Genomic DNA, 270,875 nt, shown 5'->3' on the forward strand with positions numbered 1-270,875 from the left:
TGGCTTGTTGTGCACCAGGCTGCAGCCGCCTCGGGCGCGATTCATCTCTACGAAAGAGACAAACGGCTTGCGGGGAGCCTCAAGTACTGGGGGAGGAAGAAATGAGACCGTCCGAGAACGTAGCTTTTTCTCCACTAATACCCCCCCCGCCGCCGCCGCCGTCCACCACACCCACAGGGTTAAGAGCAAATAAGATCAAGACACAGAAGTGGCCGCACAAAACTGTTTTTCACGATGGCCGAGAGTGGTTGCCCAGGGCTGACGGTGTTCTTTCCTTCAAGGAGGAGACGTGGCAGAGAAGGGGGAGGAAGAGGACAGACGCAGGGCGAGGGGATCGAGGTCCCAATGACGTCCTTCTCCGTGGCTTTTTTCTTTTTCCTTTTTCACAGCCCGGAGCAAGAGGCATGGGGCTGCCAATGTTGCAAACCAAGCCCTCCCCCTCCTCCTTTTAAGCATAGTCTATCTGGATAGGGCTGTGGGCTCCTTCGTTCTTGTGGTCTTGGGCAGGCATGCCGGCCTTCTCTTCCCCGTTGCTGTTCTCGCCCCCGCTGTCCCGGGACTTGGAGGCGGCGATATAGTCTTTCAAAACGATCTCCATGTTCCTTGCCTTCAGCGCTGCCGAGTGAAGTTTCTCCAAGAAGTCCGGCATGCCTGTGATTGGGGAAAGGGGGGGTGGGGGACAATGAAAGGGGGCGGGGGGACAACAGGTGGGTGGAGAGGAAAGTATACCAGCTGGTCAAGAGGAATCCAACACCTACCTGCGGTCAGGGAAACTGATCTGCCCTCAAAAGCACTTAAGCATTCGGAGTTACTGTATTTTCCGGACTATAAGATGCACCAGTGTATAACACGCACCAAGATATTGAAGAGGTAAGTAAAGAAAAAATAGTTTTGTCCTCCCCGGCCCCCAGGAGCACTCTGCAGCCTTCAGCAGGGCTGGGGGATGGGAAAAATGCCCCCGTCTTTGTGAAAAACGGGAGGAAAATGGGCCATTTTTCACAAAAATGGGGGCATTTTTCCCTTCCCCTAGCCCTGCTGAAGCCTGCAGAGAGCTCCTGGGGGCTGGGGGGAAGGAAAAACAGCCCATTTTTGCGAAAAACAGCCCATTTTGCAGGGGCGGGACTTCAGGAGCCCAAAAATGGCTGTATTCAATATATAAGACACACTAACATTTCCACCCTCTTTTAGGGGGGGAAAGTGCGTCTTATACTCTGAAAAATACAGTAAGTTGAGATGAGGATAAAACTGGGATATTCAAAGAAAGGAGTGGCACAATGAACTCTGGAGTACAGTGGGACCTCCGGTCACAACTGTAATCCGTTCACGGACTTCAGTCAGCACCCGATTTGGTCGTGACTTGAAGCAAGACTGACTACGCATACACGTGCACAGACACATACAAAAAGGCACAGAAGGGGGAATTGTTGCAGCTGTGTTTGATCACCACCCGAGGATATTGTTCATGAACAAAGTGAAACATTTAGCAGATTTTTTGGTCGGCGATACCCAATTTGGTTGTGGTCAGAACCGTTTGTGACTCGAGGTCCCACCGTATGGCAGCAAATGATAAATTAACAACGGGAATTAAACTTTAAAAAGGGGTGATCGAAGCAAACGATCATGGTGAAATATGGGGGGATTTTATAAAGTCAATGTTGGTGGAAGCAAAGGGAATAAACCTACTCAAGGATATATGTTGTTTTGGAGGGGATGAGGGCACAATTGGAAGATATTGTATATTCTGTAGTTGTTATACAGCCATGATGGCGAAGCTCTGGCACAGGTGGCACACACAGGCCTCTCTTCCAGCACGTGAGCCATCGTCTCAGCTCAGCCCCACCAAACATGCATGCACGCCTCCCGCTGGCCAGCTGATTTTCGGGTCTCTTCCCTGCATGTGGGAGACGTGCGTGTATGCATGGGGTCATGTGCACATGCGTGGCATGTAGAAGGGAGCGTGGAGGGATGGGGGCCTCTGTGCCCCATTTTTGGTCCCAGGAGGCTCCACAAAAGTCCACTAGGCCCAAAATGGGGGGGGGGTGTCACACGCACATGCACAAGGGTTGGGGTACATGGAGGTCATGCGTGCATTGCATTATGGGTGTGGGCATGCGTGCATGTGCTGGCATGCAAACGCACACACTTTCGGTATGCGAGGACAAAAAGGTTAGCCATCACTGTTATAGATGAAGAAATATAAGGGGGGGGAGGACCAGGGTCTCCAGAGGGGCTGGGGTGCACAGTAATATTATTTTTTTCCTTTTTCTTTTTGTATTTAGATGTCTGGGTCTATGTTTATATTATATGCATTAAAAATATTATATATTTTTAAAAAAGACTTAAGGGGAAACTCGGGTGGGCTGTAATCTGATGGCGGGGGGGGGGGCTTAGGACCTCACTCATGCCTTAAAGACATCCTCGTCTCAAGATTTAAGATGGGAAAGCAGTCCCACTCGCGCCAATTGCTACTTGGGGCCACACGAAAAGGCAGCCCCTCCGCTCCTCGCAAACATGGCGGCTGTGGTAGGAGTGGAAACTTCTAGACCTCTGAACCAGAATTCTGGAGACTTGTTCTGCTGTGGAGAAACAGAACCTGAAGTGGGGCCTTTTAAATTCACTAAGGGTCAGTAGCCAATTTTGAATGAGTTCAAAAAGATCATCATCTTCATTTAACCACCCCACAATCCCTTGCAGTGTGGCATTTGGGCAACTGAATGGAGCTCAGGTTTACTGGCTGGATGCCACTCCTGTTGCCAATGCGGAGTTTTGTTCAGCGGATAAATTCTCAAATATGCCCAGAGAGAGAAATATTTGCCTCTACTGCGGATCAAACTCATGAGCCTCTTGACTGTGAGGTGAGAGCTCCACCTCCAGGCCACCGCACCAATCGCACTGGGGGCTTTTATAGCTGCTCATAGAGTTGACCCCAAAATAATTGAGGGGTGTGACTCACATCCATACTAAATTCATCACCCTCTTTTTAACAACCCCATAATCCCTTGCAGGGTGGAGTCGGGTCAACTGAATTAAGCTAGCAGAGTGTTTTAAAGGCCAGATGCCCTTCCTGTCGCCAGTGTGGAGTTTTGTTCAGCAGATATTATTCTCATTGTGCCCAGAGAGGGAAATATCTGCCTCTACCTAGGATTGAACTCACAGCCCCCTGATTGTGAGGCGAGAGCTCCATCTCGAGGCCACCGCACCACTACAATAAGTTCAAAAGTATACCTGTAACAAAAGGGAAGGGTTGGTTATCCTATACCAAACCTGATCATGAACCTCATGAGGCCCCCATGATACAAAGCCAACTTCTTTTCACCCAAGGATAATTTTCCACCCACTTCAACCCAGTAAACTTTGGGATGCGAATTTCACATCATCATCAGGCCTTCAACATCGAAACTGATGGTTGTTCTAAATCACACCGTTCTGGGATCTGAGATCACCCTATGTTTTATGCTGACGCCACCAACTCAAGAGTTCCAATTCTGCCACTTTGGTAGCCCGTTCTCCCTGCTGAAGAACCACAGTCCCCAACACTCACCACTGGAAACCATCCAGCTGACACAGTATCGAGGGAACACAGTTTGTGGGTTGTCGCTGTAGGTGAGCAGGTAGTCAAAGCCATTCTGAAACAGGAAACAATACTGATTAACTACTACTACTTGTAACAAGGAGGTCGGCCAGTTAACTTACCCAGTTTAACCCTTTTGCTATGTAAAACAAAATCAGTGGGGCGACTTTCCTCCAGAAGTTGTGAATGCTCCAACACTGGAGGTGTATAAGAAGAGATTGGACAACCATTTGTCTGAAATGGTAGAGGGTTTCCAGCCTAAGCAGGGGGTTGGACTAGAAGACCTCTGAGATCCCTTCCCACTCTGTTATAGTAAAAAATAAATTATAAAAGCAAAGTGCCATTGCCATGATAACAAGGACAGAATCATGAAAACAAGAAATAAAAGCTTCCTAAGTGTCTGGCAGCAACCTCTTTACAGTCAAACATTTTTTGTTCCCTTTCCTTAGTACAGTGTGTGTGGAGGGGTGACTTTTGTAGGGACAATGACCACGACAAAGAACAAAGAAATTCTCCATAGCACCTGAGGGCAGGACAAGAAGCAATGGGTGGAAACTAATCAGGGAGAGAAGCAGCCTAGATCTAAGGAGGCATTTCCTGAAAGTGAAAACAATTAATCAGTAGAACGATTTGCCTCAAGAAGTTGTGAATGCTCCAACACTGGGAGTCTTTAAGAAACTGTTGGAAAACCATTTGTCTGAAATGGTAGAGTGTTTCCTGCAGGAGCAGGGGTTGGACTAGAAGACCTCCAAGGTTCCTTCCAAATCTGTTATTCTATTTTCTAAAGTGGAAATGATGAGTAAACCAGTTCCTTAGAACCTCTCTGTATAAGGAGACAACAGGAGATCGTTCACATGTCCTCCAGGCAGCTGCTCCTCCTGAGGCTGCTGCAGGACAGAGTTTTTCTGCCGGTTCAACTTGCTCACAATTGCAACAGAGACTTTTGAAGGACATGAAGTTTGCACACCTCACTTTCTGACCCCTTTCAATCATTCTGAAATGGAGAACATGTAGCAAGAGAGAGAAAACACATTCTCAAACCAGTTTGAATTTTTACAACAACTAAAGGAAACCTAAAAATATAAAGATTTTCTGCTTAGAAAATCTTGGCCCCACCCATTTTGTATTAGCAAAAGAGGGTCATGATACAAAATTAAATGACCATCACTGTCACTGCCTCAACCAAATAGTCGATGTAAAGACTGGCAAGGATTAGAGAGATGATGCATAATACATGTCAAATTCTGAGGCCTAAAATATAATAAAATATGTATAATAAATCAAAAATAATAGGGGTCAAACACACATTAACAATTGTTGCTTCAGCCTCTTAAATATTTATGCTCCATGTAAAGAAAACCTCTTCTAAATTTCAGATTCCCTATTTTTTTTTTAAAAAAAAATAAAATAATAAAGGAACTCACCTCATCAAATGATTTGTGAGGATGGATAACCATTTGTGACTCGTAGGTTCTGACCCGGACGAATTCAGGATCTTCAGGAACGCCTGGGTGTTCTACCGCTCTAACCAAAATAAGAAAAAGGACATGATACTTCAGAAAACCAATCAACCATCTGTTCAGCTCTGGGACTGCAAACATTGTGCAATTATTGTAGAGTAGGGCGGGTCAAATTTTTTCAGCTTTCCATTTTCCAAACATTAGTGGGTGTTCAAACGTTGTGACCTACCTTGGGGGTTGCAAAGGTTATTTGGGTTCCTTTAATATAATTTAGATCTGCTTGTTATGTAACTTACGTAGATATCGTAACTTTTTAACCCTCTTTCCCCGGAAATAAGCCCTCCCTGAAAATAGTGCAACACAGCAGCAGCCATGAGGTGACCACGCTCGCCACCTCCTGCACCTCAAAAATAAAAAGACCTCCCTAAAAATAAGGCCAAGGGCTTATTTTGAGGGTCAAAAGAAAATAAGATTATTTTGGGGAAAACACGGTAACATTTTGTTTGTTTCATTTGTAGAGAGTAAAGAAGATTATTTTGACAGAGATATGTGAAAACTGTTGCCTAGGCTGGGGGTCCGCAAACTGCAGCTCTGGAGCCGCATGTGGCTTTCCCCCCCCTCTGCTGTGGCTCCGTCACTGGTCAGTGCCACAATTTTGAGAGGAGCTTCCAGTGGGAGGGGGGGGAGAGAGAAGCACAGTGCGCCAGGAGAAGACTCTATGGCAAAGGGAGGTTTTTCCAGTTATCTCCACAATTGATAGGGCTTTCGGTTATGACAGGTAGAGGAAAAAGTACGCCGCGCTAGGAGGAGACTCTATGGTGGGGGAACTGAACTTCTGGTCAGTTCCAGAACTGAACAGAGGGCTTCCGGTTAGGACCTTTGGGGCTCCCGGTGTTTTCTTTTATGTGGGAAACGGGTCCAAATGGCTCTTGTTTAAGTTTGCTGACCCCTAGGCCTAGGCCAAAGGGGGTAAAGCAGTTTTTAAGTCCAGGTGATACGGTTTGAAGCGCTTGAGGCAGACGCCTCCCTAATTCACTAGGGTATAAGAACAAGCATAGAATAACAGAGTTGGAAGGGACCTTGGAGATCTTCTAGTCCATCCCCCTGCCCCTCAGACTTCCAACTGCCATTATTATTAGCCAATCTCAATGTAAGTAGGTTTAGCCTTCCTGCGTGGTTAATTTCTTGATCTGGCCTGGGCTGACATCTATCTTGCAACTCCCATCATGCTGGGCTTCCCTCCTTTCCTCTTATACTCCAGTGAATCAGGGAGGCCTCTTGCTGAGCTGCTTCAGAATATCACCTTGTAGCTCTGGACTTCAAAAAAAGGTTTCGCCCCTTTTGGCCTTCCTGTGCACCTCTATTAAAGTTATCTGCACCTTAAAATCTTCCAGGGACAGGACAAAAGAAACAGAGGGAAAGAATTAAAAAAAAGTGTTCCAGGGATCTCAAATTGATAGGCACATTGAAACTGGATCTGTTTAAGCTTCCAAAAGAGCTCTTTATCGTTTCGCAACAACATTCACACAACCGTTTCCACGAAAATATAACCTACCCTGAAAGTAAGTCCTAGCTTGATTTTTACACGTGTGCCCAAGATAAGCCCTAACCTCCAAAACAAGCCCTAATTAAGACCCCGCCCACTCCAGAGTGAATGGGTAAAAATTAAGCTAAATTGGGGATGTGGGGGGCAGCTGTCCTACTACTTACCTTTGGATAGTTGCAGCCAAACCTCGCACACCCCGACATCTGCCTTGCCAGCCCATTTCTTCTGTGGCTGGCAAGGCTTCCCTGAAGGCCTCTGCAGCCAACAACAAAGCGCTGGATCGATCCAGAGCTCCGTTATCCACTGCAGAGGCTTTCAGGAAAGCTTTGCTGGCTGCAGAAATTCCTGAACGCCTCTGACAGTGAAAAGGAGGCCAGGGCGACGCACGCAAGTGAGGTAAGTCAGTGGATGACATCCCCCAAAATAAGACCTGGAGCCTGTAGCCAAATATATAGATAGTGTCTTATTTTCGGGGAAACACGGTGTCAGGCCTCCAGCCATCTTTTTTTGTGGATCTTTGGCCTGCCACACTTTTTATTATTCTACTATGTATTTTCTATTATGGGAAAATAGGAGGAGAGAATTATATGGAGTTCGATGATATGTAGCCATAACAACATTCTTTCTAGAAAGCCGAGGTCATCCTTTGTCTCTGCACCTGGCCGGAACTGGATGGGTGGAAGCTGCCAGCATGGCAGTGGGAGATTGGACCATGGGGAGGACTTGTGGGTGTGGGGGGCAAGACCTTAAACTTTCAACCGGGTGGGGAAAACTGGGAAGCTTTCAGATTCGGGTTTTCCCAGATGTGCCAACATGGCTCTATTGATAAATTGGAACTTTGAGGAATTCTTTGCCTCGGACTCTGATTTACTTTTGGATGCTATTTGGAATCCTGACACATGGTAGTTTTTCCTTCATCCTTCCAGCATTTGCCCCAAGAACCTTTCCCAAAGATTTAGAAACCCAAATCTTAAGCAGGCGACTGGACAGATCCTTTCGACAAGCAGCGAAGGTGGCTCCTGGGCCCTTGACCACTTACCGTGACACCAGCACCATCAGATTGTTCTCTTGGTCCACATCATACCGTCGGACATAAACGTAATCCCGTGAATACATTGGGTACTGAAAAGGGATGGGGTGGAGGAAGAAGAAGTCTTAAGATTGGGTGGCTAGTGACAATGCCCCTGGCAAGCAACAACGGGCAAAGGAAGGAGGCCTTACCGGAAAGTGAGTTACCCAGTGCACCACCTCTGAGCCCGTGTCTCGGTCTCTCTCAATCACTTCCAGTTTGATCACTAGGGAGTCCCACTTCTTCCGGTATTCCGTATCCAGCTAGAAGAGAAGCCACAAATTCTCAAGTCACCTACCTGTTCTGACCTAGGCTTCCCAAGATCATGAAGCCAACTCCTCATCCTGATCAAACCTCTTTTATTTAGGTTTTATTTAGGTTAAAGGGAATTCCTCTCCAGCAAAGTCCCAGCCAACAGTCTTTCCAGAGCGAATTTACAACCACAGACCTTTATAAGGCTTGGAGAGTTGCCAGGCCGATATCTTCTAAACAATACACTGTAGCAGCAATTACTTGGCAACAAGTTAGGAACAGATCTTCACCCTAATGAATTGAACTAATTGCCTCCTGCAAACTCCCCTCCCCTTTCGCTCCTCTTTATTCCCTGTGGGAGGGGCCATTCATCGTCCACCTGTGGCTTTACTCCCAAGTCGGCCCTTGTTCGTGCATCCCAATTAAATGCTATTTTTCAATTAAAAACAATGAAGCATCTTGGTGACAGTTATAGAAAACCAGCTCAGTGCTTTGGATAGGTACATACGTAAAGTTTAGTAGGACAGTATTAAACAGAAAAAAAATAAATGGTAGTGAAGGAAAGTTAGCATTTAAGACTTATTTCAAGCTGCAGTAAACTATTTTCCAACGTAGCTGAGCTTGCCACAGAATATAGGAAAAAATTCAGCTTGATTTTTAGATTTCTAACAATTTTTGAATATGCACTATCCATATTAACAACCAGCACGGGAGAAACACACTAGCAGAATATCTTACACTAATTTTGTCTTGCTTTATTTGCCCTGTTTTGAACTATTTTGCTAGGCTTCTGAGAGGCCCCTCACACTCCTACAATAAGGACAAGCAGAACGTAGGCTGAATTAAAGATTGAAGCTGGAAGTATCCTACTGTCAATGAGAAACAGGAAGAGGTGTGGGAGAACTCACCTGCACATTGAAAAACTGTCTTGGTGTCACATCTGTGTATGTTCCAAAGACTACAACAATAGAAAGACAAATCTCATAGTAGACATTAAAGCAAACACAGGTCTTGGTTAAGACTTCAAATCGTAAGTGGGCAACAAGATACTTGTAGGCTCCAAAGCATCTAGACGCCCCTCACTTGGTATGTACCAGACTCAAGTTTTTAAAGACCATTTTAAGTCAAAGCATAAATAGTAAAACAGCAAAGCAGCACATCCTCCGCTCGTAACATCCTTATTTCCTTATTTATTTCAATTATAATAGTTCTGGTCCTCACATAGGCCCTGGAGAGCATTCTTAAGATAATGTTCTGACTGAGGCTCATTCACATCTAGCAGTCTTTCAAGGGAGGATTTATAGTCACAGACCTTATCTGGCTTGGAGAGCTGCCAGGCCGATACCTGCAAAACTTGGCAAGGAGTCACAAACTCCCTCACAAACTCCCTTTCACTCCTCTTTTAATTCCTTTGGGAGGGGGCCATTCATCGTCCACTTCTGGCCTTACTTCCAAGTCGATCCCTGTTCTTTAGCTGTTCCCTTCATTCAGCAACTCTGTGCATGCGCACACTGGGAACAGGCTCCAGTTGTTCTTCTGCCTCACTGATGTCTGACTCCGAAGGCAGCTGATAACTGTCAGACAACCCTGGCCTCCTCTCTGCCTCCAACACAGAGCCCTCATCAGAGCCTTCCTCAGACTCCAGGACTGGCCCCTATTCCTCCCCAACCTCCTCACTGTCCAAATCTGCTGCCAGCTCTGCTGGCGGGCCACAAAAGATAATAAAATTGCACCTTTTGCTTAATATTTGCTTTGCTTAGTGATGGAAATTCTGGCCCCAAATAGGATCTTCATTTGAGGGCTCCCTACACAAACTTGTACGTGATAAAAAAATGGGCCAACTACTGAGAGCCACTGGAAAACGTTAGGACTGACTTAGAAATCCCTGAATCTAGATTTTTAAGATCACCTCGGCCCTTATTAAGCCTGGAACATGACTTTTAGAGGCTTTACCTTCTGGTCAATAATTATTAGTGATTAATTAAATGTAAACATTGCCCACCTTGCTATCCAGAGCGAATTAACAAAATTTGACTCAAGAAGGCCTCTGTTGGCGGTGGTAAATTAAGCAGATTGTGTATGTTATTATCTTGTATCACAGAGGTGGAAGGGGTTAGCAAGTCATCCAGCCCAACTTGGCCAGACAGATGTGTGATCTGTGTACCAAGACAAGAGTAAATATGAAAGGGAAGGGGGTGGGGATACCTCGATACTGGTACACATGACCCCCGCCAACCGGACGCCTCCATAGTTTGAACTGCTTCTTGTTGACCACCATTTCCCAACTCTGCTCTTCAGGATCAGACGAGACACTTTGGTAGGTGCTTGGCTCCAGCTCCTGATTTTCTTCCACACTGCTCGGGAAGAACCTCGAGATTTCTTGCATGTGTTTCATTTCTTGCACAGACCTTGGGAGAACGATGTTGAAACATGTCTATTTAGATAGATGATAGATAGATAGATAGATAGATAGATAGATAGATAGATAGATAGATAGATAGATAGATAGATAGATAGATATATGATATGAATATAAAGATGATAGCTATGATATATGATTACATGAAAGATGAGAGATATGTAGATATTGATATATGATATGAATAAGATGATAGAAATAGATATTGATATATGATATGGATGATATATATGATGATATGAATAGATATAGAGATAGAAGATATAGATATATGATGATATGAATATAGATGATAGATAGATAGATAGATAGATAGATAGACAGACAGACAGACAGATAGAAGATAGACAGACAGATGGATAGATGATAGAATGACTTTGCTGTCACTTTGTATGTACACTAATCAGCATATATTAAAATGAAATTTTGTTGCATACATCTCTCAAAGGGTCACCACCTCCAATATAATGTCCAATATACATGATACAAACATGACAAAATAAATAAATAAATAAATAATAAAGCATATACCCACATATATTATATGATACAGATAAACACCACTGTCTAGTTGGGATGTATACATGTAAATGGCAAGAAAAATGAATGTTGACTGTCTTCCTAACATCCCCCCCACCCCTCCGGACTTGCTTGGTGAAATTTAATCAACCTGACATATATTTGGCAAGGGAATAAGAAAGTACTGGAAAAAATGCTACCCACCCTTTTTTTTTAAAGCAAAGTAAAAATTCCATGGAGTCAAGCTCGATTGCTAATAACTTCTTCAACCCCACTCATGGATTTTTCTTGACAACAATATGTAAGCAGTTTGCCAGTGTTTTTTTCCATATGATTTTTAAAGGGATTTTCCAACTGGACTATTGTTGCATTTCTATCCAAGTTCTAACCCGGTTGCTTAGCTTTGGAAGAACAAACTAAGAATGGCTGCCACCAACAGGGCTTTTTTATTTTTATTCTTTTGCCTTATCTTACCCAAATAGAAGCTCTATTTACAATAGATGTGGTACAGATCCAGCTGGGCCTCTATTTCTAATTTAACAAGTTAATTCCAGCAATGGCAAACGAGGAGAAAGAATTCAAGATTTAAATCACAAATGGCCTGGGGCAAACCAAAAAAAGGATAATTTGCTGTGCCTACAATATGATCCATTGTTTCTTTCATTTTCATTTTCTATGTTTCATTTTTTTAATTACTTGTTTCTTTTCTTTCTGTTTGGAGAAATCTGGAGAATTCTGTGGAGTAACCATATTTCTCCACAGCTTAACTTTGCAAAATTGTACTGTCCCAGCTCACTAAACAAGCAATGTAGGCAGGTGATGGTGACAAGACATTTCCTGAAGAGCAAATTCTCATCTTTTAATAGGGTCCATTAAGATATTAAGCATCTAGAGGGACGCGGTGGCTCAGTGGTTAAGATGCTGAGCTTGTCGATCAGAAACGTCAGCAGTTTGAATCCCTAGTGCTGCATTAACGGAGGGAGCTCCCATTAGTTGCCCCAGCTTCTGCCAACCTAGCAGTTCAAAAGCAGGTAAAAAATGCAAGTAGAAAAATAGGAACCACCTTTGGTAGGAAGGTAACAGCATTCCGTGCGCCTTCGGCATTTAGTCATGCCGGCCACATGACCACAGACAGCACTGGTTCTTCAGCTTTGAAATGGAGATGAGCATCGCCCCCTAGAGCCGGGAACGACTAGCACGTATGTCCGAGGGGAACCAACCAATCATCTAGCATCTTTTTCATCCTCTTCTCTTCTTAGTCTAGCATAGAATGGGGGTTGGCTTGTTTCTGGTTGAGTATGTTTCGCATGTGAATAGTGGTGGGGCAGCCATCATTGCCTTAGCAGGTTTGTGTGAAGTCAGCCATCCAAATAAGCTGTCATATGGTTGCGGTTGTCATTTCATACCACACAAACTATGCTTTATTAATCTTGAAAGGTATGATAAAAGTCTTTTAAGAGTCTTTGTGGGCTGCCACAAAGAACCTGAAAGCAGGACAAGAAGCAATGGGTGGAAACTTATGGAGAAGAGAAGCAACCTAGGAATAAGGAGAATTTTCCTGACAGTTAGAACAATTAATCCATGAAATGGTTTCCCTACAGAAGTTGTGGGTGCTCCATCATTGGAAGTATTTAAAAAAGAGACTGGACAACCACTTGTCCTAAAATGGTATAAGGTATCTTGCTTGAGTAAGGGGTTGGACTAGAAGACCTCCCAGCTCCCTTCCAACTCTGCTATTCTATTATTGGATTTAGGGTTCAACATGATTTGCGACGCCAGCTGTTTTCTGGCTAACTAACATGTAGGACAGACATTCAGTGGAAGGCCACATGTTTGAAGTATGTCAAACGCACACATGACTAAAGAGGTTAGATGAGGGCAATAGGTAAATTAAGTCAAATCTACTGATCTTCCAAGAGCTGCTTTTATTAAGACAACTGTTACATAAATCTGGAAGCTTCTTCAAGGTCAATGGTATTTATCCTGAACAGATACTTCTCGTTCTCTTCAACTGAGCTTGAACAAGGGATATTCCTCTGTTGACTTTAATTTGCACTGAAGTCAACATCGAAGGAAAACAGTTCATTCCGAAATGTGTATCACCCATTAGATTTATCCTTCTTTCCACCGATTGGCTCAGATGGGCAAAGAATAAAAACTCAAAGACTTGAAATTTTTAGAAGCTGCTTAGAACATAGATGGAGGGGCTGGGGGGGGGGGGAGAGAAAGTCACATGCATATAGAGGAGGTTGAATCAGAAGACCTCCAAGGCCCCTTCCAGCTACTGCACTTGAGTAGAGATAATCCTTGATTTACGATCATTCGTTTAGTGACTTTTTGAAACTACACACTGTGGAAAAGAGTGACCAATGACTGCTTTCATGTTTATGATTGTTGCAATATCTCTGTGGTCATTCACTTAACAATCGGGGTGGTGGTTGGTGGTGGTGTTGTAATACTGGGCAAAAATCATCTTGCTTAGCAATTGAAATTTTGGGCTTAATTGTGGTCTTATGTTGAGGATCACTTGTCCGTCACTCCTGACTTTCATAAAAAGTATCTCAGGTAGTCAGGGACTTGGCCAGTGTCACTCAGAGAAAGTGTCAGGCCTGCAGCGATCTTTTCTTGTGGATCTTTGGCCTGACACACTTTCTATTATTCTGCTATGCATTTTCTATTGTGGGAAAATGGGAGGGGGGATTGTACAGAGTTAGATGCTATGTAGCCATAACAAAATCCTTTGTAGAAAGCCAAGGTCATCCTTTGTCTCTGCACCACTGCACCTGGCTGGAACTGGATGGGTGGAAGCTGTCAGCATGGTAGGGGAAGATTTGGACCATGGGATGGACTTGTGGGTGTTGGGGACAAGATCTTGAACTTTCAAATGGGTGGGGGAAACTGGGAAGCTTTCAGATTCGGGTTTTCCCAGATGTGCCAACATGGCCCCCTTAATCAATTGGAACTCTGAGCAATACTTTGCCTCGGACTCCGATTTACTTTTGGATGCTATTTGGAACCCTGACATTAGGTCTGTGTGAAGTGGGAAGACTGTACCAAACCTTTTTCATGCTAGTTCCATGTTTATTACCACAGAGATCTTCACAAAAAACCACCCTGGGGTGCAGGGGATTTACAGGTTAAGTACTTGGGCAAGAGTAGCCTGGATTACGCAAAGTGTCCCAACGTTTACGCAAGGTTCAGTCCTGAGCTCAGCAATACGCAAACAGCCAAAAGGTGTGTTGCGAGACCTCACCTGCTATTGGCTCAGAACAGATTTGCAACACACCGAAGAATATTCTGCACGAGTTCTTTCAACATTAAACTTTCTGAGTATACTTAAGTATATGAAGAGTTGCCTCTCCTGTAGATAAAAAGTTTATTGCGAGTTTCATGGCTACTGCATAGTTCCCAGCAGCCATCTTGCCTTTATTTTTTTATGTTAGAAGGTTTACTAAATCTATGTTTCACGAATTCCTGATGCTACCTTGCCTTCTCTTCTTCCTTTCACATCTTCTAGGCCAGGGGTTTCCAGCTCTTTCGGAACTGGGCCACTGCATGCATGCAGCTCCACTTGCACTACCGGCAGGTGAGCACATGTGTGTGCAAAACTCCATTTGTGCTGAACGGTGTGCATGCATGCCCACTGTACAAAGGGAACTAGGCATACTTGCTTGCCTGCAACCATCCCTCTCTCCCTCCACCCATGAGTCCACAAAGCTGAAAAGGTTGGGGACTATTTTAAACAAATCCTACTTTCACCTCACCATCAATGCTTCTGTCAACTTGTAAAGCATTCATGGTCTGCTCTCAAATTGCCTTGGGGGGGGGGGGGAGAGAGAACTGATGGAGTAGCCCAGCAGCCAAGTTCAGAACCCACGAAAGTGCCTTGTTGGAGAATGTGATTTATGACACACTCAGGGAGGAGGGGGAAAACAAGGTCACAGTTGAGCTGTAAATCACTTGCTGCAGAGTTGATTTCACTCAGGTAGTTGCTGACATGTTATTCCTAATAAATAACTGGATTTCTTTTGAAACTTGACTCGAGGCTCATGAGTTAATTAGGGCATCCGTGGGAATCCTGACAGCTTCAAGACGGGGTCCCCAACTCCCGGTCTGCAGCCCGCCAGTAACCGGGCTGTACAAGCGAGCGGAGCCCCGTACATGCATCTGCAGGATCAAGGCAGAATGCAAAACTATGTCTCCACCACCCCCATTCCATGGAAAAAACGCCTTCCACAAAACCAGTCCCTGGGGTCCAAAAGGTTGAGGGACACTGCTTTAAGGCAATTCTTTCAGCCACAGTGATCCTTTCCAGAAAAGGGGGAAAGGTTAAGTACCACCATGTTCCTGCAGAAGATGGCTGAATGATTCAGTTTTGTAAAGCAGCAAAGCTTCTAAACTTCACACACATATCCACTGCGCCACACACCCCACCTCCAAATAAAAAAAAGATACGTCTTCAAAAAGTCTTTTAAAGAGGGCCAGTGGATATGCGGGTTAAGCAAGCTTCCCAATAAATTAATTTCAAAGCTTAGGAAATATTAAAGTTCAATACTGAATTTGCAAAGACTCCAAGCACTGAAGGATATTTCTTCTGGCAGCATTAAGGGTGGAAAATGAGTCTTTTCAGGTTCTTTGGTCCCAAGCTGTTCAGGGTAAGAAAGAGAGCCAGAGGAATACTGGGAGCCATTGTTGGCAGTCAACTAATTAACAATGACCTCACACATTCCCTGTGACTGGTCCCAGTTTTAGCAGATCAGATTTCTACAGTTTTCACTCGCTGTGTTCACTTTATGGCACGCCCGGCTCCTCCTGAATTTTTAAATCCTGTAGGTATATGATCTGCTATAAGTTAGGGAGTCTGGCATCTGGCCAGATGTTTAGCACTCCGGCTTTCATTGGCAGCCAGTTGAAAGCTAATCTGGAATTTATCTGAGAGAAATGGAGTTATTTAAGCCATGTATTCCGACCTAGCCAACATTCTCTTTCTATCATTCATGACACAGAATCCTTTTGCAAAAGCCTATATACAATTGCATTTTAAATAAATATGCTTTTATTGTTCATGGTCTCCTATATTTTTTGTTTCTCACAATATCACACAACATAATTGGAGCATCAGGTTGCCCCACACTACAAAGCGGAATCTACAGAATCCAGTGCACTTCAAAACAGGTATGTGGTTAAAAAAAAAGATCCTGATGTCCATTTAAATATTTGAAAACATATAGTAATGAATGCTGTTTGCTTTAACTGGGGACTACAATCATGCTTTCTTCCATGGATTAGATAACAACTCCCATAATGCCCAATCTATTATTATAGGTAACATAAAGGTTTCCCTTGCACATGTGTGCTAGTCGTTCCCAACTCTAGAGGGCAGTGCTCATCTCCGTTTCAAAACTGAAGAGCCAGCACTGTACGAAGATGTCTCCGTGGTCATGTGGCCGGCATGACTCAACGCCAAAGGGACACAGAACTCTGTTACCTTCCCACCAAAGGTGGTTCCTATTCTTCTACTTGCATTTTTTACGTGCTTTCAAACTGTTAGGTTGGCAGAAGCTGGGATAAGTAACTGAAGGTAAATCCGTTACATATCACTAGGGATTTGAACTGCCGAACTGTTGACCTTTCTGATCGACAAGCTTATCCACTGAGCCACCGCATCCGTAATCCATTATTATACTCACTAGGAATTGGGGAAACTTCAGAGCACTAGTTTGGAAAAAGCTACCTGGGTATATTTCTGATTCTCCAGCTTTCTTAAATATCCTTAAGATTGCCTAAAAGCTCATATTTTAGAAGTCATGGAGAGGGAAATAAAAGATATAAATGAACAGTGCAGTGAAACATCAGGTACACAGGTAGTCCTTGTTTAATGGGTGGTTGCTTAGCAACCCTTCAAAGTTACAACAGACCCCCCACCCACCCAAAAGGCACATAACCCAGTTCTGGACTTCCAACAGCAGTGACCCCTTTCTGTGGCCAAATAGCCTTATTTGGGTTGCTTGTCAAGCAGCTCGCCTTTACAATCACAATTTATGAGGTTTTGTGGGGTGTTTGGTCAGAAACCAAACTTCAACCAGTTTTTGGCAAAGCACACCCACAGGAATGGACTGACTTGCTTAATGACTGCTGCAAAAGAGGTCATAAAAGCAGATTGGTTGGTTATATGGGCACCTCCCAACTTATAACCATCGTGACCTACAATGGCAATTCTAGGCTCCATTACAGGCAGTCTTGGATTTACAATAGTTCACCAAAATTACAACACTGAAAAAAGTGACCGATGACCATTTTTCACACTTACGACCATTGCAGAATCCCGTGCTCACATAATCAAAATTTAGACGATTGACAACTGACTCATAATGATGACAGTCGCAGTGTCCCACATCACGGGATCTCCTTTTGGGGAGCTTCTGACAAGCGGTCAATTCACTTTACAACTGGGTTGTTAACTTAACAACTGTGGCAAGAACGGTCATAAAATGCGGCAAAGCTGACTTAACAAATGTCTCACTTAGCAACGTAAATATTCTGCTCGGTTGCAGTCATAAGTCAAAGACTAACTGTAAAACTCTTCAGATGCTAATCAGGAAAGTCACAAGGATCGGAAAGAACAGCTGGTGAGGGCTCGTCGTCTCTCCTCCCCCGTCTGGCCTAAAATAGAGGTGATGCCTTCTCTCTCTTTTGAGAAAGAGTTCTAGAGAAGGGGTGGCCCAGCCTTGGCAACTTAAGACTTGAACTCCCAACATGCACGAACCCAACAAACATAGACACTTTTGGGAATTTCACAATCCCAAAAGCAAAACTCTTTTGAGCACATCATTTTGGCACTGAAGATTGCAAAACCGGCTCTAACTTTTCCCACGCAATTCTGCACGATTAAAGACTAGATTTCTCCCCTCCTCCCATTGGACAGGTCGCATGGTCCAATTATGAACTGTCCTTTCGTTTTGAGAAGAGTTTATGTCGTGGCCGACACTTGCAGAAGTGTCCTTGGTGGGGACATGGTTGAAGTCTGGAGCCTCCCCAATCCATCTTCCACTTCCCTCTCCGCAGTTCTTTGGCAAGTTGAGAAGCGATAATAGTCACAGGAAGCATGTACAAATTCAATCCTTTGACAATGCACTGGCAGGGGAATTCTGAGAGTTGAAGTCCACAAGTTTCCTGGCAGTTAGAACAATTAACCAGTGGAACAACTTGCCTCCTGAAGTTTTAAATTCTCCAGCACTGAAAGTTTTTAAGAAGAGACCAGACAACCATTTTTCTGACATGGTATAGGGCAGGGGTCGGCAATCCACGGCTCTGGAACTACATGTAGCTTTTTCATCCCTCTGCTGTGGGTCCCTGTCACCGGTCAGCACCACAATTTTAATAGGAGCTTCCGGGGAGTGGGGGAGGAAGCACAGCGCGCAAGGAGACTCTATGGCAGGGGAACCAGACTTCTGGTTGGCTCCAGAATTGAACAGGAGGCTTCCAATTAGGACCTTTGTGGCTCCCGGTGCTTTCTTTTCTGTGGGAAACTGGTCCAAATGACTCTTTGAGTGTTTAAGGTTGCTGAGCCCTGGTATAGGGTTTTCTGCCTGAGCAGGGGGTTGGACTAGAAGACCTCCAAGGTCCCTTCCAACTCTGTTTTTCTAATCTATGTAGTCTTCAAGTTGCCATGGTTCAACACCCCTGCTCTACAGGAACGATCAACTTGCCTGGTAATTACGGCACCAAAGAGAAACCTGGGTCAAGGCACCTGCTGGATGTGCGAGAGCTAACAGGAAATCCCTGCCCTCCAAGTGATAATCATGCCCTGGCCACTGAGGAATTAAAAAGGAAATTGGGTCAGGATGTGCCCTGCTACCAACACCAAAGGAGCCCCGTTCACCCCGAGACTTAGCAGAAAGGGGAGAAGACCTACCTCTTCAGCTCTTCTTCCTTGATCCTCTCCTCCTCCCACAGGAACACTCCGGTGAGGGCTGCCATCAGCTTGCAGGCGTTGGCATGATGACCCTGGAATCGCCGCCACAAGGAAGAGAAGAGATTCTTGCGCGCCCTCTCGGAATAAATGTTACTGTACAGCTGAGCGATTTGCTGAGCACGCCTGATTCTCTGGCTGGTCACATAGCTGCACTGATTGGCCAGCAGGGATAGTAGGCTCTTCTGCCCCAGGTCTTGCTCAGAGCCTTTCCGAAGCCACGTAAGCAGCCACTGGTACTTGCCCTTCAGGAAGTCCTCGTTCCACCACCCATTCCGTGGCTTCCCTTCATAGGTGATGAAGCGGGATGAGTTCGCATAAAGGGAATAAAAGCTGGAGGGCGACCTCCATTGAAGTGGATGGAACATTCCTGCCACGCCTCACTGACCAGTCAATGCCCTAGACAAAAGAAAAAAAGAAAAGAACACACAATCACAACACAACTTCAGTCACAATGTTTGATATCGCCACATTTAGGAGTCTCCTCTCTTGACTGGATAGACAGCATCACAATTAAAGGAAGCTTCGTTTTGGGTTTCAGGGAGGAACTTAGAGCAGCTTCTTCAACAACACATTCAGCAATCTAGCAGGTTTACAGACCACACATACATTGCAAAAACTCATTATAAAACGTCTTTGTTTTGGTCAGCCTATTTTTTCCTCTGTTTTTTAAACAAAAGGATATCTATCAATGCTGGTTTAGTAAACATGCCAAATAGAAAGCACAGCTAAAGGATTATTCTGCTATCCTGCTGCCTTATTCTTTGTTCTTTTGTTTAATGTTGCTATTGCTTTATTCTAAAATGATTTATTTCAGTCTCTTCCATAGAATAAAGGTAAAGGTTCCCCTCGCACATGTGAGCTAGTCATTCCCGACTCTAGGGGGGCGATGCTCATCTCCGTTTCAAAGCCGAAGACTCAGCGCTGCCCGAAGACATTTCCATGGTCATGTGGCCGGCATGACTAAACACCAAAGGTGCATGTAACACTGTTACCTTCCCACCAAAGGTTGGCAGAAGCTGGGACAAGTAATGGGAGCTCACTTTGTTACGCGGCACTAGGGAGTTGAACCGCCGACCTTTCTGATCGACAAGCTCAGCGTCTTAGGTACTGAGGCACTGCGTCCCTGCTTCCATAGAACAGAACTACGTAAACACATGTAAAGACTGGCAGCTAGTTAACAGGTTTATGTAAGAATGGTTAATAAGCCATATATTACCCAAATTTGATTCCCCCCCCTCAATCTGATCCAAAAGTCAAAGTATAAAATGGAAAGAAATTAATTTCCTGTATTTCTCAAGCGCAGAGATAAAATACCTGGATTCCTACATCCTGCTATAAATGGCTTACAAATACATGAGCATCATTTGATATGACAGATCAAAAACAAACATAACATTGAAAGTGCAACGCATAGCATGAAACAACTCCCCAGAATCACTATAAAAAATGCACAGATGAAGAGGGATGGCTGGAACTACAAAGAAAGTAAGCTCTTATGGAATTTAAAGTTATGTCTAGTGTTCCAACAAACCAGTGTATCCAAAGACAGATGTTTTCCTGCAACACAGTGAAATCATTCATGAGGACAAGTGAGGGGGGAAAAGTCACCAATATCCCATTTTCTTCGCAAGCAGAACCTCTTGTCTCATTATTCAACCTTTCCAGCATGGAAACGTTCTCTATTGCAAGAAGCAAAAGTAAGGAGTATGCTTCCTCTACCGCTATTCTCAGCATCCTATTATAGGTCTCAAAAGCAGATACAGTAATTGGTATTAGCAACAGGATCATCTTGCTTCATAGCAACCTAAAAATGACCCCAGGGCAGGAATGCTTATAGCATACCAGTAGTACAGTAGTTCAACCAAAAGGGGAGTAGCTGGTGCAAGGTTCTTCATTTGCAGTAGAGATTTCTGCAGCAGCTGCCAAGTAAGACAAATCCAAAGATTCTTCCAACTCTCAACAGTATCAAGTAACAGAGAAACAGGCCAGAGGGGTAGCTGCGCTCCAGCTGTATCAAGGACACGTGCTTGTCAGCCTGCACGCTCTACCCACAGAGTGGGTTTGTGAAAAGGAGTAATAAGATCTCATATAATACCTCCCCAGATAATAAGTCCAACTGAGCTTTTGAGCGCATGCATTAAAATAAGCCCTGCCCCGAAAATATTGCAACACAGCAGCAGCCATGAGGTGACCACGCTTGCCACCGCCTGCATTTCAAAAATAATAAGATCTCCCCAAAAATAAGGCCAAGCACTTATTTCGGGGGTCAAAAGATAATAAGACCGTGTTTTATTTTCAAGAAAACATGGTGTGTGCGTGTGCGTGTATACATACACACACACACAAAGAGAGGCTCAGCCAAACTCATTGTACACATGTTGTACTCTGATAATAAAGGTTTGAATTGAATATAAAGAGAATACAAAAGTAAATATTAGGGAAATTAGGAAAAAGGGAAATGGATGGTGGAGAAAAGCAAGGGAAAAAGGAAAAAAAAGGATTGACTTCCAACTCCTTTTGTACAGCAAAATAACATAAAATAGCATTAACATCTACCCTCATCTTTTTACTTTTACTTAACTAATAATAGAAACTAGGCATTTCTATAAAAAATCTATCTAATAGGTAAAACCCAATATCAAAGTTTCATTTTTTCTTTCCACCTCAAGCACAAAAGGAGTAGAAAGATCTCCCAGGCCTGGCTGCATTGGAATGGTGAGGTGTCAGATGCAAAATCTAATTAAACTCCAAGGCTTCATTCCTTTGATTAGAAGAACTGCAGCTCTCCAAATGTAGCCAATGGTGAAAGTCTAATACTCTTATTCAATGTAAAAGGGTCCATAAATATCTGCAATCCATTTCACCACCAGAAATATATAATTAAAAGCACGAGAAAGAAAAAAAAACCTTTAATGGTTGCACAATAAAGTAAATATTAAGTAATGAGACTCATCTTTACAAAAGACAGAATTAATCTGATGCTAGTTCATAATCTTTATTGCATCTTGATTCCTTGAGCTTTAAATAAATATTAGAGGACTAAGTACTGTATTGAAGGGTCTTAAAGACTGTGAACCAGGAAGATAGTATACAAAGGGAAGGTCAGATACCTGCTTTTTGTCAATTACAAAATAGAGAAAATGCCACCCACTCTTTTTCAGATCTGTTGCAATAATAGATCAGTACAATATTACTTCAATAATCTGGCCAAATCTCACCCCCGTTCTTTCTAAATCTATTATTCCTTACTGCCACATTCTGCCTCAATCTTTCCTAAGTGGGGTGTCCATAAACATAATGGATTAACTCTCATAATTCCTCATATAGCACAGCCAACAATAATATAGGTAGGAGATTGCAGAATTAAAAGTTCTGAATGGGAAGTATGTCCTACACGCTTGTGTTTCTCCACCTTGTCAACTTTAAGATATGAGGACTTCAACTACTAGAATTCCCCATATCTTAAATGTTGCTGTAGTTGAAAAATACTGTCCTACACTGTTACCTATCTTGTGACTCCACAGAGAACAAATCCTACACATGATTTTCACCACCAACAATCTCAGGATCTGGGATTTTTTTAAAAAAAACCATACAGTAAGGGTGTAAAGATATGTTTAAAAGTCATGCAGGACGAATTTCAGATTAGAACGATTTCTACTAAGCTCTTAGAAGATAAGGAGAATTACAAAAAGGTGCCAAGCTTCTATTACTCTATGACTTTCAACAGCATGTTTATTCACAATATGTACAAATTAACTTGCACTATTATCCGTAGCAGTTTGCAGAAAAACATTTTAATTTTTAGCATGTGCCCAACTGCTTACATTAGAAGATAGCAAATTATGGATTTGAGTCAAAATACATCCATCTGAAAGCTGAAAGGTATTTTCCCTTCCCTTTGCACAAGACCTCAATCAGAAAACTACAGAAATACATAGATAACATTCAGTCACATGACTTTAAGTTAATTTAATGCTGTGTGCAATTTAGAGCAACAATTTCCCACTCTCCTAAAAATCACGAGATTGGCAAATACAGAAAGAGATACTGAAATGATTGAATATCTGCCATGCATCATTGGTGATCATTATAAAGCAGACTCCATTGCTTATGTGCTCCTGAATTATGGTTTTCTCACAATTTCTAGAGTCAGTTTGGTTTAGTGGTACAAGTGCTGGCTTAGAAAAAAGGAGACTTGAGAGTTTTAGGTCTTCCTTAGGCATGAAAACTGGCTGAGTGACTTTAAAGGGCCAATTGCACTTTATCAGCCCACCTCGCACATAGTTGTCATTGTGGGAAGAATAGAAGGCAAGGGTGTTAGATATGGTTGCCATTGTGACTTGTACATATGGTTCCACCACAAAATCGTGGAGGACAAAATCGCGCTCGACGAAAGCGCGCATTTGACGTCATCACAGCGCGACGAAAACATCGCGCTGTGATCGAAAAATGTAAAAATAAAGCTAAAACCTTACCCTAACCCCCCCAAACCTAACCCTAAATCTAACCCTAAACCTAACCCTTAACCTAACCCTAAATCTAACCCTAAACCTAACCGTTAACGTAACGCTAAACCTAACGCTAACCCTTAACCTAACGCTAAACCTAACGCTAAACCTAACGCTAACGCTCTAACCCTAACCCTAACCCTTAACCTAACCCTAACCCTAACCCTTACCTTTATGTGAATCGGCTTGCTTTAATTTTAATTTTATTTCAATTTTTAATTTTTTTCGTCGCACTGTGACGATGTCACATGCGCGCTTTCGTCGAGCGCGATTTTGTCCTCCGCGCTTTTGACGGGTCACGGTACATATAACAAAAAGGCAGGATAAAAACATAATAACAAAAAGATCTGCAAACCGAACAAGTGTGGCAAAAGAAAGCCAAAATAGGCACATTGGGTGCAATTCCAAAACATCTGGGGCACCATCAGAAGATTGCAAAAGGCAGCTTTGCTTAGAAACAGCTTACATTATGTGACACTATTATTATGAAATAACCACATCTGCCTATTCCAGGTCCTTGGGAAGGACTCAATAGGCAGACAAAAATGCCAAATCCTCTTGCTGAGTGTTTATACTGAACCCACCATAAATAACAATTTAATTCCGTGGCTCAGTTCTTTCTCCTAGGCCCACCTGCAAATTACATTAAGCTACAACAATGAATATACATGCCATAATAGTAGGGTTAGAAATTAAAATCTAAAAGCCCCCGATCTGCTCCCCTTCCAGCCTTTTAGCCAGATTAGGTTGAGAAGGGAAATCTTTTATACCAATACTTCAGTTTGTCCCATTCATAATAAATCCACACCTAGGAAGGAATCTACGTATCTGAATCTTTTCCAGACTGCACATGACCTCAGGGCCACATCCTAATGTTCACATCCAACACATAACTCTGGATCAAAGCCCAGAACAGCAGCATCTCAATCTGCACATCTAAACATCAAAGCCCACTTGTCCTTCTATACACCTCAATTAGCAGACCCCTCACAATACCTTCAATCGCTGTAGGTGGCCGAATGAATGAATAAACTACAGGTAGACCTCAATTTAAGACCAAAATTTCTGTTGCCAAGTGAGAAATTTGTTAACTGGGTTTTTGCCTACAAAACCTACAAAAAAAATGGCCACAGTTGGGGCAACTTCAGGGCTGACAGTTTTCTCCCATTTTAACAATTTTTCTTGCCACATTTGTTAAGCAAATCACTGCAGTTGTTAAATCACAGTTAACACAGTTAAGTGAATCCAGTTTCCATGTTTGCTTGTGAGAAGGTCGCAAAAGGAGAGTCACATGACCCCAGGACACTGCAACAGTCATAAATGCAATTCAGTTGTCACGCATCCCAATGTACATCACAGATGATGATTTAAAGGTGTATAGTATCCAACACCAGAAGCAAGGGATGGAAATTGATAATGGAGAGAAGCCACTTAGAACTAAGGGGGAATTTCCTGACAGCAAGAACAATTAACCAGTGAAACTCCTTGACACCAGAAGTCGTGGATGCTCCATCCTGGACACTTTTAAGAAGAGACTGCACACCTACTTGTCTGAGATGGTATAGGGTCTCCTGCTGGAGCAGGGGAAAGACCTCCAAAGTCCCTTCCAGCTTCTATTCTACTCTATACCCAGATCCCTCAGCAATCTAGCCTGTTCCCCTGAATGTTCCATGCATTGAGCGTGCCGTCCTTTGATTCCCTTTGCACGTCCACCTTCAGGTCTCAAGATGCCCAATACAGTAGAACAGAACAGAATAGAATAAATAGAATAGAGAATAGAAGAGAATAGAGAGTAGAATAGAAATTTTTTATTGGCCAAGTATAATTGGACAGAAGGAAATTGTCTTTGGTGCAGATGCTCTCAGTGTACATAAACAGAAGATACATTCATCAAGAATCATAAGGTACAACACTTAATGATAGTCATAGGGTGCAAATAAGCAATCAGGAAACAACCAATATCAATAGTAAGGATGCAAGCCACAAAGTGAGAGTCCTGCAGTCACAAGTGGGAGGAGATGGGTGATAGGAACAATGAGAAGACCAATAGTAATAATGCAGCCTTAATGAATGGTTTGACAGTGGGGAGGGAATTATTTGTTCAGCAGAGTGATGGCTTTGGGAAAAAACTGTCCTTGTGTCTAGTTGTCTTGGTGTGCAGTGCTCTACAGCGTTGTTTAGACGATAGGAGTTGAAACAATTTATGTCCAGGATGTGAGGGGTCTGTAGATACTTTCATAGTCCCCTTTTTGACTCATGGAGCGTACAGGTCTTGGATGGAAGGCAGGTTGGTAGCCATTGGTTTTTCTGCAGTTCTGATCATCCTCTGAAGTCTGGGTCTGCCTTGTTGGGTTGCAGAACCCAATTAAGTACATTAACGAAGCACAATACCGTATCTTTTATTTCTATTGAGCTAAGATATATATAGTGGCTGGATTAAAACCGCTCAGTGGTTTTCTACGGCTAAAAGTGGACTTGAATCTGGGTCACCTACCGAACTGAAAGAAAAAAAAAATTCGTGCAGTCTAGGGCCGTGATGGCGAACCTTTTCAGCACCAAGTGCCCAAACCAGAACGTGTCTATGTGCATGCATGCACCTGTGCTGGAGGGCCGGAAACCCAAAGACATACACATGCAGGCCAGGAAACATGAAGACCAGGTGGCCAGTGTGTATATGCCTGTTTTTTGGCCATTTTGGGGGCTGTTTTCAGACCATTTTCTGGGTGGTTTTTACACTGCTTTCAGGACAGTTTTCTTAGCCAATTTTTGGGCCATTTTCCGCCAGAGGAACAGCTGGTGATGCCGTGCGTGCCCACAGAGAGGGCTCTACGTGCCACCTCTGACACACCTGCCATAGGTTCACTATCACAGGTCTAGGGTTTCCTGCTTGAGCAGGGGGCTGGACTAGAAGACCTCCAAGGTTCTGCTCTATATACAAGTCCAGGGTCTTTTATATGGATCACTCAGCGATCCAGCCTGTTCCCCTGAAACTTCCTCTTCATTTTAGGATGTCGCCCTTTGATTCGGTCTTAAGATGCCCAAGACCCCCAATCCCCTCCCCCTCAACACCCCCAAATTTTTGGACGCTTTACAGGGCTTCCTGATAAGGCCTGTCGTCCCTTCTCTACCCCACAAAACCCTCTTGACCCCACAGCACCGAAGAAGCCGGCCGAGGCTGCAGCCACGACGCCCCTTCAAGGCCCTCAAAAGCCTCGCAGGCTCCCTCTCCGCCTTCCCGCCCTTTTTCCACAGCATTCACTACGCCTGTGCCAAATGGCCACCTCCCGGGGGGCAACCCCTCAAGCCCCTTCAACTACAATCCCCAGAGGCTTTTTAGGGAAGACCTCACCTGACGAAGCCTCTCCCCGCGAACCCTCCAGCCGGTGGCGCGGCCCGAGCGGAGGGTTTGGAGGCGGGGGGGGAGGGACGAAGACGGACGGCCCGGCTCGGGGCGGCGCCTTCTCCTCGCCTTCCCCTCCTGGCTTGAGGAGAAGCCCTCAAGAAAGCGGCCTCCGCTGGCCTAGGCCGCGCCCCGCGCCCCCAGCTACGCACCTATTGGCCGGCGCTTCGGCATCCCCGCCTTCCGATTGGAGGGAAGAGACGTCCGTCTTCTTCTCCCCGCCTCTCCCTGCGACCTCACGGCCGGCGTGCTGACTTTCCTCCGAACGGCATGCCCACCGAGCCTTGGAGCTCCGCCTTGTGACCCACTCAAGGGCGCCTTGGAGACAGGAGGACCCCAGCCCCTCCCGAAGGGGGCTGTCCATGGATGGCGCCTGCATGAAATGTCAGACGCTTCTAACGCCTCGTGTAGGGGGCTTCCGGTCAGCAAGGGACTATGGGAGATGCAGTCCAAGCCCGCCCAAGGGCAGATAGGTTAGATTCTCCCCCTAGAGAAAAAAAAAGTGGGGGATCCTTTTGGGGAGTTACCATTTGGGAATCAGGCGTTGCTGGGCCCGAGTGCAGCCAAGTACCACAATTCCCAGCCTCTGGGCCAGAGGTCTTCAAACTTGGCAACTTTAAGACTGGTGGACTTCAACTCCCAGAATCCTCTGGAGGATTCTGGGAGTTGAAGTCCACCAGTCTTAAAAGTTGCCAAGTTTGAAGACCTCTGATCTAAGTGGAGAGATTGCAGAGAAAGGGATTGCAAGAGAGTAAGTTATGCTGGCTGGAGGATTCTGGGAGTTGAAGTCCACCAGTCTTAAAGTTGCCAAGTTTGAAGACCTCTGATCTAAGTGGAGAGATTGCAGAGGAAGGGATTACAAGAGAGTAAATTATGATGGCTGGAGAATTCTGGGAGTTGAAGACCACAAGTCTTCAAGTTGCCAAGTTTGGGGACCCCCTCCTCTGGATGCTATTGGGGATCTCTGGGAGCTGTAGTTAGGGTTACTATGTAATAGTATTATGATAGCTGGAAACTGGAATCCAGCTCACACTGGCCAAAAAAGAAGTTTGGGGAGGGGGCGGATAAATGGATCCTTTATATGTGTACCTTTAAAAGGAGAAGGTATGTAAAATTAGCAATATGGAAAATATTTTCTGGAATATAATTATTAATGCTACTAGTATTAAATGGAGCTTGCTCAGACAATGAAATACACCATGCAAATTCCCACCAATCGGGCTCTGTCAACCCTTGGGACTGGCGCCCCCTTGGGTATATCCAGCCAAAACAGCTTCCATGGATCGCCGTGACAACCCTAGCCCAGGACTGAAAACAGTGGCGTCAAATTTCCATGGAAGTCGCCTATACCCACGATGGGTGAAGAGGCGTCAAGTACAAGTACAAGTAAGCAAATTAGAGAGCGGAAGGGAGGGAAAGAGAAGGAGAGGAAAGGTGTGAAAAGAGGGGAGAGGGAGAGAGCAAGGAGAAGTAGAGAAGAGAGAGGGCAGAGGGAAGAAAGGAGGTAGGGAGGAGGAGAGAGGAGAAAGGTTGAAGATAAACAGACTATAATATGGTGTATGGAAAGCAGAAGAGCAAATAAAAGTTGATGTGGCTTGATGGCAAGAGGAATTGATATATTATTGAATATTTGTTTGTTAAATGTAATGGTATACTTTGCATTATATGTATGTTAAAAAATAAAAAAACTTTTGTTAAAAGAGCACAATTGTGACACGGATGACGGAGAATCTCCATATAAAATGGTGTTACTAGTTTAACAGCTGCAGTGATTCGGTTAACAAATGTGGCAAGAAAAGTCATAAAACAGGCAAAAGCTTGGTTAACAAGCTGCTCACTTAGCAACATAGATTTTGGGATCAATTGTGGTTGTAAATCCAGGGCTTCCTATGCCGAATTCTGTGTAGCTTTTGATTTGCTGGAAACTGCCACCTCGTGGCGAGAAAGCAGAGGAAACTCTCTCATGCAAGCAAACCAACATATTCCACTCTTTAATATTTCTCTTCAGATTTCTTTCAGATCATTAGAAAAAGGACAGTGACACCTAATAGCAATAGCCCTTAGACTTATATACTGCTTCACAGTGCGGTTTACAGAGTGGCAGCTGTTTCCTGCATAGTTACAATCCCATTTTTTTTAAAAGGACAGAGAATAAGAAGGAGGGATAATTACAAAAAAGAAAAAAAGTGCCAAATATTTTTAAAATGCAGGATGGCAGACCTTCTCCCCCCCCCCCTACTCCTGGGACACTCTCACCCCCACAAAATGCAAGTTACATCCTGGAGCTGATTGCTAATAAACTGGATAATCTGAAGACCAAGGAAAGCAGTGTTGGCTCTGCCCATTTGAAGCAACTACAGATACAGATTAACAATTATACATGGAGATTCTCAAGTCATCCAGATCATGGTTAGTTGAGACAGAACAGAGCAACAGTTGGAAGGTACCTTGGAGGTCATCTAGTCCACCCCTGCCCCCCCCCAACCAAGAGTTGGAAGGGATCTTGTAGGTCATCTAGTCCAATCCCCCACCCAAGCAGGAGACCCTACACTATTCCTGACAGAATAGTCCAGTCTCTTCTTGAAAGCCTCCAGTGATGAAGCTCCCACAGCTTCTGTTCCATGGGTTGATGGTTCTCACTGTCAGGAAATTCCTCCTTATTTCTAGGTTGAATCTCTCCTTGGTCAGTTTCCACCCACTGCTTCTTGTCCTGCCCTCAGGTGCTTTGGAGACTCCCTTGGCTCCCTCTTATTTGTGGCATCCCCTGAGATATTGGGAGACTGTTATCTCACCTCTAGTCCTTCAGACTAGACATATCCAGTTCCAGCAACCGTTCTTTATATATTTTAGCCTCTAGTCACCTGTGTTGCTCTTCTTTGCACTCTTTCTAGTGTCTCCACATCTTTCTTATAGTGTGATGGCCAAAACTATGTTGCCAGGGATTACAGTCCCTTTAAGCCATACTATCCTTGATTTCTGTTCTACCACGGATCTTACATTATTACTATTACTATTATAATAGTCAGGGGTGAAATTCAGCAGGTTCTGGAGAACCGGCAGCAGAAATTTTGAGTAGTTCAGAGAACCGGCAAATACCACCACTGGCTGGCCCGAGTGGGGAGAGAATGGAGATTTTACAGTATCCTTCCCCTGGAGTGGGGAGGGAATGGGGATTTTGCAGTATCTTTCCCCTGGACTGGGGGGGGGGGGGAATGGAGATTTTGCAGTATCTTTCCCCTGCCACGCCCATCAAGCCACGCCCAAAGAACCGGTAGTAAAAAATTTGAATTTCACCACTGATAATACTTATACCCTTGGTGGTGTGTGTATTGGTGTCCTTGCATCATTGCCAAACTTTGGAAGGGCCTTTCTTTTCTTTTTTTTAAACTAAACCATCTTCAGGTAAGGATGTAAAATTCTTGGGTTTGGCCAACTTCATTTCACCGAATCTTGAATCTTGGCTCTGGAATAGGACAATCCCCCCCCCCCCCCTGCTGCTATTCTAATCCTTTATTGCGCATTCAGTTTTTAAGAAAAAAAGAGACTCCAGGCAGAGCGACAAGAGTAAATGCACCACAAGGTGGATATTATTTTTCTTAAAAAATAGAAACATGTCAATGCAAGAACAGTAGCCTTTGCAAGCGGTCAGCCAACGATCAAACAAATACCGGCCAAATTGGGTTGGTCCTTCCCTGATGAAGGCTCTCTAATTCTGTGATCGTTCCTTCCTTTACAAGCTGCACTTCAAATTATTTGCCGAGAGGCCATTTACGCCGCTGTTTTATTTTGGGTAGAAAAAGGAGATTTTTACCGACGGGGGTGAATCAACAGTGCTTCGTGAACAATGCGCTAGGTCTAAAAAGGATCAAAGGCAGATTATGTGGAGATTAGTTTTGATCAAGTCCCACTATGGAAAAAGAAGGCAGATCGGGGCCACCAGTTTATTCTGAAGATGAATCAAGCTGCCCTTGGCACATGGAGGTGCTGCCTTTATTGCTTGCCAGCCTTGAGCCAGAAAAGGGGAAGAAAGCAAACACGGTATTTTACCATTACCCACTTCAAGATCCAAATAGAAATGGCACTAAGCAATAGCACTTATATACCGCTTCACAGGGCATTTGCAGAGTCAGCCTCTTGCCCCCAAGAATCTGGGTCCTCATTTGACCCACCTTGGAAGGATGGAAGGAGGATCGAAGGAGCATCTAACTGCCCACCTTGGCGGTGGGCAGTTAGCCTGCAATGCTGCATTTTAACTGGAGGGAGGGAGGGAGGGAAGAAGGAAAAGCAATAGCAAAACTCTTCACAGTGCTTTCCAGCCCACTTTAAGCGGGTTACAAGTCAGGCTCTTTCCCTACCCCATCCCAACAATCGAAGCCCTCGTTTTACGTTTTACTCACCTCGGAAGGATAGAAGGCTGAGTCAACCTTGAGCCAGTCAGGACCGACCTATTGCAGTTGGCAGAATTAACATGCAATACTGCATTCTAACAGGAAGGAAGGAAGAAAAGAGGGAGGGAGGGAGGGAAGGACAATAGCACTTATAGACTGCTTCAAAGTGCTTTTACAGCCCTCTTTAAGTGGTTTACAGAGTCAGGCTCTTGCACCCAACAATCTGGGTCCTCATTTTACCCACTTCGGAAGGATGGAAGGCTGAGTCGACCTTGAGCCGGTCAGGATCAAACTCCTGGCAGTGGGAATACAAAGTCAGTCTGCAATACTGCCTTCTAACCAGGGCTGCAATACAAGGGACCAGGTGGAAACAGTAAAAAAGTGCAGAACATTTAAAGCCAAATTAGCAGGAAGCAATCTGAAGGGAGCAAAAGATCCCAGTGGCATTTTTGGGAGCGCACAGAAAGCACAAAAGTGAGATTGGGACACCCAACCGAACTGCCTTTCTTCTACATTCCACAACTTTGTCCATTTTGGCTTTTAAAACATGAAGTCTTTAATAGAGTCTAATGAAAATTTCTGTTCCAATTTTTCTCCTGTGCATTTAGGACGACAGGGAAAGGGTCCCCATCCTGCCACTTCCAGCCCTGATGGCATGTTAACATGCTCAGGTTATAGAGCCGTGATGGCGGACATATGGCATGCGTGACGGAAGTGGCACACAGAGCCATCTCTCCGGGTATGCCAGCCGTTGCCGGTTGCTTTTCAGGTTCCGCCGCGCACATGCCAGCTGGTCTTTGCACATGCATGCACACCAGAAACCAGAAGACCAAGTGAACCCTGCTCCTGCGCACACTGCAAACCGGAAGCTCAGCTTCTCAGCCCCCGCAGACGTGCCAGGGAACCGCTCTTCTGGTTTCCCGTGCTCCCGCGCGTTGCACGCTGGGAAACTGCTCTTCCGGTTTCTCTTCCGGTTACTTGCCTGCGCCTGTACACGAGCACTCCTGTACGACCCTTGGTCTGAAAAGGTCCGACACCGCTCTAGAGGCTCCCGTGTGCTCTGCACAAATTGGTACATCTAAGGAAAGGATGAAAAGTCCTCTCTCACTTTTGAACAATCCAAACAACTGTGGAGGATGGCTTCGGCATTCGGGTCATTGCAAACAGCCTCTGACCGCTAAGCGGGCGGCTTTCGCTGCATTATCTTTTCATCTCGCTGAACAGGAACAAATTTCCATCAAGTCGCACCGGTTTTACTTGCTTTTGCAGTGTCGATCTTCTTTTAAAACACACACACTCCTCAACAAGGCCGCTCACTTGTGTCAGCTCTCTCCCTCCCAGTCAGTAAAAGCACGTTTTAGTGAATACAAAAAAACAAAAGCAAAAAACAACCCATTGCTGGCTTAATTTGAAGCTGGTTTACCTCCAGACAGAGAAAAAAAAGTAAAAGGAAAAGGTTTAACCATCATTCTCTTCGTACAGAAAGTGAACACTGAAATGCTCTTTCAGTTGCTACCTGCAGCTAGCAGGAGGATGTCTGCCTGTGAAATGGGGGTGGGGGGGGGGGAGGTCAGAAGGATCGCGGGCCAGAGGCTATATGGCAGCAATGGCAAACCTTTTCAGCACTGAGTGCCCAAACCGGCATGCACGCGCTTGCCGAAGTGCCGGAAACACATGTGCATGCCAGCCAGCTAGTCTCCATGTTTACGGTGTGCGCATGCGCCACAGCCAGCTGGTCTTCACGCGTGCTGGAGCACCATAAACCCAAAGACAAGGTGGCTGGCACACGCATGCGCACGTCAGCTGCCTGATCTTTTACTTTATGGCACGCGCATCTGCAGCTGGTCTTTGGGTTTACGGTGCTCCGGCACGCATGTGCGCACTGGAAACCAGAACAGCAGCTGGAGATTGGTGTGTGTGCCACCTTTGGTGCAGGTGCCATAGGTTTGCCATCACGGCTATATGGAGAAGGTTTTGAGATTAAAAAGGTGGGAATCAGTCGGGGGTGGTGGAAAGGGGAGACAAATCGAAAAGATAACAGTGGGAATCGATCTTAGAATCAGTATTTGCATATTGTTGCTTGCATTGGTGGTGGTGGTAGGGGGAAGAACATGGTTCTGATATGTTGCTTTGCGAAGAGGGGCTGAAGGCCTGGCAACTGTGCAGCGGGAACACCGTATGGAAGGAGAGCCTCCCCCCGGGAGTGCTTTGCTAGAGACCCGAGACTCTCCCAGGGAAGAAACTCAGTAGTCGCGATAACCTCGTGTACCACGTTTCGTGGCCCCTTCCACCCCCGCACAACCACATCAAGGAAAGAGGAAGCCACAAGAAGAAAAGAGCAGAGCAAAGTGCAAAACGCTTCCGCGGAGTGGCAGGAGGTGGGAGTGGAGGAAACGGGAGTGGGAGGAAACGTTAACCCTGCTTTTCGGGAAGCACGAGGGTCGAGCAAACGGCGTCGCCTCTCCACAAACCAGTGCATAGAGAAGGAGTCCCGTGTCTTTCGCGGGAGAGGGGGAAGGGGGGCTGAAGGCCAAGCCTGTTGGCCCTAGGGGCGAAGGTCGGAGTGTGTCCCCTTCCACTCTTCTTTCCCCCCTCCCCTAAAGGAGAGGAGTTCTGTGGGTGATGGGACAGGATGGCTGAATTCTCCGCTGCCCACCTGTGCGAAATGTTTTAGCCCAATGCCAAAAATGGTGGCACCCTTTCCTCCACCCACCCATCTACCCACTCGCCCACCCCTTTCCCATCCAATCAAACTGTCTGCATGCTTTCCTTTTCGCTTCCTTCCTTCTCCTCTCTTCAGAACTCTCTCTCTGGAGTCCCCGCAGCTCAAAAACATCGGGCAGTTCCTGCCCCCGCCCAAATGCCTGAGGTTCAAACCCCGCCTCAACGGTCATCCCATTGCTTCTGAATACAACCGCTTCAGAGGTCGCCGCATGAGCAAGTCTTCCGCTTGGGCGCCCATCCTCTCCTCTAGACAGGAAACGGTAAAAAGGGGCGGATCCACAGAGAGGAAGGAAGGGAGAAACACCTACAAGAGGAGGTCCCAGGAAGAGAGAAGGGAAAGGCGTTCCCAAGCAATTGTGTGCAGGTTGACTTTGGGGATGAGCTGGAAAAAGCTCCACCCCCTTCCCTTGCCCCAGCCAGCGTCCGGGGAAGCGTTATGGCGTGTAAGCCGGTGGTGGCTGGAACTGGTTGATCCCTTCATACTCTGCAGGGTAAGGTTCGTTCTCTTCCATCTCAGACAGGAGCTCCAAAGCCTGCTCCTCTTCTTCGGTGGGGTAATGACGCAGCAGGTTGGCAGCTGTGGCCAGGATGGAGGCACCACCGGCTCCGGCCACCAGGTAAAAACTGACGGCAAACGTAACGTAGACCTGCGAGCCGTGGTACTTCTTGTGCTGCTGTTGCTGGGCGAGGATCAGCTCCGATGCCCAGTAGCAGAAGCCGATCACCGTGGCACACTGCAGTACTGCGGGCAGAAGGAAAAGACGCATGGGTGGAAACACGGGGAAGGAGGACACGGGCAATGACCCTTTCTCAGGGTAACACGGACACCCTGAGACAGAGAGAGAGAGACAGAGGGAGAGACACGCAGAGAGAGAGACACGGAGAGAGAGAGAGAGAGAGAGAGAGAGAGAGAGAGAGAGAGAGAAAGTAAGAGTAAGACACACACACACACACAGAGACACACACACAGACATAGAGAAAGACAGAGATAGAGACAGAGAAAGGAGGAGTGTGGGGGGAGAGAGATGGAGACAGAGGAAGAGACAGACAGACAGACGATGTGTTTTATTCTCTATTCTAATTCTATTCTATTATATTCTAATTCTATTCTCTAATTCTATTCTGCAATTCTATTCTGTTCTAAAATTTTATTATCCTCTTCTCTTCCCCTCTCTTCAATTGTATTCTATTCTAAATTTTATTATTCTATTCTAAAATTTTAATATTTATTTATTTAATTAATTAATTAGCTTGTATGCCGCCCACTCTCGGAAGACTCAGGGCGGCTTACAAATAAAAAGGGAAGGTGGGATATAAAAAATAAAAAAACAATTAAAAATTCAATAACATTCATAACCTAAGATGGGGCTGGATAATTCAACAGCCCCAGGCCTGCCGGAACAGCCAGGTCTTGGTCGCTTTGCGGAAGGCTGGAAGGGTAGTAAGGGTCCGGATCTCAACGGGGAGATCGTTCCATAGGGCCGGAGCAGCTACAGAGAAGGCCCTCCTCCGGGAGGTCGCCAGCCGACATTGGCCGGCAGATGGAATCCAGAGGAGGCCTAGTCTGTGCGATCTAATAGGTCTCTGGGAGGTGACTGGCAGGAGGCGGTCTCTCAGGTATCCTCTTCTCTTCCTCTCTTTTTAATTCTATTCTATTCTAAATTGTATTATTCTATTCTAATTCTATTCTGTAATTCTATTCTATTTTAAAATTTCATTATCCTCTTCTCCGCTCTTTAATTCTATTCTATTATAAATTTTATTATTCTATTCTTTCTATTCTGTAATTCTATTCCAGTCTAAAATTTCATTCTCTTCTCTTCCCTTCTCTTTAATTCTATTCTATTCTAAATTGTATTATTCTATTCTATTCTATTCTGAAAAATGAAAATATTTGATGGACTAGTTAAGAGGGACAGGTGGTTGTGGGAGCCCCATGGAAGCCGCCCCCCTCCGCAGAGGAACCCAAAGGGTAGTGGGAAAATCCAGCTACCTGTGAGGATGTGAGCAAATGCGTAACGGCGCGTAATCTTCAGCGCAGCATGCTTGGGCCCAAAGACGTCGAGAAGGAACGCTGAAAGGCTGCAGATGATTCCCAAGAAGCAGAAAGCAGCAATAACCCGGAGTAACAGCACCGTCTGGGGGTTCATGCAGTAGTCTGGGAGGAGGGAGACAGAATCAAAGAGTCATTTCCGTTAGTAGTGGATGGGCAGAAACTCTTCCTCATTTCCCAGATTCAGCCTTCCGGTTTACAACCCAGAAGGTCTGTAGCACAATATTGCAATATTATTCACCCAACGTTCTGATCTTTCAATAAAGCCTGCGGTTACTGGGATATTCTTCAGATATGGTCTCACAGAATTGCTCAGGAATTTAAAAAATTTAAATTTAAATAATTTAAATTTTTTTAAATAATTTAAAAAAAATTAAATTTAAATAATTTAAAAAAGTTTAAATTTAAATAATTTTTTAAAAAATAATTTAAATAATATGGACCAAAGACAAATTCTTGTGTGTCCAATCATACTTGCCCAATAAAGAATTCTATTCTATTCTATTCTATTCTATTCTATTCTATTCTATTCTATTCTACATTCAATTCTCTATAACATTTTATTTCTATTCTATTCCTATTCTATTCCTTCCTCTTTTCTATTCCGTTCCATTCCATTCCATTCCACTCCACTCCATTCTATAATATAGTAAACACATTTTTTTTTAAAAAAAAGAAACTTCTTCTAATTCAGATCCATAACTGCTGGTGCAGATGTCCATGTGGCAGGTGGATTAATACAAATGTTCATTGTTTATTCATTTTGGTGGAAAGAATGCTGATTTATTGGTTGGTTCTACTGTGTTCCATCTTCTCCAAGGCTGGGGCTGTGAATCAGTAGGTTTTACTGTTTCCTGAAGCAATTCAGTGGATTTAGAGGTCGTGAATGTAAAAAACAAAGCTCTTAAATTTGATTTATATTTTTAACTCTCTGAGTTTTCTGCTCTCCAAAATCAACTTTGGGAGAACAAGAAACAAGGATACTGAGGTTTTAAACAAGTGCCAAGAAATGCTTAATACTGTTCCCAATCGGTTGCACGCAGATCCTCCCCAAGTCAAGGAACTGAAAATCCTGTTTTAATGCCAGTTCACCATGGTTATAACAACAACAAAAGATCCAAAATGTGCTCGGTTTTAAAATGTTTTTCACATGGAGCAAGTGCCCCTGTCATAATCAGAATAATATATTGGCATTTGATATGTACACAAGACGAATTACATTAGCTGGCAACGATTTAACCTCCACTTTCAGTAGGAAAAAACTGAACTGAAGATGAGTTAGCATCGTTACGTAGCATAACGCCAACAATAACCCTAACAATAATGTATGACACCTATGTGTCGCCTGAATGTCAATACCTCACAACAAAGAAATTAAAATATCATCAGTGGAACGTAACAGTGGCTTTCAAAGATTTTGTTATCTCCCTTAAAAAAATGTTCCGGCCACTCTTAGAACTTAGGCTAACTTTGTTGTCACTTTGAATGTACACTAATTGGCATACATTAAAATGAAATTTCACTCCATACCGCTCTCAAAGGGTCACCACCTCCAATTTTACACTACCTAAACATGACAAAATAAATAAATAAATAAATAAATAAATAAACAAACAAACATACATACATACATACATACATATATACATACATACAAAGGTAAAAGTTTTCCTCGTACATATGTGCTAGTCGTTCATAGGGGGCGGTGCTCATGTTCCTTTCAAAGCCGAAGAGCCAGCGCTGTCCGAAGACATCTCCGTGGTCATGTGGCTGACATGATTCAACGCCGAAAGCGCACGGAACACTGTTACCTTCCCACCAAAGGTGGTCCCTATTTTTCTACTTGCATTTTTACATGCTTTCAAACTGCTCGGTTGGCAGAAGCTGGGACAAGTCACGGGATCTCACTCAGTTACGCGGCGCTAGGGATTTGAGCCACCGAATTGAACCTTTCTGATCGACAAGCTCAGCAGCTTAGCCACTGAGCCACCGCGTCCCTGTACATGCATGCATACAAAATTATGCAAATACCCATATATGTAATATGACACAGAGAAACAATACAGTCTAGTCCAGATGTATACATGTACATGGCGAGAAAAACTAATCTTGCAACTTTACCAGACTAGGGAACAAAGCTGTAGTAGTCCTACTATTAATACTTTAAAATATCCTCCCAGAAGAGAGCAACAGAAACAGACCATAACTTGGGTGTCTGGGATCTCAAACGATGCTTCGAGCTCTCAGCACATATCGCTTATTAACAGCATCCTGAATAACAGGAAGCAAACTTCCTATAATCTTCTTCGCTGTCCTCACTACTCTCGGTAGGGACTTTCTATCTGAGGCACTGTTGCTGCCACCAAACCAAACGGAAGCAGTTTGTTAAACTCCATCGAGCCTCTGTAAAAAGTAGCCAGGAGAGAAGGAGAAAGATGTGGTTTCCTCATCCAACACAGGAACTGCAGAGACTGGTTTGCAAGCTTGACTAAGGATGATATGTGGAGAGACCAGTTCATATTCTTAGTTATCTGCACCCCCAAATATTTCATACAATTGCATCCTTGAAACTGAGTGGAGTAGGACCATGTTGGTTTCTAAAATCTACAATGATCTCCTTTGCTTTATCAACATTAAGAACATTTAGAATACTTGCCTAGATACCTTATTTTTCGGAGTATAAGACGCACCTTTTTCCCTCAAAAAAGAGGCTGAAAAACTGAGTGCGTCTTATACACTGAATACAGCATTTTTTTTGCCTCCAGAAACCTCGCCCCCTTCACCAAAATGGCTGTGCGTAGCCTTTAGGAGGCTTTCAGAGTGCTCCTTGGGGCTGGGGAGGGCAGAAATGAGCGAAAAAATGGGCCATTTTTTACTCAATTTCCCCCAACCCCCAGGAACACACTATAAATCTCCTAGAGGCTATGCATGCCAATTCGCCCCCCTCCGAGCACTCTACAAGCCTCCTAAAGGCTATTCATGTCCTTTTAAAAAAAAAGAGCGCGTTTTCACGAAAAACGGGCTATTTTTGGGAGGTCTGCAGAGTGCAAAAACTTTTTTTTAAAAATTTGCCTCTTTGAAATCTTGGTGCGTCTTATATTCTGAAAAATACAGTAATCGTTATTTATTTGTATCAGTTATTTTCTTAAACTACAGAGCTCATGGAAACCACTCCTTTTTTTTCTGAGGGGAAAATGTGAACTTTATGCAGGCTTCTGAAATTTCTAGGAACAGAAAACAGAAACAAAAAAGGCCCTGAATGATTTGTTCGTGTCATGGTAGAACAGGAAGAGCTGAAATATCTTGCAGAAGTGTTCAAGGGCAGTGCACTCAGGCAGACTGCTAAAAAACCACAGATAACCAGCCAGTGGTACAGCTGAAAATTAAACATTGTCCCACCCACAATTTATATTTTGCACCATATTTAAGTTGACCTCGTGCTTTACACGGGGGGGGGAGGGGGCTCCAGCCTTGGCAATTTTACGACTTGGCCTGAGGAATTCTGGGAGTCGAAGTCCATCCATGCCTGGAGACCCCTGCTTTACAGGAAGGCTGTACAACAAGCTTGAATTAAGGGAAGAAAGGGTGTGAGGAAGGAGGGTGGAAGCACTAAGTTCTTGAATTAAAACAATAATTATGCACTTTGTTCCCTGTGCAATAATGGCACACCTTCCAGTTATTATTTGTTTGCATTCTAAATATCGCCTTACGAAAAGAGGATGGGATACATGTTCCAACCTGAGATAACATGCCCTGCATTGATGCATTCACACACTTTCACAGAAACCGTGAGATAAATCATAAAACAGAGTTCAGGAATATTCCTTTATCCCCTTGTTTTGCAAATCTATGTACACTACAAACTGTATGATTGTTTGAAGAGAAATGCATCTGTACCACCAGGCTCTAAGTGTGAGGAGGCAGGGCGAGCAGTGAAAATGAAAGTGAAACCTTCTAAGCAGCTTATAAATGTAACATTAAAGAGCACCTGTCATTTCAGATTCATCATGCAGCACCTATCAGCGGGCATCCACTCACCTGCTGCCCGCCACATCCCTCACTGTGTTGTGTCCCTGCCGCATCACCAGCTGTCCCAGTAAAGTGAATGGGATGGTCAGTGAGTCAACAGCGGATCAGAGGAGCCGCTGCGGGACAGAGATGATAGTTGTTCTTTAAAAATTATGATTTAAATCGTGTTGATTTAAACCAAGCCTTTTTACTAGTGATTTAAATTGTGATTTAAATCGACTTGATTTAAATTAAATCCACCCTGGGTTGAGCAACTGACGCAGGTGACCATGGCTCTGGCCAAATAAACAGCAAAGGATCTCACACTCAGGCCAATCTATAGTTATCTTTAAAAGCACTCATGTTGTCGCTCTCGGCCGCCGGCCAGAGGAGGAAGAGGAGGAACAGCTGGGTCTAGTGCCTGATGCACAGATGCACAGAAGGCAGAGGAGAGAAGGGCAGTGGAAATCTATGGGCTGGTCCTTGAGACGGAAGAGCCACCCTAGCTCTGGGGATAAAAGGCAGGCGGTGGAGATGAATAGATGTGGCAGACAACTATTCATCTTCTGGCCGGCCGGATTTCTTAGCCTGCAATGAGAGAGAAACTTTTTGCTGGGGCTGCTGGCATTCCTAATAAAGGAATCTGTGATTACGTACAGAGGTTTGGTTGTGTTTGGGGAGCTGTGTCAGAACAACTTGTCTCCTTCTCACCTTTAAGTAGATCCGGGTCAATGTATCCCAGCACATCAGCAACCCCCAGCTCCTGGCGAGAACAAGTGCCCCCGTGAATCCGGAGCCAGGCGGGCTCTGCCAAAGCAGTACAGAGGGCAGTTATGGAGAGGGCCCCAGGCAAGGCAGATGCCAAGCTCCTTTCAGGTTGCTTGGGCAAGGCACTCCCATCTTGCCCTCTTCGCCTTCGGCCACTGGGCAACATCGAGCCACTTGGGGTATACATAGATCTCCCCTAGGGTGTCTGGCCAAATAAATACAATGCAACAACGAACGAAGACTGAAACACTTGGGATCTTCAGATAGGCACTGCCAGTGCTGCTGGGCACTTAGAAGGAGGCAGCAGTTTAACACAAGGCCCGCAGACAGGACATAACGTCAGAGGAAGGTTGGTCTCTGGGCTCTGTTGAGGAAGCGAAAAGAGACAATTGATGAGGACATGCAGATACAAGAAGGGACCAGAAACTATTGTTTCTAATTGACCGTGTTATGGATGCATGGAAGTTCCCTTTCAGCTACTAGAGTTTAATTGGAGGGCTGGAAAAAATTATGGACATTTGCCAAGGTCAAACAGAGAGGGGGGAGGGGGGAATCCAGCAATATTGGATCCCTCCTGTAAAGGCATGCGAAGATACTTGGAATCTGGGTAGGCAAAAATATAAAGGACTACAATAATTCTCAGACCAAAGAAAGGGATTAAGCCCAATGGTCACAAGGATAATTTCTTTAAAGCAATTGGGGAGCTGATGCAGTTCTTATTTTCATAAAACATCCCTTTGTCTTTCATTTTTAGGCCACGAACACATAAAAACAACTTGACAAAGGCCACAAATTCTCTGCAACCCAACAAGACAGACATAAGAATTCAACGGATAATTAGAACTGCAGAAAAAACAATTGCCACCAACCTGCCTTCCATTGAGGACCTGTACACTGCATGAGTCAAAAAGAGGGCTGTGAAAATGTCTACAGACCCCTCACATTCTGGACATAAATTGTTTCAACTTCTACCCTCAAAACGACATTATAGGGCACTGCACATCAGAACAACTAGACATAAGGACAGTTTTTTCCTGAATGACATCCTTCTGCTTAACTAATTCACACAACACTGTCAAAATATTACTAAGACTGTATTACTATTATTCTTCTCTTCCTTCCTACTACCTATCTCTTTCCACTTATGACACTAACCATGATGCTTGTATCTTTAAAATTTATATTGATTTGTTTCCTAGTATAATTTGATTGCTTATTAGTAATCAATGACTGTCACTAAGTGTTGCATCTTATGATTCTTGATGAATGTATTCTATTTCATTTTTCTTTATGTATACTGAGAGCATCTGCACCAAAGACAATTTTCTTGTGTGTCCAATAATACTTGGCCAATAAAGAATTTCTATTCTATTTATTGAATTGTTTATTGAATTTATTTATTGAATTTATAGGCCGCCCAATCCCGAAGGACTCCGGGCGGCTTACAAGAGGAAGAAAAAGAAAGAAAAGTAAAAAGAATAATTTAAAAATCACAACACACATTCGATCTAATCGGGGCTGGACCTTAACAATAAGGTCAACAGCCCCAGGCCTGCCGGAACAGCCAGGTTTTAACAGCTTTCCTGAAGGCCATGAGAGTGGGTAAGGTCCGGACCTCTGGGAGTAGCTGATTCCACAGGGTCAGAGCAGCCACAGAGAAGGCTCTCCTCCGGGGGCCCACCAGCCGACACTGTCCGACTGACGGCATCCGAAGGAGGCCCAATCTGTGGGATCTTATCGGCCATTGGGAGGTGTGTGGCAGTAGGTGGTCTCGCAGATACACTGGTCCTAAGCCATGTAGGGCTTTAAAGGTAATAACCAACACCTTGAATTGCGTCCGGAGACCAATTGGCAGCCAGTGCAGCTCGCGGAGGACAGGTGTAACATGGGTGTATCTCGGTACACCCAGTATTGCTCGCACGGCTGCATTCTGGACTAGCTGTAATCTCCGAACGCTTTTCAAGGGTAGCCCAATGTAGAGCACATTGCAATAATCCAGCCTTGAGGTGACCAGGGCGTGAGTGACTGTTTGAAGTGCCCCCCGGTCCAAATAGGGCCGCAATTGGTGTACCAGGCGAACCTGGGCAAAGGCCCCCCTGGTCACAGCCGACAGATGGTGTTCCAGTGTCAGCTGTCTCTATTCTGTTCTATTCTGTTTTATTCTCTATTCTATTTATTCTATTCTGTTCTGTTCTATTGTATTGGACATCTTGAGACCTGGAGGTGGACTTGCAAAGGGAATCAAAGGACGGCATGGTCAATGCATGGAACATTCAGGGGAACAGGCTGGATCGCTGAGGGATCTGGGTAAGAGACCCTGGAGGTGTATATAGAGTAGAATCGGAGCTGGAAGGGCCTTTGGAGGTCTTCCCCCTGCTCCAGCAGGAGACCCTATACCATCTCAGACAAGTAGGTGTGCAGTCTCTTCTTAAAAGTGTCCAGGATGGAGCATCCACGACTTCTGGTGGCAAGGAGTTCCACTGGTTAATTGTTCTCACTGTCAGGAAATTCCCCCTTAGTTCTAAGTGGCTTCTCTCCATTATCAATTTCCATCCCTCGTGTTGGATGCTATACACCTTTAAATCATCATCTGTGATGTACATTGGGATGTGTGACAACTGAATTGCATTTATGATCGTTGCAGTGTCCTGGGGTCATGTGGCTCTCCTTTTGCGACCTTCTATTTTTCTTCTATCTTTTATTTTTCTTTATGTACACTGAGAGTATCTGCACCAGACAAATTCCTTGTGTGTCCAATCACATTTGGACAATAAAGAATTCTATTCTATTCTACATGCCTCCACCATTACTGACAGTAATATGTCTCAAGAGAATCAGTGAAGATACTAACCAGTCTGAGGAATGTAAACAGGTTGGGAGCTCACTCTCAATGCCACTGTATATTTATATACTCTTTCCTTTGAAAATGTGTGTGGTGGTGGCAGTGTGCAGTGACAACCAAAAAAGCCAATGCAATCCTAAATTGTATTAACGGAGGGATACGATCAAGATCAAGGGAGGTACTAATACCACTCTATAAAGCCTTAGTAAGACCACACCTAGCATCCTGCATCCAGTTTTGGTCACCACACTATAAAAAAGATGTTGAGACTCTAGAAAAAGTGCAGAGAAGCGCAACCAGGATGATTAGGGGACTGGAGACTAAAATGTATGAAAAACAGGTTGCAGGAACTGGGCATGGCTAGTCTAGTGAAGAGAAGGACCAGGGGAAACACGATAGCAGTCTTCCTATACTTGAGGGGCTGCCACAGAGAGGAAGAGGTGGTCAAGCTATATTCTAAAGCACATGAAGGCCAGGCGATGAATAATGGATGGCAACTGATCAAGGAACGATTCAATCTGGAAATAAGGAGGAATTTTCTGACAGTGAGAACAATCAACCCATGGAACAGAAGTTGCCTTCAGAAGTTGTGGGAGCTTCATTATTGGAGGCTTTCAAGGGGAGACTGGTCTGCCATTTGTCAGAAATGGTGTAGGGTCTGCTTGGGCAGGGGGTTGGACTAGATGACCTACAAGGTCCTTTCCAACTCTGTTATTCTATGCATTTCTATGCGCTAATCAAGGAAAGAAGCAACCTGGAATTAAGGAGAAACTTCCTAACAGGGAGAACAATCAAGCCATGGATCAGAAGTTGCCTTCAGAAGTTGTGGGAGTTTCATCCCTGGGGGCTTTCAAGAAGAGACTGGACTGCCATCTGTCAGAAATGGTGTCAGGTCTCCTGCTTGGGCAGGGGGTTGGACTAATTGACCTACAAGGTCCCTTCCAACCTTTTCAGCAAAGCAATTGTGCCAATTGGAGTGTCTCTCATCACTATGCAGATTTCAGTTAATTGGGGAGAAAAGGGGATGCTCACATATACCCCTAACTGATAAAAAGCAACACTTTCCTGAATGACTCTTAATTAGCATTCCCAGGTATCTTATCTAATTCCTGAACCAAAACTACCTTTAAAAAGTGCCTCTTTAAGGCCAAAGGAAATGGAATGAATATGCAACTGCAATTTAGCCATATACCTGAACAAGAATAACACATTTTTGTCCATCTGCGCTGACAATTTCTTTCTCTACATGCTGCTTCCACCACTACTGTTTATCTTTTGGGCTCCAACTAGGAATAAGCCACTGCAGGATACTTTCTAAGAAAAAAAAATGCTATGGGTATAGACACCACAATTCAAACTGCCAGGCTCTTTTTAAACTTTGCTGTCTAGTGTGCACAATGGCTGGAGGATATTAGATTTTTAATTAGGAAACAATTCAGATCAGAAATAATTCAAAGTTCGAAGCTTGCAAGACTTATTAGAAGGAGCAAAGTTCCCTTATTCCAGAATTGATTTCCTCAAACAGCTCAAAAATTAAAAGAATGAAAAGAAACCATATACGTTATTGAATTCAATCCATGCTCGGGGAAAGAATCCAAACTGTAGTACAGGTAGTCCTCCTCCACTTATGACCATAATTACGCTGCTAAGCAGGGCAGCTGTTAAGTAAATTCTGCCCCATTTATGACCTTTCTTGCTGCAGTCAGTAAGTGAATCACTACAATTGTTTAGCTAGTAACATGGTTGTTAAATGAATTCGGCTTCCCTGCTGACTTTGCTTGTCAAGGAGTTCGCAAAAGGGGTGATCACATGACCCTGGGACACTGCAACCGTCATAAATATGAGTCAGTTCCCAAGGATCCAAATTTTGATCATGTGACCATGGAGACCATCATAAATATGAAAAATGTTTGTCACTTTTTTCAGTGCTGTTATTAACAGTCACTAAACAAATGGTCGTATGTCAAGGACTGCATGCATTGCTAATAGGAAGGAAGGAAACAGGGAAAGGCAGGAAGGTGGCAATAGCACTTAGATTTATATGCCACTTCACAGTCTTCTCTAAGCAGTTTACAGTCAGCCTCTTGCCCCCAACAATGGATCCTCATTTACTGACCTCGGAAGGACGGAAGGCTGAGTCAACCTTGAGCCTGGTAAGATTCGAACTGTCAAATTGCAGGCAGCCAGCAGTCAGCAGAAGTAGCCTGCAGTACTGCACTCTTAACCACTGCACCACCGTGGCTCATAATGGGCTCTATTATCAAACTGCTCTTCCAAAAATCCCTGATTTACAACTATTCATTTAGCCACAGTTTTGAATTTACAACAGCACTGGGGGGGGGGGGAAGTGACTTATGGCTGAATCTTCACACCTACAACCAGTGAAGCATCTCCAGGGTCACATGATGTAAATTCAGGCACTTGGCAACTGGCATGTATTTAACTCAGCTTCCCGAGATAGAGTAGAATAGAGTAGAAATAGAATAGAATAACACAGTTGGATGGGACCTTGGAGATCTTCTAGTCCAACCCCCTGCTCAGGCAGGAAACCCTACACCCCTTCAGACAAAGGGTTATCCAATCTCTTCTTAAAAACCTCTAGTGTTATGATGCTCAGAATTGGACATAATACTGTGTAGAATCTGACCAGTGCAGAAGAAAACTATTCCTTTCCTATGATTTGGAAAATACACCTTGATCTGTATCACAGCACAAAAATGAATTTACATTTTAGAAGATAATCCTACTGATCTTCGGCATCCTATCATATGGACTCACACTCAGCTACAATTCCAAGATCCTTTTCTCACCCAGAATTCCTCATTCTAAATGTCCACATTTTATTAAGTTTTATTTAACCACTTTAGCATTTGCGATCATTAAAATTTGTTCTGTAAACCTACATCTCTCCATTTTGAATTTTGTTTTGGTCTTGACAGGATCTGCTATTTCCTCCAGTTTTGTACAATCTATATACACTTTTTATTCCATTTAACCAAGTATCCTTGCAAAATTAAAACCCATTAAATCCAATATTTGATGACTAACTAGTGCTAATTACATCTTTACACGTCATCTTATAATAAAGCTTTTACATTAAGGTTTCCTTACTGTGAACTATGAATATTGCAGCACAACACATTTGGAAGATTCCACTTTAAACCTGGCCAGATGAAAAGCTAACCACTATTTTCTAAAATAATTTTGTGCCTGGAAAAACACAAGGAGGAGAGGAGGGGGATAAAAAGTTCCAGCTAAGCAGTTGTTCAAATCCAAACTGTACAACTCTATAGTGAAGCCTTTGAGAGGTCAGAAAAAAATCTTTTGTCTTTTCCACACTCAAATTTCCTTTTTCCAGCATTCTCTGATCATGTAATTTTTTTTCTCTCTCTCATTTTCTCTGGCTGCCCTGAGGTCCAATCCAAGGGTTGGCCAAAGCAGAGAAGTGACTCTGAAGTTATAGGTTACTTTTATTGCCTCCAATAACATAAAGGATGGGCATTTATGACTCTGCAGTGACAGCAAAGGTTCTTTTCTTTCTTTTTCAATTTGGTTCCTGGTATTTCCTTCCCGTGTTGTAAGATTTTATGTCAACTGGTACCGTTTAATGTTGCCTGTTTTACTTGTTTTATATAAGTCAAAAGTCAGAGGCAAAGGGTGACCAAGAAGGCATCTCAAATTAGCCAAACGGAATTTTTTGTGATATGGGTGTGTATATATTCCCCCAACCCCGAAATCCTCCCAGAACTCCCCCCACCCCACAACCACCCAACCACAACCCTCCCATCCCCCATTCCAGGTAGCTCGGTGAAGGAGACCCTGCGGGTTCAAACGATCCTAGACTGGCGGGGGGGGGAGGGAGGAAAGAGCAGGGGTCCCGTCAATCACCAACTCGCTCCAGGAGCCCCCCCTCCCCCAATCCCACCTGCCGTCCTCACCGCTGCCGCTCCCGGGACCTGAGCCGCGGCGGGCCTCCGTGATGGTGGCGAAGGGGGGGACTGCCCTTGCGTCCGCGCTGAAGGGGTTAGGGGCGAGTCTGAGGAAACCGCCGCCGGTCCCTCCGCTTCCCGGCTGCCGCCGCCGCGCTTCCGCTTCCGCCCCCTCGAGGCGACGTCACGACGTCGTCGCGCGCCCACGTGACATCACGGCGAGGCGTCACTCTCTTTCACCCCGCGCGACGTCATGGCCCCCCGCGCCTCTCTCTCTCTCTCTCTCTCTCTCTCTCTCTCTCCCCCCCCCCGCGCGACGTAACGGCGTTTGTGTTTGTTGTGTCCCGCATGACGTCATGGCCTCAGAAAACCCAACCGCCATTGCCGTACTGGCCTACCCCACCTCAGCACGGACACACATACACACACACACGCACGCACAAAGGCACAGCGGGCCGAAATGGGTCGGAAAACAACTCATGAAGCGGGAAGGCCTTGGCTCCCCGGCCCCTCCCGCGTGGCCTTGGGGACCCGAGGAACACCCCCCCCCCCCAATCTTGGAAGTCCTTCCTCGGCGGTGCTGACAGGAAACAAGGGGCGGGGGAGGGGGAAAAGACTACAGGTCCCAGCGGCCTTTGCAGCGAGACTTCCGGTGAGGGGCTTCCGGCGCTGCTCAAGCCTGATCAATAAGGAACGGCGGGTGGCCCCTGCCTGCTGTACGACACAGCCCATCCTTCCCAGCCAGGGGCCGCATTGGGCTGAGTCTCAGGTGGGTGCTGAGGCAGCCACTCCCCGCGGGAGCGAAAAACGGGGCTCTGCCAGTCTCTGCGTTCTTTTCCTGAGGTGGGGGGGGGGGGAAACAATGCCAGGGTGTCCTCGACTTACGACCACAAAGGAGCCCAAACTTTTCTTGCTAAGCGAGGCGGTTGTTAATCTAGAACGGTCGCTAAATGGACTCTTGCAGATCGCTGCCCTGTAAGTCCTTGGGTGGGAAATGACAGGGGTCCTCGACTTATGACCACAACGGAGCTAGATTTCCTGTTGCTAAGCGAGACTGTTGTAAAGTGAATTTTGCCCCCATTGGACGATCTTTCTCGCCACAGCTGTTGAATGAATCACTGCAGTGGTTAAACATCCCCTCTCTCTCTCCCTCCCTCCCTCCCTCTCTCTCTCTCTCTCTCACACACACACACACACTCTTACACTTTGCTCCTCCTTTTCCTTCTGTTAATTACCTATCTTTTGTTTCCTTTGCATTTTATATAATAAAAGAAACAAAAATGCAAAAAAATAAAGATAAGCTAAGTTAGTAACCTGGTTGTTAAGTGAATCCGGCTTCCCCATTGCCTTGGCTTAACAGAAGGTCACAAAAGGGGAACGCTACGACCTTTGAAAAACCAAGCCAGTTGCTAAGCATCCCAATTCTGATCATGTAACCTATGGGGGGAGGGCGGCTGCTGCAATTGTATAAGGGTGAAAAATGGTCACTTTTCCCCCACTGCTGTTGTATCTTCGAATGGTTCACTAAATGAACAGCTGTAAGTCAAGGACTACCTGTGATGTAGTTTTGAAGCAATGGCAACTTCCAACTGGCATTTTAAGGACAGTCCCATGTACGGTGCAATTGTAGTAATCTATTCCAGGGATGAAAATCACAGGCCAATGGCCAAGCGCTCCAATTTTCATCACGTGCCCTTAAATGAAACCTTCCCGCTGAAATAAAACTCATTTCTATTTGCAGAGTTTTAGCTTCCGTCTGTGGTGACCACTTGGTGTTCCGATGAAGGACTCCTTGACTCTCCTGTCCCGCATCCAGGCACACCCGGATTCCTGTTGTTGGTTCCTGGCCTGGAATCCCAAAGGGACACTACTGGCTTCCTGTGGTGGAGACCGTAGCATCCGCATCTGGGGAAAAGAAGGTAGGCTCAGGTGGTCAGCTTGGGGTTTACATTTTCAAGAACGGAAAAACTTCTTGGATGAGAAGCGAAATATCTTCAAAGAAAAACCCGAAAATCCAATTGCCTCTTGAAAAAAAGCACCTTTGGGACCTGGAGAACTCCATAGATATGTACAGGCCACTGTTTCCCTCCCATTTCCTTGTAGCTTACCATGCTCTCTGCCTCCCAAACTGAGGACTGTTTTAGTTGGTTTAATGGGTATTTCCAAATCTTATCTCGAACAGCCCTAATGCCCTGAACCTGTTCTGACCTAGGCTTCCCAAGACCATGAAGCCGACTCCCCATCCCAATAAAGCCACTTTTATTTAGGTTAAAGGGAATTCCTCTCCAGCAAAGTCCCGGCCAACAGTCTTTCATGAGATTTCCCAACCACAGGCCTTTATCAGGCTTGGAGAACTGCCAGGCCGATATCTTCCAAACGCCACGCTGTAGGAATTCCTTGGCAAGAAGTCAGGAATAGAGTTCACCCTAATGAATTGAACTAATTGTCTCCTGCAAACTCCCCTCCCCTTTTTTTCCTCTTTTATTTCCTCTGGGAGAGGTCATTCATCGTCCACCTGTGGCTTTACTCCCAAGTTGTCCCCTGTCCCTTAGCTGTTTCCTTCTTCCAGCAACTCTGTGCATGCGCACATTGGGAACAGGCTTCAGCTGTTCATCTGCCTCACTGATGTCTGACTCTGAAGGCAGCTGATAACTGGCACATGGCCCTGGCCCCCTCTCTGCCTCCGACACAGAGCCCTCATCAGAGCCCTCCCCAGACTCCAAGACTGGCCCATCTTCCTCCACAACCTCCTCACTACCTGAGTCTGCTACCACTTGCGGGCCACAGCAGAACCTCCATCAATGCAGCCACAGCTAATTTTGCAGTCAGCAGAGACCCAAGTCCTCAGTGCTAAGAAAAAGGAAAGCTACCATAGATACTTGATTAATATGCTTAGATCTTGGGGTTCCAAGCTCAGGCAGGGATATTGCCAACCACATTGCCAGGAGCTTTCTCTCTTGTCAGGTGATGGCTGGGTGTGCAAGTCCATTCTGGGTGAAGGGCACCAAAGGACCATCCGCAAAGTGGCCTGGTCCCCCTGTGGGAACTACTTGGCTTCAGCCAGCTTTGATGCAACCACCTGCATCTGGAAGAAGAACCAGGCCGATTTCGAGGTACAGCATCCTTTGTGGGTTCCAATTCAGATTCACTCCATGGAAAGATAATATGTTGAAATTGCAAGATTTGATAATTAACCAGGGGGGGGGGGAGGATTAAGGCATCTTGAAGCCTTCCTTATGTGCTGCTCTTGTAGAGCCATTTGGTTCCAATATTCTCAAAACGAGAACCAAGTGCAGCAAGCGAATTGTGAAGATAAAAAGGGGAAAGTACACATAATATGACTATTTGAAAATGTTACAACTCACAATAACAAATATTTACTGGGCACGATTTATAGTGCACAATTCAGACCTGAGTGATTGAAATCTTGTGTAACTTACAGGGGTGCAAAATTGGAAGACAGTTAAAAAGATGGAGCAGTGAGAATCTCAATGGAGAAAAAAAATATCGTCGCTTTAAACATACTTAAAGACAATTTTTCTAAGCCTTTTGTGACCTGACACACCACGGGGAAGCCAGATTCATATCATTTAACCCCTGGAGTGATCCTCTTAACAATTGGGCCAAGAAAGCCATTAAAATGGGGCAAAACTCACTTAGCATCCAAAATTTTGAGCTCAGTTGTGGATATTAACAGTCAAGGCAAATTGGTGCCAGATATGAATCAGTGGAATTCACAAGGGGCTGGAGTTAGGCCATTTGTGGGAGCGTGGTGATTCCAAACTGATTGTGCGTTTGACTCCACCCTCAAGCTCCTCCTGGTCATCTCCCCCACTGCCCTGCCATGGAACATTTCTCCTTGGGGTCTCAGATTGTCAGTTGCCCTTCCCGTAAATAAATGTCTCCTCTCTCTCTCCACCCAGTGTGCAGCGACTCTGGAGGGCCATGAGAATGAGGTGAAGTCCGTAGCCTGGGCCCCGTCTGGCAGCCTCCTGGCTACCTGCAGCCGAGACAAAAGCGTCTGGGTTTGGGAAGGTGAGCGAGAACTTGGAGAATCGTGGGAGGCAGACAATCCTTTGGTGATAGGGGGGGAAAGGGAGGATTGGCAGAGGGGGGCTTTGAAATTTTCAGAACCTGTTATGATGCTCTCACAAAGTGGCTGCCAGGATAAGCATGTGTCAGAATGTGCAAAGCATGACTGCTATTTTGAGACAACCCAGGAGCAAAGTACAGTATCCAGAGGTTTACATATGCATATACATATACATATACATACATACATACATATACATACATACATACATACATACATACATACACACAGACATATATACACACATACATGTACTAGGCAAAATCAGGCAATCAATCTTCAACTATAATACGGAAGCACACACAGAGAGAGAAACCGCCCTCACAGGGCCTCTCATATAGACAGCTTCTTAAAGTGGCAGTAACCCTGCTGACTCATTGCATTATCTTGGTTTACAGCCTTAAAGCAGCTGGTCAGCTATTCAATCATTACCTTAACAGCATAGCTAATCACAACCCCACCCCCCATTTGACCCCAAAAGTGAAGGAATGAGCTTCTGCCATCACAGCCCCACAGAACACGGCTTCTGATTTTGCTCTCTGGGTGTACAGAAGGGAAGGACTGCTTTCTGAAGAATGTCGAAGGGATTCGTGTCAATCAGGCTGACAGATTTTAAAACCTTTTTAAAATAATAAAATTAGGGAAGCTGCCCGAAAGCAAGGGAAGGTGACCTACTGTTCTCTCTTTCTGTAATAGGGAAAATGGAACTTCTACATATGTTGAGTTTGTCTATTAAGAAATCCATGGAGTGGTTCCTTTTTTTTTTTTGGTTTCTCTTTTGATTTTTTCTTTTCCCACTGGTGTGGGCATGTATTGTTTAAGAAACAAAAATTATTATTATTATTATTATTTTTAAATAATAATTATAGTCAAATGAAAATGGATATATGATGATGGTGATATGTATGAATATTTGAGTTAAAATGCTCAAGTTAACATGAATTATGTTTGTTGACTGTGGAAGAGATGCACAAAAGTCTATTTGTAACCAACTGATACACTTTCTATAGCATGTATGTTATATTTGTTTTAAATTAAAAATTAAAAAATTTTAATTAAAAAAAAAGAAATCCATGGAGTGGCTAGGAGGGTGTGGATGCATTTCCATTTTTTCACTTCGTTTACATTCTCTACCAAATTATTCTGAACAGTTTGTCGTACAGTCAGCCAGATGTTCAGACCAGGTTTGGCATTTTGGTCCACCTATCAAGTCCCAGATCCTTCCCAGGGATCTGGGGTTGGCAGAGGTGGTTGTTTGATGGCGTTAGAAATAATGTGGCAGGATGTAAGCTGTTCTTGACTAATGCTGCCTTTCGCAATTGACCGATTGGGGATTTTGTCATTGCCGGTGATGATATTATGCTTTGTCACATGATGTTCAGACTGGTCTTGGCATTTTGGTCCACCTACCAAGTCCTTCTCAAGGACCTGACATGTGTGGAATTTTAATAGTGTTAAAGGTAGCATCACTGGATGTAAACTGTTTTGAATAAAGCTGCCTTTTGCAATTGACCGGTGGAGATTTGTATTATTCGGTTTTTATCAAATTCCCCCCTTCTCCGTTACAGTGGATGAAGAGGACGAATACGAGTGCATGAGCGTCCTGAATTCTCACACACAGGATGTGAAGCATGTTGTCTGGCATCCTAACCAAGAGGTGAGTCTGGTTTTTTTCTTTGAGGTGGGGCTCTCCTTCTGCATAGCTGCAACTGCTAGAAGATTGTTTTTGTGAAACAAATGCAGAGATTCTCTGGAAATGGGCATTTCAGGTGGAAAGTCTCCTTTGTAGATTCTGTAATGGCTTTGTTCCCTGAGCCATCCGCCTGGTAAACTCACATCCAAACTAGATTGTGTTTTTTCTCGGTATCATATATGTGGGTATATGCATAATTTTGTATTTATTTATTTATTTTCTCATGTTTATGTAGTTATTAACCGATTAACAGAGTTGGAAGGGACCTTATAGGTCATCTAGTCCAATCCCCCACCCAAACAGGAGACCCTTCACGATTTCTGATAGATGGCAATCCAGCCTCCAGGGATGAATCCCCCACCACTTCTGAAGGAAACTTCTGTTCCATGGGTTGACTGTTCTGTCAGAAAATTCCTCCTTATTTCCAGGTTGAATCTCTTCTTGATCAGTTTCCATCCATTGTTCCTTGTCTGGCCTTTGGATGCTTTGGAAAATAGCCTGTCCTCTCGGGGGCAGCCCCTCAAATATTGGAAGACTGCTCTCATGTCTCCCCTGGTCCTTCTCTTCACTAGACTAGCCATGCCCAGTTCCTGCAACTGTTCTTCATATGTTTTAGCCTCCAGTCTCCTCATCATCCTGGTTGCTCTTCTCTGCACTCTTTCTAGAGTCTCAACATCTTTTTGATAGTGTGGTGACCAAAACTGGATGCAGGATTCTAGGTGTGGTCTTACTAGAGCTTTATAGAGTGGTATTAGCACCTCCCTTCATCTTGAATATATATTTTATGTGTGTATGTATGTATGTATGTGTATAAATTGTATGTTGCCTTTGTGCTGATAAATAAAGGGAGACACGTGTGTGTGTGTATGTTGTATATTGTGTATGATGACCCTTTGAGAGCTATGTGCCAACAAAATTTCATTTTAATTCATACCAATTAATGTACATTCAAAGTGACAACAAAGTTATTCTAAGTCTGAGAGTCTTTGGTTCTTTATGCCGATGCTGATTTGGGTCTCCCTCTTGGGGGTTTTTCTCCTCCCAGCTGCTGGCATCTGCCAGTTACGATGACACAGTCAAGCTGTATCGGGAGGAGGAAGATGACTGGGTGTGCTTCAGCACCTTGGAAGGCCATGAGTCCACAGTGTGGAGCTTGGCCTTTGACCAGAGTGGAGAAAGGCTGGCTTCCTGTAGTGATGACAAAACCGTGCGCATTTGGCGCCAGTTTAAGCCAGGCAATGAGCAAGGTGAGTGCTACAGCACGGTGCCCTGTGTTACATCCCAGAGGATGGAACTGTTTGTTTGTTTTTATTCATTTATTAAATGTATTTGCCACATCTTTGCCACAAGGTGTGTCCCTGGGTGGTTTCCAACATTACAATAAAAATACAAAATTATGGTGAAAAGATGGGAGGGAAGGGAGCATGATGCACAGCGGGGAGGTGAGATCGAAAGTCCCTACAGAGAGCGGTGAGGACAATGGAGAAGATTATAGGAAGCTCGCTTCCAGTGATTCAGGATGCTGCTCATTAGTGTTGTGTGCTTGAAGCTCAAAGCATTGTCACAGACCCCACACACCCACTTCACAATCTGTTTCTGTTGCCCCCCTCTGGGAGAAGGTTTTGAAGTATTTCTAGCAGGACTTCCAGATTCTACAACAGCTTTGTTCCCTAGGCCATCCGTCTGGTAATCTTGCAAGATTTGTTTCTCCCACTGTGTACATGTATTTATCCGGACTAGACTGTGCTGTTTCTCTGTGTCATTTAATAATATACGTGGGAATATGCATAATTTTGTGTTTATTTGTTCGGTCATGATTATGTAGTATATATTGGAGGTGGTAACCCTCTGAGAGTTGCATGCAACGAAATTTCACTTTAATGTACGCCGGTTAGTGTACATTCAAAGTGACAACAAAGTCATTCTGTTCTTCTGTATTTGTCCATCAAGCACCTCCAGTGTGGTACTCAGGTATCACTAGTTTTAATAACTGCAGTGATTCACTTAACAATTGTGGCAAAAAAGGTCGTAAAATGGGGCAAAATTCACTTAACAACACTGTCTCACTTAGCAATAGATATTTTGGGCTCAATTATGGTCATTAAGTTGAGGGTTATTTGTATAAGACTGCCTGTATGGGAGTGTTGTGGCCTGCCAATAGCCAGTGTAACTGGCAGCAGATTCGGACAGTGAGGAGGTTGGGGAGGAAGATGGGCCAGTACTGGAGTCTGAGGAAGGCTCGGATGAGGGCTCTGTGTCAGAGGCAGTGAGGGGGCCAGGGCCGTATTCCAGTTATCAGCTGCCTTCGGAGTCAAGACATCAGTGAGGCAGACAAACAGCTGGAGCCTGTTCCCAGTGTGCATATGTGCAGAGTTGCCAGACGAAAGGAACAGCTAAAGAACAGGGGTCGACTTGGGAGTAAGGCCACAGGTGGACAGTGAATGGCCCCTCCCAGAGGAAAGAAAAGAGGAGCGAAAGGGGAGTGGAGTTTTGCAGGAGATGATTAGTTCACTTAATTGGTTTGTGACTCTCTGAGACTCCTTGCCAAGTTTTGCAGAGATCAGCCTGGAAGCTTTCCAAGCCAGATAAGGTCTGTGACTGTAAATCCTCCCTTGAAAGACTTTGCTGGATGTGAATGAGCAGAATTCACAGGACATTAATAAAAGGTTTTTTTTGTCGGGACAAGGAGTTGGCTTCGTGGTTTGGGGGAAGCCTAGGTCAGAAGCCTAAGGTTCTGAGCCAAATGCAAAATCCTGGTTCCCATAAAACTGGACCACTTAAGGGACACCGAATCCCCCTCCCACCCACTCGTAGTTTCTGCTCCATCAACTGTTCCTCAGCTCCCAAACCCTTGATTGGACCTCTGTAGTTTAAATTTATTTTTCCAAGAGGCCTGAAGCTCCTGCAGAAGAGCCAAGAGGCAACAACCTTTAACCTCTTGTGTGTTTCAGGCGTGGCCTGTAATGGCACCGATCCCATTTGGAAGTGTGTTTGCACCCTCTCTGGTTTCCACACGCGGACCATCTACGACGTGGCATGGTAAGTGGAGATGCTCCCCACAGCATCCCAGGACCAGCTGAGATCTGTGCCAATTACGACATCAATTGACCCTTCCCCCTGTGAATATGAATCATGCATTCGGTCCATCCTCCTAGCAGAGATCGTGGGAAAGAAAGGGAGTCACCGGAGGCCTCTAAGAAGAGACAGGTCAGCTGCCTGTCTCAAATTGCATAAGGTTCCTGCTTGAGGAGGGGTTTGGACTAGAAGACTTCCAAGCTCCCCCATTTGAGTGGCATTATGGCCTAGTGGTGAAGACGCTAGCCTTCTACGTGGAAGGTTGAGAGATTAATCCTCTGTAGCGGCAGATGTTTCTCTCCTAGGGCGCAAAAGAACCAACAACCGCCATTTGCCATGAACTCCACCTAGGCATCAGAAAGGGCATCCAGCCAGTAAATGCTCAATTCTATTGTCGCCCCGAGCACCCCGAATTAAGGGATTACAGGATCAAAAAAAGGGAGAGTTTTTTAAATTATCAGCTTCTCTTGAATACGTCCCAGTATGTTCTGAACCATCTAATCCTGATCCAGAATTGTTTCCTTTTCCAAATTCCTGGCAGGTGCCACCTGACAGGTGCCTTAGCCACCGCCTGCGGAGACGACGCCATCCGGGTGTTTGAAGAAGACCCCCTCTCGGATGCTCATCAGCCCACCTTCTCCTTGACTGCCCACGTGGCCCGAGCGCATTCTCAGGATGTGAACTGCGTTGCCTGGAGCCCCAAGGAGCCGGGCTTGTTGGCTTCATGCAGCGACGATGGAGAAATGGCCTTCTGGAAGTACCAGCGTCCAGAGTCTTGCTGAATATCTTGTTCACCTCCAGGGTTGGGTATTCAGGAGCACTAGATTTCCCTCAGAAAAAGCAACTAAACATCCTACCAATTGCTTGAACGTGTGGTCGTTGTTTCCATCCTTTCTGGAGAACTGCACTTCCCTAGGTGAGAACTTAACTCTCTAAAAGGAAAACACTGGATTTAACTAAGAGGAGATCCGATTTGTTTTCTTTGGTATGGATCCAGCCAAGGTAAGACTGCACTGAAGGTGGATTTGCAAGTTATGTCCGAAGGGAACCTGGGAAAGCTTTCTTATCCCTTCTACTCCGGCTCCAGTAAGTGAAATCATAGGCGTGAAATGTTGGTTTCTATTTAAAACCAGCCAAAGGGAAAGAGCCATCTGGACATCTATAACATGAATAAAATAGAACATCTGCTGTTGTTCATCTTGACTCCTTTGTTAAACTGCAGCTTCCCCAACCTGGTGCTCAGGTGGTTAGGGATGACGGGACAAGATTTCTCTCTCTGTTTGGGGAAAATGAAAGCGACTGGGGCTGGAGAACGATGGAAAGGATGAAATTTCAAAGACCGAGTGACTTAGGCGCTCGGATAGTACAAGGGGTTTTTTTTTGCCAAGGAATGTCTACTTCAGTATTTTTTTCCCCATTTATGATAGGCACCTAATTTTCCTCAACAGTATAATCTGTTTCCCATTCCATTTTTAAGAATAAGGTAAAGGTAAAGGTAAAGGTTCCCCTTGCACATATGTACTAGTCGTTCCTGACTATAGAGGGCGGTGCTCGTCTCCATTTCAAAGCCAAAGAGCCAGCACTGTCCGAAGATACACTATATTACCAAAAGTATTCACTCACCTGCTTTACTCGCATATGAACTTACTGTGACATCTCATTCCTAATCCATAGGGTTCAATATGACGTCGGTCCACCCTTTGCAGCTATAACAGCTTCAACTCTTCTGGGAAGGCTGTCCACAAGGTTCAGGAGTGTTTATGGGAATTTTTGACCATTCTTCCAGAAGCACATTTGTGATCACACACTGATGTTGCAATAGCAATAGCAGTTAGACTTATATACCGCTTCATAGGGCTTTCAGCCCTCTCTAAGCGGTTTACAGAGTCAGCATATTGCCCCCAACAATCTGGGTCCTCATTTTACCCACCTCGGAAGGATGGAAGGCTGAGTCAACCTTGAGCCGGTGAGATTTGAACCGCCGAACTTCAGCTAGCAGTCAGCTGAAGTGGCCTGCAGTACTGCAGTACTGCACTCTAACCACTGCGCCACCTTGACTCGTTGCACGAGTTTACGTGTCCTACCACTTCGTGCATGAGTTGCTTTTGTTCCCAAACACTTCCATGTTCTTACAGTTGACTGTGGAATATTAGGAGCGAGGAAATTTCAGGACTGGATTTGTTGCACAGGTGGCATCCTATCATAGTTCCACGCTGGAATTCACTGAGCTCTAGAGAGCGACCTCTTCTTTCACAAATGTTTGTAAACACAGTCTGCATGGCTAGGTACTTGATTTTATACACCTGTGGCCATGGAAGTGATTGGAACACCTGATTCTGATTATTTGGATGGGTGACTGAATACTTTTGGCAATATAGTGTATCTCCATGGTCATGTGGACAGCATGACTCAGCGCCGAAGGCGCACGGAATGCTGTTACCTTCCCACCAAAGGTGGTTCCTATTTCCCTACTTGCATTTTTTACGTCCTTTTGAACTGCTAGATTGGCAGAAGCTGGGACAAGTAACGGGAGCTCACTCCGTTACGCAGCACTAGGGATTCGAACTGCTGGTCTTTCTCAGGTCTTAGCCACTGAGCCACCGCGTCTTTTTAAGAATAATCATGTCTTAAATTTTTTTTCACTTATGAATGACCCGATATAGGCCACCTTTTTCATCATTTCCTTTGCCTTATCCATGTTCTTTCTCCTCCATTGAAATGCAGCTGCAATCACCCTTCCAATCACCTGACTTGTTTTTTCAAGCATTGCTGGGATGTTGCATTTCCTGCAACCCCATCCAGCTTCTTTCCAGCAGGAAGACAAACACGTGATGAGTAGAGAAAAAAAATCACAGTGCAGATTTCTGAGATTCTTAGAGCATCTGCTTCCTCTCCTCTTTTAATCTCATGACAGTGGAAATGTGTCTTAGGGATAGATACCCCCTGACACTCACTTGGCAGTTTCTCCAGACAATTCGATTCCGCTTCCTTCCCCAGGATCGGAATCATTGGGTGTGCTGTGTATGTTCTTACACCCGACATGGAGTTATGAGTTGGGGAAGGCCTAAATGCCAAACCAAAATGCTCATGGAAGCTTAGTGGAAAACAACATGCTATGTGAATGTAGAGAGATGCAGAGTCCATCCCATGGTGGCACAGTGGTTAGAATGCAGTATTACAGGCTAATTCACTGCCTACTTCCAGGAGTTGGCTAGGACTATGAGTGCGGTCCATGAGGCTCTCACCTGAAGGATCAGTTGTCTGAGGCTGGAGATCCGCTCCTGCGACAGAAAGACTTGGCAATTTAGTGTCTATGATGGCCCCGAAATGCAGCAACCTGGTGGTGGGAGTGAGATGGCTTTTGTCCATGTTGATGGAGAACCCATGTTCTTGAAGGGCTCTCATGGTCATCTGGTGGTCTCTCTGCCCGCTTGCTGGCGGGACGGTGATTTGATGATGATGTTGTCCAGGTCTGCTTGAAGTCTCACTGGACACGACCTCAGGGACACTACCATGGCTGCCAGAATCCTTGTAAATGTTCAGGGGGGGGGGCAATGACAGGCCGAACAGCAGGGCCCTGTATTGATAGTGCGTTGGGTCCTCACACCACTGACCGTCATGCCAAAACGCTCAAAGCAAGCAAGTGCCCCCTCAGGCCCCTGGCCACTGCGCAAAGAGAAAAGGGCGATTGCGTCGGCTCTTAAGCTGGATCGCATCACCCAGCAAGACAGATAAACTGTGCATGCCCGGAGAAGCCCGGAGCACGCGCCGGCAACACGCAGCAGTAATAGAAGCAATGAGATTTAAAGACCTTTATTTTCCTTGCAGAATGGAATTATTTGGTTGGAAAGTCCATGTCAAGGGTAAATTTCTGTTGATAGTCTGGAACCACTTAAAACGTGTCCATTGGGCTAGAACTGAATTGAAAAATCTGAGGAGCCGGAAGAGAAGGCGTGGCTAAAGTTCTTTCAATTCAGTCCAGGGCAGTCAGACAGAATTTAACCCATGCTTGGACTCTCCAAGTAGCGTACGGGAAAAGCAGTATAGAAGTCTTAAGTGCTATTGCTACCTGCTGGTTATGTACCGATAATAACTTATCTTTGACCAAAGAGGAAGCCAAAAAAGGTGGCTTCCTTCTGGCAGTTTAAAGTTTTGATCTAAACACAAAAGAAAAAAAAAAGATGTGTACGACAGCCTTGCTGTAACACTCAAGCAAAAATAACTTTACTGAAGTCCTCTTAGCCCCTGTTATTCATCCGCAGTCAGCTCTCTGATCTTTTGTTCCCTGGCACTTGTTCCCCTTAACACGTAGCACTTCTTTCATTGATGCTTGTTCATTGTAGCAAAAAGAGGGGAAAAAACCTATTTGCACGATTAATTACTGCAGTGGCTGAATAATCTGCACATTTCTCTGGCATCGCTCTTCCCTTGATATAAATACATCCCCCAGTGCTGTACCATATCTTAAGCTACATTAGCTGGTTTCCTATTTGGCAAATACAAGACTCTTAACTCAGAGTGTCTCATCTCCTGCACTCTAAACAGTTCAATGATTACTTAAGTACCTTAATGGTTTCTCATCTGACAGCTGTTCAAATTTCCTGACTGGCTTCACTTCCTCCAATTGGTTCATTCATAGGATCTTGCCACTTTCCAAGGATTACAAACAGCTGCTGTTGTTGTTTTTTTGCAAATCCTAAGGACATCTGCTCACCCTTTTATTACAAAGGAGCTGTTAAGAGTCCCGCCCCAAAAACTAAAACGAGATTCTGCTTTCAGTAGCCATCAGCACTGTAATGCCTGCCTGCCTGGCTTACTGGAACTCTGAATTCTATTAAATCGGATGTAGGCAGAATGCTGAAAATGTACAACCTGTTTACACAATCTGCGGCCCGCAAAGAATTCATTTTTGCTCATGGGACACAGCCTAGAGGAATAATTTTTTCAGATGTAGGAGAAAGGGGTGCTTTCAGCTTCTTTGTTAAATCTTCCCTGTTGTTAGGAATACCAGAGGAGGGCAAGACTATATTTAGTCTCCTGCAATTAAGATTTTATTTTTAAAAATGGTTTCTACTGATTACACCAAATAAAATGGCAGAAGATTACACCAGTCTCATGTGCAAGAAAATGCAAATCCATATAGCATGGGAGGTTGGATATTGGAAGGACATCAAGAAATATGCAGAACCAATATAGCAATAGCACTTAGACTTATATGCCGCTTCACAGTGCTTTGCAGCTCCCTCTAAGCGGTTTAGAGTCAGCCTCTTGCCCCCAACAATCTGGGTCATTTGACCCACCTCGGAAGGATGGAAGGCTAAGTCAACCTTGAGCCAGTCAGATCGAACTCTTGGCTGTGGGCAGTAAATTAGCTTGTAGTACTGCATTCTAACCACTGTGCCACCATGGCAGGCAGGCAGGAAGGAAAAGGGAGAGAGGGAGGGAGGATGCAAGGAAGAAGAGAGGGAGGATGCAAGGAAGAAGAGAGGGAGAATGGAAGGAGGAATAGTAATCGGACTTAAACTTATATACAGTGCTTTATAGCCGTCTTCAATTTACAGAATCAGCCTCTTGCCCCCAACAAGCTGGGTCCTCATTTAATGTCAGAAAGATGGAAGGCTGAGTCAACCTCGAGCCAGTTAGGATCGAACTTCCGGCAGTGTGCAGAGTCAGCCTGCAATACTGCCTTCTAAACTGCACCACCACGGCTCTAACAACTATCTTCACTTGGACTACTCTCCCCCCCAAAAGGGACCCATGTTAGTTCCTGGAAGTTTTATTTTGGAAAATTAGCAGGATCTCCAAACAATCAAGTCTGCTCGTTTACTCCAAACATTGTACATCAAAACTACTGCTTGTTTTGCTGAGTTTAAAAAAAAACAACAGGGAAAAGCTGAAGATGCTGGCAGGAACACAAAAGGTGGAAGTCCCTTTCTACACCTGCTGACTGGGGCTTAGACAATGTAGGGAATCAGAAACTGAGAACATCTACAAAACAGCTTTCCAACCACCTATGGTGGTTATCTGCTCCAAGAAAGTCCACAATGACTTGATGAAGGTCCTATCACCAAGGATGTTCAGCCTGTCACTCAGTCGGAGTCGCTGTCACTCTCTGCCTCTTTTACGTCCACACTGAACTTGTACTCTTGGTCACAGCCCATGTAGGCATCGCTCATGAAGTAGAGCGTGTAGTTGTGTGTCCCGGTGGTTGGAGCCACAAAATCCAGCTTCACCTAAAATAGCACAAGAATTGGGTTTTTAGAACAAGTCGGATCAACAGGAACTGGTTGCCTGCAAAAAGCAGGGATTAGGCCAGGGGTCAGCAAGCTGCAGCTCTGGAGCCGCATGTGGCTCTTTCATCCCTCTGCTGCAGCTCCCTGTTTCCAGTCAGTGCCACAATTGATAGGGCTTTCGGTTAGGACAGGTAGAGGAAAAAGAATGCCATGCTAGAAGACTCTATGGTGGGGGAACCGGACTTCTGATCAGCAGAGGAAAAAGGATGCCATGCTAGGAGGAGACTCTATGATGGGGGAACTGGACTTCCGGTCGGCTCCAGAATTGAACGGGGGGCTTCTGTTTAGGACTTTTGTGGCTATTTGAGTGTTTAAGGTTGCCCACCCCTGCTGTAACTCAACCCTTGCATCCCCAATATTCTCTCTGGGTTTTGCAAAGAAATATACAATTCCCAGTGGTAAATAATGGTGGGGTGTCCTTCTTAGCAGGGATCTCCAACCTTGGGAACTTTAAGCCTGGCAAACTTCAACTCCCAGAATTCCCAGCTTTGCTTTCAGTGGAAAAAGAAACAGCTCAACGCAATAGGCATCTCTTTGGGGAAAGCATGAAAATACACAGATTGAATCATGTTAAGGGCTAACAATAAAATCGGGTGCAATTCATGCTTTGTTTAGCTTCTTAACTTTGACATTTCAGACGAGAGGTTTTTTTTTAAAAAAAATCAATAGCCGCTAAACTACAAGCAGGACAATGGACATTACAGAATGCGAGGCAGGAAAAAAAGTGACACAGGGAACAGAATTTAGCTTCCAAGAATCCTGCTTTCAATAGAAGCGGATATTCGTAGAGTGGGGTTGAACCGTTGGGTCCTTGATGCTCTCTGAGTTGGGGGGGGGGGAGGGGGTTGGTAGACTTTTCATTACCAAAGTAAGTAATCTCATCAGTGTTACCTGGTTTCATACGTGGCTGCTTTTGGTTAGGGTGAACTCCTGTCCTGGACTGTTCCTGCAAATTCTACTTGTGAACCCTGAAACTCTGAGCATTGGACTGGCTGATGGGAAGCTCCAAATCTCATGGCTGGATTTTGGCTTCTCTTTGGAAACTATTCAGGGAAATCTGAGAGCTTGGAGGGAAAGAGGGAATGGAGCTGGCAGAGAGAGAGAGACAGAGGCAGAGCCTGGGCCGTTCGTCAGCCCTCAGATGGAGAGTCAATAGCTCCCAGGTCTGGAGGTGGCTGATGAGGAAGAGGAGGAACAGCTGGGCCCAGTGCCTGACACATGGATGCACAGAAGGCAAAGGTGAGGAGAACAGTGGAAATCTATTGGCCGGTCCTCAGGACAGAAGAGCCATGGCTGCTAGCGAGGCCCCTTAGCTCTGGGGATAAAAGGCAGGGGGTGGAGACAAATAGATGTGACAGACAACTATTCATCTTCCGGACGGACGGACTTTTTAGCCTGCGGTGAGAGAGAAACTTTTTGCCGGGGCTGCCAGCGCTCCTAATAAAGGAATACTTGAGTTCACTTCAGAGGGTTGATCGTGTTTGGGCAGCTGAGTCAGAACAATAACCAAGACTGATGTAGATGCGTGAGTGTCTTACCTTGGCCTTCTGCTGCAGCGTCAGTCGCTTGATGGAAATGAGGCTGTTGGATTTAGAGTCACCAATCACCACCCACCAGCCTTCCTCACGTTTCTGCAGGAAAGAATCAACAAAGAGGACAAAGTGAGGCGCACAACGACGGTGTATTCTCAGCCCCAACAGACCCTTGCTTGTTCTGACCCAGCCTTTGCCAGCAATGAGAAACCATTTACTGACGAGTAAAACAGACCCCTTTAGTCAAACAGGGAAGGAACAGTCTTGTCACATTGGATAAAGCTAAAAGTAAAGGTTTCCCTTGCACATACGTATGTGCTAGTCGTTCCTGACTCTAGGGGGCAGTGCTCATCTCCGTTTCAAAGCCGAAGAGCCAGCGCTGTCTGAAGATGACTCGGTGGTCATGTGGCTGGCATGACTAAACACCCAACGGGCATGGAACACTGTTCCCTTCCCACCAAAGTGATCCCTATTTTTCGACTTGCATTTTTAATGTGCTTTCGAACTGCTAGCTTGGCAGAAGGTGGGACAAATCACAGGAGCTCACTCCATTAGGTGGCGCTAGGGATTCCAACCGCCCATCTTTCTCATCGACAAGCTCAGCATCTTAGCCACTGAGCCATCCCTGTTTAAACATCATGTTGGATAAACAACCCAAAAGTAATTAGTCACAAAGGAAAGTTTTTCCCCCTTCTGAAACGGGGTAAGAACAGTCTCTGTTCAATGAGAACTCAAGATAGAAAGTCCTTGCAAGGATTACTGTAAAATCCCCGTTTTCTCCCGATCACCTGGGACTCGGGAGGCAGAGAATAGATGGGGGTGGGGCCAGTCAGGTGGTATTTACCGGTTCTCCCAACTACTCAAAATTTCCTCTACTGGTTCTCCAGAACTGGACAGAACCTGCTGAATACTACCTCTGGTTTACAAGTTTCAAAAGTATAGAATATATGCATATATTTATTTACTTTTTTAACGGGTGCAAGAATATATCAGAAGCGTTCTACGAGTGCAGGTTATAGAAAAGGTTGGGAATATCAATAGCACATAGACTTTATAGCCCTCTCTACGCCATTTACAGAGTCAGCCTTTTACCCCCAACAATCTGGATCCTCATTTGACCCAACTCGGAAGGCTGGAAGACTGAGTCAACCCTGGCGAGATTCAAACTACCAAACTGCAGGCAGTCAGCAGAAATAGCCTGAAGTGCTGCACTCTAACCACTATGCCACCAGGAACCGCTGGTCTATGTCTTCTTTTCCCCGAGAGCCGGCTTATTGCTTTCCGTTGCTCTCCTCTCCTCTCTAAGCATACACACATCTGGGATGGGCCCCATCTGCTCCTCCCCCTCACTCAGCTCAGGCTCCGAAGACAGCTGCCTCTCCACCTAGGGGGTGAGGGGGTGGAAGGCCCCAGCTTTGCAACTGCCTCTGCTTCCTCATCAGAGCCTCCCAGAGTTGCCCCGGGCTCCTCCTTCCCCGGCTCTGCTGCTAGCTCTGCCGGCAGCTGACGGGCCACAACACTCAGCCTCTCCCAGAAGCTGAATCATCCATAGGCTTCCCAGAATCTTTCCCCAAGGACCCCACTTACCTGTGGGAACAGTGGGGCAATCACGGGCCCAGTTACTTCCTCCTCTCGTTCCAGCTGCACCAGCACGACCACAGGTCCTCCACTGGAGAGAGAAAGTAAGTAGTAGACTCACATGTTTCCCCAGCACGGTTTGCAGCCTTCGCTCCCTTCCCAGTCCGCTACAAGCCAAAGAGGCTGCAGGAGCAACAGAGGACTAAGACCTTGCGGTTTCCAGCATGGGATCCTGTCCCAGATTTTTTTTTTATTGGTGTTTTTTTTTATTGGTGCTTCCGAGTCAGTCTCGAGTCCTGGTGACTGCCTGGACATTTTCGGAAGTGGTTTGCTATTACCAGCTTCCTCAGAGCTAAGGGAGAAGGGCTGGCTCAAAGTCCCCATTTGGCTTTGTGTCTAAGGTAGAACTAAAATTCAACAGTCTCCCAGCTTTTAGCCAGGTGCCTTAACTATTACACCAGCTCTCACAGAAAGTTTGCCACCTTTGTAAGTTTAAAGTTAGAGAGGCGCCTCTGAATGCCCAATTTAATTTTAAAAATGGAGAACCTGAAATCTATGAGAGAGAGAGAAAGTCCAAAGTATTTCCTGCTCTTCTAAAAGTAAATTTGAATAGAATAGAATAGCAGAGTTGGAAGGGACCTTGGAGGTCTTCTAGTCCAACCCCTGCTTAGGCAGGAAACCCTACACCACTTCAGACACATAGCTTTCCAACATCTTCTTAAAAACTTCCAGTGTTGGAGCATTCACAATTTCTGGAGGCAAGTTGTTCCACTGATTAATTGTCCTCACATCAGGAAATTTCTCCTCAGTTCCAAGTTGCTTCTCTCCTTGATTAGTTTCCACCCATTGCTTCTTATTCTGCCCTCAGGTGCTTTGGAGAATAGCTTGACTCCCTCTTCTTTGGGGCAACCCCTGAGATATTGGAACACTGCTATCATGTCTCCCCTGGTCCTTCTTTTCATCAAACTAGACATATCCAGTTCCTGCAACCATTTCTCATATGTTTTAGTCTGCAGTCCCCTAATCATCTTTGTTGCTCTTCTCTGAACTCTTTCTAGGGTCTCAACATCTTTTCTACATTGTGGTAATCAAAACTGCAGTATTCCAAGTGTGGCCTTACCAAGGCCTTATAAAGTGGTATTAACCCTTCACGGGATCTTTATTTAAAAGTTCTGTAATAGTTCCTCAGTACAAATTGTTGAGAAGCTGCTTACCAAATTTGTCATTCTTTAGCTTGCATGCATGGGCACACACACACACACACACACACACACACACAACAACAACAACAAACTAGTTCACTCCGAAACCGAAGAACCCATTGCTTCTTTTAGCTTCAGGCCCTGTCCTCTCCTTCCTCCCCAGTGGCCGAGTCCATCCCGCCAGTCTTGCGTCCGTCAATCAGCCGCGAGATCAGAAATCAAGCAAACTGTAAGTTGCATCACCCAAGCCCTCCCTCTGCAACCTTCCCGGCCCCTCCTTCCTTACCTGTGGATGCTCTCCTTTTCCACCACCTCGTAGGAGAGCTCGATGTTGGGGTAGCGGTTGCAGAAGCGAGCCACGTCTGCAATCTGGGCGTCGGAGAGCTGGAGCAGGACATTGCGGTCCTCGTCTTCCATCTCCATGATGTCGAACACGCTCTCCACTCCCTGCGCGGAACGACAGGCAGGAGGTTGAGCAGGCAGCCCCACCCCCCAGGGGAAAAGCCTCCGGGTTACAGTGTCATTGAAACACCCCCCCACACCCTTCAGTATCAGCTGACACACAGAGGAGAATCAGTTGGAGGCCTTGTGCTCCCACTTATGGGGTTGCCATTGCTTTTTGGCAATGGGCAGCCGGAACAGAAAGAAGCAGGATGAACCCACCCTACAGGCAGCTGTAGCTCTGGGAGCAGCCGGGCAGTTCTTGATTGAATAAATTCTCTGAACTGCAAGCAGTTCACAGCACACTCTGTAAGTATGTAAGTCTAACTGCTATTGCTATTGCTATTGCTTGCTTGCTTCCTTCCTTCCTCTCTTATTCCCTTCTCCTTCCTGGTATCGCAGTGGTTAGAATGCACCATTGCAGACTGACTCTGCCCAGAGCCAGTTCGATCCTGACTGACTCAAGGTTGAGTCAGCCTTCCATCCTTCCAAGGTGGGTCAAATGAGGACCCAGATTGTTGGGGCAAAAGGCTGACTCTTTAAACCGCTTAGAGAGGACTGGGAAGCTCTGTGAAGTGATATATAAATCTAAGTACTATTGCTATTTTCCTTTTTTCCTTCCTCCCTCCTTCCTTTTATTCCCCTTCTCCTTCCTGGTGCTGCAGTGGTTAGAAGGCAAACTGCCCACTGGCAGGAGTTTGATCCTGACCGGCTCAAGGTTGACTTCTCCTTCCGTCCTTTCGAGAGGGGTCAAATGAGGACCCAGAGTATTGGGGGACCACATGCTGACTCTGTAAACTGCTTAGAGAGAGACGTAAAGCACTGTGAAGCGGTATGTAAGTCTTAAGTGCTAGTGCTATTTTATAAGTTACGCCCCTCCCTGGTTCTCAATTACTCCTCAGGGAAGCCCAGAGGCAGCACCAGACCTTCTCGTAAGCTCAGCCCTTGGGAACTCTAACCCTTCCAAGATGGTTGGTTAGTTTTCCAGTATAGCCAGCCCAGCTCAGAGTTCTTCAATTCGGCTGGATATAAATCTTGTAAATATATGGCTTTGATTTAAAAAAAAATTTAAATTCTCATGCAATTGGGGACTTCGCTCTGACTATTTTCTGCCGTGCCCGATTGCTAAGGCCTGCCGTGTCCTTTCCCTGGGCTGCTCCGTTGCTCTTCCTTACTGAGCTGCAACGGTAGAGCCCAAGGGTCGATTCTCACCTTCTCGGTGCAACGCCGGATGTTTTCGGAGGTGAAGTGCGGCAGCTGCTTCAGGTAGGAGTCCTTCGACCACATGGCCTGGGTGACCATCTGGGCCAGCTCCATGGCCGCCAGGGCGGGGCTCAGCCAGCCGTTGCTGGACAGGACATCGACGCAGGCTTGGATCAGCCGGATGGCCTGGGGACGGGAAGACAACGGATTAAGGGTGCCAGGCAAAGCCCCTACCGAGTCAGCCAGCTGGACCATGCTCCTGCCGGACCCAAAGAGGCAAGGCCCTCTTCCTCCCTCTTCTTCCTCCCTCCCGTTCTGTACCTTGCTCAGGATCTCCTCGGTGTCTGACTGGAGCTCTGCGCTTAGCTGCATCCGCGACAAATGCGCTTGCAAAAGGAGGTTGGTTTTGATGTGGGGATCGTTGAATTTGGGGTTATTCAGCTTGTGGGGCACTTTCTGGGCCAGCTGGAGAAGGAAGGAAGGAGGAGGGTCTTCTAAGCATCAAACACGACCATACACTAGCACAAATGCCTGTCAGGCCTGCAGCCATTTTTTTCTTGTGGATCTTTGGCCTGCCACACTTTCCATTATTCTACTATGCATTTTCTATGGTGGGAAAATGGGACGGAGGATTGTACGGAGTTAGATGCTATGTAGCCTTAACAACATTATTTCTAGAAAGCCAAGGTCATCCTTTGTCTGTGCACTTCTGCACCTGACCAGAACTGGATGGGTGGAACTGCCACCATTGCAGTGGGAGATGGGATCATATGGTGGACTTTTGGGTGTGGGGGCAAGATCTTGAAGTTTCAACTGGGTGGGGAAAAATCGGGAAGCTTTCAGATTCAGCTTTTCCCAGATGTGCCAACATGGCTCTCTTCATCAATTGGAACTTTGTGGAATGCTTTGCCTTGGACTCTGATTTACTTTTGGATGCTACTTGGAACCCTGACAATTCCATCTCCATTTGCTACCCACCAAGGTCCCACTTTCATTTTATCAAAGAAGGATTTAAGCCAGGGATGTCAAACTTAAGGCCCAGGAGCTGGAGCCGGCCTGCGGGATGCTTACAGTAGATCTGGCCCGTGGAGCAACTCTGAGGCCCTCCTGAGCTCTGTTTTCACTGGCAGAGAGTTGCAGGAGACCGCCGCAGCCAAAAACGGAGCTCGAGAATCCATTTTCACTGGCAGAGCGCTCAGGCCACCACAGTTGCGTCCAACATGAGTGAGGTTGAGCTGGCCACACCCACACTGCCCCCCACAAGGTCAAACACAACCCTGATGCGGCCCTCAATGAAATCGAGTTTGGCACCCCTGGTTTAAGCTATTGAAATTGGAGCATTCCTTGGGAAAAGGTGCCTTTGAGGGGGTGCAGGAAACACATGGGATTCTGCAAGAAATCCGCAAGCTTCTTACAATCTGCTACGTTGATTCTGCTAATGGATCCCTGGAGACAATTGTCATTCTATACATTTCTCAACAAACTAATTAAGAGAGAGCAACTGTGGCCACCCATTTTTTGCTCGTTTTTGCCCCCTCCCCCACCAGCCCCAGGAACACTCTACAAGCCCCCTAAAGGCTATGCATGCCCTTTTTTGACGAAAAACATTCAGTTTTTGGGAGGTCTGCAGAGTGCAAAACCTCTTTTTTTAAGTTTGCCTCCTCAAAATCTTGGTGCATCTTATACTCCGAAAAATATGGTATTCATCTCCCTGCCAGACGGACTTGTTAGCCTGCGGTGAGAGAAAAACCTTTTGTCGGGGCTGCCGACACTCCTAACAAAGGAGTCGTTGACTTAAATACAGAGGGCTTGTCATGTTTGGGGACCTGGGTCAGAACAGTCAGGAACCTCCCATGGGATACAGAGATGATCATTCCCTTACCTGCCGCAAGAGATTGTCCTCGTGGTGCCTAATAGGAATATTCTCATATTCCGCAGCGTTGGAGATAATTTCAATCAGACCTCTCACTTTGGTCTTGGCATTCAGGGACATGCTGAAGAGTTCTAGAGCGGATAATTTGAGAAAGGAAGAGAAGCTGCATCAGATCCCGAGGTCCAAGGCTGGAGGCTGTGGCAGCGAGGGACACGACGCACACACCCACACCCCTCTCTCCCCCAGACCCATTACCGATGGTGGTGTAGTTGATGTAATAATAAGCTGCGATCATGCCCAGATTCAGAGGCGCCACGTCCATTTCATCTTCCACACTGATGCACTTGGACTGCTCCAGGTCACTCAGCGTTTGCTCCACTAACTCGGAAAGGTGATCAGAGAGATGCCGGTGGGACACGCCTGGGCAGAGGAACAGATCAAAAGTCAGAAGCTGCAGGGTTTTGAGATACACTCCCGCGGACTGATCAAATATTGTTAATATTTGGCGTTATTAGTAATCCTACACATTAGGAATATTAAAGCTATAGTGGAATAATGAGTAATTCTTAAAATATTAAATGATAGCATTTAGTAGGGGATAATAAATATATGGCGTAAAGAAATGTTATTTATGTTTAAATGAATTACCGTATTTTTCGGAGCATGAGATGCATCTTTTCCCTCCCTAAAAGAGGGTGTAAATTTGGGTGCGTCTTATACTCCGAATGTAGCTTTTTTGAAGCTTTTTTTCAGCCCTGAGGTGCTAATGAATGAAGCTCTAGATCGTTTTTCCCGGGGTTTGGGGGTTCGTTCCAGCTGGGAGAAGCCTAGTACAAAAGATTTGAAGACTGCTTTAAGAGGTACTTCTTTTGTCCAGTTTCTATTTTTGGGAGATAAGCCTCTCAAGGGCAAGGCAGAGAGTTCCTATCTGAGTTTTCTCAATGGTTTCCTTCAGGCAAGGCTTGAGCTTGAGCTGGTTTGTTCATTCAGCTTTGTTACATTTTATGAGGTGTGAATTGCTTTTGGCTGAATGCCCAGACATCTAGTTAAGCTTATTAAGATTTTATCTGGCTGCCTGGGGAAAGGAAAAAAGTGGCAAAAAGTGTCATTTTATTATATTATTGTGTTTGCTTGCTTTTCTGGTGCTACGGGAATAAAAATGAATACTTGGTAGGCAGAATTCCCCCCCCCCCCTATTTTCCTCCCCAAAAACTAAGGTGCGTTTTATACACCAAAAAATGCAGTAATGGAAAAATGATAAAGGATTATGGAAAGAGACTAATTTTGTTGAAGTTGGAAGATTAGATAGTTCTCCTCACACATATGTGCTAGTCGTTCCCGACTCTAGGGGGCTCATCTCTGCTTCAAAGCAGAAGAGCCAGAGCTGTCCAAAGACATCTCCGTGGTCATATGGCCAGTATGACTCAATGCCAAAGGCACACGGAACACTTTTACTTTCCTACCAAAGGTGGTTCCTATTTTTCTACTTGCATTTTTATGTGCTTTCGAACTGCTAGGTTGGCAGAAGCTGAGACAAGTAATGGGAGCTCAGTCTGTTATGCAGTGCTAGGGATTCGAACTTCTGATCGACAAGCTCAGCGTCAGTCACTGAGCCACCGCTTATACTTATATTTATGCATATTTGTATCACTATTATTAATGTTGTTTTAAAAAGACCCAGTCACTGTCCACAAAATATGTTTATACTGGAAAAAATAAAAAATGTATATTAAAAAAAAAGTCAGAAGCTGCACATCTGGAAAGGTTTGGAAACGGTCCAAGAGCTGACTGGAATGAGTCGGGGGGGGGGGAGGCAGGGAAAGGAATCACCTTGTAGGTTGTAATAATTGGGATTCTGGGTCATCCTGCGGTACAGGAAGGTCCAGGTGAGGTAGTCCACCGCATCCTGCTTGTTCTCAATGGTCTTGGTGACAATCTCAGCATTGAAGTGATCGTGCATGCAGTGGTCAAGGTGAGACTCCACCGGAAGGGGCTCATAGAGGAACTTTTTGAAGAAATCCTTGAACGGAAGAGCCAAAAGTTAGCCTGGGGGTGGGGGAATTGCCTGCTTAAGATTAGGGGTTCAAAATTCCAGAGTGGAAGAGAACCTCCTCCAAACAAATCATGCTAACACAACATGCAAAATGAGGGAAAGATCCCCCCGCCTGGTCCTTCAAGGCTGTAGGTTTTTGCAAGCCAAAGTCAATCAAGTGGGAATGAGTTTTCAGGCTGAATGACCAAGATCTAATTTTCTGACCTCCAGAGGTTTTCAATTATTTAAGGACTATTTAATCTTGAGGTGGCATTAAAAAAAATCTGCAGCAACCTCACCAGAAAGAATATCTCCCAAACAGGAATCAGATCTCTTTGGCATTCTCAGAAACAGATCAGAAATCTACCTGCATAAAGAACCAATCAACAGCCAGCTTCAAGAACAGACTAACCGAGAACCGGTTCCCTTGGAATTTCTTCAAAATAGATCAATCAGAAGTCTATCTACATAAGGAATTAACTTCCTTGAACTCTGGAGACAAGGATAAAATCAGAGAGCATCTTGCTACATTCAAATACAAGAGTCCAGGTAGTTGCTATTCATTGCTTATGAGTTGCTGAGATGTATGCTCCTTAGCAGCTGACTCTGTCTCTGAAAATGCCAGCCAAAGTTGTTGGCAAAACATGAGGACCCCAGAAAGCTGAGTGTTGTGGCCCACCAGCCGCCAGCAGAGCTGGCAGCAGATTCGGACAGTGAGGAGGTTGAGGAGGAACATGGGCCAATCCTGGAGTCTGGGGAAGGCTCTGACGAGGACTCTGTGTCGGAGGCAGAGAGGGGGCTGAGGCCATATGCCAGTTATCAGCTGCCTTCAGAGTCAGACATCAGTGAGGTAGAAGAACAGCTGGAACCTGTTCCCAGTGTGTGCATGTGCAGAGTTGCCAGACGAAGGGAACAGCTAAAGAACAGAGGTCGATTTAGGAGGAAGGCCACATGTGGATGATGAATGGCCCCTCCCAGAGGGAATAAAAGAGGAGCAAAAGGGGAATGGAGTTTGCAGGAGACTATTAGTATTAGTATTTAATAAATTTATAGGCCGCCCAATCCCGAAGGACTAGTTTGCTTAATTGGTTAGTGACTCTCCAAGATTCCTTGCCAAGTTCTACAGATCTCATCCTGGCAGCTCTCCAAGCCAAATAAGGCCTGTGACTGTAAATCCTCCCTTGAAAGACTTTGCTGGATGGGAAGGAGCAGAATTCACAGGAAATTAATAAAAGCGGTTTTTGTTGGAACAAGGAGTTGGCTTCATGCTCTTGGGAAGCCTCGGTCAGAACACTGAGATTGTGGCCACTCAGCTTGAAAGCTCTTCAGTGCTAGGAGTATGTCAAATTCTAGGAGTCCCAGCTCCTATGCAGTGAAGGAATCTACCTACTTCCCATCTTGGCTCACCTTCTTGGACCCCTGGCACATAATAACACAGCGTCCTTCGTCATCCTGTAACGGGCGATTAGCACGGCCCACCATCTGTAGGACATCATAGATTGGATAATCCACATACCTGGCACAAGGAGAATGATTCACTGTTGAGTAAATTAGTCAGTTAAGGACCTGGTTAACTGCTTGGGGGCAAATCTGCAGACTTAACCTGGGATTGTAATCTAGCTGGATTAAATGATGTTTTAATGTCTTTTTACATGACAGAGGTTAGCCGTAAACAGAGACAACAGCTGTGATTTCAACTAGTTAGTCCCGCTTACTTCCTCTGACCTTTTTGTGAATGGATTATATACCTTTAACTGCATTAAACATAAGGTGATTAGGAAAATATTAGAATGTGCAGAAATGAACAGATTAACACTGGCAATTAAGGAGAAAGAACAACCTGAATACTATATGATATGGGAATTATTTTATCAATGATTGGAGAATAAAAATGGAAGTTAGAAATAAAAGGAGATTAAAGAAGAGTAGAAAATATGTTAAGATAGAAATATAAACAATATGATAATGGTTAGTATGATGATGAGGATTATTATGCTCTCCCTCCCCCACCTCTCTCCCCTCCCCAGCCCACCTCAAAGGGTGGTTGTTTTTGTTGTGTGGAAAAAACAGGAAGAGGGAGACTTGCGGGTTACCTTTGCTGCCTTGAGTTACTTATAAACATAAACTGAGTCTAAAAATTGGGAGGAGCTACCACAGGAGATGTGATGTCACAGTTTGTAGACTCATCCTATTGGATACTGGACGGAGTTAACCCATGCATGGATGCTATCTCCACCAACTTTAGAGAATAAAGAAAACCACACCAAAAGGCAACCCAACCCAACCCAACTCCCTCTTAATTCCCTCCATCGCGCCCCAAAACGCAACCCATTTAGTGGCGGTTCCAGACAACCCAACCCAGCACTCTTCACTCACGCGTGGATCTTCCCGTTGTAGTATTGCGTGTCCATGATGATCACCAGGTGGGCAGCTAAGTTCATCCCCCAACAGAGGCTCCGTGATGCCACCACTACCTGGATGGCCCCTAGGAACAAACCACAATAGTTTTATGAGAAAAACATTCAATACTTAATACTACGTGTAATTAACTGCAGCAAGAATCATAAATGCACAAAATTGGAAAAACAAAAATACACCAACAGAAGAAAATGTGATTTTAAAAAAGTATTAGAATGTGCTGAAATGGAGAGACTAAAATAAAAGACAAAAGAAAATCTAAGTATTAGTAAGTGTGGAATTTATGGTACAAATGGCTAGAGGAAAGAAGCAAAGAATAAGAAAGCATTAAAGGAAAAAAGATAAAGAAATCATAAAACTGCATAATTAATAAGAGGGGGAAATGTAAGATATATTGAATAGAAATAGCACAGAATAATAGTTATAAGAGGAATACGTACATAGAGAGATGTATTTTATAAAAACAAGTACATTGAAAGAGCAATATGTATAGAAGAAATATAAGTATAAATTATCATCTTAGTAGAAATTAATTAGGGCATCTTTCGGAAACCTGACCACCAGTTGGGACGGGGACCTGATTGGACCATGTGATGGACATGTGGGTTCAGGGGAAGGAACTTTGACTTTACTTTGGGTGGGGAAAACCTGGGGGCCTTTCAGGTTCAGGTTTCCCCAGATGTGCCAATCTCTTAATAAAATGGAACTTTGAGAAAAATATTTTAATAAGAAATGATTTTTTTTTAAAGAAAGAAAATTCTTGCCTCAGAGTTTTGCTTCTGGTGGGAGGCATTACTTGGAACCTTGACATTTACCTGAGCTGAACAGCTGCTCCACCACTCTTCGTTCCATGGAGGTCAGCCCCTCGTGCAGGTAGCCCACCCCGTTCACCACAGTCTCTTTCAAGGTGTTGTCGTTCAGCTTGTCCAGGTAGGGGGCCACGTCCTTCTCAGTGCAGTGCAGAAACCTGTCGAGGCGGGAAACAAGGCAAATCAGAAGGGCCAAGCAAGCCAGATCTTAGCCAGCTTGCCCTTCGCAAAGAGAGAGAGAGAGAGACAGACAGACAGACAGACAGAGGCGGAGCCTAGGCCGTCTGTCAGCCCTTAGATGGAGAGTCAACAGCCCCCCAAGTCTGGAGGTGCTTGATGAGGAAGAGGAGGAACAGCTGGGTCCAGTGCCTGGTGCGCGTATGCAGAAAAGGCAGAGGAGAAGAGAGCAATGGAAATCCATGGGTTGGTCTTTGGGATGGAAGAGCCACCGTTGATAGCAAAGCTCCACCTTAGCTCTGAGGATAAAAGGCAGGGGGCTGGAGAGAGGAAAAGAGAGAGGGAGAAAGAGAGGGAGAAAGAGAGGGAGGGAGAAACAGAGAGGGAGGGAGGAAGAGAGGGAGGAAAAGACAGAAAGAGAGGGAAAGAGAGAAAGGGAGAGAAACCAAGAGCGAGACAGAGAGATGGGGCAGTTTCCTATGTGTGAAGGGCAAACTACCCTGCAAATTAAGTCTAAGAACAATAGCCTGGAGCAAAACAGCCTCTGAGATTATATCAATACAATCAATTGCTGATGCACTGGGACCTATTGAGAGAGGGAGAGAAGAAGAAAGGCAGGGAGGGAGAGAAGAGGGAAGGAGAGAGAAGAGAAATTAAAAGAAAGGGAAGGATGGAAAGAATGAAGAAGAGGAGGAGGAGGAGAGGTCAGACAGCATTTAAGATTTAGTCTCTCAGTCAGTGCAAAACAGGAAACAAATGGTGAGGAAAAAGAGAGAGGGAAAACCCAGAAAGAAAAAAGATGAATAGATATGGCAGACAACTATTCATCTCCCTGCCAGACGAACTTGTTAGCCTGCTGTGTGTTTGGGAGCCGGGTCAGAGCAGTCTACCTGTGTCTCTGGACATCTGAAGCGCAGGTGGTGAGGATGTCGATGGCCGTCAGCCGGGTCTGCTTGCGAGAGGGGACAAACACGATGACCGGCTTCTTGGGGGAATGTTTCATGATGGCGTGGTAGACAGGCTTAGCCATGGAGAGCAGGCGAGTCTGCGTGTGGCTGATGTTGAAACCCTGAAGAAAGCAAGGGAAAGAAACAAGAGACAGAAGACGAATAGTGTCAAATCTACTGGCCGGGCAGAACTTTCAAAGGAAGAACTGCAATTAAAAGCCCACTAACAGCATGGAAAACGAAGCTGAGTTTTTGATTAGCTCCAGGAAGGGACGGAAAAAGAATCTGTTTCACCTAAGAACACACATGGTGTTGTGCCCCCATCGGAGTCTAAATCTACAGAGGAAATGAGCCAGAACAGAGCTGCTGGAGATCGAGGGGGCAGCTTCATTGGCTTGGGAGGAAAATGGGGAGGAGCAGGTTCAGTAAGGCCAGGGCCTTTCAGGATTGGGACAGCATGTAGGCAAGGAGGAAGGAGGACCAAGAGAGGCTAAGCAGTGAACACAAGAGACAGAGCTCAGGCGAGGAGCAAGGACCACCTCCTCCTGATCCAAGAAAACGGAGAGTGGAGAGAAGGCGAGAACAGTGCAGACTGAGATGGCCACTCAGGAGAAGAGTGTTCCTTCCCTCTTCACAAGGCACACCTGGGGAATGAGCCTTAAGAGACGCTGTGGGGAGAGACATTTGTAAGGAACAAACACTGAATTCCCAATTGAACCTTCCTGGATTCCTTGCATTCTTCCTAGATTTCCAAGTTACTTGCCATGCTCCCTTGCTTCCTAGATCCTTCAACTTGCCAGGCTGGATTTCTTGCTGTGCAACTGTCGTGTTCACAGAATTAGGCTGGACTATTTGCAGCCAGAGACTGCTTGGTGGGTGGTGTGTGTGTGTGTGTGTGTGTGTGTGTGTGTGTGTGTGTGTGTCTGTCTGTCTGTCTGTCTGTCTGTCTGTCTGTCTGTCCTCACTTTGCTCTGGAACTTGCCAGAAACATGGGAGCGTTTGGGAAATTTGGAGCAACAAAGGGGCGGTTTGAAGTGCCAGCTGCCTGTGATATCTCTGTGCCATGCCCCAGGTCATCACACAAAGCTTCTGTCAATCAATGAAGGTGACCACAGAGGTAACTTGATCAATGGACCGATTTGCAGGAGGAGCTCTGCGTGGTCAGAGCTGCCCATCTGAAAGAGAGGGAGGCTTACCTGGATGTGGAGCTCCAGAGGAACAGGGCGCACATTGGGGTGGAAATTGAAGGTGGCCGTAGCACTGCAACCAAGCCAATGGGCCACATCCTTGGCATTGGACAAGGACGAGCTGAGGGCCACAATGCGGATGGGCCGCTCGATCTGCGAGGAGATGTAGCGCATTCGGGAACAGATCACCTCCAGGACTGGCTGTCAAAAGAAACAAAAAGAGAGAGAAATTGAGTCAGGGACATCCAATATTCTTCTTACAGTTGCCACTATTGAGCCAGACTTTATGTATTCAATATGAGATAGAGCACTCCACAAAGCCAGAGCTGGAAATGCTGCAACAATAGTGCCCACACATGCCTGCCCGACATGTGGCATAACATTCCGTGCCCGTATAGGTCTTATCTGCCACCTACGAACATACCATGGCCAGCCCACAAGCGGTTAGATGCCAAGGTCCTCTTTGAACACAATGGATGAACATCATCATCTATTTGATACCACTAATTTTTCTTGCCTTAAGTGTAAACCCTGATTATTTTCTCATCACTGAGTTTCATTTTCTTAGATAGGGTCCAATGTTCTAGTTTCTGGAAATCCATCTGCATCTTGAGCCTGTCTTCTGGGGTGTTGGCTGTCCCTGCCAGTTTAATGTCATCTGCAAATTTGAGGAGTTCCGCTTCTATCCCTTCATCTAAATTGTTTAGGAAGAGTACTTGGGGGAATCCCACTACTTCTTCCCCTCCATGTAGATGTACTTCCATTAAGGGCTATATGTTGAGTGTGATTTGTCAGCCAGTTACAATTCTACAGCTATTGTATGTTTTAAAATCCAGACATGATGTCAGGCCTGCAGCCATCTTTTCTTTTGAATCTTTGGCCTGCCACTTTCTATTATTCTACTATGCATTTTCTATTGTGGGAAAAGGGGAGGGGGAATTGAACAGAGTTGGATGCGATGTAGCCATAACAACATTATTTCTAGAAAATCAAGGTCGTCATCCTTTGTCTCTGCACCTCTGCACCTGACCAGAACTGGATGGGTGGGACTGCCAGCATGGCAGGGGAAGATTTGGACCATGGGATGGACTTGTGGATGTTGGGGGCAAGATCTTGAACTTTCAACTGGGTGTGGAAAACCGGGAAGCTTCAGATTTGGGTTTTCCCAGATGTGCCAACATGGCTCTCTTAATCAATTGGAACTTTGAGCAATACTTTGCCTCAGACTCTGATTTACTTGTGGATGCTATTTGGAACCCTGACACATGATTTATAAGGAGGCACAATTTATCGCTGGAATTAAAACTACTGTGCTGTGTTTACCCAAATTAAGACAGGGTCTTATTTTCTTTTGACACCACCACCCCAAAAAAATAAGCACTTGGCCTTATTTTTGGGGAGGCCTTAATATTTTCGAGGTGAAGGAGGCGGTGAATGTGGTCACCTCATGGCTGCTGCTGTGTTGTGCGTTGCTGGACTTGCCGCTCTTTTTGCTGCTGCCATTAGCGTGACAGAAGGGGCGCAGTAGCTAGAGTTGCAGGAGCAGCCATTAAGTAAGGGCATGTAGGGTGCATGGGGCATGTTCCCGTTCCCTTTCCACCCCCTCTGGCTTTGCTTCCTCACCTCATGTTTGTGGGACAAGCAACCAGAGGAAATGGCAGGGACCAGATGCTCATGCGGTTAAATATTTTTGGGAGGGCTTATTTTCAGGGGAAGGCTTATTTTAGCACATGCGAGCTCAAAACCCGATTGGTATTATTATCCAGGAAGGTCTTATTTTCAGGGAAACAGGGTACGTAGGATGTTGGAAAAAAGGTATATCAAGTCTATGATGGCAAAAAAATACCTGGAGTTTTGAGAGCTCTTTCTCCAACTAATTAACCTTATTATAAGTAGATTCAAAATTTACAGGCATCCTAAACATTCATGAAGACATCTGCTGAACTGAGCTGGACCTCACATTAGCTGGCTCATATTTAAGTGATTTTCCATTAGCAACGCTCCATGGAAGAATAAAACAACAGGAAGCTGAGCAGCACTCGCTCCCTTTCAAAGCAAGCCATTTCTCGGCTGGAAACTCACCCCATTCTCGCCGCCAATGAGGTGGACCTCATCCACAATGAAGAGATTAACATTCTGCACATTTTTGCGCTGCTTCCATCGCCGGGACAGGATGTCCCACTTTTCCGGGGTGCTGATAATGATATTGCCCTTCCCCAGCAACTTCAGATCCGTGCTTGTCTCCCCCGTCAGCAAGACGACTTTAAGGAGCCGCTCCTGGAATTTCTCATACCAGTCCAGGAAGATCTGCCTCGGAGAAGGAAGACAAGGAAGGGGAGAACATCTTCAGAGACTCTCCAGCTCAAACCTCAGCTGGCTTGGCCTCTTCTAGTCTCGCTAATCCCCTCACACACACACCCCTCTTTTTCACATCTGCTGCCTGTGAGACTCTGTAGCAGCATGGCTGGGGAACCCTGGCTCTTTTACGGCTGGTAGACCAACTCCCAGAATTCCTGAAGGCTTGGGAATTCTGGGAGTTGAAGTCCATAATTTACAAAAGGACCAGGATTCCCCATGCTGGCTCAGTAATTCCAGGAGTTGAAGTCCACAAGTCATAAAAGGGCCGAGGTGCCCCATGCTGGCTCAGGAATTTTGGGAGTTGAAGTCCAGAATTCCCAAAAGGACCAGGGTTCCCCAACCCTACTGTAGAGGGAGCAACCTTCAATAAGCTCTGATCTATTCCCTTCCTTGGGAAGAGCAGATTTTTTTTAAAAACGGCTCGGAACTTGGCACCTGCTCGGCGAGAGCCTCCATGGGAGTGATGTAGACACAGCGGCCTTCCACGTTCTGCAGCAACATCCTCAGGATGGCAAACTCAGCGCAGATGGTCTTCCCGCTGCCAGTCGGCGCACCCACAAAGACATTTTCATCACTGTTGTAGACCGTATTGAATACTAGACATGAAAGAGAAACAAGCTGACTTACCAACAGTCAATTTTAGTTTATTTTTTTAGTTCCTGGTGGCTCAAGCTAGCTCTTGTTTATTAGATATCCCTGTGTTGAATTTGCAAAATCTCCCAGAAGTGCTCCAGGCTCAAATAAATACATTTTTGGCCAGGATTGACCCTCTGCGATGCCTACCTTGGGTCTGGATAGGATTGAAGAAAGGGAACTTGTCTTGGTAGAGGCCCTCAAATGCGCTGTTCCGCAACGCAGAAACTGGCAGGGGCTGCAGGTCCAGCAGTTCAGTGGGAGGAGGGTACTTCTCTGGCAGGATTAAGTGTCGGAAGGACACTGGCAGTTGCGTCTCGCAGGCTGGAAGGAGCAAGCAGACAAACACACCTGAGAAACAGGGACACCTGAAGACACCCGGGCAGCAAGAGGTTGAGGAGAAAAACCTCAAATGGAATTGAAGGCTGAGTTAATCTTGAGCCGGTCAGGATCGAACTACCAACAGTGGGCAGTCAGCCTGCAGTATACTGCTTTCTAACTACTGCACCACCACAATTCTTACTAGATACCAGACTGGACTAGTATTGGCAAGAAAATGCTTATGCGCAGATGGGATGCCTTCATAACATCCCACAACGTCACTGTTTCCATCAAGAAAGCACAAGCTTTCTTTCTCCAGGGACTTACAAAGCCAGCGATCCGAGACCACCCGAATGAAGTACTGCGGAGGAAGAGGCTCAAAAACTGGCACGAAGAAGGTGATGAGGTGCTCGTCTTGAGCATACTTGGCCTTCAGAAGGAAATACTCATGATGGAGGATCACCTCACTGTCCACATCTTCCACCAAAATCCAGAAGGCTTCAGAAGAACCATGGACCTGTCTCCCCCAAAAAAGAGGAGAGATGGGATCGTAATCAAGGAAGGAAAGAAGGAGTCACCAAACCAAGATTGAAGGGAGTTTCTCCACCATGAAGGGCCTCATCTACAGGTGACCCTCAGATCCCAACTCCTCAATATTACTGCAAATTGTTCCTCCAGATTCCATGATTGTATGTGTTTACCTTTTCATCCCACTGGAAATCAGGAGTAATGGTTAGCTCCACTTTCAAAGTAGACCTGGTGATGGGCTGCAAGTGGACAGACAGCTCCAACTTGGGGAACAAGTGGACGTACTTGTGGATCGTCTTCCCCATCTTGGGCATCCGAATGAGCTCTCCTGCAGAAGGACAGTATTGGTGAAGAGGAAGAGAAGTTTGATCTTCTCAGGAACATGAGAACCAGGGGTCAAGGTTCCGACGGACAGACCCAACGTAGCAAGCACTATCGAGATGATCCGATCTCTTAATGCAAAACTTTATTGTGTACATCATTTCAGCGCAGAATGAAAGCAAAACCAGCTCTGGCTAATTCCCACGCAATTCAATGTAACTAAAATATAGAATCTTCTCTCCCTCCAATTAGTGTAGGTCACACTGTCCAATTAAGCGTCAAAATATTGTTGTGAGAAGAGGCCTGGAAGGTCTGGCAAACACCTGCTGAAGTGATCTTGGTTCTCACAGGCTGAGTGCTTGATGGTTACAATCCACATTCCAATTCTCCCGTCCCTCCCCCATAATTTGTTGAGAAATAGTAAAAGTGAAAGCCCTACGCTTCAAATCTTGACACCAGGGCTGTTATTCCCTGTGGCTGGGTTCACACATCATGGTAAGCTTTTTGCGTGGTGCAGATTAAACATGCAGTCACTGGGTTTATAAATCATGGTTTATGGCTTACAATGTCAATGTGACCTCAGGCATTTTTAGTTTACTCAACAACTCATTTTTCAATGTGAGGTCAAATCTTTGTGTGTCAGAACCAAATTGCCATGATTTAGCCTTTTAAATACTTTTGGCCTGGAAAATTGAGTCTTCATTTTCATCATCAAACACCAATTTGTATTCGTGTAGTCAAATGGCCTTTAGGAGTTTACTGTTTTAACTTACTTAATTTACTTAGAAATATCCAATTAATTACAATTTCTATTTATTGCAACAATCTACATAACACATAGTCACTTCTGTTGGGTCCTCACTAGTCTACGTTTTGGTTTCTTCAAATCCAGCCATAATCTGAACATTTCATTCAGGATAAAAAAGGATCAAAGATGTGCATTCAACTAGGTAGTGTTACAAAACTGAGCAATACACACACTGCAAAGGGATGCAGTCCCTTTGTTGGCCTACAGATGGAGCCTTCCCCAATTTACATCACTCCCCTCTCTAAGAGATACCGCTGTCCCGGTCACTGACCTATTTCGTTGTGATTCAGGTCATAGAGTCGCTCAAATGGGAAGTTTTTCTTCTCAATTTTCTTCACCACCTCTTCAGGCAGTTTCCTGAACTGTCGGAGGGGGCACATGGACTGCCACCTGTACGAACAAGAAGGTTGCCACTCAGGATCCAGCACAATAGTTTTATTTCAATGGTTAGCATCTCCAAAGGTAAAGGTTCCCCTCGCACATATGTGCTAGTCGTTCCTGACTCTAGGAGGGGGTGCTCATCTCCGTTTAAAAGCTGAAGAGCCAGCGCTGTCCAAAGACGTCTCTGTGGTCATGTGGCCGGCATGACTCAATGCTGAAGGCGCTGGGACAAGGAGCGGGAGCTCACTCCGTTACATGGCGCTAGGGATTCGAACTGCCGAACTGCTGACTTTTCTGATCGACAAGCTCAGCGTCTTAGGAAGGTAAGAGAGTTCCGTGTGCCTTTGGCGTTGAGTCATGCTGCCCACATGACCACGGAGACATTTTTGGACAGCACTGACTCTTTGGCTTTGAAACAGAGATGAGCACCGCCCTCTAGAGTCGGGAGCAACTAGCACCTATGTGCGAGGGGAACTTTTACCTTAATATACATTGAACAGGTTGGTCCTTCGCTATCTGAAGCCTTAAGACCCATTTCATACAATCCACTAATATTTATATGGAACTAAACTGAGATTTATTTCTGAACAAGCCATGCAGAGAAACAAAATTGTATGACAGGCAGATGGGGTTATCAGATAGAAGCTACAAGAAATATGAAAAATTAAGAGAAGCTGTCTTACATTCGCTTGTCAATCATCTTGCAAAGGTTGAGGGTTTTGTCGGTGAGCTGTGCCCAGCCACGGTTAAGGACAATCTCAAAGATGGCACGCATGAGCCGTCCGGCAGACTAAGAATTCAAAACAGACTGTCAATTTCAACACACAACTGGTACCTAGAGAGAGAGGGAAATACTCTACATGCCATCCCAGAGGGCTTTTAATTTCCTGACAAACCAAAGAACCATCGCCTCCTTAATCCTAAACTGTCAGGATTTGAAGCTCCCATTCCATCCTTCAGATGACCAGACTTTGGTGGCATCCCTCCTCCCTTAACACCCTCGACCGTACAACTTTGGACAATCAAGAGATGGATCGGACAAAGTGGATTCTTGTCCACCAAGGGCGTTATGGTTTTTAATATTTCATGAAATAGGAAAAAAAACAAATGTTTTAAATAAGGGAATTTAAGAGTAGGAGACAGGAGGAGAAAAAGAAAGCTGAAGAAAGATAGAACATTAAAGAGAACAAGAGATGAGTTAAGAGAAAATGGTTAGGAAAAGGAGGAAAGTAAAAAAAGAGAGATTTTGGTAGAAAATGAAATATGATGATACTGTTGATATATAGCTAAATAAGATAATATTCTTAAGTGTGGATAACCAATTAAATAAAATGCTGATTATATTAAAATGGATTTGATGATATATGCTGCATATAGAAGCTAGAAATAACAAATGAAAAATGAACTGATAAAGTTGGTATACTTTTTTCTGAAAGGGTAAAAATGATTGTGTTTATTTGTTAAGAAAAATTTAAACTTAAGATGGACATAGGGTAAGAAAATGTGGGGCTGAAATTAGAAATGATAATGTGATGTAAAATTAATTATGTATAAAAGAGTTTTTAATTTTTTTAACAAAAAATAAAAAAAACTTTACACACACAAAAAGAAAAAAACCAAATCTTCAGGTTTCACAAGGATCTGACAACATTGGGATGGACTTCTCCAACATTAGGACAGCCACACCCAACTACAGAGGCATCAAATTACCTCGGAACTGCGGCTCACCTGAGTGACGTAGACCATGTCCGCCATTAGGGCAAAACCTTCGAGTTTCAGCTGAGAGATAAAAGCTTGGAGGAGCACGTTGATCTAGGAGAGAAAGCCAACTTAGCACCTTCCAAAGAAAATTTCCTTCTGCCCCTTAGGAGGGAGCAGGTACTGTTTTTAAAGAGAATGTTCTTTTTTTTAATCAAGATTTTTATTTTTTATAAATGTATCAAATCAATGTGTGAACAGTGTGACATCTGGGTGTCACATATTCTAATACAAATAAAACTAACAAGGTTCATCATAATTATTACATTCAACAACTTATATATTTCTAGTAAATGATACGCATTTGTCATACATATCTTGTTGCAATCTATCATTGTTCAGTTACCGTATTTTTCGGAGTATAAGACGCACCATGATTTTAAAGAGGTAATTTTTTTTAAAAAAAGTTTTTTTCACTCTGCAGACCTCCCAAAAATGGCCCATTTTTCACAAAAATGGGCCCGTATTTTTGTCAAAAAAAGGGGCACACATAGCCTTTAGGAGGCTTCCAGAGTGCTCCTGGGGGCCATTTTTCCCTCATTTTTGCCCTCCCCAGCCCCCAGGAGCACTCTGGAAGCCTCCTAAAGGCTATACATGGCCATTTTTGCAAAGGGGGTGGGGTTTCAGGGGGCCAAAAATGCTGTATTCAGTGTATAAGATGCACCCAGATTTTCACCCTCTTTTTTGAGGGAAAAAGGTGTGTCTTATACTCCGAAAAATACGGTATTTCTATCACATATTCTAGCTTTTAATCATATCATCCTTTATTAAAACTTTTCATTTCTTTTCATTTCTAACTTCTAATCATGTCAGAGAGAGAGAGAGAGAGAGAGAGAGAGAGAGAGAAGCAAATCAAATCATCATAAAAGCAAATAAGTCATGTGATGATTTCTTTTCTTTTATAAAGAGAATGTTCTTAATTTTGGACTCCAGCCTTGCGAAAGACCGCAGCAATCAAACAATCATATTAGAACATATTGCTTATTCATCTGAATCTCCCATTCAGCCTTCTAAGAACTTGACATGGTTAGAGTATGGTTAGAGTAAAAACAGGCACGCACTGTAAAAATTAAACAAATCCAGACTTTCCTGGACTTGGAAGAACTTACCTTGGCACTTGGCTCCTCAATGCTCTCTTTCACTGGAATCGGGACCCTCTCAAGCAGCTTTTGAAGTTCCAGTTTCTCTTCCTGCAAAGATGAGGAGGAAATTTTTTTAAACATGAATCACCTCTGCTATGCAAGAGCGGATAGACCGCGAACAAGCAAAAAAGATTGTAATTTTTATTAGGATTCCATCAACTGGACTCATTGCATAAAAATAAAGAATGTTGAGTTCAGAATTCAGTTCTGAGGACCAGAATGGAACTTTTTTGATCCACGTCTGATTAAGGTTTCTTCATTTCAGCAATAGTATTTGGCTGCAATTTGCGAATCAGTTGGCTAAGTTGATGGGCGAGTTACTGCAAATCATCCATAAATCTACCCGCATTAAGTCAATCGATTTCCAAAGCTAAAAAGGCAGTAACAAAGGGCTACACTGGAAAGCAAACAATTGTGGCTAGGTTCTATTTTTAAAAAATGAAAGGACTGTGAGCTTCTGTGAAAAGTGAGGGATAGCTAACATGCCAGATATTTAGAAATGAGCACCTTTATTTTTATGAAGTTGAGCTGAGCAACAATAGAATTACCTCTTGTGCTAATATTCAAAAAATGATTTTAATCCCTGAAAGATGAAAAACAAGCAGAGAAACTAAGATACTAATTATTGTGGCTGCCAGCAGCCAGCAGAGTTGGCAGCAGATTCGGACAGTGAGGAGGTTGGGGAGGAACCTGGGCCAGTCCTGGAGGCTGGGGAAGGCTCTGATGAGGGCTCTGTGTCGGAGGCAGAGAGGGGGCCAGGGCCGGATGCCTTCAGAGCCAGACATCAGTGAGGAACAGCTGGAGCCTGTTCCCAGTGTGCTCATGCGCAGCCAAAGAGAACAGCTAAACAACAGGTGTCGGCTTGGGAGTAAGGCCATAGATGGACGATGAATGGCCCCTCCCAGAGGAAATAAAAGAGGAGAGAAAAGGGAGTGGAGTTTGCAGGAGACAATTAGTTCTCTTAATTGGTTCCCGACTCTCCGAGACTCCTTGTCAAGTTTTGCAGACTCGGCCTGGCAGCTCTCCAAGCCAGAGAAGGTCTCTGACTGTAAATCCTCCCTTGAAAGACTTTGCTGGAGCAGAATTCACAGCAAATTATTAAAAGGGTTTTTTGTTGGGACAAGGAGTTGGCTTCAGGCTCTCGGAAAGCCTCGGTCAGAACACTAATATTCCCCCCCTTTCACTGATAAAAGCAAGGATCTGGAGAAAGCTTTTAAGCGATGCAAAAAAAAAAAACCCTGCAGGCGTTGTCAATTTTGATTGTCCCGATGTTAGTCAAATGATAAAGATACCAGATGGACAGGAAGGAAATGCGTCTCCAACTTTCCTACCTCTCTCACGGTGATGTTCTTGAACTCGGAGGACAGGGAGAAGACGCGGAAGAGTTCAATCTCACTCAAGGTGGGCTTGAGCAACTGATTGTAGGTTTGTATGGTCTCGTTGGTGATGTAATAGTGGCTGGCGATGCGGCCCAGCTCAGTCACCTGCAGAGGGAGAAGAAAGATTGGGGAAAGATCAGCTAACATGGGCAGAAGGAAGAATCAACTGTAGGCAGAGCTACTATGTGTTGTATGGTGGTTGTTCTAAAGCCACTTAAGTTAGTGGTAATCAGACAAAGGGGTTTATGGCTTCGCAACCCAACAAGGCAGACACGGCTTCAGAAGATAACTAGAACTGCAGAAAAAACAATGGCTACCAACCTGCCTTCCATTGGGGACCTGTAACACGGCACGAGTCAAAAAGAGGGCTGGGAAAATGTCTACAGACCCCTCACATAAATTGTTTCAACTTCAACCCTCAAAATGATACTTAAGCCACTCAAGATCAAACTCCTTGCTGTGGGTAGAGACAGCCTGCAATACTGCCTTCTAACCACTATGTCATCAGAGCTCTTCACCAATCACCAACACAAGGGATTATTTATGGCCAGACCATTAACAGACGCTGATGGAATTTGCTCTGGCAAAGTAATCTGAACATCTCTGTACTGACCTGGAAATTCCCCGTCTTCTTATCGTATTTGACTAAATTGTTTTTGTCCAGCATCAGGGCTGCTGTGTGCACCAAGTCCAGTCGGCGTTGGTCCAGCAACGGGTCTCCTTTCATGTCGTCATGGGAGATGCCGTAGAGATTTGGCGATCTCAGCATCCGGATGTAGAGATAAGTGTAGCCAAGCCAGTTCACTGCATCCTGCAACAGCACAAATAGGAAGCAAAGGTAAAGGTTCCCCTTGCAAGTATGTACTAGTCGTTCCTGACTCTAGCGGGCGGTGCTCATCTCCGTTTCAAAGCCGAAGAGCCAGCGCTGTCCGAAGACATCTCCATGGTCATGTGGCCGGCATGACTCAATGCCAAAGGCGCATGGAACGTTGTTCCCTTACCACCAAAGGTGGTTCCTATTTTTCTACTTGCATTTTTTACCTGCTTTCGAACTGCTAGGTTGGCAGAAGCTGGGACAAGTAATGGGGGAGAACAGAACAGAACAGAACAAAATAGAATTCTTTATTGGCCAAGTGTTATTGGCCAAGGAATTTGTCTTTGGTGCATATGCTCTCAGTGTATACAAGAGAATAAAATACATCAAGAATAAAAAGATCCTGTATATTACTGAGTGACTGGAATGGTGTCATGGATACCAAGAAAGACAAGAAGGCTCTCCGCCAAAATACCCAAAAGCGAGCGAAATTACCTAAGTCCTTTTTTGATATGATAGAGGACTTTGAATTGAGAGATATCCGGCGAGAAAGGAATGCAGAAGAATATGATTTTACCTTTTTCTCTGATAGACATTAATCCTTTTCTAGGATCGATTTTATACTAACAACCAATGATTTGCTTTCTAGGGTAAAGAGGACGAAGATATGTTCCAGAGCCTTATCAGATCATAATCCAGTCTGGATGGAGTTGGGGGTGGGGATGCGAGTAAGAAGGTCTTGGAGACTGAATGAAAACTTATTTAGATATGAGAAAAACATTAATGAATGTAAAAAGTTGCTAAAAGAATATTTTGTTTTTAATATGAACAAGGGTACATCTATGGAAATGGAATGGGATGCAAGTAAAGCTTACATGAGAGGAGTTCTGATAAATATGAATAGACTACATAGACGCAAACAAGGGGGAAAGGAGAAGTGAATTTGAGAATGAAATTAGGAAGAGAGAGCAGGAGCTAATCTTAAACCCAGGAGATAAAAAGATTAAAGAAACAATCACATTATTAAAAGAGCAATTTAACATGTTAATGTCAGATCAGGTGGCTACCAATTTGCTATACGCAAAACACAACACTTTCTGCAATGCAAACAAATCCGGTAGATGGTTAGCATATTTGATTAGGAAAAAACAGAAGTTTTGTAACATATCGAAATTACATTTTAAAGGAAAGGAAGTGTATCAACAGGAAGAGATTCAAAAGGTTTTTCGTGAATTTTTTATAGGATTGTATAAGAATGATAAAATTCAAAGCTTAGATATAGATAGATACTTGGATAAAGAAAAAATACCCATAGTTAAAGATGAGCAGAGGGAAAGACTGAATCAATCAATAACCTCGGGGGAAATCCTACAGGCAATTAAACAGCTAAAAGCAGGGAAAGCACCGGGTACAGATGGCTTGACAGCGGTTTATTACAAAAATTTGCAGTTAGAAATGGTAGAATTGCTTAAGGAATTATTTAATAAGATCCAAGTGGAAGGGAAGGTACCCCCTTGGAAGACAGCCTTCATATCTCTGATCCCCAAAGAAGATCAAGACCCTACTCATCCAAAAAATTATAGACCCATATCATTACTTAATATAGATTATAAAATCTTTTCTAAAATACTAACGAATAGGTTAATGTTGGTTATTCAACAATTGATTCATAATGATCAAACAGGTTTTATTCAAGGGAGACATATGAGAACTAACGTAAGATTAATTCTTAACACATTAGAATACCTGGGGAAGAACAATCAAATCCCTGCGGTGCTTATATTTTTAGATGCTGAAAAAGCCTTTGATCGAGTGAATTGGCAATTCCTGCTGAAAACATTGCAAAAAATGCAGATAGGAGACCACCTTTTACAATCTATCAAAGCAATAAATCAGGAACAAACAGCCCAAATCATAGTTAATGGAAGCTTAGCAGATTCATTTAAAATCGAGAGAGGTACAAGGCAGGGGTGTCCCTTGTCCCCACTATTGTTTATTATAATTTTAGAATTATTGTTGAGAATATACGGGGTTCAGGGGACCTACAGGGAATCAGGATTAGGCAGCAAGAATACAGAGTACGGGCCTTTGCGGATGACTTGGTTATAACATTAACACAACCACAGGAATCTGGTAAGGTCTTAATGAATATGATTAATCAATATGGTCAAGTGTCAGGATTTAAAATAAATTTAGGAAAAACAAAGATATTAGCTATAAATATGAATACTAAACAAAGGGAAGAACTAGAAGGAACGACAAGATGTGAAATAGTTAAAAAGGTCAAATACTTAGGAGTTCATATTTCAACTTCAAACGGGAAGTTATATAAGCACAATTATGAACCACTGTGGTATAGTATACAGACAGAAATGAAAAAATGGGAGAAATTAGTTATCTCTGTTGGGAAGAATAGCAGCAGTGAAAATGAATATTTTACCTAAATTTTTATTTCTTTTTCAAACGCTACCAATACTTAAAAATGATGCAAATTTGTTAGAATGGCAGAAGGGTATTAATAAATTAGTATGGGTAGGTAAGAAGCCGAGAGTAAAACTTAAAATAATGCAGGATGTGCGTGAAAGAGGAGGTTTGAAATTACCCAATTTAAAACTATGGTATATTATGATGCAGCAGTTTTATCTATAATTAGTGATTGGATCAATTTAACAGATGATAGAATACTCAATATTGAAGGGTATGATTTGGTACATGGTTGGCATGCTTATTTGCTATATAACAAAAAGGTGGATAAGAATTTTAAAAGTCATATTTTAAGGAATGCCTTACTACGGGTTTGGAAAAAATATCAATATAAACTAAATGGTAAGTTACCTATGTGGGCTATCCCTAAACATGCAATAGAAAATATGAACATAGTACAAAAACAGGATATAATTACTTATAGGCAGCTTCTTACTGTAGAAAGAGGTGTACCACAACTGAAATCTTTGGTTGTATTAAAAAAGGAAAAGGTAATTCAAACATGGTTTCAGTACAGGCAGTTACAGGCCAGATGGAAAAAAGATAAAAAAACTGGCTTTATGCAAGTCGAGGATAATTTACTTAAACAAATTAGAGACCAAAGTTCAATGCATATAAAAAGGTTATATAATGTAATAATAGAAATTGACTCTGAAATAGAGCTAGTTAAAGATTGTATGATTAAATGGGCTCAAAATGTGAAGAACCAATAATGTTGGATACATGGGAGAAGATATGGGTGAGAAATGTAAAATTCACACAGGCCCAAAACTTGAGAAAAAATTTTTATAAGATGTTTTACAGATGGCATCTAGATCCCCAAAAATGGCTTCTATGTATTTGAATTTACAATCTAAATGCTGGAGATGTGATTGTATGGACGCTACATATTTTCATATATGGTGGACTTGCAAAAAGGTTAAGGCATTCTGGATAAAAATATGGCGGATTATGCAAAATGTTCTCAAAAAAAGGATAAAGTTTACCCCCCAGCTATTTTTGTTAGGTATAATTACTGACTGTATAGCAGAGGAGATTAACTTGATTTTGCACTTGATAACTGCAGCTAGATTGTTGGTGGCGCAATACTGGAAGAAAGAAGATTTGCCTACTATCCAAGAATGGACATTGAAAGTCACAAACTTAGCAGAGATGGCTAAAATATCTGCATATCTTAAGGACTATTCAAATGAGAGATATAAACGAGACTGGAAAAAATGGATTGACTATATTCAAAATAAATATGGGTCTAGGAAATTTCAGACAGCTTACGATTAAAATCAGAAATGATACAAATTGTTTATAGTTAGCCTAGCAAGGAGCTAAGCTCAATTCAAAGACGTTATTAATTTTCTACTTTCTCTTTAAGTATATTTTAAACTGGTTTTGTTAAAGATTTATACCTTGTATTGCTTCTGGGAAGTCAGGGGGACGGTTGGGGGGGTTGAGGGGAGGGAGCAGAGTTTACTAAGTTGGAGGAGGGGTGTTGGATTTTAAGGTATTATGATTGTACATGTATACTGCTATTTTTTCTTTTTTATGTATATTGAAATGGAATTATAAATACCATCAAAAAAAAAAGAATAAAAAGATACAACACTTAGTTATGGTCATAAGGTACAAATAACCAATCTGGAAACAATCTCAATATAAATCGTAAGGATATAAGCAACAAAGTTATAGTCCATTAATCATAAGTGGGAGGAGATGGGTGATAGGAACGCTGTTCCCTTCCCACCAAAGGTGGTTCCTATTTTTCTACTTGCATTTTTTACACCAAGCATCAAGAGGTTTACCACTTGATGCTTGGTGTAGTATTCATCTTGGTGTCAAATCTCTGCTTAACTGGGTGGTGAGAGACCTTTAAATTTCTAGGTTCTATCATATCTCAAGACCTAAAATGGACCCCTAACATCAAAAATGTCATCAAAAAAGCACAACAAAGAATGTTCTTTCTGCCCCAACTCAGGAAGCTCAAACTGTGCAAGGAGTTGCTGATTCAGTTCTACAGAGGAATGATTGAGTCTGTCATCTGCACCTCTGTAGCTGTCGGGTATGGCTCTGCAACCCAACAAGACAGACACAAGAATTCAACCGATATTTAAAACTGCAGAAAAAACAATGGCTACCAACTTGCCTTCCATTGAGGACCTGTACACTGCACAAGTCAAAAAGAGAGCTGTGAAAATATTTACAGATCCCTTACATCCTGGACATAGTTTCAACTCCTACCCTCAAAACGATGCTATAGAGCACCGCACACCAGAATAACTAGACACAAGGACAGTTTTTCCCCGAACGCCATCACTCTGCTAAACAAATAATTCCCTCACCACTGTCAAACTATTTACTAAATCTGCACTACTATTAATCTTCTAATAATTCCTATCACCCATCTCCTCCTATTTATGACTGTATGACTATAACTTTGTTGCTTGTATCTTTAGATTTATATTGATTGTTTTCTTAGCATGATTTGATTGCTTATCGGTACCCTATGACTATCATTAAGGGTTATAACTTATGATTCTTGATGAATGTATTTTATTCTCCTTATGTACACTGAGAGCATCTGCACCAAGACAAATTCCTTGTGTATCCCAATCACACTAGGCCAATAAAGAATTCTATTCTATTTTTTAGCTTTTGGATTGTTTGATGAGCAACATCTACCTACATCTTTTGTAGGTAGATGTTGCTTATCTCTATGCGTCTGTTGATGTCACGTTGTGTAACTGTTACTAAACTCCGCCATAACCATTTATTTATATATTAAAACTGTATTCTGCTGTACTTTATTCCATGCAGAATAGTTTACAAAATGGCACACAAGTGCACCACCTCCCCGTGTTATTCCACATCTTTAAGGTCAGAAGTCTGCCAACGTCGGAGTATTTCTGAATGAACCGGATAGGGGCACCCCATCCTCACCTTGGCATTCTGGACGTTCCCCAGCACAATCTCTGCATTTAGCATATCAGGGAGCCTGGCCACCATCTGGCTCTCGATGGGAAGCTGCTGGTTGAGAAGAGAGAGGTAGTACTGCAGCTCGCCATGGGACGTGATCAGGATGCCCTCGCCCTTTGTGTCATACTGAGGTCTTCCGGCACGACCCAACATCTAAACAAAACACATCACATGTCTTGAGATACAAGGTATAGGTGTCATGCCCCCGTTGGAGCCTGAATCTGTGGGGGAATATGAACGGAACTGGAGCAGACAGAGATCGAGGGGGCGACTTCGGAGGAAAATGGGGAAAGGCAGAGCCGGTCAGGGTCATTTAGAATTAGGGTAGCTTGTACACAGGATTAGAGAGGAAGAGGGGCAGGATGAACACGAGAGACAGAGCTCAGGAGAGGAGCAAGGACCGCCCCCTCCTAATCCAAGAGCATGGAGAGTAGAGAGAAGGTGAGAACAGAGCAGACTGAGCAGGCTACTCGGGAGGAGAGCACCCCGCCCATTTTCACAAGGCACACTTGGGGGGAGAGATTTTAAGAACATGTTGTGGGGAGGGCCATTTGTCGGGAACAAATGCTGAGTTTTTGAATGTTGAGGGCTGACATTTGAACCTTCTAAGAGTCCTTGCATTCTTTCTGCCTTTCTGACCTAATTACCTAGATCCTTTGCTTCCTGAACTCTCTGATTTGCCCTGCTGGATTTATTGCTGTGCAGCCTTAGGGTACACAGCACAGGGCTGGACTAACTACAGCCAGAGCCAGCTTGAGGAATGTGTGGGGGTTTGTCCTCACTTTGGTCTGGGACTGGCCAGAAATGTGGGAGCGTTCAGGGAAATTTGGAGTAATAAAGGGGTGGTCTGAATTGCCAGCTGTATGCATTATCTCTGTGCCGTGTCCCAGGGCATCACAACAGGGCTTCAAGCATGCCAGATAAATTTCTTGTGGTGAGAAAGAAGGATGGTCTCAACTGGGGAGGGGGATTCTACCTGCAAGATGTCCAGGGCACCCAGCTCAGTCCAGCGCCCTTTCTCAGGACTGTAAATCTGTGTCCCTTTGATGATGACCGTGTGAGCAGGGAGGTTGACACCCCAAGCCAAGGTTGCTGTGGAGACCAGAACCTGTAAAGAGAAGAGATGGCCAAGAGATGAAAAAGATTACCGTATTTTTGGACTATAAGACGCACCATGATTTTGAAGAGGTAATTTTTTTTAAAAAGTTTTTGCACTCTGTAGGCCTCCCAAACTCTCTGCATGCCTCATTTGTTGCAAGGGGGGGGGGGCATGCAGAGGCTTTGGGAGATTTGTAGAGTGAGAGTAGGCGGGGCTTGGCAGCGTGAAGACGGACTTTCAGACGGACTGCTCCTGAATGTCCATCTAAATCGGATCATCTGGACCGTTCTTCTTGGACCTAAGCTGTCCCGAAGAGACAGTGAAAGGTAGCGGGAGAGCCAGTGATCCCAGAGACACCCGCAAAGTCTCTGGTGACCCGGGAAAAGCCCCCTTTACCAGCGATCCCGAATCAGCCAAAGGCTATTGAAGCTGCTGACAGCCCTAAATACAAGCGCTGGAGAGAAGCATGTCGTGTTGGTGAGAGTTTTTAAACCTTTTTTCTATGGCAAAGAGAACACCCTAAATTTGGAAATCCAATTTAAAATAAGGCTGACTAGTGAGGAAAGCGGCGAATATAGGTTTGCCAATTGAAGGTCTTTTTTTCGTTTCCCTTTTTATCTCTGGAAGCCGGGTTGGACTTTTTTTTGGTAATGTGGATTGGCTTTCTGTGTTTTTCTTTTTCTCTCTGATACTTTTAATTTTGGACCTTGTGGGGACACTGAATTTACACCTAAAATGTTTTGAAAATTTCTTCTTTTTTCTTAGCCCGCTCTTTGGTAATCTCTGCTATTTTCTAAGAAAAAGTTTTAACGGAAGTTTTAAGTATCGAGAGCTGATACAAGCTAACGCAAGCTAACACTGCCATCTAGTGGACTTGAAACATTGTTACCAGAGGCTTCCCTTGTAAACCATTTGATAGATTAAAACTGAAAGAGCAAGCTTTGTTTACTCAGCTGGAGTCTTTTAGTATCTGGAAACCTACTTTTAGACTAAATAATAAGCAGCAAGGGAAGCTAAGAATGACCTTGGAAAGACTTTTATCTTAGATGGAAAAAAGAAGACTGAATCTATTTGTTCTAGCTTGGTGGCAGTTTTTATACTACTATTATATTATCTTGCTGGGGAGATACTTTTTTTATTCCCCTTGACTTTTTGACTCCCCCCTCCCTTTTTTGTGGCTTGAAGTATCTTTGTTTTTTGCTTTTTATTTTATTTTTTATTTTTCTCATTTTTTTTTCTCATTTCTCATTTTATTGAGATTTATAGACCGCCCTTTTCCCTGAGGGGACTCAGGGCGGTTTACAATCAAAGGGGAGGGGGTGCACGGTCAGAGACAAACAATATGTGAGCAAAAAAGAAAAATAATAAAAGCACAACTTGCATTCAACAGTCAACACTCGGGCGGGTAAATTGGGAACCTATCCCCAGACCTGCTGGGAGAGCCAGGTCTTGAGGGCTGTGCGGAAAGTCTGGATGGTGGTGAGGGTGCGGATCTCAACGGGGAGGTCGTTCCACAGGGTCGGAGCTGCAACAGAAAAGGCTCTCCTCCGTGTAGTCGCCAGTCGACATTGACTGGCAGATGGAGTGCGGAGGAGGCCCAGTCTGTGCGATCTAATCGGTCGAAGGGATGTGATCGGCAGAAGGCATTTTTTTCCTTTTGAAGATATTTGGACATCAATGGATGTCTTGCTTTAAACTTTGAGCAAATTGGACAGAAGAGTTTTTTTCTTTTCCTCTCCCTCTTCTCTTTTTTACTTCTTTACCTTTCTTCTTAAGTGAGATTCTCACTCCTTCCTCCCCCCTCTTTTTCTTTCGCCCTTCTCTTATTTTATTTATAATCCTCTCATCTTTATAAATTGTTGTCTAAACCTTTGTGATATTAACTGCACTAGAATATAAAGGGGGAAAAAACTTAGAATATGAGTAGAAAAGTAACTCCTGTTGGTTCTACAGTGACAACCCCTGCCTCCTCACCTGCGGGAGGTCAGAGATCAATACAGTCAATGCTGCAGCAAGAAAAGGAGAAAGGAGTAAACTTAGAGGCAATCATGCAAGCGATACAGAAATTGCAAGCAGGAGTAGATAGCAAGGATGAAAAGCTAGATACCATTGTAAAGAAGTCTGAGAATATAGAAAAAAGAAGAGAGACAATAGAACAACAAAATCAAAGCATAGTACAAAAAGTTGACAAAATGGAAGGAAAAATGGAAAATATGCACAACTGGATGATGAAATATGAAGACAGGATTCAAAAAATTGAAGGAAAAATTCAAGAAGGAGAGAAGAAAGCTGAGAAGTCAGCGACGTGGAAAGGGAGACCAGTGGAATATTAAGATGGGAGATGGATAGGTCTGAATTTTTCTTAAGATTTCAAAATATAGAAGAAGAAAGAGGAGAGAATCTAGCACAGATAATATCTGAGATATTGACAAATGTAGTGGAGATATCCCAAGAGAAGATGATGGATGGCATAGATGAAGCATTCTGAGTAGATACAAGATATGCAATGAGAAATGCTCTTCCAAGGGAGATTTGTAGAGTGCTCCGGGGGGGGGGGGGGGGGGGGGCAAAAACGGACCATTTTTTCACTTGTTTTTGCCATCTCCATCCCCCCAGGAGCACTTTGCAAGCCTCCCAAACCCTCTGCACGTCCATTTTTGCAAAGGGGGCGGGGTTTCAGTTGGCCAAAAATGCTGTATTCAGTGTATGACTGGCTGGCTGGGGAATTCTGGGAGTTGGAGTCCACCAGGATTAAAGTTGCCAAGGTTGGAGACCCCTGTTTTAGGAAATACAACAACAGGGAATTTGTTATTCCAGGAAGTGGAATGCCGTACCTGAATGTGTTTATCTGCAAACAAATCTTCCACCAACGTTCGATCCACTCTAGTCATGCCTGCGTGGTGAATGGCAAATCCATAGGGGAGCAGGTCTTTAAGTTCCAAATTCTGTGTACGGGAGGAAACAGCAATGTTTGTTAGAAGGCAAAGAAGAAAATTCTCCCCAATTCATTGCCAACGGTAGCAGCATTTGGAAAAAGCCAAGAAGATTTGCTAGGTGCCCACCCACCACCCGTTCAAGGACTCATGATGGCTTGCTTTGCGTGCCAGTCCAAGGGATCGGCTGACTTTGGATACTAAGAAATAAGTACAATTTTCTGTTGAAAGTCTAAAAAAAGAGCAGAAGTTGCATCTTTTAGAAACATTAGCTCTATCTCCTTGTCCTTGACCTTTTGTAATATAGGTAGTCCTCGACTTACGACCATAAGGGAGCCCAGGATTTCTATTGCTGAAGACAGTTGTTAAGTGAGTTTTGCCCCATTTTACGAGCTTCTTGCCACAGTGGTTAAGTAAATCACTGTGATTGTTAAGTTAGTGACCTGGTTGTTAAGTAAATCCTGCCTGTAACTTTGTTGCTTGTATGCTTACAATTTATATTGATATTGTTTCCTGATTGCTTATTTGTACCCTACATTGTACCCGACTATCATTAAATGTTGTAGCTTATGATTCTTGACGAATATATCTTGTCTTTTTAAGTACACAGAGAGCATCTGCATGAAAGACAAATTCCTTGTGTGTCCAATCACATTTGGCCAATAAAGAATTCTATTCTGTTCTGTTTTGTTTTGTTCTGTTCAGTTCCGTTCTATTCTATTCTAATCCTATTCTAATCTAATCTAATTCTAGTCTATAGAATATATCGTGTCTTTTTATGTACACTGAGAGCATATACACCAAAGACAAATTCCTTGTGTGTCCAATCACATTTGGCCAATAAAGAATTCTACTCTATTCTATTCCATTCTTCCCCACTGAAGAGCAGTTCCAAGGTCACATTGGAATGCAGGACCAACCAATCCATAAAGACAGGGACAATTTATATTTAGATAACACCTAATCACAGATAATGCATTTAGTCAAATGTGCTTTTGGCAAACCTATGGCCTGGAAAGTCTTTCTTTTCTAACTGATCAAACCAGGGGATACGTGTAATTTGCCTTCGTTTGGACTTATTACTTTACTTGGGTGTTTTGTCCAAAGCCTCTTTTTTTTCCCCCAATCGGCATGAAAAAGTGCTGGAAAATAAGCACCTTGCACTGCTCGGCTTCTGTCCTCAGGACCTCCGTGGAAGCAGAGCCCTCTCGCAGGAAGAGGCCCAGCGTGTCTTTCTCCAGGCACATATCTCGGATGGCTCGCGCTGTCTTCCCCGTCTCCTTTCGGGAGTGGACGAACACAAGCACCTGGTTTCAAAATATCAGAAACAAAACTGTTAAAATCGGAGTTGGCCATAGCAGCACTGAGTTTCCGTGAAGAACCCTAGAGAGAGGGATGAAGACGAACGAGGCACCGAGAACAAGTAAAAGAGAAAATCCGCACCAAAGAATCAGAGGTGTTTCTCACAATGTGTCCATCTGGTTTTGCAATCCCTTTGCTATTTTTTTAACATTTTTTTATTAGATTACAGAATAAAATACAAAGATAAAAAACAAAAAACATGAAAGCGAATAATAGGCCACTGTGGGGAGGGGAAGGGGAAAGTGAGGAGAAGAAAGAAAGAAAAAAACACTTCTGACTTCTGTTGCAGTAGAATGAAGCATTAACATCAAACCTCAATTTTTTACTTTTCCAAATATAAACTAGCCATTTCTATAGCAACAAATCGATCTGATCAGTAAAGCTCCAAATCAAAGTTTCATTTTTTCCAAACTCGAGCAAAGTCCAGAAACGGTTTCCATGCAGCAACAAAAGTATTTACTGTATTTTTCGGAGTATTAAGAAGCACCTTTTTCCCTCAAAAAAGAGGCTAAAAATCTGGGTGCGTCTTATACACTGAATACACATTTTCTTTGCCTCCAGAAACCCCACCCCTTCACCAAAATGGCCGTGCAGAGCCTTTAGGAGGCTTTCAGAGTGCTCCTGGAGGCTGGGGAGGGCAGAAAAACGGCCCATTTTTTGCTCAATTCTGCCCCCACCCCACCCCCATGAGCACTCTATAAGCCTCCTAAAGGCTATTCATACCTTTTTTTTTAAAAAAAAAGAAATAGGCCCATTTTTGCAAAAAACGAGCCATTTTTCGGAGGTGCAGAATGCAAAAACTTTTTTAATTTGCCTCTTCAAAATCTTGGTACGTCTTATACTCCGAAAAATACAGTATATTATTTTCTTCAATCAAAATGGTCAATTTACCTTCATTATCAACAAGATTAAATCCATGTGAAAACGAAAGAAAGTCGAACCCATCCTACCTGGTTCTTCCCAGCATGCTCCATGATCTTCTCATAGACAATTTCATTCATAATCTGAAAGCGCTTGATGGCTTTTTTCTCTGTAATTCCCACGTAAGTCTGCTCCAGGGGAACCGGGCGAAAGCTATAAGGAGATGGGCAGAATTACGAGAGCTCAAGATGACAACAGTTGGCCTTGAAAATCGTAAATCAGAGGTGTAAATATCTGTTTATATCCAAGATGTACTTTGACAAAAACAGGGCAACCAATATTATATTTTTCTACCTTTATCTCAGGAATTACTGTCTTCTACATCATAAAAAAGTCACTGGTGGTTAAGGCACCAGGTGAGAAACCAGAAGATGGTAAGTTCTAGTCCCGCCTTAGCCATGGAAACCAGTTAGGTGACTTTGGGCCTTAGGTCCCTCACTCTCAGCCCAAACCACCTCACGGGGTAGTGGTTGTGGGGTAAATAGGGGGAGGAAAGTGTGTTGAATATGTTCACAGCCTTGAGTCATTTGCAAAACTAATAAAGGGGGATATAGATAGATAGATGGATGGATGGATGAGGGAGGGGTAGATAGATATTTTCTTAAAAGTTTAAGTCTTCACATTAAATGACAGCGTTTAGTTGCTGTTCCCCTCCAAGTGGCAGCCTCTATTGGCCTCTATTATTGATTGCATAGTTTTTGTGTGCCAGGCTACGCAGAATCATCTGAAATTGGGCAGTTTAGGGTTCTGCTAGACACACAGATGTCACACATTGCATGTTCAGTACATGCAGTGACATGACTGCCACCTTCCATCAAATACCTGTTGTCAAAGTAGAACAGTCCTTTGGTGGGTTCCACCCTCAGGAAGGTAGCCACATCCTCGTAGTTCGGAAGGGTGGCACTCAGTCCAACCAGCCGTACGTCCTCCTGGGTCATCTCGATGTTGCGGATAGTTCTGGCCACCAAGGCTTCCAGAACTGGCCCCCGGTCGTCATGGAGAAGGTGAATTTCATCCTGCCCATAGGAGAAAGGGTGACTTCCATGCATAGCAAACCAAGGGAAGTACAGGTGCCAAGAGCCATAGTGGTGGCACTGTGGTTAGAGGGTGGTATTGCAGACTAACTCTGCCCACAGCCAGCAATTTGATCCTGACTGGCTCAAGGTTGACTCAGCCTTCCATCCTTCCAAGGTGGGTCAAATGAGGACCCAGATTGTTGGGGGCAAGAGGCTGACTCTGTACATTGCTCAGAGAGGGCTTTAAAAACACTGTGAAGCAATATATATCTGAGGTATTCTTTCCCTTCCCTCTCTCCCTCCTTCCTTCCCTCCCTCCCAGTGGTTAAAATGCATTGCAGGCTAATTCTGCCCAAGGGCAGCAGTTTGATCCTCCTTCCAAGGTTGGTCAGAGGAACCAGATTGTTGGGGCTAACATGCTGACCCCTCTGAAGCCGTATATAAGTCTAAGTGCTATTACTACCTTCCTTCCTTCCCTCCCTCCCTCTCAGTAGTTAAAATGCAGTAATGCAGGCTAACTCTGCCCACAACCAGGAGTTCAATCCTCCTTCCATCCTTCCAAGGTGGATCAATTGAGGACCCAGGTGGTTGGGGACAAGAGGGTGACCTTGTAAATTGCTTAGAGAGGGCTGGAAGACACTGTGAAGCGGTATATAACTCTAAGGGCTACTGCTATTCCAATGGACCACATTGCCACAGGTGAAGGATGCCTGAATCCTGTCTGGTCCCAACAAGAAGCTTCAGTCAACTCACCAAGATAATGAGGCGCACCAACTGGGTATAGGTGCGCTCCCCTCCTTTGCGAGTGATGATGTCCCATTTCTCTGGGGTGCAGACGATGATCTGAGTAGCGTTGATTTCTTCTTTGCACAACTGGTGGTCACCAGTCAGCTCCGCCACCGTAATCCCATAAGTGGCCAAGCGCTACAAGGAGGAAGGGAACGGGCACTCAATAATGAATGACCCACAATTTTTGAAACATGCCACGTTCATTTCAAAATCAGATTAAAGCTGCACCACCCAGAGACCACAATAACGTTTACCTCCTTAGTCTGCTCCTGCAGCTATTTTGGCTTTAGCTACCGTATTTTTCGGAGTATAAGATGCACCTCGCTTTTGGGGAGGAAAACAAGGGAGGGGGAGGAATCTGCCTCTGCCTTCCAGCAATTTGCCTCCTTGCAACAAACAGCAAACAGTAGAGACGATATACACTGTTGTAGTGTTACACTTTGGGCTATACTTGTACAATGCGGCTGAAATTGATGTGGCAGTATATGTTATTCTCTGCTATTTAAAAGAAGGTACAATAGCACTGGGCCTCTTCAGATCAAGCATTTATTTTTAAAAGCTTTTTTTTTTACGTTCTAGAACAATAATAAAGCAGTCTTTAAAAAATAAGTCTAATAATTTGAACATTCTACAGGCATTTATAGTTATTGACTTACCTCCTTGCAGCAAATAGCCTGATTAGCACAAGGGGAAAAAAAATCTGCCTCTGCCTCCCAGCAATTTGCCTCCTGCAGCCAACAGCTAGTTTCACTTTCAATTTCAGTAGGGGCCTCCCAATCATTCATCAGCTGTTTCAGGCTGCAGTGATTCCATAGCCCATTGCAGCCTCCACAAGCCCAATTTTCCCTTTTTGCTGCAAGATGATAAATTGCCAGAAGGCCAAAGGGTGGATGGGGCTACATTCAATGTATAAGACGCCCCCAAATTTTCACCGTGGGGGGGGGGGCGGGAAGGTGTGTCTTATACTCCGAAAAATACAGTAAGTGATGAACGAGGGATTTTGAGTGTTGACTTTTATGCTTTTATACTGGCTTTGAAGCATTTTTGGGGACATTTTAGACCATCTTAAGCCCATTAGGATTTGGGCAAACCATCAATATCATAAAATAATGAGTGCAGTGGCCTAGAGGGGGAGCTCTTGCCTCAGAATCAGGAGGCTGTGAGTTCGATCCTAGGTAGAGGCAGACATTTCTCCCTCTGGGCATGTTGAGAATGTATCTGCTGAATATAACTCTGCATTGGTGACAGGAAGGGCATCCAGCCAGTAAACATTCAGCTCCATTCATCTGCCCCCACCTCACCCCGCAAAGGATTACGGGGTCATTAAACGCTGAACATCGATATCATAAAATAATGAAGTAAATATAAAATATAGCTGGTCCTCGCTTTAGCAACCACTGCTTCAGCAAATAAATGTGCAGCAATGTGTCAGGCCTACAGCCATCATTTCTTATGGATCTCAGGCCTGCCGCACTTTCTATTATCCTACTGTGCATTTTCTATTGTGGGAAAATGGGAGAGGGAATTGTACGGAGTTAGATGATATGTAGCCATAACAACATTCTTTGTAGAAAGGCAAGGTCATCCTTTGTCTTTGTACCTCTGCACCTGACCAGAACAGGTTGGGTGGAACTGCCAGCATGGCAGTGAGAGATTGGAACATGTGATGGACTTGTGGGTGTGGGGGCAAGGTCTTGAACTTTCAACTGGGTGGGGAAAACCGGGAAGCTTTCAGATTCGGGTTTTCCCAGATGTGCCAACATGGCTCCCTTCATCAATTGGAACTTTGAGCAATCCTTCGCCTTGGACTCTGATTTACTTTTGGATGCCATTTGGAACCCTGACACAATGATGGGCAATTGGTACCAGCTCTCGTACTTAAAAGGGTCACAACATCCCCACAGTCATCTGACTGCCAATTTCAACTTCCTTTACCAGCCTTCTACAAGCAAAGTCGATGCAAAAGTTGGCAACAGGTTGCAAAGGGTGAAAGGAATGGGACAGTTGGCCAGGCCAACTCACTGTGAGACAACTGGCAATGGCCAACACACCACTGGACAACCTAACAATTCAATTTAATTTTCAAAGTAAAAATTAATTTTTGCCATTTCATTCAGTCCTTCCTTTTGCTTCCTTTAATGATTCTATTCCACCATTTCTTTGACATTAGTGTAACTATTGCCACACAGTCTATTGACCCGTGGCGAGTTGGTCATCCTATGCAGGATTGTCAATTGCCAACATGGTATTTCAAAGCCTGACACCTTTTCCATAAGGTCATTTATCTGTCTTCCTAAGTCTGGACATTTAGTGAAACCATTTGGCTTTCCCCTGGGAATTGATGCCAAAGTTGTTGGGCAGATGTTGTGCAGGGGCCATTGGGGGGCAACAGCGCATTGGATGGCTGTTAAGACTTAGCACAACTGGTAGGCCTCCCACGGTCCCAGCTGTGCTCCACTCGTGTGCATGTTTTCCACGAACTCAGAATCAACTTCTTACCTTTCCAAAGCTGCCCACCATCTCCTGCACCAGGGACCTCATAGGTGCGATGTAGATAATTTTGAAGTCATCAATGTTGATCGTCCCGTCCAGATTGATGTGCTTTCCGATCTCCCGCAGCATGCACATCAAAGCCACGTTGGTCTTCCCGGCACCCTGGATTATGAGAGAAAGTCAGAGAGCAGCAAATCCTCATTCCCTCTGTGACACCCCCCTCTAAAACCCCTGCCCCATAGAACACACAGACAACTTTCCAAGGAGAAGACAGGAGATTCAGGATTCTTTTATTGATTGATTAGCCCTTGGGCCATATCAAAGTGCAAAGTTCCGGAAACAAATTATTAACTAAAATTTGATAAAAGCAACTTAAAATGGAATTGACCGTTCACTTACCTGAACGGTCCTTTTATGTGCGCTGCGAGGGGAATCCAAGCATGGGTTAACTTTGTCCATTAGACTAGAAACTGAGATATGCAAATTGATGGCCACGCCTCCTCTGACTGGACTGGTTCAGTTTTGTGCAAAGTTTCAGCAGATTCGAGAGATGCAAAAGGAAGTCTAGAAATCAAGGCAAGTCAGGATGTAATCGGAGAAAGGTAGGTCCAGGGGCAGAACAGCCGAAGCCAAGGGCGGGTTTGGATTTCCCTCGCAGCAAACATAGAAGGACTGTTCAGGTAAGTCAATGGTCATTCTCCTATGCGCTGTTTGGAGAATCCAAGCATGAGACATGCCAAAGCAATAGACTTCAGGGGCGGGAGCGAGGCTGGTCTGGTGCCGTAGCCGAAGAAGCTACCCTTTGCAGCATGCACTGTCCAAACGATGCCTCAGCCGAGGCATAAACGTCCACCTTGTATTGACGGATAAAGGGTGACGGCGATGACCAGGTCGCTGCCCTGCAGATGTCCTCTTCCGAGGCTTGCATTGCCCAGGCTGCCATCATGACAGCACTTCTGGTGGAAGGGGGAGTGATGCGACTGGGAACCAGTCGGGACTGACAGTCGTAGGCGAGGGCAATACACGCCTTCAGCCAGCAGCCGATAGCATGAGATGATGCCTTCTGGCTCATGGTGGCTGGTTGGAAAGAGACGAACAGGGCCTCCATCCTTCTGAACAATGCCGTGCGTCACACGTAGCGGCAAAGTGAACGACAGACATCAAGGTGATGCCAAAGCCATTCCCGGAGGTGAGATGGATATGGGCAGAAATCCGGGAGAGTGATCTCTTATGACCTGTGGAACCACGAGTTGACTTTTGGAAGAAAGGTTGGGTCCAAACGTAAGATGACTCTGTTCGGATGAAAGATGCATAGGTCATCCTGGACGGAGAGCGCTGCCAACTCAGACACATATCTGGCCAATGTGATGGCTACTAAAAAGATAGTCTTTAAGAGTCAGTAATCTGAGGGAGATGGTCCGAATAGGTTCGAATGGAGCAGCAGTGAGGGCCTTGAGCACCAGGGAGAGGTCCCAGTGGGGTAGCAATGAATGATGGGTGGACTAAGGTTCGCCGCTCCCTTCAGGAAGGCCCGTACCCCTGGGTGTTGTGATAGGGGGTGGCCCCACCACCAATCACGGTAGACAGAGCCGCAATTTGACGGCAGAGGGTGTTAGGTGTTAGCCCTTTGTCCATGCCCATCTGTAGGAAGTCTAATATCTGCAGTATAGTTGCCTCGGTTGGGTCCGCACCTGTTGCTCGACACCATCTGCAGAAGGTGCGCCAGGTAGCCTCGTAGATGCGGGTTGTTGACGGGCGGCAAGCTGCCTGGATCGTGAAGATGACTTTGTCAGAGAAATGCTGTTGACTCAGGATCGCTCGCTCACATGCCACACGGCTAACTGTAATAGCTGTGGATTCAGATGGATGAGGGCTCCTTGTGAGAGGGATATCCGGTCATCCGGAATTTTCCATGGACGTGAGATTGACAGATGGATGAGGTCGGCATACCAGGGACGTCGGGCCACATCGGTGCGACCAGTAGTACCTCTGCCCGTTCAGCTAGAACCTTCTGGATGACCAGCAGTAGAATTGGTAGGGGCGGGAAGGTATAAAGGAGGCCCTCTGGCCAAGGGCTTCGGAGAGCGTCGGTGCCTTCCACTCCTGGCACCTGGAACCTGGTGTAGAATCGCGGCAAGTGTGTGTTGTCAGGTTGAGCGAACAGGTCCACCTGTGGTTGCCCGAAGCGGCGGGAAAGCTCTTGGAACAGTGCTGGGTGTAACCACCACTCCACCTGATCCACCATGCCCATCTTAACCAATCCGCTTGGACGTTTGCAGTGCCCGATATATGTTCCGCTCGGACTGACAAGATGGTTCTCCACCCAGTAGTGCAGACATTCTGCTTCCATCATCAGAGATTTGGATCGCATGCCCCCCTGGCGATTGACATGCACCTGAGGCCACGTTGTCAGTGAGTATCAGCACATGATTGGAGGTCATCAGATCTCAAAACTCACGGAGGGCTAGGCGGATAGCACTTAGCTCCAGCCAATTGATGCTGTTCCTCAGCTCCCGGGTGGTCCAACGACCTTGAGCCACTCAATCCAGGGCGTGGGCTCCCCACCTGAATTGGCTCGCAACTGTTGTAACTATGATCCACTCCGGTTCCTTGAACAGGCATCCCTTGAGGATGCGGGCCGACATCCACCAAGGGACACTTGGTCGATAAGTGAGTCCTGGTCTGAGAGTGACTGGTATGAGCCCTTTGAAAGGGGAGGAGAAACCACTGAAGTGGTTGTGCATGGAACCTCGCCCAAGGGACAATGCAAGATATCATCTTCCCTAGAAGTTGGGACAACACAGCGAGGGAAGGTGACCTCTGATTGAGCACTTGCCTCACCAGGAACCGCAGGCTCTGTTGCAGAGAGATAGGTGCAGGTGGCTCTTTGGGAAGTTCAGTAGAAAGCCGTGATCTTGCAAGGGGTCGATCATCAGCTGTAGATCACGATAAGCCTGGTCCCGGAAAGACAATAAGACCATGTTGTTGTCTAGATAACAATTGACTCTTACTGAAACTGACCTCAGCGAGGCTGCGATCACTTGGTGGCAATTTGGTGAAGGTTCGCGGGGCCAATGATAGGCCGAATGGCAGGGTGCGGTACTGGAAATGACGCCCTGCAAAGTGGAAGCACAGGAACCTTCGATGGGCTGGATGTATCGGCACGTGTAGGTATGCCTCCTTGATGTTGATGGAAGTGAGGAGATCACCTTGGCGAATGCACGCTAGAATGCTTTTGAGCGGTTGCATTTTGAATTTTTGGTACTTTAGATAGAAGTTGAGCCATTTCAAGTCTAGGATGGCCCGCCATCCTCCCGAGCTCTAGGGAACTAGGAAGAGTATGGAGTAAAATCCTAGACCCTCCTGCCCTCATAGCACCTGTTCTATGGCATTGATGGAAATGAGGTCCTGAACCTGGGAACCGGTCTGAAGAGCCCAGGCATCCGAGGTTGTGGCTTCCCATTCATGGGCGAAGGTAGTCAAGCGCCCACCAATAGGGCCAACCTTGAGCGAGTCACCGGTACCTACGAAAGGACTGGTTGTTGGCGCCACCAAAAGGCCGCCGGGCCTGGGTCTGCTGTTGGTGCTGGTGCCTATCTCTGTCCCTAGTATTGGCTCTGTCCTGAAACTTGTCTTGAGACTGAGAAAAGGATCTATTAGATAAAGGGGTATAGGGAAGGGGGGGAGTACCCCGACTCCCCAACACAAAAGGGCTGCCTTCGAGGATACAGCTGTTGCCTCCTAGTGGTCAAAGGGAGCACCTTTCGCTTATCCCTTGTCTCAATCAGTATAAGGTCTAGTGCCGCTCCAAAGAGGGAACCGCCCTTGAAGAGGGTAGAAGCAAGGCGCCATTTAGAGCGTATGTCCACCTGCCAGTGGCATAGCCATAAGAGGCGACGAGACGCTATATTGGATGCCACAGCTCGGGATGTGAACTTGGCCGCATTGAGCGTGGCATCAGAGGATAATTCTAAGGCTGCCACCAGTTTGACGACATTCTGATGAAGTCGCAAATCCTCTGGAGCTAACCTCTCCTGTAGCTGTGTTAACCAGACTAAAGAAGTTCTATTGCAGAACGAGGCCACCGTAGCGGCACACAATGCCCAGGCAGCCGCCTGGTGTGTTTTACGAATAACTAGCTCTGCCTTGCAGTCCTCACCCTTCAAACCCTCTGAGATTTCGGATGGAATGAGAGCTGGGGAAGCCAAGGCCGCTATCGGAGGATCGACAGTGGGAAACTGCAAGATGGCATCTAATTCCGGTGTGGAAGTGTAAAGCTTCCTGTCACCATTGCTAAGAGGCGAGATCGTGGTGGGCTGGGACCATTGTTTTTGGATCACGTCCAAAAACAATTTGGCCAATGGAATAGCCTCCTGCTCTTGTACTTGTTCGGCGAACATGTGTTCCGTGGGGTCAAGACCCACTTCGGTGCTGGCCTGGGTGGTTGCTCCCCCCAAATTGGAGATGGCCTTGGCCTTATAAAGTAGGGATTTAAATAGGGCCGGTCTGAAGAGGCCCGAGAAGGGATCAGATCTTCATCATCCGATAACTCTAGATCCAAAATTTCACCTTCCTCCCCCAAAACAGATCCCTCGCTGTAGATGGAAGGCAGGGGAGAAGGGGGATCAGCCTGAGAGGTGGCTCCACCTTTGGCAGAAATCAAGTTCCTAGAGCGCTGACTTCTACGCTGTAATTCTGCATCCACTCCCCTAGATATGGCAGTGGCAATCATGTCCCTGAACCCAGGGGAGAGGTCAAATTCTGAATTGTCCTCCGGTCTGCTGCCAGATGCAGTAGGGGTAAAGGTGGCTGGGGCCCCTGATCGGGAAGGAGCCGGGCCTAGGCTGGACTCAGAAGGATCAGATGAGCCCTGAAAGCCTGAGTCAGGTCCTTCAGTGGTTAAGTCCTGAGGGATAGGGAGGTCTGGGGACCAGCCCTGAATCCCAGTTAAGCTGGAGGTAGAAAGCCCCTCAGGCAGCAAGATGGGAGGTGGCCTGGGGGTTGAGGGATTCTTAGACACATTCTTAGTTTTACTGGCGCGCTTAGTGGCCCTGGCAGGAGCCACTGAAGTGGCACGGTATCTGTGGCTGGCAGCCCTGGTGGTGGTTCTACCCACTCTGGCTGAGGCCCCAGTGGCATCGGAGGACAACTGAGGGGAGGTGGAAGTCCCAGCGCTGCCCCTGGTAGTAGAACGATCCACCATGCTAAACTAGGTTGAAAGTGCTCAAGCTCACGTTCAATGATAGACCAAATGCCAATCGCAATTGAAGCAGGAGGCCGCAAGAGATCAAGCGTGTGCTCCGGTAGAATGGTGACGAACCGACCTCCGTGGAGCAAGAAAGCTGGTGATTTTACATCACTGTGGCGGGAAAATGAAACCACGCCCAGCCTATTTTTTCGGCGTGAAATGGACTCCAAAATGGCCACCACAACTAACAGCGATGGCGGGAAATTCAAATTTGCCAGGAAAAATGGCCGCCGTCAGAATGGAGAAAGCCAGCCTTTTAATTTAACAGCAACCGCAGCAGCGGCTTTCAGAGGCACTCGATGGCCGAGGTGAAGATAGCGAACCCAGCTATATGATGACAGGGCATCCAGATTCCACGTGTCACAAGGCAAACCTCGGGAAAACGGCAGACAGCGGGTAGAGTGGCCGGCGTGGGGCGGCGAACCAATCCCCAACCGCGGCAAGACAAATGAAGACAGCGAACCGACCTTCCAACAAATATCGGCGAAGCGACTCTACTTCCAAGGAAAAAGGTTCCCTGGACCCAAAGCCTCCAGGAATGCTAACATCCAATTGCTACCTTAAACAAAAGGAAACGAACCTATATGCAGAGTTATCTGATGCATCATGGAAAGAGCTCAAGCTGTTACACAAACAGAGTTCTAAGGGAATCCAAGCTGAATAATAATAATGATTAATTTTGTCTAATAACCTAGAGAGAAATGATTTTGCGTCTCTTTAGGCTGGACTGAGTTAAAAAAACTGAACCAGTCCAGTCAGAGGAGGCGTGGCCAACAATTTGCATAACTCAGTCTCTAGGCTAATGGACAAAGTTAACCCATGCTTGGATTCCCCAAGCAGCACACAGGAGAATGGAATAAAATACAATTTAAAATGCAGTTGGAATAAAATACAATCTAAAATGAAATTGGAATAGAATACAATAATTTAAGTTATAGATAAAATTAGCTGAATACCCGTGCTCCGCTACAAAACTATGTGATCGGGTTTGATAAATCAACACAGCTTGAAAAGTTATGAGTAGTTATGATTGGCCTCTCCTCTCTCCTTCTCTCCCTCAGGCTGGCTCCATTGATCCTCTCCTATCCCCTTCTCTCCCTCAGGCTTACCCCACAGAGGCCTCTCCTCTACTCTCCCCCTTCTGTCCCTTTAATGTGGGGAGGGGGAGTAGAACGTCTAAATTCCCAGTTCACAGGCCGGATAAGTCACGTGCTGGCCACCCCCATGTGGCAGTTGGAACAGAGTTCATTTCAGGTGGGGAGGGGGAGTAGAAAGTCTCATTCCTTAGCACCAGAGTATGTTAATAATAATATAAGAAATACTAATGATCTGACGGTCATTTTGAAAAATCCTTTCTTAGCAAACATCGAGAAGCCAAGAGGAATATATGTACCAAATTTCAAGTTTGTAGGCTTTATAGTTCTGGAGATTTTGTGATGATGCGTGAGTGATATTTATATATATAGATATGATAAAATTATATTTGGGTGTCATGAGAAATCAAGAGAGCAGCCTTTGCCATCCCAAGGTGTTCTGGGCTACAACTCTCACCAGAACTACCCTGGGTGGGTTTGAGAGCGTGATTTTAACTCATCAGAGAGTGGGAAAAACTCAGATAGGGGAAAAGAAAGTTGACACTTGCCGTGGGTGCACACAGTAGCAGATTCATGTCTGTCTCGAGCGCAGCGCGATAGAGTTTGCTCTGAATCCTGTTCAGGGTTTTGAACCCTTCAAATCCAGCCTGAGCATATTTTGGGAGCTTCTCCACAGGAACAAGTTGCTGAGGAAGATGACAAAGGAAGAACAGATGTGACCATGATGCCAAAACAGAGGCCAGCGTTCCTAGTAATGCACCCATTGAAAGCAGAATTCTGAGGCAGGTAGAATTCCTCAAAGAACAGGTTTATTAGATACATCATGTCGGCACAGCCAGTGAAAACCGACTCTGAAAGTTCCCACGGTTTTCACCAAATTAAAAAAATAAAAAGTTGCCCCTCCCCCAATGTCACCAGTCACATTGTCCAATGAAGGTGCTGGCAGGTTGCTTGGTCATTTCTCCCGTCCTCTCCCACCCACCTGTTAATATTGTTAGCAAGACCCCACCTAGAGTACAGTACCCAGTTTTGGTCACCACACTCTAAAAAAAAAAGATGTTGAGTGCAGAGAAGAACAATCAGGATGATGAGAGGACTGGAGGCTAAAAATATACGATGAACAGTTGCTGGACCTGGGCCTGGCTAGTCTAGTGAAGAGAAGGACCAGGAGAGACAGGAGAGCATCTTCCAATATTTGAGGAGCTGCCAAAGAGGGGGGAGGGGGGGTCAAGCTATTTTCTAAAGCACCTGAAGGAGCAATGGATGGAAACTGAACAAGGAGAGATTCAACCTGGAAATAAGAAGGAATTTCCTGACAGAACAATCCACCTATGGAACAGAAGTTGCCTTTGGAAGTTGTGGGAGCTTCATCCCTGGAAGCTTTCAAGAAGAGACTGGGCTGCCATCTGTCAGAAATGGTGTAGGGGTCCTGCTTGGGCAGGGGGTTGGATTAGATGACCTACAAGATCCCTTCCAACTCTGTTTATCTGTATCTACTATGGCCTTGGTCCCCACAGGAAAAAATATTCTTTTGACGGATCAGTTATTCTATCTACTTCTCCAGCCCTCCCTCCCCTTCTCAGGGCTTGTGGCAACTTTGAGGCAGCAAAAGATGGCTCCAGCCAGGTCTGTTTTGGAGTTGACAACAGAGGCCCCAGCAGGGAAATGCAAGGGCGGCTCACCTCTTCCGATCCGAAGGGCTTGGGCTTAAGAGCAGGGACATGGACTTCCTCGTAGCCTTTCCGCTGTTTGCGGAACGAGCCATCGGGCAGTTGGCACCGCTTGTTGGCCATGAAGTGGCTTCCTTGGGCAAACACCAGGTCTTCCAGGTCCAACACTTGCCGAGGGGCCAGGGCCTGGGATTAAAGAAGACCACCGGGGTCAAATGTCACTGGGACAGAAGGCTTTAGATATAGGGAGAGAAAATGAAGGCATCAAGCCGGCCTGACCCCCAGACCACTTCATCCACCAAATTACCTCGCCTCCTTGGTCCAGATCCATGGTTTCTAAGTCGGTGTCCATGCGGGACTGACGGACACGCTCCCGGCGACAGCGCTCTTCCTGAAAGAGGAAGGCAAAGCTGACAACTTGGTTTAAATCTTAATTCCAATGACAAATGGCAGGCAGATATTTATTTTTTTAAAACTAGCTGATAACTTGGCACTGCCTGGGTATTTATTTATCCCAACCCTTCTTCCATGAATGTCACCGCAATTTCCAATGTTGGATTTTCCCCCTTAGCAGAGGGAGCCCCCTTGTGGAGTACTGTGAAGCTGTTACCATGGCAATTCTACTGCACTGTACAGAAGCCATTTTACAGCAGTACAGTAGAAGCCATTTTTAAGGCACGACATGATGTATCTTAACAGAACACACACCATGAGGGGTTTTGGGGTGTCTTACCCCCACAGTATTCGTTTCCAGAGGGTAAGTAACCTGTGTATCAAGTTTGGTTGACCTTCTGATCGACAAGCTCAGAATCTTAGTTGCTGAGCCACATCATACCTAATTTACATTTATAGAGTGCTATAAAGCACGAAGGGGTGGTACATAAGCCTGAATGCTACTGTTATTGTCGCTTGTTTTAGTAGTGCTCAAATTGTGCACATTACTTAATGTAGCAATGCTACGCATACTAAAAATAAGCCATACAGCACAGCTGTGTTGCACAAAGTCAATCCTGGTTCTGGATTTAAGCTGCTTTGGTGCAATCATCCTTTTAATAAGGTTCCTCTCTTTATCCCTGCTATCACATTCTTACCCGGATCAAATCTTCCTTCTCCGTTTCATGCAGCTGATACAGGAACTTTGACAACTCGGGGTCCGATTCCATCTTACCCATAATCCTCTCCTTCTCGGCTTCACTCTGAGCACTTGCCAGGAGACTGCAGTAGAGGACTAGCAAGAAAGCAAAACCTCAGTTAAAGGTCTCTGGAGATTCTCCGTCCTCCAGGTCATGGTTGTCCCAAAGGTGCTTATTTTTCTGCAAGAGGCAACTAGACTTTCTGGTTTTTCTTTTGAAGACATTTCGCTCCTCCTCCAAGAAGCTTCCTCAGCTCTTCAAGATAGGAGAAGAAACCCATCAGGACGATTCAGAAGCCCGCCTGCATTTAAAGGCAAAGGCTGCTCTTTTGAAGACAACAAAGTCCTCATTTTGGACAGAGAGGACTGCTGGTTTGAAAGAGGGATCAAAGAGGCCATTTATATCAAAATTGAAAAGCCCTCTCTCGACATCATCTATCTCCAGACTGTAATACAGATCCTTTCAGCACTTCCAAGAAGGCTCCACATCCGCTTGCACCACTCAGGTAACTCTGAGGAAACAGATAAACCTCCAGGTGGCCTCAATGACCCTCTCAAAGGATGCAAATGACCAGCTATCTGCAAGGAGAATCAATCCTTCATTCCCCACCATCCTGTCAGAGCTGAAGAAGCTTTTTGGATGAGAAGAGAAACAACCTCAAAAGAAAAAAACAAGGAAGTCGTTGCCTCTTGAAAAAAAAGCACCTTTGGGACAAAATATCAGTTGCACGTGAAACAAACACAGGAAGAGCAAAAACAAGGACATAAATATAAAATTCTCCCAAGGGAAATACTCAGCATGTAAGGTAGTATTGCAGGTAGTCCTGAATTTATAACCAGTCAGTAAGCAACCATTCAGAGTTACAACAGACCTATGGGGGCGGGGGACTTATTGGCCTGGATTTCAACAGCTGGGGAGGGGGGGGGCTGTGGAACAGCTTGCCTTCAGAAGTTATGGGTAGTTTTTAAGAATAGACTGGACACCCAGTTGTCTGAAACTGTATAGGGTCTCCTGCTTGAGCAGGGGGTTGGACTAGAAGACCACCAAGGCCCCTCTATTCTGATTGTTTATCAGAAGCCAGAAAGAGCAAAAATAGATTCTTGAAATCCAAGCTGGGTGGAAATAAGCAAAGCTGAGCTCTCCTCGGCTGTGTATCTCAAAGGGCCTTTTGTGACAAGAAGCCAATTCTTGAGAGTCCCAGAAAGCAACGTTCCACATCCCAGCAACATATACTTACTCATCATTCTGTGCTGTCTCAGCACTTTAATGAAGTCAAACGTGTTAAATCCCAGGAGGAGAACCAGTTGATTCTCACATTCTCGGTCATCGCTGGCCGTCTGGGGAAGTAAGTGAGGAAAAACGGATAGGCCTTGAAACTATTTGAAACCATTTCATCTTATATGGAGAATTCAAATGGTAGAAGGGCAGACAGAGCCACGGAGCAGTCAGGAAAAAAAACACAGGGTGCTGCTTTTGACTGACAGGTGCCGCTCCTGACTGGAAGGTACCCTTCAGGAGTTTGAGGCATATTTTACCAGCCCTCTTTAGACGTACCATTAGCTGCATTTTGGTCTTCTGAATTGCAAACACAATGATTTATGGGGCTTCCCTATCTAAACAAAAGTCTACTGAACTGATAGAAAAGAATATTTGTAGCTCAGGATTAAAATGAGGAGTCCTTGAGAGGGACAAGATGTTTCAAAGCAGGGGTCTCCAACCTTGGCCACTTTAAGACTTGTGGACTTCCAGAGTTCCTCAGCCAACAGATTTCCTTCCTTCCTTTTTTCCTATCCTCTCTTGCTTTCCTCCTTCCTTCCTTCCTTCCTTTCTTCTTTCTCCCTTCCTTTCCTGCTGCCCTCTCGTTTTCCTCCTTCCTTCCTGTCTCCCTCTCCTCCTGCCCTCTCTTGCTTTCCTCCTTCCTTCCTTCTTTCTCCCTTCCTGCCCTCCCTTGCTTTCCTCCTCCCTCCCTCTAATTTTTAGAGCAAAGCTGACTGAGGAATTCTGGGAGTTGAAGTCCACAAGTATTAAACTTGCCAAAGTTGGAGGTGCCTGTTCCAGAGGATTGGAGTCACGGCAGGAGCCCCAAGTATTAAGCCAACACCCCCCCACCCACCCAAAAAACCCTAGCAGGATCAGGATCAGAGCACCAGGGTCAAGCAAGCAGCCCACCTTCAAGATTTCCAGCACTTCGTCTGCCTTTTTTTGGGACACGATGGCGTCGTCATAGAAACGGCTCAGCTGGCGTTGCAGCCAAAAGGCGTCAATGTCCCTGGGGTGCAGATCTTTCTTCTTGGAGCACATCAGCTCACCGGAAGCCACCAGCTGGGGAGAAACAGCAGGACTCGCACCCTGAGCTTTGCTAAGAACACCCCAAGGCCCAAAGGCAACACTAGGAATACACAAACTCTCTCATTCTTCCGGAAATTAGAAAGCGCTAGAGCAGTGGTACTCAACTTGTGGATCGGGACCCCTTTTAGAGGTCAAACGACCCTTTCACAGGGGTTGCCTAAGACCATCGGAAAACACATATTTTTTTAAAAAAATACGGAAAACATAAAATAATTTTATGGTTGGGGGTCACCACAACATAAGGAACTGTATTAAAGGATCGCGGCATTAGGAAGGTTGAGACCCACTGCGCTAGAGGGAATCCTCAACTTACAGCCTTTCTTTAGTGACTTTGAAGTTAGTAAAGATAAAGGTTCCCGTCGCACATACTTGCTAGTCGTTCCCAACTCTACGGGATGGTGCTCATCTCCGTTTCAAAGCCAAAAAGCCAGCGCTGTCCGAAGACATCTCCGTGGTCATGTGGCCGGCATGACTCAATGCCAAAGGCGCACGGAACGCTGTGTCCTTCCCACCAAAGGTGGATCCTATTTTTCTACTTGCATTTTTTACATGCTTTCGAACTGCTAGGTTGGCAGAAGCTGGGACAAGTAACAGGAGCTCACTCCATTATGCGGCGCTAGGGATTCAAACCACTGCGTTCCCCCCAAACACTGAAATGGCTTCCAAATGACATGCTCATTTCATTCATTCATTCATACTTTGAGGAAACTCCAGGCCTCAGTTTTGATTGCCTTGGGTCTGTTACTTGGAACGCTGACATTTAGTCTCCAATTTAATCAAACTAATTTTTTATTTTTTATCCCAAAGGCTTTGCTTTCCCAGGGACTCACGTTAGCCGAGAGGGTACAGCGAACGACGGCTTCATCGCCTTCCAGGTCTTCATCAGATGCTTCATCCCGGACTTCGCCGTACACATCCTCATCGCCTTCCTGTTGGTTCACAACGACTTTTACTTAACAGCCCCTCCAAGAACAAGGCCTCTTCCTCCCAGGGATATGACAAGCCTTGGAGAGGCCACCGATGAACAGGGGCCTCGCTCAGGCAGCAGAAAAGAACACAATCGCAACAGGCCATCTAGGGTTTACAGAACGCTGAATTCTAGCCTAGAATAGACTAGGTTTCCTGTCAATCTGCAAAATGACTTCAGCTGAAGCCATTCTTGCTCATGGCTGGGGAGAAGAGGGATGGGGAAACTCAGGAAGGTGGTGCCTCAGCTGCTGGTCATAGCATCTATCAGCCAGCATGTCAAGGGGCATCTGGGAGAGCAGAGCCAGAAATTACGGCTGAACTGATTGGCCCATGTGACCTGAGAGACACAGAGAGGTAAGGAAATTTTATTCTTTTAACTATCCCCAAGCACGGGAACTTTTTAGAGTTTTCTAAGTGCCGAGATGATGTACTCAATAAAGGGTTTCTTGAACCTGAACCAAATATCACAGTCCTGACTTCCCTGGGTTCATTACTCGGAACAATGACATTTCCTGAACAAAAAGTCCAGGAAGCACTCATCCCTGGCACCCTCAATTTGTCTCTCTAATAAAAGGGGATGTGGGAATTATGCTGGCTGGTAAGTCAATCAATCGCCAGAAAATGCAAGTGGTACACAAAGCAGCATTCCACAGCACAGAAGCCTCCATGCTCACCTCTTCATCGGACTCAAACTGTACATTCACTCCGTAGGTCTCATCGATGTTGTCATCTGCAAGAGAGACCAAAAAAGGCTTCAGTGAGGAGAAGCGGGTAGAGACAGTTCTCCACTTAGAGCCATTTATACAATACCATACAGTACAATAGCAGAGTTGGAAGGGACATTGGAGGTCTTCTAGTAAAAAACCCCTGCTTAGGCAGGAAACCCTACACCACTTCAGACAAATGGTTATCCAACATCTTCTTTAAAAACGTCCAGTGTTGGAGCATTCACAACTTCGCAAGTTGTTCCACTGATTCATTGTTCTGTCAGAAAATTTCTCCTCAGTTCTAGGTTGCTTCTCTCCTTGATTAGTTTCCACCCATTGCTTCTTGTTCTATCCTCAGGTGCTTTGGAGAATAGCTTGACTCCCTCTTCTTTGTGGCAACCTCTGAGATATTGGAAGACTGCTATCATATCTCCCCTAGTCCTTCTTTTCATTAAACTAGACATACCCACTTCCTGCAACTGTTCTTCCTATGTTTTAGTCTCCAGTCCCCTAATCATCTTTGTTGCTCTTCTCTGCACTCTTTCTAGAGTCTCCACATCTTTTCTACAACATGGTGACCAAAACTGGATGCAGGATTCCAAGTGTGGCCTTACCAAGGCATATAAAGTGGCATTAACACTTCATTTGTTTAATGACCACTCAAAGTTACGACATTGAAAAAAGCAACTTATTTTTTCACTCTTGCAACTGCTGCAGCATTCCCGTAGTTTTGATCACAAATGTAGACACTTGGCGACTGACTCATATTTATGACCTTTGCAATGTCCCTGGGGTAACTTTTGTGACCTTCTGACGAGCAACAGGGAAGCCCGATTCACTTAACATCCATGTGACTAACTTAACAACTGGAAGTCCTCCAAGAATTTTCTAAAATGGCCAAAATTAGTGAGGTGTCACCCACTTGGGTAAGAGAAAATTGTTAAGCTACATGTCATTTCAAATTAATAGATAAGCCAGTTTTCAACTTTATGAAAAAGGAGGCAAAACTTCTATCCACCTTCTCCATGACTCAACCTTACCTCATAGAAAACTGCTATAGGTTGTCCTCAACTTACAGCAATTTGTTTAGGGACCATTTGAAGTTACAACAGGAATGAAAAAAGGGACTTATGGCTGTTTTTGATGCTTATGGCCGTTGCAAAATCCCCATGGTTCTGTGATCAAAATTCAAACACTTGGCAAACTGACTCATATTTATGACAGTCATGTTCAGGGGATTATGTGACTCCACCTCCCCACTGCAACCTTCTGAGGAAGCCAGATTTACTGATTTAAGTTAATAAATGCAGGGATTCATTTAATAAAAGTGATAAAAGTGGGGGAAACTCATTTAACAACTGTCTCACTTAGCAACAGAAATTGTGGTCGTAATCTCGTTTCTAAACTAAAACAAAAAACCTTAAATTATGTTGATTCTCAGCATGGTTACTCCATGTATTACTCCTCTTAGTTGCCATTTATGCATTTTGTCCAGATTGGGATCCACATGGAAAGGCTTCCCAGTGTGAAACTCATCCTTCTTTCCCCAACTGGAGTTTCTACAAAGCTCCCTATTATCCCAATGGAACATTGAAGGTTGCTAGAAGTTTCCTATTATGAAAGTTAGCAAGCCAACAACTACAATAGATCAACCTTTTTTTAAAAAAAAATTCAAATATTATAGGTCTCATGATGAAATCATCAAATCTTCTTAGCTTTAATCATCTTGGAAGCTTTGGGCATTTGTGACAAGAAACACCACCCATCCCTGACACTCCGCAGCAAACCAAATTTGTCCATGCAACCTCTCACCCCCACATCCTGTTTGATCAAATCAAGAAAACCACAAGAAAATCAGATTGTGCTGTAAGATGGACCTTCCTCTGCCCAAATTCAGAGCAAAAGCTAAAAGGAACAGAGGCCGTAGATTATACCCATATTCTGGATCTCCTTGTCCCCGCCGTAATCTGTGATCTTCTTGCCCAGATTAACCAGGACGTGGTAACGGGTGTCATCTGTCTGGCCCAGCAAGAGGTCAATCTCTTTTCGCCGTTCCTTGTCTCGTAGCTTCTCATTTTTCAGGACAGCTAGCACTTCATCGGCAGCTCCGCAGAGAATGTCTCGAGGCTGCAAAAAGCAAAAAAATAAAAATAAATGATACCATTCCTTCTATGCGCAATTTCAGGGATGAAAACTTGAGAAAATTTACCCTGCATCATAGGACTCATTGGTGGCACTGCATGTGCCCGTATTTGCTCCAACACAAGGGCATATACCATGTTTTTCAAAGTATAAGACGCTCCGAAGCATAAGATGCACCTAGCTTTTGCAAGGGGGGGGGGGGAATCTGCCTCTGCCTTCCAGCAATTTGCCTCCTTACAGCAAACAGCCAGTTTCAATTTCAGCACAGTCTGATTAGCACAAGCAGCAGGGATTGCCATATGCTCCATTTGCAGCCTCCACATCCTGTTTTCAGCCTCGGCACGCCTCGTTTTCCAACCATTCTGGGCATCAGGGATCAGAATGGGTGGAAAATGGGGAGCGTGGAGGCCAAATACGGGGTGCACAGAGGCACAAAATGGGATGCGAAGGCTGAAAATGGGCCACATGGAGGCAGCTATAGGCATGAAACAGCTGATGGCCAGGAGGCCATCCTCACTGTTATGTGGCGTGAGGGATTCGAACCACCAAACTGCCGACCTTTCTGATCGATAAGCTCAGCATTTTTGCCACTGAGTTGCCTTGTCCCACTGTCTGAATTAGGGAGGCCTAAACATGTTTTGGAAAGCCATAAGCATTTATAGAAACACAACATAATTGGAAGCAATTTTTTGATAATACTTCAGCTACACCCCTGAAAGTCAGTTCAAACATCAGGAATCATATCTAAGTGTGCCTATTGAAAAAGGACTGGATTAAGTTAGCCATAAAAGGATAAAAATAATGAGGTACCAGCTTGTTTTAATACAGCATGAGAATATTTAACAACTCAATACCAGAAAAAAGTAGATCTTCCAAACACTGCAGTAGTTTTCAAATGACACGTTCATTTCACTCAGCTGACAGAAACGGTTCCACCACAAAATCGCGGAGGACAAAATCGCGCTCGACGAAAGCGCGCATTTGACGTCATCACAGCGCGACGAAAACATCGCGCTGTGATCGAAAAATGTAAAAATAAAGCTAAAACCTTACCCTAACCCCCCCAAACCTAACCCTAAACCTAACTCTAAACCTAACCCTTAACCTAACCCTAAATCTAACCCTAAACCTAACCGTTAACGTAACCCTTAACCTAACGCTAACCCTTAACCTAACGCTAAACCTAACGCTAACGCTCTAAACCTAACCCTAACCCTTAACCTAACCCTAACCCTAACCCTTACCTTTATGTGAATCGGCTTGGTTTAATTTTAATTTTATTTCAATTTTTAATTTTTTTCGTCGCGCTGTGATGACGTCACATGCGCGCTTTCGTCGAGCGCGATTTTGTCCTCCGCGCTTTTGACGGGTCACGGACAGAAACAGCAAAAAATAAAAGTTGACCATCCTAAAGTGTTAATGTATCTCTATTTTATTTATTTCTTAAACTCTATTGACCGCTGGATTCCAGTGGACTCTACAGAAATGATAGAGAGCTTCATAAGCTGATCCGATTGTGTTTCCACACAAGAGCTCAATTGTGGTCTCCTATAGTTTTTTCACAAAAATTGCAAATGCTTGGCGCAAAGTAGGATAATTGTGAAAGCTCACTTAGGACAAATTTGTCACCTGTTTTTCACTCACCTGATCCCCCAGAGCTGCCTGAATGAAGCTCAGTAAAACTTCATAGGTTTCACGAGTCTCCTTCGTTTTGGGCTTATATATAATTCCTACCATCTCATCAATACCCTCGGAAAGCAGCGTGTAGCCTTTCATCTTTTTTATATCATGCCTGTCTTCATCGCGTTTGCGCCGCCTAGAAAAACCAGGAGGAAGATTAGCTAGCAGTCAGAAAAGACACAAGAAAATCTATCTAATGGACAGTCAGGAAAACTCTTTCTGAGGATTTATATTATACACAAAGGCGCATTTTCTCTCTGTCCCAATCAAAATTATTCTGATGTGAACAGTATTTTAATTGCTCTGTATTCAGCCCAGGATCCTCCTTTAAAACTGTCCAGTTATTAGGAGAGGCAGGGGGAGAAGGAAAGGGAAAGCAGAGGAGGAAGGAAGGAAGTAGTGAAGGGAGAAAAGAAAGGAAAGGTAAGGTGGTGATAATACAAAATATGATAGTTAATACAAAAAAAAATGATGGTAAGTAAAGCAACCCAGAATGTATATTTTAACCTTTTATATAGAAAAACCAATGTGTAAAAGTGATACATATAAATCAGAATAATAACTATGTGAATGTATACCTGTCATCGTATGTAAGAGATAAAAAAATAAAAAACTTTTTTTAAAAACTGCCCAGTAACTAGAAATTTATCTCTTTAAACATCCATCCTTCCCCCCCGACACCCCCATCCTCTCCTTTGGTAACAATATTATGCTGAGTTATTGAGAAGTTGAAAAACTTTTCCTCACTTTTGAAGCACAATAAAAACCTTCTTTTTCTATGTACAGAGAAACATTCTCATTAGCTCATATTTAGCTGTTTGCAATTTTCTCTGCCCCAAGCCTCAACTTCTATCAATTCATACTGCCTAATCAGAATTGTTTCTTCAGCATCTTCATTGTCAACCTCTTAACTGAATCTTGAAGAGTGAGGTTTTAGTGCGAGTTTTCCAGACTCTCTCAGAAAATGACCTGGAAACATTTAATATTCTGATCAACTGAACATGCAGTGCTGGCACATCAGAGTACAACAGTATCATAAGCAGAAGATGCAATGAACATGTCAGATCCATCCCACTCTGGAATTCAGTCAACTAAGTATATCAATGAATCCTCCAAGGGAAGATTGAAGGCAAACAAGTGTTCTGACTAAAGCTTCCCAAGAGCCTGAAGCCAACTCCTGGTACCAACAAAAAAACCCTTTTTATTAATTGACTGTGAATTCTGCTCATTCACATCCAGCAGTCTTTCGAGAGAGGATTTAGTCACAGACTTTCTCTGGCTTGGAGAGCTGCCAGGCCAAGATCTGCAAAACCTGGCAAGAACTATCAGAGTCACGAACCAATGAAATGAACTAATGGTCTCCTGTGAACACCACTCCCCTTTCGCTCTTTTATTACCTTTGGGAGGGACCATTCATCGTCTACCTGTGGCCTTCCTCCCAAGTTGACCCCTGTTGTTTAGCTGTTCCCTTTGTCTGGCAATTCTGTGCATGCGCACATTAGGAACAGGCTCCAGCTGTTCATCTGCATCACTAAGGTCTGACTCTGAAAGTAGCTGATCACTGACAGAGGGTTCTGGCCCCCGCTCTGCCTCCAACACAGAGCTCTCATCAGAGCTTTCCCCAGACTCCAGGAGTGGCCAATCTTCCTCCCTAACCTCCTCACTGGCTGAATCTGCTGCCAGCTCCACAACACAACAACGCGGTCCAGGCAGAAGAAGAATATCATGGCTTCAAAATCTAAGGGACCGGATTGGACAAAACTTTTTTCTGCTGCTATTGATGAAAATAGGATCGCCAACATGATCATCAATGTCTGATGACAGATATAACACAAGAAGAAGTATGATATTAATAGGCAACCAACCCATCATTGCTTACTTTGCTCTTCTTTCTTCCTGCATCTGGGGTTTGGTCCTTTGGGCCTTATCACCCATGCGGGTGCCCTCCAGCTTCCCAACCAATGATAAGACCTCTCCAGTGGGCTCATCGCGTCTGGTCCGGTCAATCAGAGACCGATCAGCTTGAAGCACAAGATTAGAGTTCTGAAGGAATTGACGCACAGACAGAAAAAAGGGAAAGAGAGAGAGATCAGCAACACAGTAAAGGCTCTACAGTCATTTATTTCAAGCATTTCTTTCTTAACATTTGCAGTCAGGCAGCACCTAAGCCAATCCCATTACAATGGAAGGCGCATTTTCTACTATTACCTGAAATTAATTAATTGCTGCAGAATCACAAGTATAAATGTGAGTCGAGGATCCTAATGTAAATCATGTAACTATGGTGGAAATGTTGCAAGGGTCGTCAGCGTGAAAAACGGTCTTAAGCCCTTTTTTCAATATACCGTCATAACTTTGGTCACTTAATGGTTTGGTTTATTGAATTTATATGCCGTCCTTCTACCAAGGACTCAGAGCGGCGTACAACATTAAAAAAACACATATTACAAAAGTTAAAAAGAATTAAATAGAATATCCCAAACAAACCTTCAGATTAACAATAACATTTTTTTAAAAATTCGATTAAAATTAACAATGATCAATAATTTATTTTGTTTTATTCAGGCCAGGCTGGCTTGCTGGAAAAGCCAACTTTTTAGGGCGCGTCGGAAGGATCAGAGGTCGGGGATTATACGAAGCTCCGGGGACAGCTCATTCCACAGAGAAGGCTCTCCCCCTGGGGGTCGCTAGCCGACACTGTCTGGCCGACGGCACCCTGAGGAGGCCAACTCTGTGGGATCGCACTGGACGGTGGGAGGCTACCGGTGGCAGTAGGCAGTAGGTCACTTAATGATCTATTGTATGTACGTACACTGAGAGCTTCTGTACCCGAGAAAAATTCCTTGTGTGTCTTATCACACCTGGTTAAATAAAGAATTCTGTTCTGTTCTATGCCCTATCCTATTCTCTTTTTTCAATTCAATTCTCTATTCTCTTTTTTCTATTCTATTCTCTGCCCTTTTCTATTCTATTCTCTTTTTTCTATTCTATTCTATTTTTTTCTATTCTATTCAATTCTCTTTTTTCTACTCTATTCTTTTTCCTATTCCCTTTTTTCTATTCTATTCCCTTTCTCTATTCTATTCTATATTCCATTTTTATTTATTTAATTCTCTATTCTCTTTTTTCTAATGTATTCTCTATTCTATTTTTTCTATTCAATTCTTTTTTCTACTCTATTCTTTTTTCTATTCACTTTTTTCTATTCTATTCTATTCTCTTTTCTATTCTATTCTATAGTCTATTTTTATTGTATTCAATTCTCTATTTTCTAATCTATTCTCTATTCTATTCTACTCTATTCCATTCCATTCATTTTCTCCATTTTATTCTATCCTCTCTTCTCAACGAGTGGCCGCCTGTAAAGCCTACAGGACCTCCCTCTCCCCCGCCCTCCGCCCCAGCGCCCCCCTTCTCTGGCTCCCCATTTGCAGGCTGCTTGCAGAAATCACCCCTAAGGTCGCCTCAGGATCCAGAGAAGAGGAGCGGCCAGGTCACCCTTCCCGGTGCCTGGAGCCACCTCCGGCCTTCCCTTCCCAGGGCTGGACTCAGCCGGCTACCCCTCGACTCCCCGTCTCCCTGGCGGGGCTTTAGGAGGAGGCAGGCCCCCGAAAGCGGGCCTCCCACTCCGGCCCCTCACTCACCGCCTTGTACTCGTATTGCAGGCTCCGGGCGGTCACGTCCGCCATGGCGGCGGCGGATTATTCCTCCTCCGCCCCGGCTCCGTTGGGCCTTCTCCCGCCGCTCCGGGTCTCTCTCTTTCTCTCTCTCTCTCTCTCTCTCTTCCCAAGCAACGCTTCCCTCGCGCACAGGCGGAAAGAGGGGAAAAAAAAACACCACACGTTTCGGAGTTTCCGGTTCCGGGTCAGCTCCGGAAGTTCTTCCCTCTCTTTCAAGGCTCTTTTCTGGACGGACGGGCGTAGGGAGGGGGAGCGTGACGTACGGCGACGTGCCTAGAGGGGACGCCCTTTGGCAAGCGCGCTAGACGAACGGGTTCTTTTCGACAGATTTGAGTTCCGCTTCGCCCCTCTTGAAAGGGACGGCGGGGGTAGCGATGATTAAAAAGAATAACAGAACGGGAAGAGACCCATGGCGATCTTCTAGTCTGACACCCCTCCCCCCCCCTTACACACACACACACACACACACACACACACACACACCATGCCGGACAAATTATTCTGCAACCGTAGAGTAGAGGAGAACAGAACAGAATATATATTGGAATATAGAATAGAATAAATATAGGAATCTAGAATAGAATATAGGAATCTAGAATAAAATAAATATTGGGATATAGAATAGAATAGGCAGGAGCAGGAGCCAAAAGAGAAGAGAAAATAGAATAGAATAAATATAGGAATTTAGAATAGAATAGAATGAATATTGGAATATAGAATAGAATAGAATAGGCAGGAGCAGGAGCCAGAAGAGAAGAGAAAAGAGAATACAATATAATAAATATTAGAATATAGAATAGAATAAATATAGGAATTTAGAATAGAATAGAAAAGAGAATAGATATTGGAATATAGAATAGAATAAATACTGGAATATAGAACAGAACAGAATCGGGGTACTGGTATCTTGGCAAGGAAAAAGATATAAGGTAGAGAATATAGAAGCAGCGCAGGAATTCTATGGAAAATACTGCACAGGGGAAGAAGAACAAGGAAGTACAGAGGACCTAGAACAGCGACGGCGAACCTTTTTTGGCTCGCGTGCCATAAGTGGGGAGAGCGCAGAGGGATCGTGTGCGGGTGTGCCGCACCCATAATACAATGTGCGACACACCCCAGTGTGCATGCGCGCACTACAGGCGCTTCCCCCCCATTTTTGCATGCTTTTTTCGCCCTCCCCAGGCTTCAGAGGCTTTATAGGAGCCTGGGGAGGACGAAAACAGCCTCCCCTGCCCCCCCCAGACGCCCTCTGGAGGCTTCAGGGACCTTCAGGAGGCTTTCTTGAAGCCTCCAGAGCAGTCAAAATGACCCTCCGAGCAAACCAGAAGTCCGTTCCTGAACTTCCGGTTTGCCCTTAGGGCTGTTTTTTTTTTTTTTTTTTTTGCTCCGGAGGCTTCACAGAAGCTCATGAAGTCTCCAGAGGGCCTCCGGAGGGGGAGGCTCTTTTCATCCTCCCCAGGCTCCTATAATGCCTCTGGAGCCTAGGGAGGGCGAAAAATGGCTTTAAAAAAGTGTGAACTCAGCTGGCCAGCGTGTGCATGCGCACTGGCCATCTGGCATGCGTGCCATAGGTTCGCCATCACTGACCTAGAAAGTAGAAGTCAAGAGGAAGAAACATCAGAAGACAAGGAAAGAATCAGGAAAGAAGAACAGAGGCAAGAAAGAGGGAGCAGAAAAGGAAGGCACAAGAGGGAAAAGTCAGATACAAACCAGAAGTAACAAAAAACACCCCATCTAAAGATGGACCAGATGGAAAATCCTGAATTGGCTATCACTGACAGAAAGGATGACTCATCCAAATTTTATAGATTTGAACAAAATGCTGAGACTTAATTGACAGACAGGGAAATTTAAAAACAATTGAAGAATTGGCAAAAGAGAACATGAAAGTTGACTGGCTAGGTTACCTCCAAATCAAAACTAAATACAATAATGATACTAAATTATACGACATCAAAACAGAACCACACGAATTGGATAAAATAATTCATAGCTCGGATAGAAAGATGATAAGGAGAATATATACATTTCTCCTGAAGTATAAAATGGAAGAGGAAATTGTGAAAGAACAAATGATAAAATGGGCACGGAACTTTGGCTATAATATTGAATTGGATAAATGGGAAAAATTGGGGGGAACAAACTTAAAAATGACACTATCAGTTGCATACAAGGAAAACCAGTACAAAATGTTTTACAGATGGCACCTGGAACCAACAAGGTTAGCTAAAATCTTAACAAATACCTCCCCAAAATGTTGGAAATGCGCATCAGTACACGGAACATATTACCATTTATGGTGGACCTATGAGGAGGCTAAAAATTTTTGGAAAAGGATCAAAAATTGGCTGGAGACAATAACGGGTTAAAATAGAATGGAAATCTGAAGTTTTTTTATTAAGAATAATGTCTGCAAAATACAAAAAAGAAATCCAGTATTTAATACTACATATAATTATGGCGGCAAGGATTACCATGGCCCAGAAATGGAAAAACAAATTAACTCCAAGCGAAGATGAAATAATAAGAAAGGTTATGGATTGTGCTGAAATGGACAAACTAACTAAAGAAATCCAGGGAAAAGAAGAATCAGAATTCTACCAGATGTGATAAATGGTATAGGTGGATGGAGGAAAGAAACAAGAATCAATGAAGGAATATAACAAAACTCAAAAATAATAGTTATGAGTAAAATAAAAGGGTTAAGAATGGTGAAATCCAAATGAAATACAATAGACGGGGAAATAATATAAGGTGAGTGGTATCGATTGATAATTGCTGTTAGAAAGAACAGGAAGCTCCTGTTCGTATTGTATTGTGTAAATGTGTACTTCTAAGTTTTGTGTGTGTATATTTTACATGTTTGTTAATAAAAGAAAAAAGAATAGAACAGAATAGAATAAATATAGGAATTTAGAATAGAATAAATATAGGAATTTAGAATAGAATAGAATAAATATTGGAATAGAATAGAATAGAATAGAATAGAAATTCTTTATTAGCCAAGTGTGACACAAGAAATTTGAATAATGATGAAGTGCCTGCCATGGTGCTCTGGAGGCAAGTCATTCCACTTAGAATGGAATAGACTAGAGCTGGAAGGGACCTTTGAGATCTTTTAGTCCAGCCCCCCTCTCCCCCCAGGAGACCCTACACCATTTCAGATAGGTGGCAGTCCAGTCTCTTCTCGAAAGTCTCCAATAATGGAGTATTTATACAACCAATTTCGTTGTATTTAAGTACAATGACAATAAAGATTATACTTATACTTATCCCTCGACTTCTGGTGGCAAGCAGTTTCCCTGGTTAATTGTTCTGAATCCAATAAACTGGACAGTTATTTAGAACCAAGAATCCGGAGCAGCTTTTAAATTGTCCCAATTATTCACATCCACTTTCTTAAAAAAGGTATTTGACATAATAATGGCTGTAGAGCTGCAGAATGCTTTTGGAAGAAACGTCTTGGATTGAGGTCTCGTTGTGGCCTTCATTGGCTTCGATCGTCTAATGAAGGATCATCATAAGAAAGAAGTTTCCATTTTCCTTGAGTTTTTACCAGCTTAGATCCTGTTAACCAAAAAAATCTTTCTATACCGGCTCCCCATCAGTTCGCATGGAGGGATGCTTTCTGGAGGGTACCACACGATCAGTCAGGTGGTGACCCAAATTTGCCATGTTGTGATCTGATAGAGCATATTCCTAATAGCTGTCCTCCACTTACCGAATCCTGTCACTGCACCATTACGCTGGACCTGTTTATCTATACCTCTATTGACTAATTGACTAGTCCCACTGTTGTTTTTGTTTTGGTTCTTATAGGTTTAATTATTCATTTTAATGACTAGCTTTTCATTCACTTTCACTGAACTTTCAGTCACAACTGGCCAATAAAGTTATTCTGTTCTGTTCTGCCTTATTCTATTCTTAAGGTGACCAGATTTTCAGATTGGTAAAGAGGGACACCTTTGACTGGGGGGGGGGGGGGGCTTGATTAAAAAATTTATACGGAGCAACAAAAATTTTCATATAACGCAAAAATAGTACTGTAATATTTTTTTATTTCAACATAACTACAATTTACAAATATAAATTGTAACTGTTGCCAAACATCAAAATTTTGATCACGTGACCATGAGGATGCTGCAACAGTCGCTAAGTGTGAAAATGGTTGCTAAGTGTGAAAAATGGTCATCAGTCACTTTTTTCAATGCCATTGTAACTTTGGTCACTAAGCCTATTATACCACCTTTCTTGCCACAGTTCTTAAGTGAATAACTGCAGCTGATAAGTTAGTAACATAAGTGAATCTGGTTTCCCCATTTGACTTTGTCAAAAGATGATTATATGACCCCAGGACACTGAAACCATCATAAATACGAATCTGTTGCCAAACATCAAAATTTTGATCGCGTGACCATGAGGATGCTGCAACTGTCGCTAAGTGTGAAAATGGTCGCTAAGTGTGAAAATGGTCATCAGTCACTTTTTTCAATGCCATTGTAACTTTGGTCACTAAGCCCATTATACCACCTTTCTTGCCACAGTTCTTAAGTGAATAACTGCAGCTGGTATTTTGTATAGAAACTTTTTTTAAATAGCCTAAGACAATTTAAAAAAAGAATCCACACAGAATAAATTGAAGTAAAACATTTCAAACTTTTCTTTCCATGCACAATATATTTCAAAGTATTGTGCATAGAATTTTTAAACATGGTTTCACTTCAATTTATTTTGGATAGAATCTTTTTTAAATAGTCTAAGACAATTTAAAAAAAGAATCCACACAGAATTTTAAAAAATCCTATGCACAATAAATAAAATATTATTTTAAAATACATTAAAAAAAATAAAAGAAAAAAACCGAGCTCACTTACCAGCAGGCTTGCACTCCAAGTCAACCCAGAATGATGTAGATGTTAATACAAAGAACTGAGCAAATTGAAATGGTGAAATTAGTCTGGGAAATATTTTTCAAAGAAACTTTGCCACCATTTTTTTCACCCGAGCCGACCTCCAACCTCCGTGCCCCTCCCCTCCGGAAAATCCAGGAAGTAACACTCGTGACCTCTCTAGCCAAGTATTTCCTGCAGCTCTATGGTACTTGGTCATTTTTTCTATAAAATGAGGTAAAAGGGGCGCGGGGGGATCCGTTATGTTGCTTTAATGTTTTAATATCTTCAATGAAAGTACTGAGACAGAGAGAGGGATTAGACAGGGTGTCTTTTGTCTTGCTCCGGTTAGGATTTCTTAAGCAAATCCACTGGGCTTTCAACATGAAGCCAGAAAATCGGGACTTTTTAAAAACGCCCTGGGACACGGGACAAATTGTTAGAAATTGTGACTGTCCCGCTGAAATCGGGACATCTGGTCACCTTATCTATTCTGTTCTGTCTTCTGTTCTCTTCTGCCTTATTCTATTCTGTTCTGCCTTATTCTATTCTGTTCTTCCTTCTGTTCTGTTCTGCCTTATTCTATTCTATTTCATTCTGTTCTGTTCTGCCTTGTTCTATTCCATTCTGTCTTCTGTTCTGATCTGCCTTATTATATTCTGTTCTGTTTTCTGTTCTGCCTTATTCTATTCTGTTCTGCCTTTTATTCTGTTCGGCCTTATTCTATTCTGTTCTGTTCTGTTCTGCCTTCTATTCTGTTCTGCCTTATTCTATTCTGCCTTCTGTTCTGCTTTATTCTATTCTATTTCATTCTGTTCTGTTCTGCCTTATTCTATTCTATTTCATTCTGTTCCGTTCTGCCTTCTATTCTGTTCTGCCTTCTGTTCTGCCTTATTCTATTCTATTTCATTCTGTCTCTTCTGCCTTATTCTATTCTATTCTGCCTTCTGTTCTGCCTTATTCTATTCTATTTCATTCTGTTCTGTTCTGCCTTATTCTATTCTATTTCATTCTGTTCCGTTCTGCCTTCTATTCTGTTCTGCCTTCTGTTCTGTTCTGCCTTATTCTATTCTGCCTTCTGTTCTGCCTTATTCTATTCTATTTCATTCTGTCTCTTCTGCCTTATTCTATTCTATTCTGCCTTCTGTTCTGCCTTATTCTATTCTATTTCATTCTGTCTCTTCTGCCTTATTCTATTCTATTCTATTCTATTCTATTCTGCCTTCTGTTCTGCCTTATTCTATTCTATTTCATTATGTTTTGTTCTGCCTTATTCTATTCTATTCTGTTTTGCCTTCTGTTCTGTTCCGTCTTATTCTATTCTATTTCATTCTGTTTTGTTCTGTATTCTATTCTATTCTGCCTTCTGTTCTCTTCTGCTTTATTTTATACTATTCTCATTTGAAAAAAAAATAAAAAGAAAAACCCGAAAAAGCAGAGTGCAAATACTGTAAATAGAAAATAAGGATCTGAATCTCTTGAGAAAACCCATTTAATGATCTGAAAAGTGTGTACATTGTTTGAGGGGGCCGCGGCCTGACTCTGCAAGCCACATGTGCTCTTGCTCAAATGCTGTGTTTGATTCTCCCAGTTGGGCAATATCGAGCACGGAGAAGATTGCAATCTTGATGAAAGAAAAGTTCTTTGAGGACATGTCACACTGGACCGAGGAGGGCAACATCTGTTTATATGTGTTCCATGGGTCCCATCACTTCCTTTGTAATGGGACTAAAATACACTCCTAGCATTCTGTCAAGAGACTCTATTCCAGGAGGCTGATGGCTTGTTTATGCCAGAGATATTTTTAGATGTAACCAAAAGGCCTCAATTCACCAGGAGCTGGTATGAACCAGAAGAACCAAGAGGCCCTTTGCTTCACTCTAACATGCCCCCCTTACAAAAAAAAAAGGCCATTGATCTCAAAAACCTATAACCAATGGTTGATTCCTACCAGTTCAGACTGGTTCGGCCGAACCAATAGTAGCTTGGCAGCCTGGATCGCTGGAATTGGCAGCAACCCAGGCCTGCCACCACCACCCCGAACCGGTTCTCCCGACAATGGCGTAGGTCCCACCCTCTTGTTTTTTGCTTCTCCGCATGCACAGATCAATTTTAGTTGTACTGCGCATGCACGCAGCACATCCCTGAGCAAAATGGCAGTAGTCTCTGCTGGAACCCACCAATGCCTATAAACAAGACTGTACCCAAAGTCTTATCCTCGGAAAAGTCAAATTCTCCTTTGTCTTCCTTCCCCATCAATTTGTTCAGCTACAGAAGGGATGAATCAGCATACAGGGAAGAAGTCCAGAAGATATCTGCACAGTGCTCAAGAAACAACTTACATCTAAATACTAGTAAGACAAAGGAGATGGTGCTAGATTTCCGGAAGCGCAAAGAGGAACCTACCCCACTGTATATCAAGGGGGGCTGTGTGGAGAGGATTTCCTCTTTTAAATTCTTGGGAGTGCTTATTAGTCAAGATCTCACCTGGAAAAGCAACACGTCTCTGGTGATTGGAAAGGCCCAACAGAGACTTCATTCAGTGGTGTGATTCAGCGGTTCGCACTGCTTTGGGCGAACCGGTTTTTAAGTTTCTGAGCAGTTTGGTAAATTGGTTGTTGAAAGAAATCATTAGGGCAGAGAACCGGTTGCTAAATTATTTGAATCCCACCCCGACTTCATTTTCTTAGAGTCCTGTGAAAAAAATCAGGTGGAACAATGGCCGATGACCTCTTTCTATCGGTCCACCATAGAAAGTGTTCTCACATACTGCAGGATAGTAGGTAGGCTGGTTTAACTGCTGCAGACAGGAAGTCACTACAGAGAGGGATCAATTCGGCACAAGAAACCATTGGTTGCTCTCTAACACCACTGGGTGACATCGCCGGATCTCGCTGCTTTAGCAGAGTAAGGAAGAAACTCAGAGAAGATTCACGTCCTGGTCAGTGTCTCTTCGCACTTCTGCCATCGGGCAAAAGATATCGAAAGATAGCCAGCCGAGCAAATAGGTTTAAAAATAGTTTCTATCCTTGGACTGTCAGACTCTTAAACACAACCACTATCACTCCACGCACATATGGAAACGTATGACTAGTTTTTCTTTTTCTTTCTTTTCCTAATTACTTGCATAGGATTATTCTTTATGCTATTTATGTTGTTTGTATTTTTTGTCATGGATTGCACCAGTGAGGCTAAAGCCAATTTTGTTGTATACATGATGTACAATGACATTAAAGGCTATACTGTACTTTAAGGAGTCTTCAAACTTCAAGACGTCAACTCCTGCTGGCTGGGGAATTCTGGGAGTCCACAAGTCTTGAAGTTTTCAAATCTGGAGACCCCTGGGCTACATAGATCTCTCTGCAAGGCTTAGTTGTCTTGGCAAACATATCTCCATATGGTCAGTCTATCTTTGAGGGCATTTAAAGGTGAGATACAATGAGCAGGAATGATCACTCCTAATGCTCCTCCTCTGGACCAATTTCCCGAGGCCAAATCTTGTAATTCTCAATGTTTTTCTTCCCCAGAGACACACAGTAAAAATTGCTGTTTGGCCTCCTCTCATCAAAGGGACTGCTGGTGAGGAGATTCCATTCAAAAATAAAACGTCCCCATCTCCCCCTGCTGATTCACCGTGGGAAATTCCAAATGTCTGCAAGCACATTTATTTATTTATTTATTTATTTATTTATTTATTTATTTATTTATTTATTTAAAAACTCTTGTCTGTGACCCACTGACATTTCTAAATGTCTCTGGTTAGTTACAATAAAAGTGGGTCTGTATAATGAAAGAGATAGATGATAGATAGATAGATAGATAGATAGATAGATAGATAGATAGATAGATAGATAGATAGATAGATAGATAGATAGATGATAGATAGATAGATGATAGATAGATAGATAGATAGATAGATAGATAGATAGATAGATAGATAGATAGATAGATAGATGATAGATAGATATGGATAATTGATAGATGATAGATAAGATAGGTAGGTAAGTAGTAGATAGGTAAGTAGATGGATGGATGGATAGATGGATGGATATAGAGATTGAGATTGATGATACATAAAATAGATAATATGATAGATGATAGATAAGATATAGGTAGGTAGGTAGGTAGGTAGGTAGGAAGATGGGTAGATGATTGATGGATGGATGGATATAGAGATAGAGATAGATGATATATACAATAGACAGATGATGGATGGATAGATAGAGAGTGTGTGAGAGAGAGAGATGGATAGATATAATGAAATAGATAGCTAGATGGACAGATAGAGATGAGAGAGGGAGAGAGAGAGAGAGAGAGATATCCTAAAATAGCAGTAAACCTTTCAGGAAAATAACTAACTATGGGCTTATAGTTGGAAAAGGAGAGCTACTTTCAGCTTCCGTGGAAGTCAAGGCTGCCTTCTACGATGGTGAATTCCACTCTCGGGCGACACGCTGAGTGAAGAAGTATCTTCTTTTATTAGTTCTAAATTTACCAACTGCACTTCCAGATGGATAAGGCAAAAAGGACACGATTAAAGGTCTCCATATAGTTTTCAAGGACGTTCTTAATTTGGAAGGGCAGCAGAATGAGTAGTAGAGAGGCCCGTTAGATGTGATGGGGGGGGCGGGCTTGGCCTAAGATATCTAGAGGGCACCTGGAGGGGAAGGATGGATTATGGGGATTAAAAAAAGAGAGTTTCCATCTGACACATTCATCCGTAGAGAAGGAGGACCTTCTGAAAACCATCTGCCGAAAAGAAGAGGAAGGAGAAAATCGGTTGCAACGCTCTGGCTGGTTTTTAAGTTATTGGCAATAGATTTGCAAAAAAACCAACACAGTTTTTCTGATGACTCCTGAGCTGATAAATTACAGGTAGTCCTTGACGTTACAACAGTTTGTTTAGTGTTGGTTCAAAGTTACGACGGCCCTAAAAAAACTGTGACATGATCAGTTTTGACATTTATGATTTGGACCGTCTCAGGATAAACAAGAAATCGGGTGGGAATTCAGCGAGTTTGGACCGGTTTCAGCGAATCGGGGGCTAATTTTATATCTGGTTTGACAAAATGGTACTCGCAAGGACTGGCTGGCCCCGCCCACCCTGCCCCTCCCCTCCCAGGAGTCTCCACGCAACTCGTTTTGGATGCCCAGCTAAGTGCAGGGCCTGTAGGGAGGCTCTGAGAGGGCAAAAAACAGGCTTCCCTAAAGTGCCTCTGGAGCCCGGGAGAAGGCCGTTTTTGCCCTCCCGGAACCTCAAGGAAAGCAAAAATGCCCCCCACCCCCACTCCATGGTGCAGGAGGCCAAGAAGGCCACGCCCACCATGGCCACGCCCACCCAGCAACCAGGCAGAGAACCAGTTGCTAAAATTTTTGAATCCCACCCCCTGAACAGGATTGTTAAGTTTTCTGACCTGGAGGAGCCCATAGAGCAGCCAAGGGAAAGGGGAAGATTTCTCCGCCCCATCGACATTGGAGCTGCGGGATTGATGGCGTAGGATGCCCAAAGGCTCAGAAAGGGAGAGTCAACAACAGAATAACAGAGTTGGAAGGGACCGTGGAGGTCTTCTAGTCCAGCCCCCTGCTGAAGCAGGAGATCCTATACCATTTCAGACAAGTGGCTGTCCAGTCTCTTCTTAAAAACCTCCAGTGATAGAGCACCCACAACTTCTGAAGGCCAGCTGCTCCACTGGTTGAGGAAAGTTTCTCCTTAATCCCAAGTTGCTTCTCTCCTTGAGTAGTTTCCATCCCTTGTTTCTTGTCTTGCCGTCTGGTGGCTTTGGAAATGGGTTGACCTCCCCCCTCTTCCTTGTGGCAGCCCCTCAACTATTGGAACACTGCTATCATGTCACCCTGACTCCTTCTTGTCACTAGACTAAACATCCCAATTCCTGCAACTGTTCTTCATAGATTTTAGCCTCCAGGCTCCTAGAAAAAGGGAGAAGGGAGCTCATTGTAAAGCTGAATTACAAGGTCTAATACCAGTGCTATTGTTGTTTTTCTTCCTCCTTCCTTCCTTCCTTCCTTCCTTCCTTCCTTCCTTCCTTCCTTCCTTCACAATAGCAACAGGATTTAGATTCATATACCACTTCAAAGTGCTTTGCAGCCCTGACTCTTTACAGAGTCAGCCTCTTGCCCCCAACAATCTGGGTCCTCATTTGACTGACCTTGGAAGGATGGAAGGCTGAGTCAACCTTGAGCCTGGTGAGATTCTAACTGCCGAATTGCAGCTAGCAGTCAGCTGAAGTAGCCTGCAGTACTGCACTCTAACCACTGCACCACCTCAGTTCCTTCCTTCCTTCCTTCCTTCCTTCCTTCCTTCTTTCCTTCCTTCTGTCAACTTGTAAAGCTTGACTCTTTCCTTTCTTCCAGCCATAGTGGCACAATGGTTAGAATGCACTATTGCAGGCTGACTCTACCCACAGCCAGGAGTTTGATCGTAACTGACTAAAGGCTGACTCATCCTTCCATCCTTCTGAGGTGGGTAAAATGAGGACCCAAATTGTTGGGAGCAAGAGGCTGACTCCGTAAACTGCTTAGAGAGGGCTGGAAAGCCCTGTGAAGCGGTATATAAATTTAAGTGCTATTGCTATTCCTTCCTTCCTCCCTCCCTCCCTCCCTTCCTGCCATGATGGCACAGTGGTTAGAATGCAGTATTGCAGTCTGACTCTGCCCACAGCCAGGAGTTCGATCCTGAACGACTCAAGGTTGACTCAGCCTTCCATCCTTCCGAGGTGAGTCAAATGAGGACCCAGATTGTTGGGGGCAAGAGGCTGACTCCGTAAACTGCTTAGAGACGGCTGGAAAGCACTGTGAAGCAGTATATAAGTCTAGGTCCTGTTGCTATCTCTACCTGCCTAGTGGTATAGGCGGGTGAACCAGGACAAAACGAGAGCATGGAAGTTTCTAGTTCCTGTTCATAGCCCTGACCTAGAGGGGAAACGGAAGTTAACAGTAGTGTAGAGATGAAAGAAGACAAATGGAGCGCCAATTAGCTGCCTCCATAGTGCCTCTTCCTCAACTCTGCCTTCCTGTATGTGGTGCTTACTACCTGAGTTGAACTTAGACACATTATGGCTATACTGGCTGGGGATGAGAGGAATTGTAATCCAAAACCCCTGGGGTGGACCAAGTTGAAGAAGACTGCCTTAATAGAGAGGAGGGTTGGCGTTTTTTCTCCCCTCCTCCTTTTCTTTTTGAGAGCTTCGGCTTTGATGAGTAAAAACAGATGGGTTCCCCCCCCCCCTCTGTCTTCTCCAAATATCTGACCCTGCCATCTTTCCAGGATCATTATTATTAATTAATTAATTCCAACCATCTCGAGTATCTGACCCTGAGCAGGTTCAGATGAAATTAGACGATGGTGGTTGGCTGCTTATGGCACATCAACTAAAGTACGATCCGTGCTCAGAAAATTCTGGAAGCCGAGATGGTCATCAGAAAGGAGACAACCAAAAGACAACGCTAATCTTTCCCTATCCAGGACTTGAAGAAGCTTTTAAAATTATTTTATGGAGGCCGGATTCTTAGATTCACAGGGTTGGAAGGGATCTTGTAGGTCATCTAATCCAAACCTCCCCTCCCCCCGCCCAAGCAGGAGACCCCTACAGCATTTCTGACAGATGGCAGCCCAGTCTCTTCTTGAAAGCCCCCAGGGATGAAGCTCCCACAATTTCTGAAGGCAACTTCTGTTCCATGGGTTGATTGTTCTCCCTGTTAGGAAGTTTCTCCTTAATTCCAGATTGCTTCATTCCTTGATTAGCACATAGAAGTGCATAGGATAACAGAGTTGTAAGGGATCTTGTAGATCATCTTGTCCACCCCCTCCACTCAAGCAGGAGACCCTGCACAATTTCTGACCAATGGCAGTCCAGTCTCTTCTTGAAAGCTTTCAGGGATGAGGCTCCCACAACTTCCAAAAGCAACTTCTGTTCCATGGGTGAATTGTTCTCACTGTCAGAAAATTACTGATTGACCTCAATTCATCCATGCTGAGTTAAAGTCCGCACACCTTCCAGTGGCCGAGGTTGCAAAACACAGATTTATATTTAACTAATTCATCAGAAGACAAGTCAATCACTCATGACATTTTCCCGAAAGTGGTCATCCTTCCAATAGAAATGTTATGCGGATTCTCTGGTCAGGGTGTGGACATCCCTTCAGTGGTTCTTATGGCTGTGGGTCAGTGGTGACATTCAAATTTTTTGACTACCGGTTCTGTGGGCATGGCTTGGTGGGTGTGGCTTAGTGGGCGTGGCAGGGGAAGGATACTGCAAAATCTCCATTCCCACCCCACTCTGGGGCCAGCCAAAGGTGGTATTTGCCGGTTCTCCAAACTACTCAAAATTTCTGCTACCGATTCTCCGAAGTACTCAAAATTTCTGCTACCGGTTCTCCAGAACCTGCTGGATTTCACCCCTGCTTTGGGTAATATATTTACACTTAATGGGATGCAATTCTGATCATCTCTCAACCTGCAACCCAACGTCACACCGGCCTGTCCAGAGGATACTGGCTGGAGCTAGGGCTGACATTTTGGGGAGCGCCGTAACCAAGAGCGGATTGTGGCTGTTTTGCTCTGAGTCTCAATCCCGCCAGGCCTGAGGTGCAGGGGTCCCTGTACATGTAGGGCGAAGGTGCGACGGGCCCGTACATGGAACCTGAGTGCCCTGGAGCACTTGCCAGACTGTTGAAATTTTCCAGAGACGGAACTCCAGGCAGAGAAGGTCCGGCGGCTGTGGGGAACACGTTCTGGGGCGCAAAAGAGTTGAGGTTGATGGAGTTGAAGAGCTGGAAGCCTTTGCCATGGATAGGGCTGCTGTGTAGCCCCTTGGGAGTCCAGGTGTTATATGCATAGCTGGGGTAAAGGTCTTCATAAGGGTTCCCAGTCAACCCATTCAGCTGCGACCCAAAGGCTCCTTTGCAAACTTCCGTCTGTTGGTGACGTTCCTTTTTCCGCCACTTGGCGCGTCGGTTCTTGAACCAAACCTTGAAAGAAAAGAGACGGGGGAGGAGAGAACAGAAAACAAGTACTCCATTATGCAAGGCTGAGGAAGGATTCTAAAAATATCGTATTTTTCGGAGTATAAGATGCAGTGGAGTATAAGATGCACCAAGATATTGAAGAGGTAAATTTAGAAAAAAGGGTTTTGCACTTTTTGTGAAAAAAGGGGCATACAGAGCGTTTGAGAGGCCTGCAAAGTACTCCTACGGGCTGGGAGGGCAAAAACAAGCCAAAAATGGCCCGTTTTTGACTCCTTTTTGCCTTCCCCAGCCCCCAAAATCACTTTGCAGGCCTCCCAAAACCTCTGCACATCCGTTTTTACGAATGCGGCTGGGTTTTAGGAGGCCAAAAATGCTGTATTTAGTATATAAGATGCACCCAGATTTTCACCTTCTTTTTTGGAGGGAAAAGGTGTGTCTTATATTTTGAAAAATATAGTCCTCCATTATGCAAGGCTGAGGAACGATTCCAAAACTTGTTGTATGGAACCGTCACCATGTGATGGTCACCCAGAGATTGCCCTTGTCCTCTTTTAGAAGAGAAGAAGAACGATCCAAGGAAGACTATTGAGAGCTACTGGCCTGGGTAGCAGGGAAACTGCAGAGAGCATTCTTAAAAGACCAGCTCCTGTGGTCAAAAGTGGAGGAAGGTTGTTCATTTATGAGCTTCCAACATCCATGTTGGGAAGCAGTGGGAAGCTATGAGGCGTGGTGGCATAGTGGTTAGAGGGCAGGACTGCAGGCTGCTTTTGTTGACTGCTGGCTGACTGCAATTTGGCAGTTTGAATCCCGCCAGGCCACAGGTGGTATCTAGCAGGTTCTGACCAGTTCTGGAGAACTGGTAGCGGAAATTTTGAGTAGTTGGGGGAACCGGAAAATACCACCTCTGGCTGGCCCCGCCCCCATCTATTCTCTCCCTCCCGAGTCCCAGCTGATCGGAAGGGAATGGGGACATTGCAGTATCCTTCTCCTGCCACGCCCACCAAGCCATGCCCACAGAACTGGTAGTAAAAAAAATTGAATCCTACCACTGCCCCAGGCTCAAGGTTGACTCAGCCTTCCATTCTTCTGAGGTGGGTAAAATGAGGAACCATATTGCTGGGTGCAAGAAGCTGACTCTTAGAGAGGGCTAGAAAAGTGGTATGTGAGTCTAAGTGTTATTGCCATTCCTCCTTCCTCCCTCCTTACCGCTCCCTTCCGCATTATTTATATATATATATATATATATATATATATATATATATATATATATATGTGTGTGTGTGTGTGTGTGTGTGTGTGTGTGTGTGTGTGTGCGCGCGCGCGCGCGCGCGCACCAGTGGTGGGTTTCAAAAATTGTTCGAACCTACTCTGTGGGTGTGGCCTCCTTTGTGGGAGTGGCTTCCTGTCCATGTGACCAGATGGGAGTGGCTTGCCGCCCATGTGACCGGATATGAAGATGGCGACGACACTTGTCAGAACCACATTAAATTACCTCACACACAGCACTGGTATGCATAAGAATATGATGTAAACTTATTTTTTAAAAGGCATCTTTGGTTTGCGTTAAAACAACTTCAACACACACAATGTTCTGATTGCACCACAAACACAGTAGTCATCCTTACCTTTCACAGAGGCCCTGAGTTTTATAAATATGAGCATGATAGTGTAGAATAATCATATCAAAGGACCAGTGGTGGGTTTCAAAAATTTTTGGAACCTCTTCTGTAAGTGTGGCCTGCTTTCCGGGTCCACTGGTGGAACCTCTTCTAACCGGTTCGGTAGATTTGACGAACCGGTTCTACCGAATAGGTGCGAACTGGTAGGAACCCACCTCTGGTACGTACGCACACACATGTACATGTACATATACATATACACACATACAGACAGACACAGGCACGCACACACACACACACACACACACACTCTTTCCCCCAAAACAAGACAGGGTCTTATTTTCTTTTACCCATAAAATATGGCATGGGCCTTATTATTAGGGAAGGGCTTATTGTTTTTGGGTTGCTAGGCGGCTGCTCTCTTGCGAGCGGGCTCCCAAAGAGCCGGGCACAGCCTCAGGGGTGAACGGCTGTGTTACGCTGTCGCAGCAGTGCAACATAGCAGCCGTGAAGCGACCATTCTCATGAGCAGCCACCCGGCAAACCCCATTTCCAGCCAGGCATAGCACCATTCACTGACCTAGGGGTATCGCCAAGCCACCCTCTGCTAGGCTCCCACGGCTTGGTGCCTTCGAAATGTCAGTGAATGGTGCTCTGCACGGATGGAGAGGGGGGGTTGCACGAGCGGCTGTTCCGCTCCTGCTCGTGCGCCTCCCAGCCTCACGGTGCCCTGGCCCAGCTCTCCCTGCAGAGCCAGGGCACCTCCGCTGCCACCATCGCCGCCGCCACCCAGCATGGCTTTTTGGGCGGCTTCCAAAACAAAGTCTTCCAGCAGTGGCCACAGACTCCCAGAGCGTACAACCATAGAGTGTACACCCAGAGCAGCCACTAGAGGAATAGTTGGTTTGGAAGCCGCTGAAAAAGCCATGCTGAGATGCAGCTGCCCAGCACCCCCCCCCCTCTCCAGCTGGGCAGAGAGCCACTTACCAACCTAGAGGTATCCCGAAGGCACCAAGCAACATGAGCACCTTTGTCCCCCTGGTTTCCCGTGGCTTGGCATCTTCAGGATACCGCTAGGTTGATGAGCAGCACTCTGCCTGGCTGGAGGGGGGGGGGGTTGTCCAGGAGGCTTATGTTCCGGGGAGGGCTTATGTTTTGGCTCACCCAAAAATATATATAATTATACGCATATAGTTATTTATTTTTTAAGGAGGTGCGAGAATATATCAGAAGTGTTCTAGGGGTGCAGCGAGGTATAGAAAAAGTTGGGAACCCCTGTCCTAGTGCTCACATTCTAGAGACAGACGTTCCCTGAGGATGGGCTCCGGCAAGAGTCTTGGAAGAATTAACCTCTGATCCTGGAGATTGATTAAGACTGGATCCCGCAACACTATCCTTGGGGACGTACATTTACTGACATTTGCAAGATAGATCTATGAATGCTTTCAGTTTGTCCCATTCTCCACGCTTTCCTAGAGGAATGCGTGAACAATCGTAGGGCATGTGTTTGCTTGTTTTTGAAAGAAAAGAAAACCAGAAAAGTGTTGCAGCAAACCACAAATCGGACATATCGTCCCATCATTTTGTGGTGATTTATGCAAGGTTTCCTCCCCATCTTTCTCCCTCTGCTGTCCTCCAGATGCACTGTCACTCAATTTCCCCCATCCCCAATTTCCAACAAGAATATAGTCTCCACACAACTGGGAATGGAATGTGTTTGGAAAAGCAGAGGAGGAAAAGAGGAGGTGAAGCGTGAGAAAGTTTTACGCCTAGTAAATGTCTATTTAGATTCTCCATCCTCCAGGTCGTAGTTGTCCCAAAGGGTGCTTTTTTCAAGAGGCAACCTGGGCTTTCTGTTTTTCTTTGAAGACATTTTGCTTGTCCTCCAAGAAGCTTCTTCATCTCTATGCCTAGCTAAAAGTCCATGGAGATTCTCAGTCATCCAAGTCATGATTTAATGACCAGCTGTTTGCAAGGAATATAAATCCTTCCATTCCCAACCGTCCAGACAGAGCTGAAGAAGCTTCTTGGAAGAGAAGCGAAACTTCTTCAAAGAAAAACCCAGAAAATCCAGTGGCCTCTTGAAAAAAAGCATCTTTGGGATTTTCAATCCTACTCGGTAGACCAGATCGAGAAATCAACATGGTAAGATATCCCAAAGGTGCTTTTTCCAAGAGGCCACTGGACTTCCTTGTTTTTCTTTGAAGATGTTTCGCTTCTCAACCAAAAAGCTTCTTCAGCTCTGACTGGATGGTGGGGAATGGAAGGATTGATAGTCTTTGCTGGTCCTTTCCATTGGCAACTTTAAGACTTGCGGACTTCAACTTCCAGAATTTCTCACCCAGTCATGCCAGCTGAGGAATTCTGGGAGTTGAAGTCCGCAGGTCTAAAAGCTGCCAAGTGTGGTGGAGACTGCTACTCTAAATCAAAAGACTCAAGAAAAGTAATTCAACTTTAATTACACAATGTCGAAGATGAGCTGGAGAATTGCTTTGATGGGCTTTCAAGATTCTGCTACATGGTCCTAATAATGGCCCTAAAGATCTCGCCTTCCTTTTGTGAGTTTGTCAACTTTACAAGGGTTTACAATTCCTGAAGAAGTTGGGGTATAATAAAATAAAGAGTTGGAAGGGACCTTGGAGGTCTTCTAGTCCAACTCCCTGCTCAGGCAGGAATCCTATACCATTTCAAAAAAAAGTGGTTGTCCAATCTCTTCTTAAAAACATCCAGTGTTGGAGCATTCACAACTTTGGAGGCAACTTGTTCCACAGATTAATTGTTCTAACCATCAGGAAATTTCTCCTTAATTCTAGGTTGCTTTTCTCCTTGACTAGTTTCCACCCATTTCTTCTTCTCTGACTTCAGGTGTTTTGGAGAATAGCTTGACTCCCTCCTCTTTGTGTCAGCCCCTCAAATATTGGAGGATTGCTGTCACATCATCCCTGTTTCTCCTTAGCTCTAGGTTGATTCTCTCCTTGATTAGTTTCCATCCATTGTCCCAAATGTGCTTTTTTCAAGAGGAAACTGGACTTTCTGGTTTTTCTTTGAAGAAACTTCTTGGATGGGAAGCGAAATGTCTTCAAAGAAAAACCAGAAAGTCCATCTGTCTCTTGAAAAAGGCACCTTTGAGACAACCACGATCTGGATGACAGAGAATCTCTATAGGCACTTCCACCTATTGCTTCTTGTTCTATCCTCAGGGGCTTTGGAGAATAGCTTGACTCCCTCTTCTTTGTGGCAACCCCTAAGATATTGGAAGACTGCTATCATGTCTCCCCTAGTCCTTCTTTTCATCAAACTAGACATACCCAGTTCCTGCAACCGTTCTTCATATGTTTTAGCCTCCAGTCCCCTAATCATCTTTGTTGCTCTTTTCTGCACTCTTCTTTAAATTGTGATGATCAAACATCAATGCTTTATACCAAGTGTGGTCTTACCAAGGGAAAGATTTCCCTTGCACATATGTGCTTGTCATTCCTGACCCTAGGGGGTGGTGCTCATCTCCGTTTCAAAGCCGAAGAGCCAGCGCTGTCCGAAGACGTCTCCGTGGTCATGTGGCCGGCATGACTAAACACCGATGGCGCACGGAACGTTGTTCCCTTCCCACCAAAGGTGGTCCCTATTTTTCTACTTGCATTTTTTACGTGCTTTCAAACTGCTAGGTTGGCAAAAGCTGGGACGAGTCACGGGAGCTCACTCCGTTACGCGGCGCTAGGGATTCGAACCGCCAAACTGCCAATCTTTCTGATCAATCTATAATACCAAGGCATTATAAAGTGATGTTAACCCTTCAAAGAAGGGTAGGCCAAGAATCTTTGATCTTGCCAAGGATTGGCATGCAGGCAACTCTCTTCTTCCATAATCCATCATTGGTGTGGCTGAACTAATGGGAGGAACCGTTTCCCTTCTCCCCCCCCCTCCCATCACTTCTCTCTACAGTGACCCTCACCCTTATCCTTGGCTCGGTCAGATTGGTCCAGCCTGCGATCTCTTCCCTTGTGCTCATGTCCGGGTAGCGGTTCCGCTGAAACGTAGCCTCCAGTTCCTGCAGCTGCTGGCTGGTGAAATGGGTCCGATGCCTACGAGGCTTCTTTTGACCCGTGTTGGCTTCCTCTTCACCGCTGGAATCAGAAGATTTTCCCCGAGAGGTCCCACCATTTTCTCCTGGAGAGAAAGAGGAAAGAAGGATTTATTTCCCCCCTGACATACAATTATAGATATAGCTTCACACAGTTCTTCTTCTTCTTTACATTTGTCATTCTTATGGAATTTATTATTCCATATAAAGGTTATAATATACAGTTTGGGTTGCGTTGTTTACCATCCCTTCCACTTTATTTTCTCCCTCCCTCTCTTCTCTACTTTCTTTCTTCCTTCTTTCCTTCTCCTTTCTTTTTTCCCTTACCCCTCCCCTACTCCTCTCTTCCTCTTCCCCTTCCTACTCTCTCTCCTTCTCTTTCCCTCCCTTCCACCCTCCTCTTCTTTCCCTTACTTCTTCCCTTACTTCTCCCCTACTCCAACTCTTCATCTTTCCCTTCCTACACTCTCTCCTTCGCTTCCCCTCCCTTCCACCCTCCTCTCCTACCTCTTTCTTCCCTCCTCTTCTTCCCCTACCTTCTTCTCTTACCTCTCCCCTACTTCCCCTTCCTACACTCTCTCCTTCTCTTCTCCTCCCTTCCGCCCCCTCTCCTTACCTCTTTCTTCCTTCCCTCCTCTTCTTCCCCTTCCTTCTTCCCTTACCTCTCCCCTACTCCTACTCTTCCCCTACCCCTTCCTACACTCTCTCCTTCTCTTCCCCTCCCTTCTGCCCCCTCTCCTTACATCTTTCTTCCTTCCCTCCTCTTCTTCCCCTTCCTTCCTCCCTTACCTTCCCCCTACTCCTACTCTTCCCCTACCCCTTCCTACACTCTCTCCTTCTCTTCCTCTCCCTTCCGCCCCCTCTCCTTACCTCTTTCTTCCTTCCCTCCTCTTCCTCTCTCAATAAGCTCACATTTCCGAACCGGTAGCAAAGGTAAGTAGATTCCACCCCTGGATGGAACCCAATTTGGTTGTGGTCAGAAGCATTTGTGACATATAGTAAACAGAACTCTGAGGCAAGCAGTTTCCTCAAAGAACAAGTTTATCGGATATATCCTATTGGCACAAGTTGGTGAAAACTGACTCTGAATGTTCCTGCGGTTTTCACCTAATTAAAAGTAAAAGTTTTCCCTCTTTCCCCAAACAATCAGTCACGTGCTCCAATCACTGTGCTCTCCGGTTGCTTGGAAACTTTACTTCTCTTCAGCCAGCTGTGGGAATGTCCTTGGTTCTCAGGGGAAAGTATTTTGTTTTGGCTACAGAACTCCAGCTATCTCTATTCCCCACTCCCTATCCCTCAGCTCCAATGTGGCAGCACTGAAGCTTGCAAGATGGCCTCAGTCAGGCCAGCTTCAGAGTTGAGTAATATCTTGGCCCAGGCCCTGGACAACAGAGCTTCCTTGATTTCTTTCAACAGTCACTAAGCCACCAATCGTAAGTCAAGGACTACTTGTACAGCACAACAATACAATCCCACACCGTTGCTGGGGGAATGAGAAGCAACCCCATGATGGCCTCTGTGTCGAGAAAAGCTCCTCTTGGTTCCCCTTCTCCCTAATTCTTTTCATCCCCGCCAGGCATTGCACTGATGATGTTTCCTAGTTTGGTAATGAAACATCTTCAAGAAAAGCACTAAGCTGACAGAACACCAACAGCCACCCTTCTCCTCCTCCTCCTCCTCCCTCCCCCTCCTCCTTTTCCTCTCTGCAAACCCCACTCCCTTCTAGCACTGATGGTGTTATCACGTTTGGTAATGAAACATTTGCTAGAAAACCACCAAGCTCAGAAAACTCCAAGGATTCCTCAATTCAACTCTGAGTTGCAAATATTCTCTTCTCTCAGATTTTAATTTTACTTTGTAACAATATCCTCATTTTCTTCCTCCCTCCGTTTTGGAGTCAGCTGTTTGGGATGTAAATTCGGGTTATCTTCTTTTGTTGTTGAGGTCGCTTTGTAGGATGCTGTGTGAAGTGTTTCAGCTGAACTACCAGCAAAGCTTCTTTAGAGACACATATCAGATGAAACACAATCTAAGGGCCACTGGAAGGGCGTTTTTTAACCGTTCTTTTCATCAGCAGAGAGCATGGCGGAAATATAGGCAGGTCACCAAAAAGACCAAGGCAGAATTGTTGGTTAGAATAGAATAACAGAGTTGAAAGGGACCTTGGAGGTCTCCTAGTCCAACCCCCTGCCAATCAGGAAGCCCTATACCGTTTCAGACAAATGGCTATCCAACATCTTCTTCCAGTGATGGAGCATTCACAACTTCTGGAGGCAAGTTGTTCCACTGATTAATTGTTTCTCCTTAGTTCTATATTATTGTTCTATATTATTTTAAAACAGACCAAAATAGCAAAACAATAGCAAAATAGCAGGGATAACCCTATACTGCATGGAATGTAAATACAATATAATATTTTCCCCAAATTGCATAATATTTTGCATAGGCCTTTTCTTCTGCTAAATCCCCAAAATTATCAAAATGGGGCTCAAGAACAGCAAGGAGCCCTGGGGTGTGACTGTCTTTCCCTTTAAATAAAAAATATTCTGGAGGTTTTGCAGACACAGAAGGAAGATAGTCGGACCGGCATTAAAGATCTCCAGGAATTATGACATTTGGCAAAAATGCCCAAATCTTGCAATTAATATTTGAGCGTTCGCCCCTTTCTTATTGGGACGGAAGTCTACCACAGGCCTTATAACACACTGAATGGATGGTGACCTCCCCTTCCTTTTCTTCCATAGAAACATTTCCTGATCCTGGTTGCTCAAAATTACACACATTGGAACCTCATCTTACTCTTGTGGGTGAAGGAAAACATTTCCCCTTCCACTTGTATTTTAAAACAATGTTAATTTTTTGGTGGCAGAAAATTAATGGGATCCAGGAATGATGGGATCAAGGAACGGGCGACACTTAGGATATAGAATAACAGACTTGGAAGGGACTTTGGAGGTCTTCTAGTCCAACCCACCGCTTAGGCAGGAAACCCTACACCACTTCAGGCAAATGGTTGTCCAACCTCTTCTTAAAAACTTCCAGTGTTGGAGCATTCACAACTTCTGGAAGCAACTTCTGTTCCACTGGTTTTCCACAGGTGTGCCAATATGTCCATCTTACAAGTATATTCAAGTTAATTGTTCTAACTTTCAGGAAATTTCTCCTCAGTTCTAGGTTGCTTCTCTCCTTGATTAGTTTCTGCCCATTGTTTCATCGTTCTGCCCTCAGGTGCCTTGGAGAATAGCTTGACTCCCTCTTCTTTGTGGCAGCCCCTGAGATATTGGAAGACTGCTATTATGTCATCCCTAGTCCTTCTTTTCATCAAACTAGACATACCCAGTTCCTGCAACTGTTCTTGGTACCTTTTAGCCTCCAGTCCCCTAATCCTCTTTGTTGCTCTTCTTTGCACTCTTTCTAGAGACTCCACATCTTTTTTACATTGTGGCAACCAAAACTGAATGCAGGATTCCAAGTGTGTCCTTACCGCTTGTTTGACCCAAGGCAACACTGGGACAGTCAGCATTGCCCCTACACCATGGAAGACGGACCATTTCCCAGTGAGTCTTGGACTCTTCAGTCCGATTGAACTTCCCATGAATACTGGATACCATTTATCCATCTGAAGAGAGGTTGCACTTCCTCAAAAGTAGCCCCCTCCCCCGTCAATGGTTTGCAAGATTCCCAAACCAACCTGAATTTCCCCCCCCAAAACGCCATGCCTTACCACTACTTTCTATGCCAGATGTTCCCGAGAGAGTTTGTGGTCGTATCCCCTTCGCATTTCCATCCGAGGTGTCCAACAACGTTGACATAGTTCCCAAAAACGCAAAAGCCAAAGCCTTCTATTCCTTCCAGTTTGGAGTAGAGGAGCAGAAGGAGGTTGCTTTGCGCCCCACAGGTTGCAAAGGATTTTCCCGGTGGAAAGTCCTGGGGTGGACAAATGGGAAAAGGCTCAAGAGGGAGGGAAAATATATATGGCAGCAATCTTGAAGAAGATCTACAAAAGAAGAAATGATCCAAGTTAGGAAACCCTTCCTCGGGAGATTTTAGATGTTCTTCAGTTCTAAAGTCCCCAGCAAGGAGGTCCTCTCCACACAACCATTTCTCAAGAGATCCACTTTCCTCCACCAGATCTACATCAACATCTGGCTGCAGGGTATTCCTCTTGTCAACGTCCTAGGGGGCTCTTTTGCTCTGTAGGATGTCTCTTCCCCTTTCCCCTCTCTATCCCATCTCCTTCCCCTCGCATGTTTTATTATTCTCTTTCCCAGGGGCGATGGGTTTTTTTGGTTTGGCAGGAGGAAGGAGGGGTGTGGATATGTGTGTGTGTATGTGTGTGTCAAATATCAGAGACAGCTGAGTGCAAGCTAACCAGGTGCCAATCAGCTATGGTCTTCCCAAGCAGTCTGAGGAAGCTGGCTTGAAGTGGGGATGGATGGAAGGATGGCAGCTGAGAGGCCACGGTTTGGTTCAGCCTGCGCCGGAGACAAGGCTAAAAAATGCATATTTCAGCACCAGCTGCTTCGGGATGGGGGTGGAGGACGGGGGGGGGGGTTACATTTCCTAAGAGTCAAGAGCCCTTCCTGCAAGGTCAGATGCAAAAGTCCCTCAGAACCTAAGATGGTTATGTAAATAAAAGAACTGGGTTTGCTGGAAATGCCATCCCAAAAATTACACCGGATCGAAGAGGGGAATATGTAAATATAACCAAAGAGGGAATGGAGAGGTAGGGGGGAAGGTAGGAAGAGGAGAGGAGAAAGGAGAGAGAGAAAGAAGAAAGAAAAAAGGAGAGGAAGAAATGGAGAAAGGAGTAGAGAGAAAGGTAGGAAGAGGAGTGTCAGGCCTGCAGTTATATTCCTTTTTTGTGGATCTTTGGCTTGCCACACTCTCTTTTATTTCACTGTGCTGTTTCATTAATGTAGTAGTTGGGAGGGGGGAATAGAAAGGAGTAGAATGGTGAAATGTGGTGTTGTCATTCCTTTCTAGAGATCAAGATCATCTTTTGTCTCCGCACTTCTGCATCTGACCGGGACTAGATAGGCGGAAATGCCAGCGTGGCTGAAGAAGATTGGACCATGTGATGGATTTATAAGTATGGGGATAAGATCATGAACTTCCAACTGGGTGAAATTCCAGGAAGTTTTAGATTTGGGATTTTCCACAGATGTGCCAATATGTCCGTCTTATTAAATTGGAACTTTAAGGATAGCTCTGCCTTGGACTCTGATTTAATTCTGCATGATATGTGGAATGCTGTCAGGCAAGGTGGGAAAATGTGAGATTACACCTAAAGGAGATAAATTTCATAAATGGCTACATGATGTCCCAAGGGTGCTTTTTCAAAAGGCAACTTGACTTCCTTTATTTTTCCTTGAAGACGGGCTGTTTCTCAAAACGTCTCCAAGGGAAAACCAAGGATGTCCTTCTGAAAAAGCACGGTTGAGGGTTTCACCACGACCTGGATGAGACTCCCCATAGACATTTGACTACATCATGGGTTACCACGGGATGCTCAATAAGCTTTCTTGGGTCGCGTTTGTCCAGGCTGAGCATTCCGGACTGCTGGCTGACGGATGGCCAGAGAGACTGGTGGGAGACGCCAGCGCTCTTGTTGGCTAATTAGGCATTGAAAGATGGGATGGGGTGGCTGCTTCAGAATCATCTCGAGGAGGTCAGGTTTCCATGTTTCCTTGTGGGGTGAAGGATTGAAGAAGCGAAGGCACGCTTCAGTTCTGTTTTCCCGTCTCCCAGGGTCTCAAGACAGGCTGCCAGCCACTCAGGAATCCTAATCTTCACTCCAGACAGCTGCAGGTTTCTGAGAACTTTCAACTCGCAGTCCGGGATGTCTAGTTCATGCCACTGGTTTTCTCGCAAACCTGAAATTCAGCTTTCTCCAATCTGTCTCTTCCATCCTGCCCCTTCAGACGTGATGGGTGTTGCATTCCCATACATCTGGAAGGCCCCCAATTAGGAAGGTGGCTACGCAGCAGTTGTGGGTTCCGGATCCTGGTGCAACCAGTACAGTGCAATGGGGCCCAGCATCCATCACATGACTGTGTGCAGCGCGCACATGCATACTTACCGCCTGTGACATTCCGTGATGCCTTCACAATGCTCCAGCTGCTCGGCGGAGCATTGTGCAGGCGCCATACACTCCATGCGCGTAAGCCCCGAAGAGCTCAAATACCAGTAAGGAGCGTGGGCAGATGGGTGGGCCCTCCGGAGCACCGTACTGGAATGGTACCCGGTGCTCCTGGGAGGCACCGGTACGCCCCTTCCGGGTTGCCCCGGTCTTAACCTACCACTACTACTCAGGGGGCTGCTTGGGAGAACCTCTAGCTAAGATTCGGTGCAGTTTAGAGAACCCCCAAATCCCACTCCTGGCTGGCCAATGCAGGTAAGTGCAGGGCGTGCACGGAGGCTCAGGGAGGGTGAAAAATAGGCATACCCCAAGAAATGTACTCCCCCCCCTTTATTATGTTCTGCGCATGCACAGAACTTTTTTGGTGTAAACACGCACGCGTGCATAAAACATTTCGTACTGAACCGGTAGTAATGCTGGTAGCAACCCACCCTGTTGCAGATGTTTCATTACCCAAACTAGGTACCATAATCAGTGCTAGAGGGAGAAGGTTTGGTGGAGATTGAGGAGGAGGAGGAAGAGGAGAACTATGGGATCCTTGCTACCAAGAGCCAAGGTGGCGCAGTGGTTAAATGCAGCACTGCAGGCTACTGCTAGATCAGCAGGTCAGCGGTTCAAATCTCACCGGCTCAGGGTTGACTCAGCCTTCCATCCTTCCGAGGTGGGTAAAATGAGGACCCAGATTGTTGGGGGCAATATGCTGACTCTCTGTAAACCGCTTAGAGAGGCCTGAAAGGCCTATGAAGCGGTATATAAGTCTACTGCTATTGCTATTGCTACTCTCTGAGCTTGTTTGTTTTCTTGCAGATGTTTCTTTACCCAAACTGGGGAACATCATTAGTGCCAGGACTGAGAAGAAGAACCAGCCCTGATGATGTCACCTAGTTTTCTTACGCCTGCAAGAAAACCACCAACCCCAGAGATCATCAAGGACCCCTCATGTCCACCCAGAGCTACCAATTTTCTCCTTGATTAATGTAAACGTATCTCAGCTGTTGGCACAGTGGCCAAGCCATCCGCCAAGCCATCGGCCCAGTAAAGAAGGAGGTGACGCATAGGTATATAAGTGACAAATCAGTTGTAATGTTGATACTCTAAATTTACATACCAGGTGTGCATTTAAAAAAAAACCTACCCTGATCTCCCAGGATAATAAGCCCTCTCTGAAAATATTGCAACACAGCAGCAGCCATGAGGTGACCACGCTCGCTGTCTCCTGCACCTCAAAATAATAAGACCTTCCCAAAAATAAGGCCAATTTCGCTTATTTGGGTGGGGGTCAAAAGAAAATAAGACCCTGTCTTATTTTGGGGGAAATACAGTATAGAAGTTTTCTTTCTCTTCCTTTTTGCTATCTCTTACACACACACACACACACACACACACACACACACACACACACACACACACACTTACACACACTTTCAGTTGTTTAATTTTAGCTTTTTAAGAGCAGGAGAGAGGCATACGTATCCCATGTTCCATGGGTCCTTCTGCTTTATTGGCCTGGTGCCACTTCCATGCATTGTTGTCTTTATCGCTCTGACTTTTACCCTCCATGAAATCTCCTCCTCCCCATCTTGCTCTAGACCGACCCCCCCCCACGCCCCCACCCCAATCCACCAACAGCTGTCCTGAGGCTACATTAGACAAGCTGGAATCCGGGGACAAATGGAAACAGCTGAGAAGTCGTCCCGCTGGGAAACATTTTACTCTTTGGCCAAAATGGCTCCAGCACTGAAATTCAAGGGGGTGAAACACCCCCCCCCCCATCCCTTACAAAGACATGTTTTAGAGGAATTTCTGCATACAGAACCAGCGAACCTATAATTGAACGTTGTTCAAAATGTTTAATTTTCCCATAAATCTCAGGCTGGCTCCTTCAGAGCTCCCAAAAACAGGTGGTGTGTGACCCATGGAAAGCTTTCTGGCCTTCCCCAGAACTCTCCATTTCTTCTCTGCCACAGGAAAGGAAAAGGGATGTTTAATTTTAATTTTTTTCTTAATATATAGATAATATCATTATTTGCCTGTCAAAGTTAATCAAATGTAACGTATTGTTTCCATCTATTATTCTGTTTTACTATTAACAACCTGTATCCTCAAATTTAATTTTGTATAGTAAGCATTCCATTTAATTAGTTATCCACAGGTAATAATTTTAATCTATATCCCTCACATCGTATTGCATATATACCATGGGCTCTGTTTACTACATTTCATTCTACTGTACTAGTAAATCCTTTTCTTTCTTTCCTCCTTTAGACCATTCTTTCCTAGCCTCTCAGAAACTTCATTTCTCTTATATTAAATTAAATTAAGCAGGGGAATATGGAATAAAAATAAGAGGACTGAAATGTAAAATGGAAATATGATGTAAAATGTACTATGCATAATAGAAGATAAAAGGGGAGGGGGGAAAACCAGGACAACCCTTTGTTTGTAAAAGAAGTTAAAATATGTAACAAAAAATAAAGAAAACTTTGAAAGAAAAGGAAAGGGATGAAATAATGAGCAAGTATGTAAAAAGGAAGGCAGGAAGACGATCGAACCAAGATTTGAGCTGAGGTTTGGGAGAAGGTTCCTGCATATTCCTTGGAGGACTAGCAAGCTAGTACTGAAGCCTATCACATCAGACAGGTAAAAAATCACAAAACTGTGCCTCACTTATTTTAACCATGTCATATGAAGGAATTGACTGGAGAAGGCAATTGTGTTGGGAAGAGTAGGGACATAGACATTGGACTAGGAGAGACATTATAGCAGTCTTCCAATATCTCAGGGGCTGCCCTAAAGAAGAGGGAGTCAAACTGTTCTTCTAACCCTTAGTATTCTAACCTCAAAGACATCTTTTGATTGCTGTACTCCATGTTATGCTTTCAGAAAGAACTCTTGCCTCAGTCCCTAGTGACTTGCCCTGGTATTCAGCCGGTTCTGACCAGTTCTGGAGAACCGGCAGATGCCACCTCTGGCTGGCCCCCATCTATTCTCTGCCTCCCAAGTCCCAGCTGATCGGGAGAGAATGGGGATTTTGCAGTATCCTTCCCCTGCCACGCCCACCAAGCCACACCTACCAAGCCATGCCATGTCAACCAAGCCACACCCACAGAACCACTAGTAAAGAATTTTGAATCCCACAACGGCTGTCCATGTATACCTTGCCCATATAAAGAATGGTTACAGGAATGGGTATGTTCAATCTAATGAAAAGAAGGACTAGAGCAGAAGCATGATAACAGTCTATTTGAGGAACTCCTACACAGACAAAGGGATCAAGCTGTTAGATATTAGTTTTAACTACAGTGGTTTCCACCAAGGTCCTCTGTTCCAGCGGGAACAGAGGTTTAATCCTATTGGTTGAGGGGCCTGACAGCTATGTCCCAAAGCACCAAAAGGCAAGATGAGAAACAATGGATGGAAGCTAACCAAGGAGAGAAATAACCTAGAACTAAGGAGAAATTTCCTAACAGCTAGAACAATTAATAGTGCAATGACTTCCCCTCAGAGGTTGTGGGTGCTTCATCACTGGAGGCTCTTATGAAGAGACCAGATGATCATTTATCTGAAATGGTATAGGATCTCCTGCTTGACCAGCAGGTTGGACTAGAAGACCTTCAAGGTCCCTTCCAACTCCTCTCCTCTACTCACAACAGAATCCCTTATATCACCAGGCTCAAAATTTCAGGCTTGAACAACCTAGAATTACACTGCCTATGGTCTGACCTGAGTGTAGTTCACAAAATTATCCGCTACAACGTCCTACCTGTCAATGACTACTTCAGCTTCAACCGCAATAATAAACGAGCACACAATCGATACAAACTCAAGGTAAACCGCTCCAAACTCGATTGCAGAAAATACGACTTCAGCAACAGAGTGGTCAACGACTGGAATGCTCTACCTGACTCCATTGTTACATTTTCAAACCCCCCATAGCTTCAATAGCAATAGCAATAGCAGTTAGACTTATATACCACTTCATAGGGCTTTCAGCCCTCTCTAAGCGGTTTACATAGTCAGCATATTGTCCCCAACAACAATCTGGGTCCTCATTTTACCCACCTCGGAAGGATGGAAGGCTGAGTCAACCCTGAGCTGGTGAGATTTGAACAGCCGAACTGCAGAACTAGCAGTCAGCTGAAGTAGCCTGCAGTACTGCACTCTAACCACTGCACCACCTCGGCTCTTCAACCTCAAACTGTCTGCTGTGGACCTCACCCCATTCCTAAGAGGTCTGTAAAAGGGGTGTGCATAAGCGCACCAGCTTGCCTTCCATTCCCTGTCCTACTGTCTCCATTTATTTGTACCCATTTCCTGTATTCTTATTCATGTTTATTCTTATTCCTCTTATCTTATACACGAGTGACAAACTAACTAACTAACTAACTAACTAAAATAAACTCTATTATTCTGTGTGGTCTGTGGAAAACCCAGCTAGATGCAGACCCAGGGTTTCCTTCCAATACCCCCAATGCCCTCATTTCTGCCACATCATGACTTCGTTTGAAGCCCTCGAGTGCCTGCATACCCCTTTTCTATGCCATTTTGGTTGCTCTTAACATGGGCTTAGTCCAGCTGTGGATTCTGCCCAAAGAGATGACAACGTGTTAGCGATGGCTTTAGAAAACAGATGGGACCCATTCACCCTTATGTGATAATCTTAGCCAGGAGAGTAGGAAATTGTGTCCCGGGGCTTTATTGATATCCTCGTCGCTCTCGGTAAGAAGAAAGGGGTTTACCCATGTTGACAGTCGGGCTTCAATTGACGGAGGGGGGGCAGAGGCCTGGATGAAGGGCCAGACTTTCATCTCTGATCTCTTGTCAACTTATATCGGATTTAGGGCGCTTAAATCAGGCTAGGGAGCACGAGGCTGCCAGTGGAGATTGGTTGCCTGGCAAAATGGACCATCCGTGAATAGAAACAACAATGAATGCTGAGGGCTATCCTGTTTCCCTGAAAATAAGACCTCCCAGATAATAAGCCCAATCAGGCTTTAGAGTGCATATGCTAAAATAAGCCCTTCCCCAAAAATATTGCAACACAGCAGCAGCCATGAGGTGACCACGCTGCCTCCTGCACCTCAAAAATAATAAGGCCTCCCTGAAAATAAGGCCAAGCACTTATTTAGGGGGTCAAAAGAAAATAAGACCCTGTCTTATTTTCGGGAAAACGTGGTACAGAAGAGGAAAGAGCAGTTCCTCTCACACCTTGTGAAGGAAGTTAGCCCCCACCCCTCTCCTAGAAGAATGAAATATTTTAGGAAATTTAAAAAGGCAGAATATTGTATTTCCCTGGATGAGAAAAGATGAAACAGGTTTTAAAAGATAACTAGCCAATAATCTGGCATTGCCGACTCTAGGGGACGGTGCTCATCTCCATTTCAAAGCCAAAGAGCCAGCGCTGTCCGAAGACGTCTCCGTGGTAATGTGGCCGGCATGACTCAATGCCGAAGGCGCACGGAATGCTGTTCCCTTCCCACCAAAGGTGGCTCCAATTTTTTTCTACGTGCTTTTGAAGTGCTAGTTGGCAGAAGCTGGGTCAAGGAGTGGGAGCTCACTCTGTTACGTGGCACTAGGGATTCGAACTGCCACCCTTCCTGATTGACAAGTTCAGTGTCTTAGCCACTGAGCCACCGCGTCCCTCACAGGAACCATTAGCCCTACTCAGGTGACCCTGAGGATACAGATAAGCCTCCAAGGATGCAAATGACCAGTTGTCTGAAAAGAATATAAATCCTTCCATTCTCCACCATCCAATCAGAGCCGAAGAAGCTTCTTGGAGGAAAAGTGTAACATCTTCAGGGGGAAAAAAAACAGGAAGTCCAGTTGCCTTCTGAAAAAGCACCTTTGGGACCAAGTAAAAAAGCTTACTCTTTTCTACATTGAATTTCATTTTGTGCCATCTGCATCTTGAGACTATCATCTGGGGCAGGGGGCAGCAACCCGTGACTCTGGAGCCGCCTGTGGCTCTTTCACCCCTCTGCTGCGGCTCCCTGGAACTCAACATATGCATCACAACCGCCAATATGTGACACCCGCCAGCATGTGATTTATTGAGTTTTTCAACCCCCGGTAGGCCAACCATGGATAAATCCAAGAACAGAAAAGTTTCAGAAGAAAACAGAATGTTTAATTCAACTACATTTGCTAGTTTTGTGGCCACAGGAAATAGTCAGGCACGGGAAGGGTTTTGTGGCTCCCGGTGTTTTCTTTTCTGTGGGAAATGGGTCGAAATGGCTCTTTGAGTGTTTAAGGTTGCTGACTCCTGATCTGGGGTGTTGGCTATTCCTGCCATCTTAGCATCATCAGAGAACATAGATTCTTCCTTGGGCAGGGTCAAAGAAGGAGAAAGATGCCCAAGAGCCCTGTGGGTTCCTGCCTGCCCCCTCTCCAACCTTCCCTGCCCTCAGCCTTCTCCTCCTTTGGTTGTGAAACTCAAAACACGAGAACCATTTTAATGGAGGACTATTTGAAGCTAGGCTGGGCTCCTGGACACTTTGACCTTTTGGACAAGCTAAATTTGTTCTTCTGCAAACAAATCACATTATTTATAGCTGCGATGACAGGCCGTTCAGGGCAGTGAGGGCCTGTGGTCCAGTGGGAAATGCGCACTCCATCCAACCCCTGAAAATGAGGGGCACCGATTGGACCCAAAGGTAATGAACTATGATTGACAGTAATCCCAGCTAAAGAGGCCGGGATTAGCTGGCTGTCATTACAACAGACCCTCGTAACTCAAACCAGCTGCTGTTCTGATTGATGGTGGGATTTGGAATTGCTGAATCCCCCCCCCCGCCCCGCTTGGCACAGCAGGGCACAGAGCATCAGCCAGGCATAAATAAACCTGCAAAGGTTATTTGACGGTTCTCAGTATCAGTGCCTCAAGGAGTCCTGCTACTACTACTCACACCTTCCTGGTATGCTTGGGTACCATACCCCCTAATCCCCTTCCCCATCATAAGGAAGCCAGTTGGAACAAAATGGCACCTGACTGGGATTCTTACTGTAGATAGTGCCAGGTTGAACAGATTGTGGTGTCAACCCTGAAGCTGACATAACTGAAGTCATTTTGAAGCTTCTGTATTGACACACTGGAGTGGAGGGATAGAGAGGAGGGAAGAGAAATAGCTGGGGTTTTGTAGCCAAAACAAAATACTTTCTCCTGGGAACCAAGGACATTCCCAAAGGTGGCCTGAGAGAGGAGCAAAGTTACCAAGCAACCAGATGACACCTTGATTGGACCATGTGACTGATCATTTGGAGAAAGGGGGAAACTTTTAATTAGGTGAAAACAGCTGGAACTTTCAGAGTCGGTTTTCCCCAGGTTGTGCCAATACAATATTTTCAGTATTCTTTGAGGAATCTACCTGCCTCGGAGTTGTGTTTGCTAGGGATATATTACTTAGAATCCTGACATGTGAGTTAGGGAATCATGGAACTGAAGCCAGAGGAAAGGGCTGAATATAGGAGGTCCCATCCTCTTTCAGCCCACAGTTTTGTGTGGAGTGCATCACGATGAGGCTAGGGCTGGGTCGTCCTTCCCAGGGAAGAGGCATAACCTCTCCAAAAACTCTGTGGTGTCCCCCTTCAGCGCATCGCAAGTGAACAGGAACAGCTGGGGCCATAGATTAAGCACTAAAGATTTGGGGCCATGTGATTTCAGAATAACAGAATGATAGAGTTGGAAGAGACCTTGAAGGTCTTCTGGTCCAACCCCCTGCTCAAGTAGGAGGTCCTAGTCCCGTGATGGCAAACCTATGGCATATGTGCCGAAAGTGGCACGCAGAGCCATCTCTCTGGGCACGCAAGCCATTGCTCTTCCGGGGTCTGGCGTGCACGCTTCCGTTTCAGCACTCGGTGCCAAAAAGGTTCACCAACACTGCCCTAGACTACTCCAGACAAATGGCTGTCCAATCTCTTCTTAAAAGCTCCCAGCGATGAAGCATCCACAACTTCTGGTGGCAAGCTGTTCCACTGGTTTATTGTTCTCATTGTGAGGAAGTTTCTCCTTAGTTCTAGGTTGCTTCTCTCCTTAGGACCTTCAGTCCACAGAAGATCCAGCAATGATGCGACGCTTCTTAGGCAGGAAGATGGACCAATGGGTCCCTACAAATGGAATAGATCCCTCTCTCTGTCCTTCTCCTCCTCTTCCCTTGAACTGCGGCACCAACAAGGCCTCCGTTAAGATGGCCGCCTTGGATTGTGTTGTCCACCCCCTGCTGCATAATCCTCTCATGACATCCCCATAATTGCCGTTTTATTCCACTGCAATGTGACACCTCATAACAAGACTTAGAGGACGACTCTGGGGTCAGAGAAAGACTGGGTGGAGAATTCAGGGGCACAGCCATGTGTTAAGTTAAATTTGGAGTCCTTCTGCAGACTTTAGTGGAGTTGCTGCGGATTTACACCACAGTCCGAGCAGGTGTCAACAGCCGGCCTGACTCTAGAGTCAAATGCCAATGGTGCTTCCTAACTGCCCAGGCCCCAATGGGTTTTCTGCTGCTTGCTAGGCTATCACTATGCTTTTTCTTTTTTTTTCCTTTCACTCTTTCTTTTCTTCCTTCCTTCCTTCTTTTTCTTCTTCCTTCTTTCTTTCATTCTTTCTTTCTCTCTCTCTCCCTTCCTCTCTCCCCCTTTTTTTTTCTTCCTTCATCCCACGGGTGGAATGCTACTGCTTCTGACAGGTTCGCTAGAACCGGTAGCAAAAAATGCTAAAGTTCGCCCGAACTGTTAGTTCAAAAATCTTTTAAAAGGTTCTGTGACACTGAGTTGTGCTGCACGAATGTCAGAAGCTGCCCCCCTCTTTTTAAAGCATTTTTTAACTACTGGTTCGGCCATGCCCACCCAGTCACATGATCCCCAAAGAACCGGTGGCAATAAAATTTAGATTTCACCCCTTCTTCATCCTGACCATAAACTAACTAGCAAATGGATCTCCATGTCTTCCAGTCTCAGGGAAGCTCTCTATCCCAGTAACATCTACAAATCAAGGTAGGGTTAAGATGAAACAACAGAATATAGTCCCAAAGCTTTTCCCTTCCTTCTTTCCTTCCTTTCTCTTCCTTCCTTCCTTTTTCTCTCCCCCTTCCTTTTTCTTCTTCCCTTCCTCCCCCTCTCACAAATCTACCGTGTTATACAAATGCACCCATCAAATATTATTCTACTCTAATAATGGGGAGGGGCAAAAGTTTAGGCTCTTTTACTCAACTGAAATTGTACAACATGCTAAACCAGGGCTCCTGCATCTGTGCTTCAAAAAGTTCAGAACACCACTAGATGGCAGCAGAGTGATACAGAAGGATCACTCTTTGGTACCATCCTGTGGTCAAACGCAATTTTGCAGCTTATTTGCTGGTCGCTTTCAGCCTCCTGCCTTCTAATGATTAAGATTCCTGATACAATGCCTTCCATTTCCATAAACGTTTCCTTCCCCTCTTGATACTATCAGAAAAGCTCTTTGTTTCTCCAGGTGTTTTCTTTTTCATAGGATTTAAATGGATTGCTGCCATTTTATTTTGATTTCTGACTATGATTTGGCTACACTATGGCAGAAGTAGTGGGGAAAAATCCTTTGGTTGTCATCCTGTGAGGCCTTTTCCTGTTTGGAATGAGAAATGGAGAGGGGGCATTTCCCCCCCAAATGGTTGTAAAAGGTTTAAACCACAGGCGAAATTGGCGATAACTTCTGAATTTCCTTTTCTTGCTGGGACCTGGCATAACATTCCGGGTGAACCTCCTGTCCAAAAGCAGGATTAAGAATGCCAGTGTCCTGAATCTTCAAATGGGAGCCTGAATTTGATCTCCTTTTATAGGCCAGCTGTGACTTCACAGTCAGTCAAGTAACAATGGGAAGGGGGTTATTAGTGCAGCAACTACCAGCCAATGGGGCTTCCCAAGGCTGCAGCAAACCTGGGATTGTGACGTAGGAAGTGATGTTCTGTGGTGCCAGGAAGGAGCAGGCAAGGTATGGAGCATCCCTGGTTTAAGATGCGCTGCCCCTTAAAAACCTGCGTGTCGCCAGAGGTAGGTTGGGATTGGGGGAAGGAAGTGGCCCCCAGCATGGCTGCTAAGTGGGGGTCATGGCTATATCGCGGCTGCCAATCCTAGAGCCAATTTCTGAGGGTTTTTTTTAACAACCCAAGACAAAGAATTTGTTGGTTCATTTCTTTATAAAAAACCGTAAGCCGCCCATCTGACCTTAATAACAACCCAAGAAACAGCATTATTGATTGATTGGTTTATAAAAATTTATAGGCTGCTCACCTTAACTCAAGGTCACTCTGGGCGCCTTAACAACTCCCATGCCTCACTCTTTCAGCAGTGGCCATCATATAGTGCAGTGTTGGTAAACTTTTTTGGCACCGAGTGCCGAAACGGGAGTGCATGCGCCAGAAACCTGAACAGCGGCTGCTCTTCTGATTTCTGGCACCCACATGTGCACTGGCCACCTGGTTTTCTGGTTTCTGTGCGCATATGTGAAGACCAGTTGCCCAGCACGTACCAGAAAGAAGAGCAGCCGCCCTTTGTGAATGTGCGTGCCCGGAAGATGATCTTCCAGTTTCCAGTGCATGCATGCACATCAGCCACCTAGTCTTCTGGTTTCTGGCGTGCATGAAGACTAGCTGGCCGGTGGGCATATGCGCATCAGAAGCCAGAAGATCATCTTCCCAGTGTGTGCATGCATACCGAGTGGCTGCTCTTCCAGTTTCTAGCTCTCCGGCACATGTGACTAGATGGCCGTTGCGCCAGAACCCAGAAGAGCAATGGCTCGCATGCCCAGCAATGGCTTTGTATGCCACTTCCGGCATGGGTGCCATAGGCTCGCCATCACGGATATAGTGGGAAGGATTATTATGGATCGGTTGCACTAGGTTTTCTCATTTGGCTTGACTCAAAAGACTCCAAAAAGCTTGCTGGAAAGACTGGATTTCTGCTTCTGTATAAAACAATGAGTGTCAATGTCCAGCAATTGAGAGATACAAGTGCCTCAAAAATAATAGACATTAAAACTGAAAGTCACTGAAAGACGTGATGAACAGTCATGGATTCTTCTTCTTCATCTTCTCCTCCTCCTCCTCCTCCTCTTCCTCTCCCTCCTCCTCCACTTCCTCCTCCTCCTTCCTAGCGTATTCCCGCAGGTGCAGGGTCCACTTTTCGGATCATTGAATGCCACTTTGCATGGTCAGTGGCTTGCATGTATTGGTACTTATTAGTTCGTCAAACGTGTACAAGGTAACAAGTATAAGTATGAACATGAACAAAGGAAGTGGATGCAGATAAATGGGGACAGTAGGACAGGGATGGTAGGCACACTGGTGCGCTTATGCACTCCCCCTTTATGGATCTCTTAGGAATGGGGTGAGGTCCACGGTACAGTTTAAGGTTGATGCTGGGAGGGTTTGGGGATGTAACAACAGTCAGGCAGAGCATTCCAAGCATTGACCATTCTGTTGCTGAAATCATATTTTCTGCAGTCGAGTTTGGAGTGGTTTACCTTAAGTTTGTATCGGTTGTTTGCTCATGTATTATTGAGGTTGAAGCTGAAGAAGTCGTTGACAGGTAAGATGTTGTAGCAGACAATTTTGTACTGTGCTTGGATCATACCGCAGGTGGCATAGATAGCAATAGCAATAGCAGTTAGACTTATATACCGCTTCATAGGGCTTTCAGCCCTCTCTAAGCGGTTTACAGAGTCAGCATATTGCCCCCAACAACAATCCGGGTCCTCATTTTACCCACCTCAGAAGGATGGAAGGCTGAGTCAACTCTGAGCCTGTGAGATTTGAACAGCTGAACTGCAGAACTGCAGTCAGCTGAAGTAGCCTGCATTGCTGCATTTAACCACTGCGCCACCTTGGCTCTAAATCCAGATTGTCCAAGCCCAACATTTCATGTATGGTGGCATAGGGAATTCTATTGTGAGTAGAGGACAGGGGTGGGTTTCAACCGGTTCGCGGCGGTCCCCGCGATCCGGTTGGTCACCGAACCCGGAAGTAAGTAACTTCCGGGAACGGCGAAGGCCCCCCCGCGCGCCCGCTCCTTACCCGGTTTTGCCGAATTCTGCGCTTCCACGCATGCGCAGGACGCATACAGCGCCTGCACGATCCTCCAGGAGCAGCTGGAGCATCGCACAGACGCTAGTACGCATGTGTGCGGTGTGCGCGTGCACGTGCGTGGCGCGCACGTGCACGAGGATGCCGCCGGCCTCGTTCCAACCGAACCGGTTGGAACGGGGCGAGAAACCCACCCCTGGTAGAGGAGTATGTCTTTGTTGATGGTGTCTTGTCATATCTGTTTTGGACGCCCACGAGGTTGCTGGCCATTGACTTCTAGTTGGTAGACACTCTTGGCCACCGTGGAAGGTACCGCTCTCTGGACATGTCCATGCCAGTGGAGCCAGCCTTTTCTCATCTTCCCTATAATTGATGCCACACCAAAATGCTGTCGAATGGTGTCATTTGTGATGTGGTCGAGAAGGGAGGTGCCTGATATCCAACGGAGCCTTCACAATTCCATGGCATGGAGATGTTTTTCAGTCCCTGTTGTTGCTTTACAGCATTCAGTGCCATATAGTGCAACAGGGCAGATGGTTGTCTTGTAGATCTTAGATTTGAGACAGCTTGGCATTCGTCTGTCCATAACACACCAGTGAGTTCTCGGCAATGCATCCAGGCTGCATTTACCCTTGCTCACACCTCACCATTGATGTTGCCATTGCCTTGGAATTGGGATCCCAGATACCGAAAAATGCCCACCTTCTTTCGGTTTCCTCCACTGATTTGAAGCGTTCCAGGGTTGGTGACAGTCTCTAAGTACGCAGTTTCCTTGATGTTGAGGGGAGTCTGAAATGGTTGGCATGGACGCTACGTGTGTGAAAGACTGAAGAAAGACTGTTATTTAGCTGTCCCCTTCTCCTGGCAACTCTCCGCACACACGCACTGGGAACAGGCTCCAGCTATTCATCTGCTTCACTGATGTCTGACTCTGAAGGCAGCTGATAACTGGCATACGGCCCTGGCCCCCTCTCTGCCTCCAACACAGAGCCCTCATCAGGGCCTTCCCCAGACTCCAGGACTGGCCCAGGTTCCTCCCCAACCTCCTCACTGTCTGAATCTGTTGGCAGCTCTGCTGGCGGGCCACAACACCTTACTTTGGACTCTCACACCTGCTAAGCAGTTCAGAAATGTTGGAAAGGACTTGGAATTCTGGGAATGCCTTGGGTTCCCAACTGAGAGGCTGGTGGACTCTTTTCTGAGGATAATTTGAGGCTAGGAAAGGCTTCAACAGGGAATGAACTTGCTTGTCCCATCCTGTCCCCTTTTCAGCTCTTTTTTTAAAAATGTTATAGATTTTCACTTCTCCTTTTTGAAGGACAGCAATTTGGGACTGTGCATATCATTCTGTGGAATGCCCACAGAATTTCTACAAAAATAAAGCCACAATTTTGTTTTCCTCAGAAATCCAATGAATTGATACGGAAGAACAGTCGTAAGTTTAAAACAATTGTTTCCTCTTTCCTGGCTACCCTTTGTGAACACCTCTATCATTTGTGCTTCTTTTCAGAAACCACCGTGTTAGATATGGCCATAGCCCCTCTGCTTTTCCTGGCGGCCCTAGCATTAGTCCATCACCCTTTGTTGGTCAACGACATCACAGATCTGACCACCCTGAATCGTCTTGAGGAGCATGAGAGGCGGCTAACGACAGAGATGGGGCGTCTCCAGGTGGAAATGAACCAGAAGAACTGGAACTGGGATCTCAAACAGAACCAGGAGCAGTGGATGGCAGAGGACCTTGACACGGAAGATGGCACCTGGGATGGATGGCCATATGTAGGGGTTGTCATCCTCATCCTGTTTGGATGCTGCAGGCGCACCATCGCGAAGGAGCCCAGTGACGATTCCAGCATGGATGGCTCCAGCACCACCACCACCACCACCAATGGAGAAGAAGACTTTGAAGACACTGATCCGGAACCGGAAGATTACGAATCCAAGAAGAAATGGTTGGAGGATTTTTATGAGCAACATATTGAGACTGGCGATATGTCCAGCTTGTGCGATTTTGTGGAGATGTTAGTGAATGATGTGCTGGAAGAGAGTCGGGATCAAAAGCTACTTCTGCTGGAGAACTGCATCGGGGTGGGCAGCGCCTTTGAAGGATGGTCCACAGAGGTCTCGAAAACCTTCTGCGTCCTCGTGCCTATATTGCCACCCAAGGGCTACTCCTTCCACATTGAAACCAGCGACTCCGAGGGGGCTCCATGCAAGCATGGCCACATCCTGGTAGAGGCAGAGTGCCTGTGTAAGAGAGAGAGGCTGCTGGGGGACGTGGTGTGCTCCCTCCATCACCCGGAACGAGAACTGAGCCAAGAAGAACAGAGCAAGTCCCTTATGCATGTTCTATGCACCAATTCCCATCTGGATGGGGAGAAAACCGCCCAGTGGTTCCAAGCTTTGGTAAGCAAGGCCTGGGACACTCTCGGCCTGAAGTACAACTTAAGTCTCATTATTCAGAATTCCAACAAAAGGTGCCAGCTGAAAGTAGACCTTGAATCCAGGGAGGAGATCTTTATCGATATCTTACTTGGAGTGCAGCAAGGAGACTCGCTGATCTTCATGACCATCGGAGGGGACCCAAAGGACCATCTCAATGGCATGGTTTGGCGTCAAACTTTTGCCATTCAGGAGCTGCTCTTCTTCAAATGGGTGAGCCAGCGAGCTCCCAAGGACAGCTGCCACCTGAAATGTCTTCAGATCTTGGTCTTTTTTAGAGAGTCTATGATCCTGGACAAGAAGAACCTGGTGCTCACAAACTACCATTACAAGACTTGTTTGATGCACCTCTTGCTTCTTGGACCTCTGTCCTCCTGGGAGCCAGGGCAAATCACACAACGGCTTCAAGATCTCCTCTTGAAGATGAATACCGCCCTGGAGGAAAAATACCTTGAACACTTCCTCATCGGGAACGTGGGTTTGCCCATCCAAATCCCTCTGCCCAAGAGCCTCCGAAGTGCTGCCCCCTTCAACCTTTTTGAGTACTTGGCCCAAATCCCGATCCTCCACATGGAGGCGGTCAATGAGTTTGTGCAGGTGGTAGAGCAGGTGAGGACTCTCTGGTTAGCCCCTGAAGAATAGCAACCCTCAACGCCATTTGGAAAGGACAGTTTTCTTTGGCTCATCCTCAAATCACGTATCCTTAGTGGAGCCGAAAAAGGTGGGGAGCGTTGTCTCCAGCATGTGGAACGAAGCTGGATGTGTTGCATCACAGATGGTCCTGAAATGGTATTTGGGAGAGGCTTCGAAATGAGCCAAGCAGCGGCCGGTAGCACTTCCAAGAGCCTGTGTAGGATCAGCTTCCTAAAGCCAGCTATTCTTCAATATTTTTCTACATTCCAATCCCAGACAAATTTGCTCTATTAGACTTGAAATAAAGGTCCCAGCAAATCTGTTCTAAAGCTTCTTATAGCCATCCTTTCTGGGCTTATCAAAATCAGAGGCTCCTGCTAGGTTTTTTTTTCCTGAGTTTTCAACTTTTCCAAATGTTGAGAATGTCCTGCGTCTCAGATGTGAAAGCTGGGATGCCGGAGTTGGGAACTAGTTCTTGACTTATGACATCCGAGCCCAATATTTCTGTCACTAAGCAAGAGCTGTTAACTGAATTTTGCCCCGTTTTATAACCCTTTATTTTGCCACAATGGTTCAGTGAATCACCATTGTTGTTCATTAAGCATCATGGTTGTTAACTGAATCTGGCTTCCACATTCACTTTGCTTTGTCAGAAAATTGCAAAAGTGGATAGAATAGAATAGCAGAGTTGGAAGGGACCTTGGAGGTCTTCTAGTCCAACCCCCTGCTTAGGCAGGAAACCCTACGCCATTTCAGACAAATGGTTATCCAACATCTTCTTAAAAACTTCCAGTGTTGGGGCATTCACAACTTCTGGAAGCAAGCTGTTCCACTGATTCATTGTTCTCACTGTCAGGCAACTTCTCCTTAGTTCTAGGTTGCTTATCTCCTTGATTAGTTTCCACCCATTGCTTCTTGTTCTGCCTTCAGGTGCTTTGGAGAATAGTTTGACTCCCTCTTCTTTGTGGCAACCCCTGAGATATTGGAACACTGCTATCATGTCTCCCCTTTTCCTTCTTTTCATTAAATTAGACATCCCCAGTTCCTGTAACTTTTCTAAATATTTTAATATCCGGTCCCCTAATCCTCTGTGTTGCTCTTCTCTGCACTCTTTCTAGAGTCTCCACATCTTTTCTACAACGTGGCGACCAAAACTGAATGCAGTATTCAAAGTGTGGCCTTACCAAGGCCTTATAAAATGGTATTAACACTTCACGTGATCTTGATTCTATCCCTCTGTTGATGCAGCCTATGAGTTATGAGTTATGAAAATTTATTTATATGCCGCCCTTTTCCCTGGGGGGACTCAGGGCGGCTTACAACTCAAGGGGGGGGGGAAACAAACATTTAACACATGAGAACAATACATAATTAAAAAAGCACAACATTCATACCATTCGGGCGGGTTACAATCTTTAGCCCCAGGCCTGACGGGATAGCCAGATTTTAAGGGCTGTGCGGAAGGTCTGGAGGGTGGTGAGGGTACGAATCTCCACGGGGAGATCGTTCCAAAGGGTCGGAGCTACTACCGAGAAGGCTCTCCTCCGCGTGGTTGCCAGCCGACACTGACCGGCAGATGGAACTCGGAGGCCTAATCTATGTGATCTAATTGGTCACGTGGAGGTAATTGGCAGTAGGCGGTCTCTCAAGTACCCAGATCCACTACCATGAAGGGCTTTATGGGTGACAAGCCTAGAACTGTGTTGGCTTTTTTGGCAGCTGCTGCACACGCTGGCTCCTATTTAAATGGTTGTCCACTAGGACTCCAAGATTCCTCTCGCAGTTACTACTATTGAGCAAGGTACCACCTATACATACTTGTGCATTTTGTTTTTCTTGCCTAAATGTAGAACCTTACTTTTTTCACTATTGAATTTCATTTTGTCACATGATCTTTCTCCCAGCTTGGAACTGAACCAGATGCTTCAGCCCAGTCGCACTCTTTTTCAAATCCAAATCAACTTACGACCCACAATTGAGCCCCAATTTTCCGTTGTTGAGTGAATTTTGCCCCATTTACGGCTTTCCTTGCCACTTATTCAGTGAATCACTTAATAAGTGATAAATGAGTCACCCAGTTGTTAAGTGACTCTGGCTTCCCCATTGACTTTGCTTGTCAGAAGGTCACAAAAGGGGAGTTGTCACAAGTGTGAGTCAGTTGCCAATATGAGAAGGGCAGGGGATTGGACTAGATGACCTACAAGGTCCCTGAAACTATGAAAAACGGTCACGAGTCACTTTTTCCAGTGCCGTTGTAACTTTGAACGGTCATTAAACGAACTATGGGTGTCGAGCACCTGTAAGAGGACTCTCTTCACTATTTCTAGCTCAATGCACCCAGCATTGCTCATGCCACTTGTTAACTCCGCCCACCCCATGAGGCGTCACTCCAAATCCGCTCCTTGCGTGATGACGTCCATGCATCATCGGCGCCAGCGCAGTGCGGCCGCGGGAAAGATTCAAACTAGCCGCGTCACCCTAGCGAGGAGAATTCATGGCCGCTGACGACGCCGGGGAGAGAATCGTCGCCTGAGGATTACAAGCGGCCGTCGACTCGTCCCCCGAACTCCGGTGAGCGAAGCGCCTTGCGGGCAAAACGGGAATGAAGCAATTAAAAACTCCTGCCTGAGGTAAATTCGGCAGCTTGCGACTTTCGGCGGAAGGTGGGAAACGCGCGCGCAAAAAAGCAAACAAACAAGGGGGGTGGGTGGGAGAAATGTTGCCTAGGGAACTGCGCGCTGATTGGTTCTACGTGAGGAAGGGGCGGGAGTCTGAAGTTTTTGCTGATTGGACAGTTTAATCGGCTCGGCTGATCGCGGCGGACTAAACTCGCCGTCTGATTGGCTTAAAAGAGCCAAGTTGGGTGATTGAGGCGGCTGCGGGCGGGGAAGCATCGGCAGAGGTTTGAAAGAGAGGAAGTGCGCACGCGCGGGAGGTCTCGCTTTTAGTTCTGCTGTTTTCGACCCGTGTTAATTCGTGAACGTCGGAATTCTTAGATTCTGACCTGCAGCAATCCGAGAGCCTGCAGTTGCCCTAAATGCACGTTGCAGTAAAGCGAAAGCGGCCTTTCCCCACCCTGCCACGTCCCTCCAGGAGTGGGAACTACGACTCCCAGAATGCTTAGCCAGGGGTTGAGTTGCAAATTGCAATTCCCACGTGTTTTGTTGAGCATCTCTGCAGAAGGCTGCACCAAGGTTCCTGTAATAGTAATAGCCCTTAGATTTATCTACCGCTTCACAGTGCTTTTACAGCCCTCTCTAACCGGTTTACAGAGTCAGCCTCTTGTCCCCCAACAATCTGGATCCTCATTTTACCCATCTCGGAAGGACGGAAGGCTGAGTCAACCTTGAACCAGTCAGGATCGAACTCCTGGCAGTGGGCACTGTCAGCCTTCAATACTGCCTTCTAACCACTGAGAGGGAGGGAGGGAGGGAGGGAGGGAAGGAAGGAAGGAAGGAAGGAAGGAAGGAAGGAAGGAAAAAAAATAGCAATAGACTTATATACTGGTTCACAGTGCTTTGCAGCCCTAAGCAGTTTCTGGGAAGCCTGTAAAAAAGTGTCTACATCAGGGATGGTCCCTTGTCACATTCTAGGTGCTGCTGTCAGACCTGCCAGCACTTAAACCTCTCAAGAAGTTTGTAAATTGCTCAGTGCTGTAAAACATTATAAAGCAGTATATAGGTCTAAGTGCTATTGCTACTTAACCGATCTGTGGATTAGTTGCTTTTAACCTCTTTCTCCTAAATGCAACAATCTTTGGCTTGGTTGAATCCTTGGTTGAAAAAGATATAATTCTATTTGCATAGTCAGAACTGAGAATCGTCAAAATCCCTAACTAAGTTCAACATTTTCCTTCCTTAACTGCCTCTCATTGCTGACCTCCCCATGGCCAATCAGGCTCAAATGATGTTTTCAGAAGGGACACTTCAAATGTAGGTTGGTATGCAGCTGCTTTCTTCGGTGATCTTGAAGCAGCATCTTCGAGATACAGCAGTTACTTTCGCTTTCCCCCAAGCATTCCCCTCCCGTCCACCCTCCCCAGAGTTCATGGCAGACTGTCATTGCATGGTGGCGAAGCACACAAATATAAGGTGACATCTAACTGCTGCTCTGTTCCAGCACCCTACCCAACATTGACAAAAGTGAGGATTGCTGAGCATTTCCCCCGGGGCCTACAAATTTCCAGTCTCTAGTTGTAAATAGTCTGGATTCCTGGCCTGTCAGGTAGAACCTCTGTCTGATTGTGGTTTTTTTTTCCTAGTCATTATGAACTTTTCAACACCACAGTCTGCTGGTTCCCAAGGCAGTCCCTCTTCCGGCAGTGTGTTTGTGTCCCCTGGCACCAGGCGACAGCCGCTCAGTGCCTCTGGCACCCCTGTGCTGCAGAACTGCCCGCAAAACGACGATGAACGGGAGAGGAAGCAGCGGAGACGCTCCAGAGTGTATGATCTACAGTTTAGCACTGAGTCGCCTCTGTCCATACAGTCTCCTGCTAACAAGTAAGAACAATCTTTACACACATAAACACACTTGCCAAAAAAGAGTCATTGCACTCAAATGTGCAGTGGTGGCTAGGATGCACTTTGAAGGTTTTAAGGAGGTGGGCTTTTTAGCATGATTAGTTTACAAAACTGGGCCAAGTTCAGTGGATGGATGGATGGATGATGAATGGATGGATGGATGGATTGGTAGATGATATAGATAGATAGATAGATAGATAGATAGATAGATAGATAGATAGATAGATAGATAGATAGATATGATAGATAGATAGATATGATAGATAGACAGATGGATAGATGGATAGACAGACAGAGCCTTATCCATGTCCTTATGGCTGCACTTGTCTTGTAGGCAAGCAGAGACATCGCTTCCAGCAATCCCACAATTGTCCAATGCTCAGATTGCAGATCATTACTCCACGTGCATCAAGCTTTCAACAGAAAACGTGAGTTCAACTTCTGCTTGCTTCTCGCACCTTTAAAAAAGAACTGTTCCGATTTACTAGCATTAGTACTGCATATTCCATGAAAATTCACTTGACTGGGAGTTCTGAGATTTTTTTTAAAAAAATGGGATATATGTATGATACCCAGTTTGTTTTGTAGAATTCAAGGCTGAAATTTTTTTGACTTTGGTGATGCGCACAGCTCATTGATTAAACATACTGTTCACCACCTTTTATTGTTGTTTTAACTGTGCCTTTCGTTCCAGAAAATCACAACAAAGAATGTATTTGGCTTACACCTCATTGACTATATGACTGAAATACTCAAGCAGAAAGATTCCGAGCTCACCAACTTCAAGGTCAGGTTTCTTCCTAATTTGACTTCCTTAGATGTACATAGAATATGAACAGCAAACATTGGGTTATCTCTCATATTGCGTGTTGTGCACGACTGAGTAGAATAGAATAACAGAGTTGGAAGGGACCTTGGAGGTCTTCTAGTCCAAACCCCTGTGGTTTGAGAGACTGTGATGCCTGGGCGATGAGCATGAAACTACGGAACCATTTCCTCTTGGTTACATTCCTTTCGGAAGAACCCTCTCCTTCCAATACCTGGCCAGCATTCTAGAGATTTGTGGAACAAACCTATCTGGAAGACTGCTAGAAATAAATAAAGACCAGCCATTCCCCACCTCCCAAACAGGTGCATCTGTCCACTTTCTATTTGCTCCTGGGAGTCCTGGGGCCTATTGTATGTCCATTGAAAGACTGCAAAAGTCATTTTTGCTGAGATATGAAAACAATGAGTAATATTCCTGGCCCTATTTCTAAATTAAGCTGATCTTCCATGTTGGTTTGGAAAGCCCTAGTTTGAGATGAACAGGTGGAGGAGAAAAGAAAAGGCAAAGAATAAAAGTTCTGTTGGCTATTACTCAAAGACATTTAAGACAGCGGTCACCAACCTTTGGCCCGTGAGAAAATGTTGGTGGTCTGCAGAAAAATTATTTGCGTTTTTTATATGGCACTAAATCAGGGGTCCTCAAACTACAGCCCCTGGGCTGGATACGTGCAATGAAAGTTTGTATTGCTGCAGAGAGTCTCCGCCTTCAGGGTTTTTTTGTGCAGATCGGAGAAATTCCGACTTGGGTCTGCTTCAGCCTCTTGGTTGGCTGCTTTGGGCAAAGGCTCGTGGCGAAGAGCCAGAGGGCCTCGTTCCAGTGGGAGTGCATCATGGCCTGGAACTGGCTGACCATCTCAACCCGCTGAGCCTCCAGGCGCAGGTACTTGGCCTTGCACTCCCGCAGGTCTTTCCTTTGCTTGGAATGCCTATGCTCCTAGTCCTCAGTGAGGTGCTTCTGCTGAGCCTCCTTCTCGGTCAGATCCAATTTGAACTGAGCCAGCTGTTTTGCCAACTCTTTCTCATGGTGGCTGCTTAGCTCCAACAACTGCTTCCTGTTGGGGCCCTAAGGAGCCCAGGTGGGTAGGCAAGGAATGGCTGGCAGTGGAGGGGCAAGTAGAGCCTGGTGAGGCACCCCTTGATGTGAGTGACATCTGGTTAGCCATGCCCACCCAGTCCATGATCACCTAGCCACGCCCACCCAGCCGGTCATTAGGCAGATCATATTAATGATCTGCGGAATTTAAAATTATGAATTTAGTGGTCCCTGAGGTCCGAAAGTTTGGGGAGCCCTGATTTAAGGGATAAAGTCTATCCCTAGGTTGGGATCTATGGCATTTCTTTACACTTGCGTTTACAGGTAGCAGCTGGTACCCTTGACGCCAGCGCAAAGATCTACGCCGTGAGAGTGGACGCTGTCCATGCAGATGTTTATCGCGTCCTTGGAGGGCTGGGCAGAGATGCTGCACCTGCAGAGACTGAGAATAGCCAGGATACAGGTGGCCTTTTGTTGCTATTAACTGAGCCTATAATTCGGAATAGTTTAGCTCTTAGAAGCCTCTCCCCTCCCCTTCACGCCTGTTTGTAGGATTTTTTTTTTTCATTTCCTTTGCTCATTTGAACATCAGTGTAAGGGCTCCGCTCCTAACTTAAGAAAGTGAAGACTCCTGAAAAGGATTATTTCAAAAGAAACCTTTAATTAAGAAGAATGGAAGCCATTAAAGCAAAGCAACATCTAAATCCCCTTAGGTAATGCAAGTAGAATTAAAGTGATAGTGACCCCTCCCCTTTTGCTAGAATGCAGTTTCTGGCCAATACACAACTGTGAAAATGTTTCCTTTACCATCTGCCCTGAGAGCCAAATAAACATACATTCCCATGGCTATCTTTCGTTAGACATTAAAGTAAGATACCCACATGGTCATCATAAACATCCCTCCAGAAGTACTGAGATCTCCGTCCTTCCAGTGCCAGGAAAGCAGTTGTAAAATATCAGTTGTCGTCGGCACCTCCAATAAATTACTCCGAGGCCCCCCTACTCCCAATTGAATGGATTTTTTTTTTCATTTCCTCTGCTCATTTGAACATCAGAACAAAAAACATGGAGCATTAATGCAGGCCACGCTCACATTACTGAGGAAATTGGATTAACCATCTATTTTAGTAACAAGTATGATACTTAAACAGCAAGGGTCATGTTGGGAAACCTTTGGGCACCTGTGATCACCCAGCTCCAGATTGAGAGAGGCAGAAAGCAAAAGGGTTGGAGGCTGTGTAATGAATATAAAGGAGCTAGGATTTTTGAATCGTTTTTATTGCTTTTTTTTCTTTTCCTTAGCTACCTGTATTTTTCAGAGTATATGCCACATCTTAGTTTTGGGGGAGGAAAATAGGGGGGGGGGAATTCTGCCTACCAGGTATTCATCTGGCTACCCTTCTTAGTCTGGTCAGCTGGTTTTGAGGGTGCATGTGCACTTTTTATCCCCTGGTTATATAAATATATAAATTTCTCCTGAAGCATAAAATGGAAGAGGAAATCGTGAAAGAACAAATGATAAAATGGGCACAGAATTTTCGTTATAATATTGAATTGGATAAATGGGAAAAAATTGGGGAAACAAACTTAAAAATGACACTACCAGTTGCATACAAGGAAAATCAGTACAAAATGTTTTACAGATGGCACCTGGCACCAACAAGGTTAGCTAAAATCTCATCAAATATCTCCCCAAAATGCTGGAAATGTGAATCAATTCATGGAATATACTACCACCTATAGTGGACCTGTGAGGAGGCTAAAAAATTTTGGAAAAGGATCAAAAAGTGGCTAGAGGTAATAACAGGTGTTAAAATAGAATGGAAACCTGAAGTTTTTTTTTATTAGGAATAATGATTGAAATATAAAAAAGAAACTCAGTATTTAATATTACATATAATTATGGCGGCAAGGATTGCCTTTGCCCAGAAATGAAAAAATAAATTAATTCCAAGCAAAGATGAAATAATAAGAAAGGTTATGGACTGTGCTGAAATGGACAAATTAACAAAGGAAATCCAGGGAAAAGAAGAAACAGAATACTACCAGATATGGAATAAATGGTACAGGTGGATGGAGGAAAGAAACAAGGATCAATTAAGGAAGACAACAAAGCCCAAAAATAGTAGTTAAGGAGAATTAACACATATGTATGTATCCAAGTGGTTTAAACTTACTAGAGGTAATCAGTCAATATAGCAGACAGAGGAGTAAGATAAGAGGGTTAAGAATGGTGAAATGCAAATGAAATATAATACAAGGGGAAACAATATAAGGTGAGCGATATCGATTGGCAACTGCTATTAGAAAGAACAGGAAGCTCCTGTTTGTATTGTGTAAATGTGGTATACGTCTAAGTTCTGTGTGTGTGTATTTTACATGTTTGTAAATAAAATTTAAAACAAAAAATGGCTTGTAAAGCACAGCTGATTGTCGGAAAGAGAAGCAATGCAAAAAGTAGGCAAAGCAGGGAAGAACTCGTTAGTGACTCATTAGGGTTGAAAAACAGCTTCAAAAAAGCTACATTTGGAGTATAAGACGCACCCAAATTTTCAGCCTCTTTTAGGGGGGGAAGTGCGTCTTATACTCTGAAAAATATGGTATATTAAATCGGGTCCTAAGAATGACACAACAATTTACATTCCATTTCAAATGAGAGGAAATTGTGCCACCCATGTTTGATTTTTTTTCTAGGTGGTGAGAAGGAAGATTTGGACCATTCTAAGAAGCGTTCGATTAAGAGGAAGCATCTGTACAAAACCATTGAGAAAAATTTGAATAACATCAATGTCTCCGAGACAGAGCGCAAATGTGAGGTGAGGCCTCTATAAAAATGACTCTTCTTCAGAGGTTGTAGTCAGCAGGTTCTGACCAGTTCTGGAGAACTGGTGGCAGAGATTTTGCAGTATCCTTCCCCCAGGAATGGGGAGGGAATGGAGATTTTGCAATATTCTTCCCGCAGGAGTGGGGAGGGAATGGACATTTTGCAGTATCCTTCCCCTGGACTGGGGAGGGAAAGGAGATTTTACAGTATCCTTCCCCTGGACTGGGAAAGGAATGGAGATGTAATGACTCCTCTCCTAACTTGAGAAAGTAAAGACTCTTGAAACAGATTATTTCAAAAGGAACCTTTAATCAGGCAGGATGTAAACCAGCAGCATCTGAAAACTTTTAGGCCATGCAAATGGGATTAATCTGATAATGACCCCTCCCCTTTGTCCGAATGCAGATTCTGACCAATACACAAGTGTGAAGATGCTTCCTTAACTCTTCTGCTCTGGGAGTCAATTAAGCACACGTTCCCATGGCTATCTCTAGTTAGACATTAAAATAAGATATCCCACATGGCTATCATAAACATCCCTCCAGAGATGTTGGGACCTTCAGTCTTCCGGTGACAGGAAACCAGTTGTAAAGTTGTAAAACTCAGTTGTTACAGATGTACCTAATGATTTAACTCCAAGGCTCCCCTCCTCCCAATTGAATGGCAGTATCACTTTTAGGGATCTTCCGGCCCTGATAGCTCAACTCAAGAACCAGGTGGCAAGAGATGTCAGGGCCCTGGTCTCAGGTTGCTGTTGCTAAATGCCAGGTCTGTGATTCATAAAGCTCCCCTCGTCTGGGACTTAATATTAAACGAGGGGGCAGACCTGGCATGTATTACTGAAACCTGGCTGGGCCACGAGGGAGGAGTCCCCCTCTCAGAAATGTGCCCAGAAGGGTTTCAGGTGCTCCACCAACCACGACACCAGAGAAGGGGTGGGGGAGTAGCAGCCATCATCCGAGAGTCATTAGTCCCCGTGGGATCCCTGCTCCGGAGACTGTCGGGTGCGAGTCCCTTCTGGTGAAGTTGGACCTAGGGGGTCAAGTGGGCTTGTTTCTAACGTACCTACCTCCCAGCTGCGTTACAACAGCCCTGCCTGCGCTCCTTGAGTCAGTAGCTGGACTGGCGGTTGAGTTCCCCAGATTGATAGTACTGGGGGATTTCAACCTGCCATCTCTTGGCGAACGCTTGGGTGGAGCGCAGGAGTTCATGGCTTCCATGACAACCATGGACTTGACCCAGGTAATTCAGGGTCCGACTCATACAGCGGGTCACACACTCGACCTCGTGTTTCTCTCGGGGCTGTGGCGACGTGATCTGGAACTGAAGGGCATAGAGATCTCGCCCTTGTCATGGTCAGATCACTTCCTACTGAGGCTTGACTCAGACAGGGCTCGGTCCTGTTCCCCCTCCTATTTAACATCTACATGAAGCCGCTGGGTGAGATCATACGCTGGCACGGGATCAGATACCATCAGTATGCGGACGATATTCAATTGTATCTGTCCGCCCCGTGCCAACTCAGCGAAGTGGTGGAAGTGATGTGCCAGTGCCTGGAGGCTGTCAGGGTCTGGATGGGAGCGAACAAGCTTGCACTCAATCCAGACAAGACTGAGTGGCTATTGATGTTGCCTCCCAAGGATAGTCCAAATATTCCATCCCTTAGCCTGGGGGGTGAAATCCTACACCCCTCAGAGAGGGTCCGCAACTTGGGTGTCCTCCTGGATTCGCAGCTGACATTAGAACATCATTTGTCGGCTGTGACCAGGGGGGCTTTTGCCCAGGTTCGCCTGGTGCACCAGTTGCGGCCCTACCTGGACCGGGAGGCACTTCGAATGGTCACTCATGCCCTCGTCACCTCTAGGTTCGATTACTGTAATGCGCTTTACATGGGGCTGCCCTTGAAAAATGTTCGGAGACTACAGTTAGTCCAGAACGCAGCCGCGCGAGCGATTTTGGGTGTACCTAGATACACCCATATTACACCTATCCTCCACGAGCTGCACTGGCTTCTGATCGGTCTCCGCACACACTTCAAGGTGCTGGTAATCACCTTTAAAGCCCTACATGGCCTAGGACATGGATATCTGAGAGACTCCTGCCACATACCTCTCAACGGCCGATAAGAACTCACAGACTGGGCCTTCTCCAGGTGCCGTCGACCGGACAATGCCGGCTGGCGGCTCCTCGGAGGAGGGCCTTCTCTGTAGCTGCTCCGACCCTGTGGAACGACCTACCCGTAGAGATCCGGACCCTCCCCATTCTTTCGGCCTTCCAAAAGGCCACTAAAACCGGACTATTCTGGCAGGCCTGGGGCTGTTGACTTCATGAATGAGGTCCAGCCCCACCCAGATTGAGTTTATGGTGTGTTGTTTTTAAATTGTTTCTTTTTAAATTGTTTCTTTATTTTTTTTATTATTATATGATCTCATAACTGTTATTAATAATATGTATTTATAACAATTTTTCCCTACTGTTAACAATATGCTTGAAGATTGCTTTTTTAACATCCCATAGATCCATCTTATCTTACAACAGTCCTACTTCTTCTTCTTGTTTCTTTATTTTAACTCCTTATTTTAACTTGTTTCTGTAAGCCGCCCGGAGTCCTACGGGATTGGGCGGCATATAAATTTATTAAAAGTTAAAAGTTAAGTTAGTTTTGCAGTATCCCTCCCCCTGGAGTGGGGAGGGAATGGAGATTTTACAGTATCCTTCCTCTGGAGTGGAGAGGGAATGTAAATCATGATTTAACTCAAATCCACCCTGCTCTTAATTCAGCCACCATCTCCCATTTTTTCCTGTATTTATCTTCAGAGCGATCCCATGTTCCAGAAAACAGCCTCGTCCTTCGATGAATGCAGTACAGCTGGGGTGTTCCTTACCACGCTCCACACACACAGCTTCCTCAGTGAAGTCCTGTTTGATTCTACGGTTGTTCCTCTGCCGTCTTCTGGGACTTCCGAGATACCAAGTTCTTCTCATGTGAAAGTGACCGATTTAAAATGTAGGTGTGACAAATAGGCCGCAAACTATTTTAATTACAATATGTAATTTTGAGTATGTTATTTATTGATACAGAGCAAGAAGGACAGAAAAATCACGTTTAGTCTTCCACTTTTCCTGCTATAACCCTTGAATTAAACCAGGGGTTGTCAGCCTTAAACACTCAAAGAGCCATTTGGAGCCGTTTCCCACAGAAAAGAAAACACTGGGAGCCACAGAAACCCTTCATGTGTCTGACTACTTCCTAAGCGGCCACAAAACTAGCACATGTAGTTGAATTAAATGTTCTGTTTTCTTCAGAAACTTTTCCTTTCTTGGATTTAATCATGGTGACCTACCGGGGCTTGAAAAGCTCAATAAATCACATGCCAGTGGGTGTCGCACATTGGTGGCTATGACGCATATTTTGAGTCACAGGGAGTCGCAGTAGAGGAATGAAAGAGCCACATGTGGCTCCAGAGCCGCAAGTTGCTGATCCTTGACCTAAACATAGTTCATAGAAATTACCTTTGTTCACTCTTTTTCCTCCTCTTTCTGCCATTCCAAATTATTAATGTTCATACTTTTATTTCAAGGTTAATAGGTAGCCCCCTACATACAACCATCCATTTAGTGACCTTTTGAAGATACAATAGCATTGAAAAAAAGGTTTTCATGCTTGCAACCCCACAGTCACATGAGCCAAATTTGGATGCTTGGCAACTGGCGTGTACTTAATGACGGTTGCAGTGTCCTTGGGTCACATGATCACTTTTGGCAAACTTCTCATAAAGGAAATCAATGGGGGAGGGTGAGTGAGCTTGCTGACATAAGAGATTTTAATAGCGTAGAATCTCAGATTTCTTGCTGAATTCCCCTTTTTTGCTATCCTATCTAGCCATCCTTCTACGTTGCGTTGAAAATTCCGCCATCTGCCCTTCGTTGTCCGGCTTTCTGTTTACACAATGGAACAGTGAAACCCACAATGAGGTATGCAAATTTGGTTGCTGCTTTGTGTCAAAAGTAGTTGTCAGAGTGATCTTATACTGGAGTCCAACGTGTTTAATTTATATCCAGGAGGTTCTACCAACTCGTTGGCTACCGGGTTTCTTACCAAATCTTCTTTTCTAGATGTTTTCTCAAGTTCTGTTAGGAAATGTTTAACTTAAGAAAGCTTGAACCTCGACTGCGAAGTCTTTTGAATAACGTAAGTTCATTGGGCTTTTCTCAGCTCTATCATTACTTATGTAGATGTTGAGACTTTGGAAAAAGTTCAGAGAAGAGCAGCTAAGATGATCAAAGGGCTGGAGATTAAAACATATGAAGAACAGCTGCAGGATTTGAGTCTGGCTAGTCTAAAGAAAATAAGAATTAGGAGTGAGATTATAGCAGTCTTACAGTATTTGAGGGGCTGCCACAAAGAAGAGGGAGGTAAATTATTCTCCAAAGTACCAGATGGCAGGACAAGAAACAATGGATGAAAACTAACCAGAGAGAGAAGCAACCTGGAATTAAGGAGAAATTTCCTAACAGTGAGGACAATTAACCAGAGGAATAGCTTGCCACCAGAAGTTGTGGGTGCTCCGTCAGTTGAGGGTATCTATCTATCTATCTATCTATCTATCTATCTATCTATCTATCTATCTATCTATCTATCTATCTATATACACATATATATATATATACATATATACATATATACATACATACATACATACATACATACATACATACATACATACATATATATATATATATATATATATATATATATATATATATATATAATTTTTTATTTTTCAACAAACATAAAGACAAGACATGTAACATAAAAGTATCTTCCATTTCATACAGTGTCGATTGGTCAGAGTTTTTGTGCATCCTTTCCATAGTCATCACTTACATTTTATATAAAATCACAGATTTTCAGTCAAATATATTTATATACATCACTATTATAATACTGCATTTGTTTGACTATCACTATTATTTCTTCATCTTAAACAAGATATGCTGAGTATGGGTTCATTTATATTATAATAATTCATTACATCATCTTCAATATATCCAATAATAAAGTATTTTATGTCTTATTCTAAATCATTCTATTATTCTAATATTGGTGACATTCTTCAATCATTTTCATTTCCATGTTTTTTTTATCTAACCACTTATAGATCCCATATCCCATAAAATTAACCAGTAGATCCCATATCCCATAAAATTGTTTATCGTCCTGTTCTCTAATTTCAAATGTCAACTTACTCATTTCAGCACATTCCATTATTTTATGACTAACTTCCTCCTGCGTTGGTGTTTTCTCATTCTTCCAGTTTTTAGCAAATACAATTCTAGCTGCTGTTAACACATTTGCAATCAAGTATATCAGTTCTGTATTGTATGTTTCCGATATGATTCCTCACAAAAATATCTCTGGTTTAAAGTCAATATGTTTTTGTATCATTTTTTCCAACCAAGTATGGATTTTAGTCCAATATCTTTTAGCTTCTATGCAAGTCCATGACATATGGTAATATGAATCTGGTATCTGATGACATTTCCAACACTTTTCCGATTTATTCTTGAACATTCTTGCTATTCTTGTCAGGGATAGATGCCACCTGTAGAACATCTTACACAAATTTTCTTTATACGCTGTTGACATTGTCATTTTATAATTTTAAGACCACAATTTCTGCCAATTCTCTAAATCAATCCCATGTCCAAAATTTCTCCCCCAAGCAATCATAGATTTTTTAACTTATTCTAATTTAACCTCTAATAAATATCTGTATAGTTTTTTAATTACCTTTTCATCGGTATCTGTCAAAATTTTATCTAACTCAGACATTTTATCATGGAAACCTTCCATTTTAAGATCTTTATCGTATCTAGAATGTATTTGCACATATGAAAACCAATTCATCTTTACACCTTGCTGTTCTAATTCTTACATAAATTTAAGTTCACCCTTTGCATTCAATATTTCACCAAATCTAACTGTTTGTTCCTTTTTGTATGTTTTTGGATATGAAAATGCCTCAATAGTTGATAACCAGACTGGAATTTTTAAATAATGTTAAATAATGTTGTCTTTTAGTCTTTTCCCAGTTTAGTAACAAAGCCTCATGTATGTAATGTCTTCTAAAATACCCCTGCGTTTTAATTCCCTTGTACCATAGGAAAGCATGCCATCGTAACAACAAATCATGTCATTTTACAGTCAATAATCTAGAATTTCTTAATATTATCCACTCCTTAACCCACATCAAGCTTGTTGCCTGATGGTATAACTCCCAGTTCAGTAGGCCAAATCCTCCTCTTGTTCTAGCATCTTGTAATAATTTTAATTTTATTCTTGCTTTCTTTCCCTGCCAAATATACTTCAACACTATTTTGTTTACGTCTTCAAAGTAGGCTTTACCTAGTCTAACTGGAATTGTCTGGAACAAATATAGAATCCTGGGTAATATATTCATCTTAATTGTAGATATTCTCCCTATTATTGATAAATGTAGATTTTCCCATTTTGCCAAGTCTATCGCAATCTGCTGTTTAAGTTTATGGTAGTTGTTCTCTTTAAGTGTGCTGCATCTTGCTATCAAATATATCCCCAAATACTTGACCTTATTCGTGATTTGAATCTTCAGAGTTTCTGCCAATTCTTCCTTTTGTCTTGATAACATATTCTTTGTCAAAATCTTCATTTTGTCTTTATTTATTTTCAGACCTGCTACTTTTCCATATTCCTCTATTTTTTCCATCAATTTAGGTGCAGTTTCTAGTGGGTTCTCTTAAGATGAAGACCAAGTCATCCACAAATGCTTGCAATTAGTATTCTTCTTTTTTAAATTTTCATTCCTTTTATATAATCTTTATTGTCATTGCACTTAAATGCAACGAAATTGGTTCGTTGGAAATTGGAAATTATATCTTTTCCTTCTCTAATATTTCTGTTTAAAACTTCTAATGTTAAGATGAATAACAGACTGGATAGTGGATAGCCTTGTCTTGTCCCTTTCTTTATTTCAATAGAGTCTGTTAATTCTTCATTTATCATTATCCTTGCTGTTTGTTTGTGGTATATAGTTTCACTGGCTTGGGTAAATTTCTTACCAAAGCCCATCTGTTCCAGTTGTAACAACATAAATCGCCAGCTCATGTTATCAAAGGCTTTCTGAGCATCTAAAAACATGAGAGCCATTTGTTTTTCAAGATGAGCCTCATAGTATTCCAAAGTGTCCAGAATTATTCTCATATTATCTTTAATTTGTCTCTTTGGTAAAAACCTATTCTGATCAGGATGAATAAAGTTGTGTAAGTATTTTTTGAGTTGTTTCTGCCAATATTGAAGCAAATAGCTTATAGTCTGAGTTTAATACAGAAATAGGTCTATAGTTCTTGATTTGAAGTGGGTCAGCCTCCTTGTCAATGGAGGTTTTTAAGGACAGTCACTTATCTGAAACACCCATCTTATTTTATAACGACCCTCCTTTCTTCCCCTTTTCTCCTTCCCTCTCCTTCTTTCCTCCTCTCCTTTCCTTTCTCTACTTCACCTTCCTTTCCCCCATTCCTCTCCTCTTCTTCCATTTCCTCCCCTCTCCTACTCTTACTCCATTTCCTCCTCTCCTTTTCCCTTTCTTTCTCTTTCTCCTCTTCCTACCCTTCCCTCTACTCCTCTCTCCATTCCCTCTTTTCGTTGCTGTATTTACATATTTTCCTTTTCTATCTGGTGTATTTTCGGGATGGCATTCCAGCAGACCGTGTTCTGTATTTACATAGCCATCTTAAATTTCCTCTTCTGCAATTCATTTTCCATTTTAATAGTTACACATACTAACATCATTGTACAGTTAGCTTTTGATTGTCATCCTCCTAACTGTCCTTTTAAGAAGAAGAAAAAAATATCTTTAAAAGAAGGATAAAGTTTACTCCTCAGTTATTTTTACTAGGTATATGTACTGACTTTACAGTGGTAGAGACTAACTTGGTTCTGCACCTAATAACGGCGGCAAGACTGTTGGTGACGCAATACTGGAAGAAGGAAGACTTGCCTACAACTCAAGAATGGACATTGAAAGTTACAAACTTAGCCGAGATGGCTAAAATATTGGCATATCTTAAAGATCATTCAAATGAAAGATATAAACGAGACTGGAAAAAATGGATTGACTATATACAAAACAAATATGGGACTAAGAAATTCCAGATAGCCTATGCTTAAGATCAGGAATAATTTAAATTGTTCAAAGTTAGTGTAACAGGAAGAAGCTAAGATCAATGTAGAGATGTTATTAACCCTTTTTCTTATTTCTTTTGTCTCAAGATATTTTAGACTGTGCTTGTTAAAAACCTATACCGTGTACGGGCTCTGGGAAGTCGGGAGGGGAGGGAGGTGGGGTGTTTGGGGGGAGGGGAGGGGGGGACATATACTATATGTTAGATTTCAACGTAATGCGATTTCACATATATACTGTTTCTCTTTAATTTCTCCGTAAAAATAGGACAAGCTGAATACATTGACATATAGTAGAAATACACCAAAGGGAGGAGGAGTGGGATAGAAGGAAGAGGGGTAGAGAGGGCAGGAGAGAGGATGGGAGGGAGGGTGAGAAGGAAGGGAGGGAGTGGACTGGGAGAGAGGAGTGGTAGAGGGGGAGGGGAAGTAGGGTAGAGGGGAATGATGGAGGGAAGATAGTAAGTTGGAGGGGGGTGGAAGAAAGGTGTATGGAGAGCGCAAGAGGTATATTGGGTTTCTGTTTGAGTTTGAGTCTTATTTATATTTCTGGGGGTATTGTTGACAAGAGGAACTGCTGTGATTATTGTTTAATGTATGGCCCCGGTTAAGCACAGTATATATGTGACTGTATGAAAATGAAAAATGGAAAATAAAAACATTAATTTAAAAAAAAAAAGAAGAAGAAGAAAAAAAGACTTAAAATGTTGTTTTGTATTCAGTCAGTCTCTGCTCTGCTAGATAAATTCAAGAAGAGTGACCAGGCATTTGATATCAACGCAGAGACGGATAACGAGTATCTTGAGGATAGGATGGAAGATGATTTTGATGCCGATGTTCTAGACAAGACGATGGCCAGAGATCTTGGTGAATTCTCCGAAAAGCTGGAATCCTGCCGAATAGCACCAGAACTTTCAAGGTATATATGTACTTCTTGGAATATTTGGGGATAGAGTTGGTGCTTTTGAGAAGTTTTTAATGATAATTTAATTGTTACCTTCACTGAAAAATGAATCAGGAACAATATTAGTAAAAACACGCATCTTATTCAGGGGGTCTTTGACTTATGACCGTAACAGCCCAAAATTTCTCTTGCTAAGAGAGACATTTGTTAAGTGAGTCTTGCCCCTTTTATACAACCTTTCTTGCCACGGTTGTTAAGTGAATCACCACAATTGTATTTTTTTAAAATATATTTTTTATTATTTTTAAAAAAGTTATATATTTATATTGTGTGTGAACAGAGTTGGTTCTGGGTATCATTCATATTAATCCAATTCACAATAACAATATTAATAATCTCTGTCACATTTCTCAAGCATAAGTAATCCTTATTACTGTATTTTTTGGAGTATCTGACGCACCATGATTTTGAAGATGTAATTTTAAAAAAAACAGGTTTTGCACTCTGCTGGCCTCCCAAACCCTCTGCACACCTCATTTTTGCAAAAAAAGCAGGGCGGGGGGATGCAGAGCTTTGGGAGGCTCTTAGAATGTTCCTAGGGGCTGGGGGGGCAAAAATGAGCAAAAACGACCCATTTTTTGCTCCTTTTTGCCCTCCCCAGCCCTCGGGAGCACTCTAGAAGCCTCCCAAACCGTCTGCATACCCATTTTTGCAAAGGTTTCAGTAGGCCAAAAATGTTGTATTCAGTATATAAGACACACCCAGATTTTCACCCTCTTTTTTGACGGAAAAAGGTGCTTCTTATACTCTGAAAAATACGGTATATCGTTCAAACATATATATTCAAAAAATGCCTTACTCCTCATCTTATCTCCACCTTCATCTATAACTTTCTTGTTCTAGCTAAACGTTTCTCTATTATATATGAACAAATGTAACTAAGTTTCCATTTATATTGATCCAGTTTACGCTAACATTGGTAGTAATCTCTCACATTTATCAAGTTTATATAATTCTCATTTTATTATACATCTCCTCTTTAATGCTTCGATTCTTAATCCATTTTTCCATTTTAATCCAATTCACAATAACAGTAGGAACAATAGATATCACCACAATTTTTAAGTTAATAACAGTCGTTAATTATGAAAGGCAGTTGTAAGTGACCTTTTTCAGTGCTGTTGTAACTTCAAAACATTCGCAAAACAAACCGTTGTAAATCCAGGACTTACCTGCACAGCAAATCTTGAAGAAACAACAGTTAAAGTTTTAAAACTAGTGTTAAATCTCTTTCTTATAGAGAAAACCAGGTTTCAACAAAAGAAGGGGATATTGGGTCCATGTGTCTACAGCTGTCTATGAACCCCAGCGAGTATTCTTACTTCAGCCCCCGAATTATGTCCATGTGGGCAGGCCCAGAACACTGGCGTTTTAAACCGCACCATAAAGGTAACAGTGGGCAGAGGCTGGGCAGGGATTGCCAAGAGTTCAGTCGAAGTTAATTGTGGCATCTCGCACATTTATGAAGAATCACAATCTTTTATCTGTTACTGTTTCCCTTCCTCTGTTGTGAGTCTACCTGACTTCTTTCAGTGTTTTCTTCTCCTCCTGCTTCATCAGGGCTGCATATGAGTGTGTGTGGGTTGACACATGGACATTCCCCTATTCAAAATCATGCTCTCTGAAGTTTACAGAAGTATAGTCTGTAGTACACAGTACAATCTATGTTGATCTCTTACTCTATAATAGAAATGGCATCACGGTATATCCCATTTTTAGTTAATAGTATACAGATCCATGATGGCAAACCTATGGCACGCGTGCCCAAAGTGCCACGTGGAGCCATATTGCCTGGCACGTGCAGCGTCGCCTGATCCCCTTCCAGCTTTCTGGTGTGCATGCGCATGTGACGATCTGCTGACCTTGGTGTAGAAGTTCATTTTCCAGCACGCACATGCCCCCTGGGCAGCTTCTCTTCCTGCTCGTGGCCCCAACGAGGGTATGTGCTGCCTTTTCGGCACTCGGTGCCAAAAAGGTTCGCCATCACTGATATAGATAAATATGTAGCAGTCGCTTTTCCAATGTTTATTGTAATACTTCCACCATCATTGCTTATTTTCTCACATCACAACCAGGATTGGTGGGTCAGAGTAGAGCTACACCTGATGTTCAATTATTTCGAAAGCGCCATTTTGTGCTGCCTGTTGAAAGATACTTACCCCAGACTTTCGGACCCCAGGGACCACTAAATTCATAATTTTAAATCCCGAGGACCACTAATATGATCTGCCTAATGATTGGCTGTGTGGGCATGGCTAGGTGGTCATGTGATTGGGTGGGCGTGGCCAACTTATGTCACTCAGGTTGAGGGGCGCCTCGCTGGCCCCTACTCGCCCCTCCCCTCCCAGCCACTCCTCGCCCACCCGCTCTCCTTAGGGCCCCAACAGGAAACAGTTGCTGGAGCTAAGCAGCCACTATGAGAAAGAGTTGGGGAAACAGCTCAGTTCAAATTGGATCTGACCAAGAAGGAGGCTCAGCAGAAGCCCCTCACTGAGGACTACGAGCATAGGCTTTCCAATCAGAGGGGAAACCTGTGGGAGTGCAAGGCCAAGTAGAGGTGCCTGGAGGCTCAGCATGCTGAGATGGTCAGCCATTTCCAGGCAATGATGCAGTCCTACTGAACGAGGCCCTCCGGCTCTTCTCCACCAGCGGCACTTCCCTCCAGCCTTTGCCCAAATCCCCACACCAGGAGGCCAAAGCAGACCCCAAGTCAGAATTTCTGCCCCCCTCCGACCTGCACAAAAAGACCCCAAAGGGGGGGACTCTCTGCAGCAACACAAATGTTCATTGCACGTATCCATCCCAGTGGCCATAGTTTGAGGACCCCTGATTTAGTGCAATATAAAAAATGCAAATATTTTTTCACGGGCCACCAGTTGGTGACTGCTGCTTTAAAGTTCACTTTTATAGAACAATTCTGTTCAAGGCTACATGCAGCAACACTAAAAAAAAGAGGAAAATTTAACATTCTATGGCAGAGCAAGCTGCTTCCTTCCATCCTGTCTTCTATCCTCTGCACAGGTGATGCCAAGTCTGAGAGAGTCAGTAAAAGGAGAACAGTTAAGAAAGTCTTTGAGATCAATTTTGACGAGGAGATTGACTTTGAACTTCACTTCCGCAAAACTCGGGTAGGTTTTTGTTTTCCCCCCTGAAGGCAGGAGAAGAAGCAACTGGTGGAAAACAATGAAAGAGGAATCCAACTCAAAACTAGAGAGAAATTTTCAGCGCTGGTTCAGTGGCCTTCAAACGGCGATGAGCACCACTCCCAGAGGTGAACTGGTAATTCCAACCAGCGGTTGGGCCCGTCCCAGTGCTATACCATCTTATATAATTGCCATGTGTTTGATGCCGCACGCATGTGCGGAAGGTGAGACTTGTGATCACCCCAGTGGTCAGCGGAGCTGGCAGCAGATTCGGAGAGTGAGGAGGTTGGGGAGGAACCTGGGCCAGTCCTGTAGTCTGGGGAAGCTCTAATGAGGGCTCTTTGTCGGAGGTAGAGAGAGGGCCAGAGCTGTATGCCAGTTATCAGCTGCCTTTGGAGTCAGACATCAGTGAGGCAGATGAACACCTGGCGTCTGTTCCCAGTGTGCACATGCGCAGAGTTGCCAGACAAAGGAAACAAATAAAGAACAGGATCTGACTTGGGACTAAGGCCACAAGTGGACGATGAATGGCCCCTCCCAGAGGGAATAAAAGAGGAGCGAAAGGGGAGTGGAGTTTGCAGGAGACAATGAGTTTGCTTAATTGGTTCGTGACTCTCCGAGACCCCTTGCCAGGTTTTGCAGATATCAGCCTGGCAGCTCTCCAAGCCAGATAAGGTCTGTGACTGTAAATCCTCCCTCGAAAGACTTTGCTGGAGGTGAATGAGCAGAATTCGCAGTCAATTAATAAAAGGTTTTTTGTCGGGACAAGAACTTTGCTTCAGGCTCTCGGGAACCCTAGATCAGAACAGAGCTCACATTTTCAGTTCTGGGCGAACCGATTGTTACATTATGTGACTCCCTCCTCTGACCACTCCACTATATTCAGCAACGACTAGCAGAGTAAACTCTGCAGGGACTCCTTTACCGTTACCAAATCTAAATCAGTGCAAAATGTGATTTAAGATAAAATTTGCTCAGCATTCTTAGTAGAGGATGTTTCCAACAGTTCTGGTTTTCTAAAACAGGCAGCTACGGTCCTGTCCAAGTCAACCCTCCAAAGCCAAAACAAGAAAAGCAACACCCTCCCAAAGGACTTCCACTATGATCCAGACAACCTCACTCGGCTGTTCCTCAAACCTCAAATCAGGGTAAGGTTTGCTTTGTCAATGTGTAAAGATCTTGGCAGAGATAATGACAGCTTGCTACTCTGGCCAGAAGATTGGCTAAAGAGGTTTTCTACCTGAGCCACCATGCCTTAGTGCAGGGGTGTCCAAACTTGAAGACTTCTGCCCTAAAGGGTTGTTTAGATCAGACAAACATCTTTCTTATTACTGAGCTGAAGACTTTAACGCTTGTTATTGTGGAAAATTAGAGCAGGTTATTTGCTGTTCTTACCATTGATCCGTATTCTCAGCTGCTGCCTCTGTTTTAAGTCACTGCAGTCTTCTACTTTCCTCTGAATTAAGATGGACATGGTGGCTCAGTGCCTAAGACACTGAGCTTGTCGATCAGAAAGGTCGACAGGTCGGTGGTTTGAATCCCTTGTGGAACGCATTAATTAGTGCGTCAGTTCCATGAAAGAATTGTCACGATTCTTTCACTTTATTTTGTTTCTGCAGCTCTCAAACATGCCACTTCAGGGCCGCTCACCCAGTCATAACGATGACGATGAAGTTGGAGAATACGATTACAACAATCCCAATGATACCTCCAATTTCTGTCCCGTGGCGCAAGTGAGTTCTGATCATCAGAAGCGTGCTCTGTGTTTGACTGTCATACTTTCTCCTCTGAAACGGGGGTCTGGAAGTTAGAAAAATTGGTTGCTGATAGCTGCAAGATTTGGGTAGGATAGCTAATGAAACAATGGAGAATTTTTATGCAAATACTCTTGTTCCCCCCCCCCCAAATAAGACTGGGTCTTATATTAATTTTTGCTCAAAAGACTCAGGGCTTATTATCTGGTTACGTCTTACTTTCGGGGGGAATACGGTAATGTGTCCATCTGGCTGTCAATCTTATTTTTGGGGTTGGGCTTATAATTAAGAGCATCCTGAGAAATCCCACTGAAGGCTTTCAAAAGCCAGAACTTTTCAAATGTTGCTAAATGTTGCTAAAATAATATCTAACATTTCTTGCACTATAGGTTCCCTTTCATACGGTTCATACGATAATGTCTACTGAGCCACGGTGGCTCAGTGGTTAGAGTGCAGTACTACAGGCTACTTTTGCTGACTGCTGGCTGCCAGCAGTTTGGCAGATTGAATCTTGCCAGGCTCATGGTTGACTCAGCCTTCCGTCCTTCTGAGGTGGGTCAAATGAGGACCCAGATATTTGGGGGCAAGAGGCTGACACTGTAAACTGCTTACAGAGGGCTGGAAAGCATTGGAAAGCAGTATATAAGTCTAAGTGCTATTGCCTGCCTTCCTTCCTTCCATCCCATGGTGGCGCAATGATTAGAATATCACAGGCTGACTGCCCACTGCCAGGAGTTTGATCCTGACCAGCTCAAGGATGACTCAGTCTTCCATCCTTTCCAAGGTGGGTAAAATGAGGACCCAGATTGTTGGGGGCAAGAGGCTGACTCTGTAAACTGCTTAGAGAGGACTGGAAAGTGGTATATAAGTCTAAGTGATATTGCATATATGCTAAGAGCACAGTAGGAAGTCCCTGACCAATGAAGAGTTGTCAATGGTAAAAAATATTGGCAGTAAAAAAATAATAATCTTGAAATCTCTTTTTAAAAAGTTCTCTCTTCCTGCTGTTGTAATTCTGCCAATTCTTCCTCCTTTGGGATGTACTCCTCAGTAAAGGTACTGTACTGGTAGTCCTCCGTTCATTTAGTGACCATTCAGAATTATGATTCTTAAAAAAAGTGACTTATGGCCGGTTTTCACACTTGTGACCATTGCAGTATCCCTTGTGATATAGAGTACGAATATGAATACTAAACAAAGGGAAGAACTAGAAGGAACGACAGGATGTGAAATAGTTAAAAAGGTCAAATACTTAGGAGTTTATATTTCAACCTCAAACGGGAAGTTATATAAGCACAATTATGAACCACTGTGGTATAGTATACAGAAATGAAAAAAATGGAGAAATTACAGTTATCTCTGATGGGAAGAATAGCAGCAGTGAAAATAAATATTTTACCAAAATTTTTATTTCTTTTTCAAACGTTACCAATACTTAAAAATGATGCAAATTTGTTAGAATGGCAGAAGGGTATTAATAAATTTGTATGGGTAGGTAAGAAGCCGAGAATAAAACTTAAAATAATGCAGGATGTGCGTGAAAGGGGAGGTTTGAAATTACCCAATTTAAAACTATATTATGATGCAATAGTTTTATCTATAATTAGTGATTGGATCAACTTAACAGATGATAGAATGCTCAATATTGAAGGGTATGATTTGGTATATGGTTGGCATGCTTATTTGCTATATAACAAAAAGGTGGATAAGAATTTTAAAAGTCATATTTTAAGGAATGCCTTACTACGGGTTTGGAAAAAATATCAATATAAACTAAATGATAAGTTATCTATGTGGGCTATCCCTAGACCAGTGTTTTTCAACCTTTTTTGTGCAAAGGCACACTTTTTTATGAAAAAAAATCACGAGGCACACCACCATTAGAAAATGTTAAAAAAAATTAACTCTGTGCCTATATTGACTATACATAAAGTAATTCTCCCACGGCACACCTTACACTATGTCACGGCACACTAGTGTGCCGCGGCACAGTGGTTGAAAAACACTGCCCTAGACATGCAATAGAAAATATGAACATAGTACAAAAACAGGATATAATTACTTATAGGAAGCTTCTTACTGTAGAAAGAGGTGTACCACAACTGAAATCTTTGGAGGTATTAAAAAAGGAAAAGGTAATTCAAACATGGTTTCAATACGGGCAGTTACAGGCCAGATGGAAAATAGATCAAAAACTGGCTTTATGCAAGTCGAGGATAATTTACTTAAATTAGAGACCAAAGTTCAATGCATATGAAAAGATTATATAATGTAATAATAGAAATTGACTCTGAAGCAGAACTAGTTAAAGACTGTATGATTAAATGGGCTCAAAATGTTGAAGAACCAATAATGTTGGATACATGGGAGAAGATATGGGTGAGAAATGTAAAATTTACACAGGCCCAAAACCTGAGAGAAAATTTTTATAAGATGTTTTACAGATAGCATCTAGATCCCAAAAAAATGGCTTCTATGTATTTGAATTTACAACCTAAATGCTGGAGATGTGATTGTATGGACGCTACATATTTTCATATATGGTGGACTTACAAAAAGGTTAAGGCATTCTGGATAAAAATATGGTGGATTATGCAAAATGTTCTCAAAAAAAGGATAAAGTTTACCCCCCAGCTATTTTTGTTAGGTATAATTACTGACTGTACAGCAGTAGAGATTAACTTGATTTTGCACTTGATAACTGCAGCTAGATTGTTGGTGGCGCAATACTGGAAGAAGGAAGATTTGCCTACTATCCAAGAATGGACATTGAAAGTCAAAAACTTAGCAGAGATAGCTAAAATATCTGCATATCTTAAGGACTATTCAAACGAGAGATATAAACGAGACTGGAAAAAATGGATTGACTATATTCAAAATAAATATGGGTCTAGGAAATTTCAGATAGCTTACGATTAAGATCAGAAATGATACAAATTGTTTATAGTTAGCTTAGCAAGGAGGAGCTAAGCTCAATTCAAAGACATTATTAATTTTCTACTTTCTCTTTAAGTATATTTTAAACTTTTTGTTAAAGATTTATATCTTGTATTGGTTCTGGGAAGTCAGGGGGGAGGGTGGGGGGAGGGGGGGAGGGAGTGGAGTTTACTAAGTTGGAAGAGGGATGTTGGATTTTAAGGTATTATGATTGTACATGTATACTGCTATTTTTTCTTTTTTATGTATATTGAAATGGAATTATAAATACCACAACACAAAAGGGAGTTTGCTCAGAAGCTGAAATACACCAAGTGAATTAGAGGAAGAGTGGGAAGCAGAGGAGAGAAGAAAGATAGGAAGAGAGGGACAGGAGAGAGGATGAGGGGGGAAGATGAGGTCTATAAGGAGGAGTGGTAAGGGGAGAGAGGAGAAGGAGAAAGGAAGGGGAAGTAAAGTAGAAAATGATGGAGGGAAGAAGGGATGTAGAAAGGGGGAGGAGAGGGGGAAGAAAGTGTCGGATAAGGTATAAATATGGTGTATGGAGAGCAGAAGAGCCAACAACTGTTTTTTTTCCTCCCTTTGGTAGTTGATGGTAAGATGAATTGATGTAATTACTTAATAATACAACATGATATTGACTATGTAATAGTATACATGTGATTATATGCTATGAAAATGGAAAATAAAAATTTTCTATGCAAAAAAAAAAAAATATGGGCCTGAGCCCCTTGAGAGTCTAGGACTCCCTGAAGGACCCTCCTGCCAAAGGCTGCTTCCGCGGAGGCGAAAGCATCTAAACGGTAATGCCTGATGAAAGGTGAGGGAGAATACCAGGCGGCAGCCCTGCAAATCTCTATGGGAGCCTGCGTGGCCCAGGCCGCCGATGTGGCCGCACTTCTGGTGGAGTGCGCTGTGATGCCCTCTGGGACCTGAAGTCCCTGTGCCTCGTAGGCCTGTGAGATGGCCGCTCTGATCCACCTGCTAATGGTGGCTGGGGAAACCTTGGCTCCCCGGGTGGACGACTGAAAGGACACAAAGAGGACCTCTGAATGTCTAAAGGGCGCTATGCACTTCAGATAGATGCGCAGGGCTCTTCTGACATCCAATCGGTGTCATGATCTTTCCGTATCCCTGGAGGGCTGCGGACAGAAGTCCGGCAGAACTATCTCTAAAACCCTGTGGAAGGGAGAATTGACCTTGGACATGAACGCAGAGTCCAGTCTGAGGATGACCCGGTTCTCCAGGAAGGTGCAGAGGTCTGGTCTGCTGGAAAGAGCGTTGAGCTCAGATACTCTCCTGGCAGAGGTGATGGCAACCAGGAAGACGACTTTAATAGTCAGTAATTGTAGGGAAACCTCCCTCAAGGGTTCGAACGGTGCCTCCGTCGAACGGTGCCTGGAGGACCGTGGGTAAGTCCAAGGTAGGGAATCGATGGACCACTGGGGGTTTCTGATTCACCGCTCCCTTAAGGAAGCACCTTAGAACCGGAAGTTGGGACAAAGGGGGGGGGGAATCCAACACACACACACACACAGACCTTGGAGAGGGCAGAGACTTGTCTCCTAAGGGTGCTGAGGGCTAGGCCTTTCTCTAGACCTTGCAGAAAATCCAGGACCTGGGGTACAGAGGCCAAAGCTGGGATGATGTCCCTTGCTTGGCACCAGTCCGCGAAAGCGACCCAGGAGGCGTTGTAGATGCGAGTGGTGAACTGCCTCCTGGACGCTTCGACAATCTTAATGACCTTCGTGGAAAATTGTGCCCCTCTCAGCTGTTCTCACTCAATCGCCAGGCGGTCAGATGGAGCCACTCCGGATCTGGATGGTCCAGGGACCCCTGGTGAAGAGACACCTCCCCTGGGGGGGATCCTCCAGTAAGGAGCTGAGGACAGCTCCACCAAGTCTGCTAGCCAGGGGCGGCGTGGCCAGAAGGGAGCCACTAGGATCATCTCTGCTCTCTTTGACACCACCCTCCTCAGAACCCCGGGAATGAGGGGAAGGGGGGGGGAAAGGCATAGAGTAGACCTGGTGGCCATCTGCAGCGAAGGGCGTCCGTGTCCATGGCTCCTCTGGACGGGAACCTCGATATGAAGCTCGGCAGCTGGGCGTTTGCTGGGGTTGTGAAGAGATCACCATCGGTCGCCCGAACCTCTCGCAGATCTGCAGGAAGACGCTGGAGTGGAGCTGCCACTCTCCGTTGTCGACTGTCTCCCTGCTGAGCCAATCTGCTTGCTGGTTCTGTGTCCTGGAGATGTGTTCCGCTTTGATGGACTGGAGATGCCTCTCTGCCCAGTTCCCCAATTGGAGGGCCTCGTCGCAAAGGGCCTTGGAATGGGTGCCCCCTTGTCTGTTCACGTGGGTCTTGGCTGCCACATTGTCCGTCAGGACCAGGACATGGTGTCCGGTCACAGTGGTCTTGAAGTGACATAGAGCCAGATGGATGGCCCTGAGCTCCAACCAGTTTATGTTGTTGCGCAAGTCTGTTGGAGTCCAGCGGCCCTGGGCAATCTGAGCCTCCAGGTGTGCTCCCCAGCCGAACAGGCTTGCGTCCGTTGTGAGTACCTTCCTTGCTGGTTCCTTGAAGAGGGATCCTTTGTCTAATGCAGGGGTCAGCCACCAACGGAGCGAGAGTAGCACCTGGGATGACACTCGAACCTTGAAGCTGGCGTCGCTCGTCCCGGCTCTCTGGTATGGAAGCAAGAACCACTGAAGCTCCCTGGCGTGTAGGTGGGCCCAAGGCACGATCCCTATACAAGAAATGAATTTCCCAAGGAGCCAGGAAAGAAGAACTACAGGGATAGAGGGTAATTTGCGAATATCATGGATGAGCTGCACAATGCTGTCCTTTCGGTCCTGGGAAAGGAAAACCTCCCCCGACACCAAATCTATAATGGATCCTAGGTGCTGGAGACTGGTAGATGGGACCAGTTGGCTCTTCTCTAGGTTGATAGAGAATCCCAGGGACCTGAGAGTGTCGATGGTGAGCCCCAGGTCCTGCCTGGCAGTGTCTGGGGACCTGGCTAGGACGAGGATGTCATCTAGGTAACAGAAAAGTCTGACTGGAAAGGATCGCAGGTGACCCGCGGCCACAACCAGCATCTTGGTAAACGTCCTGGGGGCTGAAGCCAGCCCAAAGGGAAGGGCTCTATATTCAAAATGCTTGCCCTCGTGGGAAAATCTGAGGAACCTACGATGTTCCAGGGCGATTCTGATGTGAAGATAGGTCTCCGTGAGGTCGATGGAGGCCAAGAAGTTGCCCTGTTGGATGCCCTCTAAGATGGATTTCAGGGAGGCCATCTTGAACCTACAGTAGACCACCCTGGAATTGAGCAGTTTAAGATCCAGGATGGCTCTCCACCCCCCCCCCCCCTGAACTCTTGGGGACCAGAAACAGGTTCGAGCAGAATCCGGAACCCTTCTCCCCCTCTGGAATCCTCTCAATGGCCTTGATATCTAACAGGTGTTTGATGACCTTTGCCTTAAGGGCCTGTTTGGTTGGCTCTGTGGAGGAGGCAAAGGTACGGAACCTATTTGCGAGTTGCGAGCGGAACTCCAGCTGTAACCCGAGTTAACAGTCTGGAGGACCCACTCGTCCGAAATGACGCGCTCCCAGGCATCTGCAAAAAGGGCGAGGCGACCGCCGATGGGGTGATCCGCGAATGGATCACTTGAACCTGTGGAATGGGCGGCCTCCTCCTCCTCAAAAGGGCTGCTTGCTCTGCTGCTGGCCCCTGAACCTGTCTCTAGGAAACTGCCTATCCCCCTGTTGATGGAACCTGGGGGTCTGGTACCTCTGGTTCTGGAAGTCCAATTCAGGGGGCTGGTAAGATGTTCTCCTGGGGAACGGAGCATGCCGGTGATCTGACTGTAACCGGGAAGATCGTCTGCTTATTCTTGTCCTCCACCAGGATAGGATCCAGCAAAGCACCGAAAAGCTTGTCCCCGGCATAGTTTGCTCCTGCCACTTAGCTTGGGACTCTGCCTGCCAGTGGTGCAACCACAGCAGGCGCCTGGATGCTACAGAGGATGACAAGGCTCGAGAAGCATTCTTAACTGCATCCAAGGTGGCGTCTGCCAAGAACTGCGTGGCTGCCAGGACCTTAGAGATGTCCTGCAGCAGTCGTACCTCCGTGGCCTGGGTCCTGTCTCTCAGCTGTTCCAGCCACAGCACTGTAGACCTATTGAAAAAGGATGCAGAAGCGGCTGCCCTAATGGCCCAGGTTATTGCTTGGAAGGACTTACGCAAAATGATGTCTCCCTTCTTATCCTCTGCTTTAAGGCAGTTAAGGTAGTCTCCAGTGACCACGGCTGAAGCTGAAGCTAGGGCGGCGACCGGGGTGTCCACCTCGGGAACCTGAAGAGCTCGGGCAAAGGTAGAATTGAGATTATAGAACCTCCGCTCATTGCCCCCCGGGTTGGTAAAAGATCCTGGCTTAACCGACTGGGATTTAAGCACCTCCAGGAACATCTCTGGAGTGGGGATCTCCTCCTTCTCCACTGGTGGTCTATAGAAGGATCCCTTCTTGTTACCCCCACTAGTGCTAGGCATGGTAGTCGCAGCCTGGGATCTGGAGGTGTATCCAGGTCTACTGTGGCCCTGGCATTGCGAAGCAAGGAGCTAAATAAGGAGGGGGGGAAAAGGCCAGTGATGTTGGGGGCCTCCGGTGCCTGGGCATCCTCATCCTCAGAAAACCCCACCTCCTTTAGCTCACCCTCCTCTAATTCCGAGGCCTCACTGGCAGTGGAGGGGGAGGGGGATCTGGGCCCTCTGGTAGCAGAGGCCCTGGAGAGCTCCTGGTGACCCCTGGGCTGGTCCCGGGAAGACCCACTCCTGGAGCTCTGGGGCTGGTGCTTCATCCCAGAAGCAATCCCCTGGGCTATGGCCCTGGCTAACACCTCCTGGAAGCTTGCAAGAAGCTCAGGCAGGGAAGGCTGTAGCTCTGGGGGCTGTAGATAATCCCTGGGTTCAGGGGATTGTGGTGCCAACTGATGCCTGGCTGGACTGGCTGCCCTGTGCCCAAAGGGGTCGTTCCTCGCCTCAGATGGGTGTGCAGGTGAGAGGGGGGGCGATAGGGAGCTGTGCCCTCTGCCTGAGCCCCTAGGGGAACCTGGGGATACCACACGGGTCTCTACCAGGGCCAGAAGCCTGCGGGGGAAGTGAGATCTGGAAGGGGAAGGGCTGATGGTGGCCCTGAACCTTCTAGCGGAGGCCCTGGTTAGCCAAACCTCCTTTTCAGAAGTTCCCTTCCTGTGGGGCTTGGGGGTGCCTCTCTTGGCGGGGGACCTCCCACAGCAGCTTTTTTCCCGTTTACGCCGCCATCCGGTCACTAGGGAATCGCGCTGGAACGTGGCGAGGCTTGCCTGCCAGCAGCACTGAGCATGGGTGGAGAGAGGAGCCGATCCAAGGTAATTCAAAAAAAGAAAACTGTAAAAATCCTAAAGGCTTGAGAAAAAACCTAGAAGCTGGGAAGGAAAAACCTAGAAGTCTACGAAGTGAGGGAGAGTCAGGTAAAACACTCCTTCTGGGCTGGAGACTGAGGTTACTCTGGGAGGTCAGAAGGAGGATTAGAGGTGTGGCCTCAAGATTTACCTCAGTCTCCAGGGCAAAAGGGCCATGTATGACTCCTCCCATGCCTCACTTCGGAAACAATACACACATACACATAAACACACAATCACACACACACACACAAATACATACATACACAACTCTTGCTTAGCAACGGAAATTTTGAGCTCAATTGTCATAAATCAAGGACTACCTGCATCATCATCATCATCATCATCATCATCATCATCATCATCATTATTATACAATTGTATCACAGCGGCCAGTTGTTTCACCGGATTTGGCTTTGGTTACTAGTCGGGCCCCACCCAGGGGCCTAGGATGTTGTAACGTATTTTCGTAATATGTGTGCAGATCCAAGCAGTGCGGCTTTTTGCATTTGACTGATGGTGATTTTGTCAATTTTTAACTGTTTTAAATGTAATTCCAGTGCTTTTGGAATAGCACCCAGTGTGCCAATTACCACTGGAATTACCACTGCTGGTTTGTGCCATAGTCGTTGAATTTCAATTTTTAAGTCCTGGTATTTTGCGATTTTTTTCATGTTCCTTCTCAGCGACCCTGCTATCACCTGGTATTGCAATGTCTATGATTGTGACCTTATTTTTCTCAACCAGTGTGATGTCTGGTGTATTATGCGCCAGTATTTTGTCGGTTTGTATACGGAAATCCCACAAGATCTTGACCATCTGATTTTCGGTGACTTTTTCAGGCTGATGTTCCCACCAGTTTGTTGCTGTTTTAATATTATAATTTTTGCACAAATTCCAATGGATCATTTGTGCTACTGAATTGTGCCGCAATTTATAATCAGTCTGTGCGATTTTTTTACAGCAGCTGAGTATGTGATCAACAGTTTCATCAGCTTCTTTGCAAAGTCTGCATTTGGCATCATCAGAGGATTTTTCGATTTTGGCCTTAATGGCATTTGTGCGGATAGCTTGTTCTTGCGCAGCCAGGATTAGTGACTCTGTTTCCTTCTTTAATGTACCTGTTTTTAACCATAACCAAGTTTGTTCATTGTCCACTTTATCTTTTATTTTTTCCAGAAATTGACCATGCAGTGCTTTGTTCTGCCAACTCTCCATTCTTGATTTTATCACATCTTTTCTGTATTCTTGTTTTGTCTGTTGGGCCTTCAGTAGATTTTTGTTCTTTACTTCGATTAATAGATGTTCTTGACTTTCTTTTAAATAATCAGCCAGTGCATGTTTTTCCTCTTCAACTGTTTGCTTCACTTGTAATAATCCTCTGCCACCTGATTTTCGGGGCAGATATAGTCTATCAGTATCACCACGTGGATGTAAACTGTAGTGCATTGTCATTAGTTTCCTGGTTTTTCGGTCCAAAAGGTCCAAATCAGCTTGTGTCCAGTTAACTATGCCAGCTGTGTATCTTATAACTGGTATTGCCCAGGTATTTATGGCCTTGATTGTATTTCCACCATTCAATTTAGATTTCAAAATTTTCCTAACTCTGTTGGTGTACTCTCGCCTGACAATAGTTTTTACTTCTCCATGCTTGATGTTATCCAACTGCAGAATGCCTAAGTATTTGTAGGCTTCATTTTCTTTGCATTTAATTAGTTGGCCATTGGGCATTTCAATTCCCTCAGATGCAGTGATTTTGCCCCTTTTTATGGATACAGTGGCGCATTTTTCCATGCCAAACTGCATTGAAATATCGGTGCTGAATACTCGGACTGTGTTTGTCAATGATTGGATTTCTATTTCTGACTTTCCATAGAGTTTCAAATCATCCATATATAGTAAATGCGAACTTTTTTCAGCTTTTTTGGCTGCTTGGTAGCCTAATTTCATTTTTTTTAAGATTACTGATAGTGGGATCATTGCGATGATGAAGAGAAGAGGTGAAAGTGAATCACCCTGGAAAATTCCTCGCTTGATATTAACCATTCCGTAGCTCTCATTCCCTACTGCCAACTCAGTTCTCCATTGTTTCATTGCCTTTTCAGTAAAGGATGTAATATTTTTGCTAATGCCAGTTGTTTCTAAGCATTTTATGATCCAACTATGTGGCAGTGAGTCAAATGCCTTTTTGTAATCAATCCAGACCATATTCAAGTTCGTTTTTCTGTTCTTACAATTTTCTAATATCATTTTATCAATTAGAAGCTGATCTTTTGTGCCCCTGCTCCTTCTTTTGTTGCCTTTTTGCTCTACTGGCAAGATGTTGTTTGTTTCCAAATAATCCATCATGTTATCTGCAATAATGCCTGTGAGTAATTTGAAGGTTGTTGGCAAGCATGTTATTGGTCTATAGTTTTCAGGTGTTGTTCCTTTAGTTGGATCTTTCTGAATCAAGTATGTTTTTCCAGTTGTCAACCATTCATCAATTTGGCCCTTTTGTAAAATTTCATTCAGTTGCATGGCCAATATTGCATGTAAACTGGTCAGATATTTGAGCCAAAAACCATGTAATTGGTCCTTTCCAGATGATGTCCAATTCTTTACCTTTTTAACTCGATTTTTGATCATCTCAGTTGTTATTTCTAATACTTGCATTTGTTTGTTGCCAATGCTTTTCTCAAAGTCATGTATCCACTTTGCTTCCTTGTTGTAGTCCTTTGCATTTTCCCACAATTCTTTCCAGAATTCAACTGTGGCCTGCTTTTCTGGTTTTTCACTTTTGGTGTCACGATTCACATTAAGACTTTGATAAAAACAACGTTGGTCTGATCGAAATTGCTGATTTTGTTTATATTGGATGATTCGTGCCTCATATCTTTCAATTTTTCTAGCTGTTGCTGTTATCTGCTGTTTTACAATCTCTACAGCTTCATTGATGTTTCTTGTATCCAATCTATATCTTCTGATTAGCCGATCTATGATTTTGTTGTTTTTAAGCCGTTGCTCATGCATGTTCTTTAAGTTACTAGCATCTGCCCTTAATTTTTTGATTTTTTGTTCTAAACGGATTTTCCACTTTGGCTTTGATGCTTTTTCTGTTGTGTGACTAGGTATTTTGATTTTAATGCCTAGTTCATTAGTGACTATTACAGCTGCGCTGTACATTAACTGGTTTGTTTCCAAGATGGATCCCGGTTCAATTGTTGAAAACACTGCATTAACCATTTTCATGATAGGGGCCAAAATTTTCTTAGGCACAGTTTTTAGTGATGGTAAACGTTGCCTTTCCTCATTAAGCAGAAAATGCTCCATGATCTTATCCTTCAATTCTTTTTGTTTTTGAGTTAGTTCATCAGTTGGTTCAATGATAACTGGTTCTAGTGATGGTGATGTTATTTCCTCCCCGAGAGCTTCTTCTGGGAGTTCTACTATAGTGTCTTTAGTTGTGTCTTGAATATCAGTTATTTCCGCTTGTGATATTGTTTTTTGGGTTTTGCAATTTGCCTGAATCTCCTCATGTTCAACTTCACTAAACACTTTATTCTGTATAATAAATCGCCTTTGATCTGCTAGTCGTTGTTCACTAACATTTGAATCTGGATATTGTTGTTTCCATAATTCATACATTCGCTTTAAATATCCTCTTTTTTCTGGCTCTGAGTTGTAGTAACAGGCCATTATGGCACGGTTTTCATCTGCACTATATTTTTGTCGTTTTGTTGGCTGGTCCACTTGTAGCCCACTTGTCGACGGATGTCCAGGGACCCCAACATCCGCCGCGGCCCTTGTTAACCCGCGCGACGACCGATGCGGTATGGAATTCTTATTCGTTTTTTTCACCATATTGTATGGGTTGGCGGGGGTTTTTTTTACGGGACCAGATGCCAACCTGATCCCAACCTTCCTCCTTTCTCATCCGGGCTTGGGACCGGCAACGGCGGAGTTGTTGTTGTTGTTGTTGTTGTTGTTGTTGTTGTTGTTGTTATTATTATTATTATTATTATTATTATTATTATTATTATTATACAATTGTATCACAGCGGCCAGTTGTTTCGCTGGATTTGGCATTGGTTACTAGTCGGGCCCCACCCAGGGGCCTAGGACGTCGTAACGTATTTTCGTAATATACGTGCAGATCCAAGCAGTGCAGCTTTTTGCATTTGACTGATGGTGATTTTGTCAATTTTTAACTGTTTTAAATGTAATTCCAGTGCTTTTGGAATAGCACCCAGTGTGCCAATTACCACTGGAATTACCACTGCTGGTTTGTGCCATAGTCGTTGAATTTCGATTTTTAAGTCCTGGTATCTTGCGATTTTTTCATGTTCCTTCTCGGCGACCCTGCTATCACCTGGTATTGCGATGTCTATGATTGTGACCTTATTTTTCTCAACCAGTGTGATGTCTGGTGTATTATGCGCCAGTATTTTGTCGGTTTGTATACGGAAATCCCACAAGATCTTGACCATCTGATTTTCGGTGACTTTTTCAGGCTGATGTTCCCACCAGTTTGTTGCTGTTTTAATATTATAATTTTTGCACAAATTCCAATGGATCATTTGTGCTACTGAATTGTGCCGCAATTTATAATCAGTCTGCGCGATTTTTTTACAGCAGCTGAGTATGTGATCAACAGTTTCGTCAGCTTCTTTGCAAAGTCTGCATTTGGCATCATCAGAGGATTTTTCGATTTTGGCCTTAATGGCATTTGTGCGGATAGCTTGTTCTTGCGCAGCCAGGATTAGTGACTCTGTTTCTTTCTTTAATGTACCTGTTTTTAACCATAACCAAGTTTGTTCACTGTCCACTTTATCTTTTATTTTTTCCAGAAATTGACCATGCAGTGCTTTGTTCTGCCAACTCTCCATTCTTGATTTTATCACATCTTTTCTGTATTCTTGTTTTGTCTGTTGGGCCTTCAGTAGATTTTTGTTCTTTTTTATTATTATTATTATTATTATTATTATTATTATTATTATTATAGAACTCTCTGACTGAGAGAGTTGAGACTTAAGACTTGACCCCTCTCCTGTTGATTTTTTCCCTCTCTTCTTTCTATTCAGGACGCCGACAGCGATGATGATGACGACAATGGGCCTGTGAACTTCATAGGTCAGGGAGGGATGTTTGAAATGACAGCCTACCCTACGGGTGGAGATGACCACGATGGAGAACTTGGTGATGGAAAGGCCAGAGGATTCAACATCTCCACCTATGGTGAAGCCAACATGGTAGCTGAGCCTCAAAAGGCAAGTATGAGTTTGGAACGCACAGTCCCAAAACAGGGTCTCCCCCAATTCCCAATTAGCATCTGAATGTGCCGGGTTGGGAAATTATGATATACAATACAACTTGGCGATGGGTGGAAGATCTACCTGTGACTTACCCATCATGCAGGTAAGGGTAAGCTGCAAAAGTAGTTAGAATGTAGTATTGCAGGCAAACTGCACACAGACAGGAATTTGATTCTGATGGGGTTGAAGGTTGACTCGGCCTTCCATCCTTCCGAGGTCAGTAAAATGTGGACCTAGATTGTTAGGGTAAAAGGCTGACTCTATAAAACCACTATGAAGTTGTTTCCTCTTGCTATTTTCCTTCCTTCCTTCTTTCTCTCTTTCTCTCCCTTTCTCCTTCTTGGTGCCGCAATGGCTAGAAGGCCAGTATTGTAGGCTAACTCTGCCCACTGCCAGGAGTTTGATTCTGTCTAGCTCAAGGTTGATTCAGCCTCCCATTCCAACAGTTAACAGGACACAGATAAACCTCCAAGTGCTTCAAGGACCCTCTAAAAGGATGCAAATGACCAGCTCCCTGCAAGGAGTATAAATCCTTCTATTCCCCACCATCCTGTGAGAACTGAAGAAGTTTCTTGGATGAGAAGTGAAACATCTTCAAAAGAAAAAATCAAGATAGTCCAGTTGCCTCCTGAAAAAAGCACCTTTGGGACAACCAGGACCTGGATGACTGAGAATCTATAGAGGGCAATCATATATCTCTATTTGTATTTTAAGTTAGTGAAAGATATGGCTTATATTTCCCTCTCTTCATAACTGGAAAGGATGTCTCCTGAAATTCCATGCTTTTCGTATTTCAGGCAGGCTGAGATGGGCTTGCTTTTTGTGATAAACTAGCTCGAAACTTAGTTCTAGATTAGTTTTCTCATTTTGTGTGCTTTTTCCTCTAGAAAGAAGATGTATTTATTTTAAGTAAGGATCGCAAGTACAGAATAGCAGTACTTTGAAAGGAGGGTTGCAGGTTTGTCTTTGGGTTATATTGGTCTTCTAACTGCCTAATTTTGGATTCCAGGTGAACAAAATAGACATTCAATATGCAAAAACTGCCAAAAAGATGGACATGAAGAGGCTCAAGCACAGCATGTGGCAGCTCTTGACAGAGGTCCCAAAGAATCAGGCCGAGGAAGAGGTACACGTAAGGAAATCTGGGGTTGTTTGTTTGTTTGTTAGTTTGTTTGTTTGTTTGTTTTTGTCCTTATTTTCTCCTTTGGTATCTTAGTCGACTTTCTCAGAAACTCTCCTTAAGGCAATAACCACACACTTTTAATCAACGCTTTGCAAAAAAAAAAAAAAAGACCTGCAAAATTTTGTTTTCTTGGAAAAGGGCAGCCTGAGAACAAGTTTGCTTCTCCACACTTCAGTAGACAGTATTAAAAGATTGGTGATTATCAGGAGGATATATGTTCAAAACAGGGACCTGCAGTCAGGGGAGGCAGGGCCTCACCACTGTCATCATGTAAAGAAAAGAAAAATTAAAAGGAAAAAGGCTGAGGTAGTTGCTGCCAGAGTCACAGTGGATGACTCTGCTTAGTGCTTAACTGCAGGAGGAGGCGAGAGAACCACGTGCCTCCTTTAGTCTATCTTTAGGATCACTTGTGCAGAGTTAAGCAAGGGTTAAAAGGTGAAAAATTCCTTATGCAAAGGAGGCACGTGGTTCTCTTGCCTCCGTCTGCAGAGGGCACTTTTTTTAAACAGTTAAGCAGAGTCATCCATTGGGGATTCTGGCAGCAGCTAACCCAGCCTGACCTTGCCTTTTTCTTTTTACATTTTTTACATTTTCATCATGGCAGACAAGAGGAGAGTTGAAATCCTCTGTGACACAGCTGGAAAAGGTATGTGGGTCAGAGGGAGGGGAGAGGAATTCAAAATTATTGTAATTTGTAAGTAATTGTAATTTGTATTATAAATAATTTGTGTTTGTGTGTGTGTGTGTTTTACCCACTTCTGCTGGCGCGCGGGCTGGCACTTTTTTTATTTTTTAAATCCATGCTGCCGCGCCTCACCATAGAGCGGAACACGTCCCGCTGTATGGCCGGCGGCGGCATGAACTTTAAAGTGCTGGCGCACCTTTCCACCATAGAGCGGGACATGTCCTGCTGTATGGCGGACAGGCGCGCCGGCACTTTAAAGTGCATGCCGCCTTTCCGCCATAGAGCGGGACGTTCCCGCTGTATGGTGGACAGGCGCATTGGCACTTTAAAGTGCATGCCGCCGTGCCGGCCATACAGCGTGATGTGTCCCGCTCTATGGTGGACAGGCACACTGGCATTTTAAAGTGTATGCCACCACCGGCCATACAGCGTGACATGTTCCGCTCTATGGTGGACAGGCGCGCCGGCATTTTAAACTGCATGCCGCCACGCCGGCCATACAGTGGGACATGTCGGGGCTTCGGGGGCGGCTGGTGCTGGCAGGCATAAGATGCTTGCCCACTTGCCTCACCGGCCCTGAACCTCACCGCACGTCACTGGTTCAAAATAATATGAAAGATGTTTATTGAAATGAAATTACTAACACCATCAACATTAAATGGAGCAAGCTCAGAAGTTGAAATACACCATGTTAGCGAGATGAAGAGAGTTGAAGAGAGAAGGGAGACAAGAGGAGGAAGAGAGGGGTTAGGAGAGAGGGAGAGAGGAAAGAGAAAGAGAGAAAGATGGAGTGGAAAGAGAAGAGAGGAGAAAGAGAGGAAGGGGAAGTAGAGAAGAGAAGGATGATAGAGGGAAGAGAGGAGGTAGGGAGGAGGAGAGAGTGAGAAGAAAGTGATGGATAGGATAAAAATATGGAGAGCAGGAGAGCCAATGATAGTTTTTGGGGCTTGATGGTAAGACGAATTGACATAATATTGAATAATACAAAATAGTGTTGGTTATGTAATGATATACATGTGGTTATTTGTATGAAAATGAAAATAAAGATTGGTTATTATCATACCTGAAATACTGCACACCTGGCATATTCAACCAATTTTGTCACCATACTACAAAAAAGATGTTCAGACTTTGGAAAAAGTTCAGAGAAGAGCGACTAAGATGATTAAAGGCCTGGAGGCTAAAACCATATGAAGAACAGCTGCAGGATTTGGATTTGGCTAGTCTGAAGAAAGGAAGAAATAGGAGTGACATGACAGCAGTATTTCTCTATATGAGGGGCTGCCACAAAGAAGAGCGGGGTCAATTTATTCTCCAAGGCACCTGAGGGCAGGACAAGAAGCAATGGCTGGAAACTAATCAAGGAGAGAAGCAACCTGGAATTAAGGAGAAACTTATTAACAGTGAGGGCAATTAATCAGGGGAACAGCTTGCCACCAGAAGTTGTAAATACTCAATCACTGGATCTTGTTAAGTGAATCCATTGACTTTGCTTCTCCAAAGGTCCCAAGAGGTGATCCTATGAGCCCCGGACACTACAATCATCATAAATATGAGTCAGTTGCCAAGTGTCTGGATTTTGATGACGCGATCTGGAGATACTGGAAAGGTGGTGTGAAAAACGGTCACATTTTTCAGTGCCTTTGTAACCTTAAACGGTCACTGAATGAACTGTTGTAAGTCAGGAACTATCTGTAAAGAATAACAGAAGGGATCTGATAGGTCATCCAGTCCAACCCCCCTCAGCCCAAACAGGAGACCCTGCACCATTTCTGACAGATGGCAATCCAGTCTCTTCTTGAAAGCTTCCAGGGATGAAGCTCCCACAACTTCTGAAGGCAACTTCTGTTCCATCAGTTGATTGTTCTCACTGTCAGAAAATTCCTCCTTATTTCCAGATTGAATCTCTCCTGGATCAGTTTCCATCCATTGTTCTTTTCTGGCCTTCAAAGGTGCTTTGGAGAATAGTCTGACCCCCCTCCCTCCTCTCTGTGGCAGCCCCTCAAATATTGGAAGATGCTATCCTGTCTCCCCTGGTTCTTCCCTAGACTAGCCATTGACATGATCAAAACACAGCAAGTCCTGCCTAGAAGAGGTCTGACTGCTTTTATTTCAATGTTCCTTCCGCAGAGTGAAGGAACAGAGAAAAAGGTCAACTCTTCATCCGTCCCGAAGGTCTTCAGTAGCATCACCAAGGACCTACTTCAAAGGTATTTTCCAGGCGGAATGGGACAATTTTATACAATTCTATTTTAATTATTTAAAATTAGCTGATAACCTGGTGTTGCCCAGGTATTTATTTATAGGGGGGAAATGTCAGGACCAAATGTAATTTCTAATGTTGGATTTTCCCCCTTACCAGAGGGAGCCTCCCTTGTAGAGTACTGTGAAGCTGTTACCATGGCAACTCCACTGCACTGAACAATAGAAACCATTTTACGGCAGTATGGTAGAAGCCATTTTAAGGCACAACAGCCTGTATCTTAACAGAGGAGTGTTAGGGGGGTCTTACCCCCATAGTATTTGTTTCCAGAGAGTAAGTCATCTGTGTACCAAGTTTGGTTGAAATTGCTCGAGGCATTCCAGAGTTCTGCCTGGAGCACGCGCGCACACGCACACACACACACACACGCAGTTTTATATAAATAGATAAATAAATGATTTCAATGTTTGCCATTCATATTGCCTTCTGTCCCTCCTTTTGCATTCTTTCTTCAATATGATTCTGTTCCACTATTTCTTTGATATTATTGTAATTCTTGTCCTGCAGCCAGTTGACCGTGGCAAATTGTCATAGGCCCTTTCTTAGGGTTTCAAAACTCTTTGTCAAATGCCAGGAAGTGAGATGAAGAAATGCTAATTTCCACCCAGTGGCGGGGTTGCCAATGTGCAGAAGCGTCCGGGTGGGTGAGCGGAGCCTCCTGCTGCTGCTACAACTGGTTCGCCTAATCCGGGCCAAACAGGCAGGAACCCGCCTCTGGAACCCCTGCTCGAAACAGGTCCACCCATAGGACCATGATGGTGAACCTATGGCACTCATGCCCGAAGTGGCACATGGAGCCATGTCACCTGGCATGCATGGTGTCTCCCTTTCCTCTTCTGGGTTTCTGGCGCACATGCCCACATGAGGATCAGCTGGCCTTTGTGCATCTGGCAGTGCCGGAAACTGGAAGAGCTGGTCTTCTGTTTTCTGGTGTGAGCATGCGCACTGGCCAGCTGATCGGTGCCTACGTATGCGTGGCAGTAATTGGAAGACTTGCTGGCTGACTCTATAAACAGCTTAGCGAGGGCTGTAAAAGCATTGTGAAGTGGCATATAAGTCTAAGGGCTATTGCTATCACAATGCCAGGGTTCCAAGTGATACCCACAAAGGAAGCAGGATTCCGAGGCAGGCAGGTTCCTCAAATAATACTTTTATCGGATATATACACCCATCTGGTGAAAACCGACTCTGAATATTCCCACAGTTTTCACCTAATTCAAAGTAAAAATCTTTTTTTTCCCCATCCCCAAACAGTCCAAGTGCCGTCCAGTTGCTTGGTAACTTTGCTCCTCCTCTCTTCCGCCACCTGTGGGAATGTCCTTGGTTCCCACAAGAAAGTATTTTGTTTTGGCCACAAACCCCCAGCTATCTCTGTGTCCCGTCCCCCCTCCCCACTCCAGTGTGGCAACACAGAAGTCTCAAAATGCTCTCAGTCAGGCCAGCTTCAGAGTTGACGGCAATTTGTTCTGTCTTGCAGCTTGCCTTCCATGATGGCAAAAAACCTCTCGGTCCCATTGGCCTTTGCCTGCCTCTTGCACCTGGCTAATGAAAAGGTGAGTACGAGGCACAAGTCAAACCCAGGTAGTCCTTGACTTAGGGCCGCCCAATCGAGCCCAACATTTATGTTACTGAGTGAAACATCAATGACAAATTTTACAGCCTCTCTTGTTGCAGTCATTAAGTGAACCCCTGCTGTTGTCAAGATAGTATTCCACATTTGGAACGCTGCATTCAGTTTTGGTTGCCACGATGTAGAAAAGATGTGGAGACTCTAGAAAGAGTGCAGAGAAGAGCAACCAAGAGGATTAGGGGACTGGAGGCTAAAACGTATGAAGAACGGTTGCAGGAACTGGGCATGGTTAGTCTAGTGAAGAGAAGGACCGGGTGGGAGACATGATAGCAGTGTTCCAATATCTCGGGCTGCCCCAAAGAAGAGGGAGTCAAGCTATTCTCCAAAGTACCTGAGGGCAGAACAAGAAGCAGTGGGTGGAAACTAATCAAGGAGAGAAGCAACTTAGAACTGAGGAGAGATTTCCTGACAGTTAGAACAATTAATCAGTGGAACAGCTTGCCTCCAGAAGTTATGAATGCTCCAACACTGGAAGTCTTTAAGAAGATGTTGGATAGCCATTTGTCTGAAGTGGTGTACAGTTTCCTGCCTAGGAAGGGGGTTGGACTAGAAGACCTCCAAGGTCCCTTCCAACTCTGCTGTTGTATTGTATAGTAAGATGGATGTTAAGTGAATCCGACTTCCTCATTGATTTGGCTTGCCACGAGGTGGCCATCATAAGTATGAACCAGTTTCCAAACCTCTCAATTTTGACCAGGAGGATGCTGCAATGGACATAAGTGTGGGAAAAACGGTTGTACATCTCCTTTTTTCAGCACCGTCTTAACCTCGAACAGTCACTAAACGAGCTGCTGTAAGTCGAGAACTACCTGTAATAGGACGGTCCTGTGGGAGGAACTTTTCAAAACTGCATCTGTGCAATTTTGTTTTTCTTGCCTAAATGTAGAACATTACTTTTTTCACCATGAAATTCAATGGTGAAAAAAGTCAGGTTCTGCATTTAGGCAAGAAAAACAAAATTCACAGGTATAGCATAGGTGGTATCTTCCTCAACAGTAGTAACTGTGAGAGGAATCTTGGAGTCCTAGTGGACAACCATTTAAATAGGAGCCAGCCGTGTGTGGCAGCTGCCAAAAAAGCCAACACAGTTCTAGACTGCATAAACAGAGGGATAGAATCAAGATCACATGAAGTGTTAATACCATTTTATAAGGCCTTGGTAAGGCCACCCTTGGAATACTGCATTCAGTTTTGCTTGCCACGATGTAAAAAAAGATGTGGAGAGACTAGAAAGAGTGCAGAGAACAGCAACAAAGATGATTAGGGGACTGGAGGATAAAAGATATAAAGAATGGTTGCAGGAATTGGGTATATCTACTCGGATGAAAATAAGGACTAGGGGTGGCATGATAGCAGTCTTCCAATATCTCAGGGGCTGCCCTCAGGGGAGAGGGAGTCAAGCTGTTCTCCAAGGCACCTGAAGACGGGACAAGAAGCAATGAAACTAATGAAGGAGAGACACAACTTAGAACGGAGAAGAAATTTCCTGACAGTTAGAACAAATTAATCAGTGGAACAACTTGCCTCCAGAAGTTGTGAATGCTCCAACACTGGAAATTTTTAAGAAGAGATCAGATAACCATTTGTCTGAAGTGGTGTAGGGTTTTCTGCCTAGGCAGGGGGTTGGACTAGAGGACCTCCAAGGTCGCTTCCAACTCTGTTATTCTGTTAAATCTAACCAGTGGTTGAAATCTTTTCTTTCGTGCCTTTGCCAATGCTGAGAAAAACCTGGGTTTGAGTTGGGGGTAGTTTTAACGTTTGACGTTTGCTTCCTTCTCTCCACTCTCCCCCCATTTGTCCCCAGAACCTGAAGCTACAAGGGGTAGAAGACTTGTCCGAAGTCTTAGTGCTACCAGAAGATTAACCGGTGCTACCCGACACTCTCCAGCCTCCCAGGAAGGAATTGATCTGCCTTTTTGAAACATCCCCCCACCCCCCCAGTGCGTCAAGTGAAGGGCAGGAGCCTCCAGCTAATTCCATCGGTCCCTCCTGGGACAAATCGATACGATTTTGCATTATGGTTTCGGCAGTCAAAATCTGCTTGTCTTTTTAAAAGGACCCTGGATGTTTTTAATTTTGGCCCTTTTCCCACGATGGGAAAGAGGGAGCTTTTTTAACACCCGTGTGTGTGTTCTTGGCACAATCGTGACCCTTGTATCCCATTCTGCTTTTTTAAAAAACCAGTTTTTCAGTTCCCGTTTTTCTTTCTACAGTTTCCGCTCTCCTGTCGTTTTTATCATTGTCTTAAGTCATTTTATATATTTGTACGCATCTTTTATTCTCTTTTTTTAAAGGAATAAACCCAAACCGTATAGTAGTCCTCCTCTGCCTGTGGCTTTCATCGGCTTTGAACCTCTGCCAGAACAGCCTCTGTGACTGGAATATACAGTAGTGGCCAAAATTGTGGAAAGCTTTTGGGAAAAGTGTATATTTTCTAAAACTAGCTAATAACACCACTTTTTTGGGGGAGTAGTACCATAAGATTATATATCAATGGAAAGGTAATTTAATCAGGGATGCAATGCAATAACTTTTATGAAGGATTTGCTATTAGAATAGCAGTTATAAAGAAGAACATTGAAACGAGATACACAAACATTATCCCCATAATAAAAATGGGGTATACAGAAATGATCACCATGTCAGTTAATACTCAGTTGGGTAACTTTTAGCATGAATTACAGCCTTAACAATATCTTCCCATGGAATGAACCGTCTTTTAGTTCTGCAGCTGTTATGTGAAACCAAGATTGAATGATTGCTTCTATTAACTGGGTTTTATTGCTGGGTCACTTCTGACTAAGACGTTTCCTTCCTTCCTTCCTTCCTTCCTTCCTTCCTTCCTTCCTTCCTTCTTTCTTTTTTTCTTTCTTTCTTTCTTTCTTTCTTTCTTTCTTTCTTTCTTTCTTTCTTTCTTTCTTTCTTTCTTTCTTTCTTTCTTTCTTTCTTTCTTTCTTTCTTCTCCATAGATTTTCAATTGGGTTAAGGTCTGGGTGATTATTCCCAGGCCATTCCAGCAGTAGAATTGATTATCTTGAAACTCCAAAAAAAAAAAAAAAAGATGTTATTAGCCATCAATCCTCTAAAATAACACTTTTCCCAAAAGGTTTCCACAATTTTGGCCACTACTGTATGTCTTGTCTGGATTATGATTGCATTTTGCGCTGTGGTTTCGTGTGGGTGGCGGATGTAACAGAAAAGCGTTTGGCTGCAAAGAACCGCAAATTTAAATTTACAGTCTATCCAGAAGCCGAGAGGGTTACCTTGATTTCACAGTAATGAGGAAGTTGCTCCAGGCGGGGTAACTTCGCTCCAACCCGCAGTTTGCTTTGGTTTCTCAACAATTCTCTGCAACCCCCATTGCACAATTGCGTTATCGAATCGCATTCTTGGGCACAATCTCTTGTTACCTAACCGCTAGGTCGATGGAAGATACGATCTCCACCTTTCTGCTCCAGTTGGTCAGGCGGTCAGTGTTGACCCTGAGCTTTCCTTTCTGTTCTGCAAGTTACGGAGGAGCCCCTTTGACTAGCACACCATTTCGTTGAGGGTCGCATCAGAGTTGTGTTGGATTTTGAGGATGGTGGTGGCCAGCTCAATGTTACTCATGGGGGAGGTGCCTGTGGTGGCCAAGTGCCAAAGCAGGCCTTCCCTCTCATTATAATCTTCCTTCCCCTTTCTCCTTCCTTCCTCTTTCCCCCTTTCTCCTTCCTTCCTTCTTCCCCCTTTCTCCTTCCTTCCCCCTTTCTCATTCCTTCCTTTTTTTCCTTCTCCTTTCTTCTTCCTTCCCGTTTCCTTTTTTTTCCTTCCTTGCTCTCTTCCCATCTCTCCTTCTTTTTCTTTCCTCTTTCCCTTTCTTCTTTCCTGTCCCTTCATGCATGCTCAAATGCAAAAGGAGAAACATTTCTCCTTTTTTGTTTTTACTTTGTTTTGCTAGCCCTCTGGCAGTGAAATCGGAGCTGTGGGGGTGAGCACAGAGGCACTGCAGGCCGGTCCTTTTCTATTTCAAGGGCAGCCCCTCGAGCCAGATCTTAGCATCCCTTGTTTGACACCCCTGGACTAGGACATTTCTGCGCTGAAAAAACTTTGAGAAATTAACACCAATGCAAACGAAAGCTTGGCTTATGTATAAATAAGGAAAACCTGTTTTCCTCCCCCCCACGGGGAAAGGATAAAGAAAATCCACTTTGTGGTTTCTTATCTCTTGGAAAAATTCACTCCATATATGTACACACACACACACACACACACTCAATTCACGACCGCAATCAAAGCCCAACATGTCTGTCATTGAGTGGAATATCAATTAAGTGAAATTTGCCCTTAGTTTACTACCTTTCTTGCCACCGTTGTTAAGCGAATCACTGTAGTTTTTAAGTTAGTCACACGGCTGTTAAGGGAATCGGGCTTCCCCATCAACTTTGCTCATCGCAAAAGGGGATCACATGACCCATGGGACACGGCAGCCGTTATAAATACGAGTCAATTGTCAAGTATCTGAATTTTGATCACAGGACCACGGGGATGCTACACAGTCGTTGCAATGGGTCATAAGTCCCTTTTTTTGGTGCTGTCTTAATTTGAATGGTCACTAAATGAACTATTGCAAGTCAAGGACTATGTATGTATGTGTATATATGTGTGTGTGTTTCTGTGTGTGATTTATTAACGTCCCTCTTGCTCAAGAGCTTGGGGAGCTCTGCTCCCTTCCACTGTACTGTTCTTACCGAGGCTTCCCAAGAGCCTGAAGCAGACTCCTGGTCCCGACAAAAAACCCTTTTATTAATTTATGGTGAATTCTGCTCATTCACATCCAGCAAAGTCTTGAGGGAGGATTTACAGTCACAGACCTTATCTGGCTTGGAGAGCTGCCAGGACGAGATCTGTAGAACTTGGCAAGGAATCTTGGAGAGTCACTAACCAATTAAGCAACCTAATTGTTTCCTGCAAACTGCACTCCCCTTTCACTCCTCTTTTTATTTCCTCTGGGAGGGGTCATTCATCGTCCACCTGTCGCCTTACTCTCAAGCTGACCTATGTTCTTTAGCTGTTCCCTTCGTCTGGCAGCTCTGCGCATGTGCAACACTGGGAACAGGCTCCAGCTGTTCTTCTGCTCCACTGATGTCTGACTCTGAAGGCAGCTGATAACTGGCAGATGGCCCTGGCCCCCTTTCTGCCTCTGACACGGAGCCCTCATCCGAGTCTTCCCCTGACTCCAGGACTGGCCCAGGTTCCTCCCCAACCTCCTCATTGTCTGAATCTATTGCCAGCTGGGGTGGAGGGGGGCCTTTGCCCTTGGGTGAAGAAATTATTGCCCAGCCTTGTTTTCAATCAACCCCTCCCCTCTTTCTTCTTGGAAAGCAATTTTTCATAGGGCGGGGACAGCCCTGTCTGTACTTTCATTATAATATTTATGTGTGTAATGATTTCCAATGAGCAAACATTCCTCCGCCCACGTCATGGCTGGCTGTGTACTTTATTTCTCCGCCTATGCAACCGGCTTTGCCAAAAAGATAAAATAAAAAGCAATACCCTTATTTCCCCTGAAAATAAGACCTAACTGGAAAATAAATCCTTAGCATGATTTTTGAGGATGCTTGTAAGATTAAACCCTACCCCAAAAATAAGCCCCAATGTTGGTTAGATGGACGCCGTATTTAGTGCCGTATTTAGTTAGTTTTAGTTTAGTCATTACACCTTGTATAACAAAATTAAATGCGATCTTCAGGGTACAATGGCAGTTCAGGTTGTGGTTGTTAAGGAATCCTGTGCAGTCATTAAGCACAACAGGTGGCGGCTGGTTTCCTCATTGACTTGAGTTATTGGAAGCTGGCAGTGAAGGTCACAAGTGGGGATGATGTGATTGAAAAGCTGTGACCATTGCAACTGTGTGCCAGTTGCCAAGCACCCCAATCATGATCCTGTGACCGTGGGGACATTGCAACAGCCACAGCTTCAAGGACCAGCAATAAGTCATCTTGTTGAGCATTGTTATAACTTCAAATGGTTGCTGAGCAAGAACTCACGAAGTGAGGACTACCTGTATAGTCCAAAGCCCCTCCCTGTCTTTCATGCTTGACACAGCATAATGATACCCCTGATGACAACAATTCGACCAACCCCTTGGTGGGTTCCGTAGTGCTCTGGGGGTCTCTGGCCTGCTGGCAAAACCTTCATCTCTTCATGATTTTTGAAAGAATGTCGGTGGGAGGCAATCTTATTATTTCTGCAAGGATGATGTTCCACGTATATCTTCAATTCCTCTCCGCTTAAAAAGAGCACCGGCATGACACCCTCTCTTTCACTCCCTGTCCCTCCGTTTTCTCCTCCTCCTCCTTCCTGCAGGGATAGTAATCCACGGTTCTCCCCCAGGGGGCCTAGCTGCGTCCTCTGGTATTTTATGAGAACATATAAAATTGTCTGTAATAGCCTTTTCCCATTTCAATCCGATTTGTAACAAGGCCTGCCAGCTATAGGTGCCCCTTGGCCCACGGGCCTCATCCATGTGCACAGTCATCTTGAATGGCAGCTGGAACTAACTTAACTTCCTTAAGCTCTTCTGCGCATGCTCCTTCTAGAGAGGTCGAAGGAGGATGTTGTTGCCAACTTTTCCAAAGGCTAACTAAAGGCTTGCCAACTATAGATGCCCCTTGACCACACTATACCCTGAAAAAAGGAGTGCCCACCTGCAGCATTCATGTGCGCGAATGTCTTGTCTTCTAGGTGTAAGCCCCAGTTAAGATTGTCGGCCAGATGGATGCATTTAGTGCTGTAATTCCTCACCCCCAAATTAAGACCTAACTGGGAAAAAAACCTAGCATGATTTTCCAGGATGCTTGGAATATAAGCCCTACCCCCCAAAAAAATAAGCCCCAGTTAAGATTGTCAGCCAGATGGATGCATTTAGTGCTGTACTTTCCCCAGAATAAGACCTAATGGAAAATAACCCCTAATACATCTTTTGGAGCAAAAATTAATATAAGACCCGGTCTTGTTTTTGGGGAAACATGGTAAGAATAATGTGATTTCTACATCAGCCTTGGTTTTCTTGCAAAAGAGCCTCTGGGGGCAGAAGGGAGAGAAGAGAAAAGCAACCACATGATTGGTGGGAAAAAGGAATTGATTGGGGAAATTTTCCATTCCTTTTGGCACCCGACTGTACCGGAGGGGTTGCGTGAACTCGATAGCCTCTCATGTGATTGTCTTTCACTTTCCCAAAGGAAATTTTCCACCGGCCTCCCTCTCTGATCTCGTTTTTTTGTGGGGTTTTTTTTGTAATGACTAACTCAGCCTATTTTTCTGTTTAACTTGGCGCTTCTTGTTAGAAAGTTTCTAAGTCCTCGGATGATTCACGTGGCTTAAAGAGCTGGGGGCAGGCTTGGCAGATTTCTCTGGCTTCCAGATTTAATTATTACGGCATCTGTTAAGTTGTGGATTACCCGGGAAAAGTTTAAAGCAATGGTCTGAGTAAAGAAAAAAGGACGAAGGCAGGCAGCCTTTTCTACTCAGGGGTGGGGAGGGCCTCCATGGTTTTGCCTTGACTTCAGGTCTGTGGTTTGAAGCCTTGATGGCTACAGATTAGTTGGTTTAAAAATCGAAAAGAGATTAACAGAGTTAGAAGGGATCTTGTATGTCATCTAGTTCAAACCCACCCCACTCCCCGCCCAAGCAGGAGGTCCTCAGAAACAGTGTAGGGCAGTGATGGCTAACTTTTTGGTCATCATGTGCCAAAAGCGCACTTGCATGCACCCATAATACCCCGCCATGCACCCCCTGCGCATATGTGTGAGACGGTTCACCGACAAAAGCACGCTGACAAAACCACGGCTTCAACAAACAACATAGTGGGACGCGAAAACAACATTATGACCCTAACCCTAATCCCGCTTTTGTCGGCGCGCTTTTGTCGGCGCAATTTTGACATCACAGTTTTGTCACCGTGCATTTGTCTAGTGTGCAATTGGCGGGTCATGGTGTGTGACTCCATTGCATGTGCCCTATCCCCTGCACATGCACACACAACCCCCTCATATTCCCCCTCCCCCACACATGTACACCCAACCCTCCTGAGCTCCCCCACCCCCTGTGCATGCATGCATGACCCCCGTGTGCACTCCTGTGCATGTGTACATGGCTCCCACATGTGCCCTTCCCCCGGTGCATGCACGGCTGTGACCTGAAAACCAGCTCTCCGGCGGGAGGCGTGCACCTTTGTGCATGCGCAGTGGACCTGAACTGGGGCGACGGCTTGCATGCCTGCAGAGAGGGCTCTGTGTGCCACCTATGTCCCTAAGTGCGCATGCCCATAAGATGGTGTCCTGTCGTGTTTGAGGAGAGCTTCGGGGAGATGATTGTCCTTCTTAGGGGCTCGCAGGGGTACCCTATTCTATTGTTGGTTCCAGGTCTAGCTATGAGAACTTCCTGGGACCTCGGGGATACTCTTGAGCTGCGATTTACTGCTTCGTAGCCGGAACATTGTGAGTGAAAGGGGGTGGCTGGCGGTGAGAGGAGAATGAAGAGCGTCAGCGGCTGCCGATGTGGGTGTGGTCACCGGCAGCGGCAGGACGCCCGGCTTGGGATCTCTGCAGCTGGCATGGATGGGCTCAGCACCAGCTTCTCGCTACCCCCCTTGAACACAGCTTGCATGGGTGTGGTCATCGGAACGCCCAGCCTGGGGTCTCTGAAGCCAGCGTGGGCATGCTCAGTGGCGGCGGGTTGCCGTAGGATAAAAGTTTTCCTGCTTTCCAATCTGTAAAGAGCCTTATTATAGAAAATAAGTCAAATATTAAAACATAAAACAACCATGTTAGTCAAAAAGTTGCAAAACCCAGGTCACGTGTCCCTCACTAATTTAATATAAGTGTTCATCCAGTTTTTACACTTGACTTTTCTATTAAGAAAATCTATTAATCTGTCTATTAAGTTTGATAGAGCTCTTGGCTTTCTCCAATTGTTTTGCGGGAAAATCCCTTCCCTTCTCTACACCAAAGCGACTGCTGAGTAGGAGGTGATTATTTATTGTTAAGAATAGCACTATACTATCTGGACTAAAGATGCACACACATACTGTATATTGGTGTGCAAGTGTATACATGGAGCTTAAACACATACTAGCTGGATACTCATGGTCCACTACAAAACTGTCTTATCCCCTTCTCTCCCTCAGGCTTGCGCCATAGAGGCCTCTCCTATCTTATCCCCTTGTTTGCCTCAGGCTGGCACCATCAATCCTCTCCTATCCCCTTCTCTCCCTCAGGCTTGTCCCACAGGTTTGGTTGGTTGGTTTGGTTTATTAGATTTATATGCCACCCTTCTCCCAAGGACTCAGAGTCCTCTCCTCTTATGCCCTTCTCTCCCTCAGACTTGCCCCACAGAGGCCTCTCTCTCCTATCTTATCCCCTTCTCTCCCTCAGGCTGGCCCACAGAGGCCTCTCCTATCTTATCCCCTTCTCTCGCTAAGTCTAACTCCGTAGCATCAAAGCGTTTTTTTTAAAAAAATATTTATTTATTTTCAAAACCTCCTCCTTCTTTACATATTGTAGAAAGTGTATCAGCTGGTTACAAAAGGCTTTTGTGCATCTCTTCCACCATCATCAAATATAATTCATATTAATTCAAATGTCTTAACTCAAATATTTACTATATTAACATCATCATACCTCCACTTTTATTTGACTATAGTTATTTAAACATCCTTCATCTTTAAATATACCAAGATTCAATACATAACCACATGCTGGCATTTCATTTACTTATTTGTAAAATCCTCCATTAACATTAAATCCTCATATCCTGTTTTAGCTAAACATCCATAATATTTAATACCAAAATTTTCTAATCCTCCATGTATATAATTTATTATCATTATCCTTTCTTCATTTAACTATATCCTATATCATAACATTTTCTCCCTATTAGTTAAAACTTAACTATCTAGTTTTGTTTTTTATCAAAATTATTATTGTTATTAATAATCTTTATATATAGTCCCAAAATATTTCTAACCTTCCCTTCTCATATCCAATTATTACTTATCATAACAGCTCAACATTGTATACATTACTATCATTATCAATTTTTATTTAACTATACCTATTACCAATGGATTTAACTAAGTTTAGCTAATTTTGAATTATACTCTTCCATCTATCAACCTGTATCTCTCCAATAACAAAACAATCTTATATCTACTGCCATTTGTGGATCCAATTCTCCAAACATCTTTTTAAACAAGTTTGTACGAAATGATCTTTGCACCTTCTTGTTTGTAGTATCTCTCATATAATGTTGACGCCCTCCTTTTGTTTCCTTTATCAGCTTGTCTTTAATTCTCAGCAGTGTTATCAAATATTTTGCAAACAGTATTTCATAGTCTATAAGTTCTTCTCCTTCTATGTCCTGTCCTTTGAAATAAATTTTCTCTCCATTTAATTCCTCTTCAAATATTCCATTCTTTCCTCCCTCAGAAATAAACCAATTGCCACAAATATCAACAAGCTCAAACTCTTTATATCCGTCAATTTTTTGAATTTCCATCTTCTTATTTTTTATTTGATGAACATCCTCAATTTTTTCATCACATTTGTTGCCAAATACACCAAATAATCCAATTTTCTTTCAATTCTTTCCTCTGTATCAAACACTCTCTTCAAAGCTGAAAGTATCGCTTGGAGAGAGGCTTGAAGAGACGTCATGTTTATACGGCGTTGTATTTTTTTCTTAAAAGCTCAGCAAGACTGAAAACACTTGGCAGTGAAAGCAAACCACAAAGGAACAGCTGTACAATCTTATCAGATCTTAAGCCAGAACAGCCAAGCAATAAAAGTGTCGAGATGTAAATAGTCAATTTGTAGCTTAAAGGGAGTCAGAAGAGATGTTAGAATAGTCCGTCCATTTGAAAAGGTTTATTTAGAATCAATCCATGTAAATAACATTTACAAAGTAAGATAATCACTGTCCAGAACCATTACAAAGATCAAAATCGCCGCTAAGTTCTTCTATTCTTTGATTTAAGTTAGTTTTAAAAAATTTTAGGCAGTCCATTTTTTTTTAAACAATAAAAGTTTCTCACCAGCTTAACACTTCTCCATATTGCCCTGAGTTTGTCAGCCTTGAAAGATTGGAATTTTTACTGCCAGCAGAAGACTTTAGACCTGCTTTTCTCGGAGATTTTGCGATATCCCCGAGATCAGCAAGATGTAATCTTCCTGTTCATCATCTCTTCGGGATGATTTAGGTCCATTGGAACACCCCAGCAATAAAAGTATCAAGTGCAATCTCAGAGCTTTGAGATCGCATGTTGTCTCGTCACGGCATCCAGGCTCCACCCCCCATGCATCAAAGCATTTTTGAGGTGGGGAGGGGGAATAGAATGTCTAAACTCCCAGCCCGCAGGCCGGATGAGTCATGTGCTGGTCACACCCATACCCAAGGGGCAGTTGAAACAGAGATCTTTTAAGGTGGGGAGGGGGAGTAGAACATCTAACTCCTTAGCATCAGAGCGTGTTGATTACTTTATAAGAAATACTAATGATCTGATGGACATTTTGAAAAATCCTTTCTTAGCGAGCACCTAGAAGCCAAGAGAAACATACATGCTAAATTTCAAGTTTGTAGGCTTTACGATTCTGGAGATTTCATGATGATGCCTGAGTGGTGTTTCGCTTTTATATATACAGATATAATTTGGGGATCCTTCTTACTTGTGGTTAGTGGGAAGGAAAAAGAAGGTTTTGGACATATACGGGATGATTAGGACAGCAAAAAGGAGGCAGGTTTGCTCTTCTGCACCTTTTAATCTGGATCACCCAGAAAAGATCAGTTCTTTTCAAGCAGATTCTTTCAACAATGCAATATTAGCTGTCAAAAAGAGTTGCCATCACATCCTGCCTAGCAATTTCCTCCAACTGGATTGCCCTTGTTAGAACTGGGCTGCTAAAGAAACTGGTTCTTTGAATTTTTTCTTTCTTTCTTTCCACATTTCCTGTTACGCACCTTCAACCATCACCTCTTTATGCCTGTAAATATCATTTTTTAAAGGAAAACAGGATCCAGGAGGCTAGTATCTTGATGATTTATTACAAATTATTTATAAAATTTACAGTTTTTTTACAAAAGAAACAAGTACAAAAAAACGCAACAACAATATTAACAGAAACATTACAGGTTGAATTCTTGCCATTTAGAAAACGTGATATAAAATACTTTACATTTCCAATTGTTTCTATCCTTAATTCTTTAGAGCATGATGTCACTGGGTTTTAAGAGCAGATTGAAAGCCAATTCAATGGCATTTGTCATTCATTTTTCTTCTGAGGCAGGATGGGATCCCAGCATGTACCCCCCCCCCCCAAGCCTCTTGAGAAATCTGTATCCTGCAGGAGATGAAACTGTTTTAAGTTTAATAAATGATTTTTTTAAAAAAAAATCCCAAAATGTGAGAATGTGAGAGATCTTCTCCTTTGTCCTTCTGAGCAAGCTTTGATTTTCACACTGACCCAGGACTAATTTGTTCTTAACATGCTGTGACGCAGCCATTAAATGGAGGGGAGGATTACTCATCATTGTGCCTGAAAGGTCCTGGAAAGACCAGAAAGCTAATTTTGCAACCTTCATCATCCAACAGATGTTCAATCAACACAGCAGCTCTGATGAAGAAACCTCTGCCAAAACTTGATCATCTAAGATTGCAAAAGATCCTTTCTTTCCCTCTTTCTTTCTTCCTCCTTTCTTTCTTCTCTTTCTTTCTCTCTCCCTTTCTTTCTTCTCTTTCTTTCTCTCTCCCTTTCTTTGCCTCCTTTCTTTCTCTTTCTCTTTCTCCCTCTTTCTTTCTTTCTTTCTTTTCCTCTCTCTCTCTCCCTCCTTTCTTCTCTCCCTTTCTCTTTTTCTTTCTCCCATTCTTTCACTCCTTCCTTTCTTTCTCTTTCTCCCTCTTTCTTCCTCTTCCTCTTTCTCTTTCATTTCTTTCTTCTCTCTTTCTCCCTCTTTCTTTTTCTTTCCCTCTCTCCCCCCCCTCCGTCTCTCTCACTCTCTTAGCTTTGAACATGGTTCACTCAACATATAGGCCCTGCCAACTTTGAGATGGTTTGATTCTGATCTTGAAACAACAAATCAATGGAAATCATCCCTTTGTCTTTGCTCTCGAAGACCCAAATCTCCAGATGTTTCCTGCAAGGAGGGTGGAGTTCCCATCCCACCAAGCAGGAGAAACAATAAGAGGGGTTTTTGTTTTTGTTTTTTTTCCTCTGGAGGAAGATTCCTCTCTCGATGTCTCTTCCCTCCCTCCAGTGACTCTTTAAGTTTGGAATTTCGACCATCCATTCTTGCAATGCTGTTTATTTACAAGCCTGGTCAGATCCCCCCCTTTTCCCTGGAGAGAGAGGGGGGGGGGCGGGGAGAGAGATATTTGTCAAAGCACCTGGTATGCCCAAATATGGGAAGGAGCCTACTGCTTCCCTGCATTTTTGCTGATAAATAAATGAAGGGAGACAAGTATAGATCTATTTCAAGCTATTTACCTCTTATCAGCTAGCCATACCCTTACTGGGATACAAAGGGGGGATATTTTTATATGTTAGGCAGTTTTATATTAACCTCTAAGCCACAAGCTCTCCTCCCTTATCAGCTTAGTCAGGGGAATGATTAAGTGATTGTCAAATCACTTAATTGTTAATTGTCAAATCACCTGGTATGCCCAAATAAGGGAGGGAGCATACTGCTTCCCTTCATTTATTTATTGGCAAACATACAACGTATGTGTGTGTGTGCGTGTACATATACATATTCATGTACATACACACACACACACACACACACACAGGTCTGACCTTATCCTAACCTGTAGCTTTTGTGCATCTCCAGCGGTTCCAGCAATTCAGCTCCTCTAACTAGCAACCCCATGCGTCGCCTTTGTCCCTTCTAAGCAAACACTGCTTTTTTATTTTTATTATTATTTTGGCTTTTTCCGATTGCTTTCTTCGCCTTTCCAATCCCTGCCCTTTTCCTACTGGGATGGACGTATTTCAGGAGCTCTGCAACTGTGCATGTTTTGTCACCTCAGGGAAGGGACACACTCTGATTTTCCCAACCAGCTGTGCAGTCCCTTGTTCTCCGCCAAAAGAGAGATCCAGAGGATTTTTTTCACCTTCTCCCGACAGAGAGGGCAGCGGGCGCTGGTTCTGAAAATCTTCAAGGAGCATCTGGAGCAGAAGCCAGAGTGATAGCAAGGGAACATCATGGTACTGGCTGGGGACGCAAAACAGACCATGCAATCTTCTGTAGTGTTTTCTTCAGCTTTTTCCTGGAACTCCAAACAAGTGGGATCTGCAGAGGCGTGATAAATATTTTGCGGATAAAAATTAAGAGCTGGAAGAGACACTGATAACAATAGAAAAGAGAAAGGAAGAGAGGAGGAGATGAAGGGAAGAGGAGGGAAGGAAGATAGAGGTAAGGAGAGGAAGATGAAAGGGATGAGAGAAGGAGAGAGGGCAGGAAGGGGAAGAGGAAGAGAGGAGTTGGAGAGAGAAAAGGGAGGAAGGAAGGGAAAGGAGAGGGGAAGGAAGAAAGTAGAGAAGGGAGGGAGGGAGAAAAGAAAGGGAAATGAAGGAGGTGTCAAAACAGGCGAGGGATAGTAAACAAAGCAACCTAAGTAGTATGTTACGTATAACCCTAATGATAAATGTATAAGAATGATGAATGTAAAAAAGAATAATATTGTAGCTAAGGGGATGTATCCCTATAATTGTATATAGAGAACAAAAAATAAAAAAACTTTTCCGGAAAAAAATATTTTGCAGGAAAGTTTAAAGCAGGGGTGTCCAGCCCACCTTGGCAACTTTAAGACTTGGGGACTTTTAACTCCTAGAGGCTCCTTTTTTGCCTCACACCCCTGCTTAAAGCCAACAAGACTTACTGATGGCGTGTGCATCATTATCACATAATGACAACATGGAACTTTTGTTCCCTAGAGGGGAAGATAAGTCCTATCCTGCGGGGAGCCCTCAACTTACAAGCACAATTGAACCCAAATGTTTTGTCGCTAAGGGAGCCAGTTCTTAAAGGATTCAGAGAGGGAGGGAGACAGAGAGAGGGGGGGGGATGGAGAGAGACAGACACACACAAAGAAAGAAAGAAAGAGAGATATAGAGAAAGAGACAGAGATAGAGAGACAGACACAGAGAGACAGACAGATAGAAAGAGATGGAGAGATTCAGAGATAGAAAGAGGTAGAATGACACACAGAGAGAGGCAGAGACATAAAGAGAGACAGATAGAAAGATACAGGGAGAGATAGAGATAGAAAGACAGAGAGAGAGAAAGAGAGGGAGTTAGAAAGAGAGAGGGACAGATAGAAAGAGAGACAGAGACAGACAGGAAAGACAGAGAGGGAAAACAGAGCTGTTGGTCACTCCACTGGCCTTCCTCTGCCCTAGAAAAGCCACACATCATGGTCCGGCCTACACTTGCTTACCAAGAAGTTCGACCTCTTTGGTTCTTCCATAGATGTCCACAACCGCCCAAAGAGGGGATTCAACCGAAACGCCGCTGAAGAGGAAGGACCCTTCGGCCTCAAGGTTGGTGCTGCAGAAGACGCATCCCCAGCTGTCCACCCAGAAGCTGATAATGGTATCTTCTTCAATATATTCATCTGGTAAAACACAGGCACAAGTCTTCCCTTGGGTGACCAGGTTTGGGCACACAAACGGAGGCAGGTTGCCAGTCCGGAGGCAGGGGTCTTTCCAGGTGAAGCCCACCCGTAGACCACCCTGCCACTTCTGGTCATCTTGTAGGATTTTCAGCGTCACTTTCTCATAAAGTTTGATGGGACGGTTGGAGAAGACGATACCATCATGGAACGTGTCTCTTCTACTTACTCTGCAGCAAGATTCATCCATGAAAACCTGGGATCCTTTGATGGAAGGATGGAAGAATAGTGGACTGTAGGAAGCTTCGCCAGAACACTCCGATTCTGTGGAGACATGAAGCATCATTGTTAGAATATTCATGACTGGGAGAGACATGGGAACAAGGTCAGCCAATGAGTAGGCATAGCAACTAAGTCAGCCAATGGGAGCTTAAACAGATTGGAGTCTGGGTAGAGAATAAAAACAGAAACTTGAGAAGAAAGCAGTCTGCTGTTCTGAGAAGTAAACTAGCAGTCTGTCTGGGCTTGCCTGCTGAAATGAAACTAACTCCTTGTGTTTGCCTGTAACTCTCCTGCCTTGTGTGTCCTCCCCCATGTTGTCATAGTAGAAAAGAGGGGGAGCACATTCCACGCATCCTGTCGGCTGATGTCGGATCTCAGATTACTGCAGCTGGCTTGGAAGGGGTGCATCTTACAGGGGAAGGTGATCTATGACGCAGACTGGGGGGAGGGGAGGAACAGGGGTAAAATTCAGAAGAAAAATCAAAGCACAGGATTGACTGCGAACAGATATTGCCTAATGGATCACCTAATAAATCACTGGTTTTGTACTAAAACTTTGATGCAATAATTATGAAATAATTAGGTCATCGTTAGGAAATTTGAAATTGTGTTTACTTGGTAGAACCACCTGTTGGTATTGTACATTTATTCATCTATTATTACGTATATAAAGCAGTTAATGAATCCTGCTGCAACAGTTACCTGTGTGTGCTTCTGGATTTGAATTTATGCAACAAACTGACAATCATGAATACAATCACAGAAAGAAGAGAGACTAGAAGTCCTCAAGGGAACTTGTTTGCATCAGTAAAGAATACAGAATAACAGAGTTGGAAGGGACCTTGGAGGTCTTCTAGTCCAACCCCACAACTTCTAAATGCAAATTGTTCTATTGGTTGATTGTTTTCATTGTTAGGACATTTCTGCTTAATTCTAGGTTGCTTCTCTCCTTGATTAATTTCATCTATTGCTTCTCATCCTGTGTTCGGCTGCTTTGACCCCCTCTTCCTTGTGACAATCCCTCAAATATTGGAACACTACTGTCATGTCATCCCTAGGCCTTCTTTTGACTAGACTAGACAAACCCAATTCCTGCAACCATTCTTCATATGTTTTAGTCTCCAGGTCCCTAATCAACTTTGTTGAAACAGCCTAAATAACTAGCAATTCCAGCAGTTTTCCCGAAATGCCACTGAAATGCAGAAGAGAGTGAGACTCTGATGAGGCCTGCAAAAAATATCAGCTTTTATTTATGGCCATAGCAAAAGCTGGGTGACAAAACTATATCCAAAACATACAAACCAATGCATGTGAGGAATCACTACATCCTGCAAGAGTGGCTCAGAGTATTATATACCTTTTAGGCAGATAGAAACAAAGTTTATCCAATCAGGGACAAAGATTCGTTACCAACATGATCTTTAAAGCATTATTTTGTTCAAGCTCCTGTCTCTGTCTACCTTATCTGTGGATAATTCCTATAGCCTTGTATAAGGGGTGCCAGCCCCCTCCCGCTTTGCCAAGTTGGCTTTTCGTCAGAATGCTTTAAGGATTTATGAGCCCGGAAAACTCCCTAGTTTGGTTCCTTTATCTATGGGGCCTGATATTCTCATGTAACAATTTCTTCTATGTTTTCAAGAATGTGCCTAGCTTTGTGAGACGCAGCAGGGAGACAACATTTGTAGTAATGCCATCCAGTATTAAGGTCACAATTTGCTAAGCTAGGAAAGAATTATAATTCCTGACAGTATACAATATAAGCAGGAGCCAATAACAAAGCTTAATTCTTAATAAAGGATTTCTAGCAGGATATCATATCAGAAGCCAACAGTAAATACTGGTTTAATCAGTAACAATTCTATAGTAACATAGGCAATTCATAATAAAAGCAAATAGCTAATATTGATTCATATACTCCTTCAGCAGGTATAAATATAAACATGGATATGAAAGAAAGAAATGAATACAAGTTAAATGGGGACAGCAGGACAGGGATGGTGGGCATGCTGGTGCACTTATGCACGCCCCCTTTACAGACCTCTTAGGAATGGGGTGAGGTCCATGGTAGAGAGTTTAAGGTTGAAGCTGTGGGGGTTTGAGGAAGAAACCACAGAGTCAGGTAGAGCATTCCAGGCATTTACCACTCTGTGAACTCGTATTTGGAGTTTGGAGTGGTTTACCTTGAGTTTGTATCTATTGTTTACCCGCTCATTGTTGTGTTTGAAGCTGAAGAAGTCGTTGACAGGTAAGATGTTGTAGCAGACAATTTAGTGTACTGTGCTTAGATCAGACCGCAGGCGGCACAGATCCAGATTGTCCAAGGCCAAACTTCGTCCCACGTTGGGGCTCATCAGAGAGGGGACCATATTAAGAGCATCCGCTGAGGGCAGAGTTTTGCCAATCCTTAAATACTTGATTTTTCTGGGACGCGAAGGAGGCTTTGAGAACATTTTGACCTTAGAGCACTCAGCACCTTCTCAAGGTGCTCCCAGCTCCCTGGCAGAGCAAAACAGGTTTGATGGGTGGAGGCCGGAAGCTGTTAAATGCTTTTGAACTGCACAGGGGGCCCATTTTCAGATCTCCTGCCAGGTTTATACAAGTCTATTGCTGCAGATAAGGGAAACTGCAGATCAAGGGTTAAAGTTTGCACATATGTGGAAAAAACAAGATAAGCCTTGTGTGGGAATGAGTTTAAAAAATAAAATAAAACACAAGCACAAAATGTGCCTTTTGGCAGGTTTGCAAAATTCAGCATTCATTTTAGAAACCTTCTGGGTCAGGAAACCAGTAAAAGTGCAAGTGGGGTTTAGAAGCAACAAGTCATTCAGTTACTTTCTACTAATGGGCTCTACATGGGGTTGCCCCTGAAGTGCATCCGGCGACTACAGCTAGTCCAAAATGCAGCCGCGCGAGTGATAGTGGGCGCACCTCGGTTCGCCCACGTTACACCTGTCCTCCGCGAGCTGCACTGGCTGCCTGTTGGTCTCCGGGTGCGCTTCAGGATAATGATGACCATCTTTAAAGCACTCCATGGTAGTGGATCTGGGTACTTGAGAGACCGCCTTCTGCCGATTACCTCCCTAAATCGACCAATCAGATCGCACAGACTGGGCCTCCTCCGAATTCCATCTGCCAGTCAATGTCGACTGGCGACCACACGGAGGAGAGCCTTTTCTGTTGCTGCCCCGACCCTATGGAACGAGCTCCCCATGGAGATCCGTACCCTCACCACGATCCAGACCTTCCGCGCAGCCCTCAAGATCTGGCTCTCCCAGCAGGCCTGGGGATAGGCTTCCAATTACCCGCCCGAGTGTTTGATTGCTGAATGAAAGTTGTGTTTTATTATTTTTCTTTTGTTCACAAAGTGTTTGTTTTGACCTTGCACTTCCCCTCCCCTGTGGTTGTAAGCCGCCCTGAGTCCCCTCAGGGAAAAGGGCGGCATATAAATCCCAATAAACCTAAACCTAAACTTTCACTTTCACCCTGTCACAAGCGTTAAAGTAGCAATGCAAGGATAGGCCAATTTCCCACTAAACAGGCATATTACAGAGCCAAGGTTAGGAGGTTACCGATTTGAACCTTTCCTTGGGGCCAAAAATCCAGGCCGGAGATCAGCTTATTAAGAATAACAGAGTTGGAAGGGACCTTGGAGGTCTTCTAGTCTAACCCCCTGCTCGAGTAGGAAACCTTATACCAGGGATGGCGAACCTTTTTGGCACTGAGTGTCCAAACTGGAACGCACGTTTATGCACAGTGCATGTGTGTGCCCGGGAGCGCTGGAAACTCGAAGACTGGAGGCTAAAACACACGAACGGTTGCAGGAACTGGGTATGTCTACTCTGATGAAAAGAAGGACTAGGGGAGATATGATAGCAGTTTTCCAATATCTCAGGGGCTGCTCCTAAGAAGAGGGAGTCAAGCTATTCTCCAAACCACCTGAAGGCAGGACAAGAAGCAATGGGTGGAAACTAATCAAGGAGAGAAGCAACCTGGAACTAAGGAGGAATTTCCTGACAATGAGAACAATCAATCAGTGGAACAACCTGCCTCCAGAAGTTGTGAATGTTCCATCACTGGAGGCTTAGAACTAAAGAGAAATTAGCAGTTAAAACAATTAATCAGTGGAACAGCCTGCCCTCAGAAGTTGTGGGTATTCCATCACTGGAGGTGTTTAAGAAGAGATTGGACAGCCATTTGTCTGAAATGGTATAAGGTCTCTTGCTCAAGCAGGGGGTTGGACTAGAAGACCTCCAAGGTCCCTTCCAGCTCTGTTATTCTGTTGCTCTGAATAAGCTTATTTCTGGCCTGGATTGTTGGCATCAAGAAAGAGTTCAAATATCTAACCTCCTAACCTTGGCTTCAAAAGAAGCTCTTTACTATATGCCTGTTTATTGGAAAATTGGCCTATGACAGAGTGAAAGTGAAAGTAACTCAATGACTTATTCTCTCTAAACACACTTTTATTTTTTTCCCCTGACCCAGAGGATTTCTAAAATGAATGTTGAATTTTGCAAACACACCAAAAGAGACATTTTGTGTTTGGATTGTTGTTGTTTTTTATTGCCACATGAGGCTTATCTTGTTTTTCCCATAAGCATAAACTTCAATCCTTTATCTGCATTTCCCTTATCTGCAACAATAAACACATATAAGGCTTTTATAGATACAGAAAAGCCTTCATGAAATGAATGCACAAAATTGATTCCATATATAAAAAGGTAAAGATAAAGCTTCCCCTCGCACATATGTGCTAGTTGTTCCCGACTCTAGGGGTGCGGTGCTCATCTCCGTTTCAAAGCCGAAGAGCCAGCGCTGTCCAAAAACGTCTCTGTGGTCATGTGGCCGGCATAACTCAATGCCGAAGACGCACGGAACGCTGTTCCCTTCCCAACTGTTCCCAGTTTTTTCTACCTGCATTTTTTACATGCTTTTGAACTGCAGGGTTGGCAGAAGCTGGGACAAGTAGATTTTATAGATTTTTTTTTTTTTTTTAGATTTTATTTAGCATTTATAGGCCGCCCTTTTCCCTGAGGGGACTCAGGGCGGCTTACAATAGTAAGGGAAGGGGAGTGAAAGACAAAATACAGAAAACAATGTGAGATAACTAAAAGGTACTAAAACACAACATTCACTCAGCATTCGGGAGGGGCAAGAAAATTTATCCCCAGGCCTGACGGGCTAGCCAGATCTTGAGGGCTGTACGGAAGGCCTGGACTGTGGTCAGGGTACGAATCTCCACGGGGAGATTGTTCCATAGCGTCGGAGCAGCAACTGAGAAGGCTCTCCTCCGGGTGGTCGCCAGTCGGCACTGACTGGCGGATGGAATACGGAGGAGGCCCGCTCTATGCGATCTGATGGGACGCAGGGAGGTTATTGGCAGGAGGCGGTCTCTCAGATAGTCAGATCCACTACCATGGAGCGCTTTATGGGTGGTAAGTAAGACCTTGAATTGCACCCGGAGATCTACAGGCAGCCAGCGCAGCTTGCGGAGGATAGGTGTTATGTGGGCGAACCGAGGTGCGCCCACAATCACTCGCGCGGCCGCGTTCTGTACTAGCTGAAGTCTCCGGGTGCTCTTCAAGGGCAGCCCCATGTAGAGCACATTGCAGTATTCCAGCCTAGAGGTCACAAGGGCTCGAGTGACTGTCGTGAGAGCCTCCCGATTCAGGTAGGGCCGCAACTGGCGCACCAGGCGAACCTGGGCAAATGCCCCCCTGGTCACAGCTGATAGATGGTGATCAAAACTCAGCTGTGGATCCAGGAGGACTCCCAAGTTGCGGACCCTATCTGAGGGGTATAAGTTTTGTCCCCCCAGCCTGATTGATGGTACGGTGGTCAAATTATTGGGAGGAAAACACAACAGCCACTCGGTCTTGTCTGGGTTGAGCACCAGTTTGATTGCTCTCATCCAGTCTTTAACAGCTTCCAGACCCTGGTTCATCACGTCCACCGCTTCATTGAGTTGGCACGGGGCGGACAGATACAATTGTGTATCGTCCGCATATTGTAACGGCAGCTCACTCCATTACGTGGTGCTAGGGATTCTAATCGCTGAACTGCCAACCTGTCTGATGAAGAAGCTCAGCATCTTAGCCACTGAGCCACCACATCCACTGAGCCACCGTGATCTCTACTCATTTTCCCTAGCCAGTGTCTGAGCCTTATGGGACTTGAACAATTGAGCACATATGGAAGGAATGCCTTCTGGCAAAGGTTTGTCAAACTGGACAGTTGGAACTCCCAGAATTCCTCAGCCAAAGGGCAAGGCTGAAAAACACTGTGTTTGAGGCTAAGCTCCTACTGTTCAGTGTAAAACAGGCCCATGGTCCACCTCTGGCCCTTGAGCCATTCGGAACCGGACTGCAGAAGTTCTGGGTCAGACTCTGCATCAGACCTCAGGGACACGGATTTAAACCTATAATACTGGTTTAATGTCAAACCTTCAAGGCAATCCATACCCTCCCTCCCCTCAAAAAAAGAGAAGAGAAAAAAGGGTCCTGGTTTCATTACTGAAGAAAGAAAACTCAGTTCTTATTTTATTGAGGTGGGTCTAGATCAGTGTTTTTCAACCTTGGCAACTTGAAGATGTCCGGACTTCAACTCCCAGAATTCCCCAGCCAGCAAATGCTGGCTGGGGAATTCTGGGAGTTGAAGTCTGGACATCTTCAAGTTGCCAAGGTTGAAAAACACTGGTCTAGATCACCAAGTCTGGCAAATTGCTTTGGAAAAAGTCCACGTTCAAGCCTACTCTGTTTTCCCAACCCTCAGCAGCTGGGATTCAGGCATGCTGTCCCTGAAGGTGAAGGTTCTACATCAGACTTCCAGGAAAAGCACCCAAAAGCGCTTCCCCCCGCAAAAAAGCAACTGGACTTCCTTGGGTTTTTTTCCCCTTTGAAAATGTTTCGCTTCTTATCAAAGAAGCTTCTTCAGTTCAGTTCTTCAATTCTTCAGTTGTTCAGAACTTCTTTGAAAATGTTTTGCTTCTTATCCAGGAAGCTTCTTCTGTTCTGAAGAAGTTCTCCTGAACAAGCAAAGAACTGAAGATGCTTCTTGGATAAGAAGTGAAATGTTTTCAAAGGAAACAAACAACTAAGGAAGTCCAGCTGCCTTTTGCAAAGAAGTACCTTTGGGACAACCACGACCTGGAGGATAGAAAATATCCATAGACGTCTGAGGTGTAGCATCCATCACCCAATTGCTTTTCCTCTACTACACTTGCCCTTTCATGCTTTACAAAGACGGAAGCGAGTTGCTGCCAATCTCTAGCCTCAATTCTTTAGTGTGCCTAGTGGCGAGAAGCAGCCATAGGGCTTCAGTGCTCAGATAAAGCACTCAAGATAAAGGTAAAGGTTCCCCCTGCACATATGTGCTAGTCGTTCCCGACTCTAGGGGGCGGTGCTCATCTCCGTTTCAAAGCTGAAGAGCCAGCGCTGTCCAAAGACGTCTCTGTGGTCATGTGGCCGGCATGACTCAACGCCGAAGGCGCACGAAACGCTGTTCCCTTCCCACCAAAGGTTGTCCCTATTTTTCTACTTGCATTTTTTACGTGCTTTCGAATTGCTAGGTTGGCAGAATCTGGGACAAGTAACGGGAGCTCACTCCGTTATGCGGAGGTAGGGATTCAAACCGCCAAACTGCCGACCTTTCTGACTGACAAGCTCAGCGTCTTAGCCACTGAGTCACCGCATCCCTCAGTGTCTGTTCAGAAATCATTTCGTTTGAGTGCTTCCCTTCCAAGCTGTGTTGAAACACAGCATTTCAAAGCCAATTTGGTGCATCCAGAAAGCTACCTTGAATGTTCTTCCTTACCGTCGTCAGAGGGACTAAGGCAGGCTCCCATGGTTGGCTGGGGCTTGGCTGGGCTGGGCTAGGTTGTGCTGTGCTGTGGATCCTGGTTGCTAGCTTCTTGCTTCTCCCTTTCAAATAGAGACAGAAGAAGCAACTTTCCAGGTTCTCTGACTACCAGCAAGGACTCAAAGTGAAAGGAAGGAAGGAAGCTGTTTTATACAGCCCTCTTGTGAGTTAAACATTAATCATCATTGTGGTTTCTGGGGAAGTGTGTGTGTCTGTGTGTAACAGCTTTTGTTGTTGTAGGAGGGAATTTCCAGCTTCTCTTTCTCTTTCTCTCTCTGGTTCTGAAGTCCAAGCCTGGGTGCAACTGCCCTGTTTGCCCAAATGCACAAAACGGCTCCCTGCTTTGGCTCAGCTCAGCCAGGGAGTCTGAGCCCTGGAGAAATGTGAGGCACCCCAATGCTGTTCTGACGGATGTGCTCGAACGCTGCTATCAGTGGTAAGTGAGAAGCATTTGTGATGGAGACCTTCAGAAGTTGTGAGTGCTCCATCACTGGAGGCTTTTAAGAAGATACCCAGAGGTATTTCACAAGAGTCCTCCTCTCTTCTGCTCACAACAGAATCCCTTCTGCCACCAGGCTCCAAATTTTGGGTTTGGACAACCTGGAACTACGCCACCTACGGTCTGATCTTAGCATAGTACGTAAAATTATCTGCTACAACGTCCTACCTGTCAATGACTTCTTCAGCTTCAACCTCAACAACACACGGGCTAACAATAGATGCAAACTCAAGGTAAACTGCTCCAAACTCGATTGCAGAAAATACGACTTCAGCATCAGAGTGGTCAATGCCTGGAATGTTCTCCCTGACTCTGTTGTTACATCCTCAACCCCCCACAGCTTCAACCTTAAACTGTCTACCCCATTCCTAAGAGGTCCATAAAGGGGGCCGCATAAGTGCACCAGCGTGCCTTCCGTTCCTGTCCTACTCTCCTCGTTTATTTGTATTCATTTCTTTTGTTCATGTTTATACTTATATCTGTTATGGTGTACATTTTGATAAACTAACAAACCAATAACTAAGTAAGTAAGTAAGTAAGTAAATAAATAAATAAATAAATAAAGTATTGGACAGCCACTTGTCTGGAATTATATAAGGTCTCCTGCTTGAGCAGGGGGTCGGATTAGAAGACCTCCAAGGTCTCTTCCATCTCTCCTCTCCCCTCCCTTCTTTCCTCTCCTCTCTTCTCTCTTCCCCTCCTCTCCTCTTCTGTATTACACTGTTTTCCAAGTTTGGGAACTTCAGACTTCAATTCCCCAGCCAGCTGCCATGCTGGCTGAGGAATTCTGGGAGTTGGAATCCAGACATCTTAAAGTTTCTGAGGTTGAATCATAGAATCCTGGTGTTGGAAGGGACTTCGGATGTCTTCTAGTCCAACCCCCTGCTCAAGTCAAGAGTCCTTCTACCATACTGAACCAACTGTTTGAAAAACACATTTTTATGACAGTTGTGCCATCCAGTGAAGCTTTTCTACAAAGGATTCTACATTTACCATAATGCCCAGCCTGGTCAGAAATCTCATTCAAGCATCTTAATTCATTGCACAACTGCTTTCTTACACACCAAATAGTTTCTGTGTGAGGCTCGTATATACCACTCCCACTAGCATTTCCCAAACGCTTGCTACCTTTCCCCCCTTCTTTCCCAAGGTAGACAAGTAGTTTGCTAACAAGGCAGTTACAACATCTGGCTCAAAACATTACAGAACCACCAGATGGCAGGATCAACAACATTGCTGCCATCTAGTGGGATGTCGGGGGCTTGCAGTTCAATTACCATCTTGCTACAGTGGGGTTTATACAATACTCCAGGTATTGCTGAAAATGCAGTTTCTGTAGGAAATCTTTTTTTCTTTTTCTAATTCTTCTTTTCTGTGGACTGGCCATTCCCAAATCCTGCAAGCGTTCTTCATATGTTTCAGTCTCCAGGCCTTTAATCATCTTAGTTGCTCTTCTCTGCAATTTTTCCAAAGTCTCATCCATTTCAATTTGGGGTAAAGAAAAAGCATGGACAAGTATGGTTGCAAATCACAGAAATGGGGGCAAACAAAGAGTTTGGGAGGATAATTTCCATCTCCAGGAAATTTTCATTAATGGTAATTTTTAATGATGATGGAGGAGGAGGAGGAGGAGGAGGAGGAGGAGCTGCAGTAGCAGGAGGAGGAGAAGCAGAAGAAGAAGCAGAAAGAAGAGAAGAATCAAGTGAGGAAGAAGAGCAGAAGCAGAAGAAGGAGGAGAAGAAGCAGCAGGAGGAGGAAGAGGAGAAGCAAGTGAGGAAGAAAAGCAGAAGGAGGAGGAGAAGATGAAGCAGGGGGAGAAGGAAGAGGAGGAGAAGCAGGGGGAGAAGAAGAAGCAGAAGAAGGAAGAGGAGGAGAAGCAAGTGAGGAAGAAGAACAGAAGCAGGAGGAGGAAGAAGAGGAGCAGAAGCTGGAGGAGAAGAGGCAGAAGAAGCAGGAGGAGGAGCAGGCATGACAGGAAAACAGTGATCTAATGTGTAATTAATTTGGATTGCATTTAAACATAAGCAGAAAGTAAGAACAATCAGCATTTGTCTGGTGCTATCTATGACTTCTGAGACTGGCACACTGTCAAAAACCCAGTGCTTGGCTTCTGGCCCAGGAAAATTGGGTCACTGCTATTTTAAGCTCCAAAGCAGAGGACGGCACTTACACATCTTGGACGATTCCAAAGAAACTAAGCAGGCCTGAAGCTCATTACTCCTTGGAGAGGAGAAGGCTGAGAAATGCCAGGGGCTGGAGCCCAGGCTGGGCAGGAGGAGATGCAGGTCACAGCGGCAAAGCTACCATCATATCACTTTGGTTGATTAGTCAGTGGACCTTATCAAAAATGTACCTGGCAAGAAAAGTACCTGGGCAGGCACGGTCCGGCTTTCAGAGTAACCCAAACAAGAAACAAGAGCCAGGAATATCAACATTACCTTTATTGTGAGGTGATAGCAGAAGTCTGAAAGGTATCTCCCCTCCATTCCTTTTACTTTTACTAACATGGACAGTGAAGTCTAGATTTGCCAAGGCCCTACTAGTTTTTCCCTGTCCCGATATGTCATGTGATGACGCGGTGATGCTGTGAGTTTGACACCACTGCTCTAGAAAAAGTACAGAGAAGAGCAACCAGGATGATGAGGGGACTGGAGGCTAAAACATACGATGAATAGTTGCAGGAACTGGGCATGGCTAGTCTAGTGAAGAGAAGGACCAGAGGACGCATAATAGCAGTCTTCCAATATTTGAGGGGCTGTCGCAGAGAGGATGGGGTCAAGCTGTTTTCCAAAGCACCCAAAGGCCAGACGAGGAATAATGGATGGAAGCTGATCAAGGAGGGATTCAACCTAAAAATAAGGAGGAATTTTCTGACAGTGAGAACCATCAAACAATGGAACAGAAGCTGCCTTCAGAAGTTGTGGGAGCTTCATCCCTGGAGGCTTTCAAGAAGAGATTGGGCTGCCATGGGTCAGAAATGGTGTGGGGTCTCCTGCTTGGGCCGGGGGTTGGACTAGATGACCTAACAAGGTCCCTTCTAACTCTGATAATCTATTTAAAGATCCTCTCAGAAGCCTGGATTCCAACCACCTCAGAAAATAATTCCAAATAAATGGACTCTTAATATTTTAAGCCAGTGTTTGTCAACTTCGGGAACTTTAAGATGTGGGGATGTCAATCCTCAGGGAATTCTGGATGATTTCTTTTTCAACGCCCAGAATTCCCTGGGGATTCACTTCCCCGCATCTTAAAGTTCCTGAGATTGACAAACAGTGGTTTAAAATATTAAGGCGGTTAAAGTTGCTGAGCTTTACCCAAATGGCCAAAAGTTTCTTCTTCCAAATAGATTAGCTTTCTAATCAAATTTGTTTTTCCTCTTCTTGATTCTGTCTTTAAGACAATTAGACTTTGAGTTATTGTTCAGTTTGTCTTACTAAGATTGTTTTCTTCTTTTTAAAGCTTTTAATTGACATACTTATTTTTTCCCAGTGAGAAAGAAGACTTTCAAGAGATTTTGCCATTTGTCAGAAATAGTGTAGGGTCTCCTCTTTCAGCAGGGGGTTGGACTAGATGACCTAGAAAGGTCCCTTCCAACTCTGTTAATCTGTTATGAAAAGGACTTATATGATCTATTTTTGACTAGGCAAAATGGAGCAGTCCTTTAAAGGTTGAGTGATATTTGAACAACAAACCAAAGTTTTGTTCAAACCAAACAGCAAAGCAATGAGAGATAAGATTATCAGCGAGTTAATTATACATATTAAATTTCCCCAAGTTATTTATTCTATTTTGTTCCTTCAAGTCAATATTGACTCCAGACAATGGCTTGGGCATATCCCTGTAAATTTCTTGGCAAGATTTCAGAAGTGATTTGCCATTTTTTGCTTCCTAGGGATAAGAGAGATGGAGTAGCCCAGGTCCCCAAGTTATGGATGAGATCTATGGCTAGGCGCATTATCCTCTCATCAATTTTCCTACAGGGTGGATTCACCAATATGTTATATATTTTTCTAAAAAAAATTTTTTTATTTGTTTTTGAGCAAGGACAAACAAACATAAAAGTGAAAATAAAAAAACCCATCTTCCATTACAAATTGTAGAAAGTGTGTCACTTGGTTACACTATTTCCATGCATCTCTTCCAGAGTGACCACCTGCTTTTCATATCAAATAGCATATTTTAAATTCACCTATATTCATGTATATCACAATTATTATATCTCAACCTTAATTTGACTATAATTGTTTTTACATCCTTTTATATATAAATATTCAAAATCTAGAATAGGATTATATGATAACATTCCATTAAATTATCCTAAGATCATCCAATCACAATATATCTTTACAACATATTCTAGATAAAACTTTTAAACCTCCTCTCATAATCTCCATGTGTTGTTTATATAAAATTTCATATTATCAAATTAATATATCTATGTGTATTGTTATTATTAATCATTATTTAACTATAGCTATTGTCACTTCATTTTATACATACTACTACTAAACTAAATTTAGCTTAATTTTTTATTATATATTTTCATTGCATCAACCTGTATCTTTCCAGTAATAGTACGGTCTTATATCTCTTGCCATTTGTAGCATTAATGTTCTAGTTACTTTCTTAATAAATCTTGTATAAACCTCCCTTGGCAACATGCTGTTCCTTTCGTATCTTACAAAAGCTTGAAACCCAACGTCTGTTCTTTCCATCAGCTTATCTTTGGTTATCGCTAGTGCTTCTGTCAAGATTTCTCTCCTTATCTCTGTCAATTTTTCTCTCTTTTCTTCTTCTGTGCTTTGAAGTTTGGGGTAGAGTTCCAATCCATCCATCTCCCCTTTCCATATTCCGTTCTTGCCATTACCAGTCACACTCACTTTGTTGTCAGTATCCACAGTTTTCTTATCTCTTTGCTCATTTTTTCTTCCATCTTTTGAACTCTGTCCTCCACTTTCTTCATTTGGTAAACATTCTCAGTTTCTCCATCAGATTTTTCTGTTTTGTATTCCATATTCTCCAATATATTTTCAATTCTCTCTGTCACAACTAATAGATTTTTAATTTCAAACATAATCATTTGCAATGTTATAGTTTCTTTTTCCTGCTGGGCCTTTCTTTCAATTTTGCAGTCACTGCTACTATAGGGTTCAAGGCTATTTTAATAAACTTCAAACAGGTTCATTTATTATCTTTCAAGTCAAAATGTTGCCTTCCCTCCAATAGCTAGTGATAGAACTTCCAAAAGGCACCTGTATAAACAACTTGTGCTCTTCCTACTATCACTGTCAGTAAACAAACTGAAAGAACCTTGATCACTCAAGTGATCAAAGAGAAAGAAGAAAAAACAATGTATTCAGCCTCCAGCCTCTAAGTGGCAAGGTAACTGCTTTTCCTCCTGTTGTTACAACCCTCTTTATAATCCTTCTTATTATCTTCTTTATATTCCAAGTTTAAGAAAGAAAAAAACCCTTAAATGGAGTTCAAAAACAATCCAATCAATCAAATCAAACATTACAAAAAAGGAGAATTTTAATCCATAGGTATAAGCAAAAGTGAAAAAAGAAGAAGAAAAAATTAATCTATTTAGTTAAAAAAATAGGGAGCTCCTGCAAAAGTTCTATCCGTGAAAAATTAGAAACTGGATAACACACTAAGTTCAATGCAGATCAATCTCGCCGCCTACAGTCTTCTGTCTTCAATCTTAAATTAACTTTAATTTTTTTTCCTTGGGTAGTCTCTTCCTCTAATAATAAAATTTCCTCACCAGCTCTGGAGCTGTCCCAACTTCAGCAGCTTCATTAGTTGCATTTCTGTTGCCGGAAAAAAGGGCAGTTCCTGGATCTTTCAGGGACTTTGCAGTGTCCCTGAGATCAGCAGAAGGTGCCCTTCTCAATCACCGTCTCTGTGGGACGGTTTAGATCCAAATGGACCATCCATTTGCAGAAATTCGACTGTGATCTTGGAGCACCAATATCACATATTGTGCCATCGCGACGTCAGATATGCACTTTGCCAATATGTTATATATCTTGAGGCTGCCTTGTGATGTATAAGGTGGAGACTTCTATCTTAATCTCAGGAGGACAGCAATAGCAGTAGACTTATATACCGCTTCATAGGGCTTTAAGCCCTCTCTAAGCGGTTTACAGAGAGTCAGCATATTGCCCCCAACAACAATCCGGGTCCTCATTTTACCCACCTCGGAAGGATGGAAGGCTGAGTCAACCCTGAGCCGGTGAGATTTGAACCGCTGAACTGCTGATCTAGCAGTCAGCTGAAGTAGCCTGCAGTGCTGCATTTAACCACCGCGCCACCTCGGCTCTAGGACATAGAATCGTAGGTAAGGAAGGGACTTTGGAGGTTGTCTACCCAAAAACCCCTGCCCATGGCCTTACCCCATCCTGGAGAAATGAGCCAATTCTCTGTGGAGATTCTCAGTCATCCAGGTCATGGTTGTCCTGAAGGTGCTTTTTCAAGAGCCTACTGGACTTTCTGGTTCTTCTTTGAAATGCTAAAGAAGCTTCTTGGATGACAAACGAAACGTCTTCAAAGAAAAAATGTGGATGCGCAGAAGGCAGAGGAGAGGAGAGCAGTGGAGATCTATGGGCCGGTTCTTGGGACAGAAGAGCCATTGCTGCTAGCAAAGCCCCATCTTAGCTCTGGGGATAAAAGGCAGGGGGCAGAAATGATGTGGCAGACAACTATTCATTTCCATGCCCGACAGATTTGTTAGAGAGAGAAACTTTTTGCCGGGGCTGCTGGCATTCCTAATAATGGAATAATTGATTTAACTAGAGAGGGTTTGTCGTGTTCGGGGAGCTGGGTCAAAACAGCTTCATCCAGCCATTTGAGAAGGACACCAGCTGTTTTTCATTGCAAAAGTGAAAGTATACTCAACCTTGTCAGAAATTAGTCACCGGGGTTGTTGGCCATTTTTTAACCTCATAATCTTATTTGCAAAAGGCAGAGGGCCTCTCCAGCTGGAAATTTACTTCAAACATGACCTTCAATCTTAAGGCCAGGGGTGTACAGGTAGTTCTCGACTTATAACCATTGGTTTAGGACTATTCTAAGTTACAACGACACTGAAAAAAAGTGACATGACCATTTTTCATGCTTAGGACTGTTGCAGCGCTCCCGGTGATCAAAATTGGGACGCTTGGCATTTGGTTTCATATACATATGGCTGTTGCAGTGTCCCAAGGGCCATGCAATCTCCTTTTGCTGACTTTCTGACAAGCAAAGTCAACAGGATGGCCCCAATGCACTGAATAAACGTGTCACTGACTTCACAGGTGCAGTGATTCACTTAACAACTCTGGCAAGAAAGGTCATAAAAGGGAGCAAAATTCACTTTTAAAAAGCAGATTAATAAAGTTGGAAGGGACCCTGGAGGTCATCTAGTCAACCCCCCAAGCAGGAGACCCTACACCATTTCTGACAGATGGGAGTCCAGTCTCTTATTGAAAGCCTCCAGGGATGAAGCTCCCACAACTTCTTCTTTTTCTAATATATTTTTATTATTTTTACATTTAAAACAATGCAGTACCGCGAAGTCGGAGTGACCATACATTCACATTATATACAGCTAGTCACAACTATTGACAATTAGCCTACTAAATACATTATCATTCCTTCTGTCCAAGCACAGTATATACAGTTTGTTCCAGTCTTGTCACCTTGTGAGCTCCCACAACTTCTGAAGGCAACTTCTGTTCCACTGGTTGATTGTTCTCACTGTCAGAAAGTTTCTCCTTATTTCCAGGTTGAATTTCTCCTTGCTCAGTTTCCATCCAATAATCCTGGTCTGGCCTTCGGGTGCTTTGGAAAATAGCTTGACCCCTTTCTCCTCTCTGTGGCAGCCCCTCAAATATTGGAAGGCTGCTCTCCTGTCTCCCCTGGTCCTTCTCTTCACTAGACTAGCCAGGCCCAGTTCCAGCAAACGTTCATCGTATGTTTTAGCCTCCAGTCCCCTGGTTGCTCTTCTCTGCACTTTTTCTAGCATCTCAACATCTTTTTTATAGTGTGGTGACCAAAACTGGATGCAAAATTCTAGGTGGGATCTTACTAAGGCTTTACAGAGTGGTATTAATACCTCCCCTGATCTTGATTGTATCCCTCTGTTAATGCAACAACCACTGTCTTGCTCAGCAACAGAAATGTTGGGCTTAATTATTGTTGTAAGTGGAGGGCTACCTGTATTTTTTACCATATGAATAATGGGATCTTTTCTTATAAGAAGAAAGCAATGGTCACCAGGTAATCTGGAATGTATGGTCCCAATCCCTTTGAAAGGACCAGGTGGGGAAGTACAGATGGGAGGGCTGCCAAACTTTCTAAATAAACTTCAGTGTTTCTGAGAAGTTACACTCAGGTTACCTTCCAAGAATGTAAAGTCTTTGACCTCAACCATGCAAATATTATGTGCTCTTTATCTGTGAAAGTGAAAGTAAAGTGGAGAGCTTAGGTGTGTCTATATACAAAGTCCTCCTGCCAACAGGACTGCACCTTAAAACAAAGGTTGTAAAAGTTGTTGGAGTTGGCTGAAATTTTGACGAAATGACGACCCTCACTCTGTCAAGGACCTAGGAGTACTCATCTCAAACGATCTGAACCCCAGAGCTCACTGTAACAGAATTGTCAAAAAGACATTAAGAGTTGTTAACCTAATTTTGCAAAACTTCTTCTCCCATAACATTGTACTGCAAACCAGGGCATACAAAACCTTTGCCAGACCAATTCCCGAATACAGCTCGTCTGCCTGGAATCCCCACTGTGTATCGGACATTAATTTAATTGAACGAATCCAGAGGTATTTCACGAGAAGAGTGCTCCACTCCTCTGCTCACAATAGAATCCCTTACGACACCAGGGCTGAAATTTTGGGCTTGGACAACCTGAAACTGCACTGCCTACAGTCTGACCTAAGCTTAGTACACAAAATTGTCTGCCACAACGTCCTACCTGTCAACGACTTCTTCAGCTTCAACCTCAATAATACACGGGCTAACAACAGATGCAAACTCAAGGTAAACCGTTCCAAACTCGATTGCAGAAAACACGACTTCAGCAACAGAGTGGTCAATGCCTGGAGTGCTCTCCCTGACTCCCTTGTTACATCCTCAATCTCCCCATAGCTTCAACCTCAAACTGTCTGCTGTGGACCTCACCCCATTCCTAAGGGGTCCATAAAGGGGGCATACATAAGTGCACCAGCGTGCCTTCCGTCCCTGTCCTACTCTCCCTGTTCATTTGTAGTCGTTTCTTTTGTTCATGTTCATACTTATACCTGTTATCTTGTACATGTTTGACAAACTAATTAAATAAATAAATAAAAATAAATGAAATGGCAAAATTGAGTAGTTTGATGAAAGAAAGGAACATAAGTACTTTTATTTCCATGTGGAAACCATTTCTGAACTTTGTGCTTGAAGTGGAAAAAAACAAAACTTTGAGTTTGGGTTTTACCGATTAGATGGATAGATCTTTATAGAAATGGCTGCTTCATATTACTGTCAAAAAAACAGAAAGTTGTAATTTGATGTTAATGGCTTATTTTACTGCCACAGAGAGTTGGAAGTCTGTTTCTTTTTCTTTTCCTTATCCTTCCTCGCTTCTCTTCCCCCTCTTCCTCCCCACCATTTTCCTATTTACTTTTGTATTTTGTATCTTATTATATTTTATAATATATAATAATAACATTAATAAAAATGTTAAGCTAAAAAACAACAAAGGACTGCAGCTAAAACAGGGGTTTTCAAACTTTGTGGTGTTGTAACCTGTCACCCCTGCCAAATAAATATATTTTATGACTTGCTCGTGAGCAAAATTCTTTTATTTGGCAAGAAGGAATTTTCAATAATGCCACAATTCTCCTTTTGGTTTCACATTTATTTTAAATCAAGAGAAGCTTTTTGTAGATTTATAAGCAACTACTCTAGAAAAACCCAAATTTGTAGCTGAATAGGAATGACTCAGCAGAGAAGAGCCTCATGCTGGGAACGATGGAGGGCAAAAGAAGAAGGGGACGGCAGAGAAGGAAGTGGATGGATGGAGTCACTGCACTTAAATGGACTCCGGGGAGGATGGTAGAGGACAGGAAGGCTTGGAGGAATGTTGTCCATGGGGTCATTATCGGTCGGACACAACTTCGCAACTAACACCACCACCACCAACAAAGATAGATAGATAGATAGATAGATAGATAGATAGATAGATAGATAAATAGATAGAAGACATGATGGATGGATGGATGGATGGATGGAGGATAGATGGATAGATAGATAGATAGATAGATAGATAGATAAAAGACATGATGGATGGATGGATGGATGGAGGATAGATGGATAGATAGATAGATAGATAGATAGATAGATAGATAGATAGATAAGAGCCTAATGCTGGGAACGATGAAGGGCAAAAGAAGAAAGGGACAACAGAGAAGGAGGTGGCTGGGTGGAGTCCTCAAAGCAGAAGACATGAGTATAAATGGATTCTGGAGGATGGTAGATGACAGGAAGGCCTGGAGGTACGTTTTCCATGGGGTCACGATGGATCGGACGTGACTTCGCAACTAACAACAATAACAAGTAATGATTTCTGGGCAGAGACCCTGTGAAGGTTGCACAACCATCAGCACCTCAAATTTTACAGGTACATTTGTTAGGAGTCCCCGGTTCAAAGCAGCTGTGACAGAAGTTCATTGGGCTTCCGTCTGTGTGCATCCAGATTCATTCATCCTTAAAAGAGTATTTCTCACTGGGTGGATGGAATATTCCTGGAGTTGAAGCCTGCACATCCCAAAAGTGTCAAGAGGCAATTTGACTTTCTGGTTTTTCTTGAAGAAGCTTTTTGGATGAGTCTGTAGAGATTCTCCATCCTCCAGATAATGGTGGTCCCAAAGGTGCTTTTTCAGGAGGCAACTGGACTTTCTTGTTTTTTCTTTGAAGACGTTTCGCTTCTCACCCAAGAAGCTTCTTCAGCTCTGACTGGATGGTGGGGAATGAAAGGATTTATATTCCTTGCAGACAAAGCTGGTCATTTGCACCTTTTTAGAGGGTCCTTGAGGCCACTTGGAGGTTTATCTGTGTTCTCATGATCACATGAGTGGTGCTCCTGGTTCTTGTAAAAAAAAATGCAGACTACAGGAACCAGGAGTGCCACTCAGGTGACCCTGAGGACAAAGATAAATCTCCAAGTGCTTCAAGGACCCTCTAAAAGGATGCAAATGACAAGTTGTCTCCAAGGAATATAAAACCTTCCATTTCCCACCATCCAGTCAGAGCTGAAGAAGCTTCTTGGATAATAGGCAAAACGTCTTCAAAGAAAAACAGAAAGTCCAGTTGCCTCCGGAAAAAGCACCTTTGGGATAACCATGACCTGGATGATGGAGAATCTCCATAGACATGAAGTCTGCACTTCTTAAACTTGCTGAGGTTGACAAATGGCACCTTAGAACATGGCAGCAAGGTGAAATTCCCCTGAACTGCAGAAAAATGTGATTGTAACATTTTGATCAACAGTGATCCCCCCCCCCTTGGTGGTCCTGCATTTTTATTCCTAATTTTGTTTCCCCCTGGACTCTAGTGTCAAATATTCTCTGATTAGGAACCCACAGAGAAATTAGTTCATTTAAGATCAGAAAAATATGAAATAGCACTCTTACAGTATAACCCCTACGTTTTAATTCTTGATTTAATTGCAGATTTTCTGCTTAGTTAGAATTCTATCATCTCCTTCCAGAAGATATTAATAATATAAAATATTGGTTTAACAACCCCATTCTTCTTTCTAGATCTATTTTTCTATTGGGGGATATTTTCTATATCTTTTAATTTTGTATTTCTGTCAGTACTACTTATTTTTCTTTTTCTCTGACATTGTAAGGGCAATAAATAAAAGTTCTCCTTATGACCACAAAAGAATATACAATATTATAAGACGTGCTAATAGCAATGAGGGGACACAGTGGCTCAGTGGCTAAGACGCTGAACATGTCGATCAGAAAGATTGGCAGTTTGGCGGTTTGAATCCCTAGCACCGTATAATGGAGCGAGTTCCCGCTACTCATCCCAGCTTCTGCCAACCTAGCAGTTCGAAAGCACGTAAAAAAATGCAAGTAGAAAAAATTGGGAACAGCTTTGGTGGGAAGGTAACAGCGCTCCGTGCGCCTTTGACATTTAAGTCATGCCGGCCACATGACCACGGAGATGTCTTCGGACAGCGCTGGCTCTTCGGCTTTGAAACAGAGATGAGCACTGCCCCCTAGAGTCGGGAACGACTAGCACATATGTGCGAGGGAAGCCTCTACCTTTACCTATTAGTAATAATTAATTGCTATTGTTATTCAGACCTTTAGTAAGTAAAGACTCTCGCATGTCATCTGAATTTTGCATAACACAGAAAGTCAACATACTTTAAATTCTTTGGTTCACTTTTTCATTTTTCTTACTTGGTGGTTTTTTTTTTAACAGTTGTAAATTATAGAATCCCAATTTTGCTCAAGGAATGAAATCCCCAGCTCTGGCCCAAGCCATGAGAAGAAAATGGATTGATTTTGGAGAAGTGCATTTAAAGTTAAGTCCTGTGAAACAATTCATGGGGACTCCAAGATCTGCCACTTACTGGCAAGAGAAGGCAGGAAGAGAGACAGTTTCCTGGATCCCTCTTCTGGCTAGTCACTGCAACAGCAACAGCTTCCATAATATTCTTAATATTTTAAATCTTCCTTTCCAAAGACAGCTTTCCTCCAAATAGGAGATCACGATCACGTGAAAGTGTTAATATCACTTTATAATGCCTTGGTAAGGCCACACTTGGAATATTTGCATCCAGTTTTGATGTGGAGACTCTGGAAAGAGTGCAGAGAAGAGCAACAAAGATGATTAGGGGACTGGAGGCATATCAAGAACATATCAAGAACGGTTGCAGGAACCGGGTATGTCTAGTTTAACGAAAAGAAGGACCAGGGGAGACATGATAGCAGTCTTCCAATATCTCAGGGGATGCCACAAAGAACTTTGGATATACAATAGTGCTAGAAAAATGGCAACAACTATGGGAAAGGAACTATAAACCGACAATGGCAACAGCATATAAAGATAATTTGTATAAAATGTTTTATAGATGGCACATGCCACCTGAAAGATTAGCAAAAATGTTTAAGGATAATTCAGCTAAATGTTGGAATGTCATTAGCTGCCAGGATCATATTATCATGTGGTGGATGTGCAGGGATGTAAAAAGCTGTTGGGTTAAAATACAAACATGGTTAGAGACAATGCTACACAATGCTAGAGTTTAAGCCAGAGGTATTTTTATTGGGCATTCTACCAGAGAAATATAGTAAAGAAGCTTCATATTTGATTGTACAGATAATAACAGCAGCTAGAATTGTATTTGCACAAAATTGGAAAGCAGGTAAAATCCCATCAGTTGGGAGCTAATAAAGAAGATACTAGATAGTGCAGAAATGAACAGGTTGACATAGAGAAAAAAGGACGAAGAGGAATCAGTGTACTACTACAGGACATGGGGGCAATTTTATGATTGGCTTGAAAAAAGTTATAAATAGAAAGAAACAAAACATGAAATAAATAACTCAGATGACACATTATTAAATTAGGTGGAGGGAAAATAAGAAAATATTAAAATGTAAATATACATGTGAAAAAATGACATGTGGAACTAATATTAGAAATAAAATGTAAACAGAAAAATATTTTTATGAAAATATAAAGATGGGATTGCTGAAATGCCACCCCGAGAACCCATCAAAGAAAATAAATAAGTAAGGGCAACAACGGAAAGGAGGAAAGATGAGGAGGGAAAAGAAGAAAAAATAAAGCAGAAGAAGTAGGGGAGGGGATTTAAGAGTAGGAGAGAGAGTAAGAAGGAGGAGGAGGGGGAAAGAGGGTGGGAAAAGAAAGGAGGAAGGAGAGGAGGAAAGAAGAAGGCAGAGAAGGGAGGTTGAGAAGGTGGAAGGAGTAAGGTTGTTGCAAAATAAGATGGAGGAATGGGGTGGCAAGAAAGTGACCCAAACTTTATTATATATTTGTGTATAAATGAGTATAGAGATTAATGATGAACAGACAAATGTTAAACAGCAATTATAAGAACGCATACCTAAATTTGAAACGGAAAAATAATAATTTAAAAAAAAGAACTAAGGAGAAATTTCCTGAAAGTTAGAACAATGAATCCGTGGAACAACTTGCCTCCAGAAGTTGTGAATGCTCCAACACTGGAAGTTTTTAAAGAAGAGATGGGTGTAGGGTTTTCTGCCTGAGCTGGCGGTTGGTCTATAAGACCTCCAAGGTCCCAACTCTTTTATTCTATTCTATTCAAAAATACAGTAGAAAGTTTCCACCCTCCCCTTTCCTAGAAGAATGAAATGTTTTAGGGAAAAAAGCCAGAATATTATATTTCCCTAAAGGAGAAATATGTTTTTAAAGACAGAAAGTAGCCCCCAGGTCTTTCTGAATAGCCTCAGCAGGACAGGGCCAGCCTATCTACAAGACCTTCAGCTCCAGGGTGATGGGATTAAGACATGGCTCTTCAGGACCGTTTAGCAGAAGACACAGAGCCCACTGCATTGCAATCTCCTAAGGACATTGCATCACTGTCCAAACTTCAACCAAACTTGACTCAGACAAACATGACCTTACACGGCCCCATGGGAGTCTGACAACAGCCAATAGAATACATGCCCTTGCATAGGAAAAGGAAGCTCAGGGGAAAGGCCCAAGAAAGGGTATAAATAACCCTCACTCTCCACATGTTCAGCTGCCCAGGATCTCAAACACATGTGGTCCTGTCTATCAATAAACCATCTTTCCAATCAGCCTCCATGCTTCCAGTGCCTTTCTCCCTGCTTGGAACTGAACCAGATGAATATTTCTTCCGACACTTCTCAAATATATTCATGGGACCCAAGGCGGGGTAAACCCAAGAGAGAGAGTCAAAAAAGTCAGATTGTTGGTTGCAATGACCAGATTGAAGAGCAGTATTTCCCAGTCCTACCCACCCCTCATCTGAATTAAGATTGCATGCAGATATGGCTATATCTGTAATAAAAACATATATTATTGTTGAATAAACATGGATGCATTCAGTCAATATGAGGAACTTCTGTGGTTTTCCCCCTGAAGCGAATATTTCTCTATTTAGCAGTATTAGAATACTGCATCCAATTTTGGTCACCATACTATAAAAATATGCTGATACTCTAGAAAGAGTGCAGAGAAGAGCAACGAAGAGGATTAAGGGATTGGAGGCTAAAATGGTTGCAGGAACTGGGTATGTCTAGTTTAATGAAAAGAAGGACTAAGAGAGATATGATAACAATCTTCCAATCTCTCAGGGGTTGCCACAAAGAAGAGGGAGTCAAGCTATTCTCCAAAGCACCTGAGGGCAGGACAAGAAGCAATGGGTGGAAACTAATCAAGGAGAGAAGCAACCTAGAGCGGAGGAGAACTTTCCTGACAGTTAGAACAAATTAATCAGTGGAACAGCTTCCTCCAGAAGTTGTGAATGCTCCAACAGTGGAAGTCTTTAAGAAGATGTTGGATAGCCATTTGTCTGAAGTAGTGTAGCTTTTCCTGTCTGAACAGAGGGTTAGACTAAAAGACCTTCAAGGTCCCTTCCAACTCTGTTATTCTATTCTATTCTATTCTATTCTATTCTCCATCCCATCCCATCCCATCCCATCCACAACCAGCAAGGTCTTCCTTAAATCCGACAGGCGTGCATTTTTAGGGGAGGGAATAAAATGGCATTGTTCATGTGCTCTGCGCCCCCTGTTGCTAGAACACCACACCTGGAGCACAGTCATAATTCCTCCTTCTCCCCAACCTCTATTTTCCAGGCTGGTCCTCCCATACGTCCGACACTTGAAAGGGGAGGACGACAAGCCGCTACCCCCCGTCAAGCCTCGAAAACAGTACAAGATCTCCAAGGAGCCGAAGGGGGATCACGTGATGGAGAAGAAGAGAACAAAGAAAGAGAAGATGAGAGATCTAGTAAGGAGGCCTTTCCCCCCACCCCTCCAAGTCAGAGATGGTATTTGCCAGTTCTCCAAACTACTCAAAATCTCCGCTACCGGTTCTCCAGAACTGGTCAGAACCTGTTGAATCCCACCTTTGCCCTGTGATGTATCCACAATGGTTATGAATTCATGCGAAAATGGATCAAGGGATTTGTTTCTTAAATATGTACAACCAATAATGAATAACCATTATACTAAGAAGGGATTTCCTGACAGTGAGAACAATTAACCAGTGGAACAACTTGCCTCCAAAAGTTGTGAATGCTCCAAGACTGGAGGTTTTTAAGAAGATGTTGGACAATCATTTGTCTGAAGTGGGTTAGGGTTTCCTGCCTGAGCAGGGGGTTGGACTAGAAGACCTCCAAGGTCCCTGTTATTCTGTTATTCTGCTTTCTGTTGTATTTTTTTGTTTCTCTCCAGCAGGGGGTGGCAGAGCCCACCACAAGAGAAATGCTATCTGGCTGATTTCCAGATTTCCAGGATTAAATGCGTGGGAAAGCATGATGCACAGAGGAAGGAAAAGGCGTGTAACACAGCCAACGGGTCTCAAAACTCAGCACTATTGTTCCTCAATCTCAAAGCCTTATTTTAGCCTGAAGAAGTTCCTCTTTATAGAAACATCATGCTGGAAAATAGAAAAGAAAAAAGCAAGAGAATGCATATTATTAGTTGATGACTGGTGTGAATTTCCTGCTTGTGGTTATGGCCACTCCAGCTTTCTTCTCAATACTGTCAGATTTAGAGCACCAGGTTTGGTCACCACTTCCTTAGAGGGGAACAGCGAGTAAAAGAAATACATTTTAATAATAATATGAAGAAAACAGATTGAGATTTTATCCAGAAATTCAAATTACCGAACTCCCTGCAAATGGGTAGGGATTGTTGCAATCCCCTGAATAACAGAGTTGGAAGGGACCTTGGAGGTCATCTAGTCCAGCGGTCACCCACTGGTGGTGTGCGAGAAAATGTTGGTGGTCCACAGAAAAATTATTTGCATTTTTTATATTGCACTAAATCAGGGGTCCCCAAACTACGGCCCCTGGGGTGGATACGTGCAATGAACATTTGTGTTGCTGCAGAGAGTCTCCCCCTTCTGGGTTTTTCTACAGGGGTCATGACTTTTTCCAAATTGCCTTAAGAATCCCCTCCTTTCTGGGGAAAAAAAACATAGAATAGATAAGGGAAGGGAATAAGAAATGATAGTAAACTATATTTGGGTTTGTGGAAATACCATCCAAAGAAAACATAAATTGAGATTTGAAAGTGATACCTATAATAACAAAAGAAAGGTGTAGAGGACAAGAGGAAGAGGAGGGAAGGAAGAAAGAGGTAAGGAGAGGGGGTGGAAAGGAGGGAAAGAGAAGGAGAGAGGGTAGGAAGGGGAAGAGTAGGAGTAGGGGAGAGGTAAGGGAAGAAGGAAGGGGAAGGAGGGGAAGAAGGAAGGAAGTAGAGAAGGGAGGAAGGAAAGAAAGAAAGGGAAATAAGGTGGCGTTAAAACAGGCGGATGGGATGGTAAACAAAGCAACCCAAACTATATCATAATCTTTTAAATGGAATAATAAATGTATAAGAATGGCAAATGTAAAGCAGAAGAAGAACTACATGAATTGTAGACCTATAATTGTATGGAAAAGAATAAAAAAGAAAACAAATTTCAAAAAGAAAAAGAATAATCCTCTCCTTTCTTAAGCCACAAACTCACCAGCTAGAGTCTCACAGCCTTCAAATGGCGTAGCATGGCCAATTTCCAATATTGAGAAAATTTTGGAAAATGCATTCCCTTAATATGAAGTTTTGCTGCTCGTAATATTCTCTTGTATTGTGAGTCAGTGCAGCCCTGTTTAGTCATCACGAAACAGCCAGCTTACATTGAGAGCTGCTTTCTTCTTCTTTGTTTGTCTCTTGGCACATGTTCAGAATCTGATTATTTTCATCCTGTGTTCCCTTTCGGCAGAAACTGTCCATCTGTCCCGAGAAGTACATTTTTGTCTTATGTGTAATTTCCCCACTGCTGGAGGGATGGCCATTTCCCAAGCTTTGATACACACAGAGATAAAGGTCTTGTTGCAATTTTAAATCAGGCCAAATAATCGCCCAAACTTAATTTTGGAACCACGGATCTGCTGTCCTGCGGGCAAGCTATCTGTCAGCCCCATCACTCTCTGTGGCTCGCGGCTGCCATTCCACTGGTGGGGAGATCCACCAATAGGGCGCTTCGTTCCTTGGACTGCGGCTGCGCCAAGAGAATGGAGGACCTTCAGATCACTCCCTGCCACATCCTTGGCCATGAGCGTTATGTTGGTGGCATCTCCCAGCTGACAGGCAGCCCGAGACATGCTCAGTGACCCTGCAGTGATTTTCATGTACCGTAGAGCAGCGCAGGTATGGCAATGTAAACCAGCATGGTCTGACACGTCATCAGAGTATATTGGGTGTATTCAGGGGTGAAATGCAGCAGGTTCTGACAGGTTCTGGAGAACCAGTAGGGGAAATTTTGAGTAGTTCGGAGAACCAGCAAATACCACCTCTGGCTGGCCCCGGCCTCATCTATTCTCTGCCTCCCGACTCTCAGCTGCCTCCTGATTCCCATTGGGAAGAAATGGAGATTTTACAATATCCTTCCCTGCCACACCCACTCAGCCACGCCCACCAAGCCACACCACACCCTCCAAGCCATGCCAACCAAGCCACACCCACAGAACCGGTAATATCAAAAATTTCACCACTGGATGTATTGCGCATGGATAGGAGAGGGCAGAGCACCAGAGTGTTTAAATGATGGAGGAAAGTATGGAATGACAGATTTGACTTTATTTCACTCATGATTTACATTGTGTGACGGTTAGAAGTACCGGAACAGGCTTTAAAGTTTACACTTACCATGGACTACCAGTTTAGTCACCTTGTTTGTGTTCTTCACCTGAACGGAATCTGAAAATATCAGTGGTAGTATTCAGCCTGTTCGGTCCGGTTTGGGTGAACTGGCAGTGGCAACCTGTGGGGGCTCACCTGCCCCGGTTCCATGGCGTCCTATTTAGCCATGTTTTCTTAGGTCCGTGCAATGTATGCAAGCCATGCGCCCGAGCAAAGAGCATGCATGGAAGGCACACTCACAGTTTTGGTGCACAGCGAACTCCTGGTAAAAGTGTGTGAAACCCACCTCTGCAAGCTGTACTTCTCTGAGGCAGGCTCATCCTTCTAAACTGGGTTAAAGAGCAAGTTTAGACAACCAAAGATTTCCAAATAATCCTAATACGGAGGGCTAAGAAATCTCCCCCTCCAAAAGCCAAGTGGTAGGAGTAAGCTAGAATGTCCGAAGGATGGACTCGGGAGGACACATTACTCATACCCCAGTTTAAACTTTGGTTCAAACTCTTCTGCAGAAACAGGAGCAAGCACATTGGAAGATGTTCTTTTCATCCCAAAATTCAGTCTGGGAAAGAAAAGATGGAAGGGCAATGTGACAACCATGTTCAAAGGGAATAATAACAGTATAACAGAGTTGGAAGAAACCTTGTAGGTCATCTAGTCCAACCCCCTGCCCAAGCAGGAGACCCTACACCATTTCTAACAGATGGTAGTCCAGTCTCTTCTTGAAAGCCTCCAGTGATGAAGCTGCCACAACTTCCGAAGGCAACTTCTGTTCCACTGGTTGATTGTTCTCTCTGTCAGAAAATTTCTCCTTTATTTCCAGGTTGAATCTCTCCTTGTTCAGTTTCCATCCATTCTTCCTTGTCTGGCCTTCGGGTGCTTTGGAAAATAGCTTGACTCCCTCCTGTCCCCCCTGGTCCTTCACTTCCCTAGACTAGTCATATAAAATAGAATGGAATGGGATGGAATAGAATAGGAATATTGGAATGAAGGCTAGAATAGGATAGAATAGAACAGGAATAGGAATAGAATAGAATAAATATGGGAATGAAGAATAGAATAGAAAAGAATGTAGAATAGAATGAAGAATAGAATATGGAATAGAATAGAATAGGAAGGGATGGAATATAGAATAGAATAGAATAGAATATGGAATGGGTGCAGCTGATCCCTCAGGTAACCAGGCTGTATGACAGGTAGAACATTATAAGTTGTGGCTACCACCTTTAATCTTTCTTAAAAAGCAAACTGGCCATACTGCAATTTGCCAAGCAGCAGGGGTTTATTTTTTTCTTTTGTTTACTATACCCATGGTATTTTTTGCTGCCCATCATTGCCATGTTACATGGACAGAATATGAATCATTCCCATCGTGTCTTGCCCCACTGAATTCAGCTGATGACACAAGGATGACTCTTGTGATGCTTTCCAGCTGCACAACCCAATGATCTGGTGATTCGGTGATTCATCTTTTCATCGTGACATCAATCTATATTTTCTCCACCAACTGAAATGAAAACCTTTCAGGCAGTGATCTGCCCAAGCCCATCAGAGCCGTTCAAAATTGTGTGTACAAAAGTGACGTCAATCACAATGTTAGACACTTGTGCAATTGACACAAATTATATAATACATACAGTAGACACACACACACATAGCAATAGCACTTAGACTTATATACTGCTTTCCAGTGCTTTTACATCCCACTCTAAGTGGTTTACAGAGTCAGCCTCTTGTCCCCAACAATTTGGGTCCTCATTTTACCCACCTCAGTCAGGATCGAACTGCTAGCAGTTGGCAGAATTAGCCTGCAATACTGCATTTTAACCACTGCGCAACCATGCCTCTTAAAGATAGCAGTTGTACGTAGACCTATATATCACTTCACAGGGCTTTCACAGCCCTCTCTAAGCGGTTTACAAAGTCAGCCTCTTTCCCCCAACAATCTGGGTCCTCATTTGACCTACCTTAGAAGGATGGAAGGCTGAGTCAACCTTGAGCCTGGTGAGATTCGAACTGCCAAATTGCAGGCAGCCAGCACCCAGCAGAAGCAGTCTGCAGTACTGCACTCTAACCACTGCGCCACCATGGCTCATTGTATGTATGTATGTATGTATGTATGTATGTATGTATGTATGTATGTATGTATGTTTGTCACTGAAGTAAAGTCAAGGATAGAGAAAGCTCGAACCACATTCTTCAAAATGAAGAAGGTCTTCTGCAGTCACAACAGAAGCCTGAGGCTGAAAATGAGGCTTGTCCGAGGCTACATCTTTTCTATCCTGCCTTTGAAATGTGGATTGACAGGTGGCTCTTACATATAAGTTGGGTTGAGAAAAATCAGAAAGGAGGAGGTGATAAGCCGCTTGGGAAAGCCAAGGGAAATCATCAAAACCATCAAAAAGCAAAAGTTAGAATATTTCGGACAGGTGATGCGACATCCAGAAAAATACGGCATCCTTCACTGAATCCTCCAGGGAAAGATTGAAGGCAAAGGAGGTCCAGGCAGAAGAAGAACATCGTGGCTTCCAAATCTACGGGATGGTTTGGATAAAACTCAGCAGCACTTTTTCATGCAGCTGTTGATAAAAATAGGATCACCAACATGGTTGTCAACGTCTGATGACGGATATGGCAAAGGAGGAGGAGGAGGAGGAGGAGAAGGAGGAGGAGGAGGAGGAGGAGGAGGAGAAGGGGAGGAGGTATATGAGTGAGTATGTATGTATGTATGTATGTATGTATGTATGTATGTATGTATGTATGTATCTTTATGTATGCATACAAAATCTGAGCTGCTTTGACAGTTTTTCCAGTCCAAAGGCAAGAAGCAGAACAAGAAGCAATGGGTGGAAACTAATCAAGGAGAGATTCAACTTAGAACTAAGGAGAAATTTCCTGACAGAGAGAACAATTAATCAGTGGAACAACTTGCCTTCAGAAGTTGTGGATTCTCCAACACTGGAAGCTTTTAAGAAGATGTTGGATAACCATTTGTCTGAAGTGGTGTAGGGTTTCCTGTCTAAGCAGGGGGTTGGACTAGAAGACCTCTAAGGTCCCTTCCAACTCTATTATTCTATTCTACATGCAGTGTCATTGCAGACACATACAAAACATGTGCCCTTCCCTTTTCAGTTTTGGATGTCTCCCATGAAGTCTCATTCAGATATGCGTGTGACAAAGGGGCAGGCCTTCAAACAGGAGGGTGCATTTGTCATCTCACCTTTCCCCCTTTTTTTGCCGCTGTTGCCAAGAATAAGTGCAAATGAAAGAGATCCAGGCTTAAACTGACATATCTCAGTTTAGCTCGATTACAAATTGAAGCAGAATAAACGTTGGTTCAGCTGCTGCCTCTTCTACCAGGTCAGAGGGTCAGGATGTGAGTCATTCGTCTGTGTGTGTGTGTGTGTGTGTGTGTGTGTGTGTGTATGTGTGTGTGTTTGGGGGGGGGGCTTGTTCATTTCCAGAAGTGCTCAGGCTTTCCGGAGTTATTTTAATTGTGTTTTTTTTAAGTGTGACCAGATGAGTGTGCGGTACTTTCCAATATTAAAATGAAAACTCTAGTTTTGCAAGAGGAGTAGCTTGTGATAGTGCCAGGACTGGTCTTGTGGAACTCGTTGCACACTGTAGAACAAAATAATATCAAAAAGCCATTTACACTCATTTTCCACTATTACATTTAATTAGTGCTTGATAAAAATCGTGTTGTCTGGGTTATTTCGTTTGCTGAACAATTCAAATTATATTCCTAATCTTTACCCCTTTTTTCTAGCCATTGAAATAAATAAATTCCATGTTTGATAGTATGCTGTATCTTCTTTCTGTTTGATCTTCAATGTAAGTCTGTCCATTTCTGCACAGTCCAATATCTTCTTAATTATGTCTTCATCTAGTGGTAAGTAAAGGTAAAGGTTCCCTTTGCATATACATGCTCGTCCTTCCCGGCTCATCTCCTTTTTAAAGCCAAAGAACCAGCGCTATCCAAAGACGTCTCTGTGGTCATGTGGCCGGCATGACTCAACACCGAAAGCGCACAGAACACTGTTACCTTCCCACCAAAGGTGGTTCCTGTTTTTCTACTTGCATTTTTTACCTGCTTTCGAACTGCTAGGTTAGCAGAAGCTGGGACAAGTAACCGGAACTCACTCTGTTACGCGGTGCTAGGGATTAGAACAGTTGGACTGCTGAACGTTCTGATCGACAAGCTCAGCATCTTAGCCACTGAGCCGCCGTCTCCCTTTATGACACTATATTGACATCAATAAACCCATTTCCCTGGAATAAGAATTTCCCTCGTCCTTTTTTGATCATTAAGTGAAGCAAAACTCTGCATTTTATTTTAGATATGATGGTGTGGGCATTTCTCCTTGGCAGGCCAATATTGAGGAAGATATTCGAGGCATTGTGCAAATCTGGGCTATTTAGAAGTTGGGCTCTTGACAGAAACTGTCCAGGATTTCATAAATGAAAAAATGCAATGTTCTTAGATAAAGGTTGCATAGGTTCACGCAGTCATCCAAAGATGCTTAATTTGGAAGCATTGCCTCTTTAAACAGGGGCATCCTGGGGTGCATATGTCACAGTGTCAAAGTGGCAACATTGAACATGTGGTTCTGACTGCCAAAAATGCTAATTTCCAGCAGCAACATTGCATGGTTCTCGAGAGTGATGCGGTGGCTTAGAGGTGGAGCTCTTGTCTCAAATCAGATCCTAGTTAGAGGCAGTTATTTTTCTTTCTGGGCACACTGAGAATGTATCTGCTGAACAAAACTCCCCACTGGTGACACAAAAGGCACCTGGCCATTAAAATACTCTGCTACCCCCATTCAGTTGCCCCGACTCCACTCTGCAAGAAATTATTAGGTCGTTAAAAGATAGCAATAGCAATAGCAGTTAGACTTATATACCGCTTCATAGCCCTTTCAGCCCTCTCTAAGCGGTTTACAGAGTCAGCATATTGCCCCCACAGTCTGGGTCCTCATTTCACCCACCTCGGAAGGATGGAAGGCTGAGTCAACCTTGAGCCGGTGAGATTAGATCCGCTGAACTGCAGATAGCAGTCAGCTGAAGTGGCCTGCAGTACTGCACTCTAACCACTGCGTCATCTCGGTGATGAATGTTACATGGTTCTCAAGGGATTGCTGCAGAATGCCATCGTCCTTGTGAGAAATTGCAGTTGGTTGTGCAAAATCTATCGACAAATCCATTTTCATTACAGTCACAGAACCAGCGTTACAATAAAAGCATTAAAAAGCATGATTTTTTTTAAAAAAAACCAGATAAGGCAATATCTGAACGTACAAGACAGAATAACAGAGTTGGAGGAAGCATGGAGGTCTTCTAGTCCAACCCCTTATTGACCCTATAACATTTCACACAAGTAGCTGTCCAGGCTTTTTCTTTAAAATCTATGGTGATGGAGCATTCACAACTTCAGAAGGCAAGCCGTTCCACTCAGTGGTGCGTTCCGGATCCAGTCACAACTGGTACGCTGTGATGGGGCCAGGCGTCCACGCATGTGCACCACCGCCCTGCATCGCTCCAGCTGCTTGGCGGAGTGTTGTGTAGGTGCTGTGCGCTGCATGCGCATGTGCAAATAGCCCAGTTGGGTCAAATACAGGTAAGGAAGGCAGGAGGGCGGGTGGGCCCTCTGAAGCACCGTACCAGAGCAGTATCTGGTGCCCCCAGCAGGCACCAGTGTGCCTGTACTGGGGCGTACTGGCCGTAATCCACCACTGGTTCCGCTGGATAATTGTCCTCACTGTTGGCCATTAGAGTCCGCCTAATTTTGCATACAGTATAATAAAATATGGCCACATTCAAAGAAACTACTCTATGCTGATCTGATAAAAGAAACCAGCATTTCCTGGGTATTAGGGGAAATGTTATAAAATGAGTCCATGAGTCCTTATAGAAGATACAATATCCTTTTTTGTTAAAAATAAGACCTCCTTGGATAATAAGCCCAATCGGGCTTTTGAGCGCATGTGCTAAAATAAGCCCTCCCCTAAAACATTTCAATGCTAGAGCAGCCAGACTCCGCCATTTCCTGGGGGTGGAAAGGGGGAGAACATGCCCCTTGCGCCCCACATGCACCTGCCATTGATGTGGAACAGACTCGCGGAGGTCACTCCTGCAAAACCTAGCTACCACGCCCCTTCTCTTTGTAGCGGCTGCAAAACGAGCGGCACACCCAGAGACGCAAGAGTGCACCAGAAACAGAGAGAGAACCTCTGGCCCTCTCTGGATCAGCTGATCCGCAGGCTGCGGGCTGAGGTTAAGGGGGCTCCTGCACCTCAAAAATAACAAGACTTCCCTGAAAATAAGGCCAAGTGCTTATTTCAGGGCAGGAGGGTCAAAGGAAAAAATGGTGTAATACGGTGATGGCTAGCCTTTTTGTCTTCATGTGCCAAAATCCCACATGTACACATGACAGTATTCAGGTGTGTACCCACACCTATAAAGCAATGTGCTCCACCCCCCCCCGCATACGCACATGACCCCCCATGCGCCCCCGGATGCTTGCAACCCCCCACATGCCCCGTTTTGGGCCTAGCAGGCCTCCCTGAAGCCTGGGACCAAAGACGTGTCATGGGCGGGCCCTGCCCTCCCTCTGTGCCCCCACCCCTGCATATGCAGACATGGCTCCCACATGTACAGCAGAGACCTGAAAGTCAGCTGGCTGATAGGAGGCATGTGCTCATGCACGGTGGAGCTGAGCTGGGCTATGGCTCATGTGCCAGCTGAGAGGGCTCCTACGTGCCATAAGATTCGCCATCACGGGTATAATAGGACACAAGCTGCAATTTCAATTTCTCCACATGCGATGGTGCAAAATGGAAGAGGCATCCATCTTTCCAACATAGCCCAAGTTCCAGTCACAGTTGTGTTTGTTTTCGCTTCACAAAATGAAGGCTGATCAAGGTGGAGAAAACACTTCACCGTCCTGACCAAAAATTCTTGCCTTCCTCCCGTAATAAGGAAACATGTCTCGGCTGAGCAGATTTAAAAATAAAGTTATTTTGTTTTTCACCAGAAGCCTGTCCTATCAAACTGTTTTTAAGAACATCTCAGATTCCCTTTTGACACGGTTGAAGAAAAAAATCCCCTTTGTGACTCAAAAAAACCCAGTCACAAACGCAAAAGACGTATTTTTTAAAAAAACACACACAGCCGTTACATGAAAGGCAGCATAAAATAGGCAAGAAATGAGAGAACGACACACGCACACAAAAAGTGAGATTAAGCTCTGCAATTGATATGACAAAGCAGGGTGGAAATTATCTCATGCCAACCTGCCATGTTGTATATTCTCTTGTGCGGTATGCCATCAATTTCCATGCAGAATTAGTAGGGTTGAAGATATTAGCAATTTGGGAGTCACAAATATTAATTTGAGTAGAGCAATATCTCAAAGTGAAGGAAAAGAAATCATTTTGGGTTATTTTTGTGTGAAGCTCTTAATCTCTCCAATGATGGCAACATGGCCATCGTTAACAAAAGCTGAAAGATGCAGCGAGAAAGCTGGTATGTTATAGAGAAGATGTACAAATGTGAGAACGTAGAACAAGAACTATCATTATTTTTTAAAAAGTGTTTTTATTATAAGCGAACAACTGCTTGATATGATATGTGATAGTTTTATTTAGCCTATAGGCCATACCAAAGCACAAGGTTCAAACACATATCACAATAAAATCTTATACAAACTAATTTATACAAAATAGGAGTAAGGTAAAATACAATAGTCATAGGATAAGATACAATATAATTTAATACAAAAATGTATAAAATAGAATAAAATGGCATAAAATTATATTTTGGTGTCACGCTTACAATCTACCCCAATCAGTCCCACATATGCAGATCTCAACCAAACCATTTTGTATAAGGCCTGTGCTGTGTTAAATGCTATTTTCAGTTTCTGAACACACATAAAGTAGGTTGTTTTGCTATGGGGATCCCAATGGATCCTTCGTTTGGTATATGACCAAGGAACCTGGCTCTCACCCCCTTACACAAGCAACAATCAAATAGGATGTGAGCCAGGCCTTCCACCTCTGCTGTTCTGCAAATGCAGAGACGCTCCTTGTAGGGTATAGAATGGAATCTCCCATATCTGACCATTGTATCAAGCCATTCGAATTTCTCTCCCGTAAATATCTCCCTAAGATGTTTTGGCAGTTGTAACTTCAAATAGCTGCCTACTTGAAAAGTATGTTTGTATTTGCTTAGCCATTTCAGGTTACCCACCTGGACAACATGTTTTGTTTATGAACATTAGCTGGGTTGGAGAGGAGTCAAACATTGAAAAGAGGGTGGGTGGGGCATCCTGGTGAAAGCCGCTCCCTCTGGGTCACTTAGCCAAAGGATTATGTTGATGCATTGACCTCCTTGTCTATATACAAGGGTCTCTTTCAGTGGTGGGATTCAATTTTTTTTACTACTGCTTCTGTGGGCGTGGCTTGGCTTGGTGTGTGTGGCAGGGGAAGGATACTGTAAAATCCCCATTCCCTCCCCACCCCACAACCTGCTTTCCAGCTACGTTCTCCTCTGCAGGGCAACAAAAGAAGGCCCAGACAATCAGCTGGGATTTGGGAACCAGAGGTGATATTTGCTGGTTCTCTGAACTACTCAACATTTCCACTACTGGTTCAGCAGAACCGGTCACAACCGGCTGAATTCCACCTCTGGTCTCCTTTGAACATGAACAAACCATTTGAATCAAGAACAATTAATCGATGGAATAGCTTCCCTTCTCGAGTTGTGGGTGCTCCATCACTGTAGTTTCCAAAAATGGACTGGACAACTATTTGATCGGGATGGTGATAAGGTCTTCTACCTTGAGCAGGAGGTTGGACTAGAAGACCTCCAAAGTCCCTTCCCGCCTTATGACTCTATGTTCTAAATCAGAGCATTTGCTGCAATTCTTGTGTTGGAAACTTCCCATCCTTTCCAGTAATGCTGGCAATCGTCCCCAGTCTAGACCACAAGCGAAGTAGCTGTCTAACAAGGGAGCAACCTCAACATTTATACACCACATTGTCTGGTTGAGCTACAAACCACCTTCCAGGATGTTCGTCTATGTAAAAAACCTCTGCCCACTTAGAATAGAATGAATGAGCTGGAAAGAACCTTGGAGATCTTCTAGTCCAGCCCCCTGCTCAAGCAGGAGAACCTATATTATTTCAGATAAGTGACTGTCTAGACTCTTCTTAAAAACCTCCAGTGATGGAGCAATGACGATTTCTGTAGGCAAAGTGTTCCTCTGGTTAATTGTCCTCATTGTTAGGTAGTTTCTGGTTTTTACCTTAGTTCTAGGTTGCTTCTCTTGTTGATTAGTTTCCAACCAAAGTGCTCTCTGGCGCTTTGGAGAATAATTTCACCCCCCTCTTCTTTGTGGCAGCCTCTCAAATACTGCAATACTGCTATCATGTCACCCCTAATTCTTTTTTTCTTTCTGGCCCAGGGGTTGGCAGCCTTAAGCACTCAAAGAGCTATTTGGTCCTGTTTCCCACAGAAAAGAAAACACCAGGAGCCACAAAACCCTTCCTGTGCCTGACTTTTTCCTGAGCGCCCACAAAACTAGCACATGTAGTTGAATTAAATGTTCTGTTTACTTCAGAAACTTTTCCTTTCTTGGATTTATCCATGGTGGCCTACCGAGGGTTGAAAACCTCAATAAATCACATGCCAGCGGGTGTCGCACATTGGTGGCTATGACGCATATTTTGAGTGACAGGGAGCCACAGCAGAGGGATGAAAGAGCTACATGTGGCTCCAGAGCCACGCATGGCTCTAAAACCTGCAGCCGTTCTTCCTATGGTTTTGTCTCCAGGCCTTTGATCATCTTAGTTGCTCTTCTCTGAACTTTTTCCAAAATCCAGATAAGTAATGATAAAGCTGAGAAAAGCCCAATGAACTTGCCTTATTCAAAACCCTGCAAAAACGTTGAACCTACAAGGTTCAAGCTGCTTTAAGTTAAACATTTCATAATAGAACTTGAAGAAAACCTCTAGAAAGACTTGATAAGGAACCTGGTAGCCTACGAGATCCCTTGTTATTTCTCTCTCTCTCTAGAAATCTCAGTAAGGTTACTAAGGACCATGCTTTTAACCCTTAGGGAGAAATCTTTGGCATGTGGGATGAGAGTTTCTGAGACATCTTTATCCCCTTTCCTGGACTGGGCTGAAAAGACAAGTTCTTTTGAGTTTGAATTCCTGGTCTCAAAATGTTGGAAAATTGCAGCACATATTTTTTTTTCAGTTGCAAAACATAAAAAACGGATCTTTAATCAGTAGGTTGAATTTGCAAAAATTAACACTGCTCCCCCCTTTTCCCCCAAATCCCATGATTAGATGGATTAAGCAGTGGTCTCCAACCTTGGCAACTTTAAGACTTGTGGACTTCAACTCCCAGAGTTCCTCAGCCAGCAAAGCTGGCTGAGGAACTCTGGGAGTTGAAGTCCACAGGTCTTAAAGTTGCCAAGGTTGGAGACCACTGGATTAAGGGACAGGGGCTTCAAATTACTACTTAAAGAACAGAAGTTGGAAGGTTTTGGAAAAAGGAAAGAAAGAAGGAGTGAAGGAAGGAAAGAGAGAGAGAGAGAAAGAAAACAAGAAAGAGAAAGAAAAATAGAAAGGAAGAAATAAGGAAGGAAGGAAAGAAAGAGAAAGAAAAAATGAAGGAAAGAGAGAGAGAGAAAAAGAAAGATAGATAGATAGAAAGAAAGAAAATTGGCAACTATATCCCATCCTTCCATCTAAAACAACATCTATATAGGACAAAAAGCAATGGGTGGAAACTAAACAAGGTGAGAAGCAACCTTGAACAAAGGAGAAATTTCCTGACAGAACAATTAATCAGTGGAACAACTTGCCTCCAGAAGTTGTGAATGCTCCAACACTGGACATTTATAAGAAGATGTTGGATATCCATTTGTCTGAAATGGTATAGTGTTTCCTGTCTAGGCAGGGGGTAGGACTAGAAGACCTCCAAGGTCCCTTCCAACTCTGTTATTCTGTTATATCACTTCTCTTGCTTTTGGCCGATGTCTTATTCCTACTGTTTTCAGCTCTTCCCGGCACGCCAAGAAACAGCCGGTAACCGTGTAAAGTTTGCTTTTCATGTGTTAAATTTTCTGCCCGATTTGTCTACCCAGATGCATCGTTCGTGGACAGAAAGAAAAGTCAAATTTTAAGCTAAGCCAATTGGTACCATCTCTCTCTTTCCCTCTCTTCTGTTCTTGGGCCCCTTTACTGAAATCGAAGGGACCCATATGAGTCACCCTGGTTTTCACGAGGAACTTACCCTATGTACTGTAACTGTTTCCCCTCTCCTCACCACCTTGCCCACAAACGTGCTTTCTTCACATACCAGAACTTTTGAGTCAAATTTGGAGGCTGAGTCAAAGCGAAAGAGAAATTTTCTTTGCAGATATTGCAGATATTTGATCATTGTTTGAAATTTGAGAAGAGAAGGCAAAATATTGACAGGAGGTGTTCAAGATGCATTAACAGAAGGATACAATCAGGATCAAGGGAGGTGCTAATACCACTCTACAAAGCCTTAGTAAGGCCACACCTAGAGTACTGCATCCAGTTTTGGTCCCCACACTATCAAAAGGATGTTGAGACTCTAGAAAGAGTGCAGAGAACAGAACCAGGATGATGAGAGGACTGGAGACTAAAACATATCAAGAACAGGTTGCAGGAATTGGACATGGCTAGTGTAGGGAAGAGAAGGACCAGAGGAGACATAATAGCATTCTTCCAATATTTGAGGGGCTGCCACAGAGAGGAGAAGGAGGAGGGGGTCAAGCTATTTTCCAAAGCACCTGAAGGCCAGACAAGAAAAAATGGATGGAAACTGAACAAGGAGAGAATCAAACAGAAAATAAGGATGAATTTCCTGTCAGTGAGGAACCATCAACCCCTGGAACAGAAGTTGCCTTCGGAAGTTGTGGGAGCTTCATCCCTGAAAGCTTCCAAGAAGAGACTGGACTACCATCAGTCAGAAATGGTGTAGGGTGTCCTGCTTGAGCGAGGGGGTTGGACTAGATGACTTACATGGTCCCTTCCAACTCTGTTATTCTATTAACCTGATGCTTTTTTCTTTTTCTTTTTTTTGTGGGGCTGGTTGTCCAGCAGGCATAAAAATTAGGTAAAGGAAGATACCTCTCTCCCCTCCCTTTGCCAATATCGATCAGAACACAAGTGTAAATATACCATCCACTTTATTTTCCCGTGACTAATCTGGCGAGTGAATTATTAGAGAATCAAAGCAGGGGATATTATGTTCCAAAGCTTGAGAAAGCTTCATCAGCTCATTTCTATAAATCACACAGTGACCCAAAAAAAAAAGAAAAGGCACAAAAACAATCCAGAAGAGGCTCTGTCAATGTGCAGCCACTGAAGCCAACATATTTTTTTAAAATGCAGCTGCCCATTGCTGCGATGGTTCAGGGTTTATTGGACAGCTTCTACTGCTGTGTTTGAAACAGCCGTTTGATGCGAAGTGGCTGTGATTTAAGGGAAAACGCGGCGCTAAACCATCATAGGTTCTGAGAGTTTGTACTTTAAGCCCATTGTGCAATCCAGCTGCTGTGATTTGTAAACAACAGCCAAGCATGTTGCATCAGCACAACCAATTATAGTCAAATGGGGTTGAGAAAACAGTTCTGTAGCCTCAGTCACATTAAGAGTTTTTGAGAATGGCCGCTATGAATATGCCTGTACAATTATTGGAACATCCATTGTTGTTTGTTGTTTCTTCTTCTTCTTCTTCTTCTTCTTCTTCTTCTTCTTCTTCTTCTTCTTCTTCTTCTTCTTCCTCTTCTTCCTCCTCCTCCTCCTCCACTTTCCTCCTCCTCTTCCCTTTCTTCCTCCTCCTCATCTTCTTCTTCTCCTATACAATTTTTATTTAACGAAAATTGTAGGGACGATTAAAACACTACCGAAACACTAAGCAAAGTAGAGACAAGATCTATGAAAGAATGCAAGAAAAAGTGAAGGCTAGTGATTGTTTGCACGCCAGGCTGCCAATTCAGAGATTGGCCAAATAGATTGGAAGACTGAGTGACAGATAAGAATTGGGTGCACTCTTTTCTCCTCTTTTGCACTTTAATCATTGCAAAACGAAAAGACGTGATCTAAAAAAAGAGGCGATTCAATATGTGTGTGTGTGTGTGTGTGTGTGTGTAAAATATACTTTAGTCATTCAGAGACTTCCATCATATTGAAATCAAGAGGGCTGTGCTTCCAGCCATGAAAACGTTACCCCCACCATAGACAGGGACAATTCCATGAGATCCAAAAGGAAGAGATCTGATTTTTCAACACACACACACACACACACACACACACCAGGGAAATGTAGAGCGAGGTGTGAACCATACCAGTTTCGGTCCTGTCTCTGGGGTCTTTGAAGTTATTTTTTTTTCCAAGCAGAGGTAGAGATTTGTTTCAACTTCCTCAAGCATCTGGAACCAGGCCCATCTTCCCCTGCCATCTGAGTCATTACCACCTACCTTGAGCAGTGACATTGTTGTGGCCCGCTGGCGGCCAGTGGAGCTGACAGCAGAGTTGGACAGTGAGGAGGTTGGGGAGGAACATGGGCCAGTCCTGGGGGTGTGATGAAAGCTCAGACGAGGGCTCTGCGTCAGAGACAGAGAGGGAGCTAGCCAGCAGTGAAGCAGAGGAACAGCTGGAGCCTGTTCCCAGTGTGCGCATGCGCAGAGCTGCCAGAAAGCAGAGTTGATTTGGGAGTAAAGCCACACCTTGGAGGTAATTGATCCCCCCCATAGGAAACAAAAGAGGAGTGAATGCAGAGGGGGCTTTTGCAGGAAACAATTCGTTCCTTCAGTTGTGTCAAGAGTGGAAAGTTCTGTTTGTGACTTTAAGAGACTCTGTGCCAACTGTTGCTTTGCCATGCGTTTGGAAACTAGTTATCTGGCAGCTCTCCGAGCGAGATAAGGTTCGTGTGGATAAACATTCCTCTGAAAGACTGTTTGCCAAGCCTGGCTGACTGTGAATGAAAGAAGGAAATAAAAGAGGTTTTGCTGGGACCAAGACTTTGCTTCATGTTTTTTGAGGAAGCTGGGTCAGAACAGATATTGCTGATTCAGCAAGCAAGAGTCAGCAAGCAGTTTATGTGTGTGTGTGTGTTTGTGTCAATGTATTTCCTGACTGGCGAGAACTCACTGGTGTGTTATGGGACAGTCAAATGCCAAAGTGTCTCAAATCTCAGATTTACAAGACTACCCGCCCTGTCGCACTGAATGAGCCTGAATGCTGGGCAACAACAACAGAGACAGAAATTTATCTCCATGCCATGGAATTGCAAAGGCTCCGTTGGATATCGGGCATCTTCCTTCTCGACCACATAACAAAGGATACCATTCGACAGCATTTTGGTGTGGCACCAATTAAAGAGAAGATGAGAGAAGGCCGACTCCACTGGACACGTCCAGAGAGCGGCACCTTCCGCTGTGGTCAAGACTGCCCAAGAACTAGAAGTCAATGGCCAGTGACTTCACGGGCATCCAAAACAGAGATAGCAAGACACCATCAACAAAGACATGCAAGCCAAGGACCTGCGTCCCGGAGGTGCAGCTGACTGCACAAAGTGGCGTTCAACCAACAGTGTGTTTCACATTTTGTTACCACTGGTTTGCCCCACTCGCTTTGCCCCCTGCTTATGCAGGAGAACTTATAGCATCTCAGATAAGCGATTGTCTAGTCCAGTGTTTCTCAATCTGCAGCCATTCTTCCAGGGGTGAAATCCTCCCTGTTCGGCCCAGTTTGGCCAAACCACTAGGGACGACTGTTCTTGGTTCTGTGAACCGGTAGTGAAAAAAAAAGCTTCCAAGGATTCTGTTCTGAGCCAGGTGATCGTCAGAAGCTTTCCTACCACACTTTTTAAAGCATTTTTTCCCTGCCGGTTGGGGGTGAAAAAAATGCTTTAAAAAGTGGAAAAAAGTTGGCCACGCCTACCCAGTTACATGACATCCCACCACCACCAAGCTACGACCACAGAACCGGTGAGAAATGAAATTAGATTTCACCACTGCATTCTTCACATGTTTTAAGTCTCCAGGCCTTTGATCATCTTAGTTGCTTTTCTCTGAACTTTCCCCCAAAATATAAACGTTAAAAAGATCTACATTCAGATAGCAATGTCTAAGCCAGGTATGGCTAGCCTTTTTCAGATCTCATGCAAAAAGCAGGGGGAGTGCAGGGGGGTCATGCGCAGGTGTGCCCACATCCATAATGCTATGCACGTGTGACCCCCCGCATGCATGCGTGCGGGACCCCGCCCTCCCTTTTTGGCCCATTATGGACACATTTGTCACCCTACACAGACTCCAGAAACTTTCTAGGAGCCTGGGGAGGGTGAAAACAGCCTCCGGAGGCTTCAGGATGCTTCCCTGAAGCTTCCCGGAGGGCAAAAAATGGCTCAACGTGCAAAATGGCTCAACGTGCAAACGTTCCTGAACTTCGGGTTTCCATGTTGAGTGGTTTTTCGCCATCAGGGAAGCCTCCAGAGGGCGAAAAACAGCCAAAAAAGAAGGCTGAAGCTAGCGTTGGAGCTGACAGGGCAATGCCTCGCGTGCCCTAACGAATGGTTCCATGTGCCACCTGTGGCATGAAGGCCATAGGTTCGCCATAACAGGCCTAAGCCGTCTCTAACCATTGTCGTGCAGCATTGTTTAATGGAAAGAAATCGGATACTGGGACGATAGATGCCCTCAGCTTACAGCCAGTGACAATGTGACCTACAGTTTGACGTGGGACCTCACAAACACACAGAGGGGAGGTTACTGTGCCCCATTTTTGGCTCAGATCTCTGAGCCCCTGCCTTGCTTGGAGACTAGAAAGAATCCAACAACTGGAAGTTCATAGGATAACTTCTCTGGAATTCCCCTCCCCCCAGCTTTGAGATTCATCCAGAGCATTTTTGAACACAATCGTTCTTTTGCCAGTTTTTTTCCACTACACCAAATTTGGTCCCATTCTGTCTAGTTTTTGGAAAATTATCTGCTGATGGACAGATTTTGCCCCCAGAGGGTGATTCATTCCAAGCAACATTCTCTTGCATTTTGCAGGATGTCCATAAAGTCAAGAGAGCAGCTGAGGCACATATATACGAAAAGGGCAAGGTTTCATTATGTACCATATTCATTCTTTAATTTTTAATTTTTATTTTAAAATCTATATATTTTTTAAATGAAAGAATTAGAGAAGAAAATGAACAAGTGAAAAAATGAGTTGATGCAGAAATAATATATCTGTAAATGGACAAAAGAATTTGTAAAATTAGACAGGAAGAGCTCAGCCTATTGTTGATGGAGGGTTAACCATTAAGACAAAATATGTTGTTACTTTTGATAATAAACATAACAGATTTTAAAGATAGCTTTCAGGGGGTGAGCTGAGTGTCAAACTCTCCAGGGAAGGAAAGAAAGAAGGAAAGAAAAAAGGAAAGAAGAAATTAATTAATTCTATTCCATTCCATTTTCCATTCCTCTATTCTATTCTATTCTCTTCTACTCATTCCATATTCTATTCCATCTTCTCTTCTTCTAAACTCCATTCCATATTCTATTCTACTCCTATTCTATTTTATTCTATTCTACTCTACTCCATTCCATATTTTATTTCATCTCCTCTTCTTCTAAATTCCATTCCATTCCATTCCATATTCTATTCTATTCTACTCCATTCTATTCTATTCTACTCTACTCCATTCCATATTTTATTCCATCTTCTCTTCTCATCTCTTCTAAATTCCATTTTATATTCTATTCTATTCCATATTCTGTATTCTCTTCCATCTTCTCTTCTCTTCCTCTTCTAAATTCCATTCCACTATTCTATTCTACTCCATGCTATGCCATTCTAAATAAAAATGATGAAAAAAGAAAAAGGAAATTGTTCTTTAAAAATGATGCAGGGGGGGGGCAACTTCTGTGCTTCACATTAGCCTCCTCTCCTGACTGTCTCTCCTTCTAATTTCGCCCCCCCCCAAACTTCCCCCCCCCCCAGCTCCTATGGCGATGTTTGTGCCAGCCAGCCAGGAATACTTGGAAGCCACTCTATGCTTCCCCTCTTCCTGGGAGCCAGAGGCCAAGCCTGATGCCTGCGCAGCCTTTGGCCGAGTCTGCTTGCTGCACTTGGGTGATGTAAGCTGATATTTTAATTCTCTTACAAGGAATGGTGTTTAGAGGAATGACTTAAGTGGATTACTCATCTCCTGTAATATCTTGGCAGCCTTCCCATTTCTATTCCTAGACATGACGCTCTCGTAGCTTCGGTTCTTCTCTCCTCCCCTTCTTTGTATTTGTGGTTTTTGGGTTTTTTTTTTTTTTAAAGCCTGAGAAGCTGACGCGGGTGTGTTTTTCACAGCCCAGGACCGTCCCACATCATGCAGAGGTACTGTGGGAAATGTAGTCAAGGGCAGCCGGGAAGGAAGTTAAGCCAGGTTTGACAACGGGGTGGGGGGGAGGGGGAGGAAAGGTAGTTAGAAGTAGGGGTCAAAGGGGGAGAAACCCTGAGGGCAGCTTTGGATTCAGAGAAGCCACTTTTTAAATGAAATAAAAAAATGAAATAAAATGAAAATAAAAAATAAAATAAATTAAAAGAAAGTAAAAATAATTAAAACAAAATAAAATAATAAAATATAAAATAATATAAAATATAAAATAATATAAAATAATATAAAATATAAAATGATATAAAGTGATATAAAATGATATAAAATGATATAAAATGATATAAAATGATATAAAATGATATAAAATAATAAAAATAAAAAATTTAAACAAAACAAAATAATAAAAAATAAAATAACTAAAATAAAACAAAACAAAATAATAAAATAAAATAATGAAATAAAATAATAAAAATAACATAAAAATAAAATAAAACAAAATAATAAATAAACTAAAATAATAAAATAAAATAATAAAAATATAAAATAAAATAATAAAAATATAAAATAAAATAATAAAAATATAAAATAAAATAATAAAAATAAAATAATTAAAACAAAACAATTAAAGCAAACTAAAATAATAAAAAACTAAAATAATAATAAAATAAAAATGAAAATAAAACAATTAAAACAAATTAAAATAATAAACAAAACAAGATAATGAAATAAAATAATAAAAATAACATAAAATAAAATAATTAAAACAAAAAATAATAAATAAAATAATGAAATAAAATAACTGAAATGCTGAATGGTGTCCTGAATTACTGCTAGCCCTCACCTTATGGCCACACAACTGAACCCAACATTTTTCTTCTTAAAAGAGACAGTTGTGAAGTGCCCCATTTTACGACTTTTCATGCGGCCGTTGGGAAATGAATTCCTGCCGTTGTTAACGTGGCAACATGGCTGTTAAGTGAATGTGGTTTTCCCATGGACTTAGCTTGTCAAAAAGGTCACAAAAAGGGATCATGTGAACCCGGGGCACAGCAATTGTCATAAATACGAGTCGGTTGCCAAGCATCTGAATTCTGATTACTTGACCATGGGGATGCTGCAATGGTCGTAAGTGTGGAAAATGGTCATAAGTCCCCCTTTTTAGTGCTGTTGTGACTTCAAACGGTCACTAAATGAACGGTTGTAAGTGAAGGACTCTTCATTAACAGGTGTGTCTGTATTGTAAAGCAGTGGCAATTTTAAGCCAAGTGGATTTCAACTCCCAGAATTCTGGGAGTTGCTGGCTGGGGAATTCTGGGAATTGAAGTCCACTTGCTTTGAAATTAGTTGAATAGAATAAAAGCTGGAAGGGACCTTGGAGGTCTTGGACGTATATACTGCTTAACAGATTTATATACCGCTTAGCACTTAATCTTATATACCTCTTAACACTTAGACGAATAGACTGCTTAACACTTAGACTTATATACCACTTAACACTTACTTATATACTGCTTAATTCTT

The 270,875-nt window shown here is 44.2% G+C and overlaps 8 protein-coding genes across 11 annotated transcripts; 3 read left to right on the top strand and 5 right to left on the bottom strand.

Moving 5' to 3' along the window:
- Window positions 1-209: 209 nt before the first annotated feature.
- STARD7 (StAR related lipid transfer domain containing 7) lies at window positions 210-26,995 on the bottom strand. Of its 2 annotated transcripts, none has more exons than XM_087706073.1 (9): window positions 26,875-26,995; window positions 18,752-19,207; window positions 10,104-10,306; window positions 8,807-8,856; window positions 7,799-7,909; window positions 7,617-7,699; window positions 4,996-5,095; window positions 3,542-3,626; window positions 210-651 (listed from the first exon to the last, which is right to left on the bottom strand). In XM_087706073.1, exons 2-9 carry the CDS (start codon window positions 19,174-19,176, stop codon window positions 449-451), a joined length of 1,260 nt encoding a protein of 419 aa, XP_087562199.1. In that variant the 5' UTR covers window positions 19,177-19,207; window positions 26,875-26,995; the 3' UTR covers window positions 210-448. The 2 variants fall into 2 exon arrangements, with proteins under 2 accessions (XP_087562199.1, XP_087562198.1); XM_087706072.1 differs by lacking the exon at window positions 26,875-26,995 and adding an exon at window positions 26,672-26,829.
- Window positions 26,996-33,341: 6,346 nt separating this feature from the next.
- TMEM127 (transmembrane protein 127) lies at window positions 33,342-47,625 on the bottom strand. Its single transcript, XM_087706074.1, has 4 exons — window positions 47,444-47,625; window positions 40,607-41,027; window positions 35,828-35,992; window positions 33,342-34,576 (listed from the first exon to the last, which is right to left on the bottom strand). Exons 2-4 carry the CDS (start codon window positions 40,848-40,850, stop codon window positions 34,269-34,271), a joined length of 717 nt encoding a protein of 238 aa, XP_087562200.1. The 5' UTR covers window positions 40,851-41,027; window positions 47,444-47,625; the 3' UTR covers window positions 33,342-34,268.
- A 421-nt stretch (window positions 47,626-48,046) lies between these two features.
- CIAO1 (cytosolic iron-sulfur assembly component 1) lies at window positions 48,047-57,490 on the top strand. The gene is made up of 8 exons (XM_087706075.1): window positions 48,047-48,203; window positions 49,176-49,353; window positions 50,399-50,547; window positions 51,358-51,469; window positions 53,096-53,184; window positions 54,266-54,467; window positions 56,172-56,259; window positions 56,837-57,490. The coding sequence occupies exons 2-8, from the start codon at window positions 49,215-49,217 to the stop codon at window positions 57,075-57,077; spliced, it is 1,020 nt and encodes a 339-aa protein (XP_087562201.1). The 5' UTR covers window positions 48,047-48,203; window positions 49,176-49,214; the 3' UTR covers window positions 57,078-57,490.
- Window positions 57,491-62,055: 4,565 nt separating this feature from the next.
- Window positions 62,056-125,278, bottom strand: SNRNP200 (small nuclear ribonucleoprotein U5 subunit 200). The gene is made up of 45 exons (XM_087706076.1): window positions 125,131-125,278; window positions 123,366-123,529; window positions 121,451-121,622; window positions 119,599-119,791; window positions 117,632-117,687; window positions 116,819-116,917; window positions 115,809-115,961; window positions 114,877-114,976; window positions 113,598-113,734; window positions 112,814-112,897; window positions 112,519-112,692; window positions 111,385-111,522; window positions 104,501-104,656; window positions 101,966-102,136; window positions 101,019-101,212; window positions 100,226-100,349; window positions 99,071-99,220; window positions 97,815-97,925; window positions 94,858-94,989; window positions 93,846-94,034; window positions 88,230-88,427; window positions 87,569-87,721; window positions 86,205-86,285; window positions 85,066-85,149; window positions 84,021-84,127; window positions 83,228-83,346; window positions 82,001-82,155; window positions 81,627-81,816; window positions 81,129-81,302; window positions 80,781-80,941; window positions 80,070-80,294; window positions 77,997-78,188; window positions 76,744-76,922; window positions 75,683-75,834; window positions 74,826-74,934; window positions 73,857-73,965; window positions 72,248-72,437; window positions 70,673-70,837; window positions 70,427-70,548; window positions 68,866-69,009; window positions 68,554-68,730; window positions 67,187-67,347; window positions 65,708-65,789; window positions 64,127-64,219; window positions 62,056-62,528 (listed from the first exon to the last, which is right to left on the bottom strand). Exons 1-45 carry the CDS (start codon window positions 125,173-125,175, stop codon window positions 62,385-62,387), a joined length of 6,408 nt encoding a protein of 2,135 aa, XP_087562202.1. The 5' UTR covers window positions 125,176-125,278; the 3' UTR covers window positions 62,056-62,384.
- Window positions 125,279-138,542: 13,264 nt separating this feature from the next.
- LOC106551479 (pituitary homeobox 3-like) lies at window positions 138,543-148,549 on the bottom strand. The gene is made up of 3 exons (XM_087703761.1): window positions 148,462-148,549; window positions 144,609-144,823; window positions 138,543-139,043 (listed from the first exon to the last, which is right to left on the bottom strand). The coding sequence occupies exons 1-3, from the start codon at window positions 148,547-148,549 to the stop codon at window positions 138,543-138,545; spliced, it is 804 nt and encodes a 267-aa protein (XP_087559887.1).
- Window positions 148,550-160,775: 12,226 nt separating this feature from the next.
- On the top strand, window positions 160,776-166,339 carry ITPRIPL1 (ITPRIP like 1). Its single transcript, XM_087703762.1, has 2 exons — window positions 160,776-160,905; window positions 164,446-166,339. The coding sequence occupies exon 2, from the start codon at window positions 164,463-164,465 to the stop codon at window positions 166,017-166,019; it is 1,557 nt and encodes a 518-aa protein (XP_087559888.1). The 5' UTR covers window positions 160,776-160,905; window positions 164,446-164,462; the 3' UTR covers window positions 166,020-166,339.
- Window positions 166,340-168,416: 2,077 nt separating this feature from the next.
- NCAPH (non-SMC condensin I complex subunit H) lies at window positions 168,417-211,044 on the top strand. Of its 3 annotated transcripts, none has more exons than XM_087706078.1 (18): window positions 168,417-168,640; window positions 170,272-170,509; window positions 170,865-170,958; window positions 171,225-171,317; window positions 172,716-172,854; window positions 175,086-175,207; window positions 178,033-178,222; window positions 179,099-179,190; window positions 184,159-184,355; window positions 185,641-185,789; window positions 187,422-187,528; window positions 188,569-188,691; window positions 189,163-189,276; window positions 202,736-202,921; window positions 203,976-204,098; window positions 206,965-207,044; window positions 208,575-208,650; window positions 210,532-211,044. In XM_087706078.1, the coding sequence occupies exons 2-18, from the start codon at window positions 170,277-170,279 to the stop codon at window positions 210,589-210,591; spliced, it is 2,178 nt and encodes a 725-aa protein (XP_087562204.1). In that variant the 5' UTR covers window positions 168,417-168,640; window positions 170,272-170,276; the 3' UTR covers window positions 210,592-211,044. The 3 variants fall into 3 exon arrangements, with proteins under 3 accessions (XP_087562204.1, XP_087562207.1, XP_087562206.1); XM_087706081.1 differs by having other exon boundaries at window positions 203,976-204,092; XM_087706080.1 differs by having other exon boundaries at window positions 168,417-168,581.
- Window positions 211,045-222,125: 11,081 nt separating this feature from the next.
- NEURL3 (neuralized E3 ubiquitin protein ligase 3) lies at window positions 222,126-232,631 on the bottom strand. Its single transcript, XM_087706082.1, has 3 exons — window positions 232,462-232,631; window positions 224,197-224,694; window positions 222,126-223,049 (listed from the first exon to the last, which is right to left on the bottom strand). Exons 1-3 carry the CDS (start codon window positions 232,490-232,492, stop codon window positions 222,778-222,780), a joined length of 801 nt encoding a protein of 266 aa, XP_087562208.1. The 5' UTR covers window positions 232,493-232,631; the 3' UTR covers window positions 222,126-222,777.
- Between the last annotated feature and the right edge of the window lie 38,244 nt (window positions 232,632-270,875).

This window comes from Thamnophis sirtalis, unplaced genomic scaffold (assembly GCF_051295495.1).
Source record: "Thamnophis sirtalis isolate CommonGarterSnake01/CBP01778 unplaced genomic scaffold, rThaSir2_p1.2 scaffold_2, whole genome shotgun sequence".
In the NCBI taxonomy this organism is placed as follows: Eukaryota; Metazoa; Chordata; class Lepidosauria; order Squamata; family Natricidae; genus Thamnophis; species Thamnophis sirtalis.

Bases quoted from the DNA above. Each gene is read 5' to 3' on its own strand.
- SNRNP200 (XM_087706076.1), bottom strand. From the start codon at position 125,175: ATGGCGGACGTGACCGCCCGGAGCCTGCAATACGAGTACAAGGCG. The intron at 81,303-81,626 runs GTAAGTCCCTGG...TGCTCCTTCCAG, and splicing joins GGTCTCGGATCGCTGGCTTT to CCTGCGAGACGCAACTGCCA. The intron at 78,189-80,069 runs GTGAGTTTCCAG...TTCTTTTGACAG, and splicing joins TCATTGGCGGCGAGAATGGG to CCAGTCCTGGAGGTGATCTG.
- STARD7 (XM_087706073.1), bottom strand. From the start codon at position 19,176: ATGTTCCATCCACTTCAATGGAGGTCGCCCTCCAGCTTTTATTCCCTT. The intron at 8,857-10,103 runs GTATCCCCACCC...CTATTGTTGTAG, and splicing joins TCATGTGTACCAGTATCGAG to TCTTTGGAACATACACAGAT. The intron at 5,096-7,616 runs GTAAGTGGTCAA...TATTTTGGTTAG, and splicing joins CTGATGGTGCTGGTGTCACG to AGCGGTAGAACACCCAGGCG.
- CIAO1 (XM_087706075.1), top strand. From the start codon at position 49,215: ATGAAGGACTCCTTGACTCTCCTGTCCCGCATCCAGGCACACCCGGAT. The intron at 50,548-51,357 runs GTACAGCATCCT...CTCTCCACCCAG, and splicing joins AGAACCAGGCCGATTTCGAG to TGTGCAGCGACTCTGGAGGG. The intron at 54,468-56,171 runs GTGAGTGCTACA...TGTGTGTTTCAG, and splicing joins TAAGCCAGGCAATGAGCAAG to GCGTGGCCTGTAATGGCACC.
- NEURL3 (XM_087706082.1), bottom strand. From the start codon at position 232,492: ATGGGAGCCTGCCTTAGTCCCTCTGACGACG. The intron at 224,695-232,461 runs GTAAGGAAGAAC...ATGTCTCCACAG, and splicing joins CCTTAGTCCCTCTGACGACG to AATCGGAGTGTTCTGGCGAA. The intron at 223,050-224,196 runs GTAAGCAAGTGT...ACGCCTCTGCAG, and splicing joins CAAAGAGGTCGAACTTCTTG to ATCCCACTTGTTTGGAGTTC.
- TMEM127 (XM_087706074.1), bottom strand. From the start codon at position 40,850: ATGTATACCCCAAGTGGCTCGATGTTGCCCAGTGGCCGAAGGCGAAGA. The intron at 35,993-40,606 runs GTGAGAAGGAGA...CCCTCCTCCCAG, and splicing joins TGACCCGGATCTACTTAAAG to ACTACTGCATGAACCCCCAG. The intron at 34,577-35,827 runs GTAGCTGGATTT...TTCTGCCCGCAG, and splicing joins ATTTGCTCACATCCTCACAG to TACTGCAGTGTGCCACGGTG.
- LOC106551479 (XM_087703761.1), bottom strand. From the start codon at position 148,549: ATGTCAACGTTGTTGGACACCTCGGATGGAAATGCGAAGGGGATACGA. The intron at 144,824-148,461 runs GTAAGGCATGGC...CTTTCTCTCCAG, and splicing joins ATCTGGCATAGAAAGTAGTG to GAGAAAATGGTGGGACCTCT. The intron at 139,044-144,608 runs GTGAGGGTCACT...TTTTCTTTCAAG, and splicing joins TGACCGAGCCAAGGATAAGG to GTTTGGTTCAAGAACCGACG.
- NCAPH (XM_087706078.1), top strand. From the start codon at position 170,277: ATGAACTTTTCAACACCACAGTCTGCTGGTTCCCAAGGCAGTCCCTCT. The intron at 172,855-175,085 runs GTGGCCTTTTGT...TTTTTTTTCTAG, and splicing joins TGAGAATAGCCAGGATACAG to GTGGTGAGAAGGAAGATTTG. The intron at 184,356-185,640 runs GTATATATGTAC...TCTTTCTTATAG, and splicing joins ATAGCACCAGAACTTTCAAG to AGAAAACCAGGTTTCAACAA.
- ITPRIPL1 (XM_087703762.1), top strand. From the start codon at position 164,463: ATGGCCATAGCCCCTCTGCTTTTCCTGGCGGCCCTAGCATTAGTCCAT.